The sequence below is a fragment of the Lissotriton vulgaris genome, chromosome 7 (genome assembly GCF_964263255.1).
Source record: "Lissotriton vulgaris chromosome 7, aLisVul1.2, whole genome shotgun sequence".
Lineage (NCBI taxonomy): Eukaryota > Metazoa > Chordata > Amphibia > Caudata > Salamandridae > Lissotriton > Lissotriton vulgaris.
The window spans coordinates 1,544,958,318-1,545,246,675 of record NC_141695.1 but is presented as its reverse complement, the minus strand read 5'-3'; the positions used below and the strand labels follow the sequence as shown (position 1 = coordinate 1,545,246,675).

At 43.3% G+C, this 288,358-nt stretch overlaps 1 pseudogene across 1 annotated transcript; it reads left to right on the top strand.

The window, feature by feature from the left end:
• Positions 1-104,464: 104,464 nt before the first annotated feature.
• On the top strand, positions 104,465-249,722 carry LOC147705975 (protein-glutamine gamma-glutamyltransferase 6-like; annotated as a pseudogene). The gene is made up of 13 exons (XR_015297377.1): positions 104,465-104,471; positions 118,537-118,713; positions 124,716-124,958; positions 130,359-130,477; positions 137,617-137,727; positions 140,072-140,243; positions 146,591-146,723; positions 163,629-163,732; positions 170,343-170,588; positions 177,294-177,623; positions 182,758-182,915; positions 189,436-189,569; positions 249,545-249,722. The product of XR_015297377.1 is annotated as a protein-glutamine gamma-glutamyltransferase 6-like (transcript).
• Positions 249,723-288,358: the final 38,636 nt, after the last annotated feature.

The following is a 288,358-nucleotide window of genomic DNA, read 5'->3' as shown; positions in this document are numbered from 1 at the left end:
TCTCATGAAGCATGCACCAGTCCATATTGGTCTTCCACAATTCCACAGAGGGAGGCGATGTGGCTCCCCATTTCTGAGCGATGTCACGCTTTGCCACCATGTTTCCCAAAGTGACCCATTGGGTTTGTGCATTATTGTAGTCCGTGGGGCCCCACACATTCAGTAGGCAGCACCGGGCTTCAGCCAGCAATTCAACACCAGTCATCTCACACATCACAGCGTGGACACGCCTCCAGTAGGAAGCGACCGCGTGGCACTCCCAGATAATGTGCATGAAGGTGGCCAGTTCACCACAACCACGCCTACAAAGACTGTCCACCGAGTGGCCCACGTGAATCAACCGGGGGCCGGTCACATACACTCTATGCAAAATTTTCAGTTGGACCAAACGTAGTCTGGCTGGGATTGCCACTTCCTTGGGGGATGACACCGCACACTGCCAATCCTCATCATCCAGTTCAACTCCATCACGCACCCATTGGTCTCTCACATCAGAAGGAGGTCCGCCCGGACATTAATCAGTTTTTTATATACCAACGAGATAGCACTGTCCGGCATATGACCATCCAGCACCCTATCTTCCAGCGGGGACGACTCAGGGACCTTCTCACCCACCGGCAGCACCGCCAGAAGGGCATGCCGCAATTGAGCGTATCTAAAAAATTCCGTTGCTCCCAGTTGAAATTCTGTCTGTAAAGCGGCGAAAGATTTGATCCCATCCTTGGCCATCATGTCGTCGACCTTGGAGATACCAATGAGGTCCCATCGGTCAAACCCCTTAGTAAGCCACAATTTACCCAGTAGGTCTGAGTCGTAAAGTGGGGTGGCCAACGTGAGTCTCCCCTTCCATCCCTGTGCCTTTGTGACAGCCCTCCATATGTGCACCGCTGTCCTGGTAGGGCCCGTCATTCTTCCATCCAGAGATCTCGAGTACAGCGCACTGTAGTATTACCCACCATCAAGGATCATCCGGTCCATGGCGTACCCCGGACTATCGGCTGGACCGTAAAAACCATGGTTGAGGGCGGCTAGTTGAGAGGCCCAATAGTACCTCCGGATATCAGGCAAAGCAATACCTCCGTCATACCACGGGAGCATGAGTTTTGTTATAGCAATACGCGGTCTGCCGTCCCAGAGAAGGGCCCGCTGTAGACCCTCGACCTCTCTGAAGTACCCGGAGGGGACTGAGTCCTGGGTATTCTGGAGCGCATACAAAAATCTGGGCAGGGACATCATTTTGAACAACACCGCACGTCCAAGCAGGGAAAGCGGTAGCTTCCGCCACCCCTCTACGTCACGTCGGAGGCGTGCAAGAGGGGGAAGCAAGTTGTTCGCATAACGTGTCTGGGCATCGGTTGAAATATAGATGCCCAGGTATTTAAACCCCTGCCTCGCGATCTGTATGGTGCATCCCCTGGGGAGCCGCGGAGTCTCACCACTCAAAACATATAGGTGTGACTTCGACCAGTTAATGACCAGGCCCGAATACCTGCCAAAGGTATACAACACGTCGCATACCACGATAAGGGACTTACAGGGAGAGGTAAGGTAAAGCAAGATGTCGTCAGCATATAAAGACACGCTGTCCTCGCAGCCAGAAGACCACTGTATCCCGTTGATATCAGGGTGAATCTGCAACCAGGCAGCCAGAGGTTCCAGCGACAACGCAAACAACAGAGGCGACAAGGGGCAGCCCTGCCTGGTGCCCCTGCGGAGAGCAAAGGACGCAGACACTCGACCATTGACCGTAACATTGGCAAGTGGAATAGCATACAGAAGTTTGACCCATCCTAAAAAGTCAGGGCCAAACCCGAACTTCGCCAGCACCGCCCACAGGTAGTCCCACTTAAGGGAGTCAAAGGCCATCGTGGCATCCGAGGACGCCAAGACGGCCGGCTCCCGGAGCGCGTGGATTCTCGCAATGACCGCATGGAGTCTCCTAAGGTTAAGGGCGGTGTTACGGTGAGGAATAAAGCCCGATTGATCCGGGTGGACCAAGTAGCTAATCACGCCCACCAGTCGATTGGCCAGTAATTTAGCGAGGATCTTAGGCTCGGCATTCAACAAAGAAATAGGGCGATACGAGCGGCATAGGTCTCTGGGCTTCCCTTCCTTATGAATGACCACAATGGTGGCCAACCTCTGGTCCGGGGGAGCGCGCCCATCTCCCGCGCCTCCAAGAACATATCCCGCAGGGGCGGGCGATGGTGTCGGCCTTTATTTTATAGAGCTCCACCGGGAGACCATTAGGGCCGGGTGCCTTGCCGGATCTCAGAGAGCGTATCGCCAATGCGACCTCATCTGCTGTTATACCTCTGTCCATGTCGTCGCGTTCAATGTCCGACAGACATGGGAGGACCACCTCTCTCAAAAGGGCGTCAGAGTCTGCCTCAGACATATCAGAAACCGAGGTGTAGACGGGCTCGAAGTAATCGGCGAAAACCGTGACTATAGCGCTGGGATCGGTAACAGACAGGCCGTCCTCCCCCCGCACCTCGGGGACAACCCGGGAAGCCATCTCCTTTTTGTCAAGCCACGCAATAAGCTTGCCTGCCTTGTCCCCAACATCGTATATCCTCCCTTGCTGTTCTCTGCCCATAACCTTGGCAGCGTCAGTAACAATGGCCCGGTACTCAGACTGCTTAAGGGAGAGAGTGTGGAGCAGGGCAGGCGTCGGGGCAGTCTCCAATTGGGAGTCAAGTTCCTCGATCTCTGATTCCACCCGCACCGCGTCCTCGTCTCTACGTCTGCGCGCCTCGGCTATTAAGGAGAAGGCTTCATCTCTCAAGACAGTCTTGAAGGCCTCCCATAGGGACACAGCTGACGTAACCGAGCCCGCATTTTCAGAAAAGTAGAGCTCAATGGCTTTAGCCAGGAGTCCACGGGTCTTAGGGTTACGGAAATACCACGGATTAACCAGCGCCACCCTCTTAGCCACCACGATGTCAAAATCAAAGGACACCCAGACCGGAGAATGGTCCGAGATACCCCTGGCCATCAGACGGACCTCAGAAACAGCCGACGCATGGGCCGCCAATGCCAGAACGTAGTCAATCCTGGAGAGGCTACCATGCGCTCCGGAGTGAAAGGAGTGCTGACACTGGGTGGGATGAAGAAGCCTCCAGCAGTCAATAAGCCCCATAGTGTCCAAGAAGTCTGGAAGCCAGGACTGCGCACTCCGAAGATCTCTGGATGGATGTCTATCTAAGGTCCCAGAACCAACCGCGTTAAAGTCACCACCAACTATAAGTAGACCTTCGGGTAAGACCCAAAATGGCGCCCCCAAGATCCTGAAACGTAGTCGTTTGCAAACCAGAGGGGACGTAAACAGAAACCAAGACTAGGGTACGCCCCTCCCACCTACCCGTGACGGCGACGTAGCGTCCTCTCTCATCAATCACGCTAGATTCCATCTCAAACGGGAGTGACATGCGCACCATAATCCCCGCCCCACGGTACCCCGAAGAGAATCCCGAGCGTGCCACCATCTTGAAGCCTTTTCTATTAAGCGCGTTGCACGTATTCCCTATCAAATGAGTTTCTTGCAGCAGAATGACATCAGGCATGCATCTCTTAAACATTTGTAGTACCACACCTCTCTTAATACGATCCCCCAGCCCGTTAACATTCCAACTCAGAACATTTAACTTCTTACCCCCCATCGTCAATGTAGAGGCCCATGCCCGCCCTGCAGGGCGGTGTCGCTACAACACAATTAGCAGCATAACAGTTACCTTGCCATGAAGGAGAAAAAGGAAAAAAGGAAACACGTAGAAAACAAACGACCCATCCACCCCCCCACCCTGCACCCCTGCATTAGACTAAAGAGCCCCCCCAACTAGCAGTGTGCCTGTCGCCCCCAAAAACTACTCTACGAAAAGCCCCCTAGAGGAGAAAGGAGTCTACCCTATCCCCCCCGGTACCCCCGTTCATAAGCTAGGACAGTAATGAAAAAGACAGTACTGTATAAACTACTGCCTGGGCAGTCTCATTGTCTGAACAAAGTCCAGAGGATCGTTCTATTCCTGAGGATCAGAGCCTCCAGCTGCCCCTTCCGACTGTTCCTTGGGCTCCTCCCGGCGCTGAGGCAAAGTGTCCAGCCAGTCCCCAACGACTTCAGGCATGTCGAAGAACAATGCACGGCCATCATGTTCGATGCGTAGTTTCGCGGGGAACAGCATGGAGTACTTCATCCCCAACTCGCGTAGTCTACGTTTCACACCCGTGAAACTTTGCCTCCGCTTCTGCACCGCTTGGGTGAAGTCTGGGAAAAAGTTAATGTCAGCATTTTGAAATTTCAGCGGTCCACTTCTCCTCGATGCCTGCAGGATAGCGTTGCGGTCCCTAAAGTTGAACACGCAGGCGATGATAGGACACGGAAGGGCCCCCAGCTTTGGACGGGCTCCAGGCAGTCTATGAGCTCTCTCAACTGAGAAAAACTTGCTGAGGCCCCCCGGGGCCAGGTGGTTCTGGACCAAGTTCTCGACAAAGAGGTCGGTGGCATTCTCCTCGGCTCCCTCCGGAACACCTACAATTCGGACGTTCTGGCGCCTGGCACGTCCTTCAAAGTCATCAAGCCTACGGGCAAACAGCGAGTTCAATTATGACATTTTGGATTGCTTTAAAGATATTTTTTTGCAACTGAGTAGCATTTAAGACAACTTTGTGGTGATGGGAAAGTTGCACAGCCTCAGAAGTACGTGTTCTTCCTTGTATGAGTTTGAGTACACAATGTTTATATGTGGTCGGGTGCTCCGACAGGTGACAGAGCCGTCCTACTCTGTTAACTCGTAAACTGAAAAGTTGTGCGCACTGTCACAGTAAGCGCATCCCTGTTTTTGGGCACACCATAGGTTCTAACAAGGATATAATGGATATGAAATGAATATCTATCAAATATAAATGAAATAAAGAAACATTAAACATCAACCATTAACGAAGTCTATATGTTAGAACCTATAGTGTGCCCAAAAACAGGGATGCGCTTACTGTGACCGTGCGCACAACTTTTTAGCATTTAAGAGAACACATGAATATATTATATATTTAGATTTGAGGACTTCAGCAAATAGAGTACAATACCCTGGAAGGACTGTACAGATTTGTAAATGATGAGCACCTTGTCACTGTTGACAGTTTGACTAAGATGAAGGAAATAATTGGTTATAGCAGGTAGAACTTGGCACAAGCACTTTAGTTGAAAACTTTGCACTTTGTAATTAGCAAGGGCAATAGGGCTCTAAGGAATATGTGAGGGTAAATAGAAATCAGCAATATCATGATTGCCAATAGTGAAGTATTTCCCAACAGTCATTGACATTCTCTATCAGGAGTGGGAATTGATCATTGCACATGTCACTTCAGATGACAGCACGTGACACTTTAATCATGAATTGATCATTATTAGGTTTGGCATATGTGACTTTGAATACTAGCACGTGACACTTTAATTAAGAATGACCTTTAGTGAAGAAAAGATCTTTGGAGCACGTCACTTCAAATAACTGCACGTGGCACTTTATTGAAAATTTACTATCAACAAAGAGGAGTAAAAAATTCCTTTTTTATTTGTGCTCTGGTCGACTTTGGTAATATTGGGAATATTTTATGCAAACAGCTGATTGGTGCTTTTCAGGATGAGAATTCTGGACTAGGGTAAAATATTATTGTTGAGATAGATAAAAAATAATGGATGAAACACAAATTTGCACTTCAAGATGGATTGACAAAATATGACAACAACTAAGAAAGTATATATTTACGTTTATCATTACATATTTTTATCTATCACATCATACGTATTTATTATGAATTAACTTTAAGGTACATTATATAGAAAGCATCTCTCTATGTTGTGTGGCCCAAGCAGGAATATTCAGCTCCATTCGACATAAGTCCTCTTGAGAATAAGAATTGCCTACCTGAGAAATAAAGGATTTGTAACTTGATTTGTCCTTACTTTGGTTTCATGATTATACAAAAACAAATATGACAATAGGTGCACACAATTGGATTTAATGAGATAAGAATATATGTTATTTTAAAATGTGCATGTATATAAATAGGAAAACTGAACAACAATGTGAAATGAAGTAAAAAAAAGAGAAAAAGAAAAGAAAAATAATTAATAAAAATAATAAATGAGTAAAGAGGTGGAAAAAAGAGAAAAGGGAAAATAAATATATTTCATGTGTGCTTAAATGTATTGGAACTTTTTGTACTTTGATGAAGTTCAATATTAATGGCGGAAATTATGTGCCCGAAGTTGCAAGAATTAAAAAGAAATATCGCTCTAGTGGTCACTCAGGGTCAAGGACACTGAAAAGGGACATGTAACATAAGCAACACAACGTCGAACCCACAGTGACCCAATAGAAGGCAGAACGCCGAAACGCATAGGCCTTGATTGTGATTTAGAAGGACTATGACATGTCAAACTATCTATGCCAAAAAATAGAACAGAGAAACTGACCTGAAGAGTGGACCGGTGTTTGTATGAACGCTATGCCAGATTGCATGTTCAAGCAAAAGATTATCAATATATATACACTCAACTCAACTCAACACGCTTTATTCGATTATTTTAGATAATAATCATAAAAGCAGAAATAAAAAAACCACAATACCTTCCTTGTACAGCTATTGGCAATTAAATATTCACATAAAAATCTAAGAAGTACATTTGATTATAATCACATCAATATGGATTTTCTACATGATACAACATTCTTCAAAAACACTAAGATGAATTCAAAAATATAATCTTCTCCTAATAATTGTAAAAATATGAATGCAGGGCGAAATTGTCTTAATCCACTTTTCCTTAAAAAGGGAATTATATACATACAGGGCATTGGAAACGCAATCAAAGGAAAACGCGGAAGCCAAAACAAAATCAGTAGTCAATCTCTCGAATATGGAACTTACTTCAGCTGAGACTGCTGTACTTAACTTGGGACTTTCATATTGCCCTCCATGCAATATGAATTATGCCGATACTCGCATGGATATATATAGGTTCACAAGAAAACTAAAACTTAAAAAATTCTTTGAACAACATCCAAAAAAGAATATTGAACCTGAAACATTATCCAGTCCCACTTTTTCCAGCAGCCAAAGCCAGGCCACTTTTGATTCAATTTGGGATCTACAAAATCAGTCCTCTTTGGGGAATATGAGGGATGTTCCTTTGGAACCAACTGAACAGCGAATTACACCTTTCAAGCCCAAATCCACTTTTCAACCGATCATGGTACATGACAATCTGGATACAATTCAGGAGAGTGTGGTCCGTGACATTAAACACCTATACAAAACCATCAATAAAAAGAAGTTTCACATTTCCAAACAAAACCAATGTTATAAACAACTAATTGTGAAACTCAAGAAGGACCATAATGTCATTGTCAAGCAGGCCGATAAGGGCGGAAATGTGGTCCTGTGGCCCAGAGACATATATCTACAACAGGCGGATTTACAATTGAACGATTCATCATGTTACCGTAGAAGTAACATCCAGATTGTCAAGAATACATGGATTGAACAACATCAAAAACTTCAGGTGTGGAGAAGTGCGGGGCTACTCTCACATGAGGAATTTAAATACCTCAAGAAAGACCATCCAGTCATCCCCTCATTTTATTTACTCCCCAAAATTCACAAAGACATTCATGTACCTCCTGGCCGTCCTATCATTTCGGCCATAAACAGCTCTCTGGAACATGTCTCAAAGTACATAGACTTCTTTCTGCAAAACCATGTTAAAAATCTCCATTCTTATGTTAAGGATTCCTTTGACTTTCTTGGAAAGATTGAACATTTTATCTGGGAGGATAACATGGTACTCATGACTTTGGATGTTTCATCCCTTTATACCTCGATTAGACATGAAGACGGACTCAGGGCCTTGGATTACTATCTAAACAAAGACTTACCTCATCCGACGGCACATAACAAAATGCTGGTAGACATGACCAGAATGTGCCTGGAACAAAATTTCTTTATCTTCAATGGCGCAATTTACCATCAGGTTAGAGGTGTGGCGATGGGGGCCTGCTTCTCACCTAGCTACGCGTGTCTTCACGTTGGGCTATGGTAGGAGCAGGTCCTAGTCGGTCAGCACCATGATTTCATTTCCAACAATATTGTTTTATATTTGCGTTACATTGATGATATTTTCTTGATTTGGAGGGGTAGGCAGGATGATGCCAAGAAGTTTGTTGATTTAATTAATTTGAACACTGTTAATCTTAATTTTACTGCAAACTTTAGCTCTGAGTCAATCTGTTTCTTAGATGTCGAGGTATTTGTGGAGGGCACTGTTCTCAATACTAGACTGTACAGGAAGCCTAGTGCGGGCAACACCATCCTGCACTGCAGTAGCCAACATCCAGCACACTTAATCCGGAGCATTCCCTTCGGGGAAATGCTCCGAATAAGAAGAATCTGCAGTACAGATGCCGAATGCGCGGCTGCGCAGGAGGCATGCAGGTTACGCTTCCTGGCCAGGGGCTACTCCACAGAAATTTTGACCAAGGCCATCAGACGTTCCAATTCAGTTAGCAGGCAGGAGGCATTGATATCCAAAACGAGAAAAACCCAATTGGACAATACTGTGACCAAGGATGCTCAAACCAGTTCCTCAAGAGCTATCCTGACATTTAACCGACAACATGGGGCTCTTCGAAAAATCATCAATAGGAATTGGAATTTGGTTCGCAGTGACCCTGTGATTGGTCACATAGTGGATACCAAACCAATTCTTACATTCAGAAGATCCCCCTCAATGTCAAAGGCTGCCGTTGGAACCAAAGATCTCTACCACCTGGTCAGCTCTAAATGAAGGGTTTCAGGACTTGCCCCAATGCAAAGCCTGCCGTTTTGGCAGCAACAGGACTCATTTTAAAAGTCCTTTCCATGAGCATCCCACTGCCATCTCGAAGTGGCTTACATGCAAAACAGATTATGCCATTTATGTGTTGGAGTGTCCTTGTGGGCTCCAGTATGTGGGCAGCACCAAGCTGCCCGCCCACAAACGGATACTCCAGCACATACGGGCAATATCTGGGCATGATCAGAACTATCCGGTTGCCAGGCACTTCCAGGACAAACATTCAGGTGTTCCTGATCAACTTCTATTCTTTTTGATCGATTGTGTCGAGGCTTCGAGGAGAGGAGGTGACCGCGAGGCCAAACTCCGTCTCCTGGAGACCCGATACATCCTGGAACTTAACACCAAATATCCTAATGGCCTCAACAACAGGGAAGATCTCTATACCTGTCTTTAGGATCAACTCACATGCCAACTTAGACCTGTCCGGATATGTTAACAATCACCTGTTCCCTATATAATGTTTCCATTTGTACATATGATGAATTTCTTTCAAATGTATTCTCAGTATATAACTGATTCTGATTTTAATCTTGGAATTATTGATTATCACTTTTTTGCACTTTGCTAAACTTTGCACTTTCACATTATGCACTTTATATGCCTTGGACAGATACTGTGACTGGCCCACTTGGGCTCTATTTCGATCACACATAACAATTGTTACATACTTATGCTGCTATTTGGATATTTAATATTCGAGCTATTGTTCTTAACTCTTTCATACAATAGAACAAATCGGATTTTAACACAAAATAATGTACATAGATGAATTTACTTATCATGTACATATTTATAAGTGTTTCCCCCATTTATCGATTTATGCAATTCAAACATACTTTATTTTTTCTTAAAATCCATGAATGTGATTTTATTGAAATGTGTAAATTGCTTGGACTAAAATCGTGGTGGCCCACTTGGGCACTATTGTTTTCCGATTTGTATATATGCAGCAAATACGATATGTAGTATTTCTTCCATTTCTATGATACAATTCATTGCACTGTCACTTTAAAAGTCCTGCTTGATTCTGGCTGTCTGTCATGTGATCAAGCCTCCCTGGAGGTGAAACGCGTCATGGCGGCAGCGCTGGCTTTTATGGAATAAATCACCGTTCACCAGCACTTTTGGGTCGGCTCTTTGTTACTAAGTATCCGGGCATCCTGTGTTCTGAGTGACAAGTTTCGCCATATATATATATATATATATATATATATATATATATATATATATATATATATATATATTCCAAACAAAATTACCATGTCGTGTCCAGTTTTTCAAATTTTACTCTCTGACCCTACCAAACACTTTTCGACTGCCGCGCAGTCTTGGTCACTGGTAAACAAAGTTGAAATCGCGGCCATTTTAAAGTGCATTACGTGAAATTTTTCTAAAACTACAACGTGAGTGATATGAACAACTGACTCATAGTTTCCACATGACATAGTACAATTTGTTTCAGATTTCAGCATAAAAAAACATATTAAAAGATTTGCTTTCAAACATTTTAACTTAGTCACATTTCGCAATGGTCTTTGTAAGAACTATCACGCCTGCTGCAAATGTTTAAACAGGTTTGCATTGCACTATCGTTTTTTCAAGCCCCAGTGAGCTTAATTAGTACCACTTCCACCTTCACAATAACATTCCTGGAATCAAGCTCAAGTGAGCTTATCTCCTATACTTGCGCTACCTCGATTGGACGGGTTGCGTTTGTTATCATCATTTTAATGAGCATAACTTATACTCCAACAGTCAGATAAATAAATATAGCTCTAGTGAGCATTGCTATTGGTGGAACACATACTTCTTACAAGTATAATTCATTGCATTAATAGCTTCGGTATCATGCCCAAGTGGGCTAAGCCTTTCATTTAAAACCGATTCTAAAATTTCGCAACTATTCTTTCATGACAAACCCCTCGAGTCTTGACATTCTACTATTGGTGAATTAAAAACAATATATTGATCTTCTATTCCTAGGTGACGTACTTCATCTCTATAAATTTGTGAGTAAATCCTCTTCCATATTCAGGCCTCCTGGTTGCTTGTAATTCAACTCTATAATGTAGCAGGATTCTAGTCTCCTCAGTTTTTTCTCCCTATTGCCTCCTCTCATGCTTGAAATTACAGAGTTGATTACATAGTATGTCAGGCCTCTAGTGTCTTTATTGTGGACTTTCTTAAAGTGCCGGTCTACTGGATATGATCTATCTCCATGCTGTATTGCCCTTAAATGTTGCAGGATACGCTTGTGGACCTCAAGGATCATGCTTCCTACGAACTGCAGGCCACACGGGCACTGCAGCACGTTGATTGCAAAGTCTGTTTTGCACGTGTATTTGCTCTTGATCTTCCTCATTTTGTTGGTGTGTCCTAATCTATATTGGTGTGTGTTAATACCATGTGTGCATGCCTTGCATTTTAGACACTTAACAAATCCTTGCTTACTGTTAAGCAATGTTGTTATCGCTTGTGGCTTCTTTAAGTTGTTGCTTACCAGTGGCTGTCTGAAGGATCTAACTTTTCGGAAAGTGATTTGTGGTCTTTTTGTGACTTGCTTTCCTAGTAGTGGGTCATTCCTAATAACATGCCAATGTTTATTAAGAATTATTCTCAGCTCATCATGCTGTTTGCTAAAAGTCGTAATGAATCTGCACTGCTTGACATTTTCTTTACTAGCTTTCTTGCTGGCATCAAAGAGAATTTCCTCTCTCTTTGTCTTAGATGCCTTGCTGATTCCATTTTCTATACACTCTTCTGGGTACCCTCTACTCCTGAATCTCTTCGTCAGAATACCTAGTTCTTTTGCAGTTTTCTTCTGGAACGCTACAGTTTCATCTAACTCTCAGAGTTTCTCCATGAGCACTGCTCCTTTTTAAATTAACTGGGTGAAAGCTCTGAGCGTGTAGCAGTGTGTTACCAGAAGTAGTCTTTCTGTATAATTTTGTTTCCACTTTCCCATCTTCAATATACACTGTTATGTCAAGATAATTGAAGCTCTTGTTGCTGATATCACTCGTAAAGTTGAGATTCAAATCATTCTTTTGTGTTGCTGGCAATAAAAGTTTTTACTTCTGCTTCAGTACACCTCCACACTAAGAAAAGATCTTCAATAAATCGACTCCAATGCATAATGTGGTTTTCCCATTCCCTGTGGCATTGGGCTCGGATCACCTGCTCGTTTAATGTGTATTTTATGCTGAAATCTGAAACAAATTGTACTAGTTTCCATATTGCAGATGTGATCAAAGCACATCGAAAAATACATATGAAAAACTATATATGAAACTGATAAACAAAGAGGAGTTTTTATTTTTGAAAAATGATAGACCAACAACACCGGTATTATATTTCATACCAAAACTCCATAAAAATCCCCAAAAGCCACCAGGGCGACCAATTATATCCGCAATAAAGAGTCTAACAGAACACATGTCCCAATATATCGATCATTTTTTACAAGACTTTGTCCAGAACTTACCCTCATACCTGAGAGATACAGGAGACATTTTGGCTAAAATCAGCAATCTACAATGGGAACCTGATTATTTACTGATTACAATGGACATTACCTCGTTATACATGAGTATTAGCCATAAGGACAGTATGAGAGCAACAGAACACTATTTAAGACAACGACAAGAGACCCATAAACATCATAGTAAAATGATTCTCGATATGATAGACTTTTGTCTGCACAATAACATCTTTCTTTTCCAATATGTTCTCTACCAACAGATTCGCGGCGTAGCTATGGGGGCCAGTTTCTCCCCAAGCTACGCCTTTCTCCATATGGGATGGTGGGAGGAACTGGTCCCCCATAGAAAATTCGGAGACATACTAAGGGAACATGTAAAATGTTGGTGGCGATATATTGATGATTTATTGATGATTTGTTTTTTGTTTGGAGGGGTGCAAGAAGTGAGGCAGAAAAGTTCATTCATGATTTGAATCAAAATGAAATCAACTTGCATTTTACTTCAGAAATAAGTACTACCAGCGTAACATTTCTGGATGTGGAGGGTGGGAAAATAGAGACTAAAATACACAGAAAAACCACAGCAGTGAATTCCATCTCACATGCTAATAGTCACCACCCCAGACACTTAATACAGAGCATTCCCTACGGGGAAATGCTCAGATTGAAACGCATATGCAGCACAACAACAGAGTTAAAAAGAGCCCAAGAAATAAGCAAAATTAGGTTCCTGCAACGGGGATACTCGATAGCATGTATTGACACCGCTATAAGAAAAAGTAATGAAGTAGAGAGAACATTACTCCTACAACCAGCCCTCGGTAAAAAGACAACAAATGCAGTAGACACATCCTCACAATCAGTAAAAGAATTTAGGATGATCGTGGGGTATAACAAGTACCACAAAAAAATCAGACGCATTATACAAAAGAATTGGCCCCTGGTGAAAAACGATCCAGTATTGGGACCCCATTTTCCCAAGAAACCTACTGTTACAAATAGAAGAGCCCCAAATATGAGAGACTGTCTGGTGGTCAATAACCCAATAGAAATCCCGAAAAAGAATTGGCTTAATCAAAGATAGGGTTTCTACAAATGTCAAACCTGCAAGGCATGTATCAATGGCGTAAACAGGAAAAGTTTTGAATTGGCATTTGGCAAAGGAGAACATCAGATAAAGCAACTGCTAACTTGCAAAACTGAGTACGTGATCTATGTTCTGGAATGCCCCTGCAAGCTGAAATATGTGGGAAGTACGAAGCTGCAGGGGCATAAGAGAATATTACAACATATACGTGCAATCAAAAACCGAGATCAAACATATCCTGTTGCCCGACATTTTAATGAAAAACATCAAGGGGATGTTAGACTTTTAAAGTATTTCCTGATAGACACTATACCCCAAAGTAAGAGAGGAGGGGATAGGGATGAAAAACTTAGGAAACTAGAAACCAGATATATTCTGGAATTAGATTCCAAACATCCACATGGTCTGAATATTACAGAAGACCTATATACCTGTATATAAGATTTACAACTTACAGATATATGAAGGGAATATGTAAGCCAGTCTCAACATAAAAAGCATGTGAGATTGGCCAGTCCAACAGATAAAGTATCAGCATCCCCTTTATTATAGTCCACAAAAACAACAAAGCTTCATGAAGTAGAAGAATAGGATTCGTTTAAATGAAATCATAAAAAAAGAAACAAAATTCTTTTTAAGGCACATGTAGAAAAATCTTTGAAGTCCATGTTTTAGTATTAATTTCTTGTCTTCACTAACTAGACTCAAAACACAAGTTTTTCACCCAACTTCACTTTTGTAACAATTTCTATCATGATCATAATCTCACCAGAGGCTTCTGAGTGGAGAGACACAAAAAGCTACACTGATAGGGGAACTTAAATATCTTAATCCCGGAAACCCTTTTAGATTATGGAAGAGAAATACCATATCCAAAACCAAACCCATACAAGTATAAACACTACCATTGAAAAAATATAAAATAAAATAACGCCAATTAGAAGTATATATTGTGTGCATGGGAAAATGGTTTTATATGTATATAGATAGAAACTATGTATTTTTTTATACAGGCTTTTACTTATGTATAAAGGTTTGAATGTATATTATATCTATTGATAATATTTATTTGCTAAGGTTGCACATAAAAGCGAAATCTGCACAAAAAGGTATTTAAACCGAGATAACAATTGCGAACTTTGCACGAAAAATAACAGAAACTTGCACAAAAAAGATGTACTGTACTGCATAATTTGCACACAAGGCGTTATTGCACAATTGAATGTGTTAAATCATGTATTTAAACTTGTAAAAAAAGAACAGCCATAATTGGGTACTATACCGATATGGAAATGGAAATGTAAAAAAATGTAGCTTTTTTTGCACTTAAATTAGAGCACTGTCACTTTAAATGCATCACGAAAAAAGAAAAAATGTGTGATCTGTTGGCATATATTGAGTCAGGTGACAACCTTCCGTGTCATGTGATCAAGGTACGTCAGGTACCGAAACACGTAATGGCCGACAAAGCAGTAACAGCTGAATACATAAGAACTCTTGGCACCAACCTGGGTCTGTGCTCCACGTTTTTTTCTGGAAAAGAAAGCGCAAGCTATCAGCTCATGGGAGTGGAGTGGTGTGGATATGAATATATATATATATATATATATATATATATATATATATACACCAAAATTCGTCGAGGAAGCTTGGATGGCCGCTGGTAGCGGCGGGCCGGGACGGGATCGCCACTCCCCCGTATTCCAAACAATCGTTCGCACAGTTTCCAAAGAACGACGCCCAGGCCAACAGCTCTGTCCAGCAACTTGTGTTTATTCACAACGCACTCTACGCGTTTCGGGAACTAAATTCCCTTGTTCACGAGTGATAGTGCTTGTTTACAATACAGTTTAAATGCATATCATGTGACCTTCATTTCCATAAACATAAGAAACAGACTACCAAAATTACGTGTCATCTGGAGCTACGAGAACAGACTCACATTACTTGATCAGCAAGCATGGGCGTAGTTAAAGCATCTCGTTGGCTTTATACCTTTTAACAAATTACAATTCATTTGTTAACTAGTTTTGAAAACAATAAATTTACCACTGGTGACAAAATAAAAATTAACGGGTGAGCACATCATAGGCATTCGAACTCGCGTCTTCGAAATTTACAGGCATCGTGTACCTGGTGCATTAGCTTCGTGTTCCACAGAAACTTTGTTTAATTTCTTAGCCCTAAGGTGAGTTCTGCAACACCTGAGGGCTATAAAAAACCTTGACAAACAATATCCAGTAACCCGGCACTTTGCTATACACCACCAGAGCAACAATAGTCTTCACTGCAGGTACCGATTTTATTAATTTTGGGAGAATGTGAGACACAGCACGAGAAAGACAGAGATGCTGGAGCGAGCTTTGCTTTTTGATCAAGTTATTAACTGGAAAGACCCACAGGGGTTGGATGAGCTGAACGGTGAAAACACATGGCACTACCTGCAGAAAGGTAAATGGACTAATAGAATGATATAAGCGGAACGGAGTAACCGCAAGGCACTGCGTGAATCAAGGCAGTAGAAGTACTTAAAAAAGTGTGCCGAATGGGGATACATCAAGGCTGATTGAATTTTATCCCACTGGGGCGAGAACTAAAGTCTTGTTGGCCTTTGTGCGTTATGAACTGGTAACCGGATCCAGACTGTAGTGCCTTACAGCCCACTTGGGCTAAGAAATTAAACAAAGTTTCTGTGGAACACGAAGCTAATGCACCAGGTACACAATGCCTGTAAATTTTGAAGACGCGAGTTCGAATGCCCATGATGTGCTCACCCGTTAATTATTATTTTGTCACCAGTGGTAAATTTATTGATTTCAAAACTAGTTAACAAATGAATTGTAATTTGTTAAAAGGTATAAAGCCAACGAGATGCTTTAGCTACGCCCATGCTTGCTGATCAAGTAATGTGAGTCTGTTCTCATAGCTCCAGATGACACGTAATTTTGGTAATCTGTTTCTTATGTTTATGGAAATGAAGGTCACATGATATGCATTTAAACTGTATTGTAAACAAGCACTATCACTCGTGAACCAGGGAATTTAGTTCCCAAAACGCGTTGAGTGCGTTGTGAATAAACACAAGTTGCTGAACAGAGCTGTTGGCCTGGGCGTCGTTCTTTTGAAACTGTGCGAACGATTGTTAGGAATATATATATATATTCAATGAAAAAACCATTAGTTTAAGGCCATATATAGTTAGGGATTTGCATTTACAAAACCTTATTTTACTCGCATAAAACCATTGAAATTCCATATATAGTTATAAGCGCTAACTATATATCGCGCACCCGCAATCCACTGCTGATGATGTCACATATTACATCATTCATGACATGGTTAGTGACATCACTGATGACATCACTGATGACATCTCAAATGACATCACTGATGACATCACTGATGACAACATGCAGTGACTGTATGTTTCTATAAAGTTAAAATATCTCTTACATATTGAAGAATGAGTGGATATATAAGTGTCTGGATGAAGGATTTAGTAGGTGCATGACTGACTGTATGAGTGAGTGATTAAATGTGTCTCACTGAGTGCATGGGTTAGTGACTAAACTGTCTTAATTTGTGCATCATTATGTCTGTTGTTCTGTGAACTGTTGCATGTGTTGATAAGTAGCTATATGAGTAACTATATGGGTTATTGATTGGTTGCCCAAGTATTTGTATGGGATACTGAGTGTGTGTGTAGGTGGCTGGGCGGTGTATGACTCTGTGCATAGATGTGTGAGCAGTTGATTCACTAGATGTATGGTTTCAAAAGTGCATGTGGAAACAGCTGTATGGGCGGTTGACTGTGTGCATGAGTGCATTGGAGAGTGAATGGATATCTCAGTGCTACATGTCAAAGTAAGTACATATGTAAAACACAGTACATGTGAGAGTTGACATATATAAATAACTGTGCATAAGAGCCAGTGAATGTGTGAGTGGCTGTATGGATCATTGTGAACTTGTATCAGGGATTGTATAATAGAGTAAATATGTGTTAGTATATGTTTGAATAAGTAAATTTTGTATAACTGTATAGTTGAGGAAATGGAGGTGTGATTGATTCTTTGCATGACTGACTAGGTGTGTGAGTAACTCCATGGATGAGTGACAGTCTGTGAGTGTCTGTTTACACTGATTGTATCTAAGGTTATATTAGACTCTGAAGAGGTTCATCGTATTATCACATGAATGATATCATCAGTGATGTTATCAGTCATGTCAAATGAGATGTTTTCAGTGATGTCATCAGTGATGTCATTTGAGATGTCATCAGTGATGTCATCAGTGATGTCACTAACCATGTCATGAATGATGTAATATGTGACATCATCAGCAGTGGATTGCGGGTGCGCGATATATAGTTAGCGCTTATAACTATATATGGAATTTCAATGGTTTTATGCGAGTAAAATAAGGTTTTGTAAATGCAAATCCCTAACTATATATGGCCTAAAACCAATGGTTTTTTCATTGAATTTTCATGGTTTTGTAAATGCAAATTCCTAACTATATATCCACTATAACCTATGGTTTTTTCTGTGAATTTCATTGGTTTTTTAATAGCAAATATGAAAAGCTTTAAAATGTCAAGTACGTGATAGATGAAAACATTTTCGTATTTATGCACGCTGATGTGCTTTGAACGCTGCACCCCCCCTCCCCTCTTTTGTCTTAGTAGTACTCTCTCTTTGCAGATAGTGAACGGTAGTTAACGCAAGCCTTTCCCCCCTTTTTAATCCGTCGTGCCTGCTTGTCTCTCCATTTGATTGATTGTTGTCCAAGCATTTACTGTTTTAGAATTGGTTCTCTTTGGATCATTCTCTATTTACAAACAAGCACAAAGTCGCAATACTCTGTTTAGTCTTTGCAGATAGTGAAAAATCGTGTAAAAAAAATAAAAGTAATCGAGCAAAATCAGTAGGCCACTAATTGGATCTCTTTTTGACCTCGCTAAAATAGAAATATTAGGAACAACCATACATGAGAAATACGAAAATGGTGAGATGAACTGAGCTCCACACCATGAGGGCTGCAAGACAGCTCGGCTCCATCACCCATCCCGCACAAAATAACGACAAACCCTATGCAAATATTAAAAATATAGACAACACACCAGCAAAGAAACAGGGTAAAACATTTTATTAAAAAACTATTTACATAACGTTGGTTTATAAGATGATATCAGTAGTGGACCGATGTGTGAATAGATCGAAAGCAGCACAAGGCTCCAAGATCCGGATGGCAAGCTCCTGGATGTTGGGTGCCATAGTTTAGAGTTCTGAATTTGAGCCTTTTTCAATGCCTGTGCTTTGTTGAATCAAAATGGCGGCTTGACACAAAGCTGACTCAAGCGTTGCTACTGATGCTATGCAGACCAAAACTGGTTTTCAGTTTGTACATTTTTCTAGATTTTTCAATCCAAGTTTGGTTGACTTTGTAGAACGATGGCTTCAAATTTTCAACATACGGTGTGGTGGCGCTGACTGGGAGGGGGCGCTTCGCTCCTGCCCCCTCCCCAAGTAAGATTTTCATACGTGAAAGTACGTTAATGGTTTTGGTCCCTGAGATGCTTCGATGTCACTGCCATTCTCAAATAGCATAATTCTGGATGTTGGGTGCCATAGTTCAGAGTTCTGAGCAGCGCTTGTAACACTGTCTGAAGCTTATTTCCACCTACTGCAGCTTCACTATTCTCAAAGTATGTGAGTGTCGTTTGTGGACCTGACTGCATTAGAAAACTTGGGCGGTGTGATGGCCATGGACTCGGAGAAGACGCTTGGCTCCGACACCCTCCCCAAGTCTTATAGCACTGGTGTAGCCTGAGATCGCCCCCGACATAGGCGGCCGGCTCCCGGGGTCCGGCGGAACTTTTTGCCTTTTGATGACTCTTCAATTCTGGACCTTGTCCCACAATCCGTTTCACCTGAAGACAAGCTGTAGTGGGGCGCCCCTTTACCGTTTTAGTTGCCATTCCGCCCGCTTTTGCTACACTGTGCCTCTTCCGCCATTCAGCTGTTTACCGCCCGCTCTTGCGACTACAGCGTCTCGCTCATCATGTAGTTGAGTTGCTCCCGCTCTTGCGGTGCAGCGATAGGCGGCTGCCACAGGACTCTCAAAATGGCGGCCGGCTCTTCGGTTTTGGGCCTGGTCCACTAAAATGGCCCTGGGATACCTTGGAACTCGGACGCTTCCCTGATAGGGCTTGGGTCCCATTCTCGAAAAGCGTCCCCTCAGCCGTGAAGATTCTACAAAAGTCTTGGGAGCCTCCGACTCCCGCAGGCTTCTGGTGGGGAGCGGCTGCCATGATTGCTCGTGGAATGGCCACGACGGAGCTACGAGATGGTAGTGGTCTCATGCTGACGCCAGCTTTAGTCTGAAACATCCAGAAACACTGTAGACTACCAATTCGATCAGTTCCGGTAGCGCCCCAACATGACCCGGAAGAGAAGAACTTGCCCTCCCCTCTTTGACTGATGGTTCTTGTTGCCTGTCACCTCTGTTGTCATTTAACAGAACTTTTTGGACTGCTGAAAGGGGTTGTGTTCTGAACGCTGGTTGGTGGAGACATTTTGACTATATTCTTGACCTACGTTGTCGCGTAATGCGTTATATGACACGCCGCGTTAGCGCACCCGGAAGTGATCCGAGGCGCGGCGCGCAGCGCGTAACGTAAGCATAACAGGTCATATGACTTGTTAATAAAACTTTTCATTGGTTCATTTTACTTTTGTTAATTTAATGATGAAAAGCTTGGTCATATGACCTAAAAATTACGCTTTTTATTGTTTTCGAACAATATTTTTTTTTCAAACATATGTTATAATATTCCAGGCTAATGTACTTTCCCGGAAAATTTACAACTGACTTGCAAGTAAAATATATTCCTTTTTCGAGAAAAAGGGCGTTTCTTCCTTCCATGACGGAACCGTTGAGTAAAAGAGATTCGGCCTGCTGTCTTAGTCGCCGATACGCCTGATTATCAGATTCTTATCGATCACTTTATGTTGCAGACATGAAAAACACAACTGCCCTTGACCATTTATCTTTACTGCGTTCCTACATATTATACCTTTTATCCGTCATGTAATTGGACTGCTTTATTTCACTTGCCTTTTACTGATTCGAAAACAGTGACTAAAAGTAAAAACTTTACCAATGTAAATACTACTACCGTGTTTTGTTTTAAAAACCTTTATTGTGAAAATGTCAGTATACAAATACGGGCCTATAACCACGTGGGCCGGCCACGGAGCAAACTGAAATCGTATATGATGAGGAGACATTTACACTGTAGAGGAACGTAACGAGCGGGCCATTAGGTTGCAAGAACTAAGGTGTCTAACAGTTGCGGAATCGGTGGACATACATTTTGTAATTAAAATAGGACAGGGCCACTTACAATAACATTTTCTAGATATACATTTGCGGGCAAGGAGTTACGAGTCCCATTTATACCGGCGCCATTTTGGGCGAGGCCGGGCAGGTCCAAGATATAGTCAAAATGTCTCCACCAACCATCGGCCAGACCAGAACCCCTTTCGGCCCTTTATGCTACAAGATGGTGTCTTCCATTCAGAAAATATTGTTGGCAGCATTTTGAAAGGAAACAGAAACAGCCGTTCTCCTAGTGAGTTTCACATTGTTACATTTAGGAAGAATGTTGAAGAGTAGTATGTGGAAAATCTGAAGCCATTTTTCTACAAACTCTCAATCAGACTTGGATGGAAAAAAAAAACATGAAGAATGTACAAACTGAAAACCAATTTTTGTCTGTATAGCATCAACAGTAACGCTTGAGTCAGCTTTGTGTCAAGCCGCCATTTTCATTCAATCAATAGCGTCCCCCTGCACACATTCAGGGACCTGGTCGTGTCTTCAGATGAAACGGATTGTAGGAAAAGAAGCAGAAAGGAAAAGGCAAAAAGTTCCGCCGGACCTCGGGAGCCGGCCGCCTATGTCATGTGCGACCTTTGGCCACACAAGGGCAATAGTGAAGCTGCAGCAGATGCAAATAAGCTTCAGACAATCTTACAAGCACTGCTCAGAAATCTCAACTGAGGCACTCAACATCCAGGACTTGCCATTCGAATCTTGGCGCCTTGTGCTGGTTCCGACCTATTCACACATCGGTCCTGGATCTCGGCGCGTTCGACTCACTGTACCGCAACAGTGACCGCAATTCAGCTGGACAAGCCGCCATTTTCATTCACTCAATAGCGTCCCCCTACACACATTCAGGGACCTGGTCGTGTCTTCAGATGAAACGGATTGTAGGAAAAGAAGCAGAAAGGAAAAGGAAAAAAGTTCCGCTGAACACCACCTTGGGCAATAGTGAAGCTGCAAAAGGTGCAAATGAGCTTTAGACAGTCTTCAACTTACTCTGATTCTTATAATAAACTTCAGATAGTCTTACAAGCACTGCTCAGAACTCTCAACTGAGGCACTCAACATCCAGGACTTGCCATTCGGATCTTGGCGCCTTGTGCTGGTTCCGACCTATTCACACATCGGTCCACTACTGACATCACCTCATAAGCCAACGGGGCACCCCACGCCGACTTTCGGCGCAGCATTGTAGGATGGCCACACCAGTGCGGCAACTTGCTGGACACAACATCGGGGCCATCCAGATCTCGGCGCGTTTGACTCACTATACCGCAACAGTGACCGCAACTCAGCTGGACACGCCGTCTTTCGGCGCAGCATTGTAGGATGGCCACACCAGTGCAGCAATTTGCTGGACACCACCTCGGTGCCATCCGGATCTCGGCGCGTTCGAGTCACTGTACCGCAACAGTGACCGCAATTCAGCTGGACACGCCGTCTTTCGGCGCAGCATTGTAGGATGGCCACACCAGTGCGGCAATTTGCTGGACACCACCTCGGTGCCATCCAGATCTCGGCGCGTTCGAGTCACTGTACCGCAACAGTGACCGCAACTCAGCTGGACACGCCGTCTTTCGGCGCAGCATTGTAGGATGGCCACACCAGTGCGGCAATTTGCTGGACACCACCTCGGTGCCATCCGGATCTCGGCGCGTTGTGCTGCCTTCGGCCTATTCGCACATCGGTCCGCTACTGACGCCGCCTCACGTGCCAACGGATTTTCTACGCTTTTTGTAGCCCTATGCCGCATAACAGGTCATGTGACTTGTTTATAAAACTTTTCATTGGTTCATTTTACTTTTGGTTTCCTAAAGATGGAAGGCTTGGTCATATGACCTAAAAATAACACTTTTCATTGGTTTAGAACATTTTTTTTTCCCAAACGATGAAAGCCCCACCTTGTTTCTGGATCATTCAGACTGAAGCTGGCGTCAGCATGAGAGCACCACCATCTCGTGGCTCCGTCGTGGTCATTCCGCGAGCAATCATGGCAGCCGCTCCCCACCGGAAGCCTGCGGGAGTCGGGGGCCCCCAAGACTTTTGTAGAATCTTCACGGCTGAGGGGACGCTTTTCGAGAATGGAGCCCAAGCCCTAGCAGGCAAGCGTCCGAGTTCCAAGGTGTCCCAGGGCCATTTCAGTGGACCAGGCCCAAAACCGAGGAGCCGTCCGCCATTTTAAGAGCCATGTGGCAGCCGCCTATCGCTGCACTGCAAGAGTGGAAGCAACTCAACAACATGGTGAGCGAGACGCTGTAGCCGCAAAAGCGAGCGCAACTCAGCTAGATGGCCACCACCTGGGGAGGCCCGTTCACGCCGCCTCCCCCACCCCCGGGCCGCCGCACGCCAATTTTCGGAGCAGCATTGTAGGATACGAAAACCAGTGCGGCAGTTTACTGGACATCACCTGGGTGCCTGTCGTACATGTTGTGTCAGCCATGTGACACTGGACACAGTCCCATCAACATCTCAACGCGTTCTGCTGCCTTGGGACTATTCGCACAACAGACCGCTACTGACGAGGCCTCCCCCCGCACCACCCGGGACGCCCCACGCTGTTTTTCTGTGCTGCATTGTAGGATCCCAAAACCAGTGCGGCACCCAGGCGACATCACCTGGGTGCCGTCCAGAACTCTGCACGTTGTGCTGCCTTGGGACTATTCGCACAAAAGACAGCTTCTAACCATTGTTGCTTTTTGTGTTGAAAAATGTTTAAATGTTTTTAGTTTTTGTTCCGTTCGTTATAGTTAATAGTTAATAAAGTTTTATAATCTTACTTTGTTGGAGTGTTATCTATTTTTTTAAAAACGGGTGAATGGGGCCTTGAATCGGGTTATTGTCATGTGTGGGCTTTGGAAGTGTGCTGCTGCAGGATCGGACATTTCAAACTCAAATGCACGTTCTTTTTCTTACCTTTCCGAAGCATGGAGCGCAATAGCAGGCAGAGAAAGGGTGATGCACGTGTTGAACACTACCTGACCTGGCAAGTTGCTGGCAGTGCCCCCCCCCCCGCCCGCTCCTGAAAGAGGACACACACCGCTGCCCCGAGTACTTCACAAATCTTTAAAAGACCATGCGCTTGTTCATGAGGCTTAAATGGTTTATCACCTCTTCTAGAACCCCTACATCGACCCTCTGACGTTTCCTGGAAAAATTACCATGTAACACAATACCAAGCCCTGTCAGCTGAAACCCCCAAGGAATCGTGGGGCATATTATCAAGGGGGTTTATCTCCGCTTTTTTGGCTTTAAAAGCCAAGAAAGCGGAGATAAAAATATCTCCCTATTATCAAGCTGTCGCTAACACCAGTTAGTGACAGCTAAAAGGAGATAGCGACCATCTTGGGCCCCGCTTTGCATGTCAGTGATACTTATCACTAATGACATGCAAAGCAGGCGTGCCAAGATGTTAGCGACTGGAAACAGTCCCTAACATCGCTATCTCCTATTACCAACTTTTGGAGATATTCGCGCTAAGCGCGAATATCTCCAAAATCTAACACCTGCCCTGAGCAGTTCTTAGCCATGTTATCCAATGGGAGGTGGATAACATGGCTAAGAGCATTTGCTCGATAATACATGAATATCGCTGACTTTTCTGCGATAATAGCAAGGTTTATCTGCGATAAAAATCGCCGATGTGCGGCGATAATTTTTGTCTCTAAACAAGTTAGAGACAAAAATTATCGCTAGCTGTTCGTAATATGCCCCCGAGTTTTTGCTTGCAGAAATCGGGAGGCGGGAGACTAGCACTGAAATCAGTAGTCACACGCCTGAATCGGGAGGGTTGGCATGTCTGAATTCTCTACAGCTGGGGCCATAAACTACATCCGCAGGGGTAAGTGATAGCCTAGGTCCGGCCTGGACAATCGGACACAGAGGAAGAGGAGTGTCAGAGGGTGCGGTAGTGAATAGGGTGAAAGAGAGGTGTCGGGAGGGCACAGGGTGTGATTCTCAGAGAAGAGCAGCGCAGATGGGGGGAAGTATATGGCCCATGCATGAGAGAGAGAGCGGGGATGACCAGTGCGTGGGGGAGATGCTTGCGAGGGTGGGAAGCCATGCTGAGGATCGGCGGCGTGCAGAGAGTGGGCCTGGTCAAGGCATCTAAAATGGCTGCCGTGCACGACAAAATTGTGGCATTGGACAAAAAGGCAAGATGGCGCAGACAATGTTTTTCAATAAGGATTCATTTATAACAAAATATTTACTCGCAGTGACAAAATGGTGGTCAACACTTCCTGATTTCCATCGAATCGAACGTTAACAAACGTCACGCAGCAAAAACAAAAAAAAAAAAAAAAAAAGCTCACGCACAGAGCAGTTTTTAACCATGTTATCCAATGGAAGGTGGATAACACGGCTAAGAGCATTTGCTGGATAATGCATGAATATCGCTGACTTTTCAACGATACTCATGCATTGTAGCCGATGTGCGGCAATAATTTTTATCTCTAAACAATTAAAACGAAGCACAAAATGGCGAATTCCCGTTTCGCTACCAGTTTGCGGCCCAGTTCGCGGCCCGTGAAGCGCTTCTACCGTGAAAAATCATTTTTTTTCTTTTCCCCACGGGACCCTTTAATAACCCCAACAACATTCCTAGGGGGTCAAGAGGGGGATACCTTGCCCCCTTTCATTAAATTCCCCTTTCGTTTTTCACCTCTTCTTCTCTCTCGATCCTACCGAGAGACAAAATGGCGGACGCTCCGGACTGTCACGCAGCAAAAAAAAAAAAAGCTCACGCACAGCCGCTGGAAGAGATGTATCAACATATATCAGCCTCCTCAGCCACCCTCAGGAAACATAGGGGATTAGGATACGTCTCCCGCACCCCCTTATACCTAATAATTTAATTAACGAAGCACAAAATGGCGAATTCCCGTTTCGCTACCAGTTTGCGGCCCAGTTCGCGGCCCGTGAAGCGCTTCTACCGTGAAAAATCTTTTTTTTTTCTTTTCCCCACGGGACCCTTTAATAACCCCAACAACATTCCTAGGGGGTCAAGAGGGGGATACCTTGCCCCCTTTCATTAAATTCCCCTTTCGTTTTTCACCTCTTCTTCTCTCTCGATCCTACCGAGAGACAAGATGGCGGCCGCTCCGGACTGTTTAGAATGTTGACAGACACCGGAGAGCCAATCAGCTTTCTGCGCGCAAAGTTCCGATAAGCGAAAAGTAAGCGGACCGGATCGCTGCCCGGAGCGCTGTTACAGATATATATCTTGATTTAAACGTTAATTTCTCAAAATCCACTGAAGCACATATATTGAGACCTAGCAAAGGCACATCGGGCTAACAGTCCCTACAATTTTGCCAAGTTTCGTGCAAATCCATTCAGCCGTTCGAGCTAAAAGTGAGTCCAACCGCCCTATGGAAAACTCAATGCAAAAAACGCGTTTTGGGACCCCCCTTTTTTCTCAGCCCCCCCTTGACGAAACCCCACCAAATTTTCAGGGGCTGCTCAGAAACAAAATGTGCCATTTTCCTGAAAATTTCAGCCGATTCCGTCCACAAACGCAAAAGTTATTAGACATAGAATTTTCAGAAATCCCATAGGGAATTAATCCTAACTATATATACCTACTGGCGATAGCCAGTAGGTAATAATATATATATATATATATATATATATATATATATATATATATATATATATATATATATACATACATACATATATATATATCTCTATATATAAATATATATATATATATACATATATATATATATATATTTTTTTTTTACCTATTGGTGATAGCCGGTAGGTTTTTACAGTTAGGACCAAAGTTTCCATAGGTTAAACGTTATTTGTTTTTCTAATAACTTTTGCTCCCCTTGACAAATCTCCCAAAAATTTTCAAAACACATCCCCTTTTTGGTTCAGCTGCTGTGTTGAAAATTTTGGGGGATCCTGCTTCATGGATCACCCAAACATTTTAATGTCAATTTTTTATGTCTATGGGGATTTTTCATTTTGTAAACACGACTACAGCCTGAACCGCTTTCCGTAATTACACCAAATTTGGCAGAAAGCTACACGTTGGTCCAGAAAGTGTGCTTTTTGTAAGTTGGTGTAAATCTGTTCAGTAGTTTCAGAAATATTTAAGTTTTGAAATACTGATATCTGGGAGCCCAAAATCCTACTGAAATTAAATTGACTGCCAACACTTCAACCCTGAAGTGCTGGCACACATCTTGGGTCTCGGTTTGAAGCTGAGTTCCACAAAAAGTTTAAAAAAATAAAAGTGGCATGGTAGAAACACTAAAAGAAAATTATTCTGTTTCCTAACTATAATGTCCCTGTAACCATTGTATTTTTCAGTGAATTTATAAGATTTTTTAAAATTCAATTTCCTTCCTATAACGTTCCTGTAAACTTTGTTTTTTCAGTGAATTTATAAGATGTTTAAATTCTTATTTCATAACTGTAATGTATATATACTAAAATACATAACATTCTTGAGAAATAAATATTTTTAACAACTATATTTTTGCAAATGATATTAAACATTTCAATATTTTAAACATTGATATTTTGTCTACCGATATTTCTGACCCACCATATTTTTACCTCGATATATGTGCAAGTCAAAATTTTTGCATCAATATTCTGTCCCTGCACCCATGACACTATGGGGTCCATTAGGATGGCGGGCGGACTTTGCCTGCCCGCCATCCCCGTGCAAAATGGTGCTGAAAGCGCCGCCCGCCACAATGGTAAAAATGCACGTTGTGCATTTCAAAGCGGTGCCTGCCATGTTGCACTTTGAAATGCGGGGGGTACCCCCATGTGCACCCCCAAAGTCCCTGGGGGGCCTGTTGTGGGCCCCCGCAGGGAGTCTCCGCATGCCTTTCCCCAAGCCCATCATAATATGGCTGGCGGTGCCTAATAGACACCGCCACCATATTAAACATTTTCCACTCCGGCCGCAAGGCGACCGGGGCGAAAAAGCGGCGGACGGTCTTTACGTTCACCGCGGTCCCCCCCGTCATGATAATATGGCGGGGGGAAATGGGTGGCGGGCGGCAAAGGATGTCGGGCGGAGCGCCACCGCCCGCATGGCAGTGGCGATCCGCCCGACATCCTAATGAGCCCCAATATCTTCCCTTTTGTTAAATAAACTGTACAAACAACGGCCTCATGACATTTCCCCAATAAGTCATTGAGGCACTTGCTGTAGTTTGCCAGAGTGAGTGGAATGAGATGGTTGATATGCACTCGATTTTGCCCAGATGGCACATTTTCTGGTGCTTGATCTGGACTATTAGGCGGAATCGCCTCATTCATAATTGCAGGAGCTGATGAAAATCGAGGTCAGTGCATGAAGTGTGACAAGCCCAATGTGATGTACTTTCTTAGACAATGTGCCATCACCATGTATCCATTGCACTTTACAAGTCTTGGAGGATCAACAGCGAATGGAGTGTCTGTAATCTGCTTTCATTTCTGCATGACCAGGACCCAGTCACCTTCATTGAAGACTGCTTCCTGAGCTCGGCGAAGCATATATTTTCATTCTGTACCATCGAGAACATGTCTGTGACACAAACCATATATGCACTCAAGGATCGGTCTACTGTTCATTGCGGCAGTTTGGTTCTGATGCTTCTCCCATATTAGCAAGGTATGAGGACTCTCACCAGTTTTAGAGTGAGGTTTTGAACAATAAGCACAGAGGGCTTGACAAAGTGCCTGAATCAACTTAATTTCCTCCATCGATGCCAATTGAATTAACCTTTTGAGGGTGCCCGTGAATCATTCCACAACACCATTGAATCTCCTTCTTCAGCTGAGAATAAGCATTCTCTGTGTCAGACAGGCTTCGACTTGTGTAGGCCACAATGTGTCTCTGAGCATTCAGCTGACCATTATGTTGAGCAAAGATTGCCCACCAGCCCCACCGAGCTCTCATCTACTGTGATCGCAGTATTTAACTCAGGGTAAAAATTGGCTGTCTTGGTTGCGTTCTCAATTGAATGCTTGATTCTTTTGAAACTTTGATTACATTCTGCAGACCGCTGAAAAGGGACGTTTCATTTTGTCAAGTCCTTCAATGGGACACTCACAGTAGCATATTTACAAATGTACCTTGAGCAATAACTGGCCATGGCTAAGTAGGATTGTAGCGTGATGACATTTTGAAGGGGGGCAAGTAGCTCACAGTGCTTGCACTTTATCTGGGCCAGGAGTCTTTCCCTCATGAGAAAATGTGTGCCCAAAGAATTTAAGTTTGTTCTTGTGAACTCACACTTTGCTGCAATCAGAGTGAGATCTGCATCAGCAAGTAACTGACACACTTGTGTAAGATCCTTATCATGCTACTTTTGCAATGCTCCAAATACCAGTATGTCATCAGTATATTTAAAAAATGAGTGACAGGTTGAATTATTCAACGTATAACATTCTGCAGCTGACGAGACTCCAAAACTCAAACTTTTACATCTGAACACACCAACATGAGCCGAAAAAGTGTTGATGTACCTACAGTTCTCTTCCAACTCAAGTTGATGGTATTGCTTGATCAGGACAGGACAGGAGACTTTGGCATATGGACAAGGATGTCCTTCTATCTTTTTTTCTTTGTTGACCTAGTTCACAGGTATATCAACACAGATGCGCACGCCACCGCCACTGTCCTTTTTTTGGCTCACCACTATGGTGAAACCCATGCGTATGATCGTGGAGTGCTCAACTATGTCATGCTTTAACAATATTTCTAGTTATTTCTCCTGTAAGTGGCAATTGACTCAGCAGTGCCATTGGGCAACAGGGCAACTGTCCTCATTGATATAAAGTTGCACTTTCATTGTCTTGAGCCTTCTTAGGCCATGAAACAACAATGGGAACTGACCCACAATTTCAAACTGAGTACGGATGTTGTAGTTGAGAGATATTAGTCCCATGTCAACAGCAGTAGCAATACTGAGTAGGCATGCACTTGACAAAGTACCTTGAAGAACGTGAATTGTCGATTGCACTGTTATTGCTTTATGTCACACTGTCGCTGTGAAAGACACTTAACTCTGCATCGGTTTGGAAGCAGCACACGTATAACCTATGCATTTGACAGGTTGAGGAGTAGCACATGGGGCGCACAATGGAACTTTTTGACTGTCACAACATTAATTGAAGCACAGCAGTCTATTACAAAGGTTATGGGGCAACAGTTGACCTTCATTGTAATCTTGGGACAGTGTCCAAATGAATTTCGTTGTTTTGTTTGGTTGTTTACCTTTGTCTTTTGTTCTTCCATGTAAGCATCCAAACCTGCATGTGCCTGTTGTTCCTTGGACAATACTATCATTGCACATCTATCTTCTTCACTGGCGCCTGTTAATGACGTTGAAGAGCCTTTGTATGAGGAACTTGAAGATGATCAACTTTGTCTGGTTTCTACTTGTAACTTATATTGCTTTTTGGCCTTGTGTGTGTGTGGCAAGAATAGTTCTAGAACCTTCTAGCATCCATTTAGCCTTCTCACTGTGACGCATTTGGTTTCTCTTTCACTTTCACTTTGCACACCATTATAAAGTGGTTTTCTTTCCTGCAGCCTTCGAATGTCTCTCCTATGGCTGGACGTTTGCCTTCATAGGGAAATGGAAATCGACATCCAAAACACAAATGTGTTTTCTTCTGAGACATTGACTTGTGTGCATCTACCTTGTATTTGTACTTGCCTTTCATTATCAATGCTGACTCACCCGGCATTGTTCCAACTTCCATACAAGCAGCCTGTCTATCTGCATGTTCTTCTGTGCTTGCGGCCATTAGCTCTTTCTCTAAACTGAGGGTGTGTCTCAACATGCATCTTCTGAACAAGTCTGAAAGACATCCGTCGATGACTCTACGGCGCATGGATTCTTTATTATTGAATTTACTGAACTTGCAGTGTTTGATAAGCATGTTAAGTCTTTCAACAAGCTCTTCCTTCATTTTACCTGCTTACTGTCTCAATTGTTTGAAAATTTACCTTTTATAGTCATAGTCACCATTCGGCATTGGATTGAACTTGGTACCCAATGCCTCTTTGATCTGATGATGCTATAGTGCATCAGTCTGTGAGATTTTCTTAGGCACCTCTTTTACTCCGGCGAGGTTCTTTAAATAGTTAATGATTTTCTTATCTTCTTCTTGTAGGGCATTTATGAAGCCAATGAATGTCTCAATCCATACAGTCCACCTGGAGCCAATATTCTGTTTCTTGGTGGTGTCAAATGCCGGTTTCAGAAACACAGCTGCATCGTCATTCGTGCTCCTTTCTGCAGCCATTGAAAATATTCACCATTCCAATTGCAATTGGTGCTCTGGATGCCACTATGCAGTGTGCATGTATTGACCTCTCAACTGGGCCTGGGTCGTCACACCTGGTTCGAGGTTGTATTTTTGCACTTTTGTATATGGACTTCACTGCCTTTAGCATCTGCTTTGCATTGATAATGGCTCTGTGTTGTGATTTGTGATTTGGTGCAATATGTCTTCTTTTGGCCTTACCAGTGGATTTCTGGCGAGCTTTTGAAGATGCTCCTTTTTAGGTCCTTCAACATCTTCAACGGCCTTGCCTGGGCAGAAGCGGGGCTTTGACTCCACATACACCAACTTCAGACTGCTTTGTATCGACTTGGGGTGCGTGTGGCATGCAAAAGTAGTTTGCTGTCCCATTGCAAACCCTCAGGGAGAGCGCTCACATATCTTTGGGACACATATCCCTATCACTATACTCGTTGCCAGATGTAGGGGCATATTATCAAGCCCCAGCGATAATTAAATTATCACCGGCTTTCGATGGAATATATCGCCATGCTAACATTGTATTATCAACGCTTAGCGCTATGGCGATAAATATTCCAGCGATGTTCTATGGAAAACGGCGATAACTTGATGATAAGGCCCTGTGGCCTTAGCCCCCGCAATCCCCCTCCCATGTTAGGGATGCCTTAGTAAGGAATTTAACAGACGTTAAATTCCTGCATTAAGGCATAGTTAACGCGATTTCAAATATCGCTACCCCTCGTTGATAATATCGCAAAGCTGGGTTAGCAACATTTTCCCATGGAGTTTTGTCAGGCACGCCTCCTTTGCATCTCATTAACGATGCGATGCGAGGCATGCTGACAACGGGCGCTAAAGCAAGGAAACACGCACCAGCGTGTCCTTTTTAATAAAGCGATAATGTTATCGCTGCTTTTCGCAGAAAACGGACGCTAAAGCGGCGATAATGTCATCGCCAGCCCTTGATAATATGCCTTGTAGTGTCCTCCCAAGCCCTGATGTATGCAAATGAATACCCCACACACGAGGATATGCAACTGATGAATATTATTCCTCAGCAGACTATCACACACTGCACTCTGATTGCGTCATAACTGTTAATAGCCACATCTTAACACCTCCCAGCTAGTTATGCAATTCCTCTGTCAAGGACCGTAGGGCACATAGTCTCATTGCACTATATTAGCCAGGTAGGTTCTCCCTTTCTTCCCAAAGAAAATGATGTCTGTAATACTACTAATAAGTTACAGCCAGTTCCACTACATCCAGTTCTATGTTTAATCAGGGCTTTAAAAACATTCTAAAGGACCTATATGTATGTGTTACTGTCAGTAGCATATGGTTATAGATGTTATATGGCATAATCGCAAATGAAGAGCTCGAAAACTAGTAAAATGATTAGTGGATAACGTAGATCTTTCAGGAGCCCTGCAAGTTACAACAGCTTTATCAGAAAGGAAATGACATGGGATACAACTTAAGAGAATTTTGATCTTGCAAAAATCCCCGCCACATGGTGCATGCTGTAAATCCACAATTGTATTAATAACATAATGACAGCGGTACACTTTTTTTTTTACATTATTTGCTTGAAATCGACAATTTTTATGATGTCAACCATTCCTAATTATTGGCCTTTGGGTGATTTTTTTCAGGTTAGTCTAAAAGGACTGCACGGCGAGCGGTATTACATGGACTATGGTGTCATACTATCTAGAGACGAAATCTGAGGTTTCTCCTGCCACTCTGACACAACACTACAGGGGCATAGCTGTCAATACTCCAATAGGTGCAGTGGCCCTCGGGCCAAGGGTATTAGGCCCAATTCACGCTAGTTGGTAGCTACTTTTTTACTTAGAAGCAGGTGGATTAGGGCATAATTTCCTTTTTGCATTGGGAGCCCTGGGATGTATGACGTTACAACGCATGCTTTTACCATGCATGCTGTTACAACGCCAGTTGTACAACGCAAACCTTTACAACGCATAGCGCTTTGGGGTGCTGGATAGTGAATAGTTTAATTTACTATTCCAACTCCAGTCCCCGTGGACCCTAGGGAAGGTGTTGGATAGTAAATTAAATCTATTCCCTATACTAGAGCGCCCCCAGCGCAATGCGTTGTAATGGTTTTCGTTGTAAAACCTGCGTTGTAATAGCACTGCGTTGTAAAAGATTAGTTGTAAAGGATGTTTCCCGGAGCCCTGCCACTCTAGCTACACGCCAGGGTGACATGCACAGTGCATGAGGCGATGGCTGAGTGCACCCCCTCAGAGGGCCTCAAGCCGTGCCTCAAATAATTATTGGAGGGTTCCCTTAAGCAGAACCACTCTGCTGCACCTGGCCAGAACACCTGGCCCTGAACCAGGGTATCACAAGCCCACCTACGCGATAGGGCAAAGACTCCCAGAGAGTCCTTCAGTTCCCGAAGCTCAGACCGGGTCAGAAAAAGCAGAAAACCTATTATTATGTATGTATTTCGCGTCTCCCTTCATTGGTGAGTCAACAAGTTGCGAGTTCCCCGATGGGGTCATATCCGGCCACGGAGAAGGTGGCAGACGATCTGGAATCCCGCATGCAACTCAGACTTCCTCAAAGAAGCCACGTCCTCGGAGAACCTGAGGTGACTGGAGAAGCTCCTGACATTTGCAACTCTACCGAGTACTATCAGACCTGAACCAGTGCCAGGAGAGATGCGGGCAATCGTCACAAAGTGTGTTTTGTATTTTTCTTTCAAAACAGAGTTCACAGGAGAGTACAGGAACACTGAAACGGGAACTTGCCTAAGGGCCGTCGCACGACTTCAGTGTCTTATTTCATAATGTAGGTACATCCGTTAATGGCGCACCCATAAGTCACGTCGAAAGCAGCCCTGTGGCAGTGCACTCTTTAGTTAATACTTTACCGTACAGTGTAGCTCAGCAAGGAAATAGAGCAACCATGATCCGACCCAGAGCTTGAGCACTGATACAGTTTCAGTCACCTGTCCTTAAAATGTCATTCTCTGCCAAAATCGTAAGCGAGAATGCCTTAATTTAAGGGTCGCAGTATAGGGGAATATCTCTTCGTTTCTATATAAAATATGCGGTCCTGGATAAAAACAAGAATTTTACTTGAACAGATTTTTAATGAGATTAGTAATAATTCTCTGACCCCCAATAATGATTAAATGCTGGGTTTCTTTGTTAGAATTCTGCATCTTGGCTTGTAGATCACGTAGAAAGAAGTAAGCAACAAGTAGATAACTCATGTGGCCTCCTAATAAAGTGAGCAACCCCTTTAGTTAGCATGTTGATAGAAGCAACCCACTGTCTGCAGCTGTTCCATCCCTGATTTTTATACATCTTGATTGATTATGCAGCTGTTCAAATCATAGGGGCAGATGTATCAAGATTCCATTTTGCACTTCTCAAATAGCGATTGTTAAGGAATCGCTATTTGAGAAGTGCAAAATGGTATGCATGTAGAATTTCGCTATTTATTAGCGATTCCTTAGAATTCCTTAATTGTGATTAGCAAATTGCTAATCGCAATTAAGGAATAATTTCCCATTCATTTCTATGGGCCAGGAGGCCCATAGGAATGAATGTAAAATTGCACTCAATTTGCGATTAGCAATTAGCTAATCGCAAATTGAGAATAATTTCAAGGGTGCAAGGGTGTCTTAAGGACACCCTGCTGCACCCCTGAATTTGACATGTACATGCATATGGCGCACATACATGCCCTAAGGGCATGTATGAGTGTCATATGGTACCTTTAGAATTAAAAAAAAGTGCTTTTTGAAAAGAATTCGCAAATTACCACCAACTACAAGTTGATGGTAATTTGCGAATTCTTAGTCAAAAATCGCAACACTGAAATGCTTGATACATTTCAAATCTAAAATCGCAATTTGCTATTTCTTAAAAGCCTCGCAATATTAAGGAATCGCTAAATTAGCGATTCCTTAATATTGCGAGGCTTTTTGCATGATACATTCCAAATCCCGTTTTTTTGTCGCAAACGCTGCTATTTTCCGAATCGCAGCGTTTGCGACAAAAAAACCGGATGATACATCTGCCCCATATTCATTTATTTTTCTTGTGGATTGATTATGTAGCTGTTTATTCCATGTTAGTATTTTTGCTTCTGGATTGATTATGCAGCTGTTCCATCCATGTTGTTTTTTTTTGTTTTTACTGCTGGATTGATTATGCAGCTGTTCCTTCCATGTTAGTTTTCTCCTCTGTCCTTGATGGATACTTTTTCTGTTTTGTCTGAGTTTGAGTGGCCCCCTTTCCCAAGGGACCTCAAAACATTTAAACATAATACACCCTAATGGAAAATAATTACCATAAATAGACCTTACAACACTGTAGTCTCAAGACAGCACCCTTCTTACCCCCACCACAAATGTACAGTGAACTGATATGTATATACTATTGAGGTACAATAATTCTACCCAGGTATATAAATAAGTATATATTACCCCATGTAAATGAAGACCAGTGACCTCCGATAAATGGAACCTCTATGTTATATTTTTTGTGATGGTTTTGAAACTATATATAGATGACATTTGCATCAACGATTTTGAACATCAGAATAAGTGTTGCGAAAATATTGCGGTTTAGCGTTATTTGTACATAGTCACATCTTTGTATGAATTATAATTGTAAATTGAAGATGGTTGCTGCCGACTGAAAAACAACATGGTCAAGCAAGACCCCGTTGTTGGACTTGGGCCTCCCTGCAGGGTTACCCCCAAACTTTTAGGCTTCACCCTTCTGTTTTCTGAACCCGTTTTTATTGCCTTGTAGGACTCTGTGCACTTTACCACTACTAGCCAGTGGGAAAGTGCTTGTGCTCCCCCCGTAAAACAAAGTACAATTGGCTTACACCTGATTGATACATTTTACTTGCAAGTCCCTCATATTTTGGTACCATGAGTACACAGGACCTGTACATTAAATGCTACAAGTGGGCAGCAGCACTCGTTGTAAATCCCACTGAAAGCTGCCTATTAAACCATGTCTCAGGACTTCCATTGCAACCTATATGCTGTTCTAAACTGCCAATTCGACCTGGAAAATAAAACCTTTTTCCATGCCTAAACTTTTTTTTTCAGTATATATAAGTCAGGCCCCAGAGAGCCCATGGGGCAAGGCGCATTGTATTTAAAACATAGGATATGTGTTTTTTAAAGTTTTACATGTCCTAGTAGTGAACAATCACCAATTCATTTTTCACTACTGTTAGGTCTACCTCTCCCATAGGATACCATTGGGCTACCTTATTACATTTAATAAGTGCTAACTTTTGAATGGGTTTGATTGGGAGCCGGTAGAAATATCATGTTTGGACTCAAATTGATTGTAATTTTAAATCTTCTTTAATGGTAAATTTGAATTTTAGATAACAATTTTGAAAATGCCTCTTTAAGAAAGCTGCCATTTTCCTGACCTAACCTTTCTGACACCTTCTAGGAGTTTCCAGGTACCTGATACTGTGAAATGCTTGCCCATCAAGAATGCGTATTGGGTCCAGACTATGAACAATAGGACTTGGGTGTAACTGGGAGAAGGCCATCTACCAGGATGGAAGGGGGAAGATATGTTATGTTATGTCATCTTTATTTGTAGCTCGCATGGATACTCACGAGTGTCCCGGCACGAAGCCTGCTGTAAGGGTAAGAGAGTCTATTTAAGCGAAACAGTGTGTTTTTAAATTTTTGCTTGAAGGCAGCTAGGTCATGCAAGTTACGGAGGGCAAGAGGCAGCGCATTCCATGCAACAGCGGCCAATCTTGCCAGCGTGCTGCCACCTTGCCTCTGATATTTGAATCAGGGGACCTGAACAGGGCGATGGGATGAAGAGCCCAGCTGTCTAGCTGGAACATAGAAAGAGAACCGTCTTTGTAGGTAGAGTAGACCAAGGCCATGCAAAGCTCAAGGGGCTAAGACCAGTGCTTTAAACTTTACCCAAGCCACCATAGGTAGCCAATGCAAAGATCGCAGGTGATGTCGCAAGCTGCTCCTGGTGGACACACCCAGAAGAAGTCTGGCTGCCACATTCTGGACCACCTGAAGCTTTTTTAGCAGATATCCCGGGATGCCTATGTAAAGAGCATTAGCATAATCAAGCTGGGATAAGATAAGTGCACATGTGACCGTTTCTCTCGCTGCTTAGGGAAGAAGAGGAAAAAACTTCCTAAGGGTCTCGAGAAGGCCAAAATAGTTGCCAGCCAACTTCTTAATATGACATGAAAAGGAGAGGCTCTCGTCGAACCACACCCCTAAATTCTTGGCCGGCTTCCCAGCAGAGGTGGGCAGGGGAAACTCTGGAGGCCAAAGAGATTCTTGAAAGTTCGGCTGGAATTTCCCGTAAAGGAGAATCTCTGACTTCTCCTCATTACATTTTAATTGCGCAACCACCAACCATTTAAAAATGGAAGAGAGACAGTGGTGGACCGAGGCAACTGACTCATCACTATCTTCCCACGTAAAAAGCAGCTGGGTGTTGTCAGCATTACCCATCACCTGAGCCCCCAAATTCTCGGCCAAATAGACTAAAGGAGTCATATAAATGTTAAAGAAAGGGGACTAAGTGAGGAACCCTAGGGAACTCCTGTGGTCACAGGCTGTAAAGAGGAGGAGAAACGAGGGATCCAGATCTGCTGAGCCCGCCCTTCCACCAGGATGGAAGGGGGAAGCTGGTCCCTTAAATTTTAAAGGACTGCCTCCAGCACACTTCCAAAGAACCTTGACACCAGCCGTTTGTCAGCCTAGACCTCTTGGAGCCTTGGCAGGGGAAGAAAGGGGAAGAAATGAACTTTCCAGAACCAAATGTTGATGTGAACTAGATGTTTTCACCACTTCAAAGGGTGACACTAGGTATAAATATTAGACATCCTGAGCCACTAATCTGAACACTCTTGGACATATGGATATTACTAACCCAGGGGAAAAGCACTACGCTATGCTCGCGTAGTTTGCGAAGTTTCCGCTACTTCGCACTACGCAAACTGTATGTAGCACAGTGCAAACATGCGTAGCGTAGTGCAGCGGTCATTTTGTGCTTGCTCGTGGTACTGAATGTCAAGTTGGCGACCCCGAGCAAGCAAAATTACATCCTGGCAAGACTTTTTCCTCGTTCGCGATCAGCAACATCAAGTTGCCGATCGCAAGCGTGAAAAATAAACCTCCCTGTGAGTTTCTCAATGCGGGGAGGTCAGATTTCTCAATGCGAGTGGTCGCGTATGCTCGCGACCGCTCACAATGAGAAACTACCAGTCCGCGTTGAGAAAGCTGCCGCTCGAGTAAAAATCTACTTGAGCGGCAGTAAAAGACAGCTTACAATGTGCAAGATGCCATTTTCAAGGATTGCACAGTGCGGACAAGCATCCGGCACTGTGCAATCATCGCAAACAGGGTACTACGCAGCTCGCGTAGTGCTACGCGTAGCTCGCATAGTGTGTAAAGTGCATTTCGCGTTGCTACGCATAGAGCTACTTTGCGAAGTACATCCAGGTTTAGATATTACATAAGAAGGACTGAGTGCCTTATTCCCTAGTGGCATGCCAAACTACTTAAGGCCTGCCTTGTTCTTCATTGGACCACCTTGCTCCTTGAGGCCTGCCCTGCTGTCTGAGAAGGAAGCCTGGACCTGCTCCCTTCATCCAAAACAAACATGAGTGACTCCAAGGGTTAGTTAGCTGACCTCCTGTTCTGAACTACAGGGACACAACAATTTCCATATGCCTCCGTGCAACTGCCCAGCTAACCTGCTTCAACTAGCTCTGCCTTGTCCTGCAACTGGGCCTGTTTGAGCCCTTCTTGCCTCTGTAAGAGTGAGTTCCTGATCCGCAAGAGGTACTTCCCCAGGTCCCGGACCATTGGCTGGCATCATTTGAGCTCCTCCTGTGAAATTCTGAAGTTTTGAACTCAGCTCGCCAGTCTAACTTTTTCAGCGGGACTAGCCTGGTACCTGTATCAGGCATGCCATCCATCGCGGTTGGCCTAAACTTGCGACTTCGCCTAGGTCTAGCAAGACTAGATACCCCCATAGCTTCTTGGTGCTATTTTTACTTAAACAATTAAAATTGTATATCTCTGGTTCCACTGATTGGATCTTTGTTGTTATAACATTTGACTCTAATTTCTTTGTTGATGTGATGGCAGCAAATCATAATATATCTGTTGATCTGAAAGATCTGCAGATCCACCGCACAATATATACATATATTTTGACTTCAATGTCTCTAAAACTACTGAATGGATTTACACCAAATCACAAAAGAATAAGTGTTTATATATGGTGTGCCGCTTCCTTACTTTTCTAATTTTGAGGCATGTCATTTTGGAAACTGTTTAAAAGAAATGTAATGGCTGCTGTTGCCGTAACCTGGCACCAACACTGTAAGAAGGAGAGCTGCTATGTACAGCGTTCCTTCGAAGTATGTCATATATATATATATATAAACTCTTAAAATAATTTTTGCTAGAATCCCAAATGTTATTGCATCAATACCTCTGTTATATAGTGTTTAAACCTTCATACCACCTGATTTATACTAATCCTGAACTAGCGTTCTGGAGAGTCAGGGAAGTGACTTTTACACCACAAATCGAATGCCTCTCATTTTAGGATGAAGGGGCCCACTCACGGTCTCGTCTCTGATATTGTCTAAGTGGTCTCACCAACTAAAGAAGTTTGACCATTGTACAGATGCAGGTTTGATCAATCTTTTATTGCCATTTCTGTGGTTAACCACACTTTATTATTTCGCCCTGGGATGTGTAGGGAACTAGTCCACTTGGGCAGCAGGACTATACTACTTCACTGCCTGCAAATTATCTGTCTCTTACCTGAGTGGGTTGTGGATTCTGATGTCAAATAGGAGTTTGGTAAACACCACACCTCCTTATTTGTCCGTGACAAATTTCGGCAAGAAATGTGTGAAATTGTGCAGGAAATATGTCCTTTATCTGGAAATGTGTGCAGTAATCACCTCTGTTTGTGTACATTTTCCACAGAAATGTATAGAGATGCATAGTAGCAAGCACGTCTTTGTGGCAAGGAGAATGTGATTGACACCTTACCACAGAGAGCCATATGAATACTTGGCCAATTAAATGGCACTTAATTTCTGCTTGATACCAACTGTATAACTGTGCCAATGGAAATGTGTGTCTCCGGTACCACTGATTAGAGGTTTGTCGTTTTTTGGTCTCATTTTATTTATTACATTGTACTCTATTTTTCTAAATTGTTGTGAAATATCTCTGTGTTGTGTTTTCACTTTATTACTGTTTGAGTGCTGCATACATACATAACACATTGTCTCAAAATTATGCTTCACTGCTTTTGTGCCAGGTATCCCTCCCATTCCCGCTATATGTTTTTAAAAGTATTTTTTACTGGACAAGGGACTCCCCTGTGCTAAATGGGCTGCATCAGTTGATGTGGTGGCAGTCAATCAACATATCTGTGAACAGTGGCAAGGTAACGTGTTTTGTTCATTCAAAATTGTAAAATATCATCATTGCATGCATGGATTCGGATATACCTAACTAGTGTACATCTGACCTCAATAGATGTGAATAGGCGGAGCTGTATGTGGATTACAGCTAGAGATTAACAGGGAGTACTGCGGGTCAGAACTGAGCTGCATGATCAGAGGTATGGCACATAATATTAATCAAATAGCCCGGAGCAGGTCAGGAAAGGGTGTATTGGTCATGCATATATCCCAGTGTTAAAAAGAGACATGCTTTCCATTGCTGGACCATTCTCTTAGGAACCATTGAATCCATGTGTGATAGTCCAATGGAATACATTGAATGAAGCCAAGACTTTATGTCCCAGAATCATTTACTGTGCTACATTAAATTCTAACATTGCAATCTGGGTTTCCTCGTGACATAGAGTGCCTTTTGTGAATTTCATTTTAACAGCTATGTTCTTTCAATGCTTAAAAGAACAGTGAACTTGCAGACAAGGACTGAAGAGCCCCATCAGCATTGTGTGGATCTCAGTAAGATGTCCCAGGGTTGCTTCAGGTTACCATTCAAGTACAATGTCAATTGTGTGTGTTAGCTTTCGTTTAATAATTTTCCCACAGTCATTGGTCACTGGGTAGTTCTCTGGTGTTTTCAACTGCTGATACATGACCTTGTGTGCTCTTGCACTGATCATGGAGGCCCAGATTTACTAAAAAGTCATGCAGCGCAACGCAGCAAGACAACTTGCTGCTCTGTGTGACAGGGAGAGAACAGGAATGCCCCATATCTACTAATAATTGACAGTTTCCTGCTCTCTTCATGCACTGGAGCAATGCTGCAGTCTAGTGTCAATGTAGGTACCTTTCGCCTTGGTGCATAGATGCGTGTCTTACAGACAGAAATATTTTTGCGCAGGGAGGAACTCTTTTCTGCACAAAAACAATTTTCAGAGGCATTTTCCTCTTTCTATGTGTGTTGCAGAATACAGCACATATAGAAAGCGGAAAAAGCAAGGATAAATAATGAAATATTTATCTTCTTTCTACCTATGTTAGGATGGCATACCGTCGTGACACAACCCCATGTTTACTGCTCTTTGTCAATCTGGAAATGCACCAAAAACCATGGGTGGATGCGGTGGAACAGCTACGCTCCCACCATAGAATGACTTCCCAATGCAGATCAACACAGAGCAGTGCCTTGCATTAATCCTGATTACTAAGCCATGCAGAGCCACCAAGGTGGCTTAGTAAATCTGCTTTAAGGGCTTGCAGTACCTTGTGTGACACAACAGTAATGCAAGTCCTTAGTAAATCTGGGCCTGAGTGTCTAGTATTACTTTTTTTATATAAATCTTTTCATTAACATTGCTCATATCATCAAACAATACAGGACATTTAGCACAGTGCATGTGGTGAAATCGCAGTTTACAGGACAATGACGGACCTTTGATGGCACAAGTGAGACAAATGACAGTTGGTATTACAGTCCCAAACCACCCCTCATCTCCCTGTATTTCTGCCATGGCCCCCAAATTGTCCGCCATTTCTTTGGCGCAACCTCTGCTTTTGTAGATGGTTTCTTCTGCCCTTTGGCACCAGTCTATGTCTCACACCCATTGGTCCCACTGAGCCAGAGTCCGCAAGCACAGGCCCTTGCAATATTCCTTTTTGCCACCCCTGCCGCCAGTGCCAGCCAGATCTCCTTGTGCCTAGTCCAGTCTGAGTCACTTCTAATCATTTAAAGTAGCCATCTGGGCTCTAGCGGGACCGGTGAACCCAGCAATGTCGTCATCATGTCGAGCACCTTAGTCCAGAAGGGAACTATCTCCGGGCATTCCCATAAGATATGATAGAAGATGCCCTCCTCCCAACATCCCCGTGCACAAAGGGCCGACTGACTCCTCCCCCAAACATATAGATGGGTGTGGGGATAGTATACTCTGTGTAGGATGTTAATCTGTACTAACCGGAAACTGCAGCGGATTGCTATCTTCCGTGGGCTCTGTAGGGCATCCTGTTAGTCTTCGTCTTCCAATTGTCCAATGTCCCCCACCCATCTCTCTCGCAGCGTCGCCAGTGGGTCCGCCATGTTGTTTATGAGTTTACTATATATTGTGGAGGTGGGCTTCTCCACTATCGGGTCCAGGAGTAGCCTATCTTCCACGGGGGAGTACTCTGGGATAAACGTGCCGCTCACTATATTAGCCCCTAGTGCATAGGTTAGGCGTAAGTAGTGATAGTGCTGGGAGTCATGCATGTCGTACTCCTTTTAAGTATTACTTTTTGATTATTCAAATGATGGCATGGTGAGCACTCAAGGCTTAGTCTAGCCCTGCTTTGCATTACTCTGCCTCAAGGAAGTGTTCCATGGATGGTGCATGGGCGTTCACATGCTTTTTGACACAAAACCATTTTTACTAACAATAGTATATAGTGTTTTGTGCCAAAAAATAACACCACTTTGAAACAGGTGTTAAAAGGTAAAATTCTTGTTTTTCTCCTAACTTTTCCCACTTTGCATGTGTGCTTCACTGTACAGCGCACATCTGAAGTAGATCACCTTTTAAAGTTAGTCTAAGCAAAGTAATTTGTACTGAAATGGCACCCTTCAGTACAAAACCTAAGCAGGACTCATGCAGTCTGACATCCTTCCTCTAGGGTGCTAATGTGTATGCGTGACGTACTCCTGCTTGATTGCGTGCCGCTCAAAGGAGAAAGCAGGATCTTGCCATCTCTCTCTTTCCTGTTCTCTTCCTGTCACACAAGGCAGCACAGCAACTATGTGCTGAGCTGCATTCTGTGACATCTTTGTAAATCTGGACATAAGTGTCCATTTCATTCACATTTCTCTATAGGATTGTCCATAGATTCATTTTCTTGAAATAATATTAACAGTGGTGACTTGCTGAGGAGCAAGATGTGAAGTGTCATGAGATCAATTTCACTGATCAATCTTCCAAGGAGGGATCATATTCTACAACATCCCTGCACAAATAAAAAAAATCACAGGTTTTCTATCCTAATCAACCCTATAATGGATGATCACTGCATAGACCCCTAATCTTAACATCGTAATTCATTTCTGAAGAAGTAGGCTGTCGATTTTACCTGCCTTGCACAATACAATGCTGGAAGAGCTACTTAGTGTTTCAGATTATTAACTGGAAACCCATGCATTAGATGCTAGATTAAAGAGTATGAACAACCACAATATATATGTTTACATTGGCTTAATTGCCAATATAAAGAGTTGATGTTGCGACAAGAGAAAAATAAGAGAGGATTTTCAATTTATTTGATCAAAATCTTTGTTTTTATTTTTCCTGTGATACTCACAAGAAAACTATTTAGTCAACCCTTGTTTCACCCCACCTTGCTAGTCCACCCAACAGAGCTTCCTCAAGGGTCCGCCAACTTGTTCAAAAGTTGCGGCATTTATTTATTGCAGCTATGGATAATGATCATTTTCCCTCTGTCTGTAGTTCCTTGTGCTACTGTCCAGCTTGTGTTTTGGAGACAGTGGTAGCTTCTGTGTCAGGAAGCACTGGTGTTTTTTTTGTGAGAAACAGCTTTTAAGAAGCCCTACTTATGGCTTCATATTACAGATTGACATCTAGCCACTACTTTGTTTGCTTCCTTGAAAGATCAGATCCCTGATGATGGAAACCACAGTTTCTAAAGCTCTACCATTCTTTCACCTCAGTTAATATGATACAGTGAAAACCTCACACCCTTTGTGAGAAATATGCCTCCTTGTCAATATCTCACAGTGGATTTCATAGAAATAATGTACATTGGATCGCCTATGGTACTGATGACTGATTGACAAGTTCATCCTAGGAAAAAATGGAAGAGCAGTATTGTACAACAGACAGAGGATCTGAATCATTAGATTGATGTTTAGTCAATATGTATTGCAATCAAACAGCAATAATTCACAATAGTAATTCACACAGTGCTCTATAAGTCATATGGGAAAAGTGCTTGTGCAGTGCATCAAGATCAACAAGTGAATACACAATCCATACCGAATCAGTTACAACCTGACCATATATACTTAAATATAGTCTCTCATAGCTGGGTTTTGGTCATTTCTCCTTTGTTGCCCACTATGGTGATAAGGTAAAGGTCAAAACAATAATCGTCAATGTTCTGCCTCTTTTAGAAGGTGTGTGATATGTCCACTTCAAAACAGGTCTTCATAAGGACAGTCACTAGAGGACCCTGTATGTGAAATTGCTATACCATCAGATTCCATGTTTCAAAATGTAATTAAAAAGTGTCTTATTGTTAGGTTCAGGCAGTGACTCACCTGGAGCTGAAATTCTAGTAAATAGGATGGTTTCACTTGCTCATCAGTACCTCAGGTATGGCTTCAAATGATAATCTCTACCATGCAAGGAACAAGTTTTAATTATTCATAAGATGTGTGCCTGTAGTATAATGAAAATCATTGCCTGTTTATTATTTTGTTTTTCACTGTGTTGTATCACAATTGGTTCATGAAGGATTTCTGTGTAAGTGAACACTATACAAAAATGTTTATTGAAACAAAGTGGTGCTGGGCATATGACATGAAAATAATGGCATAATCTTGTTTTCAAAAAAGCTAAAAGAAAAGTGAAATAAATCACCCGGACTTTGGAATTGTAGTCGAAGGTCACGTTCACTCATTTACGACTCATGAATGTTCTATCTGGACATTACTATAGTGATCCCGTCAAGGTAGAATAAGGACCCAAGCCTTTTTTGCTTGAACATCATTATTTTATAGCATCACATCCAGACTTCAAAAACTACAAAAGACCAGCACAATAGGACATCAGGAAATGCCCCACCTTTCCATATCTCTGTAATCACTGATCTCCAAGAAATGCAACCAGATTTTGTGAATCTGACTCTTTTGCTCCCCTGTTTCTTTCAGGATGTCTATCTTGGCAGAGGTGCATGGGCCCCCTACTTGTACAGATAAAGAAGAATCTGCACCTTGTGGTTGACATGCAGCTTTGTGGTGACATCTTCCCAAGATGGCTGGTGGTGGTTATGCATTTTACGCCTATCAGATGAGCATCTAATGCTCTTGCGTTGTTTCTTACAAGTAGAATTCTATCCACTATTGTTACTTAAGAGGCAATTCTTTCTAGTGTCATCCAAAAGAAATCCTTTTTGTTGCCTTATAAAACACAGATGGTCAGCACTGGCAGGTCATCGACGAAGAGATTTTCTAGGGTTGATTGGTCAGTTTAAAAGTGCTGGAGCACTGGTCATAATAGTCCAGCAATCCAAAATGAGGATTTTGCTTAAAGGCCAATTCTATCTCTGTGTTACCCTAGAAAAGGCGCAACAGGTTCTTCAGAAAGTCTTAAAATATAAAAATTGCTTAGTTCAGTGACTAATGTTATATGCCTAGCATGGAGCACTTTACAGTTTTGCATGCTGTGTTGTGAGTTGAATATTAGAGCCTCTATGAACATCCTGTTTAGATGACAAATAGATTTGTTTGTACTTTGCACTAGACACCTTCTACGTTTTAAACGACCCAGCGATTTGGGGCTTTGTAATAGTTATGTATGACCTTTGTGGGGTAGATCCTTTTTAAGCCAGATATTTCGCACATAGCACTTTATATTCCTTATGATGATGATATTGGAATTTTCTATGATGCTTATGCAATATCTGGGTCTTCATGCACTTGCACTTGATCTCTTGTACTTTGCACTTGGTTGTTAATAATAGTTGTTTTTTTTAGCCCAAAACATTGTGATCATTTCATTGCTCTAGACGGTTCTTGGTCAGGGAAGGCCCAATGAGAGCATGGACAGGTGCTAATCTGGTACTCACACAATTCACAATTCATTTTATTATGATTTGGAATTCCGAAGAATTCCACATAAAAATATATCTAAAGAACAACTTTACATTCCATTGAAATTACAAGTACTAAATTTATCATAACATATCATATAAAAGCACAAATAAACATATCACTAGCAGCCATTCTATACATTTTCGAGTGCCTAGAGGAGTGAACCATAAAAAATCAAATTACCATGGATGAATACTTACGGACTTGTACAAAATTTATAACCTAATACTATCATAAAACTTTCAGAGTTAAATCCTTATTATAAAATGCGAGAATTTGACAATTCGCTATACAGTACTAGATAACGAGCAGAGTGACCATGTGGTAAAAACAATAATTTGTCAATTCACTAAAAAGTACAAGATAATCAGCAGGATAATAGCAGTGCAAGAGTATTTAAATACTTGAAAGACTCATTTTCAACGTGAAACACACGCTAAGTAGCTGCAAAACAAGGGTTTACTAAAGTGCAAACGATCATACAGAACGCATACCATGCAGCAAAAAAGTTTGTAAAAGTGCACGTGCTCAGTTACGTATTTTATAAATCAGCCCCTACTGTTCCTTAACCTTAATGCAGATAGGTCAAAAAGTGCAATTGCTCAGAACATACATATTCCATTGATCAATACTGCTCTAATATATATTTAAAAGTTGTTTAAAAAAACTAAAAAATGTAAAACACATAAGTTCAGATGGGTTGAGAGCAGACAGTTCCGTGGACGTGGGAAAAGTTAGGAGAAAAACAATTCCTTAGGTATATTAAATGTAATGCGGGACAGATGAATAGGACATAATTTAAGTCTTGTATACAGGTATTACATAAATGACAATATCTTTCATGTCTATGAATACCCTCCCAAGCTCCTGTTATAATTCTTAGAGGAAGTAAATTCAGTCTAAGCATCAGAATCACCCTACGCACTCCATGTTTAAGATTCCATAAAACATATGGGGCCTTATTTATGAAGGTCTTGCGCCATCGGTGCGTCACTTTTAAAATGGGAAAAAGTGACGCACTAGTGGCGCAAGGCCATCAAAAATGAGGCCCATGGTTGTTTTTTTTTGCCAATACTACTCCCCACAATACAGTCATTATTACTATTCTCTGTGCACATTTTAGTATCTCTTTCATGAGAGACCCCATTGATTGTTTTCTTAATTCTGATGTTCAGAGCCCTTTTACAGAGGACCGCCGCCCCATCCTTATTTAACCCGAACACTGTTAAAGCTTTTAGATAATATCTAAAAAGAGCACTCTTTTCTTTCATATTTGCAAATATTTCTCTATACAGTGCTACCCGTAGCGGGTTCTCTGAGCTATTTAACAATGCATTGCTCCATCTCAAGCATGCAGCCATCGATAGCACAAAAGTGAAGAGTACACCAAATTCAAGCCTAAGCGCAGCAATAGGTGCAGCGCAGTTCAAATTACAAATTTGGCGCCAGATTTGCCTTTCCACTTTCTCAACTTTGTCCCACTCTTGTGCATCTATTGTTACGCTGGCGTCATTCAGTGTGGGTGGAATATTTATTTTATAAACTGATATGATATGTGAAAAGGGTCTTTTCCCGCAGTGTGTGTATAAACGGTTAATTGCAAAGGCTTGTGAAATTGCTTTGCCTTTGCAATGATCCATATGATTGCTAGCTGAGCACCTGTTTGTGAATATTTTTCCTAGATATGGATAGAATTTTACTACTTCCAGTTTCTCTTTTCCCAAAAACCAATTCAAGTTTTTTCTGACCTTACATCCTTGATAACTTAAAATCATGACTTTGCTCTTTAAAATATTTATTTTTAAACAGTGCTCTTCTGTATACCTGATCAACTCAGCAAGTCGTCTTTGTAGTCCAATTTGGGTTAAATGCATTATTATGGCATCATCTGCATATAGCAGACAGCTCAGCTCTAAATTTCCTAATTTAGGTGAATCCCCTTTACTGAGCCCCACTCTTCTTGGCAAATCATTAATATAAATAGAAAAAAGTAGAGGGGCCAAAAGGCAACCCCTGCTTGTGTTCCCCCTAATAAAACCTGAGTCCAAGTGGACGAGTATAGAGCAATAACTAGTCGTAAAAGATTCCCGGGTATTCCCATTGTGACCAATTTCCTCCACAGCTCTTCCTGATCTACCCTGTCGAATGCTGTGGAGAAATCTATAAAAGCTGCATATAACGGCATTGCCCTACTTACTGGATATTTTTCAGTCAAGGTTTGGAAGGCAGTGATATTATCCAAAGTGCGACTATTTTTACGAAATCCTGTTTGTTCTAAAAGAATGAAGTTATTTCTAAATGACCAATCTAGCAGATGAGTAAGAATGCCCTTTGCAAATAATTTCCCAGTTGCATCCAGGAGAGAAATCTGTCTAAAACTGGCAGGTTAATGTTTGGACCCTTTTTACACAGTGGAACAATTATACTCCCCTTCCAGGATTGTGGGATGTCACTATGGGTATAAAAATTGACAAACAGCGGATGCAGAAATCTCGCCCACTCTTCACCATCCTGTTTTATTATGGCAATTGGTACGTCATCTGGGCCCATTGCACTGGAATATCGTGCCCCTTTAATGTAACCCTCAATCTCTAAGCATGATGGTGCACCATAATTGCTCTCCACGATCGGGGCAATGCTAACCTCTAGATTCTGCTCAACTGAGGTATTTGAGGCATAAAACTGGGAAATATACGTTGACCATTCTGCTTCTGGGATTAAAATAGGTGTTGACTTCTCTCTCCCACCACAAAATTTTGCAATAAGTGCCCAATACTTCCTACTATCGTCAGACAGGGCAACCTCTCAAAGTATAACCCATTTTGAGTCTTCAATCCTTCTACGATCCAATATCATTTTCCTTTTCCGTACTTGTTTCAGTCTATTCATTTCTCTTTGCCTTTGTATCGTGGGCAGCCCAAATTGATCTATAATTAAGGTGTTAATTTCCTGATTCAAGTTTTTTTTAACATTCCTTGATATAGTTCTCCCAAAGGTTCTAATTGCAGCCAATGTTATCTGTAACCTGTGAACAGGGGTTTCTTGGGTGCAGGCAAAGGCAGTAGTTTCAAGGACCTTCTTAAAATTTGGGAGTGCATTATTTGACCAGCAAGTGCGCCCATTGTTACAATTGTATAAGACCTTTTCATCCTTCTGATTCCAGAGTTCAGGCTTCTCAATTTCTATATCTACATTAATAGCTAAAATACTGTGGTCGCTCATATTTGTGGACAATACCTTAAATTGTGTGCATACATTAAATAGTTGGTAAGTTACCGCCATGTAATCAATTAAGGAGTGCCCATATGAGCCCCAAAATGTATCAACAGCAGGGTAGTCCTCTGGAAAGATCTAAAATTCTGAAATTATGAAGTAACAAGCCTCGTTTATCCGATGTTACATGGTCTGGTAATACAGAATCTGGAATGGACCATACTTCCTCCAACTCAAGATTACAAAAGGACATAACTGCACTGTTGGATAATTTGGCATTAAAGTCACCCTCCATCATAAACCGTGAGCATTCTTCAGTATTACTTAACCTTTGCACAAAAGTACAGATTGAATTGACCAATGGGTTCGATGCTCTCACAGGAGGAATATACGTGTTTACCAGTAAAAGAAAAACTGCTTGCCCCAAGTTATCTTCACCAATTCTCAACTTCACTCCAATGCAACATTTTGAGGGATGCTTATAGATCACAGGATCCCATCCCATGGTACAGCTGAGTAGAATAGCTAAACCACTACTAGCATGCCCTTTTACAGATCTTTTTGCCGTACAACAATACACATAAAAGTTCCCAAACTGAAAATCCTCCTCCATCAATGTGTCTTGGAGGGAAATTATTTTGGGGTCATATTCTAATAATGATTTAAGCTTGCAGCACTTTTTTCCTACCCCTGCTACATTCCAGGATAGGATTCTTTCCAATTGGCTACCCCGCGCTTTGGGCTTTGTTGTGGTTATTTTTGACCCATTCAGGGTACCAGCTACCCAACTCCAATTAGCCACCTCATCCTTCGGACTTCCGGACCTAAAATGTTAATTTCTCTGTTTTGTAGATTTCTCCCTACCTTTATGTCAATGGCTTTAAGGTTTATAGGGATTTGTGCGCCCCTGTTATTAGAGAACCCACACCCTTGCATCTGGTGAACCATTCCTGAGCTATCAGACCGAGCAAGGCAAGGGGTTACACTAGAGAACACATCTATACCTTTTTTCCTAAAGCAATCTACATTAGCTATTACCAACATTGAAACTACCCCTGATGTAAATGTAACTCTAGTGCTTGGGGGAGTGCTCCTCCAATCGACCATCTCCAGGTCTTTGCTTGTTATCGGACACAAGTCCTTTATCTCTGTTAACAGCTGTAGAAGGGCACTTCTATTCAGTAACATTGATTCAGTTTCGAACAAACAAACAAAGAGCATGGTCCTGTCACCTGCCTGACTATTAGTCCTGTATTTCCTATAGGCCTTTTACCAGGCGGCCCTCGGACCCGACCCCTCTCTATCATAGCCCTGTTACTATTACAAGCTGTTATCAAGTCCACCTCCTCGACTTTCCCCTGGCCAGAATCAAACCGTACTGGGAAAGTATCCCGCCCACGGGCACATCCAGTAGCTAAGACTTGTTCTATTACAGGCTCATGTGAGTTTTCCATAACGTTTCCAGGTATGTGGTCACTACGTGTTTCATAAATAACTAAGTTAATATTCCGGGGAAGGTTCTGGTTCTGATTCTTGCTGTCGCCTATATTTACTTTAGAAATCCTACTTTCTTCATGTCCCTCTTGGCTCTGTGAGTTAATCAGTACCAAGTTTGAGCAGATCGACTGGTCATCATTGTCTTGCCCAGTTTTTTGACCCGTATTAGGTGTGGATTGCCCCCAAATCCCCGGAACCTTCCTACTTGAAGGAGATGTTGTACAATTTAACTCCTCACTTACGGGAGGAAACTGCAATTTTTTCTGTTTCCGTTTTGGAATGCGTCAGATCCTGTTCTTCTTCTTACCCCTCCGACCAAGTCGGATATTACTTTCTCTTAATACGGGGACCTCACCTAAGGGTGCAATATCTAAATTATTTGTTGATACTTCAATTATCTGTAAGCATGAGTTTTTTAATATACTTTTTTTAAATATAGGGTATACCCATAAATGGGGCTTAACCAGAGATACTTTTAAATTTAAGTTTCCCCCTCGGCTAGTATGCTGGGCGCTCTCTGGATGTTGCTTAACTGGGGATAAACTTACAATTGGGCTACTTCTGAGCGGGACAACATTAGAGCCATCATTCGTTTCCTTAATTTCCCCATCCTCTAACTTAATACCACTTTTTGGCATCCTGTTACACATCTGACATGAGCGACATGCTACCTCAGGAACATTTACCAATTTATTTATGGCTTGATTGATCTGGTTGAGTTCTTGGACCCCTAATAATATGGGAGAGAGGACTTCCAATATATGTTCAGAATTTACCATACTTTTTTTCTAAAAAAAGATAAAATTGAGTAGAGAATTCTCTCCAATGCATAAGAATTCTCCAAGGTTCCCCCCCTCCGTGTATTCTCAAATGAGTTCATGATGTTCTCTGTCCCCTTGTCCAGCAATACTGCTGATGTCCCATCATCGGGACATTCTAATCAATAAGCATGTGATAAACTAGTGGGGGTCCTACTATACAGGGCACGCATATGTGGTTGACCAGCTAATAAGACCGGAGACATTCCCAAGTCCGGATCCATCTCCATGACGCTTGTTTTTCTCATATGTGCCACCCGTTCTACGTCCTTTTCTATTTGTTTAGCAATATCCAGTAGAGTATAGTCCTCCATTTTCGCCAGTTCAGAGCTAAAACTAAGATCTGTGCAATTTGGTACCTTTAGTGATAGCTCACCTAATTTTAACGGAGGGAGACCTGACTTAGATCCGATCGTACTTCTTGGATTGGCTTGAGAATTGTCAAACAGAAATACCAAGCCTGCCAATGTGAAAATTGTGTAATTTCCTTTCTATTCAAGATCTCTTTCGGGGAGCCTTCAACTTTGCCTACCGCTAGATCCAATTCCTTCTTACTATCCTCCCCTCCTGATTGTAAAACAACAACAATTTCACAGGGTGGCAGTATAGGTGATGACAACTTAATATTTTCACCATTATTGTTCTGTTGAATAATTACAGCGGGATAAAAGGTTGCTTTAACCTCTGGGTTAGTAGACTAAAAGCCCTCCTCATTCTCTGATATTACATGGGTGTCCATCTCCACATCTTCCTGGGTCTCCTATTTCTCTTCATTTAACCCCTTATCACGTTTGGAGCATCTTACACCTTTTGTAAGCATCGACATCACTGATGGCTGAGTTTTCAACTGTGAAAGGTGATCCCTATTTCTCATACGCCGGATGGTTTTTTGGAGTTTAAGGGGACTACTATGTTTTGTAAAGCGACTTACTGAGCTGGCTGATGGCCCTGACTGGCCTGGTACTATTTCTACTGATGAGTTTTAGCGCAAGCACCTGGATGGTATTATTAATGTTATTTTATGTTCTATGATAGTCCATTGAAATCCCACTGGCTGGGGGTGTGAAGGATAAGAAGTCCAGTTCTCTGCTCTTCTACAATTACCCCGCCGACTCCACAAACTCTCTTAAAGAGGAGGGATTCACACCCCCGACTCCCACCACCTCGCCCACAGTCATTAACCGCACCCTTCGTAAGTTATTGCGACATACCAGGCCGCGTAAGGGTAATAAGAGTGGAGAAGTGGGGAAATTAGTGCTCTCGGCCCTCAACTGAGCTTAACTAAGGAGTACTGAAAAGTGCTGGAAAGTGCAAGGGGCACCGGACCACAAGGACGCAGGTCTGCAAGGTCGCAAGTCCGCAGAGAGCCTCAGTACCTCAAAGCCACCTGCTCATCTCCTGGCTCCCACTCTTTTTCTTTTCACCCCTCTCAGTAGCTGCAGCTCTAGAAAAAACTGTGGGCAGAGCTTCGCGACGCAGTCACTGGCCTCTTCCACTGGAGGATCTTCAGATAGGACTTGTGGTTCGCTTTACCTCGACCACTTAGCTCACGAGGCAGCTCAAGTGAATGCTAGTCACAAGACACAACAGTATTCAGTACTCAGTGCCTGCTCGGTGCCTGAGCCAGTATTCATCTGCTAGTGCTCGGTATCCACCTGCCTCAGGCTTCAAAGGAACTTCATTATGCACTCCGCCTCTGCCTCCGCCTGCCACTGGCCGCCTCCTTCTGTGTGCGGGGCCGAGCGGGGTCAGTAGGGGGCCGTAGAGATGCGAGGGTAGCACAGCTGCTCCGCCACCGCTTCTGCCTCCTGCAATGGGCGGGGCTGCATAGATGCGGACATTCGATCCGGCGGCCGCGGACACAGACACAGATAGGCCATAAGCAGCTCGCTCTGACGTGGACACCAATTCAATGTCCTGTTTGTCTTGGCTTGGCTCGGTCCAAAGCACAACGCCGAACGCTGACCCCCGGCTGCCGAACAGCCGCTCTGGTACTCCAATATCTTTTGGGATCCACAAAAATATTCATTATCGTGGCCATAAATTTTAACTCCGGCAGGCGGGTCTAACTGAAATCCCACTCCTCACTTAAGGTACCTTCATCCTCGAAAATGAAAATGTTTTCAAAAAACTACTAATGTATCCTCACTAACTGTCTAGTTAATATAAAATATCAAAAATAGAAAAGATTCAATAAACTAAAAGAACTCATAATTTCTTCTAGGAAATATAGAAATTCAAAAATCAACAATCAAGACAAACAAATTACATCGTGTGACTATGGAATATCTATCTGCAAACCTTAACTAAAATAGGTAAAACACTAGCTTGGTCCTTTCATTAAATATGGGCTGGTTAGAAAATCATAGACTACACTAAAACAACAATCAATGTTCATGAAATGTCTATGTTTTTTAGGGTCTAGAATATCTTCGTCACCTAACCAAAGAAAAGAAAGTCATTATACAGATAATCCAGATTGAGAACATCAAATAGCATTAATATACTCCGTGTTTTTTAAGTAAGTGACCTTATCTATGATATGAATGTATTGTATACCATTGTTTAAGTCCCGCGTTGATAGCACACTGCGAATTGCCACCATTTAGAATATTTCGTATTTTCCATCACTAATATCAATCATTTGATTCCTCGCATTTGCCATCCTATGTAAGAACCCTGCTTCCTCACCACCAAAACTTGGGAATAATCTATTTAGTATAAAGGTATCCACTCCTTCTCCCTTTTTTGGCCATTATCTCATATAAGAATATATGAGTTAAAAGGATTCACTCCATTTTTCTATTTTTCTTGATGATCATTAAGGCAAGGAAAAGAAATCCATCAAAGTATTATTGTAATATTAATAAGCTTGGTCACAATAGAATGGAAAGTCTGAGACTATTAGCCTAACATTGGTTTGTTTTAATTTTCTCTGTGTAACATAATATAAATTGATGCATTATTGTACATAATATTTTTTGTTTTATGGAATTTTCCCATTTCAGATACTATCGTGGCTGCTCCAGAAGAAGGCGCTGGTTCGCCGAAACGCGCGTAGAGATTATTTTAGCCACACCTTTCTCTCTTAAAAATTGTGTTTATTTTATATAACCTTCATTTGTTGGATTATTTGTCCTTCTCTCTTAAAGTGTTGCTGTGTATTGTTGATTTATTATGTCGCATACAATTTGTGAATATGTATTATTATTTTAATGTGTTTTTTAAAAAGAATTTATGAATAAAATTGAACTACCCCTTTTTTACAAACAACCTATGTTTTAGCTCAGTTCATTTCGACCACTTATTACGTTCTGTTGCCTAGATTGATACATATCAAATTATTTGCTTTTCCCTGGTCTAGGAACTTCATTTCCATGTACTCAGGGGGTCCTTGATAAATATTTACACAACTCCAACGCAACACAACACACCACACCAACAGTCCTGAGCCGGAAACGGAAATCAGACCAAACGTGAAGTCGATCTCTGGAGGAGTACCATGCCAAGAATGTTGGTACTTACATTATCTGATGCTATTGGTACTCACATAAAGCTTTTGGGTCGTGTCCGCACTACATAAAACTTGAAAAAACAGCTACGAAGAGCAACAGCACGCCAAGAAGTTCATCTACTCCTTCAAAGTGCTATGTCAGGGCACAACAGTAAACAGAGTGGGTTGAGAGGGAGGACCTTGGGCACTCCTCCCCTTCAGTCGGGATGGGTTTGCAGTTATTAGAGGGGGGTACAGGTGGGACTTTAGCAGAAAAAAATAGCAGTTAAATAACCAAGAGGTCCATAATCTGTATTATTTTTGATATCTTGGCAAGCTTTATCCGTGCAGGTGATAGGTATATGTGTCAAAACAAAACCGAGAGGTTAAGGTCCGGAGGGAAGTCCCAGAAAGCTTATTTATTTATCCCATGATGCAAAAGTTGAATATTAGTTAATGTAATTTCAGTGGGTTTATTAATAGGCGTAAAGCTAAAGCTGTGATGAACTGGCTGTTCACATTCAAGCCAGACGCAAATTTTCTTCAAGAGACTCGCCTAAAAGACAACCTTCCCAAATTTTTCATACGTCAGAGATATTCCAATTCATTTTATGCTTCGGCAGGCACTACCATAAGGAACGTAGCAATTATGTTAGCCAATACAATTAATTGACAAATGTGTGAGGTTCTCAGAGCTGTTAAAGGACGTTGGCTATGGGCCAAAGTGGCAGTGGAAAATAATTTGTTAAATCTGGTTAACTATTATGGCCCCATCACTGAGCCATTACTTCAACTTCATAATCTAGCAATGGCTGCAGTAGGTCCATTGATTGGGGAGGAAGGTAATTTATACAAGATTCTTCCATTTAGTACATCACACCTCCATGTTCTGTGAGGACATCTTTTGGTATAGCGCAACTTTAGCTTTCCATCTCCATTGTATTCTTGTATAACTACATCTTTTAGCTCTATATAGTGCAACTTCAACTTCCAAGCAATTATATTCTCCTTACAGTTCACCTGTTGGCTGTATAGTAAAACTGCAGCTTTTCTGGTCCTAAATTAGTTGCCAGTAGCAACCTCATGGCGCTTTGGGAAAAAGGAGGCCAGGCCATTTACGTCTTTGGGTTGTGGAGACACTTACTTCTCCTAGTCCATTAATGACAAAAGTAAATATATGAAGATATCCATGCAACAGTGCAATACAAAAAATTGCAGTGTCTATACAATCCATGAATGAGATAATGAATTAAATGTGTGATGACAGAGTGTGCCTTTCAAAAGTAAAATAGTTCTTGTTCATTCAACAAAGAAGCAAACGGACCAATCTAAGCTGATAGAAAGACTTGTGAACAAAATATTACCGTGGGATAGTCCACAATGTGTTTAACAATAGATTAAGCCAATAGTGGAAGAAGGCTGACCTGAAACTCATTTCTTTATGTATGGGGTATGAGTTGAAATCAGTATGTTTGCCAAAAATGTGTAAGCAACATTACACTCCAAAGCTAATAATGGTGCAAGCACTATAGCATTCGAAACCTAAAAATGGACATACATTCTCATCTTTTAGTACATTTCTAATACATTCAATATTGCCATGTATAAGACACAGTTAAGGCCAGACCTATTGGCTTTGCCAATGCTTTTGTATGTACGATGCAACACATCCCAAGAGGCTCCTTCAAAGCAGGTTGGAGGAGGCTGGGGGTCAAGAACCGAAAGAGGAGAACACAGATCCTAAGACAATTAATGCTCCTTATAAAATTCATTTAATTCAGCAATCAAAGGTGCCAAACATGCCAGAACTTACAGTTTCTCCTCTTTGACCTGACTCTGCTCTATTTTCTAATTCTCCCCATTGATCTGTGGGTGACCTACAGCCATCTCTTTGTCTGAGTGGCCAGAAAACCTTGGGAGATAAGTTGCAATGCAAATGTAAAACCAAACATGCGATGGTAAGCCCTGCATTAGTCTTTCAATTTGAAATACACTTACAGTGCATTCTTATCTGGGAAGGACATTGGCCTGTTTATATAACCCCTATGTAAAAGTGTCTGAGTCACTACAACAACATAACTAAGCCATTAATGGGAAGAGATAAGCATATTGCTTCGAGCAACCAAAAGAACAAGCAAATGGCTCAATGAAATATGACAATACAGCATACCGAGATGGGCGTGAACCTTTACGTGACTTTCAGATGAGGAAGTTCAAAAGGTAAATATGTATGCTTGTTATAACTGCATACCTGAGACTGAAATATATTACCCATTGTGACATTGTGGTGATTTCACAGTCAGCGCTGCAAAACACCCTGTCATTTTTAATTATTTCTCTCATACTTTTGCCATTACCTATAGCAACCTCATGTGCTTTTTTTTTTATCACAGACAAAAACAATTGTCCACAAGTACAGGAGCCTCCCCGTAATCTATAATAATATGCATGGCTCTAATTCGTTTAAAAACATAAACGTGATGAGTGAAATGCTGTGATAATTATCAGTAATTGATAATTACAGAGATATGGCCCGGTCTGGCAGTTCAGATTGGGACCCTCTTATTGGAACAGGACTAAGATTAATTTGGTGGTACGGTGGGTAAAAAAACAGAATGAAGTCGGATGTATTTCAGATTAATTCAAGCAATCCACCCATCATGTTTTTGTTTTCCTTTGAACATTACCTAAAGTGTGACAGCTATGCCCAGATGTGGCTCCGTTCCCTGGGTCCTAGGACACAAGCTGCGTCCTAAAGATGAGTTCTAAATAGGCCAAAACCAGTCTCGGGTTCCTTAAGTTTCTGTTCAGTGGAGATATGGTGTGGCATTAGTTTTTAGTAAAGCAGGCCGAAAGCTGATTTATCCATATCTGGTTGGCATGGTAGGCAGAAAAATATTCGGCAGGACTGTGGCTTAAAGTAATTACTAGTGGTTGTTTTCCTCAGGCCCATTCATTTGTTGACATTTGTTTGAATTAAAAAGTTTGGTTCAGTAGCACTGTCTGACCCACCAATGGAAAGCAAACTTTACACAGCAGTCAATAGCATGTGTGCCTTTACACCGTAGTCATTATCCCGACTGAGACGTTACCACGCGTTACTTTACCACACAAGCCGCTACAATGACTTGCTTTATAGGACACATTGTGACACTGGTGTTGGATTCCAGACTGCATGTTGTAGTTCCTTTAATACCACTACAGTAGTACAACTCACATACTGCAAAATGCTGTTCACTAACCTATAGCCGAAGGTCTGCATCTCTGCCTCTCCTTTTTTCTCTGTGATTAGATCTCCGCACAGACCGCAGCGATCTCTGCACATGTCCACCTATGCTTTAGTAGTAAACGTGGAATGTACAAAGTGAGTATTTGGAAAATGGGGACTACTCACATCAAAATGGGAGAGGTAAAGAGAGGAGAAAGGGGGGCTTTAAGGAGGGTTAGGGAACAGTTTATGGTTGGATATGCATCCACAAAAGAGTAACCCAATTGCTATTCAAAAACTACACTTCTATAGTTACAGTAGCCAAAAAAGGCCCCAAACAGTCATGAATGTACTCATGCTCAGACTTGGAAGAAATCGAACTCCACATATGGCCCACCACTTGTACTGCAGCACCCTCTCATCGAAAATATATATAAAACACTTAAAAAATATTAAAAATATCGTTTTTTTTAAGGTTTACTAAAGTTTTTATAATTAACAGATATTTTACAATGGGGAGATCTCTGCTAAGGAGCAGAGATCTGTTTTGACATGTGACATTATAGTACTAGTGACTTTAGTAAATTAGGCTCCTTTCCCTGAATTCCGGGTGCGGAGGCATGAAAGTATACACTTTGTTGTAACTTTATACTCTGAAATAGTGAATAGCACTAAATAGTAAAATTACTACAAAGGCTAAGAGTCAATGTACACATATAGCTTTGCTCATGTAAATTTACCTTTGTGAATAGGCCTCTTAATCCTTTGTTTTCAGGCCAATGTGATCTTTGTTCTCATGTAATGCCGCTGTTGCAGCTCCGGTCGGTGCGTTTGTTGGATTAGTGCAAGCGGAGTCTTTGGAATTGGGAGAGAATCATGGACATGGCCTCAGAGTACAACAGTCCTGGTAGATAGGTGCTTTGTCCTTGACAGCTGTGGCTTCTGGGCTATGTGAGCAGGCTCTCCACTATGGAAATGGCTTGGATACGGCTGAGTCTTCTACACAGTCTCTTCTCCAGCAAGACATGGCATTATCCTTTTCTCTCTGTACTGGCAAACGTTTATACCCTAGAAAGGCTATCAGCTTGTGAAGCAAATAGCACAGACTTCAGGTGATCTCCCTTCACTTCTGGAGACTGGCTCCCATGCAGACATCAGCTCCAGTTTCACAACAGTTCTTTAAAAACTATGTGGAGCTCTCCCTTCCTTCTTCAGTGAAGCAGCTTAAAACTGGAACAAAGTGCAGTGTTTGAGTCCCACGTTTATATTCATTTTCACACAGGAAATGCTAATCCATTGTATAAGGTCCTGGGACTGTTTTGGGATGGTTCCCTATCAAATGTCAACTTCTGACTGAAGGACAGGTGCAACCTTTGTGCAAGGTGATATTTCTCAAAGCAGAGAGTGCTAATGCTTGTTCTGAGCAGGGAATTGAAAACATGGTCACAAATACTCTGAATGTGTTCCTCATCAGCCTTCCTGAGGTAGAAATCAGGAAAAGACAAAAGGGGATTCCATGTCTACATGTTCCTTCACTTCTAAAGGTTCTAAAGGTATCCCTGTCTCCATCCTCTATCCCTTAAGTGTCTGGCTCACCGCCATATACCTTCAGGAATGCAGTCAATACACTGACATTGCCTGGGGAAGCTGTATCAATGTTCCATCTTTTGTCATGCTAAGCCACGTAGCATCCAAAATGAATCCATCTAGTTGTAGCACTCAAAATTTCAGCACACACAGTCTTGGTACCTTACATCTGCCACACACCTCTCATTCATACACACACACTCGACATGGACACAGAATGACCGTGCAATGGTCAGGTCTTACATCTAAGTGGAATTTTGCCTGAGTGAGACTAATAAGTAATTCTCCCACCTAGAACAGAAACAAAAATCTACTTGACATTATTTATCCACAGGGCGTGGCTTTGCTGGCAGCAAGATGGCAGCTGGATAGGGCAGCTCTGCCGACCGAGCGCGTGAATATTCTTTGCTATGCTGCAGCTCTTTGCTCACCGTCACCAGTTTCTGGCACCGGAGCACTTGGAACAGCCCTCTGGCCTGTTGCGGAATCCTGCGGACGTCGGAGGACCCGATTTCCAGTGCCCATAATTGGAATTTGCGGAAACCCAGCAAGATGGCGGCCGATGTCGGAGCTGAGGCATGCTTAATGTGTCAAGCACGATATCTGGTATGCATTCTGTGACCAGGCTGTACCGGGACTACCTTACCTACCACGGTGTGTCCCCGGGCTATCACCCCCAACGCAACGGCTTGTGATTCTGCATCAGTCACTAATGTATATACACAAGCGAATTGGTATTTCTATTTATTGGCAAGTTTCCTCCGGTTCCGTGACCCTGCCCCACTTTAAACTTGTTGCACCGGATCATGGCCTCTAAGCTGTGGTCCACTGTAACCCCTACTAAAAGCACTTGAGATATTGCAATAGATATCCAACATAGACAGCTCCCCCACATACTTGAACCACGTGATTTCCCTGCTAGCACCTCCGTGACGCGACGTCAGGCACTGCTACTGATGGGGAAATACTGGCACCCTCCCAGGAGCATATGAATGAAACTCACCAGACATAGCAGGTTTGCTCATAAACAGAGTGAAATTTATTTAATGGTACCAAAAGCATGCATCATTGCTAATTAGCAAGGAAGAAGTCAGATCTGCCACCTTAGGGGCTCTTAGACCGCTTCTTCCCAGAGTGACAGATTTCTAGGTGTTATATACAGTATGAAATGCCATATCAGCAGAACTAGAATAAGGCACCAAGCCAAATATGGCTGATATGGATGTGCAATGTCTGTGCCATGCAAAACAGCCAGATATGGTCAGACCAGAAAGGCAGGCTCTGTACTGTGTAACACTTGCATATCATGTAGTCAAAGACAAGCAAGGTGACCTATAACGGGGTACAGAATAGCTTATTGAAGCTTGTCCAGTCAAGGTCAGATAGGAAGCCCTTTTGAGCTCCAGGCCTCATGTTAATGTGATTTTATATAACCATGAGATCTTTGGAAGTACATGCAAATGAATTTATATGGATATTCATATATATTTTGTAACAATCCCCCCTTTTGGATAGAACTATCCAACATTAGTGTAAACCAAAAAGGAAACATTAGTTACATATCTTTGGATGGCATTACACAGTGTTTGCATACAATGCATGTTTTGTCACATTGATACATCTTGATGAGATCAGTATTATATCAGCAGGCTGTTGTGATACCAGCAGTAAGTGTCCAACAAATATGTTCTCTGTGCAATGCATAGTGCTACAGTGACACTTTAGTCACTCAGGGCTAGATGCAGGTAATTTGTCATTACCGATTCTTAAATACCGAATTTTACCGATTCAGTATTTATGAATCGGTAAATCCAATGTAGGTAAAAATTCTGTAAAAAATACCGAATCGGTAGGATTCGGTATTTTACGAATCGGTATTTACTGATTCGGTAAATTACTGATTCATTAAAATTACTGAATCTGCATTTTCTTATGCCCCTACATCTCAGTATCCAATTACCGGTCGGTAACTGCCGAAAATCGGTATTTTCGTCCGTTACCGACAGGTATTTGGATAACTACATCTGGCCCTCGATGTCTTATATCCTGCCTTCCCGAGTGAGGGAGTGCAGGCATGCCTTTTGACCTACATGTGCGTGGGGTGATGTATAAACAGGGGTATGCCATAATTGGGTGTTATGGCCAATTGTTGTGGCCGATGGCAGCGTGCTCCGGGGTTTATGTATACCCCTCTAGTCCCAGAATGCAGTGTATAATGGGACTCTCCCTAACAACCCCAGGTGTCTTGATTACACTCTTTATCCAGAGATTTATTTTTAGGCTAGTTTTGGGCTTCTGTTTGCTGGTATCTTGGGTGTATCCCTAGGTTCCATTGTGATTGGGCCATTTCCATTGTCCTGTACCGGAGTAGTTCGGAGACCTGTCCTGTGGTGTCCAAGAGTGGACTTATTTGCTCCCCTAGTCAGTGTGGGTAAGGCCTTGTGGTTTGTCAGCTTGATTGCTAGGCCACATATGGTGATGAGCCTATTTCTGACAATCTCGCACGGAGCAGTGGTGGATTTTTGTGGACTCTCTCCTTCGCGGCACCCCTTTTCTCCTTCCACTACATCCTATCTAGGAATTTTTGGGCTTGCTGGCCCCGGCTGTGGATGTTATGGGGCATTAATCAACCCAAGTGAGCTGGAAACTTGGCTCCCGAGACTGGAACGTTGCTTCATTTTGGAACTGAGAAGACGCCTCCATTGGCCCGGAGGCTGTTATGCTGTTGTTAGGACCACATGCCATGAAGGAATTTTGGTCCCAGGCCAGATGCCCAAGAGTGGGGTCCATTTGACCTGGTAATAGGAGCCTGTCCCAACTGGACTTGGGTGAAGCGACCTGTGTGCTTGCTTTTATGATTCCCAATCGACACACCATACAGCAGCCCTGAGTTTCCTGAACGCAAGTAAAGACTTGGAATCCCTAATGTAGTCTTACTAATCTTTATTTTAAAAAGTCTTTTGGGGTTTGCGTGAAGTGTACATTCTGCATTGGGGGTTTGAACTTACTGCATAGGTGTATTTCGTGATCGTGTAAAGGCATTGCTTCGCCCAACAGAGAGAAGGACGTGTTACTCTTAACTGTTGTTAGCCGTACCATAGCGCGGGGACACACTGGCCTTAGTGTAACCAGGCACTTTAAAATAAAAATCTTATTTTCTTATAACAGGTACACCTCCCTGCTGTTGTCCGTGTTGGGCTGGGGTCCCTGTCTGTTGCGGCTGTTGCCATGTATTTGACCAACCCTGCTGTGGTGTTGCAGTGGCTGTCTGCCTTCCCTGTGGCTGAGCACACAGTGCATTCGGGTTACCTTAGGCTTGCTTTTGAGGATGGGGATTTTTAGGGGACTGGCCCAGATTTATTGATCTCTGCTTATGAAATGCTTTCAAACAGCATCTGTTGGCCCTGTGGCCCATTCAGTGACAATAATAACATTCTCTGGGGTCCGGCTGCTGCCATCCTCCCTGACCTCTGCCGTTATAACTGGGTTAAAACCCTCTGGGGTTCCGTGGTGGAGCTCCCTTCAAGATAGGTGCCATTTCTACGTTAGGAGCCAACACGGCCCTGTCGATGGTGATCTTTTTCAATTTGCGTTGGATCAACATGGTGGTGTCTCTCTGGACTTGCTCCTTACCCTTCCCAGTGGGCTAATATGTATGGGAGGTCAGTGAGGCTCAGGGTATCTCCCTAAGTGGTTGGCGTGGAAATTTCCTCTGTGTGATTTTCTATTTGCTCTACCCGCCGAATTTTCAATGGTGGGTACGTACCTAGAGACCGCCGTTTGCAGCTGCAAGGGGGCTTCAGGCATGGGAAATGTACCACAGAGTACCAGGCAACCATGTCTTTACTAATTCTCTATGCATGGAGGTGCCATGGTGACTAGAGGGGCTAAATTATGTGATCTTGGGCGTTCGCTCACTATGGCTGTTGCCGCCATTGCCACTATTCACCTTGTCCCTGCTTGCAACCCAGTCTCAGCGGATCCAGCTGGCATGCACGTGTTGTGGTCCCAACTCCCTTCTTCCCTGCAAACCCTGTTGGTTTTCAGGGTTCTCGTCATTTTGGCTTCTTCAACTAGGATGTGGTGTGTGTGACATGCCAACTACTGGGCTAACCCGTATAGTTGAGAACATTCCCTGTATATTCCAGCACTGTCTCAGTGAAGGGGGTGTGAATGGCTGGGGCTGTCCTTGCCTGTGTACGTGCAGTGTGGGAATGCTTTGTGGGTCTGGGTTTTACAGGATGTGCAAAGGCAACAATTTACCCCACAATAACATCAAGAATTCATTAGTTAATAACCACAATGAAGAAAGAGAAAAAAACTGACAGAGAAAACATTATGACTTTGTTAAAAAAATACTTTAGCCTGCTCCTTAGCGCATGCTACCCAATTACAAGGGAAGGCTTTGCGTGGTACTTGGGAGTAAGTGAGTTCGATAGTCTGTCAATATCAGCTCCGGGACTAAGATAATAACAATTTAAGTGGAAAGGAGGATTAACTTGCAAACTCAAGCCCTCCTTGGCCAAGCACAAGCTACACCTAATCTCAAAAGCCCAATTTTACCTAATATCTTAATTACACTCTATATCACACCCTGGGTCATGCATACTATCTGTATCACACCCAGCAGTCCAAGCAAGTAACACCTCTCACTTCTTTTAGATACCAACAGTGTTGGTAGCACTGAGAAAACCCTTTTAGACTCAAAAATAAGATCAAGGTGCTGGCCCTATATCCCACCCAGGGCCTATGCATACCATCAGTATCACACTAGCGGGCCAAGCGGTGAGGCCTCTTCCCTGTATTACACTCAGGAGGCAATTATACAATCTGTGTCATACTTAGCGGTCCAAGCAACCAACAACCTTCACCTTTCTTAGAGTGTTGGCTATCGGAAAAAAATTACCTCTGCAGGATTGTCTCCAAGGCTGCCTTGCGACACTCAGTTCGGGCACATAAAATAGGAAATATATCAGATTTCTGTCAGTGGCAGGGAGCTCAGGTTGAATTTTAGTACTTTTTCCTACTTTGCCATACGCCAAATGTTCGGACTAAGGATCAGATATAGTCTCTTACCCAATTGACGGGGCTTCAGGGAGGATATCAGCCTCATGGATTCAGCAGAACTTTCAATCAATTGTGGCATCTGCTCAACTTCCTTTCTGCGCTGATGTGAATCGGTCAGAGTGGGGTCTTTTCCTTCGGCTACAAATGGGTTCAGAGCACCAATCTCTCATGGCTGGCTCGCCAAAAAGTTGCTTAATTATGAATTTGCCTTGAAAAAACAAAGACAAGAGGCTTTTGGCAAAACAAGAAAGTTGGTTGAATCAAACAATGCAGCCAGGAGCACAGTTACAGAGTCGGGGTCTGGGGACTGTGTAATGATGAGACGCAAACCAGAATGATATTTGGATGTTTATTGGTAGTCAAACATAGCTCAAATCCTGCAGACATGTATCGACATCCGTTGACAGGTGGTCAGACCACGCAGTCCCAACTGCCAGCTGGGAAAGCACTCACAACCCTCAGCATGATGCATCACACTGCCCGCACAGTAAGCATACACACGGGGCAGATACTACATATCTCTTTTCCTTATATAAATGACACAAAAGCATGCAAGAATAAGATCAAAATAGAATCTTTACAGGATGATAATCAATTAAATTAACTAGGAGTCCCTTTCACATTGTGCTACTCACCGCGGAGACGCCGCTCTCTTGCCGCCCACCGCCGGACGAGTCACTTGGGCAATTCTGTTGTGTCGGTCCCGGTTGGCAGTGGAGATCGCCAGCCGAGACCACATATCCTAGCAACCCTAGCTGCAGCACCAGGAACAGCCGCCCATGATACGTGACAGCACCAGTAGGCGCTTAAATTCAACGCAGGGCTCCCGCAGCGCGGGAGTCCCTTTCACATTGTGCTACTCACCGTGGAGACGCCGCTCTCTTGCCGCCCACCACCGGACGAGTCACTTGGGCAATTCTGTTGTGTCGGTCTCGGTTGGGAGTGGAGATCGCCAGCCAGGACCACATATCCCAGCAACCCTAGCGGCAGCACCAGGAACCTCCGTCCACGCTACGTGACTGCGCCAGGAAGCGCTTAAATTTAACGCAGGGCTCCCGCAGCGTCGGAGTCCTTTTTACATTGTGCTACTCAACGTGGAGACGCCGCTCTCTTGCCACCCACCACCAGACAAGTCACTTGGGCAAATCTGTTGTGTCGGTCCCAGTTGGGAGTGGAGATCGCCAGCCGGGACCACATACCCCAGCAACCCTAGCGGCAGCACCAGGAACCGGCGCCCACGCTATGTAATAGCGCCAGGAGGTGCTTAAATTCAACACAGGGCTCCCGCAGCGCGGGACGCGCATGGGCGTGCCCGCGTGCTGCCCGGGCGAAGCCTGGGCCAAGAGCGAGCTAGTCCTTGCCCGTCAGGGTCTGGAAGAGGCCAGGCTGGGCCACCCCTCTAACATCACCAGAACCCTGAATGACTGCCCTGTTGTACGGATACTTATTTGCCACTTACTGGAAGAGGAGGTGAGGACAAGGCAAAGGTGTCTAATTGCTGTATTTTGTTTTACTAACGAAAGTTTGGTGGTGGCCAAAAGGCCAGTTCGGACACTTTAGGCCCGGGAAAATACAGAGGTCCTCAGGACAGGTCTCACCCAGTTTCTTTTAAGGCTCTGGACTGTATGGACTCTCCCCTTTCTATTTGGTCAGCCAATCGGTTATTTGGCAGGATGAGTGAGCGGAAGGTGAAGGATTCCATGGTGGGAGGGAGTGTAAAGGGGACCCTTGATGCCTTTTTATTGAGGGCAGATTCTCTATTAGTGCATGAGATCCAGTTGGCCGTGGAGAGACTCTCATTGGACTCAATTGTGTCGCAAAAGAGGTCTTCAATGGGGGGTTTAGCCACAGTTAGGTCACCCAACATCGGTAACCTAGCAGTTCAGGATAAATCAAAAAGTGCTCACACTGAAAATAGCTTGATTCCTGCGCCTTTATCACCACAGTTGGCGGGATCGCCAATCAAAACACTTGACAGAGATTCTTTTAGAAGAGAGTGAGGAGGTCAGGTAGAGGGAGTCCCGCACCGGCCACGTCCCCGACCAGGTGCAAAATTGCGCTGAGGGAAGGCGGGAAGGTTGTTACCCGGTCCAAAAGGGCTTTATTAGATAAAAGTGCCACAAACAGTGTCGTCACTCCTTCAGCTGGTCCCACGGTGGTAGCAAAGCGAACCTGGGGGGGTGGGGCGTCATATTGTTAATGGTAAGCCAAGCAGAAAGGTGTTCTAAAATCGGCCAGGTCTAAAGACACAGAAGGTCCGGGATTAGACAACAGTGTCCAAATTGCGGAGAGGTAGAAAAGGCTCGGGCAGATTTGGGATTGTGGTCTAGGCTGGAAATAATGTTAACTACTCACCTAGGGCCCATGCATGAGAAAATTAAATTGATAGAAGGGAAAGTGTCCCTGTTGATTGCTCAGAATAGCACCCAGACAAATGTGGTCACGGGGCACACAGCTAACAGAGCGGGGGCATTAGATGGTCCCATTGCTCCAAGGGTTGTAATGCCCCTAGAGAGAAAAGAGGGTGGGACGCACGTATGTGAACAGTTGGAGGGAACAAAGGAGGGTGTAGACAAAGAGCAAATGGTGGAGCCCAGGGACGGAAATGCCTAGAGACTAAGAGTTACTGTGGGAGATATTAGGCACACGAGGGGGGGAACCGCAGCACAAAACTTGTGCCCTAAAGTAGGCCCCAAAATCATAGGGGGCTTAGCGGGTAGAGCACTCACACCACAGAAAATTGTGCCCGCCTCAGGTGACTTTGTTAGGTGTACTGCGGGCTTGCCAGTTTTAGATCTACCACCTGCATCCTGCCCATACACAATAGTCTTGACAGGGGTTCCGGCCCTCAGTGAAAATAGGGAAGAAACCCCGCGAATGTTGATAAATAAGGCGGCCCACTGGTTGAACAGAAATGCACACTTTAACATCTCAAACCACAGGCACATACTAATGGGGAGAAGGGTGTCCTGGATTGGATGTAGCAGGAAGAGTTTTCCGGGAGACTCCTTCTCTCTCTGGAGACCCTTGCGGGCCTGCCACTGAAGGGAATACCCAAGTAACTAATGTATCTCCCAGGCCCAATTTCTGCCCGATACTAGAAAGCCCAGACGTCCTTAAACAGGGTAACACTGAGATAATTTCATGGAATATAGCTGGACACTCATCCAAAATATCTAACATCGAATGGCTAGCTTACATAAAGAAATTTAGGTTATCTGCCTCCAGGAAACATGGGAGATGGATAGTAGCGCGTTCTCTCTTGAGGGTTACAAAATGTATTTTGTACCGACACGTAAGGTAGCTGCGGGAAGAGCAAGGGGAGGCCTGATAACATATGTGGACCTGAGACTTCAAGGGAGGTGGGGCGATTTGGGTTGGGACTCAGATTTTTTGCAGGGGATTAGACTGTGTAATAAGGGTTATAAGATAATTTTTATTAATTTCTATAACGCTGTCTTAACGGGACAGCCCATGATAAGATTGAATGAATTGGAGAGCAGGGTGGCAGGTATACAAGGTCACTGGGCACGGATGTCCCAGTTGGTGTTACTTGGCGACTTTAACTGCCACCTGTGTTCAAATGTGAAATTCAGAAGGGGGATTGGTCTTCCTGCCCATTGAAAGAGGGTCCGCATTTAGAGCACACAAGGAGGGAAAGGAGTTAAATTAGGTGTTAGGTACTCATGCCCTCACACAGACTATGGACCTGATTAAAGCAGGGGAGGATGGTTTGGTCCACCCAACCTTTAAAGGTAGAGGCTGCGATTCTTTTATTGATTTCATTTTTGTTTCCAATACGTTAAAACTGTGGATTTTAGGTTTTGAGATACATTTAAGTATTTTTTGTGATCCTAACCCCTTGGTCATGTCGCTCAGGGACCCAAATTTAATCAAGCACTCTGTGCGACTGGGGGAGAGTGGTACGATAAACGCCACTGATCAAGGTAGGAGGCTTAGATGGTCTCAGGTGGAAGGTAAAGCCTTTATAGAGCCTTAATGGCGGGCAAAGAACAGTTTGTGTAGAAGTGCCTAAACCCAACAGTGGACGGGGCAGAACTGGTCAAAGTCTTTGAGGAAAGGAAGACCATAGGTGGTTTGACCACCACTGCTCCTTTGCTTTGAAGGAGCTGAAGTTAGCACTAAAAGCTGTCCCTAAGGACAATACAAGGGTGTCCACGTGTAGGGATCTCTATAAACAGGCAGTAAAGCGACGCAAAACCTCCTTGCAACAGCAGGCATGGGAGAATTTGAGGGAAGCGGTCGAGTCTAAGAACACGACCGCCTTTTGGAAGGTTATTAATGACCCCTGCTTCCGAGATGCTAATAAACCAAGGATAGTAAATCATATCCTGCCAGAATCTTGGTATAGGCACTTTAACGGCCTATACAATCATGGTATATCAGAGGACCCACCAGTAGTTGAGGAAGGGGACGAGACTGCGGCCCATACAATATTTGCTTTGGGTGAGATAAAGGCGGGTATTGAGGGTCTGACAAGGAATAAGGCCCCAGGGCCTGATGGGATTCCTCCTGAACTTTTCCTGAGCCAGGTAGAACTTTGGGCACCCATACTGACCAGGGTCATTGTTGCTGCAGTAGAATCGGGTATGCCTGCATCCTTGTCCACAGCGACAATTGTCCCCATCTTTAAAAAGGGAAATAGGGACAGCCCTCTGTGTTACCGTCCCATTTCTCTCATTGATGTGACAGTGAGGGTTTTAGGCAGGGTTATCCTCAACCGATTATTGGACTGGGGGAGGAACACCATATAATCACTGACACGCAGTATGGGTTTAGGTCAGGACGATCAACTGGCGACCAATGCCTGGGACGACTCCTGGTGGCCCCCTGCCCTGGGCCTCACACCCAAACCAACGGACCACGCACGCAACCTGGGCTTCATCCTGGACTCCTCCCTCTTGATGATAAAGCAAGTGAACGCCGTCTCGTCATCCTGCTTCAACACCCTGCGCATGCTCTGAAAGATCTTCCGGTGGATCCCCACTGAAACCAGGAAGACCGTCACCCAGGCCCTCGTCACCAGCCGGCTGGACTACGGGAACACCCTCTACGCTGGAACCACAGGCAAACTCCAGAAAAGACTCCAGCGCATTCAGAACGCCTCAGCATGACTCATCCTGGACATACCTCGCCGCAGCCACATCTCTGCTCACCTGAAAGACCTGCACTGGCTCCCCATCAACAAGAGGATCACGTTCAGACTCCTCACCCACGCACACAAGGCTCTCCACGACACAGGGCCGAAGTACCTCAACAGACGCCTCACATTCTACACGCCTACCTGCCAGCTCCGATCCGCCAGCCTTGCCCTCGCCTCCGTCCCACGGGTCCGAAAATCCACCGTCGGAGGACGCTCCTTCTCCTTCCTGGCAGCCAAGACATGCAACTCCCTCCCCACACACCTACGGCTGACCCTGGACCACCTCTCCTTCAGGAAACAACTCAAGACCTGGCTGTTCGAGCAGTAGCGACCCCCCCCCCCCCTCCTCAGCGCCTTCAGACCCGTACGGGTGAGTAGCGCGCTTTACAAATTTTTGTGATTGATTGATTGAATGTCTTAATTTATACTTACTGGTAGCCAAGTACACTATTGCTAGTCAAGAGACCGTGTACTTGGCTTTCATGTATTTGACAGCAGCTTTTGATCGGGTGAACCGCAGGAAACTGTGGTATCTCATGGGGGCTCTTCGTGTGGACCCTGGTCTAGTAAACATTTTAAAATAAATTGTAAATTGTGTGTCTTGTAAAACGCACTGCTACCCGCACCGCAGGCCTCGTAGCGCTATAGACCACTGGGGAACCCGTCCTGGCTTTCCCTGTGAGATAGTCCCTCCTGGGAGTCTCCAAAGTGAAACCAGGCATCCCCGGCGTTTGTGAGGGGCCCTTGTGGAGATGAGGCAAGCTTAATGCCCAGAGTTGCCGAGTGTGATCCCTGATTAGAGTAGGCACCGAGGCGAGAATTGTCGAGTCCGCTGACCCTGGTCCACGACCCTGCCGCGTCGGGAATCGAACCCTGGTCCCAGGCCGTTCTCTGCTCTCGGGTCTGCCGCCTCTAACCAGTGAGCCACACCACTCCACTTAAGAGCGCTACATCCGAATACTTTCGCCCAAGTCAGATATAATGAGGAGGGGAGCACTACTGACCAATTTCCTTGCTCAAGGGGGGTAAGACAGGGCTGCATTTCGGCACCTTTCTTATTCACGGCTTGGAGCAGGCGCTAGACGCTCTCGAGGTGGACTCGTCAAGGATAGGAACAAGAGGGATCCCCGGTCTGCTTTGCACAAACGACTCAAGGCCTACAATGCCTGATAGACGGCTTTGTCCGTTTCATGGAAAGTTTAGACCTGTCTGCTAACCTCTCAAAATCGTATATCATGGAGGTGGGGAAAACTCCGAAAAGGAAATACAAATATATGATTGGCTCTCACTGCCTGGAAAAAGTACAGACTTTCTCATATCTGGGGATATTATTTGATACCCGTCTTAGTTTTAAAGCCCTGATAGATGAGAAATGTCGCACCCTAGTTAGTTGCTCCGATGCAATTATGAATTTTGCGCGCAGGCTGGGCCGTTGGCAGCCGGAACAAATTTTGAGACTGTACAACTCAATGTGCTGTGCCAAAACACTCTACGGTAGTGCGGTCTGGGGTTTTATTGACTCGCAATATCTCCAAATTGAAGAGAATAAATACCTGCGGCGGCTGTTGAAAGTCCTGCAAAGTACTTCGCCCCTTATTATTAACAAGGAAATGGGTGTCACTCACATTAAAGATAGGCTAGAATTAAAACCCATTACATGTTGGATCAAAATTTGGACAAACCCTGAGGCCTTACTAACCAAGCAGATTATCATGGATTGTATTGCTCGTGACCAGGGAAGGAACATCCCATGGCTGAAGTATGTGAGGGAAATCCTGACAGACATGGGCTGCGCAGACTATTTTAATTGCCCCACAAAACTGTTACCCCAGGATAAGGCTCACGCTAAAGGTGGAATTCCAGAAGTATGTGGCCTCCAGTATGGAAGACAGTGAGTTGATCAAACCCTCTGTGAGAGCACACCTTTTGACCAAATCTTGTATGGGTATTGAGACTTATTTGTCTTTTATCCACAATGCCCAAGACAGATTTTTAATGACACGCTTCAGGCTAAACCTATTACATCATAGTTTAGCGGTGCCGGCAGGTTACACAAAATCCACAGAGTTGAAGGGCCCGTGTGGCTGCAACCAGCGGTCTCCGCAGGATACCCTTCACTTCGTTTTACTGTGTCCCTACTATGTGCGCCCTAGGAAGCTATTTTTAAAAAGTATTTTTTAAAACGCTGGTTTTCAGGCAATGAAGTCCAGTAGACTTAGTGTAGTATCAAAAAATACTTTATATTTCTAATACTTTTTCACATGATCAAATAGCAAACAACGCTCAGCCAACGCGTTTCATTGCCTCTAGGTGAACTTCATCAGGGCTTATTAATTCATCAGTGTACGTCATGAAGTGTGGTTGCTCATTGGTAATATTCTCCAGTATATTGCGCTGGAGATCTTGGAAGTTTTCACAGGTATGATAACACCTGCATGTATGAAACCGTTAGTCTGTATGCCAGGAAAAACTCCACTTTGATGAATTTATAAGCTCTGATGAAGTTCCCCTAGAGGGAATGAACTGCGTTGGCTGAGCATTGTTTGCTATTTGATCTTGTGAAAAAGTATTTGAAATATAAAGTATTTTTTGATACTACACTAAGTCTACTGGACTTCATTGCCTGATGCACCCCCACTTATATTTATCTATCTGAATCTGGAACACAGAGGCATCACGCAACAACTGGCACTGGGGAATATTGCGCAGAACCAGGATTTGTTGGAACTAGCGTGAGGTGAAGAACTAGGAGTCTGCCGTTGGGATTGTGGATGTACAGACACTGAAATACACTGTTACCACCGTGATCAACATATACGTAAACGAGCTAGATACTTCAAATGTAAACAATGTCAAGCTCCCTAAGCTTAAACAGGCACTCCCCTCAGGGAATTCAAACATCTGACTTGTGTTGTGTAAAGTTGGAATGTACTTACAAGATCCCATGGTACAAAACATCCTGCATTCCACAACTTACTGCTCCGCAATGTGGAAATATACGCACATTCTGCTTCACTCTTTTTCCATGCTTAAACACAAGCTCATCAAAACTTGAGACCACCCCTGGGAGGAAGAGTTTCAAGGGGGCGTTCCAGGATATCAAAGCAATTTTCTGATCCACCACTGAAGGCGGAGACTTGACACGACCGAAGCCGATGCTGTATTAGAGTAGCGTGACATATGCTGCTGGCACCCCTTGATTTCTTTACAATGATATGTGATGGAGTCCACGATTTGACAGAGACCATCATAACATGAGTTCTTTGGGGGGTTAGATTCAAAATCGTCACCACAAAAAGCATATAATGACGAGGCATGAACTACGATGAGATTTAGTAGTTTATTGGTAGTCAAACACAATTCAAACCCCTCAGACATATATTAGCATCCATTAACGAGTGGTCACGACTCGCAGTCCCAACTGTCAGTTGTGAAAGAGCTCGTGACCCCCAGTATGACGCATCACACTGCCCACGCGGTAAGCATACACGCTGGCAGATACTACAGACTGTGATATAGTACAATCGTTTTGAGCGTCTTTATATACATTTATTGAAGCATCATGAAACTGTTCATAGATCCTGTTTTGGAAAAGGAATTTAGATTTAGTCATGGAGCCATAAATCATTCCCACCTGATGACAAAGGATAATGGGTCTCGACCTTGTGTGGACACAATGAGCCCGAGTGGGTAATGTGCCCAGATGTCCGGCATGGGGAGCATGTGATCACTGCATATGCTGTGTGTGCTGTGTTCTGATTGGCTGAGTATTCCTAACTTCATGCAGCAACTAACTTTATGGTTTTTTGGGAACAAGCGCCCCTCTGGCCACGTACATTTTATGGGGGCCAATCTTTCTGGACCTAGTTTCACAGCCTATCTGTGGGACTAATCTGGGTTTTTCCTTTTCAAGCATTTGTCTTGCTGGTTATGTGCCACCTGATCTGTGATCTGTAATTGATAGCCTCAGGCCTAGGTCGCAGGGCCTGCCTGACCTTGTATTTCGGACTCGGGGTGGATGGAAAGGTCATATCTGCAGATTTTGACAACAGCGATTCGAATTGTTTACGTACATCCACTGCGCACATCAACATCAATATTAACAGTATTTTTGTGAAAGAAATAATGGCCACTTGGTCATATATCATGTGTCCCGTAAGGTATCTGCTGTGTTCCTATTGTTTTCCTTAAAGAAAATACTTCATTGGAACATGGCACATCATACACCCGTAAAATTTGACTTGTCAACAACATGTACCTGCCATGGCAATATTGGTGGCACATGCATGTTCCTACATCTGTACAGAATCCTGACAATTGAAAATGACTGGTTGATTGCTAATACCTAACTCGCAGTCACATGCCATTGAACATGTATGGCCTTTATAGAATCATATATGTCAATAATACATTTATGACACACACACAAATGCGGAAGCTTATATGCGTCTAAGTCCAAACACAACTACAAACTCGCACAGGTAGGCACACATAAACCACATGCTGGACTCTGCAGTTGTACCTTAAAACAATCAACTTTGGGTGCTTCATTCACAAATAAACAACATAAACACTCCAGTTCCTGACTCCTAACACCTTAATTTGTGGGTTACTGCCTTTTATTTGTTATTTAGTTCACCTGCTATGACTCAAGTAGCTTGAATAGATGTTCTTAGAAGAATTCTGATGGACTGTTAAGCTACCTTACCTTTCTTATCTTGCATTGTGAACATCCATTTTAATTATCTTGGATTACATTGTTGTAGAATTAGGGAGATATATGATTCCACAAGCCCTTGTGTCTTTAAAATAAATACTGCTTTAAATAACTTTATTCGATAACATTTTTATCATAAAACCATACACATCCAGAATTCATTTTTTTAAAAGCTTGCAATACTGTACAACTTCACAGAACAGTCCAACTAGACATCATACAACCATATTAAAAATGCATAAAACAGGATCAATAAATAAAAATTGGATAACCATAAAATCAATACATCAGGGTGCAGACATAGCCAATACCGGGCTGCTAATTTTTGCTAGGAGCTTTGTTCTTATTAGCCACTCGCAGCCTAAGTATTTTGCTACACCACAGACCAAGGTAAGGGAGGAGGTATCGGTTTTTAAAATCCGGAGTGCCACCCGATAGTTCTTAGAACCCAGCTTTCTGCAGACGGACTTGAGCCATTTGGTTCTAGCCATTCTGTAGGCTGGGCATGCGAAGGGAAAATGGGCAATAGACTCATTGGGAGCTGCGCAGCCTGGGCAGGAGGTAGATGATGGATTGCGCCGGTTCCATGCTGCTGTCGTTTCATTCAACGGAAGGGTCCCAATTCACATCTTCAGATAGAGAACCCCGTCCCTGGGTATTTTAATGAAATCAAGAAAGGGTTCTAATTTGCGGACAGGTTTGTGCTCCAGAAACTGCTCTGTGAGTTTCCCCATGTTAGAGTTGCTCATCTCTTCTGCCTGTACCCATAACCAGAAGGCGCGTTTTAAATCCTGCTTGGATGGCGGAACCTGATTGGCCCAAGCCTCCCCAAACCCTATGTCGGATAAAAGCTGCCTAAGGTTAGAGATCCATTTGATCTTGTCTCCTATGTCTGCTGCTATTAATTTGCTTAAAGCAGCAGCATAGTTGGACAACTCGGGAGTCCTTCTTATACGTGCCCAAAATAGTAGGGGGCGGAGGCGTGCAATGTCCTTAATAGAGCGTCTACCCATGTCCTGATATAGGGACTTCAATGGTGTAGAGGTTGGAAGTGAAACCAAACCTTTCAGATCTTACAAGTTCGATGGTATTCTGGAAGCCCCATAATTCGTACCCGTATAGGGCTGAGGGTAGCGCTTTGCTCTCATAAACCGCCCGGGCCGGGGCTACTGGCCTACTCCTATGATAGCCCCAGACACCCGTTTATGACTGAAGAGCATCTTGGCCATATGGGAACTCCACTTCATACAGTTGGAGACCCGGATTCCCAAATAGTCAAAAGACTCGACGGTGTCAAGTGGAGTATCATTAAGGGTAATGTCATTTATAAAGCGTTTTGACGGGCTTATCGCCATAAGCTTGGTTTTGCTGATGTTATATGACAGCCCCCAAGATTCGCAGAAGAGGCTAAACCTGTTTAGGAGTTTTTGCAGGCCACCCGGTGTTTTGGAAATCAGGAGGGTGTTGTCGGTGAAAAGGAGGGTTGGGGTTTTCTCCCCTGCCAGGATAGGGGCGTCCGCTGATTCTTCTCTTAGATTAAAATAAATATATATTTTCCAGTCTTGAGTGCTTGGAAAATGTAGATTTTCCACAGCCTGGTGGGCAAAAAAATCTCAATATTATTAAACCCATGGAGCCTAAGATTATGCACTGCGTTCCCTATTGCGCCACTCATAGCAGCAACAACTGAAAGAATTTAGAGCTTTTAAACATTCTAATAGTCTATAAAACCTAGGAACACACCTCTCTCTTCTTATTTTAAATGCTGTGATCAATATAAGAGAAACACCATGTTCGACTGATCAGAGATTGGCTGAAGTGTGCCGGAGATATATATGTATATTACGCATGACTCCAGTTAGAGTTGAAACCTTTTATAAGCTGCATGTACAGGAAACAGGTCTGCTAGGCTCTCTGTCATCCAACGATCTACTTAAGACCTAAAATCCCGACATGTCATCCCTCCAACATTCCATGCACCTGCAAGTCATGCCCGAGGCGTTCCACGCACCTGCACAGAACAAACAACACAACACATCGCCCCTTTTTACTGCAACAATAATAAAATAAGAACAACACACCCATTCCCTCACCAAAATAAAAATAAAATGGTGTAATCAGATAAATAAAATAGGAAAGAGATAAAGGAAAAAATAAGAAGAATAGACAAAGAAGGAAACTAAAGAGACTAAAGAAAGAGAAAAAAAAACTTGACAACACAGTACTTCTGTACCACTAAAAAGGTTATAGAATGAAGAAATTATTTGTTCATCCACCCCCACAACATAGTCTTTTACCCAGCCTTCCGAAATTATTCTTCTCTTGCAGCCTTCCTCTGCGAAAGAATTTCCAGAAAGACCATCCGGCCTTACAATTCTCGTGCCCTGGTCCAATGGCCCCCAATGGTATTGTTATTCCTTTCTGTGGTGCTCGCATCTCTAAGGAAACCATCCATACTCGTACAATTCTCCTCATTACCATTCAAATCCATCATACCCATTGAGGCTTGAACCACCCCACCTATTTTCAAAAATATCCTCCAATCACTCAGTATTATTATTACCTACCTCCTTCTCACCCACTTTCTCCTCTGCAAAATTCCTGTTATTGGCCCTTAAAGCCACCCTCTTAAGATTCCAAACGTACCACTTTTCAACTGATCCGCATTCCTCAAAACCTTTCCCACTTCCTCTGGTTCAAAGGATTTGGTCTCTCCTTTAGCCTCTTTAGTACACGGTGAAATCTTTCGACAGTGCCATTCCCAATCCATACTAATATAATAAAGAGAGAGCCCAAACCTGTGAGGCGGGTAATCTCAGGAACCACAGCACCAATCACAACACCCAATACAGCGTTAGAAAGGGCAGTTGCAGCAGAAGGACATAGGCTATGCAGAGGCCCACCATTTACATTTAAAAGGTAAAAGACCCGTGCCAGCAAATTAGTCCCTTGTGGACGTGTCTGCGTTGTGCTGTGGGCGTGTGCTGGGGGCGTGACAAACGCTGGGGGCGTGTGGTACGTTCCGCCCTTCATGCCATGTCTCATATCGTGTGCTAATCCCACCCTGCTCCCTTTAAATACCTCTGCACCCCATAATCATAACCCACCCTTACTCCTTAAAATACCCCAACACCCTTAAACACTAACCCATCTTAACCCTATAAATATACCCTGTACCCCAAAACCCAAACCTATCCCTAAACCCTAAAAATAACCCTGTACCCCAAAACCCAAACCTATCCTTAAACCCTAAAAATACCCCTGTACCCCAAAACCCAAACCTAGCCCTGAACCCTATAAATACCCCTGTACCTCAAAACCCAAACCTACCCCTGAACCTTAAAAATACCCCGTACCCCAAAACCCAAACCTAGCCCTCAACCCTAAAAATACCACTGTACCCCAAAACCCAAACCTACCCCATACCCTAAAATACCCCTGTACCCCAAAACCCAAACCTAGCCCTGAACCCTTAAAATACCCCTGTACCCCAAAACCCAAACCTACCCCTGAACCCTAAAAATACCCCTGTACCCCAAAACCCAATCCTAGCCCTGAACCCTAAAACTAACCCTGTACCCCAAAACCCAAACCTACCCCTGAACCCTAAAATACCCCTGTACCCCAAAACCCAATCCTAGCCCTGAACCCTAAAACTAACCCTGTACCCCAAAACCCAAACCTACCCCTGAACCCTAAAATACCCCTGTACCCCAAAACCCAAACCTAGCCCTGAACCCTAAAAATATCCCTGTACCCCAAAACCCAAACGTAGCCCTGAACCCTTAAAATACCCCTGTACCCCAAAACCCAAACCTACCCCTGAACCCTAATAATACCCCTATACCCCAAAACCCAAACCTAGCCCTGAACCCTAAAAATACCCCTGTACCCCAAAACCCATACCTATCCCATAACCCTAAAACTCCCCCTGTACCCCATAAACCCAAACTATATCTGAAACCTAAAAATACCAAAACACCCCAAAACATATACCTCAGTACCCCAATACATATACCCCTTTACCCATACTTACCTTATGCAAACATTTAAAAAACAACATGCTTTTACCATTCATGCATTTACAAAGAATTTCGTGGTAAATGTGTGCGTGGTAAAAGCATATAAAATGTAATGCCGTGCGTTATAATCGCATTGTGGAGCCATGGTACTTTCGTAATGAAAGTATGTGGAGTGATGGTATGCGGAAAGAAAGTTGCTGAATAATGGGTGTTTAACCTCTCCCGGTAAGTACATTGGTGGCACGGCGGGCCACATCTCCAGGAACATATTCATATTTTTTCACCACCCATTTGAAAAATGCACAGGTCTCTTTCATTGATGGCCAGCACCGACATACACTTTTAGACACACCTCCCACCACAAGTTCTAGAATTTCGAACTTTAGAGCTGGGGAGCTACGTTCGAATCTCGCCATCAGCTCAACATCCTGTGATTCCAGGCAAATCGCTTTGTCTCCCCGTGCCTACCATAAATGAATGTGTTCTTCTGTAATGTAAATTGTGCTCATGCCATGTTGTCGAGTTCGCACTATATAATATTGCAAGGAAAAATAAAGTAGGGAAACTCGAGTTCACACACTACTGAACGCGCACTCTTTAGTGCATCAGCAGTGCACTGTGAATCGGAGCGTTTTACAGGCCTGTCACAGATAAGAAATGCTATCAAAACGAAATCCTACAAAACACTTATTGTTTGCCTGCCCCGCATATAAAACTGCTAGGAAGGTATGGTTGAAACCAGTATGCAAGGGGCTGGGTTTGAGGTGCCATAGAATGGCTTTACGAGTCCTCACCACTGACTCAACTTCAACTGTCATGGTTTGCGGGGTGGCCACATTTCTGGGCAGTGCATGGCTGACCCGTATTAGGAGGTTAAAGCAGCAAACCCCGCCCCTGTCAAACAGATAGTCGGCACCCACTGGCCACTGGCCCTATGTAAAGCTGAGTTAGTATAGCTTGTTGTTATTTCATCACTTAGACAACAATGTATTGTTGAGAAAGTTGGAACTGGGCCCGTAGTAAACATCCAATGTACAGTAAATATGTAAGGTTTCATTTTGAACCAGGAATTTTATTGTGCTAGGTTTTATCTAATGTTCTTATCTTTTATTGGAATGTAATGTATAATTGCTGGAAATGTATTCTTTTATGGTGAATTTTTTTACCGAATAAAGATTATACTACTACTACTACAAAACAATATACTACTAGCCGGCAGCAATTCATACCCGGACAAGGTCGGGATGGGCTGCTAGTTGAATTATAAAGTGACATTGTCCTGTGTTTCACGTCCATCCTCTCAAAGTAACTCTTAACTGCATTAGATGTAAACTGCACTCTATGTCACTCAACAGTACTGCTGGAATACCCTCAGACACAAACACATTATATAAATATTTCAAAACCGAGGTAGTATCCGCCTTTTCTACAATTTCCACCACAGGCCATTTTGTGAAAAGGTCCATCAACACTATAACAAATTCCTGTAGTTCCCCCACTGGACTCAACAGGTCAATAGCCACACATTCCCATGGTTGCCTTGCAATTAAACACTCATTCATGGACAATGAACGCAAAGACTTATCTGCCGAGGAACATAACTTGCATGATCTTACAAATCTTTCCACTACTTTGTCTACAGATGGCCACCAGAACATCTCCTTAACCACAGCTTTGGTCCAGACTATCCCAAAATGTCCTTCAAGGCAAAACTCCAAAATCATATATATCACATAAACCACTGGGAGGGATAATGTGTTTCTCTCTAACAACCAAATCCTTATCTACTGGCAATGTCATCATTTCTTCACAAAAGGCCTTAACCTCTCAGACACTAGTTCCTTTCGTGGCCAACCCTCCTGTAAACATTTCAAAACACGTTGCAAACACTGCCTTATACTGTGCAGCCTCCAACTGCCCCTTTTTTATGGCCGGAGATCCAGAGTCATGTACTAGTGCTACCCTATGATCACTCCACGAGTCATCCACACTTTCATCCAAAGGAGCAGGCATCCATGACAAACAGTTCGCAATTACATTCTCTCTGCCTGGCATCCACCATTTTAAACACAAAGGGGCAGATTTACAAGCCCCATGTGCCACTTTTGCGTCACTTTCAGCATGGGAAAAGTGGCGCAAAAGTGCTGGTAATAGCCTTGTAAATCTGCCCCAAAGTCCTTAATGCGCATAGACATCCAAGCAATTCTTGCCGACGCAGATACACTCCCTTCCATGGTGAAACGTTTTAACAATGGTTTATGATCACAATGGATTGTGACTGATTTGCCCCATATAAATGCTCGAAAATGTTCTAAAGCTCAAGCGCAAGCCAATGCTTCTCTTTCAACACCCATTGCTTTTTGTCTATGCTTCTCTTTCTATAATGGGATATTTTTCCTCTGCTGGTGACAGGGATCTAGAGGGATCTAGAGCCAAACCAAAAGATTCTTTTCTGCCCTTTTCCATCCCTTTGTGACAGCTCCGCTCCCAGGCCCTTACTACTCGTGTCTGTGGTAACCCAAGAATCTAAACGGGGTCAAAGTTGCCTAAAGCAGGTACCTTCTCCAGATTTTTTTTTTATCCTTCCGACCTCCTCATCACACAATGAACACCATTCAAACTTAAACATTTTCCTAAGCAGTAGCCGAATATTATACATATTCTCTGCAAAATTGAACTTGGGGCAATATTCCGCCATTTCTAGAAATTATCTTACCTCTTCCTTGCTGGTTGAGCAGAGAGCTCCAAAACAACATTTACTAACGATGGTTTGGGTCTGACACCTTCTTCACTGATTACATGACCCAAATAAGTTACACTCCTTTCTGCGAATGTACACTTATTAATCTTTACTGTCAAACCCACATCCTATAGTACAATCAAAACTCTTCGCAATCTCTCTTCATGAACCTTAACCACATCTGTGCTGCCCCGATTTACAACCGTTGCTGGGCCCCAATGTTAATGGGGGTGGTCATGACGGAACGGTTCCGTCATGAGCACAGCTCGAACGATGCTCATTACGGAACCGTTCCGTCATGAGCACTGAAGGGGTTAAGATCCACACCAAACACCAGGATATCATCCTGAAAGAACAGCATTCCACCCTCCTACCCTAATAGTTTATGCATTAGGAGCTGGAAGACTGTAGCGGTGGATGCTAAGCTGAAACACATGTGTTTAAACTGGTAGCATCTGAACCGGGTGATGAAAGCTGTCAGCTTCCTTGATTCTAGAGTATGTTGAATATGATGGTAAGCCGCCGACAAGTCTATGGCTGAAAAATACATAGCCCCCTTTAAAGATGCTACCATCTCCGTAATTTTAGAAAGGGGAAACTGGTCGATGAAAATACTATTGTTTAGGTGGCGCAAGCCGACACACAAACAAATATTCCATTGCTCTTGCATGCCACAACCGCTGGCTGAATCCAGTCTGAACTTTAGATCTGTTAAATGACATCCAAGTCAATCAATTTGTCCAGTTCTTTCGACACCTCCTCTCGTATCATAATCGATATCATCTTTCCTTTGTGTATTTAGGAGTCACATTGCTTTTGAGTATGATCTCATGTTCAAACCCCGTTAACAACCCTAGGTTTTTACTGGAAACTTTGGGAAATTGCTCTGCCATGACTTTGCTTCATCTGCTACCCTCGTCCACCACCAACACCTTTTCTGAACAGTTGGGATCAAAGAATAATGTGTAGGTTTCCTTTATCTACCCATCCCAGTACAAATAGTCCCTGTTTGGCCACATAATGTTACCTCTCGTGTGTCTGTCCTTAAAAGAAAAAAACAACTATCCAAATCCCAAAATGTCAATTTTGTCCCCCGTGAAACTCTCTGGAATAATGTCATATGGAAACAACTGTGGATCACTCATACCACGAAAATCACTCTCTCAAACTTTCTTATTCACAATTGTGAACAGGGACTCCGAGTCTGCATATATTTGAAGAGGAACAACTCCTATTAACATGTCACGCATAGGTTTGTTCTTATTCAGCCCAGCATCCACATTATGTACAAATGTGCCCTGTATGCTCTTCATTATCACCTCTGCAAGGTATTTGCTTTCTTTCTCACTGCTATTGGTATTGGATATCTCATTCACACATTTGATTGTTAGCTTTTTCTTTCTGCTTACTTTTGAAAAGTGGCCAATGATCCCAGTTGCTGCACTTTTGCTTCACCGCTGGACAGCTTTTGTTGTAAGCCAAATGGTCTCTACTGCCGCAACGGTAGCATCTTCTGTCATCCCCTATACATTTGTCCAGAGCTGGTGTCTTCTGTTCTTTAATGGGTGCCTTACTTCTGGCACCCTGAACTTTTTAGATACCATCAGCGACTTTCTCAGAATCTGACTGCTTTAACTCCATGGCACACCTTCCAGACATCTCAGCCGTCCGGACGATCTCCAACACTTCATCCAGCAGTGAATCCCCATTTATCCGTAGTCTTTCCTGGATGGCTGCATTGCTGGCATGCATGATCAACTGGTCTCCTATCGAGTCATAATGTAAATAGCCAAACTTGCAATCAATAGTCATTTTTTTTTTATTTAGCCACAAACATATCCACTAACTCATTTTTGTTCTGTTTACACTGAGAATGTGTAACTAATAATGCCTATGCACACTTTAGTTGTAAAGTAATTGTCCAAATCTTTCAAAGCTGCAGAAAATACATTGATGTCCCCACCAACTACAGCCTTTGGCACAGATTGTAGATTTTCAGACCAACTGATCCCAAAGAATGCAAAAGAATTTTCTTTTTTTGCTCCATAAACATCTCATTTTCCTCATCGATGGCACAAATGTAATTAGTGAAGTAATCTTTCGACTCTATCCACTTTATCGGTGGCCCCACTCCCGATCCTCAGAATGCGTGCAGAGGACTTATGGAGAAATTCTGTAGATACAAACACATTGACAAGAGAAAACACGATTGAAAACATGATTGAAAACACGTCAACGCTTTATAAATGACATAATTTCTAAGGGTATATGGTCTCGGTATCTGACAAAAAGAAATTAGACCAGACCATGCTTGCACTGATTTAGATGATATGTCCTCGCCAATGACTAATTTAGGAGTCTAAAATCGTGTTTTCTCTTGTCAATGTTTTTGTATCTTTATGTTTATGAAATGGTGAAATATGTGTTGAAATGATTTTATGGAATGTATTAATGTATTCTTTGGATTAATTCAATGATTTTTATGTGATTTTAATTAAAGAAACACTTTTGTACTGTTCTAATAGATTAGTTAGAATTTTTATTTATTTTTATGTCCATTGAATTGAGTGAAAACATTTTTTTAAATTTTTTTATTTGTGTGATAGTTGCTTTATTCGTGGTGATAGTGTACAATCCATTTTGATCTATTCCAAAGGGAAGTTATTTGTAACTTGTGAAGAGTACCTCATCCCTTTGGTCAGAAAGGGGTCTCTCTTTATAACATACACGAAATTCTGTAGAGCCATACTTTATGAACTTAATATCATGCCACCTTCAAGTATAGTTCGTGAATATGACTTTTTCCAAAAATATTACCCCACCGTGTAGCCAATAGTATGCCAATATAAAGAGAAGCCTCACAAAAACACACACACACACACACACACATATATATATATATATATATATATATATATATATATATATATATATATATATATATATATATATATATATATATATATATATATATATATATATATATATATATATATATATATATATATATATATATATATATATATATATATGCATTTACCTGTTTCTTGATCCTCTAGTACAGTCCTCGAAGAACTTCAAACTGCGACGTATCCTGAGCTCCGCTCAGTATCTGTTACTCGGTGCCACATTGTACTTAGAAATAAAAAAAACTTTAAAAATATGGCTGCAACGCAGGGTCACGCTCTGATGTAACAAACATAGAGGTTACCCGTGCGTGATGACAGCCTCAATAGGAAGCAGCAGCTGACGTGTGGGCATTCTCTTTTCAACAGTGGATGCAAGACCAGGAAATACCACTTACCACTCAAAAAATGTGGCCGATGTAAGAGGTTGGCTTTCTTTAAGTTTGCACGCCTCATATCCACTGCTTTCATAAATATTTAATTCCTTCCTGCTCAATACTCACAGGACAGCCCTTTCCTCACGCTTCTCTTTGGCAATTATGGGTTCTCTTTTCACCGGAAGGGTCGAATATTAGCCTTGCCTTGAATATTCTCCTTTGTAAATTTGTACATCCTTTGAATTACTTGTAAACATATGAATCTGACCTTCGCCAGCTCGTCGCCAACTGGAAGTGTGCCGAAGATATATTCATTACACATGATTTCAGTTAAAGTTGAACACTTTAATAAGCTGAATATACAGGAAACAGGTCTACAAGGCTCCATGCACCTCCATGTAATGCCCTGAGGCATTCCACGCAACTGCACGGAATGAGTAACACAACATTGGCCTGTTCCAAGTGAACAAAGCTACTCAGTAGTGAGCTGACTAATGTGTTGGGTGTTATTATGCAGAGACATACTGATGGAGCAAGGTTTGGTGAAAAGAAACTTGCTCAGATGCGATCCATTCGTTAAATTACTAACAAGTTATAAAATCGTGTTTCGTGAATAACTAATACGCACCACGTTGAACATGCAGGGTAGTGAAGCTTACTTATTTGTGTACTAATATGGATAACAATGAAGACGGACCAACAATGCTATAAAATGGGGAAACTTGTGCTCATGCGTCAACTGCATCTATGCAGTATGACGAGCTAATGCTTGGAGGGAAATTCTGACGCATGAGCAGAACATACTAAAATGGAGTCTTGAAGACTCGCGTGCATGGCATCTGCTTGTTTGAACTAAATCAAGTGGTTTTTACAAATGCTAATGCGGGAAAAGACATAAATAAACTGGATTAGAGTAGAGGTGGGTGGTATATAGTGCGACCATTTTATTTGTGGATTATTATTTGTGAAAGTAACATCTGTCTTCGGACTTTCATCACTAATGTGTATTTGAGCCTCTCCCGTATACCTGGATTGAATTATATGATGCGATGCCTGCGTATGCTCACTGAGGGGAGCCATAAAGGTCATGACTTAGCACTTGAGAGGAAGCCAAATTCGAGTGTAACAAGCATGAGAACGGATGGTGAAGAGTTCAATAAAGAAGACTCGTATTCATAATATTAATAAAAATGTTGCAAAGTAAAGTAAAGATGTGTGAGAAATAAAATTTGTGAATAAAAATTAAGGGGAAGGGTTTGCAAACAATAGTTGTACTGATTTTAACGACATGTAAGCATGGTGTGATGGTACTTCCCCCTTGCCTGGCCAATCAGATTTCGTATTTTTAGGATACTGAAATATTAGTGGATGGAACATGAAGAACGAAAGGTATAATTAAGATAGCCTTAGTTAGTTAGTTAGCGCGATTTGGGATGCTGTTGCTGCGGGAGATGCTATTGCTGGGAGAGATGCTGTGAGATGCTGATGAAGAACCAAATGCAGAACTTGACCAGAACTTTCTATCCTAAATAATTGGGTTAGATCAGAAGACTGCGGAAGAATCTGAAGGAGGAAGAGAGTTTCAAAGAGGGGTATGACGTAGTCGTCGGTATTCTAGAGAGGTCAACTATCCTGTCCTGATTCCTGTCCTGAAGTCTTTGTCTCCTGCCCTATCCCGGGGGTCCCTCACCAGCCCTTTGGCCAGGGGGTTGGTCTTTCACACAGTCCTTGGTAATTATATTTTTCGCAATAGTTGATGTAATTTTCTCTCTGTCCTCTCCCCTTCTGAGCATTTATTATTGTATGAGTTCAAAGTATATGCTTGGTGTTTATTAACTGAATTTTCTCTCCTATGAGTGACAGTGATTGCAATGTATTTTGGAATGGTTCACATGCATTCATTTTAGATAAAGATTTTAAACTTTCCTGAGTCTGTGGTTATTTACATTGAATTAAGAGAAGTTAGTTCTTATGTTAATTTTCACCATCAACTAGTTCAACTAAAGGTCCATCGACCAGAGAAAAGAACGTTTTGATCAGTGAAGGGTTAGTTAGGAGTATTAAATAACTAATCTTGAGCACTGTAGAAAAATCATAAAAACTGAATCCCGACCCCCCTCTAGCGGTTTTTACCACTTGTGAAGTTTATGGGCCCAGGTGAGTATATGGTAATTGAGTATCTGTTGTTGGTGAACCGCTGGATCAATAATGTGACACTTATTACTTTGTTTAATGGAAATGACAATAAAAAAACCTAGTAGGTTCAATCACTAGAGTCTAGTTGTGGTGGTAAACTAATTTTAATTCTCAAAGACACTGGGCGATGCACAGAACTAACTTAAGACAAAATCCTAAACTTACTACCATTTTCGTATTCACAGAAGGCACTTACTAATTTTGGTATTCACAGAAGACACTTACTCATTTTGGTATTCACAGAAGTTAGGAGTCCTAACTTTAGGACTCCTAAATGCCTTCTGTGAATACCGAAAGTCAGGATTTTTCTCAGTTTAGTAGTAGTACATTTATGACTCCTAATTTTAGGACTCCTAAATGCCTTCTGTGAATACCGAAAGTCTTAAAATGAGGATTTTTCTCAGTTTCGGAGTAGTAAAGTTAGGACTCCTAACTTTAGGACTCCTAAATGCCTTCTGTGAATACCGAAAGTCTTAAAATTAGGATTTTTCTCAATTTAGTATTAGTAAAGTTAGGACTCCTAACTTTAGGACTTCTAAATGCCTTCTGTGAATACCGACAGTCTTAAAATTAGGATTTTCCTCAGTTTAGTAGTAGTAAAATTGAGAAAAATCCTAATTTGAAGACTTTCGGTATTCACAGAAGGCATTTAGAAGTCCTAAAGTTAGGAGTCCTAACTTTCTACTACAAAATTGAGAAAAAATCCTAACTTTAAGACTTTCGGTATTCACAGAAGGCATTTAGGAGTACTAAAGTTAGGACTCCTAACTTCTGTGAATACCGAAATGAGTAAGTGCCTTCTGTGAATACCAAAATGAGAAAGTGCCTTCTGTAAATACCAAAATGGTAGTAAGTTTAGGATTTTGTCTTAAGTTAGTTCTGTGAATCGGGCCCACAACGTGCATGCAAAAGAAGAGAGGGAGAACAAGTGGGTGACCCGGATAACCTTATTTTTTTTCTGAGGGCACCCAACTTCTAAACTTAAAACATTTTCCGGTGAGTTAAGCATATCCTTAAATATTGGTGAATCTAAGGTGGTTCAACTAAGTCTCCTTCCTTCATTTGTTCCACTGGTCATGATTTTTGTTGAAAAACAATGCTTTCATATCAATTCAGGTCCCATCATATGTCTGCATTTTTTCTTTGGTTGTGTAAATACGAAAATTGACAGCTTTCGAATGCTTGTCCCATATAGTGCACAAGCCAGCTTTGCCCGACAATGAAGGCCACATTAACACTGCACACCTCACCCTTGTTGCCTCAAGCGAGGTTGTGCCCGGTGCGTGCTGGACACACCTGGTGAATGTCTGTGGATCACACTACTTACAGGTGTGGGCTCTCTGCAGGCTGATGATCCAATTTATATCTCTGCAACACAACTGCAAACATCATACACAATCAGTCATCATTATTGAGACACCGAAGAGCCCTGTCACAAGTCTAAACAATTGCTAGGATTGCAGAGGGAACTCAGTATTGGTACCTTCCACTGCCACACACATCACTAGAATTCTGACTGAACACTGCCCAGTAGGAATCCATGCCAATTAAAGGGACCACCTGCTGCCCTCACAACCAACTCCTTATGTATGCTTGCAATTAATGTCAGATGTAATAAGTCTGACTGACCTAAAAGCAGCCTTGAGTGAGCCTCAGGTTTGTGCACTACGAAGGAGAGAAACACATATTAGCTATATAACCGTTCACTGCTAAGCGGTTGTCACCATAAAAAAGGGTGAATATAGAAGAAAAAGGCAATAACTATTTTCGACATGAAACCTAAGGGCATATTTACAATGGCTTATCACCACCAGAACATCACTTTTTATTGCATTTCGGTGACAATAATCTCTTTGCTTTATTTACAAGGCAGCAACGCCGCGTTGTAAATAAGGCACCTTTTCACACAGCACTTAGTGTGAAAGTTGCGGGCAATGAGTGTTGCAGGGGACATTCCACTGCAACACCAATTGCTTTTGATGCTGCCCCCTATTTGCAAGCCTGGGGTAAATATGGAGCAGCGCCAAAAAAAACTGGTGAAACAAGAAATTATTAATTTCTCTTTGTTTTTTTGCTGTTTCTATGTATGCTGCAGTATGCAGCACATGTAGAAAGAGCAAATTGCCAGTAATGATGGTTCATGGTTCCCCTTCCTGCACATAAACAATCATTAAATAAGGATGAGTTGCAACTTCTATATGTGCTGCACTCTGCAGCACACTTAGAAGTTACAAATCGCCATTAGTGATTGTTTATGTGCAGGAAGGGACACCTTACTGCACAGGAACAATCATTCCTTGCAACACCATTTACCCTTGCACTATGGTGTAAGGGTGCCTGCTTTGGTGATATGTAGCTAGATTTAGCATCAGCACTAGCGGAAATGCAGGGGTGGGCAGCATTCTTGTGAATACAGCGCATCCCTAAACTGACGGAGCAGAGCATTCGCAATATTTGAGCTGCACTGCGCTCTGCCAGTTCGTTTTAAAAATGCCTCCTAGTGTGTAATGTATATATGCTCACATTTGTGCAAATTATGTTCATGGGCAAACCAAAAATCAGGTGATGGCATTTCTACCAAGAAAGTTCTTGAGTCACCAAGGTCGTAGCGTGCACTTCCAAAATGAATAAAGCTTTGCTGAATACTAAGCTAACAACTTCTTTGAAAAAGATGTACCATTGACTGGACCATAAAACTATTGCTCAAAGCCAGTATTTTGCACTTATGTAAACTTTTTATTCCATGCAGCTGCGGGGAATGAGATTTTCATACCTTTTCTGATTACCTAGATACCTATCTCATTCGTTCTTTTTGGATCGGTTGTTATCTGTCATTGAGTAAAAGACAAACCCCGCATAGGTTAGATAAACCCCATAAACTGACGCAACTCTGAAGAACCACTTACGACTGATAAAGTTTTAAAAGATTTAATATAAAATCAAGATTAATTGCATATACAATCCTCTCAGGATAAGATTCACCAAATATACAGGAACTAAAAGGAACATAAATTCCCTAAAGAACCTCAGTCTACAAAAGAATACAATTAAAATCAGTTCCAAAATCAACAAATTAAAAAGCATAGATATGATGTGGTTCCGTTGCGTCATCTAAAGAAAAGAAAATAAACAAGTTAAATCTGTCCCTACGCTATACTAAGTGGCATCCCTACTTCGCAAGTTCCTTACCTAAAAAAGGTGTCAGCAGTTTGACTTCCTAAGAAGATCAAACTCTCTTAACTCCTAATAAGGTAACCTATGTCGAGAAGCAGTACCCTCTCTGCCTACCCATCCGCTCTCTAAGGGTCCTCGGCCTACTGCTCTCTCGCGCTCCTAACTTGCTTGCGCTCTGAGCTCTTCGCTCTCGCTAGCTTCCTATGATGACATCTGCTCGGAGCTGTTCGCGCTCTCTCTTCTCCCCGGGGTGCTGTCCCTAAAATACACAATCACAGTGTGGGTGGAACGCCCCTTTGACGCCCACCATGTACATTCTCCATGATGTCATTTCTAGCTCTTTCCATGGCTTCATCTCTTCGCGTCGTCCGTTAAGTTGACCTTTCTCCTACGGCGCCATCTTCGTCTTCTTGCTGTTGACTTCATTGACACTTTCGTTGACACTTTCGGAGCAAAATCTATCACCTCAGCAGAACTCTACTCTTTACGACTATGTTTTTAACCTTCCTTGGTCCTGTGAACTGTCATTTCAAAACAAGACTCAAATTCCAAGCGTCTCTTATCACGTTTAAACCATAAACTTCGTCTAGCATTGTCACCTTAAATCTAACAAGAACCTAGACCCTCGGCTCGCACTTTCACATCAAGGCTATTCACGACTCCTGTGAGCCCACTAAATTATATGTAGCAGACTACACTCCTGCGAACCCTTGGTCAGTCAGGTTAAAATCACACATGACCTAAACTCTACTAACATTCCTACAAACTCTTCTACACAGTATAACCTTTAACAAACATTTATATATGTAGTCGTCTTTCGCTAATCATTGGTTATAAGTGAAATACATTTTACATAGAATATAAAGTACATAGAATACAACTTTATATTCTCATTTGCTACATCGCTATGTATGCTCTCTGCACATTTCCTCATTTACATTTTCTTCGCCGTTTCTCCATTTAAAGTTTCACACGTACATGAATTCCACTTTGCACGTTCTTCAGTTCTTAAGCATTTCTATACATTTCTACATTAGCCCACTATGTATACGGGCCTTTCTAATTCTAATGCATTTCTAAAGTATATACAAATACATTTCCCATTACATTGGTTACATTGGCTAACTTTATGCTATAAGTGTTATTTCACGTTACAGATTCTACGTTTATGCGATATGCTTGTAAATATGACTCGGATATACGTTTTATTCAAATTGCGCTCTCTCAGTTCCCCCCTTTGATGACCTTTAGGGGTCATCACTAAATGCAATTTGAATAATACCTTACACAGAACTAGTTACAACATTCCCTCTTTTTATCGTTTCGAGAGCTCTAAAACTTTTATACTGTTGATCTTGTAAAGCAGCTAATCTCTTTTCTTGCTCTCTCATGGATCTTTGTAACTGGTTCGACCTATACCATTTGTACAATTTCACCAATCCTAACAATGTGATTATGCAAATCAATATTATTAAAATAGGTTTTAGTATATACCATACAATACTTTTACCAAGGTTGGCAAACCAACTTCCAACCTTTCCTACTCCATGACCTACTTTTTCCCAAACATTTGTTTTTGTTAAATCTTCGATTTCTCGATGTATCTCTGTAATGTTTTGTATGACTTTCTCAAGTGGTTTTGAATTGTCAGGAATATAGGTACAACATTCCTGGACCTTCAAAGCCTTGCAAACTCCGCCCTCTTTTGCTAGCAGAACATCTAAAGCAAGTCGGTTCTGAAGAACCATTGCTCTAATCGACTGCATCTCTCCTTCTACTAGCATTAATGACCTTGCAGTACTTGCAGATAATCTATCTACAACTGTAGCTAGTCTCCTGATCTTAACATCGTTAAGTATTAAACCTAACATAGGAAACATCGCTCCAAATATGTCTCCAACTACTTCAGCATCTCCTACTTCTCTTTTCGTTCTTATCGAAGCCTTTCCTTCTATGATTGCTAAATCCTTCGCATGATATATTTTGGGGAAGACAATTGCCAAGTAACACGAACCATACCAATTGTCAGGCAGTTTTACATAGGCATTTCTTCCACATACAAAATATACATTAGGAATAGCTTGCATTCCTTTCATAAAATCTTTCGTGTAGTACTCTATCCTAAAAGCATGTTCGCAATTTACTTCACCTACAAATACACTCTCATAATATGTCTTGCTTCGAGTTAAACATAACTTTCCTTTCTGCGTTCTATCCAAAGCTATTGGACCATTGCTACCTTTCTTTTTGTGTGCCTTCTCTTCTTCGGTCCAATCAGTTTTCCACTGTCCTGACATTTTTAGAATCTTCTGCCTCCTGTATCTGTCATCTACCTGTCCTATGAACTTTTTCTCTATCTCTGACATTTTGCAAGTCAGATTATTTCTGCGTGCATATGAAGTATCTAATGTATCCCAAGGAAGAAAGAATTTTGCTAACCTATCCTCCTTTTTGTGATAGTCCCACTTATTCATTTGTTTATAATTCGGAACTTCAGGCAGTACCGAATCATAATTTGAAAAGTAGTACTCAAATCCTTCTCTACCATAAAATATACTGAGCAATAAACTACATGTTATCCCATAAGTCAGTGGGAGATGATGATATCTGATGCCTTCGTCTACAGAAGCCGGCAATTGCATACAAACATAGCAATCTTTGGCCTCCATGGCATCAATATACTCGTACAATAACTTAGCATATGCATTTGACCTAAAGTTTCCCTGTGACTCGTCTACGTGTAATCTACGAGCTTCATTTGCCAGTAACGCTTTATCACGGATAACATTGCTCTCCTCCTTCTTCCCAACAAGAGCAGGTTTCAAAGTCGTTACAGGCTTTACATCTGATGTTTCTTTTTCGCTTATATGCCCTACTATGTATGATATGGTCACTACTGTAATAATGAGAAAAATTACTACTGTTATTAGTGTACCTATTATGCATTTAGCTTTTCGGTTTGGGTTGCCGTTCTCCATGTTATCAAAACAATGTAACTCCTTCTTTTGCGAAGAAAGTCTTTCTTTTCAGTCTTACTTGCTTTGTTTCCTTTCTCAGTCTGTGAAACGCTCTTTATCAACAAAAGTCTCTTTCTCACAACAATGTCTTTTCTCTTCAGCAACAGACAACCCTAAACCTTCTCCGTCCTCTAAATGTAATCCCTAATTTTATTCTTCTTTCCACTCGGCGCTAGGTTATCTTCTTCTTTATAGCTTAAACAAAAGTCTTTATGCATCTACAATTATTCTCGTACCTGCAGCTTTAACAACAAGTTCCAATAATTCAAAACGAATGACTTTTTCTTCTTCTTCTGGAATTTGATGACCAAAAGTCGGAAACTCTAATCGATTTAGCACTAGATCTTTAATCCGACTCAAGTATGGGGGTATGGGAAGTGTGAAAGTCAGTAACCCCTCAGTCTCGAGTCCAGGCGTCAACATCCATATCTCCACTGCCACGAATGGATCGAGATCGATTACCTTCACTTTTCTCACTCTCCCAGATTTCTGTCCCCAAGACATCTGCTAGATAAGTCCACTCTGGGGTGGCGTATCTTCTGCAGGGCACACGTACCCTTCTTGATCTTCTCGGACTCTCAGTTCCTGAATCAGTAGTATCTTCTTCTTGATCCGAATCTTCAGCGATCGGGACAAGGGTCTTCTCTTGATCTGTTCTCAAGCTTGGCCTTCTCCTTCTTTCCGGCCAACTAGCTTCTCCATTCCTTGTCCTCCCGCTCCTTGTTCTTGGACTCGTCTCTTGATCGCTTACTGCTTGTTCAGTGTCGGACTCAAATTCCCAGCTACTTTCTTCTTCTGAGACGGCTTCGGTCTCACTGGTGTCTTGACCTTCATCAACCTGCTTCGACACAGGCTCAGCCTCTTCAGTCACCTCTACAGCTTGGCTTTCCCTCTCTGTGGCTTCTCCGCTTTCCGCTGGATTTTCATCCGAGAGAGGAGCTGTTTCTTCCAGAGGTGCTGGTACTCTTCGGGTGTGTGAGGCGTGTATCCAGTTGGGCAAGCCTCCACACTTTACTGTAGTGTTCGTAACAAGTATGACTTGAAACGGTCCTCGCCAGCGTACGTCTAGACAGTTCTTCCTGACATGCTTCTTCACCAGGACCCAGTCCCCCGGACACAGGTCATGGCACAAGTCTTGTGCTGATGGAACTTCTGCAGCCTGGACCTGGAGGGACACAGAATGAATGGCATCAGATAGTCCCTTGCAGTAGTCCAAGATCAAATCGTCTGTGATGTTCAATAACGCTGCAGTCGGAACCGATGGCAGTCTCATAGCTCTCCCCATTAGCACTTCATGTGGAGAGAGACCTGTTTTCCTATCTGGTGTGCTACGTATGCTCATAAGAACCACTGGAAGTGCGTCTGGCCAACTCAGGGATGTCGATGAACAAACTTTGGCGAGTCTGGACTTGATTGTGCTGTTTATTTGTTCTACGATCCCTGAAGCTTCTGGTCGATAGCTGCAGTGTAGCTTCTGATCGATGCTCAAAGCTGAACATAGCATCTTCACTACTTCGCTGTTAAAATGAGTTCCTCTGTCCGATTCCAAAGAGGATGGCACCCCAAACCTCGGTATCAGCTCTCTAAGCAACAATTTTGCTACTGTAAGTGTATCGCACCTACGTGTAGGGTAAGCTTCAACCCATCTAGAAAATATACAGACAATCACTAAAACGTATCTGAGTCGATTGCATTTAGGCATTTCAATAAAATCCAGCTGCATCCTATTGAAAGGCCCCCCAGACCTCCCTATGTGACTCAATGTGACTGGTGTTCTTTTCCCTACATTTAGTTGCTGACAGATCGCACAACGCTGACATACTGCTTCTGCCGCTACTCTAAACTTCGGGTTAAACCACGTTTGTCTGAATACTCTCACCATAGCATCTCTACCTATGTGTGCTGATCCATGCAATTTCCTTGCCATTGGACTAACAAGTTTGTTTGGTAAGACTGCTCTCCCATCTGCAGATATCCAGAAGTTCATTTCACTTTTTGTACACCCAGCTGTTTCCCAGCCCTTTTTCTCATCATCTGGTGCATTATCCTGAACGCATTTCAGTTCATCCCATGTATCTACAGTGTCTAACAACATTGTTAAATCAGTTCTTTCCTGTATTCCCCCCACTTCTACATCGGTGTGAGAATATCCCTGTTCTGCACAATAACGTGCTACTTCATCGGCATAGCGGTTTCCTTGCGACACAAAGTCTACATTCTTCGTGTGCGCAGCACATTTGACAACCGCTATGGCTGTCGGACCTTGCAATGCTTCTAACAAAAGTCTCACGAATTCTCCATTCCTAATGGGAGAACCCGAGGAGGTCATGTAACCTCTTTGAGACCATAACTGCCCATAATCGTGAACTACCCCGAACCATACTGGCTATCGGTGTATATGGTGACTCGAATTTTGTTACCTGCTAAACAGGCACGCGTCAAAGCAATAATTTCAGCTACCTGAGCGGAATGTACTCCTTCCAGGCAAGCGGCTTCCACAACTCTGGTAATAGTACAAACTGCATAAGCTGCTCTCAGCTGACCAATATCGTCTCTTACGCATGAACCATCAACAAAGAAAATTTCATCGGGGTCAGTCAATGGCTCATCTACGATATCTGGTCTTGGTTTGGTACATAGTTCAGTCACATCAAGGCAGTCATGATCTGTACAAATTTCATCATCACTCTCACTTGGAAGTGGCATCAAAGTAGCAGGATTCAAGACGGAGCATCTCTTTAGGGTCACATTCTCGGCAGCCAATATGACTTGCTCGTAGCGTGTGAGCCTGCTATTCGTCAGATGCTGAGTCTTAGTCCTGGTCATTAACAATTCCACAGAATGCGGTACGTACACCACTAACTGATGTCCCATTACCACACTTTCACAACGTTCAATGCTGACACCCGTTGCAGCTACGGATTTGAGACATCCGGGCAACGCTGCGGCTACTGGATCTAATGTAGCCGAAAAGTAAGCAACTGGCCTACGCGCGTCTCCGTGTATCTGGGCCAAAACTGCTAAAGCGCATCCCTCTCTTTCGCAGCAGTAAAGCGAAAATGGTTTTGTGTAATCAGGCATTCCTAACGCCGGGGCGCGACATAAGTCCTCCCTCAGCTGCAAAAACGCCATCAAACAATCTTTGTCCCATGGTACCGGATCACTCACTCCTTTGTGCGTCAGTTGTAGTAAAGGTTTTGCCTTCAGTGAAAAGTTGGCTATCCACTGTCGACAATAACCGACCATGCCTAGAAACATCCTGACTTCTCTTTGTGTTTTAGGCGCATTCATGATCGCCTCTATTCTGTCTGGAGACACCTTCCGTTTTCCCTTTTCAATCCTATGGCCCAAGTATTGCACTTCGGTCAGACAATACTGCAATTTACTTGGAGACACCTTGTGTCCGTTCTCGGCCAAGTGATTTAACAAGGTGATGGTGTCTACCTTGCAAGCTTCCTCAGTTTCTGACGCAACTAGGAGGTCGTCTATGTACTGGACCAGAACCGAGTTCATGGGCAGTACTAGACTTTCAAGATTTTTCTTCAACAGCTGGTTAAAAATCGATGGGCTTTCTGTATACCCCTGGGGAATACGACACCATGTTAAAACGCGATTTTCCAGCTTGAAAGCGAACAGATACTGGCTCTCCTCATCTAAAGGAATCGAAAAGAAAGCCTGGCACAAGTCTATCACTGTGAACCATTCAGCTTGGAACGGTATCTGAAACAATATCACTGATGGATTCGGTACCACTGGACAACATGAGACAACAATATTATTGATCTTTCGAAGATCCTGCACTATCCTGTATTTCCCACTAGGCTTCTGCAAACCCATAATCGGGGAGTTACATGGACTTCCCACGATCTCCTTCAGTATTCCCTGTTTAATCATGGATTCGATCACAGGCTTTATTCCTGCAATCGTCTCCGGTGTCAACTTATATTGTGGTGTTCTTGGGTACTCGGCATTGGGTTTTACCATGATCTTTACTGGTTCTACCCCTTTGATCAAACCTATTTCTTCTCCTGTAAAATCCCACACCTCAGCTGACACAGTCTCCTTCAAATCCTGTGGAAGCTCCTCTACTGTTAAGGTAGGATATAGTTCCACACATTCCTGCGAGTTTACAACTTTAAAATCGGCATCCTCATCGTTGGTCTGTACTTCTACTCCTTCAGGTGTGCAGTGTATTGTGCAATTCAGTTTACACAATAAATCTCTTCCTAGCAAACACACAGGGCTAGAATCACAGATCACAAACTGATGTTCATCACTGTAATTCCCTATCTTCACTGATACTGGTTCCGTTAGTGGGTTTGTCATTCTCCTATTTGCGACTCCTACCACCTGAATCATTTCTCCCGACATTGGCAGACCTGGGACTACCGCTGATCTCAAAGTGGATCGAGTGGCCCCTGTATCCACCAAAAAGGTCGTAGGACATCCAGCCACTTCAGCTTCTACGTATGGTCCTCTCTGATCTACCCCCAGGGCTGCTCCTAGAGTACAATCTTCATCCCTATTCACTCGTTGCCCTGTAAGAGGATCAACGTAGTAGCATTCTTCTCCTCCTACGAACAATGGCATTTGTCTATAGGTTTTCCCTCCATTCGAAATGCGAGGCGGTTGAGGAAACGGGGCTCGAGGAGTTTGAGTCCCCCCTTTGATAAACTTTCCCTTCGGGACTGTTGCTCCCTTAACCACGTTGTTCTGTACCTCTTCCTCCTCCTGTTCTAATTCCCCTATTTCAACATTATAAGGACACTTGCGTCTCCAATGTCCCACCTCGTTACACTGATGGCACCTCGTTGTCCTTTTCAGTGTTGCGATATCTATTCTCGGTCTCGGTCTTTCTTCCTCATCTCTACTCTGATTATTCTGTTTCTTTCCTGGCGTTCCTGTTCCCTGCTGCCGCTGTCCACCCTTTCCAGCTGACTGCATCTGCACCAACATCAGCTTTTCCTTGAGCTTCTTTGCCTTTGAATCTATTTCGTCGCTACAGTACCTTGCATACCTCAGAATTTCATCTAAAGGTTTGTTTTGCCAACAAATCAAATGCTGTTGAATCATCAGGCTTATGTCTGGCCTCAATCCTAAAACAAACTTCGACACAAACTGTCCTATGTCTTTGGGATCCATTACGTCTAAACCACTGTACTGTTTGAATGCTTTCAGCAATCTCTCATAGAACTCGTGAACGGTCTCTTTAGGCTCCTGAGTTGTTCGATCTATCTTAACCCAGTCTATGTCTTGCACCGGCACTTTCTCTTTTAACCATGCTATTACCCTTTCGTACTTTTCCATGACTCTATCTGATGGACCATTTGTCTGGGCATCTCTCGGTGGCTCACAAGTGGGCCATTCGATACTAAGTTTGCATGCCGTCCACAAATCTCCGGGTACTACGATATCGAACAAGGTGTTCAAATCGATCCACAACACCTTAGAGATCTTCACGAACCTCTCTACCTGCTTGTACCACTCTACGGGATTCTCTCTTAACTTGGGGAAAGAATTAGTAAATACCGCTAAATCCCCCCTACTCCAGGGCACATGGACGTAGTTTCCGTTCGCGATTTCTCGCAAAGGGAAAGCTTCCATTCGCATTAGGTCTGTATCCTGGGACTTCGCAAGTGTACTCCTTCTGACAGATCCCCTCTTGGACCATCTTTCCTCCCATCTATCCAGATCTCTCCATATTCTGATACACATGATTAGTTCCCTTATGTGTACTCTTAGCCCAATCGTCCTACGCTCATCTAGATCCTGATCCGTGCAATTCAGCCTATGATTTGCCTGTAAAGCTTTAGTTCGTGACATGTCTATCATGTACTTGTCTGCTAATTCAGATAATTTCTCATGAGCTGCCCTTGCTTTCCGAGTAACATCCTTAGATAAAAACAGTATTTCATCTCGTTCGTACAGCTCTAACCTTTCTATTGCCACTGTGCCGTCAATTATCTCATCCAAATCTGATTTTAAACTCATTACATCAAGCCGTCTTGCTTTTATTTCAGCTCTCAGTACGTCTGTCCTAGGTTGTTCTCTTACGCCCCTCTCATCTCCGCTATGCGCCCTACGTCTAAGCACAGGTGAGTTGTGAGGAATTCTCTTTGCATCTCTTTGTTCCCATCTCTCTAGATCCCAAGCCTTTCCATCTTCTCTGGGGGTGCGGTGGAACAATGCTCCCTCCCTCATCACTACATTCCGTTTCTTTGGCTCGGTTTCTCCAGATACGAGATAGGATCCCCCGTTCTGTTCTAAACCACTGTAACTCGCTTGCTGTCTAGTGTCGCTCAATAACCGATAAGGTCCTTCACGGCCCTCCATGTTCCCGCGATCTCGTTCGTGATCACCGGATGAATGGCGAGACGTTTCGCGACTCCCTATATCCTCATGACTTCGTCCATGATCACCTGATGCATGGCGAGACCCTTCGCGACTCTCCATGTTCGCGTGATTCCAATGTCGCACATTTTCGTCCGGGGCATGGTGAGTGCACCTGAAACTATTTTGGTACTCTTGCGTCCTTCGTTCCCCTTCACTAAAGGTGACGCGAGGCACTTCCCCACACCCTGTACTCCTATCGTCGCACATTTGCCTATTGCCACTGGTGGTATGGCAAGTATCTCCCCTGCTTCCTTGACTCCCTCTCTCCCACTCCGGGCTGCTTTCTCCAGCTCCACAATGAGAGAGAATCCTGTTATCCTGTTCTCTCCATTCTGCTCCTGTTTCTAATCTTTTATTCTGTGTCTCTTCGGCCGCATCCCATTCTTTCAGATATTCCCTTAATTCCTTATAGGATTTCGGTTTCGGTCCCCTCAAATCCATCTGTCCTCTTTGACCCCCTTGTTCTATCCAGGGACCCGTTGCTGAATCTAATGGGGTACTCCGATTCTTTGGTCCTAGCAACTGCCTTTGGGAATTGATCGTATTATTCCTATTCTCCATCTCTGCCATTTCCCTGTCCCACCGTGCCTGTTCCTCCTGCTGGACTCCCTCTGGGTTGTAGATTGACACTATAGGACCTATGGTAACAGGTACTTGTAGAGCATCCGGCAATTGATACGACCGTACATGCTGCATCTCTGGCGCCTTCTGAACCACGAACCTTCCTACTATTCTCTGTTCGGGACTAGATTGAGGTACTTCCTCACCTTTCCTGGTATCCCACTCTGTTACTGGGAGTGGTGTATATTCCCCCCATCTAGCTCCGTCCCCTTGCTGTAGTACGGGACTTTCGGCTTCTCTGTTGTATGGAGGTGGTCTATCTAATAATAGCCTCTCTATCAGATCCTCATCTGGCTCACTATCCTCATCTTCTTCTAGAGGTTTCTTTTCTCCCGTAGTCTCTAGCATTGTGAACAGTTTGTCTGCTTCTATCTTTTGCACCCTCCACTTTTTAGCTTCATCGTCCCATTTAGCATCCTGCAATGCTTTTACCGATCGTCTCACTCTTTCTTGGCGCCTCTTTACGCTATTTTCGTGTGCTGCTCTGAACCATGCACTAAGGGCTTCGAACTGTGTTGGCCTCGGTAGAGGTTTTGTTGCGAGCATTACCGCTTTCAGTTGGTTCAATACTTCTAATTTAAACGTCCCGTATCTCGGGAACGTCAGTTTCTTATTCCCTTCTGTTAGCTTATTCCACTCAGAGATCCATAGTATTGAGTGTAAGCCTACATTTACTGCCATATGATAAGCTGGTGTGCCTTCTGGTGGAGCTTCTTCTCCTACATATAAGTTTCTTTTATCCCTCTTAAAGATCGCCCTTAAACGCTTAAAACACTTCATCTTCAAATCTACGATTTCCCTTATTAATTCTCTTTCTTGTTTACGTCCCGTTGACAACCACCAATCCCTGTGCGGCTCTTGCTAATCAGCCTATCCCAGCACGGTTCTACACCAACCGGCCAATCTCAGCGCGGCTCTACGCTGAAGTCACTCTTCCCCTCTGCAGCAGTTCCCCTCCTTTCTCAGCTTGCCTCGCGGTCTTGCATACGTCTCATTCATACGCCGAAAAATGACTACTTCCGTCCAAGCGATCACTTTTCTCTGACTGTACGGCCACAGTCTAACTGTAATTGTCACCTCAACTGACGAAACGTCTTTCCTCTGACGGTCAGACGCTTGCCTTAACTGATAGGTTACTTACACACAGTAAACGTCCGACCAGCGTCCGTTTACTCATACACTCACTCAAACACTCCCCCTATCATCGGTCTGCGGGCGATCAATGGTACCTCATGACCCCCTTTCAATGGTAGACAATTACTCTGGGTGTTCGATACACCCGAACCACTTAAGCCCTTCACTGGATCTTAAGATTTTATCCGGTTGCGCGCGCTCACAACCTTCCCTCAATCACACTACAGGCATTCAACTCCGCTTGACATTACAACACAGGTACAACATAAAACACCGCAATCTGGCAACGCATGACCCTTATACTCACTCTCGACCGACTCTGCTGCTTGTCTCTCGACGCACCGTCAGCACCTTCTTCGGCAGGGATTCTTCTTCTGGTCGTCGATGACTAGGGACCTTGGGGTAATCTAGACCTGACCTAGGTTGTCTTCCTCAAGAAGAAAACCATCCTCTGCTACCAACTGCGGGGAATGAGATTTTGATACCTTTTCTGATTACCTAGATACCTATCTCATTCGTTCTTTTTGGATCGGTTGTTATCTGTCATTGAGTAAAAGACAAACCCCGCATAGGTTAGATAAACCCCATAAACTGACGCAACTCTGAAGAACCACTTACGACTGATAAAGTTTTAAAAGATTTAATATAAAATCAAGATTAATTGCATATACAATCCTCTCAGGATAAGATTCACCAAATATACAGGAACTAAAAGGAACATAAATTCCCTAAAGAACCTCAGTCTACAAAAGAATACAATTAAAATCAGTTCCAAAATCAACAAATTAAAAAGCATAGATATGATGTGGTTCCGTTGCGTCATCTAAAGAAAAGAAAATAAACAAGTTAAATCTGTCCCTACGCTATACTAAGTGGCATCCCTACTTCGCAAGTTCCTTACCTAAAAAAGGTGTCAGCAGTTTGACTTCCTAAGAAGATCAAACTCTCTTAACTCCTAATAAGGTAACCTATGTCGAGAAGCAGTACCCTCTCTGCCTACCCATCCGCTCTCTAAGGGTCCTCGGCCTACTGCTCTCTCGCGCTCCTAACTTGCTTGCGCTCTGAGCTCTTCGCTCTCGCTAGCTTCCTATGATGACATCTGCTCGGAGCTGTTCGCGCTCTCTCTTCTCCCCGGGGTGCTGTCCCTAAAATACACAATCACAGTGTGGGTGGAACGCCCCTTTGACGCCCACCATGTACATTCTCCATGATGTCATTTCTAGCTCTTTCCATGGCTTCATCTCTTCGCGTCGTCCGTTAAGTTGACCTTTCTCCTACGGCGCCATCTTCGTCTTCTTGCTGTTGACTTCATTGACACTTTCGTTGACACTTTCGGAGCAAAATCTATCACCTCAGCAGAACTCTACTCTTTACGACTATGTTTTTAACCTTCCTTGGTCCTGTGAACTGTCATTTCAAAACAAGACTCAAATTCCAAGCGTCTCTTATCACGTTTAAACCATAAACTTCGTCTAGCATTGTCACCTTAAATCTAACAAGAACCTAGACCCTCGGCTCGCACTTTCACATCAAGGCTATTCACGACTCCTGTGAGCCCACTAAATTATATGTAGCAGACTACACTCCTGCGAACCCTTGGTCAGTCAGGTTAAAATCACACATGACCTAAACTCTACTAACATTCCTACAAACTCTTCTACACAGTATAACCTTTAACAAACATTTATATATGTAGTCGTCTTTCGCTAATCATTGGTTATAAGTGAAATACATTTTACATAGAATATAAAGTACATAGAATACAACTTTATATTCTCATTTGTTACATCGCTATGTATGCTCTCTGCACATTTCCTCATTTACATTTTCTTCGCCGTTTCTCCATTTAAAGTTTCACACGTACATGAATTCCACTTTGCACGTTCTTCAGTTCTTAAGCATTTCTATACATTTCTACATTAGCCCACTATGTATACGGGCCTTTCTAATTCTAATGCATTTCTAAAGTATATACAAATACATTTCCCATTACATTGGTTACATTGGCTAACTTTATGCTATAAGTGTTATTTCACGTTACAGATTCTACGTTTATGCGATATGCTTGTAAATATGACTCGGATATACGTTTTATTCCAATTGCGCTCTCTCACAGCCCTACAAGGGTTAGAATGTACTGTTCATCCTCGGGACCCATTGAAAGTCAAATGCTAAAAAGCAAGTTCTTGTCACTGAACTAGCCGGAGGACTTGATTACAGGGGGTTCATGGGTCAACCCATTTACTGATCACAGGGATGTCCAGTGGCTGCTTAGTTTCACAGGGAACTGGTTTGACAGCATGATAAAACCAAAGATCATGCTTTAAAAGATGCCTGAGGTAGCAAGCAGCAGAATGTACCTCTTGGCACTGATCCTTCCCTGCCCTCTGTGGTCTGGAGAAGATTAACCAACTGCTGTTATGCAAGGTTTTGTTTTGCAAAGGATGACTACATTTATTAAGATGATCAGGAACAAAGCCCACTGCCTCACCCACTGCATTCCACATGGCTAGCCTGGCAGATAGCATTACAGGTCGGTTATAAATACAGACACTGTTCCTTGCCGGTGGCACGCTCATCACCCTTTTACTGAGCTCCAAAGCAAAAGACCCACTTGCAGACAGTAGCGAAGAGAGCACAGAAGACAGCATGGAAGGTGAGTTCGATGGGGCACATGTTTCACAGTTTTCTTGACTGTAGCTCTATATTTCTCCCGACGAGTTTGCCTCTTTAAAGACTTCCTTTCTTTTCTCCCGCCAATCAGTTCCCATGACATCAAGTTGAAATCAACCACTGACAATATTATTATGTTAACTAAGTTTGTCATATGACCTTGTTAATCATTATAATGTATATTATGAAATCACTGAAACTTTCAATCATGCAGCGCCTTGAGATACTCGCGGGTGAGTAGTGCGCTTCACAAATCCCTGATTTATTAATTGATTGTCGGCCATTTTGTTTTTTAAACAAACAAGGAGCCTCATTTATGAAAAGTGACGCATCGCTGCGTGAAAACAGCGATGCGTCACTTTTCACTGCGCACTCCTTACGACATTCCTGATGCGTCATATTTAATGTATGACGCATCATGTCGCAAGGAGTTACAGATACGTCAGTATTTCTGACGTATCTGTAAGCGCAAAAGTGACACATTGCTGAAGTGTGTCATAAAAGTGACGCAACTCCAGCAATGCGTCCTTTCACATGGGGAAAGCCCCATGTGAAAGGGCTTGCGTCAGTCTTACGCCTGCTGTGAGGCAGGCGCAAGATTTTGACGCAACAGCGTCCTAAAAGTGACGCAGTGAAATCTCATAGATTTCACTGCGTCACTATTACGAGGCTTTTTGCGGGGGAACGCCCCCTCTGCATACATTATACCTGACCCAGGTATAATGTGGCGCAGGGGTTTAAAAAGGGACGCATCTACCTAGATGCGTCACTTTTTAAATATGGCGCAACGAGGCGCATTTTTTACACCGCTGGTGCGTCACAAAAAGTGACGCACCGGCGGCGCAAAACTGACGCAAGGCCTTCATAAATAAGGCCCAAGGTCTTTTAATCCCAGGAATTCTTACTTGGATACATGGCGGTTGGGTGAATGCGCGGTGCATTAACTCCAAGTACAGGTGCTTAGTAGGAATATAGCTGTGAGTTGCAGGGCTTGCAATTACTTCACACTTTTTAAACCAATTTGAAAAAGCAACTCCTGCTACTTGACGACAGTGACGTTTAGTGGATTGGGTGGTACAAGAGAATTTAGTTCAAATCTACTACTGATGATGTGGTAAACATATGCTGCAAGTAGCGGGGTAACACAAAATCTTGGATGTGACTACAGAAATTCATAGCACACATTCCATACTGTAACTGTTCAGTCATTTATGAGTCACTCCCAAAAAACCTTGGAGCAGATTTACAAGCCCTGTGCTCCACTTTTGCGCCACCATTGCATCACTTCTGTGACGCAGCGGCGGCGTAAAGCTAGCGCCATGCTGTGGGGGATTTACATTGTGACGCATCTAGGGATATGCGTCAGGTTGTAAAGCCCTGCGCCACATGAAACCTGCATCAGGTTTCATGTGGGTGCTCCGGCACAGGGGGGTGTGTTCCGGTGCAGGAACGCCTCGGAAAAGTGCCTGAGTGGAATCTACAAGATTTCACTCAGTCACTTTTCTGACCCCGCTGTGTCAAATCCTTGTGCCTGCTTGAAGCAGGCGTAAGGTGTGATGCACCATGTGCAAGATAGGCCGGGTTGGCACAGTGCTGGATTTGCGTGGCGCCCGCGACACAACTCCAGCACTGAGCCAACGTTACGAAGGCAGATGCGACACACATCTGCATTTCCTTGCACCATGATGCGCCGCATTGTAAATGCGGCAAATCCGTGGTGGCGCAAAGATCGTGATGCGTGTCGCAAGTTTCATGGCGCATCCCTGCTGATTTGCAGAGATGCGCCAGGAAATCTGCCCCCTTGTGTTCTACTGACGTTAGGGTTTGAACAGTTGCCATTTTCAATGCTCCATGGACGAACTACCTGTCATGAGCGACTGGCAATGTTGGACCCATTGTGCTGCAGAAGGTTTATGCATGTGTGTGATACCCTGGGTTCCATGAACTGATTCTTGCTCCAAACGCCATTCAGATGATAAAGACAGGCAGCTGAGCTCCATTTCATGAAAAAAACACACCTACTACCTGATTTCTTACCTCTCTGCATGTGGGAAGCTTTCAGGCGAAGAATTAGGGGCCCTTGCCAATGGTTTCATGTCACCGTTGTTATTTATTTAGTGAGTTACTTAATTGTGTATTCAAATATTTCATTATTTAGAGGTTTTTGCTTTAGAGCGGCTAAACCGTATGTCTGTGACAAAGCGCTGTACAGGAAAGTTCAATTAAAGCAATTTAAAAAGACAATAGATAGCAAAACAGCATAGCATAGCATCACAACACAGCACAGAATAACATAGCCTAGCAAACAAACCTAAGCAAAAATAACAACACATAACACTATATCATAGTATAATAACATAGCAACAAAGCATGTGATAGCATAATAAAGTATAGCGTAACGTAAAAAACAACATAGAATTTCATTGCATAACATAAAACTGCATAGCACAGTATTCAATTAAAAAACATAACATAGCAAAACTTAGCACAGTATTGCTGGGCATAACATAATATAACAATAGTGGCAGGTTAGATTTGCAAGAAGGTTGGCGGGCAGGAACCCCCACAACAACATAAATGCATTGTACGTGTGTTATCATGTCACTGCACTGTGCTCCTAAAGGAGGAATTTTCAGTTAAAAAATGCAAACTTGAGGCCATGAAAAAAACAACTGCCAACAGCTACAGTTCATTGTGGTTTTCCTCATCTTTCAACTTCCAAAATATAAAATGTGGAGCAGTATTGAAGAACGATTAACTAAGGAAGCTTACACCACATGCACTTTATTAGCAAAACCACACGTATAAGGCAAAATCCACTATGAACGTACATGGTACCTGATCCACACGGGCTTTACACCAGAAATTGTTAATTGATATGTAAAATGGCTAGATCCAGTTGAATTTTTGGATTGTATTAAATTCATAGGATCACAGAAATGTTGACTTTTTTCAATATGCGAGCTATCACAAGGACTAATAATTTCCTCCCCTTTCTTTTTTCCACCATCCTTGCCTCCCACCTTCCAGCCTTTCCGTGAATTTGTCACATTTCTCATTCTGGGCAGAGGAGGAATCCCCCACACGCATGAGGAAAGATATAAAGAATTATGGATGAGTAACAGTGAATTACAGAGATGTTTTTCAAGGAGGAGTTTTTGAATAACATCAAATAGATAGGGAGAGCAGAACTTGAGTTGTCTATGATGTCACTAAGAACTCTGAGGTGAAACACATTCCCTTAATTCACTTTTTACCCATCTCTAATTTTATGCTATGTATGGTCCCCAAAATCATCTGCCCCAGCTTTCAACCACGGCCCAGGAGCAGAGGATAATGGGAAGCTATACATAACATGCTCACTCTTTCCTGACGCAAATGTGAAAAATAAATATCTTACCTGCCATCCTTAACCCCTTCTCTACTGATGACGGAACCGCTCCGTCATCAGCTGCGGTGGCGCTGTGCTGATGACGGAGCGGTTCCGTCATGGCCCGCCCGACGCTCCTGCGCGGCGCGAATTCCGCACCTGCGCTGAGCGTTCTATTGAGCGGGCAGGGCCATGACGGAACCGCTCCGTCATAAGCACAGCGCAACCGACGCTGGTGACGGAGCGGTTCCTTCACCAGCATGCGGCCGCCGCCCCGCCCCCTTAGCACTGCGGCGGAATAGCCGCCGCAGTGAAGGGGTTAACTAAAACCCACTACCTTTCCTGCCTTCCTCCCCCCTCCTGCCACTGTGCTTACAGATTTCAAACAAAGCAGACAAGCAGCGCTGTGCAGACAGGCTTTCAGAGAGACCTGCCACCTAGCCTGGAAGACCTTACCATATCACAAAAGTTGATAACCAGTTTCATTATCAAATGTTGTGATGTCATAGCAAGGAGTTATGACTTTCAGAAATTGAAATAAAACATAGAGGCTCTCTATGAAAGCCATTCATAACATAATCCTATGCAAACACCAGGGGCCTGATTACCAGTCGTAAATTTTGGATGCAATAATTATTGCATTGACGCCATCATGTTTGGAATTTATTGGGTGTTATAATTATATCACTTATTCAGAGTTTTTGTGGAATGACATGTGGATTTTGGTGCTGTAAGTACCAAAATGCACATGTTATAGTAAATATTGTACACCTTTCCTCCATTTATGTCCCAGCAGGCTTAATGTGACAAAATGTAATTAATGGTGTGGTCTTTATAGCACCGTGTAAATGCCATACAACTCGGAATTGTGACCTCTACCCAAACAACAGTATGCAAAGGGGTATGAAATATCAGCCCTGCTCATAACCAGGGCTTGAGACACCAGTCTCCTTCTATCCAAAGGACAAATAACATGCACACTAAATGAAAACAACATCAGTCACCAATAAGAACTGAATCATTTTGGTTTACCACATCCACCATCCACCACCAACTTCGAATACATACCTCATTTCCAGTTTGGAGGCCTTCCATTATCATGATCTAAAATGAGCTTACTAAGACTTTCAAGTCTGAAACGTTGTGTATAAACCACCCTTGGCTCTTTCAATTACCCCAAGACAAAGAGCCCTTCCAAGGCTTCCACTTGAACTCTGACCATCAGGTCTTCTTCCTGCTCATATGCTTCTACCAATTTTCTCTTGTATCAAGTGACATCAACTGCATTCTCACAACCCTCACTTCCTGAATCAAACCCACCTTGCCAAAAATAGAAAGACTACCAAACTCAGAAATAAGTAAACTGAGGGTGGGACATTAGGCACTGCCAGTCTGAAGTAATGTTTCATGTGAAAGATCCTAGTTATATTGTAGAGCTTGGGCTTTAGTGTGCTGAAACAAACTGAAAAAATATAAGTTGGTAAAAACATTTGCTTAAAATATAGACTGAGAAAATCTTGAACTGAACATTAATTTTGTTCTACACAAATTTTGAGGATTACCTAACCTAGCTACCAAATTCTTTCACTAAATATGCTAGTACCAGAGACTGACTACTACATTTCAAGCCGATGATAGATAGTTGGTAAGTGATTTCAGCTGATTTTAAACATTTAAAGTTACTCAATATTTTAGTAGGAAGAGAATTATGTTAGATTGAGGTGAAAGACTCAATCGCAGTGACTTTCTGGCTACTGTCAACTACCTGTGAAGCTTTTCCAAGTTCCCTAACATCCTGGTCCTTTTCCTCACCTAACAAGTTAGAAGAGGGATCTCTAAATGGCCACCAGGTTAGTGCCAACATTGCCTACAACAATTTTGTTGGATGTACAAATCTCCTTTGAACAAGCTTATACTGCCTCAGTGTGTTTCCAATGATGTTCAAACTATTACATGGTCCTCTGACACTCATCCGTGTATGGTACTAGCGGTCTGAACATGATTGGCCTGATAGAGCTACATACCACTGCACCACTTGCCCCTCTTAGAAAAAAACAAGATCTCCATCCCACCAGAAGACTTCAGATCATCTGTTCAAGCTCTGGTATTCTCCTTTACAGCCAGCAGCAAGACCTCACCCCTGAAGCCACGCAGAACGACGCAGCATAGTTGGTAGCGAGCACAAATAATTCAGGTCAATTAACTCCATCACTAAGGCAATTCTATTGGCAACTGCTAGAGGTGTGTATCAATTTCAAGATTACCTGCATAACACACAAGGTGTTACACACAGTGTTTTCATTCTACTTGCAAGAAAAACTCCACCCCACAAAGAACAGACACTAAGAAGGAGATAATCAAGACGAACACCAGAGGTCACAAAAAGAAAATAAATAATGACTGCCAGGAACCATTTTAAAACTCCTTACCCTGGGAAAAGTCTTAAAACACACTTTAAGAAGTTATTTCTTCCTTGTATTCTCTTGCCATGTTGGTAGGTTCCAGTTATGTTGATTCCCCCATAATTCAGTTTGAAGTTGAAATAATGAATATGATCTATTGAAATTGAATTGTCATATGTAAAGTGTACCACTGCCACTATGGGTAGTGTTGTGCATTATAAATGCAATAAAGTAAAAAACGAAAATAATACTAATAATTCTCTATACTTTTTACTTGCAAATTACAGCTCTTGCAAATGTCCACAGCTTTACGCGCTTCGCTAGATTTACTTCGCATCTCTGCAGTTTAGACTGTTAAACTCCAATGTTTTACCAGGCCCCGAGGGTTCTTCATGTTGGATGACACTAGTCTATAAGATGTTATCGGTACAAAAGGGGGTGGTGATGGACGGAGCATCTGAATCAATCAAACACTCAAACCCAGTCAAAAGATCTGGGTTTAATCCATCATCGCGGTACAAAAGGGGGTGGTGATGGACGGAGCATCTGAATCAATCAAACACTCACACCCAGTCAAAAGATCTGGGTTTAATCCACCATAAGATGTTATCCCCATCACTGTTAGTACCTTCATTCACTGTGAAATGCACGGATGAATGTCGCTAAATGATCAATCTTCCATTTCATTCTCCAAGATCCTGGTGAAAATGCATCCTCTCTTATCTAGCTACTCTCCCACAGAAATATGCTTGTCTTAAGAAACACAAGAATAGATGAACCTTCAATTCCACCATTTGTGAAGCAAGGGCATCATCAATCCTTTGACAGGTGCAGAGAAAATTCCTTTTCTTGAGGCTAGGGGGGTAAAGGCCACTGCACCATTCTACAATTCACTACTATACCACATGGAATACATGTTTACATCATGCTGTACTAACATCCTACTTCCTACTAGTGTGGCAGTTATTTGAATTGGATGTTCACTGTGATAAGAAGTCAGTTTATGTTTTCTGGCAAGCAGGGAGTTGACTCATTCACTTATGTGTAACATTCTGTGCCAAATGGATCATGCCTGCATCCACCACCGGCAAAATATCCAAAGCATCTGCTGCACGAACCACCAATCTTGTCACATCTTGTCAATTCAATATTTCACTTTAATCTGACAACGGGTGTTGAGGTTTCGCCACTGCCGATACATTTTGTTAACAGCCTTGAAAAGTGTGGAAATCTTGCCGGTTAATAGCTAAGGACATTTGCAATGCATAAAATGTGAGAAGAATATACTATGCGTTTCTATACTTTACTATATATTATGCTATACTTCTTCCCAGCACTTATTGGTGCTTGCTTCTGTGGGTGGTGAAAGTCCAAAACCTGCAAACTCTTTGCTCGCAGGGATAAAGTGCAGACCACAAAAACTTTCACATATTTGGGAGTAGTTCTGGAGGGTGGAGGACACTGGGGCCCAGCAATTAGGAGTAGAATCCTGTCGTTTAAAAAGGCCACAGCAGCACTTATGGCCTTTTCGCGTAAAATGGGAAAAAGACCTCCAGCTATTTTACTTAAGATTTATTCTGCCAAATGTGTAAGCACAGCCATCTATGGGGCAGGTGTCTGGGGCATTCTTGATTCCAGAGAACTACAATCTGTAGAAAATGCTTTTTTAAGGTTTATTTTAGCTGTTCCGCCTAGTTCTTCGGTATATAATTGCCACGCTGAGCTGGGGGTCCGTCACATCAGTGACCAGATTGCGATGCAACCATTACTTCTCTGGCACAGGGTCTGGACCGCAGACGAGTTCGTTTTAAACAGAGAAATCTTGCTTGACGTTATGGCCCTCGATAACTCTCACAAAATATCATGGCTAACTTACATACGAAAGTTTTGCCTTGATTTGGGCAAACCCGAGTATTACACCGATCCGAAGGGGCTATGTAGGATCACGAGGGTAGCTCTAAAGAGAGAATGCTGGTCTCATTTGGAATCCCTGAGGCTAGCGGTAGAGCTGAACACAGTTACGGTATTGCGGCACCATTCTTCGCTCACCTCAGACAATATGCAGTCTTATCTGATCTGGTGTCCTAGGGGCTTTGATAGGTACCTACTCACCAGATTTAGATTTTATATTTTTTACCGCTTAGTGTCCTTCCCTCTAACTAATAATTGGTCAAAAAATACTTATTAATTGTCCGTGTGATGGGAGATCTGATCAATCAACACTGCATGTGATCTGTTTCTGTGGTTTTTATCATAATGAAAGAGTCTGATGGATTAAACCTCTTTTGAATAAATATGGCCCATTGCGACATTGTCGTCTCGCTTTGTTGTATCTCCAGCTATTAAATGATGAACTCTGTGTGGCAACTATGACCAGTTTTTTAAAGAGTGTCTTTTTAAAAAGGAAAATCCTATCATGTTCTTAAAGTTATTGTAAACATTGCTACTTATTTCCTTCATTGTATTGTTCTATACATGTATTTTTGTGTATTGATTTTTGATGTTGATGCTTTTATGACTTTTTTATTTTACAAAAATCGAATAAAGCTTTTCTACTACTACTACTGTGGGTGGTGTGCAGAGGCCCTCACATTTGAGGATCTGGGCTTATTTTTCATCATCAAACTTTAATCAGGAGCAAGAGAGAGAAAGACAGAAAAGTGAAAAATAAGTTGGGCAAGAAAGATATGAAAGAGAGATAGCAGGGATTAAAAAGAACCAGTAAGAATGATATACAGAGACGGAAGTATAGAGTGATGTAAGAAAGAAGCATCAGATGTAATCAAGACTCTGCAGGGCTAGTAATCAGCAACCACGTCATTGGGCAGAACTTGCCTTCTGCTACGAGAATAACTTTAGGCTCCTACACTTTTATTCTTTAAATATTAAATGCTGCGGTTGCCTCTGTCCACATATGCACCCCACTGACAAAACGACAAATTAAAGAAAATTGATGTTCTTGATACCTCCCATCACCCATGAGCTTGCCTTTGACATACATGTCTGCCTAGTGTGGAACTAAATCAACACTCTCTGGTGCATTAGCTAAGTGTGGAGAAAACCTAGCCTGCCTCTGACTAGTTCAATATTTCTAGGAAAAGCATATACCTGTTGAAACATAGGAATTTTTCTTCGCAGGATGGTGCTTCATTAAGACTGGTAGGTTTGAAGCAGTGTTGGTTCTGCCTGAAATAAGAATAACTGTGTCTCAGCCATACTAGACAACCGGATCACAGTCACGTATTTCATATTGCAATTGAAATTGTGAATTGCGACAGCCATGATTATTTGATTTTCAATTAATACAGTATTAAATTCTAATTTTGGTGTGTGTTATTTTTCCTTTGCAAATCATTGATATGTGTTATAAGTAAGCTGTTGCTACTTGCCCTAAGTAATTGAAAAAACCCCGTCAGAACCAACTTTTACTTTAAATACGTATACCCAGGTTCTGAGGGACACTGAGTTGCCCCATTATGTTTACCACTAAGTCAATTTTATAGCAGGCGTTACATTCCTGCGATAACCCTGGTTAGCATGGTTATTTATATCACTTGGCGGGTCTGCTGCATGGCTTGCTAATATTGCGAGGTTGTGTTAGCGAGCATTCCTATGTTGTTTTACAAAGGAACGCCTACTTTGCATGCTATTAGCGATATTGATCACTGACATGCAAATTTGCCAGGAAACACAGGCTAACGCTTGTTAGCGTGTCCTTGATGATATTGAGATAATAAAATTGCCGCTTTTTTGGCGCTATGTGCCGAAAAAGCAGCGATATCTCTCTTGATAATATGCCGCTTTGTTTTAGACGCATTTCAATTTTGTTGTCGTTTTTCTTCTAATTGTTATTATTATACTAAAAAAACTATTAGATGAGAAGTAAGTACTAAAAGCCCTGACTATCTTCACACAACATTTGAAGAGCCTTTCTAGTCTCTTTTTTATTCTTAAAATCTTTATTGAGCAAAATATAATGAGTGATACTAAAATAAAGACTCAAAGCTTACAGATCTTTGTATAAACAGTCCAACAAAGGTCACTGGTCACTAAGTTTGGATGCTGCTCAATTTGATTGGAAGGAATCATGAGCTATATATCACTATTGAGTTTTAGAAGTAAGACGAGTACATGCACAAATAGAACAAAACAGAAAGTGTAGGAGTAAAAGGAAACAAAAATTGCATGGACAGCAATAAGGTAGTAGCAGTCAAGATGTAACAGTAATCACTTTCAAATATCATTCAAGTGAAGGAATCTATTCTTATAGTTCAAGAAACAGACTTAAAATATTGTTATAAAACTCCAATTTCTCAATTATTTCAGAGAAAGTTCTTTCTTAAAGAGACAAGGAAGACAGCTACATCAACCAATTACCAATCAAAGCACTGTTAGAGGATTTCCAGTTTTTCAGCATAAAGACTCAGATGCCATTGAGACTTTGATGGGAAACTCTTTTTGAAATAAATACATTTAGCAATATTAATAAGGACAAGTTAAAAATGATCATTAATGGATGAAATTAAATGAAATGAAATTAAATGAAGGGGCTTTGTAGAGCGCGACTGCTGCCCGAGGGCGTCCAAGCGCCAATCCAGGCTAAGGCCATTTCCTATGACCAAAGAGGGCTCCGTTGTCTCTAAATTTGGATTAAGTGCTGTTTTGACAAGAAAGCTCAGTTGGGAGTAGTTTGTATTGCCATGCTATCTGGAGATTTTTAAACGATACATTGTAGCAATCATGACTTTAAAAAGCTCTTTCATAGACAAAGAATGTAATACATCAAACTACTTCAGGGTATTATACAAATAGTTCTAGTAATTGTTTTAAATAGAGGAAGCCTCTAAACAAGGATGTAGAATTATTTATCAAAACAAAAGGACAAGACAAAAAGGTGTGATAAAAGATCACATGCATCTATTTGAAGTGATTACAAAATATGGCCTTCAAGAAAACACAGACACCCACCCAGATACACTGATACAAACACTGAGACAGGTGCATAGACATACAGTCACTCACACCCATAGAGATATCCAAGAATGTGAAACAAAAAAGTCAGACCTGAAATCCTTGATGTGTTATTCCCTCAGACTTTTTCCCTTCACCCCTCCTGCTTTGATTAATTATTTCTATTGGCTTTAGGTTTCTGTGCACTTTACAAATGCTGACCACTGCTAAAGTGCTTGTGCTCTCTCCTTCAAACATACCAAAATTGGTCTACACCTAATTTCCACATATAATTTAGTTGTAATTCCCTGGTAAATGGCACTACATGTACCTAGGGCCTGTAAAATAAATGCTACTAGTGGGCCTAAAGCAATAAAAACAAATTATGCACGGAATGCTGAACTCTGTAAACATTCACCCCCTGTCACAAAGATTTGTGTTTAATCCATCGTTTTTTGTGCTCACCACGCCACCCCAGTTTGGAACCATCCTAATGTAAATCAGTCTTGACCCTGCTCCTCATTGGAACAGTCTCACCCGAACTGCCAAGTCAGGTCCTCCCTGGACACAAAACAACCATTCTGGGACCAGTTTCGGTTATCACCCCTCACCAGTCAAGCTAGCCTGAATCCAGTGGCACAGGGAGCAAGGGACCCACGTCTGGGCATACCTTCTAAATTAGGGCGACAAAAGCAAAAAGAACAAATGATGGACCGAATGCTGAACAATGCAAACATTCAGCCCTAATCACAAAGATTTTGGTTTAATCGATCTTTTTCTACTCACCACGTGGTACCAGCCAAATGCAAATCAGTTTTGACCCTGCTCCTAGTGGTCTACAGCATTCATTGTGCCATCGACCATAGTAGCATTGTAAAACATGCCTCAGGTCTGCTATAGTAGCCTGTAGTACAATTTTAAACCACAATCTTGACTTGGCAAAGTAAACATTTTGCAAGTCCTAAAACTTATTTTTTAATACCTGTAAGTCACCACTGAGGTAGATCCTAAAGTCTCGTCGGGCAGGGTGCATTGTATGTAAAAAATTAAGTTGTGTGCTTGAGTTTTACGTGTCTTGGTAGTTAAAAACTCCTAATGTTGTTTTTCACTACTGTAATAATTATATCTCCTATTGACTAACACTGGGTTACTTCATTATATTTAATAAGTGCTAACTGTGGATTGGAAGTTGATAGAGATATGCTATGTATACTCAAATGAATTGTAATTTGTAGTTCTCTTTAATAGTAAAGTAAGATTTTAGGCCACAATTCTGAAAATTCCACTTTTATAAATTTGCCATTTTCTTGCCTCAACCATTTGTGACTTCTGCCAGTGTCTTGGGTCACATGACTGTGAATGGCTCTGCTGTTGGTGTTTCTATGTTCCCCCCAGACAATGAGACAAAGGGGGATTAGGTAAGGAAAGGATGAGCCATCCTGGCAGGATGACTAACGAGGAGCTATACCCAGCCTCAAATAAAATTCAAATAGCTTTGCCTCCTGCCCATACAAAGGAAACTTACACCGGACCTGCCCTGCCATATGTCACACCCCAACAGTGTGGAGCCTTGAGATGGTAAGTGGGAGAACATTCCAGATGTGGGAGTAAGATAGGGAGTCCCCCACAGAAAGGCTGGCATCAGGTATAAATATCGGAAATCCAGAGCCATTCATCAGCATACTCCTGGACCTGTGGATGTTACAGAAGAAAGACTATCCTGCCACCAGAGAACTGTCTTGCTTCTTGAAGGACTGCCTAACTGTCTGAGAAGGAAGATTGGCCCTGCCTGTCCTTATTTCAGACTATCAGAGTGACTTCAAGGATCAGTTGGCTGAGCTTCTACCTACAGGGACAGAAGAAGCTCTAGAGGCCTCACTGCAACTGCCCAGATCACCTACTGTCTCTGTATCTGCTTTGACCTGCAACTGGGCCTGCTTGAGCCCTGCTGACCTCTGCTGCAGTGAGTCCTGATCCCTAAGATGTGCCTCTCGAGGTCCTGGACCCTTGGATGGAATCAGTGTGTACCCCTCCTAAATAAAAGTTGAAAATACTGAGGTTTAGGCTCCTCATGTCCGTGAATGAGCTTGCACGTGATGAAACTCTGCCACTTGCCAATGCAAAGCTCCAGTAAAACCTGATCTTCATGCCGACAACTGTCTGCAGCAACTGGCAACGCAAGAACTGCACTTTGTGCTATTGCAACAACAGCCTCCGATGACCTCCAATGTGAAACCACAGCAACAACTGTCCACTACACTTGACCAGCTCTTTGCTCTACAGCAGTGACCATCCACGATGCCCAACCTGCTCTTCTCACCACAGCGATGACCATCTGAGGCAGTCAGTCTTCTACTTGGGGTCTCTTACAACATGAACGAAATAATTTGTGCCACATTTGAGAAGGTAACTTTTCAGCAGGATTAACCTGGTCTCTTTATCTGATTTGTAGTCTATTGTGGTCAGCCTGAACTTGAGACTTCCCCCATGTCTAGCGTGACCAGATGACCACAGGTAGTGCTTTGTGCTTTTAGGCCCCATTTTCACTTAAAACTGTAGTTCTACTGATTGGATTTTTGTCGCCCTGGTAATATTTTATTTATTAAAATGTACTCTATTTTGCTAAATTGTTTTGGGTTTTTTCTTGTGTTGTGTTTTGACTATATTACTGTTTGTGTCATGCATAAATATTTCACACATTGCTGCTATGTTAAGCCAGACTGCTTTGTGCCCAGCTACCAGAAAGTTAAGCACAGGTTAATTAACAACTTTTGTGTTTCACCCTGACAAGGATTGTGGTTGTTGCTTGAGTGAGGCTTCCCCCACCCTCAACCAATAACCCCATTTCTTACACACACACACACATACGCTGATACACACAGATAGCAGACTCATACACCCAGATGCACACACAGACACACAAGCAAAAACTGAGACAGTTGCACACACAAACACATGTGGACATGGGGAACTACAGTTTGATCCCCTGGACTCCAACTTTTTACTACTTGCGTCCGTATTTTGAACATCATCCGTGACTATGTCACTCAGATCCAGCCTCCCCAGGTCAGCAAATCCCCTCTGTGGGGCAGTAGTTTGGAAATACATCTTGGTTGCCTGATGAGCATCAGGTTTCTGTTCTGTACTGTATATAGTAAGATCTTTTACTCTTTTCTTTTACAGAAACTTGTATTCATATGTATGTGTTTTAAAACTACCTGCTGTGAAGTGATTGGCTGTATACTCTCATCTTTTTTTATGCAACTCATACTTTGTTACATAAAACAATCTTGCTGCTTCAAACGAGAATCTTTTTTTGTTTGTAGCACTCAGGCTTTTATCCGTGAACTTCCAGCTTACATCCAATAAGATTGCTCACCACTGTGATGACTACAAAAGCAACCCGGAGCTGATTATAAGGAGGGGACAGCCCTTCGACGTGCTTATGAAGTTCAACAGAGCACCCGTGGCTGATGACAGACTATATTTTACTATGTCAATAGGTAAGCATCAGTACTATCTTAACTTTCAGATAAAAAAGCAACATCTGTCACAAGGATCACACCTCTGTCACACCCTCTACTCATAGCCAAGCAATATTCTTGGGGCTCTCACCTCACAGACAGGTTATATTATGAGTAAGTGATTGAGTGTTATGTTGAGCGCATAGTTCCCCGATACGTCTCATCAAGTCATTCCACTATTAGACTGGTTGTCTTCATCACACTTACATTTCAAAACATTTATTTTGGATTTTTTTGTTTAGCGCTGCAAAGCAATGGTGGAATCCTCTGAACACTAATGTCAGGGACACACTAGCCTCAGATAAAAAAAAAATCATAGCATTCAATCCACAACTCATGGATTGCACTATTGAACATGTACTTACTTCATATTTGACATATTGGTTAGGGTTGTCACAGTGATTTTTCTCCCAAGCCTCACATTGGCCTAATAAAATCCTTGTAAGAAATGGCAACTATGTATGGCATATACTTGGCTTTCCTGTCCTTGGCAGGACGACTCCCACTGTAACCAACAAGTATTTTTGCAGACAACATTGCTTTGGTGATGTCGGAACCATAAAGAGCAGATTTGTAAACTTGTCACAAAATGCAGCAGTCCAATTAAAGTTGCTATGCTGAGTTCCATGAGAGAGAGAAAGCAAGACAGCACCATATCTGCCAAGTTATTCCTTCCCCTACAAAATACTATGTTTAGACAAGCCTTAAACTGTTTCCTACAGTGCAGCACACATACAAATTAGGAGAAATTAAAAACATTCTTCTTTTTCATGCCAGCTGCAGAGAGGCATTATTTTTGGCACAATGCCCTGGCAACAAACGTTAGTAGATAGGGCTTTGCATCAAAATCAATGGGTGGTTGTATGGGAACAGCGATGTTGTTAGTGTAAGGCTACATTTGAGTGCAAGTTAACTTTTGTGCTTGAAAGTATATCCCAAATAAACATTTTACACTGGCTTTGTCACTTTTGTCACTCAAACTCGATGTAAAATGTTAGTACATTTGGTCCACAGTTAATGTGTATTTTGTCCACCTTTTGGCTGCTAATGGTGCTGTTAGTCCCATAGTCACTTAGCAGAAAAGTGATATTTGTCACACATTTATTTTAAAGACAAATAATTTGCAGCACACCATTACCAAGCATCAGGAAATTTCTGTCACAAACTTATAGCACAACAGCTAATACCCAACACAGTGACAGCATGTCTCTCAAATGCACACCTCCCAGGCAGAAAGCATCCTTCACACACTCACTTTCACTCACCTTGCATACCACTATAAGCTTCTCAAAGGCAGCTTCCAAAAATGCTGCTATCATGACACACTAATGTTGCACTCAACCTCCATCGAAAACTGACCTCTTTGTCATATAGGGGCATATTTACAAGCCCCTAACGCCACAGGAGTGTCCATTTTTTTGACACTCTAGGGGGCTTTGCTCCATACCTTATATTTACAAGGTGGCATTCAGCCACTTAACATGGCTTAACACACCCTGTAAATATGTCCCTTTCCGCCGCAGTCTGCATTTCACCGCAGCACCACATTGCATTTTGACGCTGCCCCATATTTACAAGGATATGGTAGCACCAAAAACTAAGGCCAGGTACAACCTGTTCTTAGGATGGCAATATCTGCAGCACACATAGAAACAGCATATCACCTTTATAGATTGTTTTATATGCATGAGGTGTCACCTCCTTCACATAATCAATCAACCCTGCAGTGCAGGCAACCTTTGCAGCATGGCGCAAGGGTGACTGTACTGGTGCTACGCATCTTTGTAGCACATAGCGGTAGGGGGAATGAAGGGGTGTGCCGAATTTTAGTAAATACAATGCACACATTCGTTTTGAAAATGTTGGAGCGTGAAGTTGCCAAACTTGGCATTACACCGTGCTCCGACATTTTCTTGTACATATCCCTCATAGTTTCCATTACATATTAACATTTGCAGTCAGTAAAATCCATCATGCATTTTTTACTCAGACAGGAAATATCAGTCAAGTACTTACATTCCATAGATGCATCCTCAATGGCACACTTATGTAAGAGGCTGGTGAAATCCATCACACACCTCACAAATAGGTAATAAATATCACATGCATCTCAGAGACATGACACATTCCTCTTGCAAACATGTAAAAAGCATAACTAGATCCAAACCATTGACCAGTAAAATGTAACACATGATCACATCCCAGAAAGGTCATCTTCATGACTCAATTGCTTTGCAGAAAAGTAACATTCATCAAACACTGAAACAACAACACTACCCATTCATTATTCAACTCAGAGACAGATTATGTAATTCACATGTCTCAGCGAAAATAAGGGAATATCATACTCTTAAAGGTATGCTCTCCATCACACATTCACCTTCCAGATACCGCGGTGAAACAAAAACATGATTACAAATGCACAGTGAAAAGCTGTGTCTATGCACAGCCACAACCTAAGAATTATGCTATCACCTAGCACAAGGAACAAATGTTGGACGAAATGCTGAACAAAGCAAACATTCACCCCCAGTCCCAAAGATCTGGGTTTAATCTAACCTTCTTTTGCTCACCACGCCACCCCAGTTTGGACCCAGCCATATGCAAATCATTCTTGACCCTGTTCCTCATGGGAACAGTCCAGCCCGAACCGCCAAGCTAGGGTTCTCTAGACCGGAAACAAGCAGCCTGGGACCAGTTTCAGTGTATCACCCCTCACCAGCCAAGGTAGCTTGAATCTAGTGGTACAGTGAGGATGGGACCCAAGTTTGGGCATTCCCTTCCCACTTAGATCGACAAAACCAAAAAGAACAAATGATGGATGGAATACTGAACAATGAAAACATTCACCTCCAGTCATAAAGGTCTGGGTTTAATCCATTGTTCTATCGCTCACCACCCCACCCCAGTTGGCTAAACCCAGATATTTGTGACTGGGGGTGAATTTTTGATTTGTTCAGCATTCCGTCCATCATTTACATTTACGTTTTGTAGAAGTAATATTTTTTATCTAAGTTCTGGTCATGCGCCCTCTACGAATCACACTCTAAGTTGATACAAAGGTGCGAACTGACCCAGCTATTCATTAGACAAACACATTCATGTGAAGTAGTATGTGAGCACAAACATACAAAATGCAACCCAACTTTAATTCATCCATGTTAAGTGTATTGACCTTCCCCTTGCATACCTATGCAAAATTCATGTGCCGATGCACGTTCTTCATTTCATTTCTTAACAAACCTCAGATTTCGCCATGGTTTTCAGCTGAAATGCCTCATCTTTTGTATTTAAATGTACACAGCTGATTATTCTAAATTTAAAATCACATTTTAAACCTCTCTAACAGACTCACAAAGACTTGCACATCTAAATAGTCAAAGTGCATGTTAGCAACGCACAAGTAACAAAAGAGCTTCAGCTACTTCGTGCAAGCGTTTGTTTTAAATCTGGCATGAGTTAAGTGAGAGATTGCCAAAGCTCCGTCATGCAACGTTTTTTTAGGTCTGGCATGAGTAAAGTGAGAGTTTTCCAAAGCTTTTTCATGCAACGTTTTTTTAGGTCTGGCATGAGTAAAGTGAGAGATTGCCAAAGCTCCTTCATGCAACGTTTTTTTAGGTCTGGCATGAGTAAAGTGAGAGATTGCCAAAGCTCCTTCATGCAACGTTCGTTTTTTTAGGTCTGGCATGAGTGAAGTGAGAGATTGCCAAAGCTCCTTCATGCAACGTTGTTTTAGGTCTGGCATGAGTTAAGTGAGAGATTGCCAAAGCTCCGTCATGCAACGTTTTTTTAGGTCTGGCATGAGTAAAGTGAGAGTTTTCCAAAGCTTTTTCATGCAACGTTTTTTTAGGTCTGGCATGAGTAAAGTGAGAGATTGCCAAAGCTCCTTCATGCAACGTTTTTTTAGGTCTGGCATGAGTAAAGTGAGAGATTGCCAAAGCTCCTTCATGCAACGTTGTTTGAGGTCTGGCATGAGTTAAGTGAGAGATTGCCAAAGCTCCGTCATGCAATGTTTTTTTAGGTCTGGCATGAGTAAAGTGAGAGTTTTCCAAAGCTTTTTCATGCAACGTTTTTTTAGGTCTGGCATGAGTAAAGTGAGAGATTGCCAAAGCTCCTTCATGCAACGTTTTTTTAGGTCTGGCATGAGTAAAGTGAGAGATTGCCAAAGCTCCTTCATGCAACGTTGTTTTAGGTCTGGCATGAGTAAAGTGAGAGTTTTCCAAAGCTTTTTCATGCAACGTTTTTTTAGGTCTGGCATGAGTTAAGTGAGAGATTGCCAAAGCTCCTTCATGCAACGTTGTTTTAGGTCTGGCATGAGTTAAGTGAGAGATTGCCAAAGCTCCGTCATGCAACGTTTTTTTAGGTCTGGCATGAGTAAAGTGAGAGTTTTCCAAAGCTTTTTCATGCAACGTTTTTTTAGGTCTGGCATGAGTAAAGTGAGAGATTGCCAAAGCTCCTTCATGCAACGTTCGTTTTTTTAGGTCTGGCATGAGTAAAGTGAGAGATTGCCAAAGCTCCTTCATGCAACGTTGTTTTAGGTCTGGCATGAGTTAAGTGAGAGATTGCCAAAGCTCCGTCATGCAACGTTTTTTTAGGTCTGGCATGAGTAAAGTGAGAGTTTTCCAAAGCTTTTTCATGCAACGTTTTTTTAGGTCTGGCATGAGTAAAGTGAGAGATTGCCAAAGCTCCTTCATGCAACGTTTTTTTAGGTCTGGCATGAGTAAAGTGAGAGATTGCCAAAGCTCCTTCATGCAACGTTGTTTGAGGTCTGGCATGAGTTAAGTGAGAGATTGCCAAAGCTCCGTCATGCAATGTTTTTTTAGGTCTGGCATGAGTAAAGTGAGAGTTTTCCAAAGCTTTTTCATGCAACGTTTTTTTAGGTCTGGCATGAGTAAAGTGAGAGATTGCCAAAGCTCCTTCATGCAACGTTTTTTTAGGTCTGGCATGAGTAAAGTGAGAGATTGCCAAAGCTCCTTCATGCAACGTTTTTTTAGGTCTGGCATGAGTAAAGTGAGAGATTGCCAAAGCTCCTTCATGCAACGTTGTTTTAGGTCTGGCATGAGTAAAGTGAGAGTTTTCCAAAGCTTTTTCATGCAACGTTTTTTTAGGTCTGGCATGAGTAAAGTGAGAGATTGCCAAAGCTCCTTCATGCAACGTTTTTTTAGGTCTGGCATGAGTTTTTAGGTCTGGCATGAGTAAAGTGAGAGATTGCCAAAGCTCCTTCATGCAACGTTTTTTTAGGTCTGGCATGAGTAAAGTGAGAGATTGCCAAAGCTCCTTCATGCAACGTTGTTTTAGGTCTGGCATGAGTAAAGTGAGAGTTTTCCAAAGCTTTTTCATGCAACGTTTTTTTAGGTCTGGCATGAGTAAAGTGAGAGATTGCCAAAGCTCCTTCATGCAACGTTTTTTTAGGTCTGGCATGAGTAAAGTGAGAGTTTTCCAAAGCTTTTTCATGCAACGTTTTTTTAGGTCTGGCATGAGTAAAGTGAGAGATTGCCAAAGCTCCTTCATGCAACGTTTTTTTAGGTCTGGCATGAGTAAAGTGAGAGATTGCCAAAGCTACTTCATGCAACGTTTTTTTAGGTCTGGCATGAGTAAAGTGAGAGTTTTCCAAAGCTTTTTCATGCAACGTTTTTTTAGGTCTGGCATGAGTAAAGTGAGAGATTGCCAAAGCTCCTTCATGCAACTTTTTTTAGGTCTGGCATGAGTAAAGTGAGAGTTTTCCAAAGCTTTTTCATGCAACGTTTTTTTAGGTCTGGCATGAGTAAAGTGAGAGATTGCCAAAGCTCCTTCATGCAACGTTTTTTTAGGTCTGGCATGAGTAAAGTGAGAGATTGCCAAAGCTACTTCATGCAACGTTTTTTTAGGTCTCGCATGAGTAAAGTGAGAGTTTGCCAAAGTTACTTCAGGCAACTGTTTATTTTTAGGTCTGGCTTGCGAAAAATTAGAATTTGGTCTCAATGTTCACTTTTGTATCACAGGGCCCAATCCTTCTGAAGCAAATGGAACGAAGCTTACCACACCTATGACCCGCTCTGCTGCCAGCGGCTCCTTGAGCGCTGTGCATGGAAATGTATTTACCAACCCCCTCAAGGTCACCATCACTAACCCAGCCGATGCCATCGTTGGGCGCTATAAGATGGGCGTAATCATCTCCTCTCGGGGCACCGTCACCTCCAGCAAGCTCTTGGACTGTATTGTCCTTTTCAATCCTTGGGCTTCAGGTAAAGGATGTGCATGTGTACAATGCTTAAATTGTAAAAAAAAAAAAAAAGGATTCCTTAAGCGCGCAACACAAGAGGGTTGCCTCATTCCAAGACTATTCAGACTTAAATCCAACTCATGCCTCTTTCGTCGAACACCAGACACTTTCTGTCCATTATCGCAGGAACACCAAGGCTTCAGGGTATTGTTTCCGCATCTTATTTCTTTCCTCTGCCACCCTCCACTTCCTGTTTGTTTACCACTCTTGTAAGGTATTTTTCATCCCTGATTTCTCTTTCTGTTTTCCTATCTTTCTCTTCCTCTTTATTTCTCCCATGCACTCTCTTCCTCACAGCCAAATTCCGATGATGTGAAATAAGTCCTGGTACCCAAAAAAATGAGATTCTGCGCCCATCCCCTTCAACCATCTGGACAAAGTAAGCACTGGTGTTAATTGCAGTATCTCTCTTAATATCTGTAGCTTCTCTATTGGTTATCTCCCGGCAAGGCCTCAATTTGAGATAGTTTATTGAAAATGAGTTATAAATGAGAAGTATTACAAAGGAATGAATGCTTCTGGACGCAGGCCAAGGTGCAGTAAAATAGAACTAATTTCACTTGTAACCAGAAGTATCCAGTAGTGGCTGGTGTTGTCGAAAAGTGGTGGGCGGGGGGGGGGGGAGAAGGGGTCAGGAGGCGATGGACGACAAATGACAAAATAAAAAAGAACAAATAAAAAAACCTTACCTGCAGTCGGTCGCGTCGTGCTCTACTGCCCCTTTCCTCTGCAGGCACAGGCTCCCAGACTTCCCTGCGGCCCATCCTGATGCTGTCCTCATGCTGCTTGAAGCAGCCACAAGGTTGTCCTGAGTGCTCTGAATTTGTGTTCCCAGTGAGTCTGGGAGCTGTGCCTGCTGTCTCCAACCCGCAACGCAGCTCGGGTTGGAGACAGCTTCAGTGCGCATGGCCAAACTGTCATGCGCACAGATCAGTGCATGGTACCGTTGCCTATGTCTATTATGAAATAGGAAATTTTTATGTCTTTTACTGTAATTTGTCATTGCTTCTAGGTGACATCTTGTTGCTTTACTTTGCTTTATGAAACACCAGCCCTGCATGGTAGCACCCCCACAAACTATACTTAGCATGTTTTAGTATCTCAAAAAATGAACACATGGGGGCAGATTTATGTCGGACTTGCGCCGCTGTTGCGTCACGCAACGGCGGCGTAAATGTGGCGCATCCCTGCGACCCATTTACAACGTGACGCATCTAGGCAGATGCGTCACGTTGTAAAGCCCTGCGCCACATGTGGGCGTTCCGGCGCAGGGTGGGCGTTCCAGGGCAGGTGCGCCTCGCAAAAGTAGCTGAGTGAAATTTACAAGATTTCACTCAGGCCAATGCTGCGTCAAAACCCTGCGCCTGCTTGAAGCAGGCGTAAGGCTTGAAGCAGCATTGGACAGCTAGGGAACCCCCGAGCCTTGCTGGGGCTGCATCGCGCTTGCGACGCAACTCCAGCAATGCGCCACCTTTACGGCACAGATGCGTCACGCATCTGTGCTGTATTTGCTCCATGGTGCACCACATTGTAAATGCGGCGCAACATGGGTGGCGGAGCTGCGGCGCACAATAACTGGCGCATCCCTGGGGATGCGCCAGTTATTGTAAATCTGCCCCATGATGTATTTGTGTGTGTGAAGCCAAGTACAGTTGAGACTTTTCTATAAAGTTCTACTCTCTGAATATTTGCAGATCTCATTTAATGCAAAGAAAGAACAATCAATTGAATGCAATGGGGGAGGGCAGGTGTTGCTTTCTGAATTGTTGCTTTCTAATTGCTCGTTCAGAGTTAGCTACATATTTTGGCTTGTCATAGAATCTGATTTAGCTTACCCTATACCTCTCTCCTCCTCCTTCACAATACACAATCTGTCAAAACTCCCCTTGGAACACTCCAGAGGTATCAAAAAGGATATTGTTGCCTCTCTCCTACTAATAGACAACCAATAAAATTATTGCACATATGGTTCTACCACAGCCTTCCTATGGCATAACCGAGCAATCAAGCTAGAGGGCAAAACAATCTATTGGGAAACGTGGGCTCGAAAAGGTATTAACTTGATAAATGACCTGATCTCAGGAACCAACCCCACCCCATTCTCACCTCTGCAACCCCATCCCATTCTCACCTCTGCAACCCCACCCCATTCTCACCTCTGCAACCCCTTCCCTTTCTCACCTCTGCAACCCCACCCCATTCTCACCTCTGCAACCCCATCCCTTTCTCACCTCTGCAACCCCACCCCATTCTCACCTCTGCAACCCCATCCCATTCCCACCTCTGCAACCCCATCCCTTTCTCACCTCTGCAGCGGAATTTCTATCTCCCAAACATAGACTTCTATAGATTCCTGAGCTGGAAACACGCTTAGAGCGTGTTGAAGCTTCCACACCACCCAGACCTACCGGACCTCCTGGGAAAACTTGGAAGAGAGGGCCACACCGCTTCACATGTAAACAAACTCCTGGGCACACCCAACACCCTCACACTGCGACTCTTTACCCAGAAATGGAGACCGCACACACAACCAACACATCATCAAGTGGATTTCACTGACAAATGGTGGGGTCATATTGGGTAGTCCCCCTATTCATCAAGAATCACATCAGCTCTTGTACAGTCAAGGTTCTGGTATATTCACAACACTTATCAGACCCACGCCTAAACTGGGGCTAGGAGACTCGGACATATGCAGGAGATGCGAGAAGACAAAGGTGACCTACAACACATGTTCCTTACCTGCAAAATGTCTTACCAGCTGTGGTGGAGAATACAATCATTAATACAGAAAATCTCAGGGTCAGCAATAGAAATTGACTTCTTAAAGCCAGCACTGGGCATCCGAGCTATGGCCCACATGCATCAAGCACTTTTTCATTCACAAACGGTGCGATTCCTTAAAATCGGCCGTTTGCGAATGCAAAAGTGCTTTTTGGGATGCATGAAGCAATTTTAGAATTTGCAACATTGTTGCGAGTTCTAAAATTGCGGGTGCTTTTAAGAAGTCGCAGATGTGCGACTTCTTAAAAGCAATGCATCATCACTTTGACAAGTGAAAATTCGCACTTAGGGTTCCAAATTTACCGAGTGGTTGAACCACTCGGTAAATTTGGAAAAAGTGTTTAAAATGCTTAAAATGTTTTTTTTTCAACATTCATGTTACGGACACACATGTCCTTAGGACATGTGTGTGTGCAACATGATGCGAAAAATAAATTTCAGGGGTGCATGGGGGGTCCTTTGGACCCCCCCCTGCACCCATGAAATTTTCTAAGTGCCACTCGCAATTTGCATTGACTCCTATGGGCCTTTTGGCCCATAGGAATCAATGGAAATTGCGAAAATTAACTTAAGAATTCGGTATTTCTTTGGGATTCGGTAAAAAATGCGATTTTTACCGAATCACAAAGAAATACCGAAAAAAATGATGCATAGCATTTTGCATTTCCTAAATAGCGATTCCTTAATTTTCGCTATTTAAGAAATGCAAAATCCTACATTGATGCATGTGGGCCTATATCCCTTTCCTCCAAAAATACTGGAAATACTGCATTATTAGTGGATCTCCTCATCTCAATAGGGAATAAGACTATAGTCGCAGATTGGAAAGTGACATCCCCAAACTCTCTTGGCAAATGGTGGAACCTACTATACACGATCCGAGGGGCTGACAACATACTGCACTCTAAAATATATACCTTCCCAGGACCAGACATCTTTGGGACGCCTTAGACAAATACCTACAAGAAAACAAACCTCCCTGAACTCGCCTCAAGTTCTAACTCCACTCAAGGATTTGTAAAGGTCTCTTTCCCATCTTTTTGGATACGCGCATCTGAACTATGGTCCCCCCCTGTGGAAGTGCGAGCCCAACCCAGTGTAGCCTCCCTTCCCAGACCTCCTCCCCTTGCCTGTCTCTCTTTCTTCATCTTTTAACCTCTAATTCCTACATGCCTATCTCTCTTTCTTTATTAACCACTCAGTTTGCCATGTTATACTCCTGCCGAACCAGGCTCCATAGTATACCAATGCAGCACCTTTTACTTCACCATCAACAAAGATCTAGTTGCATCTCATTAGGTCTCCCACCATGCTTGTTTACAACTTCTAATCAACGCTGTTTCTTCCTCCAGATGCACTGTAAAAGGATTGTATGGTAAACTATTTATTTATTGTTATTTACTTTGTCTTTTTGATATGAAAATAAAAACTAATTGAACAAAAAAAAATCATGTGTGATTCTAGGGAATGCGCGTGTTACACCTTTTTGACGTAAAGTAGTGCATAATGCTACTTTGCATTACTTAAAGGCGAGTCTACAGTGCAAAACAAGTTTGGTGCTGCAAGGTAAATCTCAATATAGTACTTCACTCTGGTTTGCATCATTTCTGTCATGCAGTCCCAGTGCAATGTGTTAGTAAATCTGAGCCTCAGTATTGATCTTGAGCCCAATGTGCTCCTGGGACGCTGCAGGATTTGGAGGTTCAACATGTAAGCAGACTAAATGTGCACAATTATGCCTTGATTGTAGTGCACCACACCGTCAACACGTGTTGCAAAAGATAGCATGAGAACATGTGTGGAAGACGCGTGATAATGACCTTGCATGTTAGGGAAGTAAAAATTCTCTACTGTGTGTGAGAAGGATGTTGCATGTTGGCCTTTGCCTCTCTTCCCATGCATGTTTACAGAGCATAATAATACCCTGCAATGTCCTTGAGTGTATAAAGTCTTTTAGAATGATGAGAACTTCCCAAGCATAAGAGATCATCATACAGCTACATTTTGTTCATTCATCAAACACAATGGGAAACCCTGACTATAACACTTCTGTTAGGATGTACGTTGTTACAACGCATGCTTTTACCACGCATACCTTTACAACACAGGTTTTTCAACGCAAGTCGTTACAACGACTTGCGTTGGGGAGTGCTGGATAGTAAATAGTTTAATTTACTATTCCAACTCCAGTCCCCTTGGATAGTAGGGAAGGTGTTGGATAGTAAATTCAACTATTAACTATCCTACAGCGCCCCCCAGCGCAATTCGTTGTAACAACTTGCGTTGAAAAACCTGCATTGTAAAGGTACTGCGTGGTAAAAGTTGTGTCGTAAAGGATGTTTCCCCTTCTGTTATATTGCATAACAATAATATCACATGCACCACATCAAACCAACCACAAAATTGCATGGTACATTTAGCTAAGTATAAGTGGAGGTAAGACTAGGGATTATATTCTTCCCATACGGTCTAGCAGTAGGTTGATATTATTGTTACAGATGTAGCCTCATACAACACATTTAATCTGTGGGAACTTAGTAAAGAAGGAACTGACAAGCTCCACCTTTGCTGTTTCTAGCTGACACTGTGCACCTACCCGATGAGGCTAAGCGGCAGGAGTATGTTCTGAGTGAGCATGGAATCATGTACCAAGGCAACCTGGACCACATTGCCCACCGTGGATGGAACTATGGTCAGGTAAAGAGATCTGTGGAAGAACAGCGCAGGCTGAAAAGGAGCACTTGTGGATACGTAAATATATTAGTGTTATAATGAAGCAAAGCGCACATGATTCCACGCTACGGGGTATTTTGAATTTGTATTTTACAGAGATGGGCAGTAAGGCATGCATAATGTGAATCTTTTTCTAATCTCTCCCAATCTTAAACAGAAATGGGACCTATGTCACAATGAGGTGAATGAATGTGCATGACATTACACAATGTAATCAAGGAGAATGATAGTCATTAGGGATTTTGTTTTATTACCACCGAGCTCGAAACCAGGCTCTTGTATCCAGTGTATGGAATGCTGCCAACAAGCCACATCTCCTCACAATAAGTAATGGGGTTATATGGGACGGTGGTTCTCCATAAGTTAAAAGAAATTCCAGAAGGGACGATATATTTTTTAAGCGCAAATGTACTTTTCTGTCATCTTTCCACTGTACGCTTTTTAATTTCTGCATGTGCAATACACAATTTAGATGCATATATCGAAGATTACCATGGTGCACTGGCATTCAGTAGTGCCAGACGCACGCTTTTGAGCAAAATACTGAGCTTGGCACTTAATATTTTGGAAAAAAATCAAGCACTGGTTGATTAATACCCACCAAACATGTATGTTTGTGCAGAGCCATCAACAATTTGCACATGGAGGCCCCCCGGGAAATATTTGAAAGCTGTCTCCTGTCAGAGGCAAGAGTAAAGCTGTTTTCTTGCTGAGTTGGCATGGTGAACAATGGAGCAAGGAGTTGGCATGCTACCTTTAGCAATCCCCAGTGGTTAGACAAATTGCAAGCATTCTTCCTATCACCTTTTGTGTGTTTGATGTAACATCCTAGGTGGCAAGAGTGTGCCCAGACCTAGGTCCCATGCTCCCTGCGCCAATGGACCCAAGCTACATCTTACTGCCGAACCCCAATCAGGGCAAAACCAGTCTTGAGTTGCTTGTTTTCCATTTAAGGGAGGACCTGGCCAGATGGTTAATTCTGGACTGTTCCTACTGGAGCAATGTCAAGATTTATTCACATATGACTAGGTCCAAAGTGAGGTGGAATACTGGGCAAAAGAACAATGGTTTGGAATACTACCCGAGCGGTTGCCAGTGGTTAGACTTGTTCCAAGCATCCTCCCATCGCCTTTTGTGTATGGGAATGGAGGGAAGCCACATCCAAAAGTGATGGGGTTGTATGGGGCAGTTTTTCTACATAGCTTAAAAACATGTTCCGGAGGAGTCCAATAATATATACGTTTAAGCTCAAACATACTTCTCTGTCATCTTTCCATTGTGCACTTGTTTAATTCCGCATGTGGAAATACACATTATTGTTTCCTGCATCACAATTTTATGTTATGCTTGCTTCCTTAATGTGAGTTCAACATGTTTCTGTGGTCCTGTGAAATCACCTTTTGTATTACTGACATAATAACAACTTGCTACACAATGTTTCCTGCAGTGTAGCACTATATTAATGTTTTGAGAAAAGCAATAAAGTATGTTAAAAAAACGGTGGAAATACACATTTGAGATGCATATAGCCAAGATTACAACTGCAATGTCAGGACTATCCTGGTGTAATTTACATATGTGTAATGTCAGTTTGCAAGTAGAATCCTACCATTTCCAATATGTGAAGGCGGAATGGACTTTGCTCTTACCGCCTAGGTGACCAACAACTTTTAAGAATTCAAATGAAGAACCCCTATGAAATGAGCGACAGTGACGAATTGTTGACTAGGATTTGCTGTCACGAGTGCCTTAGCCCAAGTTCTTGTTAGCAGAGACTATTTAAGGCATTATCCAAGTGGGTGGTTACCCAGCACCCCCCCCCCCCCTCCCCCCTCCCCCGCGCCTTCCAAGGGGCCCCGGGAGAGTGAACTTTCTCTCTTTTACCTCTGTCTATTCCATTTCCCTATTTAAACCTCTCCCCGTTCCGCCTACTTCTACGCTTGTCTTTCCAACCCTTGCTCGCTTAAGGATTTTTAGACATTTTTCAACTGTTTTTGTGCGACCCAGTTAAACTTTAATATATAATTAAGTATTGTCTGACAAGATGCGGGCTTGAGGCAGCAGGGAACGTGTCATGAAATTCAAAATTCGTTGCATACAGGAGCCCCCAAAATATGCGTTTTCCAGGCCCCCCATATCCTGAAGATGACACTGCTTGTTAGAGATGTTACCGCCTGTGTTGGTTTCTTTCATTCCCTGTCTGAATGCCTCACCTGCAATTTTTGTTAAAATCCATTAAGGCTTTTAATTTCCTCTCCATCCCTTGCAGGAGTCGGTCATCTCTCAATTGACTAGTTAATGGCAGGGTGTAGTCCTTGTTTTACTCTTTTAGCCTCTTGCAATTAGCTGTCAGCTCAGCACAACTCTTTGGTTACTCGTAAAAAATGCAGTCTGGAAACGTTGCCGCCTGCACGTACACGGCATAGGTTGACGACGTACTTAACGACTTAATTACTATTAATTCGCTTCCGGAGTCACTCCTGTGTTCATCAACATGTTGCTGCACACCAGCCCTGGGTGTTTTTCAAATTCTCGACCTCAGTAGAAGGCATGCAGCGTGACACCAAGGCGTTGTTGGCAGTTTCCAATGGACCGACAAATAGTCCTTTGTGCCCGTCTGTTTTGCAAAGATATTTGAAACCCAGCCAAAAGGATTGCTCGTCATTCGTGTTTTCCTTCGAATCTAGCTGCAGGGACATTTTGTGTCCCTTTGTTCCTTGGTGTGGCATCTTGCACTGACTAGAGTAAGACAGCTGACTACAATACCCATAATGCTGCACTTTACTTGTCTCTTTTCATTCCTTTCCATGGCTTTTGGCCTTTTACAATTGAATACCTATGCTTCTATTTCATGTATTTCCGAACCTTTTGAACATTGTCATAATAAAAGAATATCAATATGGTGCTTTATGACACCACAAGGATGCTTCAGAGCGCGCAAGGCGAAAAGGAGTGACAAAAAAGAGGGGTCGGAGAGAGGACAAGATGGGACAAGTTAGTGGGGAAGAAGAAACGCCTTGTGGTTAAAGTGGTCTTTCTGGAAACACTATTATTTCACTAGATGGAACAATTAGTGTGTGGGACAGCCATAGTCATCTCAGTGGGGCAGAGATGGGGAGTTAACGGAGAGGGGACGCGGGGCCATAAGTGGACAGAAGAAGGAAGGAAGGAGAGCTGGGGTGAAGGGTTAAGGCCGACCTTGAGAGGAAGCTGCTGGCTATGTGGGCTGATCCTTTGGTGAAGCTTAGTATACCGGATTTCAATCATCTCTGGGGATGTCTGTTGTGGGTTGAGGCCACAAGCAACGTTTTCTGCATGGGTCTTTGTTTGTTCTGGGTTTTTCTCCAATGATAAATTCTCTTTGATAGCCTCTCTTCGAGGACGTTCAGTCCATGTATGAGATCATTCAAAGTGGCACCACCTACTCCTATTGGCCTCAAGGAGTCATAGGCGAAGCTACATTTAAACATAGGTTTTGATCATTTCCTGGTGCTGACGTTGAGGCCATCAGTTTCTTCAACGTGGCTTCTCCGGACAAGGAACTTGGACATGGAGTCTGTTGAGAAGAATCTGCATCTTAACCCCAGTAATTAAAAAGATCACTAATTCCAACAACCGTGTACTTATGTCTTAGCAAATCAATCCTGTCCGGGCTCGATTTCCTCCACTTTGTTTTGTTTTCCTGGCACTCACAGGAGGATAAGCCTTAATCAACTGTGAATGGTCTTCAGACACATCTTGAACATTTCCTAAGTCAACTTCTGGTACCTTCTTTGACAACATAAGGTCTCTCCACTCTTTGGTAATTGATAGATATACATATTATACATTAAGCACAGTTTTGATGCCTTGCTTTTAGAATACCTATTTGCTGTTCTACATATTATGATTCTCAACAATCCAATGACGTTCCACTGCTTTGTATATCATATATAGGTAACGACTCGCAAAGTGGACAACTGAGCTAAACGTTCACTGATGTCGTTACCCGTGGGCTGCAGGTTTGAGTTCTAATCCTTGCAGAACCAACTCAGCGGTTATCATGAAGCACTATAACAACACGACCTGTCATTACCTGAAAAGGAGAAAACATAAGGAAGTAATTCTCTGATCACTAACTGTTTGCTGTTTTGCTGTAGGGCTCTTTGTCTTGTTTGTTCCGTTTTAAACTGTCTCCCTTCATCAGCATTCTTGAGGGTGAGTCTTAGGGAAGGTGCAACTGCCCACTGTTTCGCAGTCAAAATATTGACCCATAAAAAAATTGCATCCACATTGTTGACTACCACAAAGTAAGTAGATGTAGAGTTCTTAATTGCAAATGTATACTTTCCTATATATGTTAAGGTCCTCATTTACAATGACACATCTGCATAGATGCTTCACTTTCTTTGCACCAGCACCAAACGTCCTTGCGCCACCATGGATGCGCTGTATTTACTATACAGTGCTCCATGGCACAAGGATTAACAGATGCATCAGACATTCTGATGCACCTGTTGGCACAAAAGTGATGTATTGATGGAGTTGCTCATTAATGTGATGCAACACAAGCACTGTGCTACAACAGATAGGTCAGTCCCATTCAAAAAGCCCTGCGACATTCCTTACGCCTGGTCTTAGCAGGCTTAGGGAGTTTGATGCAATGAAGGCGTAGAGTGACACAGTGAAGTGTTTTAAATTTCACTGCGTCAGTTCTACATGGCTTTTTGCATGGGAACGCCCACACTGCATAACAGAGCAATATTCCCTCATGACCTAAATAATTCTGCAAATTACTAACTCTATACTTTCAACAAAGGCCTACAACACCAGGTCACAACATATACTTTTTCACATTTCACACTGCATACATTATACCTGATGCAGTTATAATGTGGTTCAGAGCTTTACAACGTGGCACATCTCCCTAGATGCGTCACATTGTAAATGGGCCGCAACTTGACGCATTGTTTACGCCGACCGCTGTGTCACAAAAGTGACACAACAGCAGGGCAAAAGTGCTGCAAGGGGCTTATAAATCTACCTCTCAGTTTGAAGACATAGTGGTAGTTGATTAAATTAATCCAATATTTTGGAGGTTAATCATTCAAACATGGTATTGCAGCACACAACCTAGGGAAGTCAGATGCAAAGCCCAAAAATGGAAATGTTTAGTAAGATAACCAGTTATATATCACAGGGTGTGGACACACCTGATTAAGTAAATACTGGAAGTATGAACTACTGGAATCAGTGTATTGAAAATTTCTATATAGTAGTCGGGGAAATTTTTGTGCAGAGGGCATTAGTGTCAGACTTTCTCAGCTATGTTAGTGTTGCTCAAGTGGTAGAAAGTTATTGACTTGTGGGCTATGATTATATTTTACCTATGGCTGCCTTAACATCTGCCTGTGGGTATAGGTAAATGTAATTGTCTTCAGATGCTTTTGTCCCATGCTGGGTTTCTTCACTCTCTTTTTAGGTCTCACCTAGACAACGCATGCACTGTAGGCATTTTGTTTTCTTTAAGTAGGCTTAGAGGCCGCCCATTGCTTAAAGTTAGTTGGCTTCATTCTCACTCTCATTTGTTTGATTCTTACTGGGCATCTGCTGTAGGCTTACTTTCTCTTTAGGTGTTTGTCCCTCCATGGAGCATGGATGCATCACTTGGGTTCTTCCACTGCTCATTTTTTACATGCTACTTTCTTTCTTTGTATTCAAGCAATCTTCCAGAGTGCATCTTTTTCAGCTGTTCCTTTGAGTACTTTATTCCCCTTCATGTTCTTTTTTTAACTCTCTCCCTCCTTGTCTGTTGCTTGCCCCCAATTCCTGCTGGCTGGCCAGTGGTGCTGGCTCCACCCGCACTCCCTCCCTCTATTGTTGTCAGTATTGTTGCTTGCCCTACCCACCAGTTTCTCCCATTGTTGTCTGTGATCTTGCTTGCCCTCATCCGCCCTCCATCCTTCTGCTGTTTTCTGTGTGATTACTTGTCCCCATCTGCCCTCCCTCATTCCACTGTCTGTGCTACTGCTTACCCCAGCCACTCTCATCATCAGTTGTCTGTCAGCTTGTACCCCACTCCAACCCTTTGTTGTCCGTGTGCTTGCTCCCAACCCCTCCCTCCCACCCCATTGTCTGTGTTGCTTCCTGAGTCGTCCTGGCTGCCTCATATAGCTTTTTCCCGCACCCTCAAATGTCCATGTTACCTCCCATCCCACCAGAAATAAAAAACAAAGCAATATCACCTGGCCAACAGTGGTCGTATCATAACACATTTCTCTATTTCAGCCATGCTGCACCACAGCTGTGCTGGTATAGGACATGGCTAAACGACATTTGCAAAGCCAACAGCTCTTTCGTAGGCACAACTGATTGGTTTTGACAATGCTTGTTTGTGTTACTTGTTACTGGCTCCTCACTTTCATGTGATTAACATTGTTTGTCGTTTTGCAAACAAATGGTATCTTAGTGAGCAGTAAAATTGTTCTACATTGGAGTGGTGTGGCTCACTGGTTAGAGGTGGCAGACCCGAGAGCAGAGGACGGCCCGGGACCAGGGTTCAATTCCCGACGCGGCAGGGTTGTGGACCAGGGTCAGCGGACTCGATAATTCTCATCTCGGTGCCTACTCTAACCAGGGATCACACTCGGCAACTCTGGGCATTAGCTTGCCTCATCTCCACAACAGCCCCCCACAAATGCCGGGGATGCCTGGTTTCACCTTGGAGATACCCAGTAGGGACCATCTCACAGGGAAAGCCAGGACGGGTTCCCCAGCGGTCTACTGCACAGAGATACTCCTTCGGGAGTCGATTCTAGCGCATTACAAAACCCACAATTACAAAACCCACAATGTGTTATTGTCTTTGACTCATGTGGTGGCTTACCTCATAATTACAACATACATACTATTCCCAGTACATGACACTATTGAGTCGCATCCTGTATAAATTTGAATTTCAGAACAATTTCTGATAACATTTTGGAACATTAATGACCACTATTGTCCAGGTTAAGACATTAATATGCATAAATGATCTCTCCTCATTCCTTTAAGTCAGTCAATCAATTTGTAAAGGGGTCTGGGAAATATTTACATACATTTTGTTTTGTTTCCATTAACAGTTTGAACCGGACATTTTAAACATCACTCTTTCTTTGATGGATAAGAATTCTACGACAGACCACGTCCTTCGGAGGGATCCAGGATACATTGGGCGTGTATTTAGTGCCCTGGTAAGCATGCACACTCATAAATCAACTTGTGGACACCTAGTGGTCGGTGCACTGAATTGCAGTTTGGTCGGTTTCAGTTGAATTCTTCTGACCTTATAGTGAGAAGCAGGGGTGAATGTAACGCGTGTGATTTGTTGTAAGGTAATTACGTACAATTACATCAAAATTATGCAAGATAACATGGAATTATGCCAGGATCGTAATCCTGCATTTACAGCTAAATTTGAGCGTAAAATGCATCCTTCTGTCAAAGATGGACCTAAGGATGCATCTTGAAAAAAGAAAGTAGGGCTAAATGCAACAGAAAATAAACAGCAATATCTAACAGCCGGTCACGCATTGTTCGTGTTCTTTTGGGTAGGCATTTTTGACGGCAATTACGCAAAACTACACGAATGGACATCATCATGTAATTTGAAATAAATTAGCATCATCCTGAGTAATATTACATTATTGAAATTACTATGATTAGTCTGGCCGAATTCAAATTTTGCCCAGGCCTTATGAGGAGACCTTCGGTGTATGGTTGTAGCAAAACAGATATTTGTTTAATTTTTCACACTTTAAAAACTAAGAAAAGTTGGGGCATATTACCAACAACTAGCGATAATTATCACTATGTTGGTTTAGCGGCGATATTTTTATCGCCGAGTTGCGGCGATTTTTATCACTTAGGAACCTTGCTATTATCAAGGTTTATCTCCTAAGCGATAAAAATCGTCCGAAATGCATGAATATTGCTGAAAAGTCAGCGATATTCATGCATTACCGAGCTAATGCTCTTAGCCATGTTATCCACCTACCATTGGATAACATGGCTAAGAACTGCTCAGGGGAGGTGTTAGATTTTGGAGATATTTGCACTTAGCACGAATATCTCCAAAAGTTGGTAATAGGAGATAGCGATGTTAGCGACTGTTTCCAGTCTCTAACATCTTGGCACGCCCACTTTGCATGTCATTAGTGATAAATATCACTGACATGCAAAGCGGGGCCCAAGATGGTCCCTATCTCCTACTAGCTGTCGCTAACTGGTGTTAGCGACAGCTAGGTAATAGGGAGATCATTTTATCTCCGCTTTCTTGGCTTTTAAAGCCAAAAAAGCGGAGATAAACCCCCTTGATAATATGCCCCATAGTTCATTCACACACCTGCTTTCTATGCACAGCAAAAAGAGAGCTAAAGAACATTGCTATTTAAAAAAAAAGAAATCCAAGTGATTTAAATGAATTCATGCTTTAGTAACAGTACCAAAAAGCCACAATTAATTTCTTGTTAAGGTTTGGCATTCACTCATAGATCTAAGCAAAACAGTACCTTACTAAATAGACATGAGGCGCTTCCTCATTAACCATACATTTATGTCACACAATGGTAGTCTTTGTACGACATCAGAAGAATAAAGGCTAAATGGATCCACCAGGATATGAACAGGTGACCACGACGTCAAATACAGGCACCTCGAGTGGATACATGAGTGCACCGAGTCAAAGGAACCGGCTTAACAATGTTTTTCCTCTTAAACACCAGTATCAGGTATATAAGCGAAATCCAACCAGCCAATGTTTGTTGAGTTGTCTGCTCATAGCCCAGAAAAGAGAAAATGCTTCCCATTCAATATAGATTCAGAGAATAAAACATGTTTTTTTTTAACCCCTTGAATGCTCATGACGAGCTGAGCTCGTCATGAGCCACGGCGCTCCGGTGCTCATGACGAGCTCAGCTCGTCATGGCCCGTGGAACGCTCAGGTGCGGGGATAATTCCCCTGCTGTGCTGAGCGTTCCACGGGAACGGGTGTGGCCGTGACGAGCTGAGCTCGTCATGAGCACAGGAGCGCCGTGCCTCATGACGAGCTCAGCTCGTCATGACCATGTGAGCGCTGTGCGCGCCCCCTCTCCCCCCGCACAGCGGGGGAATATCCCCCGCAGCGAAGGGGTAAATAAGCTACCCAAGGCCATCAGAAGTAGCCAGTGGCAGCAGTTTTTAACCCTGACTTGCCGTTTCGTACCCCCTGAGCCGGCCTTGCTACCCCTGACCTCAGGGGTCATGCAGGCAGCAGGCAGAACTGAAAGTAAATTGGTTTGCATAGCCATTGTTGGTGTCTGTAGTTTTTGCTCCTTGCTTTGCTCCTACCTCCTTAGCAGCAAATAAATGGCTGTTGACAGGCTAGGGTTGACATTACCAATGATATCAGAGAAGAGTTAACTGGTTTCCCTCCACTCTTGCCAATTAAGTAAAAAAGTTTCAGTAACTCTTCCTGAAAGTGAAGCCTTCCATTTACAATCTTGAGCTTGTTAAATTCTACTATGCTCTTATGATATTTGATAAATGTACTTTCTCCAGGTCAACAGCAATGATGATACTGGAGTGTTGATAGGAAACTGGAGCGGTAACTACGCAATGGAGGAAAGTCCATCCAGGTGGAACGGAAGCGTGGAGATACTCAGAAAGTTTGCTTCAACCGGACCAGTTCGATATGGGCAGTGCTGGGTCTTCGCTGGGGTGATGTGCACAGGTACTATGCGGTGGACTAAAAGCTGACCAGCTGATGGAAGAGGTGTCCTTATGAGCTTCCTCTCAGTGGACCTCATTTGTGAAAAGTGATGCATCGCTGCGTGAAAACAGCGATGCGTCACTTTTCACTGCGCCCTCCTTTCGACACCAATGATGCGTCATACTTACAGTATGACGCATCATGGCGCAAGGAGTTACAGATACGTCAGTATTTCTGACGTATCTGTATGGCGCAAAAGTGACGCATTGCTGGAGTGTGTCACAAAAGTGACGCAACTCCAGCAATGTGTCCTTTCACATGTGGCAAGCCCCATGTGAAAGGGCCTGTGTCAGTCTTACGCCTGCTGTGAGGCAGACATAAGAAATTGACGCATTTGTGTCCTAGAAGTGGCGCAGTGAAATCTTATAAATTTCATTGCGTCACTTCCATGACCCGTTCTTGCGTCAAACGCCCCCCTTGCATACATTATACCTGGTGCAGGTATAATGTGGCGCAGGGGTTTACAAAGTGACGCATCTACCTAGATGCGTCACTTTGTAAATATGGCGCAACAAGGTGCATTTTTATGCCACTGGTGCGTCAAAAAAAGTGACGCACCAGAGGCGTAAAAGTGACGCACAGCCTCATAAATGAGGCCCAGTATGTTTATGCTGTGTATTGAACAAATGTCTTAGGGATGGTATGTCAGTTACCCAATGAAACAATGAGTATTGATTGAAAGCATTGTGATTAGAACAGGCCCAATGACCCAATTACCTAACAGAAATCTTCATTACTCGGAGCCCAAGGCTAGCCTATTTCATGAGACGATGAGGAGTGTGGCGAGGAAGGCAGATGAATCCATAAATGTATGCAAAATGGTGATGGAATCCCAATTGGGCAACTGTTAGCAACAAACAATACACCCTACTGTAACATCCTTGATACACATCATAAGATGGACCTATGAGGATAACAATGCTACATTTTAGGTTGTTATTTATTGTTGCCAATATTGCCTATGATTATAGTCGGTTTTCCACCAAAGGTTTCTTTTCCCCCTTTTTCTGTTTCACTTAAGCATGCATTTGACTGTATGATCTGTGTGTCCTCTTTCAGCTCCCCGGTCCATCGGTCTTTGTTAGATTACTTTGTTTTGTGGTCTTATTGGTGAAGGGAGAATTTAAGATGCATATTCATGAAGTATCAACATATTTCCAAACTACTAAATATTAGCTATTAAAAGAGGGTCATTTAGAATTTCATCTTTTGCTGAGGAGAGTCTGGTAGTCTTCTTATCAGACATACTTCTTCTTCAAGCCATTTTACTACCTCTGTCATTTGCAAGAGCTGCAACTGTACTATGGAGTGTTGCCTGTGAACCAACATTCCATCACTTCTCCAGCATCCTATTTCTGACGAAGGACAAATCTGGTAATGGCCCATGAAAAGTAAGTCTCTAACGGTAGGCCACCAAATCTGCTGACTTGTTCTGGATATTACGGTAATGACAGCCAATGATTTAGTATGGATAGCAGCTGAGAAGTTTCCTGAATATTTCAATATTTGTCCTAAATCAGGAACAACTACTTTATTGTATAATAAATTCGTCTACGTACTTGCTTGTCTGTACCCGTATTTATTTAATCTGGCATACACACAAAGTAAATGCAACATCTTTATGGTTTTTTTTACACCTGTTTTTCATATTTGTATTTTTTTTATCAAATGTATTTTGTTTTGTCTTTGATTTAATGCTGCTCAACATTTGATTGCAATGAATTCTTTTGGTTTGACTCAAAGCGTCGCATACGACTCTGACATATCTGAATTAAGCATAATCAGTTGTGTGAATGATCCCCTTGTTGCCCATTTACTTCCGTTAATTCTGTTACCCAAGCTCACAAGGTATTACTGGGTTGCCCTTCCTTTGTAACATAGGATCATACATGAAGGTAGCCCAAACAAAGGTGGCCATACCACTTGTGCTGTTTCAGCGCTCCTGGCGGAGACCTATTAAATCCCTAATTGTTTATAAGCCTTTTGCCAAAAATTTAGGGGCAGATTTATGTTGGTAATGCGCCACGTTTGCATCACGCAACTGTGGCGTAAACGTGGCACATCCCTACGACCCATTTACAACGTGACGCATCTAGGCAGATGCGTCACGTTGTAAAGCCCTGCACCACTTGTGGGCGTTCCGGCGCAGGGTGGGCGTTCCGGGGCAGGTGCGCCTCGCAAAAGTGGCTGAGTGAAATCTATAAGATTTCACTCAGTCACTTTCAGGCCAATGCTGCGTCAAAATCCTGCGCCTGCTTGAAGCAGGCGTATGGCTTGCCGCAGCATTGGACAGATAGGGCACCCCGAGCCTTGCTGGAGCTGCGTCGCGCTTGCGACGCAACTCCAGCAATGCGCCACCTTTACGGCACAGATGCGTCACGCATCTGTGCCGTTTTTGCCCCATGGTGCTCCGCATTGTAAATGCGGCGCACCATGGGTGGCGGAGCAGCGGCGCAAAATAACTGGCGCATCCCCAGGGTTATCATAAATCTGCCCATTAGATTTGCAGAAGAAATCAGAGGTTCTAACAAAGCCAGCTCAGGTATTAAAAATGGAGTTCAAGAGAAGATAGCCACTTGAGAGGCTGTTGGTTTGTAGAGAGTATCTGAGCCCTTTTCTAATACATAGGCAATTGGTGTTTTTTTCTCTTTCTTTTATTACTTTCTTCAAGTAGATTAATGATGGAGACCATTATAGGTTCATACACAAGAGATTATTTTGCTCTTTTGCTTGCCAAGCACAGAGAGTAAATGGTGTCACAGTGTAGACTTTGCAAGGCAGTACCATGTGGGGTATGAGAACTAGTCCACCTCTTTTTGAGGTCCTATCACATTTAGTCCTCCTAAAGCAGAGATACTTCCTGTTCCCAAGATTCCTATTTTAGATTGATGACCCCAGCAAGTTAACGGATCACTGACATAATGTAGAATGACAAAATATAGACTTACCAAAATATAGTCACCAAAATATAGAATGCCAAAATATCGAATTCCTATCTACAAACAGGTAAGTACAAAAATATCGAATCCAAAATATAGTCTGTAAAAAATATAGTCAGTCAAAATATCGAATTTTTTTAAATGTCTTAAAAGTAATTTAAAATGAATGAAATAATAAATATAATTAACTAAAACATACTTAAAAATACTCAAATAACCTTAAAATTAAGATATAATTAATTTAAGTTTTAATAAAAAATGTACAATATTTTACCGTAGGATAGCAGGAGGGTAACATTTAATATTACCACTCCAGTGAGTGCAACAGTAGGGAAAGCGTTGGATAGCGGGAGGGTAAAAAATACTATTCCCACTCCAGTGAGTGCAACAGTAGGGAAAGCGTTGGATAGCGTATGGGTTTAAAATACTATTCCCACTCCAGAAAGTGCAACAGTAGGGAATGCGTTGGATAGCGTAGGGGTAAAAATTAATATTCCCACTCCAGAGAGTGCAACAGTAGGGAAAGCGTTGGATAGCGTAGGGGTAAAAAATACTATTCCCACTCCAGTGAGTGCAACAGTAGGGAAAGCGTTGGATAGCATAAGGGTAAAAATTACTATTCCCACTCCAGAGAGTGCAACAGTAGGGAAAGCGTTGGATAGCGGGAGGGTAAAAATTACTATTCCAATGCCAGAGCATGCAACAGTAGGGAAAGCGTTGGATAGTGTAGGGGTAAAAATTACTATTCCCACTCCAGAGAGTGCAACAGTAGGGAAAGCGTTGGATATTCGAAGGGTAAATATTACTATTTCCACTCCAGAGAGTACAACAGTAGGGAAAGCATTGGACAGCGTAGGGGTAAAAATTACTATTCCCACTCCAGAGAGTGCAACAGTAGGGAAAGCGTTGGATAGCGTAGGGGTAAAAAATACTATTCCCACTCCAGAGAGTGCAGCAGTAGGGAAAGCGTTGGATAGCGGGAATGTGAAAATTACTATTCCCACTACAGTGAGTTTAACAGTAGGGAAAGTAATGATTCAATATATTATTAAAAATACATTAAATATCAATCCCAATAAAACATTAATTGAAATTAATAACCTTTTTAATATTATGTAATAATTAATTAGAAATACAACTACATATTAGTTATTAAAAATTAATAACCTATTCATAATAATTTAACAATTAATTAATTTTCAATAACAAAATCGAATTATTAATACAAATTAATACCAATTAAAAATTACCAGTAAATTAATTATCAATACACAAAAAGTATTTTTAACATGTAATTAATTACAATTACATTTCTTCCCACCCTATTCCCCTATAAACCCACATCCCACTACAGAAAATACATTAATACAATTATCATAATTATCAAATATTTAATTAATACAAAATAATTACCAATTATTAAAAATTAATTGCCAATTAATAGAAATTAATTGCCAATTAATAGAAATTAATTACCAATTAAAAATGAATTAACAATACATTTAAAATCAATACCAATGAATGAATAAAATTATTTACTTAATCACAATGAAATTACTTCCCACCCTATTCCCCTATAAACCCACAACCCGCTACAGAAAATACATTTAGAAAATTAACATAACAATTAATCAATTAATACAAAATATTTGGCAATTAATAAAAATTAATTACCAATTAAAAAATAACAATAAATTTAAAATAAATGCTAATAAATAAATAAAAATATTTAATTAATTACAATTAAATTACTTCCCACCCTATTCCCCTATAAACCCACAACCCGCTACAGAACTAAAAAGCTAAATTTAATTAAAAATTAATAATAATTGCTAAAAATTAATGTTTATTTTAATATAATTAAATTACTTCCCACCCTATTCCCCTATAAACCCACAACCCGCTACAGAATTAAATTACGCAAAAATTAAATAACATAAAATTCATTACTTAAAATACATTAAACATACATTACAAAAATTAATATACACTTTTCACACATATACTAACATACAAAACACTTTAAAAAAATTGATATTATTAAAAAATCGATATATTTAATGCCTATATTGTATACTCCGATATTTTGACCTCTATATTTTGAAAATCGATATTACTTACCTTAAATTCGATATTTTTAACCACTATATTGTGTCCATTCGATATTTTGTCCATTCTATATTTTTACTTTGATATTATGTCCATTCTATATTTTGGAATCGATATTATGACTGTTTACCCAGGTTAACACCCTAGCATGATGTTCTGACAGGAGGTTTGCTTCTTGAGTAGATGACCCTGGGGAAAAGAGGGGGCTCTTGACATCCACTCTGACCCAAGTGCCCAAAGCTGGTAAGCACCTATTCATAAGAGGCTCAGGAAAGGCTGCCAAACCATTGCTCAGCAAGTATAGGGTCTCTTAATGGCCTGCCCATACCACAAAAGAGCTGCCCTTTAACACTGTAGAGATGTCAGAGTACACTGTGGTGCATTGAGGTGCACTGTAGTGACCGAAAGAGTAAGGAAATTATCCATTTACTGATTACAAACTCAGGGTGCATAGTTAGTTTGACACCATACACTGCAGAGGCCAGGATACGAATGCACTGACAAACTCTTAGGCAGTTTACCACCAGGAATAATAATCCTGCCATGTTGAGAGCTATTGCAAGCACACTAGTCATCAAGTTGAGCATCACAAACGTGAAGAACATGCTCTATTCTCCAGTGTGGCACCATCCTTCTCAAAATCATAATGTACTAAGCAACTTGCAAATTGATTGACATCAGGGCGACTGTAATTGTACGGTTTTACAGTTGTGCCATTTTCAACATAATTATTGGTTTGACACATCTGTTGCTCAATCTGCAGGTTTCAACAGAAAATGTTGTTTCTAGCTCAAACGGATCAAAAGTTACTAAAATGTGGCGTCACTTGTTGCCCCGCAGTGAAGACCTTCGGCGAGGTTGATTTGCCACCTTACTGTTGCTTTTTGCTGTATTTGGGTGTTAAACTGGTACTAATAAGGTGAAACCTATGTCCAGAAAGTGTTAAGAAGTGTTAAAATTACAAAATAATAAAGTAGTAGTATCACAAATTGTGCCACATAATTTGCCTTTTTTGCCACATATTTTGTTCAATCCTGCCTCATAATTCCTGCTGCATAATTCCAGAGTCTCTGACTGACAATAGAAATCAACACATTTTGCCTTGCATCAAGTTGTGCTCCGTAACCTTTTCCCTTCAACAAGATGTATTTAAGGGTACCTTGCTAGTATGGGATATACAAAAAAAACAGGAATTGATACAGATTTCTAAGCACCTCTATTTTTACATTTTTTTCTTCTTTGTTCTATTTTTCTCCTTAGCTCTCAGGTGCCTCGGAATCCCAACTCGTGTCACTACAAATTTCAACTCTGCGCACGACACAAACCAAAACCTGAGTGTTGATGAATTTTATGACATCGCTGGGAAATACATGGGCAGCCCTGACAGCGTATGGTAATGTCAGCAACTATTTGCGTCTCTATGAGTTTTAGATTAAAAATGTAATCTATCTATCAAGTAGCAGCTTTTCTGTGACAAGCTAAATAAGGGATAGAAATTTGTGTCTGAAACTATCAATATTTCACAAGTGTTATGTTAGTGAAATACTGAACTGGGCTAAAATGTCTTTGTTGCTTAACCACTGATGTATGGCACAGCCATCTGCTATATAATGTAGTAGTAGAACATGTTATTGTGTGGTTAAATAAAACATTGACAATATAGAACCTTTTGGAAGAAAATTAAAACCATGTTATACAATGGTCAGGAAAAGATTGATTAGTACATTATAGTGCCATAAAGCATGAACAAGTATAAAATGGGACAAGCAGTTTAAAATGTACTATAGTTGTCTTAATGACAATATGATTGTTTAAAATCGATTGCAAGTGAGCCAATGTGCACAGTTCGTTGGGATGGATAGATCTTTGTGGAACCATAGAACCTTCACAAGCTTCCCAGGCCAAACAAGATTACTTTAGAAGCCATCCCTGAGTTATTGGATGATCATCCAAATACTCTAAAAGTCATTTTCACATCATCAGGCATCATCAAGCTCTTGAAGTCATCAGCAGACTTTAGAAACTTGAGCTTGATGACTTGCGGATGACTTGAAAATGAGCATCTGATGACTTCACAAGGTGTGACTAATCCTGATGACTTCAGGAGGATTTAAGAATGAGTATGTGATTACTTCATAAGATCCAATTGTGCATAATGATTTGAAAATAAACATCCAAATCTCCACAAGTATCATTTCTTTTTAACATTATGAAAATGCTCCTGATGTTTTGAGAATGATTATACTTCTAGTGCAGATGGGTAATTGGAGAAAATGTAACACAAAAGCCAAAAGTGACTGCAGTGATCAAATATGAGGTGCTTTCCTTAGCATCTTATCTAACAAGCATTAAAAATGCAATAGGTCTTGCCTTTCATTAAGTTAAAACCATTCGCTTTGCTATACAATACCATTAGCAAAGCAAATGGCTTTAACTTAATCAAAGTTGGGACCTATTGCATTTTCAATACTTGTTAGTCTACCATTCAATTGCAGATTCTTGAGTGGTATTTAGTTTATTTATTTCAACTATTTTATACTAACTTTAGCTTGGGCCTGGTCATCCCTTCATGTATTACATTTTAATTGAGGATGCTACCTTCCCACTGCAGCATTAGCACATCATTTTAAGACTTGAGCTTGGCTTCTACTTTAATAAGTCACAAGTGCTACAAATAGCTATTAATCGTTCTCTTTTTCTGCATTTGTGAGTGTGCGTGTGCTGCGGGAGCTCAGCTAAAGCAGGTTAAACTTCTCGTCACCCTATCACTTTTACACTGTCTTTAAGTCTCTTACTCTGAGAAAATTGTAATTAGATTTTTCAGACATTATTGTGATGGTTGAACATGTGCACTTATGGGGCTCATAGTGTGGACTCCTTTGTGTGGGATCATGTGAATTTCTAATCCATTGCCTTATTTTCGCTGGATAATAATTTAATTTGTATTTTATTGATATAAGTGTGGCCTACCTAACAATGTTACCTGGATTGCACTGCGTGCTGCAGTTTGACATAGCACACATTTTTATTTTTCGGTTTTGGTTATTGCTGTTAGTTGTGAATGGTTACGTGATACCAGCCTCAGTGTTTACATTTTACAAGTCACCTACATCTAGGCATGATTGGCGGATGGCACCTGAGTGTTCTTTTTTCTGTGCAAGACTACATTCTCTGAAACTGAATGCCACGCTACTCTGCACGACTGCAGTCTAAGTCACTGCAATCTGCATTGCTCTACGCCACTCTAATCTATTCTTTACCATTGCACTCTACACTACTCTGTCACTGCACTACACCTCTGCAATCTACCTTGCACCACTCCACTCTATGCCACTCTTCTCTGAAACAATCTACTTTACACCACTGAAAACTACTCTGCACTCTACATCGCTCTACTCTGCGCCACTGCACTCTACACCACTCAACTCAACCAGTGCACTCTACGCTGTCTACTCTGCACCACTGTTTTTTACACTGCTTCAATCTAGGCTACTGCACTTTAACACACTATAAGCTTTGATACTCCACTCGGTGATGCTCTACTCCATAAACCTCTACTCGACTCTTTGCCACTCCACTCTACAACACTACTACATGCTATGTCACTCTTCAACACTACTCAACAACGCTCTACCTAACCCCCTCCATGCCACTTTAGTCCACTCTATTCTACAACATACTACTCCTCTCTACTCCATGCCACTCCACTCAGACACTCGATTCTACAACACTTTACTCCACTCTCCTAAACGACTCCACTTTATGCCACTCCACAGCAATCTAGTCTACGTAACACTTAACGCCACTCTGTTCCACACCTCTTCATGACACTCTGTGGCTAGAATCTATGCTACTTCATCACATTGCACTTTCAACATGCAACTCTTCTTTACCCCACTAACTTTTAGCCATGCTGAACAGCCACGCTCATGTACAATATGGCTAAAACATATTGGCAAAGACAATAGCTCTTGCAAAGGCCAGACCATTTGGCTTTGCCAATGCTTTTTCATTTTAACCGATACTACAAACCATCGACAAAAGACATTGGCAAGTCACATGGACGAAAAGGCAAAACCTATTGGCTTTGCCAATGCTTGTTTTTGTAACCATTATTTGCTCTGCTAACAAAGCAATAAAACTGTATTTCTTAACATCTTGTGAATGGCAAACACGTATTACTACTGGAGGTCATCCTAGAATAATACTTCTGCATATTGCCACCGCCATGCAGTAATACAGCCAGAACCCATCCTACGGTAATACATTCCCATTATTAATTAATCAACTAGTACGGTTCCAGTCACATTCTAAAGTTATCCTTGGATCATCCATGAGTAATGCAGCCTCATTCTGAAGTCATCACAAAATGATTCTGTAATAATACAGCCCCATCCTGAAATACTCAAAGGATCATCCTGGAGTAATCCAGCCTAATCTGAAATCATCATGGGATCATTCTGGAGTAGTACAAGGTCCTCACATGTTTTCCGCTGAAGTAATCAGGGACCCATCCTGGAGTAATCCACCCTAATCCTGTAATCAGCATGGGATCATCCGGCAGTAGTTCAAGCTCATTACATCTTTTCTACTGAAGTAATCAGGTCCTAATCCTGGAGTAGTTTCTCTGATGACTCTAGATAAAGTTATCCCATTTAAATATTTTGCCCTGTGGGCAGACTTCAGGATGGCTTTGGATGACATCCCCAGTTAATTGCAGGATTTGCCTGGCTGAAGTCATCGAATGACTTCAGAATCACTCCAGGATGATCTTCCTTTTTGACTTGGGTAATGGTATCAGAGGATAAAATACATAATTTGAAATCAGCAATCGTTACATAAAAGGCTATATAGTTGTTTGGAGTCTGTGGCAGATAAGCCAAGGTGTAAGGTGCGTTTTGTTATTCAGCGGTCATCACTGAGCTTAGGAGGTCCTGCACTATTCTTGCCAGTTTCGGAGGGACCATGGTACTAAAAATCCTTGTCATAGCATTACTGCAAGTCCTTAAGCCATAGGTTAGAAAAAGTGGCTTTAGCAGTGTCCACCTAAAGTGAAGCAGCGACAGGCAGGAGCAGAGTAGATACGAGAAGGTTTCACGTTTATAACAGCACAGCCTGCACTTTGTAGTATCATCATCCTCGCAGCCAAGATTTGGGTGGGGCAGGTTTTCCTGATTGAACAACTAAGAAAAGGCTGTGGCTTCAGGCCAACCTGGTAGTCATTGGCATATGAAGTTGACAGGGCTTGTGAGGGTGGAACGGTCTTGATATTTTCCACCGCAGCAAATTTAGAGACAAGTTTTGTGTGTTTCTTCAGTATTCTTTCAACTGCTGAGTACTAGAGCATTTAGTGTGGTAAGTCTTTTTGAAGGGCATCTGCTGATGCCATTAAATATGTGACTGTTTTTGGTTTTAAATATGTTTTGAAGGACAAACTTCAACATACTGGTGTGACTGTGATGCATCTGTGGTAATATTTTAGGATAGAACCCTTGTTGGTCCATTTTAGACCCCCTCAGCAAAATTCTAATCTCACCAAAGATCCCCTGGTGTAATGTGGCAGCCTAAACACTGTTTTGTAGGTTTCTAGCTACAATTATTCTTGTTTGTGATGAGTAGTCCCAGTAAGGCCTCCCTGCCATAAGTGATGGCTGAGATAATGTGGCTTTTAGAACTTTTTGTATTGGGGCTAAAGTGGGGGTTTCGAGGGAAGCATTCAGTTGGCAAAGTCTGGTGGTTTTTAGTGCGGCCTTATCTTTAAGGTGAATCAAATGTGTTTTGAGTCCTCTGTTTGACGAAATCCTAATGCCCAGATAGTTATAAGATTTCGATCCAGTCATTTTTTAGGGAACAGTGATGATTTATTTGCTCATGCATCCTTCCAAATTATATCACCCTGATTTTTGAAGCATTTACTATCATCTTGTTTGTCTTATTATATGTATGAAGGGCATTAAGGGCTCCCTGGATCCTTATTTTCGAATTATCAAGAAGAACTATATCATCCACATACTGCAGTATTGTAACCTTTGTTGTTCCTATTTTTGGGGGAATTTGATTGGCGCAGTTTAGTGACAACGACATGTCTGCCGTGTATGAATGAAAAATCATTGGGGCTAGCACGCATACTTGTTTAGACCTAGGTTGGTGTTGATCTTTTTTGTAAGAGCAGTGTCCGAGAGCTTGACCCTCATCCAAGTTGATTAGAGTGAGATAATAGCATTAGGCAGGTGGTTTGGAATGCCCCATGCTTGGAGTTTGCTCCATGGGATGCCCCTATCCACCAGGTCAAATGCCGATGAATAGTCAACAAAGCATGCATAGATAGCTTGTGATTTCTGGTTGTTTGCCTGGTGGATGAGATAAGAATGGGTAATTATGCTGTCCAGTGTGGAGGAATTTGATCTAAATCCTGTTTGACAAAATGTGATTATTGCGTTTGTTGTTGCCCATAACTTCAGATCTTTTAATACAGCTGAGGTGTATATCTTGCCCTCTATGTCCAAAAGGGCGATCAAGCGATAATTGGAGGGATTCTGTTTGTCAGTGTCACCCTTTTCGAAAATTGGAGGCAATATTGAGCCTCCCCAGCTATCGGGGACTTGGCAGAGTTTGAAACATGATGTTGTTAATCGTAAACATTAAGTCATCTTCCTTTGGGTCATCCATGGGGTTTAAGGTTTCTGGCGATGGAGCACTCGGGTGTTTGTACAGTTTTTTACTTGCAGCGTCCATGTAGGTTCATTGATGGCATTGGTTATGGTGGCATCCCAGTGTTTTGTTTTTGATATGCTTCCATAAATCGGCCTGATTGCGCTGCTCATAAGTGAGTATACATATTGCCACTCCTTTTCCCTCTGCTGTTTTTTTTACAGACCATACCAAGTGCTTGTCTTGTTTTCTTGCACCCCTCAGTTCTTGTTGCAGAGTGGCTTTGGTATGGTGATTATGGGTGCTGTGGCATGCTTTCATAAGTTTACGGATTTGTGGTGAACCAATCAGAATAGATTGGTTATTGTTGGAAATGTTTGCAAAAGGCGCCCACGACCTGGAGGATTGGCTAGCGATTTGTAGATGCCCTTAATAATTTTTCCAATAGGTAAGTGAATGTTTGCCACTTTGGACCTGGAGGGACTGCCCTATAGTAGCTTTTCATGCTTTTCTTTTCTGCAGACAGACCAGGCCCCACTTAATTCTCCGGATTAGACATGCAGCTTCATCGTGGAGAGAGGTGCTTAACGTCTTGTGGCTTTCATGTTTGGCTAAACAAAGGTTAAAGGTTATGAGAAGTGGAAGGTGGTTGCCCTCGTACAAGGAAAGTACATCAAAGCACTCGAGGTGTTCCCCAAGTTTTCCTGAAACGAAAACGTAGTCAATAGTGCTTATGCCCACGTAGGTTTTCAGAAACTGAATTGATGGCTCTGAGTTTTCAGTTGTGGTCTGAATGGACCTCAGTCTGTATTTTTTTTAAAGTTTTGTCCTGTTGTTTAATTAAACAGTTTGTTGATGGACAGCCAGTGGGAACAAATCCCAATTTCGCAAATGAAAATCCCAGCAGAGTATTGTTTCCTAGTTCACATGATAGGAGAGTATTTGATCCAGTTTTTTGCTTAGCTGGCACAGCCTTTTTGCTCGCGCTGAGCCAAAACTGTTGGAATAGGTGTTAATCAGAAGAATCCTAATTCGGGAAGATGTTGTATTAGGTCTTTCCAGTGCAATTACTTTAAGAATCCCATCTTGATTTGGCATTTCTGTTACTAGTAGTTTCAGATTGAGGTTGGCATAAGTTGACGGACCCAACGATGGCCTCCGAAAGTTATTCTTTTTTCTTGCTTCTTGATGCCCTCCTTGGAAGCCAGTGATTATTAGTGGGGTAAGTGGCCAGGTTTATTGTAAGCAAAGAACATCAGTTGCCATTAGCAAAGTTTTTGCAGAGTCTGATTTTAATAATCTTGACAGTCCAGCGACATTCCATGTCAGGAGCTTTATGTGTTGGTGTGTCTTGAATGGGTGAGTCTTGATGCTAGGAGAAGTTTTTTGCTTCTCTGGGTGAGTGGAACCCAGCTCCAGTCTGGTGTTTGTTCTCCCCTAGTTTTTCCTGTGGCAACTTTCCTAATGGTGCCCCTTGTTGAAGAATAGGAGAGAACTGTATATATGGTTTCTTCTGACTGAGTGTGGTCATAGGAATGCCCAGACCCACTTAACATGCTATAGGGGCAAGCTTTTAGGTTGGGTGGGTCTTTTGGCTTTTTTAGTGGTGCACGGTATTGAGGGCTGAGATTTCTGAGATTCCAAAGCCCCATTTCTCAAGGACAGGCTTTTGTTCTAGTATTGCTTCAGCAAGTTGGTATGTTTTTAGGGTTAAGACTGTAGCTTCCCTCCTATTTCGCACTCCGGAATGGTTTTGAACTCAATGCTCAGAATGTCTTTGAGGTTCTTTTTTGACTGGCTGGGGATGACATGAAACAGCCTTAGTAGGTTGGAGCAGTTCAGAACGATGTGGCTCCACTCTGAGGGGTAATGTGGTATGAGTACCAGCTTTGTTGGTTTGTCCCCTCTTAAGTTCTTTCCAGGTTGGCCTTTATTACAAACTTCGGCAAGAATGGGATTGTCAGAGGAGGTTGATCTAATCCTGTCAAGCAGGGTCAATGCTCTTTGTAGGGCATCATTATTATGTGCAGAGCGGGTAACTTCCTGCAGAGCAGCTGTTGGAGCCCGGCCAGATGGATGCTGCACCGTCTGTATAAAGCAGTTGGTTACTGTAATTGAAGTTAGTGAGCTTTGACTTATTGAAGAACCTATGTTTTGTGTGCATGCTGAGAAGGCTAATATCTCGGTACCATGGGATGGGCAGGCTGACAATTGGGCCAATTTTGGATCTTTCTTCTCGGTTCCTTTGTTTGTAGACGAGGCTTCCATCTGTTCCGAATGTGTTGATGGTGTGTCCTCTGTTGGTGGGTTACTATATTTTGTGCCTTGCCTGGGTCCGTATTGAACTTAAGTTAGGTAGATGCTGAGGTAAGAGTTGCATGGGTTCGAGGTGCAATCGTTTGCTCTGACTTGGGTCACTCTTCAGGGGATATTCTCAAGAATGTGTGATAAGTACTGCAAAAGTAGCTTAAGGCAGCTCTTCATATCACAGTCTATCTCTGGCAAATATCGATGTGTTAACGTTGAATTCACAGCACAGAGGTACCATGCGATAGTCCCACGATAAAGCATCAAATGTCTGCGATAAAGTCAATGCTATGCCGCAAAACGCGAACGTAAAAAAAGCTGCAATGAGGCCAATCGCGATACAAAAATCAGCGAAAATCAGCGACAGGCCTGCAATTCACACACGTCAGGGAAAAATCACCATAAAAGTAGAAAAAAACATACAAACTAAAGCCAAACAACAGCAGAGCACAATGGATGTTGCCGGCGCAAGTACAGAGGACAACCAGAACCCCACAAGCCGCCAGGAGGACCATCCTGGGACCTCGGGGTCAGGGAAGGGCAAGGGCAAGAAGAGTAGGAAGAAGCAGTTCAGTCCGCAGGAAAAAAAGGATCCTGATAACGGAGGTGGTAGAACACCATCAACTACTGTTTGTCACCTCCACTGTGTCATTGACAACAAAAAATGGAATATGGCAGTCCATCGTGGACAAGGTGAATGCAGTCCGAGTGCTGAAGAGGACAATGGACGAGGTCAAGAGGCGCTGGAATGATGTCAAGCGCAAAACCAAGCAGAATCTCGCCAACAACCAGTAGGCAGCAATGAAGACTGGAGGTAGGAGTCCAGCGCCACAGAAGGACCTGGATGAGATGGAGGAAATGGTGTCCACAGTCATCAGTGGGGAGACTGTGGAAGGAGTTGGGGGACCGTACACTGCTCAACATGACCGGGCACAACAGCACCAGGGTGAGTAACAACCAGGGACTGGGGGGACGGGGGGAGCTGGGCACAATGGCAAACATGCACAGTTAAGTCAAGCATATCTGCAGACAAACCATGCCCCAGACCCCCAACTCCTTCCCAGAGATCAATGTACCCAAGTATGCAAAATCACATCACTGAACAAGCACAGAAGTCAAAGGCACACCGCATGTAAGGGAGAAGGGGCAGCAAAATCAAAGCTGCAGGGGCGACTCACACAAAATGTAGCACACACACATAACATGCAGAGCACATCAACATTGACAACAATGTGGTACAAACCGCAACATGTCCACCCCCCTTTTGTAAATCTTCATCACCACCCCCCTTTTGTAAATCTTCATCACCACCCCCCTTTTGTAAATCTTCATCACCACCCCCCTTTTGTAAATCTTCATCACCACCCCCCTTTTGTAAATCTTCATCACCACCCCCCTTTTGTAAATCCACAACAGAACACATGACACAACTGGTGCCACATTTGTGTAGAAACTGCCCAATCACATGTGACATTGCAGGGAATTGTGAGTTAATAATGTACAAGTACCAACACACATCTGTGATGTTGTCGAAATGTCCACTGTCCTGCATCAAATAGGCAGCTCCTCACAAACAGCCACAATGTACACAGTCATGCAGTCTGTATGTAAACATGTACAATCCAATAACATACATGTCTACACAATGTTAAACTGCAGCTCCCCTTCACATTGCAGAGGGAAGTCCAACACCTCCTGCAGAGCAGCCCGAACCTCTCTTCTCTGATGACAAAGAGGACCACCACACCTTCGGCTCCGACGCCCTCCAACAGCTTGTGGAGAGCCTCCGCAGCCCAGCTCCAGGAGCAGGGCAGTTCAGCTGCTACGAGGAGACCCCAGCCCAGCCCCTGCACAGACCACACATCAGGCAGCACCCACCACCACGGATGTCTCCAGGGACCTCCACGAAGAACACATGGCCTTCCAACGCTGTGTGTTGGGGTGCCAGGAGACTCTGGCTGCACAGGTGCGGGTGGGGTTTGACTGTATGGCAGTCACACGTTGATGTCTAAGTCTCATCAGGGACCACTCAAAGTCTCTAACGGACACCCACAGTCTGCTCCATGCTCTCCAATGGATCATGTCTGACATCGCTGGAGCTCTGATTCAGAGACTAGAACCGCTGTCCAGTCAGAGTGGCTCTAGCAATGTCACACAGGAGTTGGGACATATGCGGAGGTTGATGGAGACCATGGAGCATACGCAGGTGGAAATGGCTGCACACCAGTGAGAGGTACCTGGGTTCCTCAATGATCTCAAGACCATACTCATGGTATTGCTGGTACAAGGCCTGGTGCTGATGCATGCTGCTGCTACCACTACATCCACATCTACGCCCCCCTGAAGTGTCAGTGCCACACAGTGGAGCAGACATTCTACCTCCGGCCTCTGAGGTATCACTGCCACACAGTGCTGGATACAGAACACCACCACCCACACGGGAGGCACATGACACAGCAGAGGACGAAGATGCAGATGAATCTGTCTGCGTGGTAAGAAGGACGAAGTAGCATTAATCTGCCCCATTTGGACGGTTTCTGCTTGGTTCTGCCCTCAGCATCATCGCCTTCCACTGTCCCCTGATGCACTCTGCTACACTCACCTTGGACCTCGAAACGGACTGCCATATTCCGTTTGATTGCCAATGACACAGCACTCAGACTGTGGACTAAACTCTTCTTCTTCCTTTGGACTTGTCATTTCGTGAAGGACTCTTGCTGGCCCTCCAGGGACCTTAATTGGTATGTGGGGTTTGCATGGCCCTGTACTGTTCCAGCAACACCACACTGAATGTGCATTAAACAGTCATTATCACACAGATGTGTCATGTTTATGATCTTTCAAGTGTGGAAGTATGGATGAATGTCGGATCAGTGATTCCCGCTTACATCCATATTGCTCTTGTCGTTGGACTTGGCTCAGAGGGAGACACATTGCTGAATGTGGTCCGGGTGGCACAGGCACTACAACAGGGACACACGCATTAGTTACTTCCTTGTCCAGCTCAGTACGAAACCACGCCCAGAGCCCCGGGGTCATTGTTCACACGCTTACGCTGGATTGGCACATGCCAGGCCAGCCCACTCCGCTTACACTCACAGGGGACGACGACAACACTAAATGTCCCGGGTCTTACCTGTAGTGATCTGCTGATCACAGGTCTAGTTGTCAGCATGCCACAGCCACTCCCTCGGGGCTGGTATACACCCACACCACCACACCCATCCAGCACACGCGTCACAGGACATGTGACCCTGCCAATAAAAAGGCGGGGTCGCATGTGCTGGATGCCATTTCCACTCTATCTGGGTGTGTCTGTGTGCTTCTTATTTATGCATGAGGGCATAGGGCCCGACCACAACACATTCCCCAGGGCCGGAGGTTACTTGAATGCGAGTGCACCTCGATACTCAATCATAGAGGGTCCAGACTTGGTGGCACTGGGCACACTGCAGCCGGCACAGGCACACCACCAGAGGACGGTGACTTTTGGTGCCCTGGGGTAGGGGCACCTTAGGTGCTGAGACAGTGTGCCACCTGCGATTATGCCCCATCCTGGCGGTCCGGACTGCTAAAGATTTGTGTGCCCTGCTGGACTGCAGTATAGGTTTGAGCCAGCGGGCAGCGCGGGCCTTCCGCCACGTGATGTTGCCTCGTGGATCACAGAGTTAGAAGAACTTAAAGGGCTGAGCGGGTGTGCAGCCTGCGATTATGCCCTGTGCACTGATATGTTCTCGGCCATTGCGATATCAAGACCAATATTCAAGCATGCGATCTGGTGGGCCACTGTGCAGGGCTGCATGATATGGAGGCTGCCAAGGTCGCGGGGCCTGGGCTTGGAGCCTCCACCAGCATGTGGTGGGCCCTCTTGGAGACAAACCGGTGGCGGAAAGTGAGCACTGAGGCCTGGGTGAGCAGGGGTGGGCAGTCACCGCTGGGCGGTGGGAGGGGCTGGGGTGCAGCAGCGTGTGTGTGCAGGAGCGATCATGCGGTGATGGCGTGTGCAATTGTATGTACTCTGCCATTCCTATATCTGGACCCTGATTCAGATAAGGAACTTGGTGGACTGCAGTGTTTACCAGCATGTGGTTGGAGACACGCCGGTGGCAGCACGTGAGCAGTGAGGCCTGGGTCTGCAGTGTCGGCACTCTCTCACCCTCTCCCTCTCTTCTTTTCTCTGTCTCTCTGTTTCTCTCTCTCACCCACTCTCTCTCTCTTTCTTTCTCTTCCTCTCTCTCCCTCTCTTCCTTTCAATCTCTCTCTCCCTCTCTTTCTCTTTCTTCCTTTCACTCTCTCTCTTTCTCTCGCTTTCTATCTCTCCCTCTCCTTCTCTCTTTCTCTCTCTTTCGCTCTCTCCCTCTATTTCTCTCTCATTCTGTCTCTCTCTCGTTCTCTCTCTCTTTCTCTCCCTCTCTCTCTCATTCTCACTCTCTCTGTCCTTTGAACTGAGCGTGATTCTCCTTTCTTCTAACTCACATGCATGTTGAGTGTTGCAACATCAGGCAAATTGTTTTGGTCATGATTTCGTAAAGTTGATGTCACATATCTTTGTCGGAGGGGAGTCCGGGGGGGGGGCTTGTGGGCCTGGGGTGGTGGGGGCTGGTGTTGTGGCCCGCTTGGATGTCAGAGCTCCATGTTTGTTGGGCTCCATGGCATCTGCTGTTCTTTTGGTGTGGCTCTGGGCTGTGCTGGGCTCCCTTTTATGGTGCAGTTTGTTGTCCGACTTTACACCAGGTCAGAGCTGGTGTTAATTCCTGCTGCTAACGTGCCTTATTGCCTGTTTTGGGATCTCATCGCCAATCTTGCTGTTCGCTGAGAATGTTGCGGAGTGGTGTGTTCGCTGCTTTTTGCACGGAAACGCCTACTCTGCATCTCATTAGCGTTAGTTGCTGATGTCATCGGTGGCGATATTATTTGCGCCTGCTTTCGCAGGTAAACTGGTGATGTGGGCTGTTAGCACCAGCTTGTGAACAGGGTGATACATTTATCACCACTTTGGCTGTGATGAAGTGCCGATAACTCAGTGATACGTCCTTGAGAATATTCCCCTTCTTCTTCCACTGCCTTTAAACATTGGGTAAACGCTAGGCGAATTTTTGTCTGATGTTATTTGGTTGAGTGGGGGTGGAATTGAGAGTCGTTCTTTCTAAGCTTTGCTTCTGACCTTCTCTTGTCTCTTTTTGCTCTTTTTGATAAGGGGATGTCTTGCTCCGCTTTTTAGATAATACAGAGTTCTACAAATAATCCCACAACACGGTGGCCCAAACACGGCGGAGCAGGACTCATAAAACTCAACAACACCAAGAAAAGCGTTTCACTTTATTAAAATGCAAAGACTCTCTTTTTAAAATAAGGCTTGGGGTTTTATTTATGCAAAGCTTTCCCAGATGTCAATAAGCAGCATTCAAATAAACATAGAGATATATATTTATATGTAAGCAATAATAATACACTTAGTAAATGCAATAGTTAAATACATAAATATTACTAATGAATAAACAATCAGCAAATAGTACTGGACGTCTTGCAACAAATAATCAGAAAGAAATATACACTAAATATGACTTTGGATGTGCACTCTGACACACATCACAAAGAAAACACCTCAAATGCTCAAAGCCACAGGCCACACATCACAATAGCAATATTCAAAACTCAACATTTCACCTGGTGCAAACTCTGCATCTGCACCTTAGCCCACTCCAGACAAGGGGATTTACAGCCAGGGATAAGAGCCTCAGCAACCAGAGTTCGGCTGTACCGAAGTAGATGAGTCCTTCCCCATTCGGATTCCAAAATCACAGTTTCTAAGTCAACAACCCTCAGCTTTATAATCTCAAAACACACACTAGAAGGATTGAGAGTCTTCCACTCTGCGCCAAGGAAACTTACAGGAACTGGCCAGCTTCCAGGCAAGCATTTCACGGCAGGAAGGATTCCCAAATTCCCTCTATATTCTCACATGTTCCAGCCTTTATCTTGACGAAGCTTACAAAACCCTTCCAGGGTACATTAAACAATCTCTCACAAAACAATCCCTTGAACGTGAATAACCCAAACAACTTGTAATACTGTCTGTGTGTGCAGAAAAGCTCAAGCAAGGCAGAAACAGAATTCAGGATGACATGAGGCCACGTCAAAGGCAATAGTAAGAACGGAATAATACTTGCCAATGTACAACACAATACACATTTGTGCACCACTGCATATAGCATCACATACTTCATTTCTCAATGTACAGCACAGTGCACATTTGTGCACCACTGCTCACAATACTGCACTTCGAGACCAACAACTACTTTCCACACCTCTCTCTCTCTCTCTCTCTCTCTCTCATGCTTTCAAATGCACATCCCACATGTTCTGTTCTTGGCAAGGCTGTTCTACTATGACAGCTCCCATTTCAAAACTACGAGAAGAGAAACGAGGAATATGCAGCACGTCGTACATTCAGGCTGGGATAAAATAACACGCCAAAGTCAATTAAATTGATGGTAGTCAAAGGTCATCACGTAGTTTCAGACCACAAGAGTGCCTGTAACACTACAGGGGAGGGACCATTGGTTTTCTCTAAAAGTTGCTCTGTCCTAAAGATGACCATGGTGGGTGTTGTCCTTCTCTTCTGAGTCTGGTTCATGTTCTAGGGAAATGTTGGACGGCCCCTTATTATTGTTTCCTGGTAAGATGGGCAGAGAGATGTATAGGGTGTATTTTGGTGGTGGTGTCATGCCCAGCATTGAGGCTGGAAATGTGATTATCTTGCCTACAGACTCCGGTATATAGGCTGCATTTTGCTTAGTTTGGTCAGATCACTTGTCGATTGGTTTTATGTCGGGCCTCCTAGGGCTGCTTCTTACTTGTGATTGTAGGGCCGATGTTATACCCATTATTATTGAATTTAATGCCTCTGGAACAGTACACAGTCTTCTCACAATCTGGTGGCAGGTGCACAAGGAGCAAGAAGTTTGTTTGCCTCTGGCGTACTTTGTCCTCCCTGTCACGGAGTTGACTGTTTCCTCTATTTTTACAATTGAGATGGCCAAGGCTTGGATTAAGTCAAGCTGCAGTTATAATTTGTCTGACTGTCATGTCAGGGCACTTACTGTAGTACAGTGATATTGTGGTACTTATGTAAGCCATTAAGTTGTCCTGTTAACTGCTGGTATTAGTGTTTTTAACGTCGGAAGAAGTTAGGTTTTCCAGAATACTCATACTCTAAATAGGGGTGTGGACAAAGGAGTGCTAAAAATGTTGCTTCTGGGTTCTTTCCACTATCTCTTCTATATTTGTTGTGTTTTTTTTCTTTTTTCCCTGCTGCAGGGCAGGGCCACATCTAGGCACTGGCCTAGTCTGGGCTCCATTGATCCCATCTATCGCATGCTGGGTTAACTTGTTCTGCTGTCCTTTAGTTGCCACCTATGGGCCGGTGACTCATACCCCCGATCTAGGTATCTGGGCAACCGTGGTAGTGCTGCTTAATTTGATGCATATTTTGAGGGGAGTTTGAGTCTGTAGTAGGCTATCCATGGAAATTGGAAGGTCGGTTGTAAAGTGAGTGGGAATATCGCCTCTTTGATCGTTTTCCATGACATTGGAAAACTTCAATGTTTGCCAGCATACTGTCCGGAGGACTTCCTGATTACATTTCTGTTATGGTGCAGTTTCCTGGCTGCTGAGGCACCTGGTTACATCTTCTTTTGGTTCCTGGAGATGGTGTTATGAGGGATATTATGTCTGCCATCAGAATTAGTGTTGCCACTGAACTTCAGTAGGCACCCCATTTCATGGTTGAGAAGGGAATATATGGCTGGGTCGACTGGAAAGTTTGTCTGTGGAAGTAGTCAGCTATTGTTGTTTTCTTTGTTGTTCCTATGATGCCACCATTGTTACTGAAGCTGCCCCTGGTTATGTCCTTACTATCCTTTGCTTTCGGTGCTATGGGTGCTGATGTTGAACCTACCATTGGAGGACTAGGACCAGGTGCACAAACTGCTTCTTTAGTAGGTTGGGTTGGCTCAGGAGCCGCTGAGGTTGACATCATTATCTTGTTGGAATTGGTCATGACGCTTTGAGATTGAGGAGTTTGTGAATCCCCCTGGATAGGGGTGGAGGTGTCAATTGATTCTGGCAAATTGTTTCCAGATCCTGTGTCTTTGGTTTTTGGCTCCCTCTTTTTGGGACCATGGTTACCCTGTAGCTGGAGCAGCTCTCCAGGGTGAGCCGAGCTTCGGGAATAGGCATCTAAGGTGTAAAGTTTGTATATTATAAGGTGCGTGGGCAGACAACTGATGTTTTGTGCCATGCTATTACCTTGCCAGGGATCGTCTGACAACTGCTGAGACACCTACTTAGGGAAAAAAACTACCACACTTCCACTTTCTTCTGCCTTTTCTCTTTTTTTCAGAGGGGGGATGTGCCAAGGATGCACCAGGGGGCCTTAAGGAGGGGTGTCTTCCTGGGTGTCCCTGACCTGGGCTTGTAAGTCTGTGGCCCATGTTTGATAGGCAGTTGCTAATTTTTCTGCCTGGTCTGGCTGAGCTGGAAGGGCTAGGCATCTGTTACCACGCATGCCAAAACAGATGTGGCTTAACAACACAGTCAATACCATGTTGTTACCTTGAGTTCGATTACAACGCAAGTCATTGCACCAACTTGCTTTTGGGAAGCGCTGGACTTTGGAATAGTTTAAATTACTATTCCAACTCCAGTTTGTGTATCAGTAGGGAAGGTGTTAAGCTTAAAATCCTACACCAGTCTGTCACCACTTTACCTAAAGCAAGTTGTTGTAATGACTTGAACGTGCTATAGGATTTTTATTGCTGTTAGTAACCGCTGGGTAAAACCAATCAGTGGGAAGCAGTTTAAAATGTTGTAATGACCCCTACACCATAGGAGACATTTCAATGGTGTGGTGGTCATTACTTTTTGCTTTTTTAATAAATAAAATCCCCCTTTAGGGTTTTGTATTTAAAAAAAAACTTGATAAAAGTTTAACGGGTGTCCGACTTATTTGACCAAGCTGTGACAGTGGTTTCTGCCACTGTTAATAGATGACCGCAGTGCCAACGGACTTCTCTGAATGCGAAGAATGGGCTCACTGTCAGAGCGACTGACTATTTTAATGCATTGCCCTGAATGAGTAAATACCATATTTTGCGCTTGAAATCAGGCCCATCAAATTTCTTACACTTCTAGGATTTGGTCAATATAATATATGACAGCTTTAGTAATTCACATGGAAGATTGGGAATCCTCAGTTACTACAGAGTTTTTTAAAAATATTCTTGTGATGTGCTTGAAATGACAGAAGCTGACCAGTACTTTGTCATTTTATACATAGGAACTTCCATGTTTGGAATGAATGTTGGTTCAAACGAAAGGACCTGGGACCACAGTTCGATGGATGGCAGGTTCTGGATGCCACACCTCAGGAGCTAAGTGGAGGTATACTATGCCTGTTACATAGATAACACACACTTACATTAATAGGAGAATTGTTTACAGGAACCTTGTAAGCTATGTTGTTCCTTGAGGGAGGAGGGTCTGATGGCAACTATTTTGAATTCCGAATCGAAGGGGCAGTGGCGACTGCCACAATAAAGATGTAGTGGGACGGTTGGAGGGAGTGCGGGAGAGGGAGCGCCTGGGTGGGGGGTAATAATAAAAAAAGAAAAAGAAAAACCCTTACCTGGAGATGCTGCTTGCATCCGGCGTCGCACCTCGTCCTTCTAGGTTTCAGCAAGCAATGGGGCTGCATCACAGACTTCCTGCAATCCCCGCGCTACTCTTATGTCAAAGCAGCACAGGGATTGGTCTGGGCAGGCTGGTAAGACGATCCGCTCAGACCAGAGACACTGTGGGTGTTTCTCTAGCCTGGCTGTTCAATACAGCTGGGCTGGAGAAACCTAAGTGCACCTGTGGGTTTTGGACGGCCTGAGACAGCACGCCAAACACATATGCGCAATTAGGGTGTGCACATAGCACTCCTCCTCCCGATGCCCTGCTCCCCGTGCAAGCTGGCTCAGATCCGGCAAATGAAAAATAAAACAATGACATTGTTTTATATTTCACTTGCTGGTTTTGAGCCAGGCAGTGAGGCGACGTTGCTCCGCCATTGCGGATGAGCCATGGCGGCGAAGAGGGTTAGGCCTGCATTTTCACGGATCATGCGCTTAAGGAAGAGGTGTGGCGCCGCGGCCAGGGTGACTGACTCCGGAATCTGGGGATCATGGTTCGATCCCCGGGACCGGCGACAGATTAGCCCAGCACCATGTGACTCTGGGCAATAGCTTGCTTAATCTTCCTGACGGCCCCAAGCGCCTGGAGATCCTAGCGGGTGATGGTTCGCGCTTTAGAAATGTGGATTATATTATAATTATTTGAGGACATTTAGAAAACATCCTATTTTGATACGGACAAAATACCTAAAGAATTTGCACCCGTGTTGCCTTTGGAATTCAGAATAACTAAAGGAATAAGCTATTAGTAGGTATATGGAAATGTAGTGACTACTACTGAATAGTGACAATGGCCTTTGGAGCCAGGGAATGTGTAATCTTTGAGCCAGTTACTCTCCTGTGTAGAGAACGCCTAGGGAATGCAATTACACTGCAGACAATTAGCCTATGTATTTTGTTTTTTCACAGCTGCCTATAAACTCACGGGAAAATATAGGAAGATCTTCACATTCACTAGATAATAACATGCAGCCAGTGCAGTATATTCAAGGAAACTGGGAACGCACTGAATATCTGCAGATTAGACCCATTGGAAGTGGGGAAATTTAAAAAAAAACGGATTGATTGAGCACTGACAAATCTAGGGGCATATTATCAAGACAGGAGATACAATTATCGCCGCTTTATTGGCAGAAAACTGCAGATAACGCGGCGTTAATGGGCTTGATAATATGCTCTATGGAATTCCAATCGAAGCCAATGTTAGATGTCTTCTCATCTGACACGGGCTTTGATTGGAATTCCATAGAGCATATTATCAAGCCCATTATCGCTGCTTTATCAGCAGTTTTCTGCCGATAACGCAGCGATAATTTTATCTCCTGTCTTGATAATATGCCCCGCGGTTTTCAGATGATAAGGTGAACATGACTACAGTTACCAGGCCTGGTGCAAATACTGAAGTGCATCTGAGATCAAGTCGCTCTTCCACAAGTCAGAGGTATATAGGATTAGACAATCTCAACTAGCTAATGCAAGACTGTTTGCAAGAAACTTGTAGCAGAAGGTGATATCTCTTAGCACAAGCTGGCGTCAGTTATGATGACGTCACTTACCTTTCTTAAGAGTGTGAGGTGAGTCATAATAGATGGACAGTTAAGGGGTATTACAGCTATTCAGTTTGCCAATAAATACAATGGGGCAGATTTACAAACCCCCTACGCCACTAGTACATCTCTTTTTGTTACGTACTGGTGGCACATTTCACTGCTCCATATTTACATAGACAGGAAGAGCCACCCTGCGTGGCTTTTCCTGTTCTTGTAAATATTGCCCCTTTACACTCAGCACTTTGCGTTAAAGAGGCGTTCCATGAGTGTTGCTGTGGGTGTTCCCAATCAACACCCATGGAACAAGACACATTTTCAGATTTACAAGGAATGGTGCAAGGATGCCTGCGCCGGCGCATGTTAGCTGTTTGTGCGCCAGGCAGGGGAGAGCAAAGGAATGCAACATATTATTATAAATACGTTGCATTCCTGTGCTTTGGAAGTGCCACAGCGTGGCGCAGCCAAAGGGCTTGCGTTGCCGCGCTGCAGCACTTCCTTGTAAATCTGCTGCAATTTGTGTACATTTAACATATATCTCTGCATTATGTGATGTTCTCTGGTCCTCTAGATTTACCATTTTGAGTGAATGATTTCTGCAGTTTGCAGTTAATAATGTTAATGTTTTTACTGTCTCTATATGTCAGTTCTGATAAGCATCACATTGCAGTCACGCTAAATTCAAATGTAGGGGACCTTTTGAGGAGAACACTCTCTCAGCCTCCAAGTAGGCCTTCATTTGTATCCCTGGGCAGGAAAAAGACACCTCGAGGCTTGCATCTCAAAGAGTGGAGGAAGATGCTGGAGGCCAATTTATTAGTCAAAAATATTGGAAGGAGAAAAGAAATGCCATTGTTTAGAGGTTAACCCATCTGCCTCAACTATTTTGACTAATTTGGTTTTAGAAGTTAGGAGGGAGGGGGGAGGCCACCTGAAGTGTTAAAAGCAGCTGCCCAAGCTGTACATGATGGTTTGGGAAAGCAGACGTAAAACTGGGGAAGATAAAAGCTAATCTATATGCCTGATAGTTCAGGGCGCAATTATGAATTTTATATCTCAGGACATTTTTGACATTTTACAAGAAACACTGCTCGTCATGAAACCAGATAGAAACCGAACTTGTACTTTATGTAGATCACAAAACAGCAGCCAGTGCACTACTGTTACAGGCCTGACAGTCTATAAATTGTTCTATTTAAAATGATAAACACTTTCCAATTCTAATCAGTTTGATTCTATTATGTTTTTCATTTCTTATCATCTTGCTGTGGCTTTTCTATTCCGTTTTGTTTTGAAGATTATAGCAAGTGTTTCCCAAATTTTTTTAGCTTCTTAGGTCCATTAGTTTGGAGATCTGAAAATATCAAGCATGTCCATAACTCCATGTATCTCAAGGTACTCCATGGTGCCTTATTGTGGAGTATGCAAGCAAATCTCTGCTTGCAAACTAAAAATAATCTGTAAAGCTCAACGAATACAACTAGGTTAATGCACATGCTTCCTGAAAATACACAACAGTCTATAGCGGCCATCTAAACCTGTTCCAGTAATTGAGGATTATGCTTTGTAGTTCTCACAAACTACAGGTATTGTTTCCGATGGACAGTGCTCTTTTGTATATTAGTCAGATAAAGAGTTTGATCAGAAACATTGATTGGAAGACTGCAAGTTCACTAGAGCAGGCAAAGAGATCATTGCTAGTATGGGATCTAACACAACTGCAGACCTGCCAACTCACATAATGCCACTGTGTGTCACATGAAATGGGCTCCCCTCCCATGGTCACCGGGTGAGGAACCAATTTCACCAGGTGGCAGGGAAGATGAGCTGGAACCCAGTGCAGTCCATCTTGTCCCGGAAGGCTCTGACCAGCAGATGTCCATTAAGGGGTGTAAAAACACCATAGGACATCGGCAGCCACCTCCAAAAGATATTACTTACCTTGCTGAGAGTTGATGGTGAGTCAAAGTATGGAGGGTGCAGAAGTGTCTTTTAGTGCACTCTCAGAGTCAGAAGCAACCTGGATGCACTCAGTTTGAACAAATAAAGGGTAAAAATAGAACAAGGAATCAAATTTGGACAGTATATTCAATTGCGTGCAAAAGGAAAAGGCCCTGCAAGCCTATAATCATAAATAAAAAGGATCACCAGACTTGGGTCTGGACGGCCTAATGCACTGCTCTAATCACTCAAAGGAGTGTAAATCAAAAAGACTTCTATAATTGTCAATAAAGTTTTATCTATTCAATCGAATGTTAATCACAATATTCAAACGTCGATACAATAGACGACATCAAATTCTTGCTTGTAGTGCAGAAATTTCTTTATATGAAATCCATGGAAAATGTTCAAAATCACATAATCCCAATGTGGAGGAAACAATTCTTCAAAATCAATTCTGTTTAAAAGTCCCAATGCATTTCGGGCTTTAAGGACAGCCCTTCATCAGGGGAATCTAGAAAAACTGTATTTATGTTTTAATATAAAGCAACATGTCTGCAGACGTTTATGCAACTCAAGAGGATGCGAAGAAGGCAAAATAAGGGTGATAATGGAATGAAATATGAGTAAGGGAAAGATGGAAAGGTTATCAGAATAAATTGGCAAGTATGCCAGGGATAGTCAGTGAACAGGCTGTTGAAAACGGTGAAAAAACTGGGAAAAAACTGAAACAACCGTTATATTGTGGCTCAAGCAGTGAAGTGGTACATGATTATGCATCAGCATTCGAGCAGGTGACGAAAATAATAATAAATGAAAAGGGATGTGAACATGGCGTTCAGAGTTAAATGAATGGGCTTTTCAAATGATCATCATTGGCGTGAGGTGGTAAACGCGAGTCAATAGTGCCAGGTGTTGTTTAAACATGCGTGATCAAAAAACGTGAACAATACCGTTTAGAATAATACATGCACATAACTGGTTAAAGACGTATGTTAAAACTTACAAAGCAGAGCGGAATGCTCCAAGTATCATTGCCAACGGGTCCACACCACGAGAAACGTGAATGGTCTAACGAAGAAAAGACCAAAAGTGAAAAACACTTATCGACCGATTAGTGAAGGTGGCGAAAGTGTGAATTAAGGAATGTCACCAGAACACATTACATAGTAACGTGAAGAAGAAGTAGTCTTCAGAGGGGCAGTTCTTTACTCTGAAAGAAACGTGCGGAGTATAAGGAACAAGTGTAACTTAGTTAACGTGATTGATAGAGTAGCGAATTGGATAAAACAACTCACTAAGAGTCGTATGTAGAACGGCTTGCCGGGAACCCGGTGGTAGCTGGCTCAGCAGAGCGTGATCTGAGGTGAGCCGGGCTAGCGTGATGTGGACCCATTGGCAATGATACTTGGAGCATTCCTCTCCGCTTTGTAAGTTTTAACATACGTCTTTACCAGTTATGTGCATGTAATATTCTAAACGGTATTGTTGACGTTTTTTTATCACGCATGTTTAAACAACACCTGGCACTATTGACTCGCATTTACCACCTCACGCCAATGACGTTCATTTGAAAAGCCCGTTCATTTAACTCTGAACGCCATGTTCACATCCCTTTTCATTTATTATTATTTTCATCATCTGCTCGAATGCTGATGCATAATCATGAACAACTTCACTGATTGAGCCACAATATAACAGTTGTTTCAGTTTTTTCACAGTTTTTTCACCGTTTTCAACAGCCTGTTCACTGACTATCCCTGGCATACTTGCCAATTTATTCTGATAACCTTTCTATCTTTCCCTTACTCATATTTCATTCCATTATCACCCTTATTTTGCCTTCTTCGCATCCTCTTGAGTTGCATAAACGTCTGCAGACATGTTGCTTTATATTAAAACATAGATATCGTTTTTCTAGATTCCCCTGATGAAGGGCTGTCCTTAAAGCCCGAAATGCATTGGGACTTTTAAACAGAATTGATTTTGAAGAATTGTTTCCTCCACATTGGGATTATGTGATTTTGAACATTTTCCATGGATTTCATATAAAGAAATTTCTGCACTACAAGCAAGAATTTGATGTCGTCTATTGTATCGACGTTTGAATATTGTGATTAACATTTGATTGAATAGATAAAATTTTATTGACAATTATAGAAGTCTTTTTGATTTACACTCCTTTGAGTGACTAGAGCAGTGCATTAGGCCGTCCAGAACCAAGTCTGGTGATCCTTTTCATTTTAGTGCACTCTCGGCATGAAGCTCCAACCCCTTCATGCCCCCCCACCCAATTCAGTGTGGTGAGATTTCTTTTCAACTCGTCAGGTCTGCAACTCACACCGATTTGGACAAAGGTGAGATGTGCTCATAATAAATCCTAGAAGCCACATATCGTGAAAATTAAGAATCAGTTACAAACCTACTGATACATGAGGCTTGGGGGCATATTATCAAGGACCAGTGTTAAAATTATCGCCGTTTTATCGGCAGGAAACTGGCGATAAAACGGCGATAATGGGCTTGATAATACGCCCTTGTTAATTCCCATAGAAGCCCATGTTCTTGTGTTAACATGGGCTTCTATTGGAATTAACAAGGGCCTATTATCAAGCCCATTATCGCCATTTTATCGCAGTTTCCTGCCGATAAAACGGCGATAATTTTAACACCGGTCCTTGATAATGTGCCCCTGAGTTATCAGTAACTAATTTCATACTGCCCGAAGGAAATTGCTGTTACAGGATGCAAGTTATTGTATTTCTCATAATAAGCCTTGATGGAGTGCAACCATTCAATGACAACGTTACCACTCTCTGTCCTCCATAGGATTATTCCAACTGGGACCAACATCTGTCAAAGCGATCAAGAATGGTGATATCAACTTGCCATATGATGGGCATTTCGTTTTTTCTGAAATGAATGCAGACCGCAAACTATGGGTATACGATCAAGAAAATGAAGATTTGGAGCTGGTTCAATCAGACACCACCACGATTGGTCAGTTTACCAGGACCAAGGCAGTGGGCAGCGACGATTTTGAAGATGTCACTGGAAATTACAAATATAAAGAAGGTAATGCAGCATTCATAGCATATAGAATAATGCACTCTTACAATTTTTTGTTTGTGTACAATGTGCACCTACACACACTAGGCTACACTCATGTCTATTTAACTGTACACTAAATGACCCGATGAGAAAGACTATAAAAGCAACAAGCTTCTTATAAGGACACCTACAATATCTCAAAGGATTGGGGAGCAACAGTCTGGGGTTGGACGTCCTAAGGAGATTTGAGACCTTGGACCCAATTTTAATTTATATTTTTTTGTTTTTGTTTTATATAGCCCAAACTACACGCGAGACATCGGGTTTCAGAGCGCTTTACATGAGCACCAGTTTTGTTACAGAAGGACACATTCATTTTTGTTAGGCACAGGGAGATTAAGTAATTTGCCCAGAAAGACAGGATGTGGAGCATTGTTGCTGGGACTCGAACCTGGTTCCCTTGCTTCGAGGTCGGCTGCTCTAGCAGTAAGGCTACATCCTCTACTCCTTCTATGCAAGGACAAAAATAATACCCTTTACTCAACTTAAAACTGAATATAAAATGGCAGAGACATAGACTAATAAAAGACATACAAATGAGACATGCCTTCTATTCAATGACACAGGATAATGGACTAAAATGGTAGAGTCGCTATTAGAATACTAGACACATATGATGAAAAAAAGCTATATTTTATACATACATCATACTTACAACTAACTAACAGAAAGCCCTTCAAGCAGTAAAAAGGCAATAAAAGAAAGATACACCATAATTTGATGATAGAACATGAGAGGAAGCCTTCATGTATGATTGAGAAGTTTTGATGAGGTTCATCCTTCAGATTAAAGTAGTACAATTTTACACAGCATATTATGGAAAATGAAGAAGTTCAGTAGAGCCGAAAATGATAACTGGCTGTGAAAATGTGGGCAACACGGTACCTCCATACATATACTATGGGAATGGCCAGTCATTCAGTAGGAAGTGGTCAAAAACACTAGACTGAGGAATATGGTCAGTACTGATATACATGAGGTGGGCCTCTTTCTAGAGTGGCAGAGTGGGGGCAAAATGATGGGCTGGAATGCCACTGGTTCAACTATTTACAAGCATTCATCCAATACCCTTTTTTCTGTTTGTCAGAAGCAGTGGTGGTTCCTCCTAAAGGGCGGAGGAGAGTCGCCCGCCTGCTGTGAGCGCAGCAGATACTTGTAAATAAAGAATAGTCATTATTATCATTTGATTACAGGCAGTGAGTGTCGTAGTATGAGGGCATGGATGATAGCAGCAGCATGATTAGGATGACCTGTGGGGCTGGCTGCCACTGTGGAGTGTGCTTGTTGGATTGGCTGACTGTCTTGTGACGGACAGCCCAACATGGGCATTTCAGAATTCACCAATCCCAGTGGTGTTAAATTGCTGGGGATTGCCGGCACAGGCATCTAGGCTCAAAAGGACTGCTGTACTAGCTTGCTCAAACCAATCCTGGCGCTTCTCTCATGCTGAAAACAGCATCGGAGGAGCTCCAGGATTGGTTAGGTTTGCGCTGGCTGTAAGAAGTCAACCACCTTCAGATCAATCCCTTTACTGTGGCCCTGCAGCAAATCCCAATCAGCCCTGTGTGCATGCAGCACACACCAGCCTCAAGAGGTAAACAGAAATAAAGAAACACCTGTCCACGTTTTTATGCTGCCTTCTCATTTGGGGAAGGTGGGTTGCAGGCTGGGGAGTCTTTTGGGGTAAGGGGTTACATCTGCAGGTTGTGCCACCCGTTCAACATGTCAGGTTGTACTTCACGCTGCCGAATACAAACCCAGAGGACTAAAAAAAGAGACAGAATACGTCAGAAACAAAACCTGTGAGAAGTGTTCGGTCAGGATCTCTGGAATAGTGATAAAAGCTGCTTTTGTCTTTCACGGTACCCACTTCTCAGCAAGCATGACGCATAACAAGCGCCTTGAGACCCTCCGGGTGAGTAGTGCGCTATATAAATGCTATGATTGATTGATTAACTCCTGAGGAGTTCCAAGAAAGGAATCACGTTTTACTCCTTTTAAGCTCCATTGATAGAGCGCTGTGCTTTAGTACATTTGGATTGTCACTCCCCAATAAATCGTAAGGATTGAAAGGGCCTACTGTTTCAGAGCATTGCATACAAAGGGCCTAGTCATTCAGTACTGTGTGATACAGACAGCATTTTGACACCGTATACAGGACTTAGCCTGTTGTCTGAATGCAGATATACTCAGTAGCGGCCCGTCCCATGCCAAAGGGCGGGAGTGGTGGAGACGGTTTGGGTAAAATAAATAATGATAATAATAAAAAATAAACTTACGCTGCTGCCTCCAGCGCATTTGATCTTGCTGCTTCTGGAACTGGGGCTGGGCACACACGCCCAGCCTGCCCTCTGGCCAATCCTGAAGCAGCTCTCACTTGAGAGCAGCTTCAGGATTGGCCTGAGCATCGGCAACTTGCACTCACATGCAGACTGGATGCCTGTGCCTGCTCTCTCCAACCCCATCAACCCAGCTGAGGCTGGACGCGAGCTTCACTGCGCATGAGGGGTTTGGCTGGCCTGAGACGGCCGTCCAATACCTGGGGGCAGATTTACAAGCCCCTTGCGCCACTTTTGCGTCACTTTTAACATGGGAAAAGTGACGCAAAAGTGGTGCAAAGGGCTTGTAACTCTGCCCCCTAATGCGCAGTGAAGGGAGAGCGCACCACTGTCCCACCAGCAGTGTCATCCCCTGGACCCACCCGCAAGACTCATTAGAGTCCTGAGTGCGGGTTCAGGGGATTCGAACAAAATGATAATAAAACAGGTTTAAAACACGTTTTATTTTCATTTTATGTACTGGTGGTGGCCACCGCTGGATATACTGCTATTAAATACTGTCTGTAGGACATGGTCAGCTGACTACCTAGACAACATTAGCTGTGCCCGTCTTGAACATGACGACCGATGGCCTTAAACAAACCCTTGACCACTGATGAGGTTTATGACTGCACACCATTATGAGTACGGCTAATGGGAATGCCCTTGGGTCAAACTATCTGATGGCAGAGTCTTATAAAGCATTTAAGGACCTCTTTGGCCCACACTTCCTGGAGGTCTGCACCAAGCGAGTTGCATAAATGAGTCCCATGTGTCTCTGCCCTCCAGGTGCCCCAGTCACAGTGGCTCTGCCCGAGATGGCACCCCGCCGGAGGCGGTCTCAGTACAGGGTTTAATGCAGTGTGTCTACAGTGCAGCATTCATTTCAGAAATAACTGTGCAATGCGATTGGGATGGAAAATAACAAACTATTTTATGTTGTTTCGGTAAGGTTATGACTAAATATTTAGCCCTTTTGGAAAAGGAAAAATGGAACAACTGACTTCTGAGAATGAGATTGAACTAAGTGGAAGGACATCTAAAGTCGTAAAATGGAAATGAAATCATGTGATATGAAACCCTTCCATTAAATGTTCCACGGTTCTCCAAGTCTGCTTTTAGATGTGCTGCACCGCACGCTAAAATAGCCCCACTAACATGTTTTGTACATTTTAAATAATATTCACTGCTCGTTTTGCAAGCCTATATTCCAGATTAAAAATTGTGAACATTGTAATTTAAAATGGACACCAATTAGACAAAACAGGGTTAGGTTCGGATAAACTGGTCTCTATATATATATTTATGATCCCGATCATAAAACTGAACTCGGTAAAACCTCTTAATTAATTGAGAATGGTATAAAAAATCAACACAGACATAGAAGACCCAGCTCTTGGGCCCCAGGACTACCAAATCAAGAATGCAGTTCTCCCTGGGATCTCATGACTGCGTTCAAATACAAACTAATGGTCAGGAGTGGATCACATATTTTAAATGTATCCTCACTCTGCGTCCTTTTTTTCATCTCTGATACATGAGTTGTCAAATCATGCAAGTGGGTAGGGTCCGTGCTTCTAGTCCTCCCTCTTACACATGATTTTATTAATTGACTGACTGCCCCATGCACTAAGCCAGAGTCACAAATGTAATAGGACGCTGCAAAATGCAGCACCCATGTCAAGGAGAATTAGCAAGGAGAATTAAAGATATTTCTCCTCATTACGCCACTATTATGCACTATTTTGGTGCAATTCTGTGTTTACAAGTCATTGTAAATATTGGATTGCCTCAAAAATCATGGGTGGATGCATGGGAACAGCCATGTTCCATCTATGTAATGTCTACCTGATACAAGGTAATACAGGGCAAGGCTAAGCGCTGCATTGCTTTGTCTTATGTTTTTTACAATACTATGCACAACCACACAAATAGAGTTTTGCCAGGCTTTGTAAATCCAAAATATATTTTGCATCAGGGCTGCGCCAAAAAAAGCATTTTGCGATGCAGGGCACGCAACGAAATTCGTTTTATTAATAAAATTGTTTACTTACCTCCAGTTTTCCATATGCCGGTTTTTAGCACCCCCACCCTGCCCCTTCCCCGCCCCGCCTCTCTGCCCCACCGCAACTCCCTCCATGGGCCGCGGCTGCTAGCTACTTCACTGAGGAGAGGAACTCGGCCTCTGGACTGTTAAAGCATTGCAACGCAGAGTTCACCTCTTTCCTATACTAGAGCAGCATTGCAGTAGTCCTTATGGATATGGGGATGTTGTTCCAGGTCCTGGGTGCATAGCTAGAAAGGCCTGCCTTCTTGTTCATTCTGTTTTTTACACTTATTAGTCTGCATTCTGTGGATGTCCTAACTGCAAGTGAGCTAAGAACCACCAGAAATTATAAGCTTGTCTGCAAGATAAGCAGGATGCTGGTTGTGATGGCTTTGTAAATGATAAAGCTGGTTTTGATAATGGTGTGGGCTGGCAAGGGGAGCCAAATGAGTTCTATCCATATGGGGTAATATGATAATACTTCTTCAGGTCTTGGATGAGAGATACTGCAGGGTGGAGGATGCCCCTATGGGGTGCCAGTGTGATGGGTGGGCCATGAAATTTAAAGGATTACCTCCATCCAGATGCGAGGGTATGAGGGCTTGAACAGTAGTTCTGAATATGCCTTCTGGAAGTAACAGTTTGACTCTCTTTAGAACACAGCGCTGGTACAAGGCCGTCTTTGTATTTTTGGCGATGTGTTCCTTTATAGTGAGGTTGGTGTTGAGGGTGAATCCAAGTGACTTGGCATTTGGTAAAATTTGGGGTTTGAACATTGAAGGTTCATATTATTGAACCAGGTACTTATTGTGCCACTTTCATCTAGTAATCCTTGTTCCAGTAAAACTCATCTATTTGAATTCCTTTCAGATTCCAAAGTGTTTTCATATTTACGGGGTTGACCATATGTTGTGTACAATAAATAAGGTATGTGTACCTAATGTGTTAATGCAGCAGATGGTGTTTTATTTTTAGGCTTCAATACATTAATCTAGGCCTATTCATATTAGTTAGCCAAATGAGGTACCATTACAACCTACTTTTGTGCCTATATTCCACCATATTTTACGGATGTCACATTTATTCCATTATTAAAAAATTGCTGTGAGGAAATGCTTGTATGAATCAAGGCACACACTTTTTGCATTGTTGGTGAGATTACAAGTGTCATTTGTACATTAAAGTCATCAACCAGTGGGAAGAATTAAAAAAGGTTGACATTTTAGTGGTCAAATTGAGGACTGCAATACATCATTAATGGACCAAGCTGGGAAAATGAGAGACACATCCCACAAATATCTGGTGGCTGGTTATCAACTTCAAGTCTGGGGCACAATTATCATGGAGGTTCTCTTTAAATTTATGTCTACTGGAGTGGGTTCTCCAAAAACTTGAAAGTAAGGAGGTTCTCTTTAAATGTATGTCTACTGGAGTGGGTTCTCCAAAAACTTGAAAGTAGTACCCGTGGTTTGCTGACTTACATACGTACTGAAAGAATATTCTTAGACATTTGTACGCTAACTTATTCTTATAAGGAGATGCATGCCCTTGATAGAAAAGGATGCTTTATTAGACACATTGGAGTATCCATTGGGAGCCTTTGATATACCCGATTGCAGAAGGTGTTGTCTTATCTCTATAAGAAGTGTGCATGTTAGTAGTCAATGCTGTGTGTATCACTGCAGAGGATATAAAGGTCAAAGGTCATATCCTTGCTGTCATTTTCATTTATGTAACTCAGTTTGAAGCTGAGAATGCGGAAGTGTTGAGCACAATTCATGCATTTCATGAGCAGGCAAGTATGAGCTGGCAGTGCAGACAAGGGGATATTCCTCTGTAACAGCTCTGTGTCTGTCCAGTATGGTACCAGAAAGTTGTGGCCTAAATATCGTCTGACAAAAATACACTGCCCTAAATAGTGTTTAAAAAATAGAAACTCATCGGAATTAATAAAAGGACATCTACATCTCCTGATGCGTATCAGATTGTAACATCTGCATGGGGAAAATGGGTGTGGGCAAGTCAGTTTGCTCACAGGCGGCCCATGTTGCCCATGCGGTAATTCACTTTTGACTCTGATTTTCTCTACCAACAAAAACGACCTTTACATACAAAACCTACCCAGCATCATCGGTGAGTTCCTAACTGGGGCAAATGGTCAGCCATTCACTGGAGTGCAGCGAGCTACTGCACTGCAGGAAGCTGCACATCCTAAGCAATTATTCGTTGAAATTAAATGGGGGTATTGTTAATGGCTGTCTGATAGACAATGATAAAAGTAATGCTATGTTGTCTTCCAACCAGGTTCCAAAGAAGAGAGAGCTGTGTATGAAAAGGCTACTGCAAAACTTTATGGTAAGGAGTTTACGTCATTCAGTGCCGAAGTGGACTCTAGCAGCGTAGCTGCAAGGAGACCGGAAGTAGCACCCGTGGCAGAAGTTACCTGCAAGTTCATGAAGTTCAATCCCCCGGTGGTCGGTCAGGATGTCAACTTGATATTGAAATTGACAAACAGCACTTCTTCTGCCAAGGCTGTGAAAGTTAACATTGATGCAGCATGCACCACTTACACCCGAAGAGAGATGACGTCATTCATGTCCAGCACTCACGCTGTCACGCTGGGTCCCAAGGAAGGTATGAGTTCACAAGACAATAAACATGACCTTGCTTTTATTTACATAAACGGTTCACGTTACTGAACATGGATGGTGCAAGGGATAGAGCATTAGGGCCTGATTCACAGAACTAACTTAAGACAAAATCCTAAACTTACTACCAATTTCGTATTTACAGAAGGCACTAGGATTTTTCACAGTTTAGTAGTAGTAAAGTTGAGAAAAATCCTAATTTGAAGACTTTCGGTATTCACAGAAGGCATCTAGGAGTCCTAAAGTTAGGACTCCTAACTTTTGTGAATACCGAAATGAGTAAGTGGCTTCTGTGAATACCAAAATGAGTAAGTGTCTTCTGTGAATACCAAAATGGTAGTAAGTTTAGGATTTTGTCTTCAGTTAGTTCTGTGAATCGGGCCCTTAGTGTCCTCACCAGTCAGGATATAAAACTATTAATGTGGGCTAAATATATGTAAACATAAGGCAAGGAATGCAGAAGGTTAACTCTGAGCAATGTGATAGCTGGCGATAAAAGGAGCCCCAAGTCTCCTACTAGGACTCGTGTAGGGGGTTCTATAAAAAATTAAAGGCCCTGATTTAGAGTTTGTCAATCAGGTGTCCTCTGACGCAAATGTAGCAGGGTACCCTACCCTCCAAACCCTTGGTCTGCCCACCGCATATAAAAAAGGGTGGATCTTAGGTTTTCGTTCGTGAAGCCCCAGTTGGCTCTACTGTTTGAACACTCCTTCCTACAGGCCAATGAAGCAGGTGCGGTCAGAGGATGGACGTTACACCGACCTCTCTATTTAGGGGGGATGGTGTAATGCAGTTTTTCCTATCCATCAACACCATCAACATCAAAAACCTGGCACCGAAGGGCAGGGAAAAAAACAATAAATCCCCCCATGACCAGGGAGAAAACTCCCAGAGTTTGAAGATCATTATTTTTTTCCAAACTTTGGGAGCGGTTTTTGGCAAACAAAAATTAAAAAATGTTTAGTGGGTGGCAATCAAACCGGCGGTGGCTGTCCAGCAAACATTTTGTGCATCTAAAGGAACTGCTACGAAGGTGATTAAATCAATGTTCATAGATGGCTTAGCAGAGGTAATGTCCTTCACCATCCTGACCGACACTACTCCGACCGCAAAACTCAAAGTCAGACCCATAGTGCCAGATTTACAAAAGTGTCACCCAACACAGCGCAGCACCCAATAATGCTGCACTGTGTTGTGTGACAGGGAGTGACCAGGATAGGTCCATATCTATGACATGGGGTACTCCCCCCCCCCCTCCCTATCGCTGATACAGAATGTTGCTCCCGATCACTTCGCACACACCTTCATGCCATAGTGTAAGGGTATGTGAGTGAGTCTAGAATAGGTTTTGTACTGGAAGGGTTCCCTTTCAGTACAAAATACTATAGACAACTTTTAAAACTTTTCCTACTTTGCAGGTGTGTTGTACAGTGCAGCACAAATGCAAAGTAAATAGAGAAGAATTGGAAACCTTTCTCTTTTTAATGGCTGCATTCATGCAGTGTTTATTTTTGACACAAAACCCTGTCTTCTATGGTTTGTAGACAGGCTTTGTGTCAAAAAGCAGGATTTGATGGAAGTGAATTGGGGTAGTATTGTTTATGGGATCAAAAAACAGATAGATTGTTTAGAATGCTTGCATCTCTGGATGGTGGGAAGATACAATGTGCTTCAGATGATTATCCTTCCTAGAGTTATGTATTACTTTAGGGCGGTACCGCTGGAATTAACCAAAATACAACTTCAGGGAGTCCAATCTATTTGTGATAGGTTTCTATGGGGACAAAGGAAAGCGAGACAGGTGTTTAAATATATAATGTTAATAAGTGTTGAGGGTAGAATCATCTATCCTCCAGGCTGAGCGCAAAGTTGACAATGAAACACCAAGTTTCTTATCCTAGTTCATGTATTTTATTGTCTTCATGAGAGCATTTCAAATGTTCGATTTAACACAACTCTGTACAAAGGATTTTCCTTGCATACATAATTCCATTCTTATGTAGCCAAGTTGTTGCAAGTTATCTCAAACTTCATTACACCCAATGCATTTCGGGTCCTATTAATTTGACCCTTCGTCAGGGGTCTGTAAACAAGGGACAGACAGGACCAAATTAATCACTCCATATAGATAATTTACATCAATCAAGGTCAATGCACTGCAGCGCAATGAAGTTTGAGATAACTTGCAACAACTTGGCTATATAAGAAAGGAATTATGTATGCAAGGAAAATCCTTTGTACAGAGTTGTGTTAAATCGAACATTTGAAATGCTCTCATGAAGACAATAAAATACATGAACTAGGATAAGAAACTTGGTGTTTCATTGTCAACTTTGCGTTCAGCCTGGAGGATAGATGATTCTACCCTCAACACTTATTATAAGTTGAAAAGGCACGCCCTGACTACGTGCGACGACTAGAGCGCTACCCTAAAAACTTGTATATTTAAGTTAAAACACAGTTTAAATTTGGAGTGCACCGGATAATACTTTGTTTCATAAATATATAATGTTACCATACAATCGGGGGGGTGGTCGGTTCCTAATTTTACCTTTTAATATTACGTATGTATACTTCCATACGGATATTGTTGACAGGGGAAGATGTGTCAATAGCGGTATCACTGTCAATACATCAGATGTTGTTAGGATTAGAAGCTAGAAACCTTTTAGTCAAGTTCTATGAACCATGGGGTATATTATCAAGGAACAGAGTTACAATTATCGCTGCTTTTGCAGCAGAAAACTGCAGCTAAGGAGGCAATAATGGGCTTGATAATATGCCCTTGAGAATTCCAATAGAAGGCCATGTTCTGCTGTGAACATGGACTTCTATTGGAATTCTCAAGGACGTATTATCAAGCCCATTATCACCGCTTTAGCAGCAGTTTTCTGCCGCTAAACCGGCGATAATTCTAACTTTTTTCATTGATAATATGCCCCCAAGTTACTTGAAAAAAACTTGTTTTAAGGTGGTGCTCGCACTGTATAAGTTCTGGAAATCGGTACGGAAAATGTTAGACATCGCACGGTTTAGTTATTATACACCGTTATCTATTTTCCCCCGCTATATTTTGGGATTTTAGGATGCAAAGTTGGAGGGCTAAAGGTATTAGACAATTAGGAGATCTCTACGAGGGGGGTATTGGATTCATTTTCAGGGGTAGTGGATAGATATGAACACCAACAAAAGGAATTTTTTTAATGTCTGCAAGTTCGGGATTTCCTATTTAAATATCACATGGGCAAGGGCATAACCACGTCCTCGATGGTTGAGGCAATTAGAAGGAGGGTACGGCTAGGGGTATTGTATGCTATATTAATTGAGACACAACCAGATGATATGACTGCACAAACTGTTAAATGGAGTGAATGGCTGGGCCAGGAAGGCGATTATGTGCCGCAATCAATTGATATGGTAGTAAAGATTTTGTTATCGGCGAATCTGAAAGCCCAACAGTACAAGACAATTTTTGATTTGTATCATACACCTGAGAGGATGATGAAGTGGGGGACTCTAATGATGGGAACTGCTTTAGATGCAGTATGGAAAGAGCTGGCATTGTGCATGGGTTTTTCGATTGCAATGTGCTTCAGCAATAAAGGGTTCAAATAGACCTAGTTGTTGTCGGAAATCTTAGGGCTTCAAATTTATATGACAATGGATATAATGCTGATGTGGGTTTGGGATAATCTACAAATTGATCAGCCGGCATATAAATTCAGATATATTATATTAATCGCAGCCGCAGTGGCACGGTTATGTATTGCATCAGTTTGGTTGCAGCGGGACGCCCCTACGTTTGAGATATGGCGGGTTAAATTTTATAACATGTTTAATTTGGAATTTGGGGCCATATGTATCAAGCTAATTAGCATGCGCAAAGGCCGAAATTCTGCGAATTTCGGCCTTTGCGAATGCTAATTACCTAAATGGTATGTATCAAACATTTTTGCATCAAAATAAGGAATCGCTAAATTTGCTATTCCTTATTTTGCAATTGCACTTAAGGAATCGCAAATTTTGCGATTCCTTAAATGCAATGTATCAAAGAAAAAATATGCAAAAAATGCCATTAAGGAATCGCAAATTACCACCAGCTTCTAGTTGGTGGTAAGTTGCGAATTCTTTTAATAATGCTTTTTTTCAAAAAACCAAAGGTGCCATATGACGCCCATACATGCCCTTAGGGCATGTATGTGCGCCATATGCCCCCAAATGTCTTTTTCAGGGGTGCAGCAAGGTGTTCTTGAGACACCCCTGCATCCTTGAAAAAATTCCTAATTTGCGATTAGCAAATTGCTAATCGCAAATTGCCCCTTCATTCCTATGGGCCTCCTCCTTCAACTGCAGTGCACTAAAATTAGGTGCTGTAGTGCAGGCAGCGAAATGTCTGTCAACAAATACAAAAGTAGCAGAAAGTCTGCATACCCCGCTGACTTTAAATGTAAGTGTTTGATTCTTTTTGTAGGTGATTCTGGTGGCTGGTCTCCATTACCCTATCCTGTTGATAAATTGTGCATGAGCAAAAACTGGGGAATGGGGACTTGAGTAGTGAAGGGCTATGAAATCATGAACAAATGTTTAAGGTGACTGTCAGGAATGGGACAAGTGTGCACAAACAATGGGTTGAGCATATCTTTCTTTGACTTAAGGAAACTATTGAAACAATGTCTGCCGTGAGAGACTTGGGGGCATATTATCATATTAGAAAACTGCAGCTAAAGCAGCGATAATGAGCTTGATATTATGCCTTGGAGAATTCCAATAGAAGCCCATGTTCACACCAGAACATGGACTTCTATTGGAATTCTCAAAGGCATATTATGAATCACATTTTCACCACTTTTCCAGCAGTTTTCTGCCGCTAAACCAGCGATAATTTTTAATGCTGTTCTTAATAATATGCCCCTTGGTCTTTGTTCGTGTCAGTGTTGTGCACCAACATCAGTGGGATACTTGAAAGGATTAATATAAATGTGCATGTCTACAGTTAAGTTCCACCCAGTAGCTAGCTGATTTTCAGATACTATTATATAGCACGTCCCCTCATGTTAGAGATGATAAAATAATACTATATACTCTAACTGATGGTCTGATGATCTATTTCACTTTTTCAGAAAAGGAGCTTCCAGTGAATGTCCCATATGCGCAGTACAAGCTATCTTTAACGGATGATCATGTCATTGAAGTGTCTGCGCTGTGCAATGTTGGTCAAGGGGGCAAAGTGATGGCTAGTCAGACCATCACCCTGAAGAGTCCCTCCATTAACATTAAGGTAAATAACTTTGCATCCTGAAGTTCCCGTAGCAAATACTATGGGCCTGATCTAGAGTTTGCAGACGGGTACCTCATCACAATTATAAACATTTCACGTACACTTCATTATAAGGGTCATAGGATATAATGCACTTGTAACAAGGAGAATGGGATATTTGTCTAATTTGTGACCAAGTATCCTACTTACCAATCTATAACACAGGCCCTATGGTGGGATATGGTGATGAGGTGTTTATCTAACCTTACAGAAGTTAAATTAAAGAATCCACAGATAAAATAAACGTTATCAAAATCAATAGATCTGACGTTCTTGAAGAAGGTTAAAGGGATAGAAAGAAGAGTATGTTTTATAAGCACATCAATATATCTTATAAAAACAAAAAAGTAATGACTATATACGTTTTGAGGGTATGCCTTTTCAACCATGGTTTACTATACTTCACATCGATGTATCATGACAATACACATATCTTAAAATGACATTACTTTTGGATTAAGAATAGTTAATCTACACTTACCTAAATGTACTTACCTTCACAATATTTTTGGGTGATATTCCTGCTACATCATGTACATTGCAATATATTTTTGTGGTCGATATTCAGACATTCTAGCTTGTTCTTAAGGACATGTGCATAGGTTGGTGAAAATGTTTAAACAAAGCTAAAAAAGTTTGCTATGTGTCATTTTTTTTTGTAAGGAAGAGTAGAAAATACGTTCCAATAGATTTACGTAGATGAACTGAAATTCTTCCTTCGTTGACTATGTGTTGGAGCCCAGGCTCTCTGAGACACAGCAACAACAGCAGGGAGAGCAGGCGGGTTTCGTCCCCAATAGGGCGACCTCACATAACCTGCGCACCCTTCAGGCGGTCCTACAAGATATTAATCCCAAATCCGAGGCAGCAGCAGTGTTCCTAGACGCTACCAAAGCGTTCGATTCCCTTGAATGGGATTACCTGCTGGCCCTCCTTGAGTGCATGGGGATCCCCTTCAGCTTTTTAGATTGGATAAAGTTGTTATATAACAACCCAAGTGCCTCAGTCTTACTCAATGGGGCCAAATCGGCTCCGTTTAACATACATAGAGGCACCAGACAGGGCTGCCCCCTCTCCCCTGTCCTCTTTGCGATCGCCATCGAGCCGCTGGCAGCCAAACTTCGTCAGCATCATAACCATCGCTCCCTTATTTATCCGGAGCGCCAGCTCCTAATAGCTCTGTATGCTGACGACATGACCCTCTACGTGAATAAACCGCAAGAAAACCTTAACCCCATACTTCGAGAAATCACTAAATTCGGCGCTATCTCAGGAATACAAATTAACTGGTCGAAGTCGGCACTATTCCCCTTAACAGACAAGACCATGCAGTTCCCCCTGGACTATCCCTTGATCTGGGCAACAGAGGATCTGAAATATCTCGGAATTGTGGTGTCCCGGAACCGCGACACCCTCATTCGGGCCAACTACGGTACTGTGCTTGACAAACTGACCGATACCATCACCAAGTGGATCCATCTCCCACTTTCGATGGCGGGACGCGTCTCTCTTATAAAGATGGTGGTCCTCCCCAAATTGCTATACCTCTTTACTAACATTCCATACAATCCTGGTCCCCATTTCTTCCGCGCACTCAATTCCCAATTGTCGAGACTTATTTGGGGTGGTAAACAGGCCAGGATAAGTCTACAGACGCTCATGTTACCTTACCACCAGGGTGGGTTTGACGTTCCTAACTTCCAGCGTTACTACGACTGTGCCCAGGGTCACTTCGTCGCGTTCTGGCTCCATCCCCCTCCCTTCATGGCCCATTTAGCGGTGGAAGATGGATATATGCGCCCTGTGCAACCGTCGGGATACCTCTACACTACTCCGAGCGCCTCCGATCGGGACCCCACCACAGTCGACTGCACGGTGCAAGCATGGAGGCGAATAGCGGATCATATGGAGGTTGAGTTTTTGTACTCTCCACGCATGCCGCTAGCACATGACCCTAGGTTACGAGTCGCCTGTGAGGAGATTGGTCGTAAACTGCTCTTGAAACTGGCGATTCACACGTGGGGTGACCTGTATATCCAGGGGCAGTTCCGAACATCGGCGCAATTCTTCGGAGAGTACGCCGCCTCGGTCATGGACACGTTCCTCTATGTCCAGTTGCGACAGAATGTTAAGGCAGTCACTCCGAACTTTCCTGACGAGCCGGACACACTGGCCCCCCTACACTTGCTCTTACAAGCAGACAACCCCAAACATGTGGTGTCCATGCTGTACAGGCATGCCCAGCCAGCCCCAACTCCGCCTCCGCTCAAAGTCCGCAGTGCATGGGACGATGATCTTGGCTCCCCACTGTCTGACGATCAATGGGAGGAGAGCTGTTCGCACACTAATGCAGTAACCGGTAACACTCGGCTCCGGTTGATACATTTCAAATTCTTACATCGCATTTACTTTACTCCTTCCAAACTATTCCGGCTTGGCCTACGTGACACTGACCATTGCCTTAGATGCGGGGTGGAGGGCGCCGATTTCTTCCACCTGGCGTGGACATGTCCCTCGGTTGCAGCGTATTGGCAGTACATTTTCCGTGCCCTTTCGGATATGGTTGGGGTCGCTATTGATCCCTGTCCCAAGATGGCCCTGTTGGGTCAATCAGTCCCTGAGCTGAAATCACATAGAAAGTTTTTTGCACTGGGCCTCTTATTAGCCAAACGCCATGTGGCCTGTAGATGGGGGAGAGGCCGTGCTCCTAAATTCAAAACTTGGCTCGACACTATGTCAACTTGGCAAGATCACCTCCACAATTACGCCGATCTCTTACCACATAAGTCACGTCCCAAAGACATCTGGGGTCCCTTGACGGCCTATCTCCTCCGACAACAGAGTGAGGAGCATTCTGACGCCTGAATCTCTGCCCTTACACTCTATCCTCCCCCCTCTGCTCTCTTACTGCTCCCTATACCTGTAGTTTGCTTCCTCAGTTTCCTGGCAGTTTCCGATGCCCTGCTCTAGGCTGGACCGCGACGCATACTTTGCACCTGACTGCACGCTCACGTTAGTATATGTTACATGTAGCACCACATACACGACCCTTGCACATTATTGACCTCACTGGTTTGGTTATGAATCTCCCCCTCCCCCCCCTCCCCCCCTCCTCCCTCTCCCCCCCTTCCCTCCCCTCCCCCTTCTTTGCCCTTCCCATGCCAGCCAAAAATATTTAGTTGGTGTGGTACCTACTGCCCAAGATGGAGGTTGCTCCTCCCACTTCTTTATACTGCATTAAGGTTCCTCACCCTCCCATCCTCTGATCCACATACACTGTATGGTGGTATATCATGGGAAGGACTGCTCCCTGTTGCGTTCGATTTCTGGTTGTTCTTTCATTCAAAAATTGAAAAGGAAGCCTCAATAATTTTTGCATGTATACAGCTTGCTCCTACCCTGCAGATGTGCCATTTGAACTACCTGACTGGGCCACCTTTCTATCGCAGCCGGCCCAGTGGGTTGTAGGCGGCAAGCTGTTTTTAAGTACTTGTGAGCATGCCCAGCGCTCTATTCTATATTGCTGCCGGCCTGCAAATGCAGGTTGTAGGCGTGAAGCTGTGTACTGCCTATCACCTTTGTCCCCAATAAAGGTTTAAAAAAAAAAAAAAACAGCAGGGAGAGCACCATAAGCAATCAATAAGGGTTCTTGTAGAGCATGACTAATCACCCATAAGGGTCTCAAGGCTCTGGGAGAAGGGGTTCTGAAGTTCATTCAAAGAGCCAAGTCTTGAGGTCCTTCCTGAATTGAGGCACTCCACCAACCAACATTGGTCGCCTGAGATGTTGTTGTTGGTGGTTAATATTAGCATGTTAATTAAACTACATGGGAAAGCTATAAAAAACAGCACATTCCACAATTGTAAAAAAAATGCAATCCACAATGTGCCTCAAATGATGCACAGCAGGCCAGTTAACTGTTCACAAAGTAGAAGGACAGTTACTACTGCACCAACAAAATGCCAAAAAGACCTAACTTATGGTGCACCATTAAATATATCTTAACAATAAGACACACTAGTAATAAATTGGAACCCACATCAAAAACCTTGGCCGACACCCTTTCAGCCTTTAGCATTGTGTTAGCATAGAGTCCACTAATGAACATGCATTATGCTGATGCAAACGCGAAATCTCCCTTCAGCCAGATCTATGAACGTCTGCATCAGTATGAAAAGACTGTCAAGCTCATGCAGAAGTAGGGGGTTTGTAGAACAACAGCAGGGTAGCAATAAGCAAGCAGGGAATAACAGTGAGTTTCATGGGCACCAGCTTTCACTTGTTTACTTTTCCTCTTCTACCCTTTCTTGTTCATCTAATGAAGTGTACAATATGTTATAGCTATAGCTGCAATACCACTTTATCATATACAGCAGTGTGCTAAGTTAGCCATCTCCAAACATCCCAAAAATACAAAGGCGCTTATCTAAAAGCCTCTTGCGCCGCTGGTACATCACTTTTTGGGATGCACTAGCGGTGCATTTTGCTGCCCCGTATTTACAAGGACATGTAAAGCCACCCTGCGTGACTTTTTGTGTCCTTGTAAATGCGGCCCCTGTTCACGCAGCACTTTGCGTGAAAGGGGCATGCCATGGGTGTTGCAGTGGGTGATCCCACTCAACACCTATGGATTCTTCCACATTCCCATATTTACAACAAAAGGGATTACAGCACTGTGCTGAGACGCTTTCTTGTAAATAAGGCCCAAAGTTTTATTTTTAACTTGGTTAACTTTGTCAACGCTATCATATTTTTCAAAAGGTGGATGATAGTGCCCTAAATTTGCACCTGTTTGTATGGGAAACCCTAGAAAAACTTCCTTTTACATCAAAAATTAACCCATATAAATGTTTTCATGGAAATTTCTCCAGATAAATATATTAATCAACAGGGCACAGAGACCGCTCTTCTCGCTGTGATAGAAGAGCATAGAAACATTTTGGACAGTGGAGGCTGCGCTGCTCTTATCTTGTTAGATCTCAGTGCAGCCTTCGACACGGTCAATCATCAACTTATGGTCCAAAGACTCAGGGAGGTGGGGGTGGTCGGAATCGCCTTGAAATGGCTGCAGTCCTTTCTTGAAAACAGATTTTTCGCTGTTTACGAGGAGGATACTTCCTCTGAGCTGATCCCTCTGCAGTATGGAGTCCCTCAGGGATCATCCTTAAGTCCTACCATGTTTAACATCTGCATGAGGTGCCTTGCAGATGTGGTGCTTCCCTGGGGGATTCAGATCGTCACCTATGCTGACGACACTCAGTTGGTGGTTTCCCTTAGTCAGCAGGACAAATCTGAGCCTGGCCTTACATCGTGTCTTATGAAGGTCTCAGAGTGGATGGACAAGTCATTCCTAAAACTCAATAAAGCAAAGACAGAACTTATGCTCCTGGGTTATTCTGCGCCCGCAAATATAGACTTTTTGTGGCCCAGCTGTCTAGGCCCCCCCACCGGCACCAAAAAAACTGATTAAAAGTCTTGGAGTCTGGTTGGATTGCAACTTGGATTTCAAAATACAAGCCCGTAAAACCGCCCCCAATTGCTATGGACTTCTTAGGACAATTAGGAAGATTCTCCCTCTCCATCCTTTTGCTGCCAGATGAATTTTGGTCCAAGCACTCATACTGTCTCGCCTGGACTACTCTAATGCATTTTATTTGGGAGCGCCACAGGGGACAATTAGGAGACTACAGATTGTTCAGAACTGGGCAGCCCTCCTTCTAATGGGCACTCCCAAATGTAGCTCAGCCAAACGAGCCCTTACTATGCTGCATTGGCTCCCCATCCAGGAAAGAATCAGTTTCAAAGCAATGTGCATTGTCCATAAATCTATTTCTGGGAAGGGTTCCCCATTGTCCCACTCAATGGTGCAACTATACCGTCCTAATAGAACTCTGAGATCTGACAGTAAACGACTACTCGCAGTTCCTATGATCAAGCGGTCACGAATCGGAGGCCGGCGTTTCTCGAATAGTGCAGCCAAGTCTTGGAACCAGCTCCCAGATCATTTACGGCTAGAATCTGACCATCTTACATTCAGAAAACAGCTTAAAACGTTCCTCTTTCCGTGATCTGCTCTGTGTTGAAGGTAAGCGCTGGGATGCCCTTGGGTAGCCATGCGCTATAAGAATGTGTATTCGTTCATTCATTCATTCATTTTGTTAAGCATCATCTAGTTCAAGTTAAGTTGTATGGAGTCCAAAGTAGTGAAGTAATTACATTAATGTATATCAACCATGCAAGTGAAATGTACATTTAGCACACTCCTAGTTGTTACTCGTTTGTCTGTTGTGATTGTAAACATATGTTTGTAAAGTCTGACTGATTAGTGCACTGTTGACAGATGGAATTTCTGATGTCTTCCGACCAACTTTAGACACTTACAATACCTCAGTGGGCAGAGGCGATCCAATGAATACAATGGTCTGTGATAGTAGGGGTGGTTACCACACACATTGTGACTCTTTCTTTGGTCTCTGCTCAGGTTGTTGGCCAGGTTGTGGTGAATGAGAAAGCTCGGGTGGACCTGACATTTTCCAACCCTCTCTCTGAAGAGCTCAAGGACTGTGAGATGCATGCAGAAGGCAGTGGCCTGTTTGCAAACGAAGTCATAAAATTGTAAGTTTTCGAATGTGGCGTTTCACCACACTTTTTTCATTAGTTGAGTCTACTGCTCATGAAGTTCTACACCTCCTTCAGTATTTCGTATTTTCTCTCATTTATTGGCCTCCAAATAATTCTTTATGTGCTTTGATGTTTCGCACTATTTCTCTAAATCTTTATTTTTATCTGTCATCCTCCTCTAGGATTTTCACACAGCTTGCACTTTATATTTTATTCCCAAGAGCTTCTTTATTTTTCACCATTTCCTACACGCCCTGAACCCTTTGTTTATGTCTCGTTCTTCTTTAGGCCTTGCTACTTTCTCCTTGTTTTGTTCTGGTCAGAGTTTTTTACTTCCCTAGATCCTGTTATGTCGGTTATATGAGTCTACCATTCGTTTTGTATTCTAAACTTACATTATACCATGTTTCTTTGCTTGTTAGTATTTGCATGGGTGAACAATTAGTTATGAATTATTACTTCACGTTTCAATGAAAAGAGGCAATGTGCAAAAGTATATTTAGAGAAAAATTGATTTTTCGGGTGTGGTATTCCCAACTGTTCTGCAACCCTTGAAAAACACAAGTAGTATATGTAATGCAATAGTGCACCCTGCATGTGCATTATTTCTTGCGCTGAAGGCGCGCCAAAGGCAAGCCCGTCTGCGCCCGTCCGCGGCCGTTCGGGGACCGGGGCCAGAACCCCTGGTCGTCCTGGGCTGGTCTTGCAGTTCAGCTCTCATGAATTGCGTGCGCTCTGTTCCCCTTTGGCTGAGCTATGCAGGCACAGTATCCTAGCTAACAACCAGGGTTGGAACTGTGAGCACTGCTAATTTAAGTCCTCTCCTGGGAGGTTGATTGAGGAGGCGAGTGCACGCCAGAACTGTTGCCTTGTAAACTGTAGATCTCTCAGGAAGCACAGATTAGAGATCTACGACTTATTCTCCGACGGTGAGCTTGACGCTTGACGTGCTGTTCCTTACCGAGACCTGTCTGGACTCGGACTCTGCGCCGGAGATTGTAGAGGCATTACCCAACCGCTACTCAATCATAAGAATTGATAGTACTACCGGTACAGGAGGTGGGGTAGCACTTATTTTTAAACTCACCCTTCAATGCTCGCTTGAACTTAGCACCATTGCAGATAGTGAGGTGGGCTCTTTTTCGATTAGGTGAACCCTAATTACATCGTGAAGGGGCTCCTGATCTATAGACCTCTGGAACCTCTGACTCAGTTCTCACCTAGCCTGATTGAGGGTCTCACACAACGGGCATTATGCTATGACAAGCCTAGTGCTTGGTGATCTAAACTTACACTTTGAGGAGCTCTGTAGTGGAGGGGTGGGTGCTGTACGCCAGGAAATGCTGACGCTGCAACTAAGGCTCATATCTGAACTACCCACCCATCAGGGAGGACATCTACTGACCCCATTTTTTCTAACTGGGAGGGCATAGTAACTGATACCCCTCTCCCGGTCCTGTGGTCAGACCACTTCCTAATCCCTTTCGCACTATGGGTGCCAGTATCGAGAGTTCGGGATAAACCTATGCTGGATGTTAGGTGCTGGAAGTGGGTTGGCTTTTCCCGAGAAAAATGTAATAATGCTCTGACCCAGGGAGGGCCACCGGAGGGGAACTGATATTGAAAGTACATGCGCCAACTTAGATAGGCGAATTATTGAGGCACTCAAAAGTACCACTGCTTGGGCACCGAGAAAGAATCCGGGAAGGGTGCAAAAATCTGCACCTTTGTACAATCACGAACTGCGCACGTCTAAAAAAGAGTGCAAACGCCTGGAGAGGCGATGGAGGAAGGGATTCTTGGACCAGGGGAGGAGGGAGTATAATGCCATGTGGCGAGAATATCATGGGCTCATTAGGAAAGCTAAGGCTACTTATTATCAGGAAAGAATTGGGGCAGCAGAGAACTCAACTAAGGAACTGTTTAAGATCTATAAGGAGATCTCCTCTTTGGCCACCAGAGCTCCTCCAGTGTTGGGATCTGTAGAGTCCTGCAACCGTGTAGCGGACTTCTTCGCACACAAATTTACTCCACTTTTCCTGAGTCTGCTAGGGAAGCTAAAAATACTGGAATAAGGGCTAGAGAGGCCTGGGAGGGAGTAGAGATGAGTAACCTCTCAATCCCCCCCCCCAGAGCAGCTATTCCAAACCTGTCTGAGTGTTAAGTCGGGTTCTCCTAGAGACCCAGCTGCCCCTAAGGCACTGAGGGGGAGCATTACTCCTATTGAGCCCTCCATTAGACATCTCTTGGAAATGTCTTTTGTGACCTGCACTGTTCCTGGCAGTTGGAAAGAGGCAGTGTTCTCCCGCTACCCAAGAAACCTCATATCAGCTCGAACAACTTGACAATCTGTGTCCGATTTCTCTCCTGCCTTACTTTGCTAAGGTTACAGAGAAAGTAGTGAATAAACAACTCATGGCGCATGTTGAGAAATACCATCTTTTACATCTCTCCCAGTCGGGCTTTCGTGCCGGGCAGACAGCGGCCTTAATCCTGTTGGACTTAAGTGCCGCCTTTGACACTGTGGCCCATCAAACCTTGCTTCGGTGTCTGAATGAAGGCGGTGTCTCAGGCCCTGCACTGGAGTGGATGAAATCCTTCCTGTTGGAGCGCAGCTTCCAGGTGAGGCAAGGCCCCCATTACTCTAAAATCATCAAGCTAAAACAGGGGGTGCCGCAAGGTTCGGCCTGAGCCTGACCCTGTTCAATCTTTATGTGGCTCCGCTAGCTAAGATAGCGGATGGCTTCGGGATTAGGGTCGTGTCCTACGCCAATGACACGCAACTGGTGGTCTCCCTGACTCTGGAACAGGACTCGGCAGACGTCAACTTCGTGTCATGCTTGCAAGAACTAGCAGCTTGGATGGCCAATAACTGCCTGAAGTTGAATGGCAATAAGACCGAGGTGCTTGTTGTGGGGAGAGCCCCGTCAGTGCGGTCATCGGCTTGGTGGCCTCAGAATCTGGGACCTACTTCTACGCCTAGCGATCAGGTGAAGAACCTGGGTGTGTGGCAGGATCCCAATCTCTCCTTTGAATACCAAACTAGGCGGGTGGTGGGGACCTGCTTTGGGGTTCTTAAGGGCCTTCGTAAAACTCTGGATTTGCTGCCCGTTCCTGCTAGGAAGACTATGGTACATGCCCTTGTGATGTCTCGCCTTGATTATGGAAATATACTGTACCTGGGTGCTACGGCTGAATGTTTGAATAGACTTCAATGTCTACAGAACGCAGCCGCGTGGCTGGTCCTCATGTAACCGAGGCGGCCCCCTCAAGGAAGGCTCGGGCGACCTTTCATTGTCTTCCCATTAGGGAACGGGTGCTGTTTAAGGCACTTTGCATGTGTCATCGCATTTCCCAGGGTATGGGTCCTGCATACTTGGCTGACCTGATTACCCGCTATTTTCCTACTAGATTACTTAGATCTTGTGGGACGGGCCTGCTACTTGTTCCCAAGGTTCAGAAGGCTAGGATGGCGGGGGCGGTCGTTTCATCGCCTGGCTCCTCAGAACTGGAACAAACTTCCTCTGAGCCTTAGGTTAGAGGTTTCCAAGGTTAAGTTTAGGAAAGACCTGAAAACTCATCTCTTTCAGCGCTTGTAGGGTCTCTTGAGTTGTCCAGATTCTTCTGTGGTTCAGGTTCTTCTGTGTTCAGCCTCTCATCACAGCGCTGGGACACACCAGATGTGTAACCAGGCGCCTAACAAATAAAAAAATAAAAAAATAAAAAAATAAAAAAACTACATTACAGTCGTACATTAGCTTCTGAGGTCTATCATTACTATCAAGACTGGACGAGCCGTACCAGGCACTGGCCCGGGAGGCTGGAGGGGTTGCGGGGGGTTTGCAGCGGTAGGGGCCATTTTTTGTTACTCGTAGCCGGTTTTGCCCCCAGTAACAAAAGCAACAAGCAAGCAGTTCCAGCCTCCCAGGGCCAAGCAGTGCTTTACCAGGGGCTGGTCTGAGAAAATTGCCAGGGCTGCTAGGAGTTCCCAGTCTGGTACTGATCATGATCCTCTGTGACAGCCCGGAGGTGTGCTGATTATTTAAACAGATGTGCGCTTATGGCTCAGCAAGGAGTTTGCAAAGTGCTATTTTAATACCAATATAAAACAGTAGAAAACTGAGCTTATAGCCAGTTGTTATACCTTGAATACTTTTGTCCTTCTTCTGTTTCTGCAGGTCTTGTTTTGGCTACCGTTTACAGGTAGTGCAAGACTTTTTAGACTACGGTCTGTGGAGAAAACATCTTGTTGGAGGGTTTCTTAGTCTGCCTAGACTAGAACCTCACAGTAACTGACTACAGTTGGTCACCATTTATGTATGGTTTGCACTAAATGGAGTATAACCCACAAAGGGATTAGTGCATTTTCATATGTGAGATCCAAAGAATGAACATAGACTGTCAGCACTCTACTGGCCATCATACAGAGTTGTGCAGATGGTGTCTCCGCTGGAGACACAACTACTTGTGATCATGAGCTTTACTTGGTGTGGAATCGCTATTCATAATGAAATATGTGCAAATAGAGAGATAGAGTCAAATACAGAAGCATAACAACTGGTTAAAGATTATATATAAACTCAGCCCTGCTGAAGAGGACTACACATCCAGCCTCCTTGGGTGTGGGATGGCTACGGAAAAACATTACACCAATGTGGCGTCTCCCCCTTCATTAGATGGTAGGTTCTTAACTGTGTTACATAGGGAGAATGATGTGACCTAAAGGCTAGAAATACAGACACTAGACCTGGGGAACCAAGTTCTAATCCTGGCCTTCACACAACGCCCTTTGATGAATAATTTAATCCCCCTGTGTCACGTAAAGATAAACGAAGATTAGAAATAGCGATTTCCTAATTCCGATTTCCTGCAAATTGCAATTGTAGGAAAATTGAATATAAGTTCGTATGGGTGGGTACCCTTACCAGGCAATATTATAACAATGCTTCAAATATGATCCTTTGATTCATAGCAATAGTCCTTAGCACAGTCCTGGTATAGCAAAGAGCAGTTTAGCATTACTGGATGAACATGTGTTAAGTGGTTTATAGAACCGTAAGGTTTCATAAGCAATCCACAAGACTCGAGAAAAATTCAACACCAATATGTAGAAATAGAGTATATTTTTTTGTAAATTTAGACACCTAGACAAACTAAATAGAATACAAATATTCAGAGTTATATAACCAGTCCACCACAGCCCAGTCCCCTGCACAACATGGTCCATCCCTTGACTTCCCTAACACCAGTTTACCCTCTAAACAACATTTGCCTTCCTCCTCTCCTGCCACTCATGCCCACCGAAATGGCAAACCCTCTATCCAACCATCTACATCACTTTCTCTAACACACATGCACACAGCTGCACAATCGAACACACGCATCCCGGTACTAGCACATTCACCTAACAAACTGACACCCCTTGCACACATATTAAGCGTATGTCCCCACCCCACCACAACCCCAGCAGAAGCTAGTCTGGATGAGATCATGTCCACACTTCATCTAATCAAAGAAGACCTTCACGCTTATAAAATCATCCATGGCTCCCAAGATCCAACACTCCTAACAAGTCCCGCACACACCCCCACTGCACAAAACACATTTCTCCCAGGTGAATATCAGTACCCTCCTGTAACCTGCCCTCCCGCCCTTCGCATACCAACAACCATCTCTCCGAGACCGATCTTCTCTCTCTCCTGCTCTCCTACGAACCAGCCTCTACTACCACTGTTCCTCCTACACACCTGCCCATACCTTCTATCCTAGCAAACCTTCACAGGCCCTCGTCTCACAACAACAGAGTAATCATCATCAATAATCTCTGTAAAGTCCCATTCACCTCTTCCCCCGTCTCCCCACGTCTTAAATGCTCACTCCTGAATTGTAGATCGGCATTGAAACACACCACTGACATAGCCGACCTCATTATCTCGACTAACCTTGACCTCATCATACTCACTGAAACATGGCTTACAGACTCTTCCTCGCCCCTCATCGACATTTTGGTTCCCCCTAACTATGACATCATCAGACTAGACAGGTTGGGAGGCAAGATTGGAGGTGGCATTGCATGCATACACCGCAGCAACATCACCATAAACAGAGCCATACCCTTGTTACTCCCTTCTTGTGAATACATCAGTCTCGACATCAACAGAAATGGTAAACCTGTCTGCTCGCTCCACATCATCTATAACCCACCTGGCGACAGCCTCCTATTCACAGAACACCTCATGGACCTGATCACATCACTCACCGGTAGACGAAACACACAAATTTTCCTGGGTGACTTTAACCTCCACTGAAACAACCTTAACGCCACAGTAGTCAACAGCCTCAAAAACATCCTCAACACCTTAGACCTCATCCAATTGTGCAACAGTCTGACACACAATAAGGGCGCAATCTTGGACTTAATAATTGCGAAGACTGATGCCTCCCTTGTGACTGGTCTGACCATCACATCATCACCTTCTTCATCAATGAAACAATCAAGCTGACCTCTGCCCAAGTTACAAAACCTAAGGTATGGAAAAGGGACTGGAAAAAGATCAACACAAACTCTTTACCCACCTCTAGCAAGAATCTACTTCTACCCCCCCGCTGGAACTTCCAATGTAACTGACCTCACCAACCACTACCTAAACTCCATGACCTCGATAATTAACGAATTTGCTCCCCTGCAACTAAAGAGAGTCTCCATGAAAGACTCGAAGCCCTGGTTCAACACGCTCCTTAACGAGGACAGACGTTCTCTCAGAACTGCTGAACGCAACTGGAGATCAGTACCATCCACCAATCTCCTCCTGACGCTAAAAAGAAAGAGAAACGCTTATTTTCGTAAGGTCAAATGCACTGAAGCAGACTTCTTTAGCCAACAACTTGACCAGGCAAAAATCGCCCCAAAAAACTTTTTGAATTATCAAAACGCAATCTAAGGACCAACCGCAAAGGCCACTTGAACTAACTCACCCACAACCATCTTGCGATAACTTTTCTAATCACTTTAACCTAAAGACGGAAAACATCAAGAAAGATCTCCTCAAGGACTTAATCTCTCACTCTGGCCCCCTCACCAAACCCCCCCCCCTTCCCAACAAATCCTATCAAAGTTTACCTTGAAAAACAACGCAACATGGTCATACTTTTAATCCTACTCTGAAGAAGCTATAGGATAATTTCTCAGTGCCCTGAAGCCTTCCAATCACCTCACGGACCCTCTCCCTGCAAATGCGGTCAAAAAGCTTACACCTTTGCTACTACCCCTATGGACCAAGATCATCAACAGTTCACTTCAACAAGGCTGCATCCCGGACTCATTAAATTTAGGACAAGTGTCTCCCATCCTTAAGAAACCCACAGCTGACCCCATGGACCTCAACAACTACCGCCCAATCTCCAATATTCACGGAATCAGCCATGACACACATCATTGATGATGCACTACAACTTCTCGATCATAATGAAGCATGTCTCCTCTTCCTATTAGACCTTTCCTCAGCGTTCGACACGGTCAAACACGATCACTTGACAGATCTGTTGAAACAAAGAATGGGTCTTTCAGGACCAGTGCTAGACTGGTTTACCTCTTTTCTGCATAACGGACTCAAAAATTCAAGGTCAACAACACACTGTCCAAACCAGTTCCTGGTACGCTAGGTGTCCCACAAGGTTCCTCGTTATCCCCCACACTCTTCAACCTCTTTATGGAACCACTCACCGATCTGTTACAAACATCCAACGTGCAATTCCACATGTATGCAGACGACACTCAACTCTACCTCAAAATCAACACCTTGGACGACATTAGTTTACTCAACAATACTCTTAAGACCACCAAAGCATGGCTGGCAATGAATCCCCTCTAACTGAATGCTTTAAAACTGAATTCCTCCTTATTGCCCAACCTGCCAAAGTCCCCACTATGCACAATTTGATAAAACACATCACAGCACTTGATGTTCAACCTACCATCGTGGATTCGGCGAAATCACTTGGTATAACTTTGGACAGTAACCTCAATATGCAGAAGCATATATTAGTAATGCAACAAGGGGAGCAAACTTTCAGATCAATACGCTAAGGAAGCTGAAGCCCTTCCTACCCCCCCAATGACTTCAAGTTAGCAATACAGGCTCTAGTTTTACCTCGGCTGGACTATGGAAGTGTCTCGTATGCGGTCTCCCCCAAGCTGCTACAGCTCCTCTAAGAGAATCCACCAACGCGGCAGCAAGACTCATCACTGGCTCGAAAAATAGGGCCCACTTCTCCCCGGATCTAAAATCTTTAAACTGGCTGCCATTTGAAGCCAGAATCCACCTGAAAATAGTTTGCATGACGCACAGGGCCCTACATCACAATACGCCCAGCTATCTCACACAAAAACTCATAATATCTGGAGGGTCAAGATCAACAAGAAGTGCGGACAACCTCCTTCTGAAACCACAAAAATTTGAAAAGAAAAAAACTTATAATTGCTCCTTCTCAGGAATGGCACCTAGGATTTGGAATACCCTACCACCAGAAATAAGACTGAACCCCTCCTCCTCTTCCTTTAAACTGGAAGTAAAAGGCATCCTTATGGCTAAATTTACATAAACATTGCCTCACATGATGGTGGAGAACCCCTATTTCATTCTTCTTGCCTACCTATTTAATGCTTGGCTCTTATATGTACAGCTTTGTTCACTTATTGTTGTCGTTTTCACAATCAATGTATTACCATCATCCTTCAAAACCAATCGGTGATGTTTTGCACCTTATCTGACTTACCCTTCTATCCATTGATTGTCTTTGCTGCCATCCTTTTTGGTCCTCCTTATTCTTAAATGTTTGATATGTCCTTTTGCTTTTCATTAAGCCTTTTGATGTTATACTTACGGTCCGGCTTATTTTTACTGTTTGTTATGCCTATACACTTTTTTACTGTAAAGCGCTCTGATACCCGCAAGGGTCTTGTTCGCGCTCTATAAAACTTTCAAATAAATAAATGCCAAAAAGGGGATGCATATACAGAAGAGCGGGGTCGTGGCTGACATCAGTTGCCAGTCTTATGAAGTGCCCTCTTGACATAGCGTTGAGTTTAGGGGGTCATTTACCTCACTCATAACTAACAAGCCTTTGTAGCAGTAAAGGTAAGGAAAAAGAACTTCAATGTTTTGCAGTCTTCGGGAGTGGGGCAGCGGCTTGTAAAACTATACTATAACTCCCTGAATGCACTTCACCATTTACATTGGGTAATCCCTCAGAGGGCCGGATGGCCAGTGAGTCTTCTGATGCAGAGCGTCATTTTACCTGCACTTTGCAGGGGACGGGTGTCACCAATCTAGGGGTATTACACTTGCCTTGGCATCCTTGGCATGGGTTCCCCTGACTTTTTGCCTCTACCTCCTGTATTTTTGACAGTATGCTGGATTGAATTTTTGCTGGCTTAGATGCTTTGGGCACTTTGCCACTGCTCATCAGTGTCATAGTGCAAGTGCTCCTTGTGTAAATTGTTATCCAGATTGACTATTCATGATTGCCATATTTGTCCTATAGGTTAACATGGGAGGTGCTTTGTAACATCCTACAAGTATAACTATAACTTTCCATTTGGACAAGATAGAGAAATTGAGTTTAGGTTCTCTAAACTTAGAATTTAATAATACATCTTTTTAGAAAGGTGGTTTTTAAATTGTGCATTTGAAAATGATACTTTTAGAAAGTCATCATCATAAAATCTTTATTTTGGTAAAAAAATACCATAAAAGCACAGGTTAAAATATGAACAGATGTATGGGTGTTACAGTTTATACATGACAATTAATTATTGCAAATCACATCCAAATTAGAACAATAAAATTGAATTCTATTAAAAACATGTCAGTATTTTTTAATGTTAAAAAAGAGACGGAGCAAGTTTATCAATTAGCCCATATACCATGCATTAACCCTGGTCAATTAAAACAGTACGAATACTCCACATAGCTGCCAGAAACTTCGAAACAGCAAAAACAATTGGTCCAGTGGTGTCAGTTTTTAATATTTTGAGTGCATGCGCACATTGCCGGAAACCAAGGTTTTTGCACAATGGGATAAGCCAATGCCTCCTCGATTTTAAATAGGCAGGGCAAAAAAAGAAGCCATGTGTCTCCGATTCGCTTTCACATTCGCACTGAGGGCAGTTTTTCGGAGCAGACATGGCCCATTTGCATGTGAAGGTTCGTAGGGGTAGAACGCCATATCTCCATTGCACATACAGTTTTCTGGCTAACACAGGGTAAATTTTATCTTGGAAACATTGAAAACGATATGTATCTTTCATCAAAAGAAAAGTAGCGGTTCTGGAGCCGATATTGGGATTCCACAGAGCAACGTTCAAGTTCTCAGCGCGACATACCTTCGCCATTGTAATGACCGAAATCGCTTTGCAACCCTGCTCAGGATCAGACCATAGGACGTAAAGTCCCAACCTGGTCAATTCCTTCTTGATATACATAAGCCAGGGGATTTTGAGTGTGCTTGGGGAAGTGAGTATTTCCCTGAGCTCCTGCCTATAGTTAATCAGCTCTGGCGTGGCCCAAAGCAGACGCCAGAACCTTAGTGGTTTTAGGGCTAACTCCTCATCGATTGGCAAAATCCCCATATCGAGTCTTAGTGGGAAGAGCGGGGTACTGGGCGGAAGGGCTAGCAAGTGCCTTAGAAAGTTGTTCTCTACCCTAGTGAATTGGGTGTTGTTACAATGACCCCATAGTTCACCGCTGTACATACTTGCACCCCTAGCTTGAGATTTGTAGACCTCCAAAGGGGGGGCAAGAGGTTTAATCGTTGAGACATTAGATAGTTTGAGGATCCCACCAGATAATTGGGCAATTTTTAGTTGGGATTTAGTTTCCTGTGGACCCCACGGCAGACTCTCATTAATTGTGACCCCAAGGTAAACAAAGGTGCTTACCCTTTCCAAGCTTGTTTTACCTGTGATGGGATTGGGTCTTGTGGTTCTAGGCGGGTTGAAGATCATGTATTTTGTTTTAAGTGAGTTGATCTTCAGTCCCCGAGCAACACAAAATTCTACAAAACCATCCAACGTCCGTTGAATGCCCATTGGGGATCTAGAGAGCAAGAGGGTATCATCGGCGAACATTATCGCCGGTACCCCATTCCCTGCTAGCTTGGGTGCGTCATTATGCTGGACCCCGTTAAGGGGCGCGATTATCCCGTTGCCGTAGAGGCAAAACAGGGTCGGTGCAAGCACACAGCCCTGCCTTACCCCCGGTCAACGGGGAATCTAGATGTTAATTCGCCACTCTTCCCGCATCTAACTTGCGCAAAGTTAGCCTCATGTAGCCTTATCAGGACTGAAAGGAGGTGGATGGGAGCACCCAGCTCGCAAAGAACACTCCAGAGTTTGCTCCTGGGTACAAGATCAAAGGCGGAGCGTAGGTCAATGAACACCATATAGACGCTGCAACCCTCTATATGTGCCGTTTTCCATTGCAATAGCACTAGTCGAAAGATTTGATCCATGGTCGAGGTGTTCTTCCTGAACCCCGCCTGATAAGGGCTGAGTATTGCATGCTCCTCCATCCAGTCCTGTAGCCGTTCCAAAATAAGTCTTGCAAAGATCTTTAGGGGAACATCAATGAGACGTATAGGTCTGTAGTTGGATGGGAGAAGAGGTGAGCCCTTTTTAAAGATAGGGACAATCTCTGCTCCCAGCCAAGTACTGGGGAGAGCCATACCTCTTAGGACTGCATTAAATACAGTCCGGAGATAGGGACTCCAAACTTTCCGCTGGTGCTTGAAGATGTCACCAGGGAGTTTGTCCAGACCGGGTGCTTTATTTGAAGCAATTTTGTTAATAGCGATGCACACCTCATCCACCGTTACCTCACACTCCTCTAACAGAGTATTATGCGGCGAGAAATGTTGGGAGATTAAGGTGTTTATCCGGGGGAGCCTTGCTCGAGTAGAGAGCCCGGAAATGTCCTTCCCATACTACTGGCGCTAGGTTGGGTTCTACAGCAGTTTTCGGTTGACCTGTGCCGTTATTAATTATGGACCAAAATGTTTTATAGTCTTTGGTGTCCAGGGCGGCAGATAAACTGGTCCACTTTTCCTGCTCCCACTCTTCCCTCGCGCACTTGGGGAGACTTTTATATCGAGCCCTCCTGTCTTTGACCGCTATTCTATTGTTATCTTTGAGGGCCATCACTAGCTCTGACTTGGCTTTCCTGCACGCCTTATTATACCAGGAAGAGCAGGGGACCTCTTTACCCTTCTTAGACTCCCTGGGATTCAATACCTCAGCTAGGTTAGTTGCTAGGTCCCCATAGTGCACCTCAAGTTGTGATAGAGAATCCACAGACAATAGGGGTTCAGGTAGGGCTGCAACCTCTGTCAAAAAGGGAATCGCCAATTTATACAATTTCGCTATCTGTTCTGGGTTTTTCTCAAGACGAGACCATCTAATAATGCGCCTATTGTTAGTCAGGGTGAGGTCATTGTTGTTATTTTGACCATCTCCCATCACTGTAGCTCCGTTTCTACCAACTTTTGGCAGGCCCATTTCTAAAATTAAGGCATTATGGTCACTATCCACTCTAGACACCACAGTGAGATCAATTGCCCTCGGCCAGAGCCTAGTTTCCAGTAAGATGTAATCAAGATGAGAAGTTTGCCCTGGTTTATTATAGTTACATTTGGCTGGAATGTCCGAGGGATTACGGCCATTACATGCACATAGAGAGTGGGTGGTGGTTAGTGCCATAACCTGAACTGCTAGCGGGGACAATGCCCTAACAGGCGGGGCCTGGGTCGTAGGGATTGACCAGTGGTCATCCTCTGCCATTAGAGTTCCTTCATTGAGTCCCTCTTGGGGCTCAAAGTGGCAGTTTAGATCTCCCCCTTCCACTATATTGAATTCATTCGGAATAGATGAGATGAAGATGGAAAGGTCATTAATAGTGCTGGACTCTTTGCCTGTGCTAACAGGACGTGAATAAACATTAATCAGTGCTAGCTTATAGGCATTTGGCCAGCCAAGAAGCACGCATTGAATGTCTCTAGAGTGAGTAGTGAGTGTTGTAGCTTTACAGCCCAGGTGTGATCCCACCCAGATAGTAAGGCCTCCCGAAGGACGACCTCGCCCTCCCCAAACTGCCGGGATATGGAAAGATGGGAAGCCCACCCTGAAATGCTCCTTGCGCGCCCAAGTCTCCTGGAACATGCACACATCATTTGCATCCACAAAGGATCCCCATGCTGGACAGGCGAGTTTGTTGGCTAATCCTGCCAGATTCCAGGACAGTAATTTTATTACATGTTCATTTTGGCCCCTGGCTCTTCTCTTACATTGGTCTACGTTGGCCTCCTCAAGCGGGCCTGTTTCACCTATAGAGCTATGGGTAGGCTCCCTCTCCCCCATGAGATTAAACACAGGCTCCTTATGCAACGGACAGCTCTTGCAGCCACTATAGTCAATGCAACCACCACTCGGCTTGTACTCTTCCCAACCCCTATTGCTTCCTGCTTCTGTCTACCTGGATCAGTCCCCTCTTCCGGGTCTTCCTCCGAATCCACCTGATTTATACCCCCAGTACTGCTAACCAATTTGCTTGGATTCAGTCAATCCACCGCATCTAAAGAACTAGGGGCCTGATTTAGGGGCCAGATGTAGCTCACCAAATACCGGTCGGTAACGGCCGATTTCGGCCGTTACTGACCGGTATTTGGTTTGTGACATGTAGGGGGCCTGAAATGTACATATTCGGTAAATTTACCGATTCCGTAAAATACTGAATTGGTAAATTTACCAAATCGGTAAATCTACATGTAGGTGGCACTGAAAACAGTGCCACAGGCCCTTTAGAATTCGTTATTTACCATCAAATACTGTTTGATGGTAATGGATACCATCAAATACTGTTTGATGGTAATGGATAGTTTCTCCATCTCCATAGTTTCTCCATCCCTAACACATGCCATAGTCTATGAAGCCAACCCGTAACAGAAGGGAGTGTAGTAGTGCGCCAGTGTAATAAAATGTTCTGTACCGCTGACCCCAATGCAATAGCTATTTGTCTGCCCCTACGAGATTTGAGGGGATACATCAACCCGTTCGGGAGGCCTAGCAGTATATATGCTGGGGAGCGCGGCAGTTCTGTGTCAAAATGGGAATCAATTTCGTCTAGTACTTCCTTCCAATAGGATTCTAGGAGTGGACAGTCCCATAGGATATGTGTCAGCGTGCCCATCTGCCCGCTCCACCTCCAGCAAGCGCTATCCTTACTACGGTCCATCTCGTGAATTCTAACTGGGGTGTAATACCAATAAGTGGAGACTTTAGTCAAGGTGTCGGTGAGGCCCATGTGGTACACCGAGTGCCGTGCTCTGTACGAAATCTGTTCCCATTCTTTATGTGTCAGTGTCCTACCCAATTCTCTCTCCCATCGTTCCCTCCCTGGATTATATAGGTGTGAGGCAGGCGGGTAGTAGTTTGTACAGGTCCGTGATCAATTTCACGTCCGATGAGCGGGTCATGAGCCACTTCTCGAAGGGGAGGAATTGCCTATCTGCTGCGTCTCGCACCTGCGGGTGCAAAGCCCAGTGGCGGACCTGCATATAACAAAGCCTCTCGGTCTCTTGGAAGGAGTACTTCTGTCGGAGGCGCAGGAAGGGAATGACACCCTCTGCGTCGTAAATATGGCACAGGGCTTGGCATCCGGCCATTCTCCAGTGGGTGAAGGCCCCTCTCTCAGTGCCCGGGGTGAAGTCCGGGTTATCTACTATGGGCGTAAGGGGCGAGGGGAACGAAGTAAGATTGTAATTGATGTTTGTCGCATCCCATACCCGCAGGGCAATCTAGTAATGAAGGAGGCGTAGAGGTTCACGGGTCGATGGACCCGGCGTAAGAACAGCACTTCCTGTAGAGGCCAGCCTGCCACTGCCTGGTCCTGAAAGAGCCAGTGCTTATCTGATTCCCACCTGCGCCATTCTACCAGATAGCGTAGTGGTGTGGCTTGGAAATACTTTCGGAGATCCGGAATCCCGAGTCCTCCAGCCTCAGGTGTTAACAGCGAGAGTGATCTCCTCATTCTGGGCCTCTTGCCCTGCCAGATAAAACGCGCAAGGTCAGCTTGCATCTGTTGGATCCACCCAACGGGCGGCTGGAGTGGTAGAGCTCGGAAGAGGTAAAGAATCTGGGGCAGCACCGTCATTTTAACCACAGCTATTCTGCCCAACCAGGAGATGGTGCTGCGGTTCCAACGTCCCAGCTCCTTCCGAATCTTCTTTCCCAAAGCGGCATAGTTAGCCGTGACCATAGCCGGCAAGGTGGGGCCAGCTGGATTCCCAGGTAAGGCACAAGATCTGATGACCAGAGCATGGGGAACATGCCCTGTAAGTGTGCCCTAGTGGCTGGGTCAAGGGACACGTCTAATGCCACTGACTTCCCCATGTTCATCTTAAAGCCTGCGTCGGCTGCAAAGGAGTCTAATTCCCCAATGCATACTGGGAGGGCCGTCCGGGGTTCGTCCAACGATAATATTATATCGTCAGCGTAGAGGCCTATGGTGTGAGTAAAGCCCCGGAACCGTATCCCTGTCGCTGCCGGATTCATGCGAATCCGTGGGGCAAGGGGCTCCATATACAGGGCAAAGAGCAGGGGTGAGAGTGGGCACCCCTGTCTAGTGCCTCTCTCGATGTCAAAGCTCTGTGAGCTGTATCCGTTCACCCGCACTACCGCCGTCGGAAATTTATAGCAATTGAGTACTAAGGATCGAAATTTCTCTCCAATGCCTGCCTTCTGCAGGACCTTTTCTAAATAAGGCCAATGCACCCGGTCAAACGCCTTTTCGGCGTCTACCGCCAACATCATCCTTTCCCCTGGGATCCGGGAGGCCTTCTCAATGAGGTGGACGATCCTTTTGGTGTTGTCCACCGTTTGCCTCCCGGGAACAAATCCCGCCTGATCCGGTTCAATAAGGCCTGGCAGGTGAGGGGCCAGTCGGGCGGCAAGGATCCCCGTATATAGCTTAAGATCAACGTTTAGGAGAGATATCGGCCTGTAAGAGCCGCAGAGTGTCCAATCATTCCCCGGCTTAGGGATGACTGTAAGAGAGGCTCACAGGAGGTCAGGTGGGATGGCCCCAGGGGTCGCGAACGAGTTGAATAGACGGGTGAGGAGCGGAGCCAGCAATGCACAGAATGTTTTATAGAATAGGGACGTATATCCGTCTGGACCTGGGGCTTTGCCGTGTTTAAATTTGGCAATAGCAGAAATCACCTCCTCGATTCGAATGTCACTATCTAGGTGTTCGGCCTGTGAGGGTGCCATGGATGGGAGGGTAACAGAGTCTAGAAACGCCATTGTTGCAGGTTCGTCCGGGGGATCCCCTGCATAGAGATTAGCGTAAAACCTGCGGAAGGTTTCAGCTATTTGGGCATCTTCCGTGACCATCGTCCCAGTGGGGTCATAGATCTCTTTCACCATTTGTTACTGGCGTTGTACCCGAAGTCTATTTGCCAGTAGGCGACCACAACGGTCCCCCCCAGTATAATAGGCATGACGCAGTCGCAACACTGCGTATTCCGCACGGTCCATATCTAGTGCCATTAGGAGTTTCCTGGCTCCCTTGAGTTGCTTCCACACCCGGGGTGCCCCTGTGCGGCGGTGTATCTGTTCGAGCTCACGGACCCATTGAGTGAGTTCCTCCCTTTTACTCTGCCTCTCCCTATTTTCAGCCGACGCGATGGCTATAAACTCTCACCTAATTACCGCTTACAGGGCAGCCCATCTTGTTGCCAGTGTGGTGTCGGGGTTATCATGGTGGGACAGATACTCCTGAGTAACCTCTGTTATGCGTTTAGCCACCTCTTTCCTATGAAGTAGAGTGTCCCTAAGACGCCAGACCCAAGGGTGCAAGTCACCGGTGCCAGGCTTAATGTAGCAAATACCGGAGCATGGTCCGATATGGAGATCACCCCCATTTCAATTGTCGAGGCCAACGCCTTTACCTGGGTCGTCACCAAAAGGTGGTCCAGTCTCCCATACGTCTTATGCGCATGGGAGTAGTATGAGTACGCCCTGTCAGTAGGGTGCATACAGCGCCAGAGGTCGTGGAGGTCCACTTTCGACAGCTGTGTTTTACAACCGGCGGAAATGTCCTCAGTCTGTGGGTTACGCTGCGCCAATCTATCAAGGGCCGAATCGAAAACCATATTAAAGTCGCCCCCAATGATAATGTGTCTGTCCTGCGAGGCAGTAATATCCACTAACGCCGATCGTAAAAACTGCTCCTGTTGGTCATTGGGGCTATAAAGGGATCCGACCAAAAACGGGAGTTCCCTAATTTTAAATCTGTAGGCCAGCAATCTGCCTTTGTGCTCTGCATGTTTATGAAGGACCTCCCCCTTGAAATGTCGTGCCACTAGGATCGCCACCCCTGCAGTCTTAGTGTTGCTGGAGGAAAAGAATTGTGTTGGAAATTTATGGGAACGCAGCCTATGGGAATCGCTAGGTAGCAACTGGGTCTCTTGAAGGAGACAAATATCCGCTTGTGTGTTCTCCAGTAAAGAAAACACCGCCCTCCTCTTGACCGGGTTATTGAGGTCTCTGACATTTAGAGTCACTATCTTAAGAGACGTGGGAGGCATGTGAAGTGGTGAAAGTTAAGCAAGAAATACCTGCCTGAGCAGGGCAAAATGTATATATGCCGTTAGCACGGCCGAGACCTGCATAATGCACTGGACGAACCCTCCCGACCCCCCATTCCCCAACTCCCCAGCCCTCAACCGAACTCCCAGACCCCCTCTCCCCTGAAAACAACCCGCACACCCCTCCGCTCTCACCCCTCCCGCTCCCAACAAGTTCCAGAACAGTATTGTCCCAGGCAAGTCCTCAAGGGACAAGTCTGTGGTAAGTCACAAATGTGGACGTCCAGCCACTACACCCCCACCCACCACCCCTTCCCCCCAGTATCCCCAAACCTGCAATGCAAAATAGGCTATGTTGATCTCCCCCCGGAGTCGGCTTAGGCCGTCATAGCGACATCACTCGCTGTAGTGTGACCGGCCGTCTCTCGGAGTGCCCCGTCCATTCTGGCTCGAATGGTAGGCGAGTCCAGTCGAGCAGAAGAAGCAGAGGACCAGTGTTCAGAGACCCTCTGCCAGCCGTCCCTGGTGGTGCGCCTTCTGTGTGGGGTGTGCAGTTCTTCTTCCGTCGCAGTGATACCCAGCACCTCGCAAGTGTCCTGGAGTGATCGGAGCTGGTGTAGGACGCCATTCCACCGGAAGATCAGACGGAAGGGGTGTCCCCAGGAATACTGTGTCTCGTGGGCTCTCAGAAAGTCCGTTGCTATTTTGAATGTTCTGCATTTTTGCAGCGTAATCGCTGATAAATCTTGGAAGAGTGCAACTGGATGCCCACGGAATTGGAGTGGTTGTTGTGTCCTCGCTTCACGCAGGATTCGCTCCTTAAGTGGGATATCGGGTAGGAAGATAGACTGAATAAAGAGTAACTGGTATTATGTACGATAAGTGACTCCATACGTTTCTTTTCATATATCTACAGATACGGTGTAATTAACCACTTCTTGAAACCCCAGCAAGAAAAGTCCTGAGGAAGGTGCCACATAATCAACTGTACTGCACCGAAACGCGTCGACGCACTGTTTTTTGATAAAAAGAATCCAGTCAGGGCCTGGTAAACTTTAGATGGATATCCAACTTTATCACTAATGTTTACATGAGTTTAAGTGGTTGAGGCTGTTGGATCTAAGAAAAATTTAGTGGCAGAGATATCTGTGAGCCACAGTGATACGAGGGGTTTTGTCATGATATGTATTTTTGTCCTTTGCTCATAAATTGTTTATATGTTCTAGATATGTCTGAATCAATTGTGCATTTTATCATTGTGTCTGTGTAATTCTGTTTTTATTTGTGTATGATCTCTTCAAGGTATATTCCTTGAATTTTAAACTGCATTGTATTGATCTGTATGAATTTGCTTTGTTTATTTATTGCCTAGACATTGGTTTTTAATAAAATTAGATTGTTAACGATTCTATTTCTTTGTGGAAGCCTTTTTATATTATCTGATATACAGTGCACCATAGGTCCTTCTTCCCTGACAAGACAGGGCTTAGGGCATAGGTGAACAAGTAGACTCCAGGGATTCCCCTTTTGACTCACTATCGGGTATGAAGGCCAGGATATCCGGAGGGGGCGCCGAGGACCGGCGCGTTCTGCCCACCCTATGCGCCCGGTCGATTCTGATAGGGAAATCCTCCGGCTCACCTAGTATCTCCCTAAACATGCTCTGCAAATACCCAGCAATGTCCTCTCCTTCTTCCGTGGAAGGTACCCCCCGGACTCGGATGTTATTCCGGCGGGACCGGTTTTCAAGGTCCTCCGTATGGGCCTGGAGGTTCAGCTGCTGTTCTCTCAGTCGCAGCACCTCCTGCTGTAGATGCACGACCTCTTCGTCCCTTGAATGTCCGGTTTCCTCCATGCTGGCTACCCTCTCGCCCAGACTATCCACCTCTCGCCGCACTTCTCTGACCTCTCCGGCCACTTCCTGCTTTAGAGTCTGAAAATCATCCCGTTGAGAGCTGAAAAGAGATTCCAGGAAGGACCTGGTGACCGGTGGCTCTCCTCCTCCTGCTTCTGATGGGCTCCTCGAGGGGCCCGGTGAGTGTTGTCTTTATCCTGTTTCGAGGAACCCTTGCTGAGCATCTCGGGCACTGTCCGTTCTCCTCTGTTCCCCCCCCTGTTGCTGGCCATTATCGAAGCAAAGGCTTTTAGGTGAGGCCTATCGGGTCTTCGGCGAGACCTTCCTGTCCTCCACCGACGTTCAGTCTGACCTCCTTGGTGGGCGCTGTGAGCTGACCGGTCCCGTCTCAGGTCAGAGGAGGGTACGAGCACTCACTGCGCGTGGACTCCGATTCTGCCTCCTGGCTCACCACGTGGCGGTCCGCCCTGTCCTGTGCGGTGATCTACGAGTGATCTGCACCACCGCTTATCAAGACTGTGCGGGCTGGACACCCTCTTCAGCCCCTCCGCTGCACTTGGGCCACTCCTTGGTAGCTTCTCCCAGCCAGGCTCCGTGCAAGTTTAAGGGCCGCTCCAGCCAGCCGCCATTGCTCCCGTCAACGTGGGCCTCTCTGGAAGGTGTCACTCTTGGGCTCTCATGGAAAACAGTCCCGTGGCCCCGCCGCCGAACCAGCGTGCGCTCCACGCCCCAGCTCGTTCACCTCGGGGCCCTCGTCCTTCGCCTCAAGTCCGAGGTTATCCCCGGTAACACACCTGTTCCGTGCGTTGGCGTAGACCGGGAGGCCCTGGTGCTATGCTTTGTCGACGAGGCTCGCTGCCCTTCGGGCGCCATGGCAGGGAAGCTTCACCTCTATCTCGGACCCTAGGCCAGTTCAATGAGTGTTGAGATTTTTCCTGCGTCATAGCCGTTACTTCAGTCGGCCATGTTCCGGCTAGGCCGCGCTTGTCGGGGTTAGTTCGGGGCCTAGTCCTTCTCGATAACCATTGGGTCTCATCTCTTCAGTGGACCTGCGTTTCATCGACTTCCTCGTTCCCACCGGCTCTGCACCACTCCTCCGTCGGTGGCAGATGCCGCAATCTTTCATCCCGGTGCAGGAATCCAGGCAGCTCCACCCACAGGCCGTTTCTTCGGCCTCGCGTAGAAGCTCCCGGCCGGTGGGAGGGCCTCAGCAATACTTTCGGTCCCCTCCGGTTCCTCCGCAGCCTCCGATCCGTCGTCTGTCATTCTGCGGAAGCCTCCGCTGCTCAGTCGGCCGATCTGCCACTTCAGATCCGTCATGGGTCCGGTTACTGCGTCATCCACTGCTCCGGCAGGCCTAGGGTCGCAGCTCCCCACGTCTCTGGCGTCGGCACCGGCCCGCACCGCGGAGCCTCGCCTGCGCAATCCCCGGGACGGACGCCAGCTCACAATGCACTACCGCAGCACCACCGCCTCCGCTGCAAGTTTCAGGCTGATCGGGGGAGATCGTGATAAATACAGGGCTTAGGGGTCTAGAGTCCGGAGAGCTCGCAGAGAGTGCGACCGCTCACCCTGCCATCTTGGCCACGCCCCCTGCCACCCCAGTTTAGACCCAGCCATATAATAGGCAGTCTTGACCCTGTTCCTCATTGGAACAGTCCAGACCGAACTCCCAAGCCAGGTCCTCCTTGTTTCTGGGTATTACCATTCATCAGCCAGGCTAGCTTGAATCTAGTGGCACAGTGAGTAAGGGACCCACGTCTGGGCATACCCATCCCACTTAGGCTGAACAGTGCTATACAAACAAACGATGGATGGAATGCTGAATAAATCATACATTCACCCCAGTCAAGAGATCTGGGTTAAATCTATTGTTCTTTTGCTCACCATGCCACCCCAGTTTAGACCCAGCCATATGTGGCTGCCTACAGGGAATGCACATCCCCAGCACCTGTCACTCCAAAACCAGTCAATACACAAGACAGAATGGTCAAACAAGAAAATGCCTACTTCTTAAAAGTGTTACAGCAAACTAATTATAGCCGGAATGCTGACAATGCAAACATTCTCCCCCAGTCAAAAGATCTGGGCTAAATCCGTTGTGCTTTTGCCCACTACACCACCACAATTTGGACCCAGCCATATGCAAATCAGTCTTGATCCTGTGCCTCATTGGAACAGTCCAAACCGAACTGCCAAGCCAGGTCCTCCCTGGACCGGAAACAAGCATCCTGGGAGCGGTTTCTGGGTATTACCCTTCATCATTTGGGTGGCGTAGTGGGCTTATTTTGACTTGTACTTACGTGGTAGTCTATTTACCTACATTTTATGCTATCCTACAACTTCCTCTGATGTGTTTGTAAAAGTTACCTTTTGTCCTGAAGATTGACCTTCTGTCCTGTATATTTGTCCTGAATATTGACCCTTTGTCCTGAATATTTACACTAACCGTCCTGAATTTGCAGCCTGTGCCAGTTGGTTACCCTACATAAAACTGTCTTGGTGGCAGCTAGGGTGGAAAATCCTGGGCTTGCCACAGCACGTCACCTGGGGTAACCAGGTAAGCAACCACTAGGTAGCCTCCTGGGTGCATGTCAGCTTTCCCTTGGCATCAAATTCATTTCAGGAGACAGAAAGCATGACACCAAACTTGACATGGTTATGTGGTGCTATGATGGGGTTAGCAACCTGGGTATTTCTGGGTGCAAGCCCCATGTTATCCTATGGACCACCTCTCACTTATAGTGTACTGGTAAAGACACTATAAAGACATGTATACTTGCACTTACATGTCTATACTCTGAATATACTGCAACCTGCCTCTTGGGAACAAGATACCTTTTCAAGAGGTGACTGACACATACTTAAGAGCAGTGCTGTGACCCTGTTATACATGGTGAGGACAAAGTCAAAATCGAGCAGTGAACACTGTCCCTGCAGTCTACATTGTCAGGCCTACTATCATCTGTTTACCTTGCTCATAGAAGGTGGCACAATCAGTGCTGCAGACCCTGAGTACCCCTTTACCACCCATGCCCTAGGTACCACAGTAACACTTACCAGAGACAATGTATAAGGGGCGCATGGTTTCTGTCAATTGGGATTCCAATTACAGATGTCACTTTTAGGGGGCGAGCACTGGCATTGGAGCCTCCTTAGCAGACTTCAGGGCACGGTCAGAGTCAAAAAACAAATGGGAGCAATAAGGGAGTGGACATCTGTAATAATCCCTGTTTTCTAACACCTATCAATAATTTGTTATTTCAAATGTACAAAACTTACATCATTCATGGCATGGTCAGTGACATCACTGATGACATCACTGATGACATCTCAAATGACATCACTGATGATATCATCCAGTGACTGCGTCTTTCTGTAAAGTTTAAATATGATATATATGCCAAAGACAGACTTTGGCATGGTCCCACGGGAATTTCGAAAAGTGGATTTCTTGGGGCACAGCGAACTTTACATCCCGCAGCAACAAAAATGACTTGCAATACAATACCCATTGGAGGGTTTTACAAAAAATGCCTAATTAATGAACCACATATACCAGCAAACACCACGAGCCATGAGGGGCGGTCCACCGAGGACAAAACTACTAATAAAGGAAAGAAACATGTGGTTCCCATTGACACCAATGAATGCAGTCACGGCACACCTCTGAAGAAGTTCGAGTTGGAGAACGAAACATGTTAGGATTGCCGTTTTGCTGAATAAATGAGGGATGTAAGCTTCGCGTGTGATGTGCGGCTGATTCTTTCCTTCTTGGAGGGGTTTTCTGCAATCTGTACCGGTGTGGTCCAACCGCAGCGACGCACTGCCAGCAAGCACGCCGGAGCCTGCTCGAAGATGGACCATGGTGGGTGAACACGAAAGTGACTAAGGGCAGGCTGGCGACGCCAAAGACAGACTTTGGCATGGTCCCACGGGAATTTCGAAAAGTGGATTTCTTGGGGCACAGCAAACTTTACATCCCGCAGCAACAAAAATGACTTGCAATACAATACCCATTGGAGGGTTTTACAAAAAATGCCTAATTAATGAACCACATATACCAGCAAACACCACGAGCCATGAGGGGCGGTCCACCAAGGACAAAACTACTAATGAAGGAAAGAAACATGTGGTTCCCATTGACACTAATGAATGCAGTCACGGCGCACCTCTGAGGAAGTTCGAGTTGGAGAACGAAACATGTTAGGATTGCCGTTTTGCTGAATAAATGAGGGATGTAAGCTTCGCGTGTGATGTGCGGCTGATTCTTTCCTTCTTGGAGGGGTTTTCTGCAATCTGTACCGGTGTGGTCCAACCGCAGCGACGCACTGCCAGCAAGCACGCCGGAGCCTGCTCGAAGATGGACCATGGTGGGTGAACACGAAAGTGACTAAGGGCAGGCTGGCGACGCCAAAGACAGACTTTGGCATGGTCCCACGGGAATTTCGAAAAGTGGATTTCATGGGGCACAGCGAACTTTACATCCCGCAGCAACAAAAATGACTTGCATTACAATACCCATTGGAGGGTTTTACAAAAAATGCCTAATTAATGAACCACATATACCAGCAAACACCACGAGCCATGAGGGGCGGTCCACCGAGGACAAAACTACTAATGAAGGAAAGAAACATGTGGTTCCCATTGACACTAATGAATGCAGTCACGGCGCACCTCTGAGGAAGTTCGAGTTGGAGAACGAAACATGTTAGGATTGCCGTTTTGCTGAATAAATGAGGGATGTAAGCTTCGCGTGTGATGTGCGGCTGATTCTTTCCTTCTTGGAGGGGTTTTCTGCAATATATATATATATATACATAATAGCAGCCCGTCCCGACGTTGTCCGGGTATGAATTGCTGCCGGCCAGTAGTATATTGTTTTGTAGGATTTCGTTTTGATAGCATTTCTTATCTGTGACATACCTGTGAAACGCTCCGATTCACAGTGCACTGCTGATGCACTTAAGAGTGCGCGTTCAGTAGTGTGTGAACTCGAGTTTCCCTACTTTATTTTCACTTGCAATATTATATAGCGCGAACTCGACAACATGGCATGAGCACAATTTACATTACAGAAGAACACATTCATTTGTGGTAGGCACGGGGAGACAAAGCGATTTGCCTGGAATGACAGGATGTTGAGCTGACGCCGAGATTCGAACGTAGCTCCCCAGCTCTAAAGTTTGCAACTTGTGGTGGGAGGTGTGTCTAAAAGTGTATGTCAGTGCTGGCCATCAATGAGAGAGACCTGTGCATTTTTCAAATCGGTGGTGAAAAAATATGAGTATGTTGCTGGAGATGTGGGCCGCCGTGCCATCAATGTACTTACCGGGGAAGGGTAAACACCCATTATTCCGCAACTTTCTTTCCGCATACCTTTCCGCATATCCGCATACCTTTCCGCCTATCTTTCGGCGACTGATCAGGGTGGTGGCAGCACCTTGCTATATCGTTTGGAAAAGGCGAGCAGACTGCGAGAGATTCTCTTCTGCTCACTCGCTCTCCGCAGCATTAATGCATCAGCTATTTTAAAAACAGTATTTTACACTCAATTGACTTAATAATTGTGCTGTGTGCTGTATAAATAATTGTACCGTTTTTAATACTCTGTACGCTGCTTCCCGGTCTCCCTGTGCCCCGTTCCACCGCGGCTTGCTGGTGCCGATTGTTGTGGAGGGCCAGGTCGGGCGCCATCTTTGGTGAGTCCCGGACCCCTGCTGGACTCCAGTTAGTGGTCCAGCTCGGGGAGGGGCTTGGGCCTTAAATAGAATTCGAATCTGCGGGCCTGTGCGACTGATCAGGGTGGTGGCAGCACCTTGCTATATCGTTTGGGAAAGGCGAGCAGACTGCGAGAGATTCTCTTCTGCTCACTCGCTCTCCACAGCATTATTGCATCAGCTTATTTTAAAAACAGTATTTTACACTCAATTGACTTAATAATTGTGCTGTGTGCTGTATAAATAATTGTACCGTTTTTAATACTCTGTACGCTGCTTCCCGGTCTCCCTGTGCCCCGTTCCACCGCGGCTTGCTGGTGCCGATTGCTGTGGAGGGCCAGGTCGGGTGCCATCTTTGGTGAGTACCGGACCCCTGCTGGACTCGAGTTAGTGGTCCAGCTCGGGGAGGGGCTTGGGCCTTAAATAGAATTCGAATCTGCGGGCCTGTGCGACTGATCAGGGTGGTGGCAGCACCTTGCTATATCGTTTGGGAAAGGCGAGCAGACTGCGAGAGATTCTCTTCTGCTCACTCGCTCTCCGCAGAATTATTGCATCAGCTTATTTTAAAAACAGTATTTTACACTCAATTGACTTAATAATTGTGCTGTGTGCTGTATAAATAATTGTAACGTTTTTAATACTCTGTACGCTGCTTCCCGGTCTCCCTGTGCCCCATTCCACCGCGGCTTGCTGGTGCCGATTGCTGTGGAGGGCCAGGTCGGGCGCCATCTTTGGTGAGTCCAGGACCCCTGCTAGACTCGAGTTACCGGTCCAGCTCAGGGAGGGGCTTGGGCCTTAAATAGCGATGCACCATAGAACGCGCAGCGGTCTCGCTCAGCGGGCGCGCCGTCTGCGCGCCGAAGGAGCGCCAAAGGAGGGCCCGTCTGTGCCCGTCCGTGCCACGGACGGGCCCAGGGCCTGTAATTCTGCCCGTTATCCCCCCGGTCGGAGTGTGCCTGGTAGGATCAGGTACTCTTGCAATGACCTTCTGAAGGTTAATCTCCCAGCTGGCGGGGGTATTTGTATGCGGGCGGGGCAGGACTGCGCTACTGTGAAGTGCTCTAATTGCGGTTTTCTGCCCCAGCCTTTCTTACCCTCACGATTAGGTAGTGAAACAGGTCCTACGACGATTAGGGCTCAGTTAATTAATGCTAGATCCATGGTAAAACATGCAGCTGACATTTTTGAAACGCTTGCTGATGGCCTGCTCGAGCTCCTCTTCATCACGGAGACGTGGCTTACCAACACATGCGCTCCGATTATGGAACTCGCTGTCCCGAGAGGATTTAAGATTGCTAGAGTTGATAGGATCACAGGCAGAGGGGGCGGACTAGCAGTAATTTTTAAGGAGGGGTGGCACTTCTCCACTGAGAAGTCCGATTTAGTGGCTGATGGAGAAATACTCCACTTCTCTCTCATTATCAACCCCCATTTCACCTTGGGAGGATCACTGATCTATAGGCCTCCAGGCTATGCTAGCCACTTCATTGATATTCTGGAGGAGTGTATAGTGCCACGGGCCCTGAGCTTTCGGAAATTTCTCCTGGTTGGCGACCTCAATATCCATGTTGATGTCTCTGACTCTACTGAGGGCCGCCGCTTGGGGGAAGTTTTCGACCTGGCCCAGCTTAAACAGTGGGAGGTTTCTCCGACCCATGTTGGAGGTCACCTCCTGGACCTAGTTTGCTCCAATTTCCCCATCAAGGCACTAAGTTCAGAAAAAGTGACATGGTCTGATCACGATCTTATTAGGTTTTCATGGGAGGTGGAGGATGTTGGCAGATCAGCTTCTGCACTGCCCATTAGCCATCCCCAGAAGGTCAACTTGGTTGCATTCGGCCAGGCTCTATCTAGAGCTCGCCCGACGCTTATCCCTGAGATAGGCGAGGTGGTCAGTGGCTTTAATGGGTGGGTGCTGCAGGCGGCTGATGCTTCTACGAAACATACTACCATGTCAAGGCTCAGTCGCACCCCTTCTCAACCCTGGTTTTCCCCTGAGTTGAGGGAGTTGAAACTGGGGTGTAAAAAGCTGGAGCGAGCATGGAGACTCGAGTATAGTTCGGAGACAAAGTCCGCCCTACACACAGCCCAAAAGAACTACTATACCGCTATTAAGAAAGCTAAAGGCAACTACTACGCAGGGAGAATCGCCAAAGCGGAAAATAACAGTAGAGAGATTTTCTCCATTGTTAAAAGCTTTCTATCCCCTGTTGCCGACACAACCATACTCCCTTCCTCCATTCAATGGTGTGAGGAATTGTCTGATTTTTTCATTAACAAAATAGCCCAAATTCAGAAGGACCTGCTTTCTGCTCTGCCAACGGCCAGCTCAGCGGCTGGCTCCTCCTTTATGCCATGTCACTGCGATATTCAGCAGTTCACGGATTTTTCGCTAGCTGCTGAATGCGACATACTGCCACTTCTCCAGTCCCTTAAATCGGGCTCACCCTCAGACCCTTGCCCTGCCCGGGTACTTTCAGAAGTGGCCAGTATTGTCTGTAGTGAGGTCACCCAGATAGTGAATCTTTCTCTATCCTCAGCAACGGTTCCCATAGGTTGGAAGCAGGCAAAGCTTTTGCCGCTTTAAAAAAAACCAGGGCTGGATGCTGCTGTTCCTGGGAACTATCGTCCCATATCCCTTTTGCCAGCATTGGCCAAAATCTGTGAGAAAGTGTTTTTCCGCCAACTCGGGAGCTTTGTTGAGACCTCTAACGCCCTGCATCCAGCTCAATCAGGTTTCAGGGCGGCCTACAGCACGGAGACAGCTCTGGTTGAAATGGCGGAGGCAATCCGGAAGTGTTTGGACGGTGGCGGCAGAGTGGTCCTGATTTTGTTGGACCTCTCTGCCGCGTTTGACACCGTTCCTTAGAGCTCCTCCTCGCCAGGCTGTCTGCGGTTGGCATCAATGGCTGCGCCCTGGCCTGGTTGTCATCATTTCTATCAGATAGGACACAACAGGTCTGGATGCCGCCCCATGCCTCAGAGCCTAAACCACTCCTCACTGGGGTCCCTCAGGGATCCACTCTTAGTCCCCTACTGTTCAATATTTACATCACTCCCCTGGTATACCTGGCGGAACAGTACGGGGCTAAGATTATTGGGTATGCTGACGACACACAGTTGTTGTTTACCTGGCCAGATGACCATCTGGATACCACAACAGTCCAGCTCTGCTTGTCCTCAGTCTTTCGCTGGCTGACTATGGCCCAGCTGAAATGCAATGAGGACAAATCTGAGGTCCTCTTCTACGGTTCCTTCCCTTCCAGCTTTAAAAACTCGCTGTGGCCCCCGAACATTCCCAGCCCCAAGGTGATGGGAGGCCCCGCAAAAAATCTTGGTATATGGTTTGGGGAGGACTTAAGATTCGAGGACCACATAAAGAAACTATCTGGGACATGTTTTGCTACTCTGAGAATGCTGCGAAGATTTTCCCATTGCTTCCCAGAGAAGCAAAAGAGACTGTTGCCCGAGCTCTCATCCTAGCAAGACTGGACTATGCGAACGCTCTGTTTAGCGGTATCCCTGCTTATTTGGTTAAACGCCTGCAGGTTATCCAGAACGCCGCTGTCCGCCTCCTGTTCAACGTTTCGAGATGGAAGAGCGTCCGCTCTCACATGCGCAGCCTTCATTGGCTGCCAGTGCCACAGCGCATCTTGTTCAAATCCCTAGTGCTCTTGTTTAGAGCAACCCACGATCAAGGGCCTGCCTATTTGAAGAAACGGTTCATCTTCTATGCCCCCACACGAGCTCTTAGATCGTCCTCCCTGTTTAAGATGACTCTTCCACGCTTTAAGCGAACTAGACTAGGGGGTCAGTCCATAGCCGTGGTTGCTGCCCGGGCTTGGAATGCCCTTCCCCTCCACCTGCGCTCCATTCAGTGCGTAGCCCAGTTTAAGAAAATTTTAAAACTTATCTATTTACTAGTGTGGCATAGGTTGGTCTCTGCTCTGTCTTTCTCTGCCTCTCGCCATCGCGCCAGGATACTCCAAAGTAATAGAGCGCGCTATAAAATGGTTTATACATACATACATACATACATACATACTCCGCATACTTTCATTACGAAAGTACCATGACTCCGCAATGGCATTATAATGCATGGCATTACATTTTATATGCTTTACCACGTATACATTTACAATGAAATTAGTTGTAAATGCATGAATGGTAAAAGCATGTTTTTTTAAATGTTTGGATAAGGTAAGTATGCGTATAGGGGTATATGTTTTGGGGTACTGAGGTATATGTTTTGGGGTGTTTGGGTATTTTAAGGGTTCAGATATAGTTATGGGTTATGGGGTACAGGGGTAGTTTTAGGGTTTAGGGATAGGTATGGGTTTTGGGGTACAGGGGTATTTTTAGGGTTCAGGGCTAGGTTTGGGTTTTGGGGTATAGGGGTATTTTTAGGGTTCAGGGTAGGTTTGGATTTTGGGGTACAGGGGTATTTTAAGGATTCAGGGCTAGGTTTGGGTTTTGGGGTACAGGGTTACAAGGGTATTTTTAGGGTTCAGGGCTAGGTTTGGGTTTTGAGGTACAGGGGTATTTTAGGGTTCAGGGATAGGTTTGGGTTTTGGGGTACAGGGTTATTTTTATGGTTCAGGGCTAGGTTTGGGTTTTGGGGTACAGGGGTATTTTTAGGGTTCAGGGATAGGTTTGGGTTTTGGGGTACAGGGGTATTTTAAGGGTTCAGGGCTAGGTTTGGGTTTTGGGGTACAGGGGTATTTTAGGGTTCATGGGTAGGTTTGGGTCTTGGGGTACTGGGGTATTTTTAGGGTTTAGGGCTAGGTTTGGGTTTTGGGATACAGGGGTATTTTTAGGGTTCAGGGGTAGGTTTGGGTTTTGAGGTACAGGGGTATTTATAGGGTTCAGGGCTAGGTTTGGGTTTTGGGGTACAGGGGTATTTTTAGGGTTTAGGGATATGTTTGGGTTTTGGAGTACATGGTATATTTATAGGGTTAAAATGCGTTAGTGTTTAAGAGTGTTGGGGTATTTTAAGGAGTAAGGGTGGGTTATGATTATGGGGTGCAGGGGTATTTAAAGGGAGCAGGGTGGACACCCGGAGCTGGAATGTACAGAAGCTGGGAAGAAAAAACAATGAAATATTGGGCACAACATTCACTTTTTTCCCATAATCCCGTGCCCCGCACACGCCCACATCCCAAGCACATGCCCACAGCACACGATTTGAGACATGGCATGAAGGGCGGAACGTACCACACGCCCCCAGCGTTTGTCACGCCCCCAGCACACGCCCACAGCACAACGCAGACACGCCCACAAGGGACTACTTTGCTGACACGGTTCTTTTACCTTTTAAATGTATATGGCGGGCGTCTGCATAACCTATGTCCTACTGCTGCAACTGCCCTTTCCAACGCTGTATTGGGTGTTGGGATTGGTGCTGTGGTTCCTGAGATTACCCGCCTCAAAGGTTTGGGCTCTCTCTTTATTATATTAATATATATATATATATATATATATATATATTCACTGAAAAAACCATAGGTTATAGACCATATATAGTTAGGAATTAGTATTTACAAAACCTTGAAAATTCACTTAAAAAACCATAGGTTATAGACCATATATAGTTAGGAATTCGCATTTACAAAAACTTATTTTACTCACACAAAACCATTGAAATTCCATATATAGTTAGTTGCACTAACTATATATCTCGCACCCGCAATCCACTGCTGATGATGTCACATATTACATCATTCATGACATGGTCAGTGACATCACTGATGACATCACTGATGACATCTCAAATGACATCACTGATGACATCACTGATGACAACATCCAGTGACTGTATGTTTCTGTAAAGTTAAAATATGTCTTACATATTGAAGAATGAGTGGATGTATAAGTGTCTGGATGAAGGATTTAGTAGGTGCATGACTGACTGTATGAGTGAGTGATTAAATGTGTCTCACTGAGTGCATGGGTTAGTGACTAAACTGTCTTAATTTGTGCATCATTATGTCTGTTGTTCTGTAAACTGTTGCATGTGTTGATAAGTAGCTATATGAGTAACTATATGGGTTATTGATTGGTTGCCCAAGTATTTGTATGGGAGACTGAGTGTGTGTGTGGGTGGCTGGGAGGTGTATGACTCTGTGCATAGATGTGTGAGCAGTTGATTCACTAGATGTATGGTTTCAAAAGTGCATGTGGAAACAGCTGTATGGGCGGTTGACTGTGTGCATGAGTGTATTGGTGAGTGAATGGATATCTCAGTGCTACATGTCAAAGTAAGTACATATGTAAAACACAGTACATGTGAGAGTTGACATATATAAATAACTGTGCATAAGAGCCAGTGAATGTGTGAGTGGCTGTATGGATCATTGTGAACTTGTATCAGGGATTGTATAAGAGAGTAAATATGTGTTAGTATATGTTTGAATAAGTAAAGTTTGTATAACTGTATAGTTGAGGAAATGGAGGTGTGATTGATTCTTTGCATGACTGACTAGGTGTGTGAGTAACTCCATGGATGAGTGACAGTCTGTGAGTGTCTGTTTACACTGATTGTATCTAAGGTTATATTAGAGTCTGAAGAGGTTCATCGTATTATCACATGAATGATATCATCAGTGATGTGATCAGTAATGTCAAATGAGATGTCATCAGTGATGTCATCAGTGATGTCATTTGAGATGTCATCAATGATGTCATTTGAGATGTCATCAGTGATGTCATCAGTGATGTCACTGACCATGTCATGAATGATGTAATATGTGACATCATCAGCAGTGGATTGCGGGTGCGCGATATATAGTTAGTGCAACTAACTATATATGGAATTTCAATGGTTTTGTGTGAGTAAAATAAGTTTTTGTAAATGCGAATTCCTAACTATATATGGTCTATAACCTATGGTTTTTTAAGTGAATTTTCAAGGTTTTGTAAATACTAATTCCTAACTATATATGGTCTATAACCTATGGTTTTTTCAGTGAATTTTCAAGCTTTTGTAAATGCTAATTCCTAACTATATATGGTCTATAGCCTATGGTTTTTTCAGTGAATATATATATATACATACATATATAAACATATATCATCTGTATATCTATATAAATACAAACATAAATGCATGCATACATATACTTATATGCATACAGATGCATGTTATTTACATGAAAGTTGAAAAAACACTAATAAAAGCAAAGCTAAAAAGCCACCTAATTACAAACAGAATGGCTTTAACTTAAACGAGGGCGAGATCTATTGCATTTTCAATGCTTGTTTACTTTGGTTCCATCAAGAAGGCATTCAGATGTGTCACACATTTGCCATAAATTCTGAATGTTAGCACTCTAGTTGCACATTAGATCACTGTAGTAAAGCTACTGCTCACCAGGGACGTCTGCTGCTGGTATTCAAAGTGCATGTTTCAGTCTGCATGTCAGAATTTTTTTAATGAAATAGAAGAGGATTTGAGAAGTCACTCAAAATGATCCCTAATTTTTCTTTCTGAAGCACTAATCATACTTTCTATGGCAAAATTAACCCCCTCATGTTGTTCCTTTTTAAATTGAGTGTTTTCAGACTTACCACTTCATTCCAATCAAGATGGCTTCTGGTGTGCCATACTTTTGTCATAAGTAAGACTGTTAGCGCTCTAGTTGTTCTTTAGAACACTCTGGGACATTCTGTCATTGGGCTATACTTGGGGTACATCTGGGTGATATTTGGGCTACATTTAGGCTCTTTTGTCTCTGGTGGCCATCTTGGGAGACTGTATGTCAGAATTTTTTAATGAAATTGAAGAGGGTTTGAGAAGTCACTCAAAATGTGCCCTAATTTTTCTTTCTGCAGCACTAATCATAATTCATATGGCAAAATATACCCCCTCATTTTGTTCCTTTTTAAATAAATGTTTTAAGAGTTACCACTTTATTCTAATCAAGATGGCTTCAGGTGTGCCATACCTTTGTAATAAGTAGGACTGTTAGCGCTCTAGTTGTTCTTTAGAACACTCTGGGACATTCTGTCATTGGGCTATACTTGGGCTACATCTGGGTGATATTTGGGCTACATTTGGGCTCTTTTGTCTCTGGTGGCCATTTTGGGAGACTGCATGTCAGAATGTTTTAATGAAATAGAAAAGGATTTGAGAAGTCACTCAAAATGTGCCCTAATTTTTCATTCTGCAGCACTAATCATACTTTCTATGGCAAAATATACCCCCTCATGTTGTTTCTTTTTAAATTAAATGTTTTAAGAGTTACCACTTTATTCCAATCAAGATGGCTTCAGGTGTGCCATACCTTTGTAATAAGTAGGACTGTTAGCGCTCTAGTTGTTCTTTAGAACACTCTGGGACATTCTGTCATTGGGCTATACTTGGGCTACATCTGGGTGATATTTGGGCTACATTTGGGCTCTTTTGTCTCTGGTGGCCATTTTGGGAGACTGCATGTCAGAATGTTTTAATGAAATAGAAAAGGATTTGAGAAGTCACTCAAATTGTGCCCTAATTTTTCATTCTGCAGCAATAATCATACTTTCTATGGCAAAATATACCCCCTCATGTTGTTTCTTTTTAAATTAAATGTTTTAAGAGTTACCACTTTATTCCAATCAAGATGGCTTCAGGTGTGCCATACCTTTGTAATAAGTAGGACTGTTAGCGCTCTAGTTGTTCTTTAGAACACTCTAGGAGGCTGCAGTAGAACACAAAGGAATCAACTGACAGTCTCTGTCCTTGTTGGATGTACATGTTTTACTGAGAATGTCAGACTTCATTTTCACATGACTGAGAAAGATAATGTGAATTTACAGAAAATATGCTTTCAGTTTAGCTTATAGATCCCCTTCCAAACCACTGTGGGAAAATCATGAGATATTAGTTTTCTTTCAAACAATATTCATGATATCACAGCAGAAGGTTTTTTCACATGGTAAAATCACCTTAGAACCCACCACAATTCCTAAAACGAGTATGGTACCATCAACAAATGATTTATAATGTAACTAAAGTCCTAAAACCCTCTATTAACTACAATGCTTTTTTAATGAGGTGCTATCATGTATATTGGTCCCAAGATGGCTGCCAACACTTCTTGGATGAAGTGCTGACAGCCAATCAGATCAGATGTGTGGTTAGGCTCCGCCCAGATATATATCTTTTTTTGAACCTAAATTACTCAAAATCCACTGGAGCACATATATTGAGACCTAGCAAAGGCACATCGGGCTAACAGTCCCTACAATTTTGCCAAGTTTCGTGCAAATCCATTCAGCCGTTCGAGCTAAAAGTGAGGCCAACCGCCCTATGGAAATTAACATGGGAAAAACGCGTTTTGGGACCCCCCTTTTTTCTCGGCCCCCCCTTGATGAAACCCCCCCAAATTGTCAGGTGCTGCTCAGAAACAAAATGTTCCATTTTCCTGAAAATTTCAGCCAATTCCGTCCACAAACGCCAAAGTTATTAGACATAGAATTTTCTAAAATCCCATAGAGAAAAAATCCTAACTATATATACCTACTGGCGACCGCCAGTAGGTAATATATATATATATATATATATATATATATATTCCATATATAGTTAGTTGCACTAACTATATATCGCGCACCCGCAATCCACTGCTGATGATGTCACATATTACATCATTCATGACATGGTCAGTGACATCACTGATGACATCACTGATGACATCTCAAATGACATCACTGATGGCATCTCAAATGACATCACTGATGACATCACTGATGACATCTCATTTGACATTACTGATCACATCACTGATGATATCATTCATGTGATAATACGATGAACCTCTTCAGACTCTAATATAACCTTAGATACAATCAGTGTAAACAGACACTCACAGACTGTCACTCATCCATGGAGTTACTCACACACCTAGTCAGTCATGCAAAGAATCAATCACACCTCCATTTCCTCAACTATACAGTTATACAAACTTTACTTATTCAAACATATACTAACACATATTTACTCTCTTATACAATCCCTGATACAAGTTCACAATGATCCATACAGCCACTCACACATTCACTGGCTCTTATGCACAGTTATTTATATATGTCAACTCTCACATGTACTGTGTTTTACATATGTACTTACTTTGGCATGTAGCACTGAGATATCCATTCACTCACCAATACACTCATGCACACAGTCAACCGCCCATACAGCTGTTTCCACATGCACTTTTGAAACCATACATCTAGTGAATCAACTGCTCACACATCTATGCACAGAGTCATACACCTCCCAGCCACCCACACACACACTCAGTCTCCCATACAAATACTTGGGCAACCAATCAATAACCCATATAGTTACTCATATAGCTACTTATCAACACATGCAACAGTTTACAGAACAACAGACATAATGATGCACAAATTAAGACAGTTTAGTCACTAACCCATGCACTCAGTGAGACACATTTAATCACTCACTCATACAGTCAGTCATGCACCTACTAAATCCTTCATCCAGACACTTATACATCCACTCATTCTTCAATATGTAAGACATATTTTAACTTTACAGAAACATACAGTCACTGGATGTTGTCATCAGTGATGTCATCAGTGATGTCATTTGAGATGTCATCAGTGATGTCATCAGTGATGTCACTGACCATGTCATGAATGATGTAATATGTGACATCATCAGCAGTGGATTGCGGGTGCGCGATATATAGTTAGTGCAACTAACTATATATGGAATTTCAATGGTTTTGTGTGAGTAAAATAAGGTTTTGTAAATGCGAATTCCTAACTATATATGGTCTATAACCTATGGTTTTTTCAGTGAATTTTCAAGGTTTTGTAAATGCTAATTCCTAACTATATATGGTCTATAACCTATGGTTTTTTCAGTGAATTTTCAAGGTTTTGTAAATGCTAATTCCTAACTATATATGGTCTATAGCCTATGGTTTTTTCAGTGAATATATATATATATACATACATATATAAACATATATCATCTGTATATCTATATAAATACAAACATAAATGCATGCATACATATACTTATATGCATACAGATGCATGTTATTTACATGAAAGTTGAAAAAACACTAATAAAAGCAAAGCTAAAAAGCCACCTCATTACAAACAGAATGGCTTTAACTTAAACGAGGGCGAGATCTATTGCATTTTCAATGCTTGTTTACTTTGGTTCCATCAAGAAGGCATTCAGATGTGTCACACATTTGCCATAAATTCTGAATGTTAGCACTCTAGTTGCACATTAGATCACTGTAGTAAAGCTACTGCTCACCAGGGACGTCTGCTGCTGGTATTCAAAGTGCATGTTTCAGTCTGCATGTCAGAATTTTTTTAATGAAATTGAAGAGGGTTTGAGAAGTCACTCAAAATGTGCCCTAATTTTTCTTTCTGCAGCACTAATCATAATTCATATGTCGAAATATACCCCCTCATTTTGTTCCTTTTTAAATTAAATGTTTTAAGAGTTACCACTTTATTCCAATCAAGATGGCTTCAGGTGTGCCATACCTTTGTAATAAGTAGGACTGTTAGCGCTCTAGTTGTTCTTTAGAACACTCTGGGACATTCTGTCATTGGGCTATACTTGGGGTACATCTGGGTGATATTTGGGCTACATTTAGGCTATTTTGTCTCTGGTGGCCATCTTGGGAGACTGTATGTCAGAATTTTTGAATGAAATTGAAGAGGGTTTGAGAAGTCACTCAAAATGTGCCCTAATTTTTCTTTCTGCAGCACTAATCATAATTCATATGGCAAAATATACCCCCTCATTATGTTCCTTTTTAAATTAAATGTTTTAAGAGTTACCACTTTATTCCAATCAAGATGGCTTCAGGTGTGCCATACCTTTGTAATAAGTAGGACTGTTAGCGCTCTAGTTGTTCTTTAGAACACTCTGGGACATTCTGTCATTGGGCTATACTTGGGCTACATCTGGGTGATATTTGGGCTACATTTGGGCTCTTTTGTCTCTGGTGGCCATTTTGGGAGACTGCATGTCAGAATTTTTTAATGAAATAGAAGAGGATTTGAAAAGTCACTCAAAATGTGCCCTAATTTTTCTTTCTGCAGCACTAATAATACCTTCTATTGCATAATATACCCCCTCATTTTGTTCCTTTTTAAATTAAATGTTTTAAGAGTTACCACTTTATTCCCATCATGATGGCTCCAGGTGTGCTATACCTTTGTAATAAGTAGGACTGTTAGCGCTCTAGTTGTTCTTTAGAACACTCTGGGACATTCTGTCATTGGGCTATACTTGGGCTACATCTGGTGATATTTGGGCTACATTTGGGCTCTTTTGTCTCTGGTGGCCATTTTGGGAGACTGCATGTCAGAATGTTTTAATGAAATAGAAAAGGATTTGAGAAGTCACTCAAAATGTGCCCTAATTTTTCATTCTGCAGCACTAATCATACTTTTTATGGCAAAATATACCCCCTCATGTTGTTTCTTTTTAAATTAAATGTTTTAAGAGTTACCACTTTATTCCAATCAAGATGGCTTCAGGTGTGCCATACCTTTGTAATAAGTAGGACTGTTAGCGCTCTAGTTGTTCTTTAGAACACTCTGGGACATTCTGTCATTGGGCTATACTTGGGCTACATCTGGGTGATATTTGGGCTACATTTGGGCTCTTTTGTCTCTGGTGGCCATTTTGGGAGACTGCATGTCAGAATGTTTTAATGAAATAGAAAAGGATTTGAGAAGTCACTCAAAATGTGCCCTAATTTTTCATTCTGCAGCACTAATCATACTTTCTATGGCAAAATATACCCCCTCATGTTGTTTCTTTTTAAATTAAATGTTTTAAGAGTTACCACTTTATTCCAATCAAGATGGCTTCAGGTGTGCCATACCTTTGTAATAAGTAGGACTGTTAGCGCTCTAGTTGTTCTTTAGAACACTCTAGGAGGCTGCAGTAGAACACAAAGGAATCAACTGACAGTCTCTGTCCTTGTTGGATGTACATGTTTTACTGAGAATGTCAGACTTCATTTTCACATGACTGAGAAAGATAATGTGAATTTACAGAAAATATGCTTTCAGTTTAGCTTATAGATCCCCTTCCAAACCACTGTGGGAAAATCATGAGATATTAGTTTTCTTTCAAACAATATTCATGATATCACAGCAGAAGGTTTTTTCACATGGTAAAATCACCTTAGAACCCACCACAATTCCTAAAACGAGTATGGTACCATCAACAAATGATTTATAATGTAACTAAAGTCCTAAAACCCTCTATTAACTACAATGCTTTTTAATGAGGTGCTATCATGTATATTGGTCCCAAGATGGCTGCCAACACTTCTTGGATGAAGTGCTGACAGCCAATCAGATCAGATGTGTGGTTAGGCTCCGCCCAGATATATATCTTTTTTTGAACCTAAATTACTCAAAATCCACTGGAGCACATATATTGAGACCTAGCAAAGGCACATCGGGCTAACAGTCCCTACAATTTTGCCAAGTTTCGTGCAAATCCATTCAGCCGTTCGAGCTAAAAGTGAGGCCAACCGCCCTATGGAAATTAACATGGGAAAAACGCGTTTTGGGACCCCCCTTTTTTCTCGGCCCCCCCTTGATGAAACCCCCCCAAATTGTCAGGGGCTGCTCAGAAACAAAATGTTCCATTTTCCTGAAAATTTCAGCCAATTCCGTCCACAAACGCCAAAGTTATTAGACATAGAATTTTCAAAAATCCCATAGAGAAAAAATCCTAACTATATATACCTACTGGCGACCGCCAGTAGGTAATATATATATATATATATATATATATATATATATATATATATACCAAGCTCTTTGACAAATGAGTGGGTGTATAGGTGCCTGAATGGATGATTTAGTAGGTGCATGACTGACTGTATAAGTGAGTGATTAAACATGTCTTACTAAATGCATGGGTTAGTGACTGTGTGAATATCTGTATCAGTCTGTCAGTTGGTGTGTAAGCGACTGCATGGGTTGGTGAGTAGCTACATGAGTGTCTATATGGTTTATTGATTATTTGTCTGAGTATCTGTATGGGTGCCTGAGTGTCTGTGTGGGTGGGTGGGGTGTGTGACTCTGTGCATAGGAGTGTGAGTGGTGATTCACTGGGTGTATGGATTTGAGAGTTCATCTGTGAAGGGCTGTATGGGTAAGTGAGTGTGTGTATGGGTGTGTTGGTAAGTTAATGGATGTCTCAGTGGTACATGTGTGAGTAACTACATATGTGAAAGGCAGTATATGTGAGTGTTGGCATATATAAATGATTATATGTGAGAGTGAGTGACTGTGAGAGTAGCTGTATGGATAAGTGTGTGCTTGTTTCAGTGATTGTATAAGAGAGTAAGTATATGTTAGTATCTGTATGAATAAGTGAGGTGGGTATATAACTGTAGAGGTGAATAAACTGAAGTGTGATTGATTCTTTGCATGACTGACTAGGTGCATGAGTAACTCTATGGATAAGTGGTGGTGTGTGAGTGTCTGTATAGGTGTATGAGTGCATATGATAGTGTTGTATTGATAAGTGACTGCATGTATGAGTGACTGTATGGTGAAGAGTGGATGTGTGTGTAGACCTAGGAATCAGTAAGTGGGTATGTGATAATTGGTATTGGTGTGTCAATGGTTTCAAAAATGAAAGTCTGTATTTTAGAGTGGGTGTATTAAAGGTTATATTAGGGTATGAGGAGTTGCATCAGATTATCAAGTAGATGATGTCATCAGTGATGTCATTTGAGATGTCATCAGTGATATCATCAGTGATGTCACTGACCATGTAATGACTGATGTAATATGTGACGTTATCAGCAGTGCATTGCGGGCGCAAGTTATTGTTAGCTCAACTAACTACAACTGCCAAATTTCTCTGGTTTTGTAGGAGTCAAATGTCCAACTAACTATAATGTCCTGAAAACTGTGTTTTTTTTCAGTGAATTTCTAAGGTTTTTTAAATGCTAATTTCTAACTATAACGTCCCAGAAACTTATGTTTTTTTCAGTGAATTGAAAAGGTTTTTTTAAATGCTAATTTCTAACTATGCCTACAGAGGTAGGACATGTGCAGAGAAAGGAAGAAAAGCGTAGAAAGAAGCAAGAGAAATGCAAAAAGAGGCAACAGAAGTACAGAAAGACTGAGAAAGGGGCAAAAGAAGCAAGAGATATGCAGACAGAACTAACAGAGGTGCAGAAAGAGGCCTTGTTGCAAAGTCATCGTGTGCCCCCAACTTTTTGCTAACTGGTACTAGTGGTAACTGACTCTGAATAACCAGGCCAGTGCTATGCTGAAAGACACTTGGAATACAGTCAAAATACCTACATACACTAGGGTACACTATGGGTTGGGATACCCCTGTGATTGGCATGGCCATAGGGCAGGGGGATTAAAACTAACTCTAAGTCAGAGGTACAGAAAGAGGCAAGAGAAGTACAGAAAGAAGCATCAGAAGTGCCAACACAGGCAAGAGCGGTGCAGAAAGAAGCAAGTGAAGTGCAGAAAGAGGCAAGAGAGGTACACAAAGAGGCATTAGAGGTACAGAAGGAGGCAAGAGAGATGCAGAAAGAAGGGAGAGAAGTGCAGAAAGAGGCAAGGGAATTGCTGAAAGAAGAAACCTAGGAGTAAAAAAAGCAAGAGAAGTGCAGATATAGGCAAGTGAGGTGCAGAAAGAAGCAAAAGCAGTACAGAAAGAACCAACAGAAGGGCGCAGAAAAAGGTAGGAGAGGTAAACAAAGAGGCAAGAGAGGTACAGAAAGAGGCAGGAGTGGTGCACAAAGATGGAATTGAAGATCAGAAAGAAGCAACAGAGGTGCTGAAAGAGGCACAAAGGGTGCAGAAATAACCAAAGGAGACACAGAAAGAGGCAAGAGGGGTGCAGAAAGAAGAAAGAGCAGTAAAGAATGAACCAACAGAGATGCAAAAAGAGGCAAGAGGAGTGCAGTAAGAGGTAAGAGAGGTGCACAAAGAGGCAAGAGAGGTCCAGAAAGAGTCAGGCGGGATGCAGAAAGAAGGAAGAGAAGTCCAGAAAGAGACAAAAGAATTGCCATTTTACCATTTTCAAGCTTTATTTCGATCTGGTAGACCATAAAAGCAAAAACGTAAAATACATACAAGGCGAGGTTGAACAAATAAAAACAACAATGGCCTTTAAAAGGTAATCCATGTACAGTGAGTTAAACACAATTCATAACAGTTAAAAAGATGTAAAAAATTGTAAAAAGAGAATTAAACATTGATTTTATTTGTAGATAAAGTCAAGACAATAGGAAACGGCAGAAGAACAATTATCATGTGCAAGGGGGAGTTAAAAACTTACGGCACCTGTGCCACATGTAGTTTAAAAAACAGGACACAGCAAAAACATTCGGCGGTGAGTGTCGGTTCTCAAGACTCTAAAGGCTTCCTCTGACTTTTGGTACCCCAAGTTCCTGCATATTGGTAAAAGCCAGTACCTCCTGGGTGCATCATATTCTGGGCAAAAGAAGAGAACATGAATGGGAGTTTCTTCTTGGCTATTGCAGGCAAAACAGCTAACAGGGGCAGCTTTAGACCAATTCTTTGTAAATGCATGGCCCAGCAAGCAACCAAGTCTAAATTGTATATAGAGTTTCCTTGCTATAATTGGATGTACATCATCAAGGAAGGGTTCAAGTGTGTACTGGTCTTTCAAATTGAGGAAGACAGAGGTTAGGCGGCCGGGTTTAAGCCGTGATATTTTCGGTGACACTTCCTCAGGGTGGGTCCATTAGTTCGGCCAGCCTAGTCTATGGCACAAGTCTTTTATGTGTATGAACCAGGGTAGTTTACCCACCCCAGGGAGCCGCATAATCGCTTTGAGTTCCGACTGGTAGGCTATTAGCTCGGGTGCCGCCCATAGCCTATGCCAAAAAGACAGAGATCGTAGTCCGATCTCCTCATCTATGGGTCTTATCCCAAGGTCCATATGTAGGGGGATGAGAGGGGTGCTTTGTGGCAGGCTCAAGAGCTGCCTCATAAACTTGTTCTCAGTTTTGACCAATTCACTTACAGGGAAGTGTCCCAAAAGTGCTGCCCCTTACATTACAGCACTCCTTATTTGGACTTTGTAGATCTCAATCACTGGGCCCCTTGTCTAGATGTGGAGATTCTATAAAGTTTTGCTAGTCCCCCTGCCATCTGTGCTAATCTTAGTCCTGCCTTTTCTTGCTGTGGGTCCCAGCCAAAGGTTTCCGTCAGTGTGACACCTAGGTAATCGAAGACAGCTACCCTCTCTAGCTGGATACCATTTAGGGTGGGATTAGGGCGAGATGTTTTGCTAGGAATAAATACATGTACTTGGTTTTTAGTGTATTAATCTCTACGCCCCTATTTTTACCGAATAGAGAGAAGCTGTTGAGGGTCCTTTGTAAGCCCATAGGTCATTTAGATAGTAGCAAGGTGTCGTCCGCAAACATCATTGTTGGCACCTTGCAACGGGCGAGGCTTGGGGCATCAGTGTTAGCAACCTTGTTTAGTTGGTCCACCAGGGCATTAATAAAAAGGCAGAACAGAGTGGGGGCCAAAACACACCCCTGCTTTACACCCCTGTTCACTTGGAAACGTGGGGTCAGTTATCCATGTTTCCCAAATCTCCCCTGGGGAAAGTTTCCAGTATGCAATCGCTTGATCAAAAGGAGCAAGTAGGGCGGAATGCCCAGTTGCTCGAAGATTGCCTAAAGTTTATCACGGGGCACCCGATCAAAGGCTGATTTAAGATCAACGAAGATCAAATAGAGGCTCTCACCCTCTATGGCCACTGTCTTCCAATACAATTGGAGCCTGAAAATTTGTTCGATGGTGGAAATGTTTTTGCGGAAGCCTGCATGGTACGGACTCAGAATCTCACACTCATCCACCCAGGACTGGAGACGCTCCAGGACAATCCTGGCAAACATCTTCTGGGATATATCAATCAGGCTGATTGGCCTGTAGTTAGTGGGCAGGAGGGGAGATCCCTTCTTGTACACTGGGAAAATTTCTGCCCCAAACCAGGTACCCGGGATTTTCATACCATTTATAATGGCGTTGAATATTACAAATAAATATGGGCCCCAGATATTGGGCTGCTCCTGAAATAAGTCACTGGCAATCTTGTCTAGTCCAGGGGCCTTTCCCAAAGGAAGCTTCCCAATTGCAATAAGGACTTCGGTCAGGGTGAACCCTAGATCGTCTTCAATGGGGTTCCCCACAACAGTTGACGAGATTTCCCCTGTGGGCTCTATAGTGTCCTGGGTGGAACACAACGATTGGAAATGGAGTTTCCAAGCATCTGCTGCAATATTCGGCTCAATGGGTGAGCTCTCTGAGGAGCTGGCTGTTCTAACCAGGGTCCCGAACACTCTCATATCTCTGTTGGTGAGAGCCTGTTTTATTGCATCTCATCTGTAATGACCTGATAATTCTGCCAATCACCAGGGCATACTTACCTTATCCCCTCTCGGGACCCAAAAGGATATAACACTTCACAATACTTACCCAAGATAGGAATAATACTAATGAAAAAAAATATATATATATATATATTACACACACACACACACACATATATATATATATATATATATATATATATATATATATATATATATATATATATATATATATATATATATATATATATATATATATATATATATATATATATATATATATATATATATATATATATATATATATATTTATATATATATTAATTAAACACCACTCCAATTACAGAAGGTGAGAGGCCACAACAGGGGTCAGCAGGGAAGGCTTTTTAATGAATTACAGCAATGGCACGATGCATTTCGGCGTGGTAGCCTTCGTCAGATGCCGCTGTGTGTCTGATGGTGTCTTCGCCCACGCCTTGAAGTATCTTGTGCTGTAAACGATTGGAGGTTCAAAGTTCAGCCCCCAGTCACATGTTCGCACTGTCACTGCTCCCAAGTAGGACTCCAGTTCCCAAAATGCAGTGTATTTCGGGCTGTGGGTGCAGTTGACAAAGTTTGTAGTGCAAGGCGCGTTTGTGTAGGAAACAAACCGGCAGACATATATATATATATATATATATATATATATATAATCCCAATCCTGGTTTAGATTACGAGAAGAACAGGTACCGACTCCGTGGGTCCAAATCAAGGGTTTTTTATTCAACAATACATGCGATCAGACGCGTTTCGGCGGACAAGTTTCATCTGGGCTATTATCGGGGAGCTTGCAAACAGCAACAACAATGCAAGAATCAAGACCAGTGATGACAACAACAGCAACCCGGGAAAACAATGCCACTCGGTAAAACAATGCAAGAAACCAAGGGCCACAAGGTAACAACGTATCCCAGGGTATGAAAACATAACAATATACCAAGGCCCACAGGGTAACAACAATGCGAAACAATGCGAAAAAAAGCCCACCCTGGTGGAACTGAGTAAACACTGCAGGCTCCTCCTAACAATGCCTCGGGTGGATTACTTATCAGTTTAGGCTTCCCTGGATGGGAGAGGGTCGTCCCTCTCTCTACAATTACTTGCAGGAAGGGAAACTTACCATCCTTCCAATGCAACAGCATTTGGGTCAGAAGGGCCCTGACCTTCCATCCCAAGAAACACAGACAAATAGTGATATACTCTGGGGTTTCTTTATTACATAATGATGGAGGGACAAAATAAATGAATTACTATTATGTCACGATAGGCCTTCCTCACATCAATCCCTAAGCAATTGCTAAATTCAATTAGGATGTACATATACAGAACTTATATGTAAATCAGTATATGACCTGAAAATAGGAGACAATAGTTAGATAAGAACAGGTAGGAAATAAGAGTTAGTGGAACACCTCACCAAGTTTCTACACATCGAGCTTCCACTTCACCAGAGGGGAGCCCGTTTCTCCAGCCGAATCAGGATTCTCTGCTCCACTGTCACAGCTGCACGTCTGTACCGTGATGGACTACCAGTGGTCGAGACCCGAACACCCCCTTTAGTACAAGTGGAAACGTTGGTCGAAGCTTCTAGCAAGACTCGCCCCCTGTTCCCATCAGATTCCCTACCACTCCGCGCCAAGGCCACAGCATCGGCTAGCTAGGTGTATGTTATAACTCCGGGGCACAGCGGGCACATTCCTCCGACAAGAACCGGTTCCTAACACCATACAAAGTGCGGAAAACAAGTGAGAAGTAAAACATGACTCCTCACCCAGAAAAGCTTAGAAGATGGCGACAGCTTAAGAAAATGGAGTCGCTTAAGCATAGGCCACTATTCCTGCAAAGAGCTCAAATTAGTATGCGAGATGGCATTAGAGTATGCCAAAGCCAATGGGTAAGCCCTGCCTTTGAGCAAGATACAGTCAGACACAGAAAGACCATTATCAAGTCTTACTTTACAGCTAGTTCGTAGTATGCAGGCCTACACAGCATTATATTAGAGCAAAATATACTGAGATGGTAGTGGGCAACGGTCATAATCGAGCCGTTTCCATACAAAATGGCTCAATCACTACACCATTTTTCAGACTCCCACTCCATTTTGACTAACTTTAGTGTATCTCTTTAAGGCCTGCCTGATTGTTATTAGAGTTCTGTCATTTAGTTTTATGGCATCCATGAGGGCACCCTTTGCCATTCGACAGGATTTGTTAAACCAAGTGGGTTTTTGGGGCCTCTTGCCGTTTGAGTTTGTCAAGGGATTAAAGATGTTGGTCTGACTGGAGGTGAAATCAGTGTGGATGGCCGTAGGTTGAACAATGGTACTATTAGGGTTAGGGGTCTGTGTGGCCTGCTCCATTACCAATAAGGGTGGAATGATTAGGGAGTACAGGGCAGCAATCTTGCCTGGCGACTGCTTCAGAGTTTCCCACCTAATTCACCTCCTGTTATTATCTAAAGATAGAATAAAACCAGTGAGGTTGCTACTGGTAGGAGGACTATAAAGTTCCGTGAGCTTAAGATCGAGTACCAGAGCGTTATGGTCGCTGTCCTGTCTGGACCAGACAGCGAAGTCAACGACCCATTGCCATATACTTGCTTCCACTAAAATCTAGTTCAATAACAATGCTTGCCCCAGGCTATTAAAAGTGGGTTTTCCGGGTTGGTCTGACTTGGTACGACCATTGCTTGCCCTCAATGCTGAGTTGGTGTGACTGCGTTAATCTGTAATAACAGGGGGGTCCAGGCTCTCACCGGAGGGATCAGCCAAAGGGAATCCTCTGCAGTAAGTGTAGGGTCAATTGAGAGGGCTAGGGGCTCAAATTGGCAATTAAAATCACCACCTTTCACCAACCTAGTATTCAGGGGAACTAGCTTGATGAATGTGAAGAGCATGTCTATGGTCTGGGATTCCTGGGCAAAAGACACTGGACGGGAATAGATGTTAATGAAAGCAATTTTAGTCCCAGCATTAAAGGTAAGGAGGGTACAATGGATATCATCCGAGGAGGTGTTCAGCTGTTCAACAGTACAGTCCAAGTGTGTGGCAACCCATGTGCCTAACCCTCCTAATGGTCTGCCTCTGCCCCCGTGGTTGCTAGCACATTAAAGATTGCAAAACCGCTCATGACAGAGTCCTCTCTAGCCCGGGTCTCCTGAAACATACAAACATCATGATGTTGTACAAACTGTGACCATTCAGGATTTTGAAGTTTGTTTTTGATACCGGCAATAATCCATGATAACACCTTCAGCTGAAGACCCAGGTTCGAGGTGGCATCACACACGGTGGTGCCAGCGGGGTTCGTGATTTGGGTCATGTTTGTCTCGAGCTCGGGGTCTGGTACTCCCAGTTCCACTAGGGATCTGTTCCTGTCCTTAGTTGCCATTGTCAATTAAGAAATGGAGGAGGCTTGGTTGTTTAATACCTCTGGGGTAATGCCTACTGTGCCCTGAGGCCCCGGGTGAGATGTTTGATGAAGTTCACCTAAAGCGACTTGTGTCTCACCAGCAAGGTTAGGGAAGTGTAGCCCTGATATTTTTAAATTAGCCTCTCTATTTGCCCCCCCAGCCACTGGGTAGAAGAGGGATCAGATGGGGTCAAAAAAGTCAATCTACCTCTTCAAGGGCCCCAAACCTGTTTGCTACTGCAACATTATACTGTATTCTGGAGGATTGACCAGAAGTGGGGTGGGGTTGTGCCCAGAGTGTTGGGGCTCTATTGTAAGGGGTCCATGGTGCTGGGTGATTGCATAAATAAAAAAAGGCCAAGGTGTGTAGTTGGATCCCTGTGGGCGGTGCTCGAGGGCTCGAGGGCTGGGGGACTGGTCAGCCAAAATTCAGACTGTCAGAGGATTACTAAAGTTGATAACTATGCAGTTTCCTTTGATTGAATTAGGGTTCTTGCCAGCCCATCCCACTCTCCGAACTAGTAATATCTCACCCACCCTCTCATAGGGAAACTGGCCATGCCTGGTGAGCCAATAAAGGCACTTGTTTCTCAGTTCCAGCTGTGTTTCTTTCTGTGCAGTTTTTCTTTCAGGCACACTGGTTAAAACTGTAACATAAGGGAGAGAATCTGGTGATAGATCGATTGTTGGAAGGGCTGTGGGGGCTAGGCCTGCGTGCACATTGTCTACTGGGTTGTGCACTTCCCTATCCATCATCTGATCAGGATGGAAACTCACTCTCTGCATACTAGAATCCCTGGTGCTAGGAACGTCCCTCCTAATTTGTGCCCGGTATATACTGGGTTCTTCGCCAGGAGAGGAATCCTTGCCTACATGGGTCCCTAACTTGGAAGCACAGGGAGTGTTAGGGTATGATGGAATGGTGAAAGTACCACTTCTAGGTGGTGGATGTTGCCATACAAGGTCCGTCTGTGTACTACAATCTTTCTTCTCCACTGGGGTCGGCAAGATATTGACCAAAGGATTGCCAGGTACACACGGGGCGGGCGTCTGACTGCTAGTTCTATTCCCAAGATGGAGCGGCAACTCTTCTTTAACAATTGCTCTTATCTGTGCCTCTAATTCCTCTATCAGGTTCCTCACCCAAGAAGGACATTCAGGGTTTTTGTGAGAGTTCAAAGGGGGTTCTACTACTCTTCCCAGTCTGGCTGGTTTGCCCTCCTTGGGACAGGTTTCTGGACTGGGCTTTTTATGTGTTCCTATCCCATTTCCTGTCTTTTGCCTCATGGCTGTGGGTAATGTAGTGTTTTTTCTATCACTGTGGGTTTTCGGTTTTACTGGGTAGGGATGTATGGGTGAGGTCCTTCTCCCACCCCACCGCCAAGACCTGGAACACCCTCCCACTGAGCCTACGACAGACCCAAGACCTGCTGACTTTCAGGAGGCTTCTCAAGACCTGGCTGTTTGATCAGTAGCGGCCTCCTCCCCCAAGTGCCTTGAGACCCTCACGGGTATGTATTGTGCTCTACTAATGCTTGGTTGATTGATTGATTGATTGAGAATAGACGTCTCTCAATTAGCTCAATTTCAGTCGAGACTACCCCGATAGCTCTCTGAACCATCCTATCGATTTGAGGTTTGGGGGAGTGGGGCCGGTAATTACACTAAAGGTTTTTTTTTGGGTACACAACCATGCTTCCCCATATCCAAAGTAGAAGGAAAAACAATTGTATAATTGATGCTAAGATGAAACTAGATGAACACAGGCCCAAGGGTCAGGTTGGCGATAACCAGTCGACTGAGTTTCAGAGTTGGTCAAGAACCAGACGGAACCTTGGCCTTGTGCAACGTGCTAATAGGTTTGGGGAAAAAAATAGCATGTAAACACAGACCAAAAGGTTCAGAGTGCTGAGGCTAGCGAGATCTGGCCCCAAAGGACAAAGTGCAACGTGATAGTAAATTTAGCAGCTAAAGGGCATGTAAACACGGAACATAAAGTGCAAATATTGAGGCTAGAAAAAGCTGACCCCAAAGGACAAAAGTGTGACGTGCTAAATGTGTTTGACAGTTGTATTAGGCATGTGAGCAGGTTACTGTCAATAAAGTGCCTCGTATATTGTCCCAGTATTGGGTGTAAAGCAAGTCAAATATGGTCCAATCAGCCCACGCCGAGATAGAAGGTGATTATTAACTTTAAACTCAGTCAAGGAGCAAGAGAAGTGGAGAAGGAACCAACAGAGATACATAAAGAGGCAAGAGAGGTACAGAAACAGGCAGAAAGGTGCAGAAAGAAGGTACAGGGGTGAAGAACGAGGCAATAGAGGTGCAGAAATAGAAAAGAGGGGTGCAGAAAAAGCAAGAGGGGTACGGAAAGAAGCAAGAGCAGTACAGAATGTATCCACAGAGGTGCAAAAAGAAGCATGAGGAGTGCAGAAAGAGGTAAGAGAGGTGCACAAAGAGTCAAGAGAGGTACAGAAAGAGGCAGGAGGGGTACGAAGAGAAGGAAGAGAAGTGCAGAAAGAGTCAAGTGTGGTGCAGAAAAAAGCAAGTGCAGTGCAGAAATGACCAAAGAGGTGCAAAAAGAAGCAAGAGCGGTACAGAAAAAGGTAGAAGATGTGCACAAAGATGCAAGAGAGGTACAGAAAGAGGCAGGAGGGTGCAGAAAGAAGGAAGAGAAGTGCAGAAAGCAGCAACAGAGGTGTTGAAAAAGTCAAGAAGACTGTAGAAAGAGGTAGGAGAGGCTCACAAAGAGGCAAGAGAGGTACAGAAAGAGGGAGGAGGAGTTATGTTATGGTAAAATGGTTTTGTAAAGTGCTCGTACATCAGTTGGTTTCTTGGCTCTAATACTAGAAGGTGCTGGACCGGAGCAGTTATACATAGGTGTTTGTGAACAGCCAGGTTTTAAGGGATTTCCTGAACCTCAGTAGATCCGTACTTCACCTAATTTCCAGGGGAAGGAGTTCCACAGTCTCTGTGCCAGAATTGCGAACCTAGAGCCCCCTTGGCGCTTCAACTTGAAGGTAGGGATAGTCAGAAGTTGTAGAAGAGCCGAGCGGAGGTTGCGTGAGGGGGTGTAATGAGAGATGAGGCTGTCTATAAATTTTGGGCCACAGCCGATTTTGAAAGCGATACCAAAGGAGATGATGGACGGAGCGTTGGAGCAAATCAAACACTCACCCCAAGTCAACTGATCTGGGTTTAATCCATCATCATTCTTTAGCACACTCCATCACCCAAGTTCAGACATGGCCATATGCAAATCAGTCTTGCCCCGTGCCTCATGGGAACAGTCTAGCCCAAATTGCTAATCCATGTCTTACCTGGACCGGAAACAAGCATCCGGCGACCGGTTTCAGGCTAATCAGCCGTTATCAGCCAGGCTAGCTTGAATCCAGTGGCAAAGTGAGCAAGGGACCCACGTCTGGGCATACCCTGTCAACTTAGGGCGAACAAAGCTATACCAAAGGGGATGATGGACGGAGCATTGGAGCAAATCAAACACTCACCCCCAGTCAACTGATCTGGGTTTAATCCATCATCATTCTTTAGCTCACTCCACCACCCAAGTTCAGACATGGCCATATGCAAATCAGTCTGGCCCGTGCCTCATGGGAACAGTCCAGCCGAACTGCCAAGCCATGTCTTCCCTGGACCGGAAAAAAGCATCCTGGGACCGGTTTCTGGCTAATCAGCTGTCATCAGCCAGGCTAGCTTGAATCTAGTGGCAAAGTGAGCAAGGGTTACACGTCTGGGCATACCCTGCCAACTTAGGGCGAACAAAGCGATACCAAAGGGGATGATGGACGGAGCGTTGGAGCAAATCAAAAACTCACCCCCAGTCCAAGGGGACTGTAGAAAGAGGTAGGAGAGGTTCACAAAGATGCAAGAGAGGAACAGAAATAGGGAGGAGAGGTTATGTTATGTTATTTTAAAATTGGTTTTGTAAAGTGCTCATACATCAGTTGGTTTCTTGGCGCTAATACTAGGAGTTGCTAGACCGCAGCAGTTATACATAGGCTTGGGTGAACTGCCAGGTTTTAAGGGATTTCCTGAACCTCAGTAGATCGTTGCTTAACCTAATTTCCAGGGGGATGGAGTTCCACAGTCTCGGTGCCAGAATTATGAACCTAGAGCCCCCTTTGCATTTCAACTTGAAGGACAGGATAGTCAGAAGTTGGAGATAAGCCGAGCGGAGGTTGCATGAGGGGGTTTAGCGAGAGATGAGGCTGTCCATAAATTTGGGGCCACAGCCGTTCAGGGATTTGAACACCAGGCAACCGATTTTGAAAGCACAGCGTCGGGAAATAGGAAGGCAATCCAGTTTCCTTACAACAGGGAGGCATGTTGCCATCTGGGTTGGTTGTGAATCTGTTTTGCTGCTTCATTCTGCACCAGTTGTAGCCATTTTGTAAGGTCGAGTGGCATACCGAGGTAGATTGCATTGGCGTAACCTAGTCGTGATAAGACCATAGCTATCACATGACCCCTAAGCTTTTTACTGAGGAGAAAGGAATTGGGGAGGTCCTAAATCATTTGGTCAGTAGTGTGGGTCCAATGGATTGCAGGTGCACCTTTCAGGACTAGTTCTGTCTTACCTGGGTTTCACTTTAGGCGGTTGTGGTTCATCCAGTGCTGAATGAATTGCATGGTAGAATGAAACTCAGATATAGACTGGGGAGAGTTGTCAATTGTGAACAACAGTTGAAGGTCATCGGCACAGCTAAAGGTGACCACTTTCCTTTCCTTTAGAGATTTGATCAGTGGGAGAAGGTAAAGGTTAAACAGGTGCAGGGAGAGCGACTAGCGCAGTGGGACCCGCACATAGTTTTTAATTTAGGTGTCATGAACTGGCCACATCGGACTGCCTGGGAGCGGTCGTTCAGGAAGGAGTTGATTCAGCTAAGGGCTGGGCCCTGAATCCTTGCCTCTCTGACATGGTCGACCAATATACCATGGTCGACTGTGTTGAAGGCGGCCGAGAGGTCTAACAGCACAAGGGACTGGGGCATACCTCTGTCAGCCTTTTCCTTTAGGGAGTCCAGTACTGCTAAGATCACTGTTTCTGTGGAGTGGGTTGGGCAAAACCCAGCTTGGTGTGGATCAAGAAATTTGGATTGTTCCAGGAAGCAAGACAGACATTTCCCCACAAGGGCCTCCAGCATCTTAGCTAAGTATGGGAGCAGGGAGATGGGGTGGTAGTTTAACAGCATTTGGGGATCAGCCCCAGGTTCCTTCAATAGGGGGACCACTATTGCCTACCTGAACGATTTAGGAAAACATTACCCTGAGATGAGTTGTTCAAGAGGGCAAGCACATGTTCTGGTGAGATAATGAAAGCAGCTTTTAAAATGTGTGGAGGACAATGGTCCATGGGAGATCCAGATCTGACTTTGGATAGCAGATCATGAAAGGGTGCAGAAAGAGGCAAGTGAGGTGCAGAAAGAAGCAGGAGCAGTGCAGAAAGAACCAATAGAGGTGCAAAAAGAATCAAGAGCGGAATGGAAAAAGGTTGATGAGGTGCACAAAGAGGCAAGAGAGGTACAAACAGACGCAGGAGGGGTGCAGAAAGAAGGAAGAGAAGTGCAGACAGAAGCAATAGAGATGCTGAGAGAGGCGTGAAGGGTGCCGAATGAGTAAGAGAATTGCATAAAGAACCAACAGAAGTACAGAAAGAGGCAGGAGGGGTGCACAAACTGGCAGGAAAGGTGCAGAAAGAAGGAGCATGGGTACAGAAATAGGCAAGAGAGGTGTAAAAAATGAGAAAAGAGGGGTGCAGAAAGAAACACGTGAGGTATAGAAAGAGTCAACAGGAGTAAATAAAGATGCAAGAGGTGCAAAAAACAAGCAAAAGAAGTGCAGAAAGAGGCAAGAGAAGTGCTGAAAGAAGCAACAGAGGTGTGGAAAGAATCAAGAGACGTGTAGAAAGAGTCAAGTGAGGTGCAGAAAGAGGCAAGAGGGATGCAAAAAAGGGAAGAAGGGTGCAGAAAGAAGCAAAACGGGTACACAAAGAAGCAAGAGAAGTGCAGCAAGAGGCAAGAGAGGTGCAGAAAGAGGCAAGAGAGATTCAGAAAGAGGGAAGGGCAAAAACAGGCAAGCGAAATGCAGAAAGAAGCAAGAGAGGAGCAAAAAGAGGCAGGAGAGGTTTAGAAAGAAGCAAGATAAGTACAGAAAGAGGCAGGAGGGGTGCAAATAGAAGCAAGTGAGATGCAGAAACAAGCAAGAGAAGTGCAGAAGGAGGCTAAAGAATTGCTGAAAGAAGCCACAGAGGTGTACAAAGAACCAATCGAAGTACAGAAAAGGGCAAGTAAGGTGTAGAAAGAAGCAAGAGCAGTGTAGAAAATGGCATGATAAGAACAGAAAGAGGCAAGAGGGTTGCAAAAAAGGGAAGAAGGGTGCAGAACGAAGCAAGAGAGGTGCTGAAAGAGGCAAGAGAGGTTCAGAAAGAGGCAAGGGTGGTGCAGAAACAGGCCAGAGAAATGCACAAATAGGCAAGAGAGGTGCATAAAGAGGCAAGAGTGGTGTAGAAAGAAGCAAGTGAGGTGCAGAAAGAGGCAACAGAAGTGTAGAAAGACACGAGAGGTGCAGAAACAAGCAAGAGAAGTGTAAAAAGAGGCAAGAGAATTTGCTAAAAGAAGCAACAAAGGTGTAGAAAGAACCAAGAGAAGTGCAGAAAGAGGCAAGTGAGTTGCAGAAAGAAGTAAGAGCAGTGCAGAAAGAACCAACAGAGGTGCAAAAAGAGACAAGAGGGGTGCAGAAAGAAGTAGGAGAGGTTCACAAAGAGGCAAGAGAAAGACAGAGAGAGGTAGGAGGGTGCAGAAACAAGCAAGAGAAGTGCAGAAAGAGGCAAGAGAATTTGCTGAAAGAAACAACAAAGGTGCAGAAAGAATCAAGAGAAGTGCAGAAAGAGGCGAGTGAGGTGCAGAAAGAAGCAAGAGCAGTGGAGCGAGAACCAACAGAGGTGCAAAAAGAAGCAAGAGTGGTACATAAAAAGGTAGGAGAGGTGCACAAACAGGCAAGAGAGGTACAAAAAGAGGCAGGAGGGGTGCAGAAAGAAGCCAGAGAAGTGCAGAAAGAGGCAGGAAGGGTGCAAATAGAAGCAAGTGAGATGCTTAAACAAGCAAGAGAAGTGCAGAAGGAGGCTAGAGAATTGCTGAAAGAAGCCACAGAGGTGTACAAAGAAGCAATTGAAGTACAGAAAAAGGCAAGTGAGCTGCAGAAAGAAGCAAGAGAGGCACAGAAAGAGGCAAGAGAGGTTCAGAAAGAGGCAAGGGAAGTGCAGAAACAGGCCAGAGAAATGCACAAAGAGGCAAGAGAGGCGCATAACGAGGCAAGAAGAGTGGAGAAAGTAGCAAGTGAGGTACAGAAAGAGGCAACAGAAGTGTAGAACGACATGAGAGGTGCGGAAACAAGCAAGAGAAGTGCAGAAAGAGGCAAGAGAATTTGCTGAAAGAAGCAACAAAGTTGTAGAAAGAACCAAGAGAAGTGCAGAAAGAGGCAAGTGAGGTGCAGAAAGAAGTAAGAGCAGTGCAGAAAGAACCAACAGGGGAAAAATGAGACAAGAGGGATAGAGGTAGGAGAGGTTCACAAAGAGGCAAGAGAAGGACTGAGAGGCAGAAGGGGTGCAGAAAGAAGGAAGAGAAGTGCCCAAAGAGGGAAGAGAATTGGGGACAGAAGCAACAGAGGTGCAGAAAGACACAGTAGAGGTGCAGAAACAAGCAAGAGAAGTGCAGAAAAGGCAAGAGAATTGCTGTAAGAAGCAACAGAGCTGTAGAAAGAACCAAGAGAAGTACAGAAAGAGACAAGTGAGGTGCAGAAAGAAGCAAGAGCAGTGGAGAGAGAACCAACAGAGGTGCATAAAGAAGCAAGAGTGGTACAGAAAAAGGTAGGAGAGGTGTACAAACAGGCAAGAGAGGTACAGAAAGAGGCAGGAGGGGTGCAGAAAGAAGCAAGTGAGGTACAGAAAGAGGCAACAGAAGTGTGGAAAGACACAAGAGGTGCAGAAACAAGCAAGAGAAGAGCAGAAAGAGGCAAGAGAATTTGCTGAAAGAAGCAACAAAGGTGCAGAAAGAACCAAGAGAAGTGCAGAAAGAGGCAAGTGAGGTGCAGAAAGAAGCAAGAGTAGTGGAGAGAGAACCAACAGAGGTGCAAAAGAAGCAGGAGGGGTGTAAATAGAAGCAAGTGAGATGCAGAAACAAGCAAGAGAAGTGCAGAAGGAGGCTGGAGAAGATGCACAAACAGGCAAGAGAGATACAGAAAGAGGCAGGAGGGGTGCAGAAAGAAGGAAGAGAAGTGCAGAAAGAAACAACAGGGGTGATGAAAGAGGCACAAAGGGTACAGAAAGAGCAAGAGAAGTACATAAAAATGCAACAGAGATACAGAAAGAGGCAAGATAGGTACAGATTCAGGCAAGAAATGTGCAGAAAAGGGTATAGGGGTGCAAAACGAAGCAAGAGAGGTGCAGAAAGAGGGGATGCAGGTGCAGAAAGAGGCAAGAGGGGTGCAGAAAGAAGCAAGTGAGATACAGAAAGACATAAGAGAGGTGCACAAACAAGCAAGAGAACTGCAGAAAGAGGCACAAGAATTGCTGATAGAAGCAACAGAGTTGTTGACAGAAGCAAGAGAAGTCAGAAAGAGGCAAGTGAGGTGCAGAAATAAGCAAGAGCAGTGCAGGAAGAACCAACAGAGGTGCAAAAAGAAGCAAGGGCAGTACAGAAAAAATTAGAAGTTATGCACAAAGAGGCAAGAGAGGTACAGAAAGAGGCAGGAGGGGAGCAGAAAGAAGGAAGACAAGTGCAGAAAGAAGCAACAGAGGTGCTGAAAGAGGCGCAAAGGGTGCAGAAAGAGCAAGAGAAGTGCATAAAGAACCAACAGAGGCACAGAAAGACACAACCGAGGTACAGAAAGATGCAAGAGAGGTGCAGAAACAAGTAAGAGAAGTGCATAAGGAAGAAAAAGGGATGTCGTAAGGGGGAAGTGGGGTGGAGAAGGAGGCGAGAGGGATACAGAAAGAAACAAGAGAGGTGCAGAAAGAGAGAATTGGGTGCAAAAATTGGGAAGAGTGGTGTGAAAGAGGCATGAGAGTTGCAGAAAGAAGCAACAGAAATACAGAAGGACGCAAGAGAACTGCAGAAAGAAGCATGAGTGGTTTACATAGCATTAGTACCAATTTAATACCCACATTTAGCAATAAGTAACAGGTGACCATTCTAGGTTTGCACAGGGCCTTCCACCACGCTGGTACACTTGTCACTGCATTTTTGGTAACGTTTGAGCCATTTGAGCTAGAAACAATGTTTTTTTTGTTCAAATCTGCAGATTTGGCAGCAGATGATGGATTATGTGGCAAATGCGGTAAATATATAATTGTGCAAAAGTCGGTGAAGCCAAACAGTCACATATTTCCAGTGGCCCTGCTCATACCTCTGACTAGGTCCAGAGGTGCTTCTCAGTGGGTCCTTCTTTTTTTGCCTCATTGAGTTCATGGATTCGCTTCTATGGAAACAGGGAAGTCTAAAACTGAGGTTACAACTCCACAATACGGACTATCATACCACACAATTTCTCTCCATAACACATAATTCCACTCCACATTATTCCTACACACAAAATACCAGATACTTTCTATCCACATAATTTTACTGCTCAGCATACCACATAATTCCACTACACACAACCTACATCCACTCCATTCCACTCCAACCAACATTATTAAAACACTTTTACATCACAACACCAATAGCTCTAACTCTCGCAATGCAAAACCTATCACATTGCAAATGCTTCTTTAACTAGTAGTCACGTTTGCAGAGTGGCAAAGAAAGGGTGCTGGGATCCGACCAGCACTCAGGAATTCCACTGCATGGGACTTACAGGAGGTACCAGGAGGGCTTCTTACCCACCAAAGTCCCTCAGGAGTAAAGTGGACTTCATCCCCCATCCCGTAGTCTTCCAGGAAGTGCATTTGCAGAGTGGTAAAGAAAGGAGGCGTGGCCTCCAAAGTCGTTTTAGCAATCCCACTGTGTGGGACTTACTGGAGGTAACAAGAGGGGTAGTTGGCCCCCAAGGAAATCCTTGGGGGCCAACTACCTCTTCTATTACCTCCAGTAAGTCCCACACACCAGGATTGCTAAGTTCTCAAAGCAGGCCCCACCCCCTTTGCCCACCACTCTGCAAACGCGCTCCCTGGTGTACTCTTGAATAGGGATTGATGTCTCCTTCGCTGCTGGGGGTCGTTAAGGACTAACTAGCCTACCTCTTAACTCCAGTAAGCGCCACACAGTGGGATTGCTGAGAGGTGGAAACAGAACACGCCCCCTATCTCCACCACCCTGCAAATGCAACTCCCGGTGTGCTCTTGGTTTTGGGATCAGGTCCCGTTTCCTCCTGGGGTTCCTGTGGGCTAACTAGCCCTCCTGTTACCGCCAGTAAGCCCCATACAGCTGGTTTGCTGAGAGTTCTCAAAGGCCACACCCACTTTTTGTACCACTCTGCAAACGCGGATCCTGGCACACTGCTGCTCGGGGATGAGGTCCACTTAAGTCCTGGGCACCTCAGGATACAAGAGGACTTCATCGCCCCACTAGCAATGCACCAAGAGGCGCATTTGCAGAGTGGTTTAAAAAGGGGCATAGCCTCAAGCCACATCTCCGCAATCCCTCTGTGTAGGGCTTACTGGACATACTTGGTTGGCTAGCTGGACCCTAAGGACCGATAAGACTCTAGGAGACTGCATCTCCCAACCCAAAACGTGCCAGGAGGCGCATGGAGGGGGCGGGGCCTCCGGTGAGATGCCAGATTCTGTTTTATTTTTATTTTTAGAAGTGGGGCTGTGTAGCCCCACTTCTGTTGATATTTTTTGGGCCCTGGTGATCCTATCCCCAGGGCTTGAGCCAATTTTTTTTTTTTAAATAAAAAACAAGAAGGGGCCCACCGAGCCTGTTTATGGGCCCCGGGGACCCCATCCCCCGAGGCTGGCCTCTTTGATGGGCACCATGGGGGGAGCCTCTAAGCAGCCACGGTCCCTGCTGGCTCCCAGCCTCCTGAAGGAGACGTCATTGCTTTTGGGCAAGGGGAGCCTTCATGATGCGAGAGCAGGTTTTCTGCTCTCTCTTACAAGAAGCGAAGTAGTGGCTGCTGCGGCAGGGTGAGAGGCGTGTTCCCGCCCAGCAATAGCAAACAGCAATGTTCCGGGGGTAGGCATCCCTGGACATTGCAGGAGCCGGCCCTAGGAGGTGGCAGTCCCCAGGGCCATCCAGGGCTCCAAGGAGGTGGCAGTCCCCAGGGCAGCATAGGGGTGCAGGAGCCCCCCATGCATTTTTTGTAAAAAGACCAGAGGAGATGGTGGTCCCCGGGGGCTGCAGGGGGACGTATGCCCCTGCAAATTATGAGCAACACCTGGGTAGGTGGCGGTCCCCGGGGCTGTGGGCGGGGTCCCCACACCATAATTATAAATTGCCCATGGGACCTGGCCCACCCAGGTGCTTATAGAAAACAAAGCGTGGGAATCCACACATAGTTTTTTTCTTTGGCAAGATTTGCACACCCAGCGTGAATTCGGCTGATTTTGTTTAAACAAAATGCTTTTATGGGCCTGGGGGTCCTTGTGGGAAGCTCTGAGCAGGCCTAGGGGGTCAGGGTGTTTCTACCCTGCCACCTTTTCTTGTTTTTCATCTTTTTTCTACTGTTTTCTTGTGACTCGGTTACAAAGTCACAAGATGGCTGCCAACACTTCCTGGTTTGTAGTGTTGGCAGCCAATCAAAATGAAGCTCGTGCTCCGGAGGATTTGCGAATCCTCCTCGGTGCTCAGATATTGATATTTTTATTTTTTAATTTCTCAGGATCTACTGAACGGATTTACACCATTTAAAAATAATAGTGCTTTCTGAACAAAGAGCTACCTTTTTACCAAACTTGGTGTAATTCCGTTCAGCAGTTTGGGCTGTAGCCTGTTCCAAAATTCCTATGGACATTAACATGGGGAAAACGCGTTTTGGGACCCGTTATTTCCTCGGCTCCCGCTTGACGAATCACCCCCAAACTTTCAAGACAGGAGCTGACCTGAGCTGGTCGCGAAGATTCGTCAAACGGCGCAAAAGATATTGGCAAAAGAAAAAATGCTTTTTGAATAGAAACAAGGTCCTAACTATAACTACCTACTGGCGACCGTATATTTGAATGAAGCCTATTTAGCTTTAAAGAAATTGGAATGCATTTAAAAAGGAACGTTTGAGTTACATTTTTTAAGAGCATGGAGTGGTCCATGGGACCAGCCCCTGCTAATAAAAAATATATTTGAATCATTCTCAAATGGGAAGGGGTCCCAAGGGGGCCCCTTCATATTTGTGCATGGATTACCACGACTTTTAAAATGGTGGTAAAGTATTACTGTTTGTGACCGTAATTTGGTTACAAAACTTTAATACATACCATACCAATTCAGTATTTGGAAGGGACATGCCCCTTTCAAATACCGAATCGCATATGCAAATTGCCATTTGGTATCAAGCTACCGAATCGCATTTTGTACATCTGAAAAAGCATTTTTCCAATCACAAACGGCCCAATTCAGCTAATTGCACCATTTGCAACAGGAAAAACGTGTATATCTTGCCTGTGGTTCTTTTATAACCTCAGGCTAAATATTGTAATAAAAACACTGGTTCTGGACTGTGTGAATATGTGTATATGTATCATTTAAACATCATTGCATGGAAGCCTAGTGAAAGAATAACAAATAAATATACCTGGGCTCCTCTTCCCTTCTAACTTACTTAGCAGAACATTGTGGTTGGTACTTATCCTCAATACCCCACATGTTTGTCCCAACAGCACTTAGTCAAGACCTCGTCTCATGGGTTCCAAGCTGGGGCGCACCTGTTCTAAACTTGAGGTTTGTTTCTTCTTTTTTTCCAGGCTGTCCTTGAAGCCCAAACAGACAATGGGTATCCACCTTGACTTCATCCCATACAAGAAGGGCGACAGACAGCTTCAGATCTACATCAAGTGTAACAAGTTTTTGAACATGAAAGGGTTCCAGACCATCAGTGTGGCAGGGGCTTCATAACTGCATCAAGCTGAAGCTCAAGCGTGAATTCCAAGCCACATTTATAGTGTAATAATCAGTGTGATGAAGCCCACTGTTCAGGAAACTCACTCAAGGAGAAATTAAGCATTGATTTAGAATAATGATAAATGCTCTATCTATTGATTAAATATATTCTTATCATATCTAAATCAGATCTGCAGTCAATAATAAATTGTGGCTGTGAACTGCTGATGAAGTATAAACATCCTTATTCGTTAATATAATCTTATGTTTTGATTCATAACTGTCAAATAAACTAAGAAATAGAATGTTATTCTGTCTATGTACAGTAATATGGATAGGTGCAGACTATTTAGTCTGGAGAAAAAAGATGTAGAAACAGTGAAGTGCACAGTGGTTTCACTGCTGCAAACAGTTATGTAAATGTCATGGTACAGGAGTTGAGTAAGACGATTGGAATACTTCTGGCTGTTGTGTACTTACATTATTTGTTGTTGTGCTGTGCTGTGACAAGATTGCATTGATGATTTATTGATTGCCTATATCACTTTATAATTTGTTGATTTCATCATAGGATTTATGACTGCCAAATAGGTGCACAGATTATTTACATTCATTACACATTTGTTGTAATATGTACCAGCACTATGGTTTAATTCTATATTTTGTGCTACTAACACAAAGGGATAAGAGCATTAGGAATTTTGGCAGAAACAACATATGCTGCATTCTGCGATGTAAAGGCCATATTCTACTCTTGCCAGGCTCCTCTTCTGTCCCTGTCTTAACCTCACTGCTGTAATGAGTGCTTTCAATGTATATGAACAACAGGCACATGTCAATGTCTGTTAGGTAGTGCAAGGGCCGAGCCGTAGCTGGGGTGTAATCGGGAGGAGTGCTGGGATTTGCAGACCTGGAGATTTCTTGTCCAGGAGCACCTGACCATCGAGTATCACCTAGAGTGGAGCCCGTCCAGTGGGATAACATGTGAGGTGACACATAATAAAGACCATATTCTTAACCTGAATGAGGATATGTCAACAGTGGGACTCTTTTACAGTATCAAATTCACATATCTCCATGACAGCCATCAAATGCTGAAACGCGAGTTTAGTGAGCGCTGAAAATACAAAGCTCCTTGGCCAGCTAGATTTAAAAGCCTTGCCCCAAGGAACCCTATACTATAATGCAAAACAAACATATAAGGAATTGTCCATGTGGCTGCATTGAATATGTCCTTCTATGGAAAGAATTTGGACCCAAATGCATGAAGCTAAAAACCCATCGCAAAGGGGCAGATTCTCAGAATATGCCCCTTAGCGACCGGTATTTTTGCATTTGTGATGCATCATCCCAAATGCAAAAATCACAATTTAAGAAATCGCATAATTGCGGTTACTTTATTTGCAATTGCATTTAAGGAATGTCAAATTGAGATTCCTTAAATACAATGCATTAAAGTAAAAAAAAAAATAGCGATTTCCATGAAGTTGAACTTCATGGTAATTTGCAAAAACTTTGAAAAATGCACTGAAGTGCATTTTTCAAAGTTCCATTTTACACACAGACATGCCCTTAGGGCATGTGTGTGTGCAAAATGTACCCATATGCAGATTTCAGGGGTGCAACAGGGTGTCCTTTTGACACCCTGGCACCCTTGAAATTGCAATCTCAATTTGCGATTCTCTAATTGAGAATCGCAAATTGAGATTGTCTTCCCATTCATTCCTATCGGCCTCTAGGCCCATAGGAATGAATGGGGAGGTATTCCTTAATTGTGACTCGCAATTTGCGAGTCACAATTAAGGAATTTTAGGAAATTGCTAATTTTTTCGTGATTTCTTCATGCATAGCATTTTGCTATTCCTTATTAGTGAATCCCTATTTTTCACTAATAAGGAATAGCAAAATGGGTGCTTGATGCATCTGGGGGTTATTATGTACTGTTCTAGGAACCTCTATCCCAGCTACCTTGATGATGATCAAACAAACCCACTGGCTAGGATTAGAAACAAAAGACTTTAAAAATGAACCAGTTGGAACAAAATGAATTAATGGAACGTTTTTGAAGCAAAATGCATCTGCCATCAGTAAGGAGTTTTAGAAAGGATTCTCTACACATCTAGTCAACAAAATATTTGCTCCTGATAATCGATGATTAGGAATCAATATTGGCTGAACAATGTCCTTGATTCTAGAGCAGGTAGGATGAAATCTTGGCAGTAAAGTATAAAAAAAAATATAGTAGCTAGACCACACCTCCCTAGAAATCTCTAATCGACAGTGCTAATGCAGAATTTGAGAAGACCCCAACATTAGCTCAAATGGGTCATGGGAGATGCTGCTGTTCAAAATTAATTAAAAGTTTTGTTTGTCACAAAGTGAACGTGATGTTCTGTTGTCTTTAGTTGTGGAAGACAGCATTCCTACGTAGTATAATTTTAAAACATTTTGAAATCTTTCAACAAGAATTGAGTATCCCACCCTCATAGAGATATTTGCTGCATAAAATGAGTATGCCAAACCTTTTCTTAGAGTTCTGGGCAAATTAGTTACTATTGGCCTATATCCACAATGCTTATTGTGGTTTATTACTAGGTGTCTATAAATGTAAGTAGTATTGCACTGAAAACTTTAGTCAAGCCTCCCTTTGTATGTTTTACACTCCTTCAGTAGCTTGGTTAAACACTCAAGCCTTACCTTAGGTAGAATTGGGTTTGTTTAAATGTAGAATAAACAACTAAGAATTTTGTTTTGCAAGGAATGCATCCTTGTTTATAAACAGGAAAATGGGGCAGATAATAAGAAGACCAAAACAAACCTGAAAGTCCTAGCACCTCAGGAAGCCGAGATAGAAGACTAGAGATGGTTGTCTACCTACCCACAAATAACCCTTCCATTTGGTCATGTGTTCACACAATAAATATCTATAGCACATGCATCACCAAGACTAAGCAGCCTTCAAATCACCTTAGATCCTTCCGGTGTTACCTGTGCTTCAGAAAGTGTAATGTCAATCAATGAGTCAAAATTACAAACTGGGAATGCTGCAACGATGCATTAGGACATTCTGGGCCTTCCCCCTCACCAGAGTTTCCAGGAAAGGAAGTACTAGGGTAGTTAAGTGGATATTGCCAAAGGATTGGCACCCATCCAATATACGAATCCAAATGGACTACAGCTGGGTAGATAGTAGTGCGCGCTAACCAAGATGCTGCTGCACTGTAATCTATGTTCCTTACCTGCTGGATGACAAGTAAGGAGACGACGTAGGGCAGGATTTTTGTTTTCTTTTGTGACCGACTGGTGGCTGATAACACAGAGGAAGTGCAGGGAGGTTTTCCTGCACTTCCTTAATGAGCGCAGTAGAATTTTCCTTCTGCCGCGCTCCATCGGCTTTCCTCCCCTCACACAACTGTTTTCTCTGTGAAGGGGGCTGTCTGCTGAATAGTGTTTTATTGGCCCAACACCCCTACTTTCGATTTTGGCTCTATCGTAAGGGGTTTAATCTCAGTTTCTTAAAGTGATCCTTCTGCTGTATAATGAACTTGGTTGCAGGCTGCTTAACATTGGATAAACTATACAAGCTTACAAGTTTTACCCTCAGAGACATGCTTCATAACACTTTACATCTTAACTCTTTTGAGGCCTTCTGTTAAATAACTGTTCATAATGCATATGGTAAAAAAAACTATTTAGAACCAATACTGCAAATACAGCATTTAATGTGTTCTGTCTTTCTTGAATACTGCAGCTCATATTCTGTATCGGGATGCCTCTGCCTGACACTACCTCTGGGCCTTGCCTTTTCTCATCATCAATTATTAAGTTCAATTTTACTCACATTAACTCTACAAGTGTCACTATGGAAATTAAGCTAATGCCAACTCATTAAAACAAATGGAAACAAACTACTTCCTCTACACCTAACACATCTAAAGTGGTGTAATTTCAAGAAATATCACTTACTAAAATTTGGGAAGAAATTCAAGTTATATATCTAAATGTTAACTCTATCTGTTCAGTCATAGAGCATATTCAAAGGGACATTGCTTCTCTTTCAATTAATGTATGAGACAATGAGATCAAAATACGGGTTAACTCCAAAGTAATCTCAGCTATGACTCCTCCAGTTCACCAGATATCTCATACACAAACCACCCTCCTAGATCTGGAGAACAGAAACCCAAGATATAATCTACAACTTTTTAATGTTGCAGGAAGTATTGGAGGACAGAACTGTCGACCCTACTTGGATTCCACATTACCTAAACTACTTAATATTACATTTCCAGAAAATTAAAAATCGATAAAGCTCATAGTATCCCCTCTCTCCGCAAGCTACATCAATCTAAGCCCAGGCAAATTATATTAAAAAACTTTAGGAAATCACCATCTTTTCCTTATCAGAAAGGCAGCATGAGATATTCCAACACTACTCATAGAAGGGAACAGAATATTTATCTTCCAGGATTTTGCAAAGGAGACAATGAAGCTTTGCCATCAATTTTTGAATCTAAGAACCAGACTAAATGATGCAGTATATAAATATGGCCTTTTGTATCTGTTAGCAATGTGTATTTGAAAATACAATATAGCTAAGTCTTTTTACCTCTCCAACGGAACTGATAACGTATCTAGACCAACACAATCCTGTAATGCTAGACTCATAACCCTCAGGTTCTGATGGTTAATATAGCTTCCCCACAGTATATTATATATGGGATATACAATAGCAGGTACATGTAGTGTGATCTATCTTGCTTTGCACCTTCATCTTTACTTCTCCATTTAATATGTGGTCGTAGTGGATGACCTCTTGTTGTTTTGTTTGTCTTGTTTGTCAGGTTTTTTATGGGCTACTTTTTTTTCTTGCCCTAGGTTTCACTTCTTTTCCATACCATTCTATATATTTTTATGGCTCAACAACAGAACCTAAATATTGTCTTTCTTAATGTGAAAGGTCTACCACATCCAGCCAAGAGGTATAAAATGACGGAATACTTAAAACAAATCAGTGCTGATATTTGTTTTCTAAAGGATGGACACGTTACATTGTTTTGTCACTGGCTATGGGTCGCACAAATGGGGTTGCTATCTTTTTCTCACACAAACCTCATGCACAATTGTAGAATCACCATCATGATTCAGATGGTAGATTTGTATATGGCCAAGTCAAACTTGATCATCATATTCTCAATTTATTTAACATCATTGCTCCAACACTCAATGACTCTTTCTTGTGGAAACATATTGCCACAGAAATTATCAAAACTGCTAATGATCCTCTAATTATGGGGGGAGACTTTAACTTAATTCGAGACCCACTCTTAGGCTGTTCATCTACTGTCAATTCGACCAATAAATCTTTTCACATATTGATTGTTTTTTCTACCACTAAATTGATTGATTTTTTTAGATTAGTCCATCCTCCTGCTTGGAAATGTAGCTTTCCTTCAAACACACATTCAATTTTTTCTCGGATTTACTATCTTCTTACTTCTAGACACTTAAGATGTATGATTACTAATTCTGCCATTAAACCTATTTCAATTCATGACCATGCCCTAATCTCTTTTCCTCTAAACTTGCATGAGTCATTTTTACCTAAAACGATGGAGAATTAACTCTGCCATAGCTCTGAATCTCATTAAATCTGCAAAAAGTTTAACTTCCATTAATTAATATTTTGTATACAATAAACCCAACAACACCTCTCAATTATTTATTGGAATGCTATTGACCCATACATACGAGGTGTCACAATATCAATTATGGCTCATGAAAATAAAACCTTATATGCACTCCTATCTATTAGCTGAGGTAAAAATACTTTTTATCCCTTCACAAGAAAATTATGAGATAGGTTAGAAATAGAATGACTAATAACTAGAACAGAAAGAATATTAATTTAACTTATGCTGTAGCTTAGTATATATCTTTAAGTCTGAGAAACGTTTATGAAGCACAATTACGGATGATGTCATCACTGATTTCATTTGAGATATCATCAGGGATGTCATCAATAATGTCACTGACTGGTCAAGAGTGATGTAATATGCAAGGTCATAAGCAGTGCATTGTGGTGATGTAAGTTATAATTAACTTAGGTAACTATAACTGCTGAATTTGTATGGTTTTGTATGAGTGAATTCTGAACATAACTATTAAGCAGTCGTAACCTTTGTTTTTTTCAGAAATTTATATATATATATATATATATATATATATATATATATATATATATATATATATATATATATATATATATATTACCTACTGGCTATCGCCAGTAGGTATATATAGTTAGAATTTTTTCTCTATGGGACTTTTGAAAATTCTATGTCTAATAACTTTGGCGTTTGTGGACGGAATCGGCTGAAATTTTCAGGAAAATGGCACATTTTGATTCTGAGCAGCCCCTGAAAATTTAGGGGGGTTTCGTCAAGGGGGGGCTGAGAAAAAAGGGGGGTCCCAAAACGCGTTTTTTCCATTCATTTTTCCATAGGGCGGTTGGACTCACTTTTAGCTCGAACGGCTGAATGGATTTGAACGAAACTTGGCAAAATTGTAGGGACTGTTAGCCCGATGTGCCTTTGCTAGGTCTCAATATATGTGCTCCAGTAGTTTTTGAGAAATTAACGTTCAAACCAAGATATATATCTGTAACAGCGCTCTGGGCAGCGATCCGGTCCGCTTACTTTTCGCTTATCGGAACTTTGCGCGCAGAAAGCTGATTGGCTCTCCGGTGTCTGTCAACATTCTAAACAGTCCGGAGCGGACGCCATCTTGTCTCTCGGTAGGATCGAGAGAGAAGAAGAGGTGGAAAACAAAAGGGGAATTTAATGAAAGGGGGCAAGGTATCCCCCTCTTGACCCCCTAGGAATGTTGTTGGGGTTATTAAAGGGTCCCGTGGGGAAAATAAAAAAAAAATGATTTTTCACGGTAGAAGCGCGGCCGCGAACTGGTAGCGAAACGGGAATTCGCCATTTTGTGCTTCGTTAATTAAATTACTAGTTATAAGTGGGTGCGGGAGACGTATCCTAATCCCCTATGTTTCCTGAGGGTGGCTGAGGAGGCTGATATATGTTGATACATCTCTTCCAGCGGCTGTGCGTGAGCTTTTTTTTTTTTTTGCCGCGTGACAGTCCGGAGCGGCCGCCATCTTGTCTCTCGGTAGGATCGAGAGAGAAGAAAAGGTGAAAAACTAAGGGGGAATTTAATGAAAGGGGGCAAGGTATCCCCCTCTTGACCCCCTAGGAATGTTGTTGGGGTTATTAAAGGGTCCCGTGGGGAAAATAAAAAAAAAATGATTTTTCACGGTAGAAGCGCTTCACGGGCCGCGAACTGGGCCGCAAACTGGTAGCGAAACGGGAATGCGCCATTTTGTGCTTCGTTAATTAAAGTACTAGGTATAAGGGGGTGCGGGAGACGTATCCTAATCCCCTATGTTTCCTGAGGGTGGCTGAGGAGGCTGATATATGTTGATACATCTCTTCCAGCGGCTGCGCCATCTTGCCTTTTTTCGAATGCCACAATTTTGTCGTGCACGGCAGCCATTTTAGATGCCAGGCTGGTCCCAGGCTATCACCTAACCCTGCGGATGTAGTTTATGGCCCCAGCTGTAGAGAATTCAGACATGCCAATCCTCCTGATTCAGGCGTGTGAGTACTGATTTCAGTGCTAGTCTCCCGCCTCCCGATTTCTGCAAGCAAAAACCCGGGGGCATATTACGAACAACTAGCGATAATTTTTGTCTCTAACTTGTTTAGAGACAAAAATTATTGCCGCACATCGGCGATTTTTATCGCAGATAAACCTTGCTATTATCGCAGAAAAGTCAGCGATATTCATGTATTATCGATCTAATGCTCTTAGCCATGTTATCCACCTCCCATTGGATAACATGGCTAAGAACTGCTCAGGGCAGGTGAAAAGTCAGCGATATTCATGTATTATCGATCTAATGCTCTTAGCCATGTTATCCACCTCCCATTGGATAACATGGCTAAGAACTGCTCAGGGCAGGTGTTAGATTTTGGAGATATTCGCGCTTAGCGCGAATATCTCCAAAAGTTGGTAATAGAAGGTAGCGATGTTAGGGACTGTTTCCAGTCGCTAACATCTTGGCACGCCACTTTGCATGTCATTAGTGATAAGTATCACTGACATGCAAAGCGGGGCCCAAGATGGTCGCTATCTCCTTTTAGCTGTCACTAACTGGTGTTAGCGACAGCTTGGTAATAGGGAAATAATTTTATCTCCGCTTTCATGGCTTTTAAAGCCAAAAAAGCGGAGATAAACCCCCTTGATAATATGCCCCACGATTCCTTGGGGGTTTCAGCTGACAGGGCTTGGTATTGTGTTACATGGTAATTTTTCCATGAAACGTCAGAGGGTCGATGCAGGGGTTCTAGAAGAGGTGATAAACCATTTAAGCCTCATGAACAAGCGCATGGTCTTTTAAAGATTTGTGAAGTACTCGGGGCGGCGGTGTGTGTGTGCCCTCTTTCAGGAGCGGGCGGGGGGGCACTGCCAGCAACTTGCCAGGTCAGGTAGTGTTCAACACGTGCATCACCCTTTCTCTGCCTGCTATTGCGCTCCATGCTTCGGAAAGGTAAGAAAAAGAACGTGCATTTGAGTTTGAAATGTCCGATCCTGCAGCAGCACACTTCCAAAGCCCACACATGACAATAACCCGATTCAAGGCCCCATTCACCCGTTTTTAAAAAAATAGATAACACTCCAACAAAGTAAGGTTATAAAACTTTATTAACTACTAACTTTAACGAACGGAACAAAAACTAAAAACATTTAAACATTTCTCAACACAAAAAGCAACAATGGTTAGAAGCTGTCTTTTGTGCGAATAGTCCCAAGGCAGCACAACGTGCAGAGTTCTGGACGGCACCCAGGTGATGTCGCCTGGGTGCCGCACTGGTTTAGGGATCCTACAATGCTGCTCCGAAAATTGGCGTGGGGCGTCCCGGGTGGGGCGGGGGGAGGCCTCGTCAGTAGCGGTCTGTTGTGCGAATAGTCCCAAGGCAGCACAACGTGCAGAGTTCTGGACGGCACCCAGGTGATGTCGCCTGGGTGCCGCACTGGTTTAGGGATCCTACAATGCAGCACAGAAAAACAGGGTGGGGCGTCCCGGGTGGTGCGGGGGGAGGCCTCGTCAGTAGCGGTCTGTGTCCAGTGTCACATGGCTGACACAACATGTACGACAGGCACCCAGGTGATGTCCAGTAAACTGCCGCACTGGTTTTGGTATCCTACAATGCTGCTCCGAAAATTGGCGTGCGGCGGCCCGGGGGGGGGGCGTGGGGGAGCCGGCGTGAACGGGCCTCCCCAGGTGGCGGCCATCTAGCTGAGTTGCGCTCGCTCTTGCGGCCACAGCGTCTCGCTCACCATGTTGTTGAGTTGCTCCCACTCTTGCAGTGCAGCGATAGGCGGCTGCCACATGGCTCTTAAAATGGCGGACAGCTCCTCGGTTTTAGGCCTGGTCCACTGAAATGGTCCTGGGACACTTTGGAACTCGGACGCTTGCCTGCTAGGGCTTGGGCTCCATTCTCGAAAAGCGTCCCCTCAGCCGTGAAGATTGTATAAAAGTCTTGGGGGCCCCCGACTCCCGCAGGCTTCCGGTGGGGAGCGGCTGCCATGATTGCTCGCGGAATGACCACGACGGAGCCACGAGATGGTGGTGCTCTCATGCTGACGCCAGCTTCAGTCTGAATGATCCAGAAACAAGGTGGGGCTTTCATCGTTTGGGAAAAAAAAATGTTCTAAACCAATGAAAAGTGTTATTTTTAGGTCATATGACCAAGCCTTCCATCTTTAGGAAACCAAAAGTAAAATGAACCAATGAAAAGTTTTATAAACAAGTCACATGACCTGTTATGCGGCATAGGGCTACAAAAAGCGTAGAAAATCCGTTGGCACGTGAGGCGGCGTCAGTAGCGGACCGATGTGCGAATAGGCCGAAGGCAGCACAACGGGCCGAGATCCGGATGGTACCGAGGTGGTGTCCAGCAAATTGCCGCACTGGTGTGGCCATCCTACAATGCTGCGCCGAAAGACGGCGTGTCCAGCTGAGTTGCGGTCACTGTTGCGGTACAGTGACTCAAACGCGCCGAGATCCGGATGGCACCGAGGTGGTGTCCAGCAAATTGCCGCACTGGTGTGGCCATCCTACAATGCTGCGCCGAAAGACGGCGTGTCCAGCTGAATTGCGGTCACTGTTGCGGTACAGTGACTCGAACGCGCCGAGATCCGGATGGCACCGAGGTGGTGTCCAGCAAATTGCCGCACTGGTGTGGCCATCCTACAATGCTGCGCCGAAAGACGGCGTGTCCAGCTGAATTGCGGTCACTGTTGCGGTACAGTGACTCGAACGCACCGAGATCCGGATGGCACCGAGGTGGTGTCCAGCAAATTGCCGCACTGGTGTGGCCATCCTACAATGCTGCGCCGAAAGACGGCGTGTCCAGCTGAGTTGCGGTCACTGTTGCGGTACAGTGAGTCGAACGCGCCGAGATCTGGATGGCCCCGATGTTGTGTCCAGCAAGTTGCCGCACTGGTGTGGCCATCCTACAATGCTGCGCCGAAAGTCGGCGTGGGGTGCCCCGTTGGCTTATGAGGTGATGTCAGTAGTGGACCGATGTGTGAATAGGTCGGAACCAGCACAAGGCGCCAAGATCCGAATGGCAAGTCCTGGATGTTGAGTGCCTCAGTTGAGAGTTCTGAGCAGTGCTTGTAAGACTATCTGAAGTTTATTATAAGAATCAGAGTAAGTTGAAGACTGTCTAAAGCTCATTTGCACCTTTTGCAGCTTCACTATTGCCCAAGGTGGTGTTCAGCGGAACTTTTTTCCTTTTCCTTTCTGCTTCTTTTCCTACAATCCGTTTCATCTGAAGACACGACCAGGTCCCTGAATGTGTGTAGGGGGACGCTATTGAGTGAATGAAAATGGCGGCTTGTCCAGCTGAATTGCGGTCACTGTTGCGGTACAGTGAGTCGAACGCGCCGAGATCCAGGACCGATGTGTGAATAGGTCGGAACCAGCACAAGGCGCCAAGATTCGAATGGCAAGTCCTGGATGTTGAGTGCCTCAGTTGAGATTTCTGAGCAGTGCTTGTAAGATTGTCTGAAGCTTATTTGCACCTGCTGCAGCTTCACTATTGCCCTGGTGTGGCCAAAGGTCGCACATGACATAGGCGGCCGGCTCCCGAGGTCCGGCGGAACTTTTTGCCTTTTCCTTTCTGCTTCTTTTCCTACAATCCGTTTCATCTGAAGACACAACCAGGTCCCTGAATGTGTGCAGGGGGACGCTATTGATTGAATGAAAATGGCGGCTTGACACAAAGCTGACTCAAGCGTTACTGTTGGTGCTATACAGACAAAAATTGGTTTTCAGTTTGTACATTCTTCAGGTTTTTTTTTTCCATCCAAGTCTGATTGAGAGTTTGTAGAAAAATGGCTTCAGATTTTCCACATACTACTCTTCAACATTCTTCCTAAATGTAACAATGTGAAACTCACTAGGAGAACGGCTGTTTCTGTTTCCTTTCAAAATGCTGCCACCAATATTTTCTGAATGGAAGACACCATCTTGTAGCATAAAGGGCCGAAAGGGGTTCTGGTCTGGCCGATGGTTGGTGGAGACATTTTGACTATATCTTGGACCTGCCCGGCCTCGCCCAAAATGGCGCCGGTATAAATGGGACTCGTAACTCCTTGCCCGCAAATGTATATCTAGAAAATGTTATTGTAAGTGGCCCTGTCGTATTTTAATTACAAAATGTACGTCCACCGATTCCGCAACTGTTAGACACCTTTGTTCTTGTCACCTAATGGCCCGCTCGTTACGTTCTTCTACAATGTAAATGTCTCCTCATCATATACGATTTCAGTTTGCTCCGTGGCCGGCCCACGTGGTTATAGGCCCGTATTTGTATACTGACATTTTCACAATAAAGGTTTTTAAAACAAAACACGGTAGTAGTATTTACATTTGTAAAGTTTTTACTTTTAGTGACTGTTTTCGAATCAGTAAAAGGCAAGTGAAATAAAGCAGTCCAATTACATGACGGATAAAAGGTATAATATGTAGGAACGCAGTAAAGATAAATGGTCAAGGGCAGTTGTGTTTTTCATGTCTGCAACATAAAGTGATCGATAAGAATCTGATAATCAGGCGTATCGGCGACTAAGACAGCAGGCCGAATCTCTTTTACTCAACGGCTCCGTCATGGAAGGAAGAAACGCCCTTTTTCTCGAAAAAGGAATATATTTTACTTGCAAGACAGTTGTAAATTTTCCGGGAAAGTACATTAGCCTGGAATATTATAACATATGTTTGAAAAAAAAATATTGTTCGAAAATAATAAAAAGCGTAATTTTTAGGTCATATGACCAAGCTTTTCATCATTAAATTAACAAAAGTAAAATGAACCAATGAAAAGTTTTATTAACAAGTCACATGACCTGTTATGCTTACGTTACGCGCTGCGCGCCGCGCCTCGGATCACTTCCGGGTGCGCTAACGCGGCGTGTCATAAAACGCATTACGCGACAACGTAGGTCAAGAATATAGTCTAAATGTCTCCACCAACCAGCGTTCAGAACACAACCCCTTTCAGCAGTCCAAAAAGTTCTGTTAAATGACAACAGAGGGGACAGGCAACAAGAACCATCAGTCAAAGAGGGGAGGGCAAGTTCTTCTCTTCCGGGTCATGTTGGGGCGCTACCGGAACTGATCGAATTGGTAGTCTATAGTGTTTCTGGATGTTTCAGACTAAAGCTGGCGTCAGCATGAGACCACTACCATCTCGTAGCTCCGTCGTGGCCATTCCACGAGCAATCATGGCAGCCGCTCCCCACCAGAAGCCTGCGGGAGTCGGAGGCCCCCAAGACTTTTGTAGAATCTTCACGGCTGAGGGGACGCTTTTCGAGAATGGGACCCAAGCCCTAGCAGACAAGCGTCCGAGTTCCAAGGTGTCCCAGGGCCATTTTAGTGGACCAGGCCCAAAACCGAAGAGCCGGCCGCCATTTTGAGAGTCCTGTGGCAGCCGCCTATCGCTGCAGCGCAAGAGCGGGCGCATCTCAACTACATGGTGAGCGAGACGCTGTAGTCGCAAGAGCGGGCGGTAAACAGCTGAATGGCGGAAGAGGCACAGTGTAGCAAAAGCGGGCGGAATGGCAACTAAAACGATAAAGGGGCGCCCCACTACAGCTTGTCTTCAGGTCAAACGGATTGTGGGACAAGGTCCAGAATTGAAGAGTCATCAAAAGGCAAAAAGTTCCGCCGGACCCCGGGAGCCGGCCGCCTATGTCGGGGGCGATCTCAGGCTACACCAGTGCTATAAGACTTGGGGAGGGTGTCGGAGCCAAGCGTCTTCTCCGAGTCCATGGCCATCACACCGCCCCTCAGGGGCCTCCGTCAAGCTGTTTAGGAAGGTAACATATCACATTGTTTTCTAATGCAGTCAGGTCCACAAACGACACTCACTTACTTTGAGAATAATGAAGCTGCAGTAGGTGGAAATAAACTTCAGACAGTGTTACAAGCACTGCTCAGAACTCTTAACTATGGCACCCAACATCCAGAACTTATGCTATTTGAGAATGGTAGTGACATCGAAGCATCTCAGGGACCAAAACCATTAACGTACTTTCACGTATGAAAATCTTACTTGGGGAGGGGGCAGGAGCGAAGCGCCCCCTCCCAGTCAGCGCCACCACACCGTATGTTGAAAATCTGAAGCCATCGTTCTACAAAGTCAACCAAACTTGGATTGAAAAATCTAGAAAAATGTACAAACTGAAAACCAGTTTTGGTCTGCATAGCATCAGTAGCAACGCTTGAGTCAGCTTTGTGTCAAGCCGCCATTTTGATTCAACAAAGCACAGGCATTGAAAAAGGCTGAAATTCAGAACTCTAAACTATGGCACCCAACATCCAGGAGCTTGCCATCCGGATCTTGGAGCCTTGTGCTGTTTTCGATCTATTCACACATCGGTCCACTACTGACATCATCTTATAAACCAACGTTATGTAAATAGTTTTTTAATAAAATGTTTTACCCTGTTTCTTTGCTGGTGTGTTGTCTATATTTTTAATATTTGCATAGGGTTTGTCGTTATTTTGTGCGGGATGGGTGATGGAGCCGAGCTGTCTTGCAGCCCTCATGGTGTGGAGCTCAGTTCATCTCACTATTTTCGTATTTCTCATGAAGGGTTGTTCCTAATATTTCTATTTTAGCGAGGTCAAAAAGAGATCCAATTAGTGGCCTACTGATTTTGCTCGATTACTTTTATTTTTTTACACGATTTTTCACTATCTGCAAAGACTAAACAGAGTATTGCGACTTTGTGCTTGTTTGTAAATAGAGAATGATCCAAAGAGAACCAATTCTAAAACAGTAAATGCTTGGACAACAATCAATCAAATGGAGAGACAAGGAGGCACGACGGATTACAACGGTGGTAAAGGCCTGCGTTAACTACCCTTCAGTATCTGCAAAGAGAGAGTACTACTAAGACAAAAGAGGGGAGGGGGGGGGGTGCAGCGTTCAAAGCACATCAGCGTGCATAAATACGAAAATGTTTTTATCTATCACGTACTTGACATTTTAAAGCTTTTCATATTTGCTATTAAAAAACCAATGAAATTCACAGAAAAAACCATAGGTTATAGTGGATATATAGTTAGGAATTTGCATTTAGAAAACCTTGAAAATTCAATGAAAAAACCATTGGTTTTAGGCCATATATAGTTAGGAATTAGCATTTACAAAACCTTATTTTACTCGCATAAAACCATTGAAATTCCATATATAGTTAGAAGCGCTAACTATATATCGCGCACCCGCAATCCACTGCTGATGATGTCACATATTACATCATTCATGACATGGTCAGTGACATCACTGATGACATCACTGATGACATCTCAAATGACATCACTGATGACAACTCAAATGACATCACTGATGACATCTCAAATGACATCACTGATGACATCACTGATGACAACTCAAATGACATCACTGATGACATCTCATTTGTCATCACTGATCACATCACTTATGTGATAATACAATGAACCTCTTCAGACTCTAATATAACCTTACATACACTCAGTATAAACAGACACTCACAGACTGTCACTCATCCATGGAGTTACTCACACACCTAGTCAGTCATGCAAAGAATCAATCACACCTCCATTTCCTCAACTATAAAGTTATACACATCTTACTTATTCAAACATATAATAACACATATTTATTCTCTTATATAATCCCTGATACAAGCTCACAGTGATCGATACAGCCACTCACACATTCACTGGCTCTTATGTTCAGTTATTTATATATCTCAACTCTCACATGTATTGTGTTTTACATACGTACTTACTTGCACATGTAGCAATGAGAAATCCATTCACTCACCAACACACCCATGCATAGTCAACCGCCCATATAGCTGTTTCCACATGCACTCTTGAACTCATACTCCTAGTGAATCAACTGCTTACACATCTATGCACAGAGTCACGCACCTCCCAGCCACCCACACACACACTCAGCCTCCCATTCAAATACTTGGGCAACCAATCAATAACCCATATGGCCACTCTTATAGCTACTGATCAACACATGCAGCAGCTTACACAACAACAAACATACTGATGCACAAATTAAGACAGTTTAGTCACTAACCCATGCACTCAGTGAGACACATTTAATCACTCACTCATACAGTCAGTCATGCACCTACTAAATTCTTCATCCAGACACTTATACATCCACTCATTCTTCAATATGTGAAACATATTTAAACTTTACAGACACATACAATCACTGGATGTTGTGATCAGTGATGTCATCAGTGATGTCATTTGAGATGTCATCAGTGATGTCATCAGTGATGTCACTGACCATGTCATGAATGATGTAATATGTGACATCATCAGCAGTGGATTGCGGGTGCGCGATATATAGTTAGCGCTTCTAACTATATATGGAATTTCAATGGTTTTATGCGAGTAAAATAAGGTTTTGTAAATGCTAATTCCTAACTATACATGGCCTAAAACCAATGGTTTTTTCATTGAATTTTCAAGGTTTTCTAAATGCAAATTCCTAACTATATATCCACTATAACCTATGGTTTTTTCTGTGAATATATATATGTATATATATATATATATACACAACACGTATACACATATACACACACATACACATACACATATATATATATATATACTAGCAGCTCGTCCCGACGATGTCCAGGTATGAATTGTTGCCGGCCAGTAGTATATTGTTTTGTAGGATATCTTTTTGATAGCATTTCTTATCTGTGACAGGCCTGTGAAACGCTCTGCTTCACAGTGCACTGCTGATGCACTTAAGAGTGCACGTTCAGTAGTGTGTGAACTCGAGGTTCCCTACTTTATTTTTCCTTGCAATATTATATAGCGCAAATTCGACAACATGGCATGAGCACATTTTACATTACAGAGGAACACATTCATTTGTGGTAGGCACGGGGAGACAAAGCGATTTGCCTGGAATCACAGGATGTTGAACTGATGCCGAGATTCAAACGTAGCCCCCCAGCTCTAAAGTTCGCAATTCTAGAACTTGTGGCGGGAGGTGTGTCTAAAGGTGTATGTCGGTGCTGGCCATCAATGAGAGAGACCTGTGCATTTTTCAAATGGGTGGTGAAAAAATATGAGTATGTTGCAGGAGATGGTGGCTGCCGTGCCACCAATGTACTTACCGGGGGAGGGTAAACAACCATTATTCCGCAACTTTCTTTCCACATACCATCACTCCGCAAACTTTCATTACGAAAGTACCAGGACTCCGCAATGCCATTATAACGCATGGAATTACATTTTATATGCTTTTACCGTGCATACATTTACAACGAAATTCGTTTTAAATGCATGAATGGTAAAAGCATGTTTTTTTAATGTTTGGATAAGGTAAGTATGGGGTATATGTTTTGGGGTACTGAGGTATACATTTTGGGGTGTTTGGGTATTTTAAAAGTTCAGATATAGTTTTGGCTTATGGGGTACAGGGGTAGTTTTAGGGTTTAGTGATAGGGATGGCTTTTGGGGTACAGGGGTATTTTTAGGGTTCAGGGCTAGGTTTGGGTTTTGGGGTATAGGGGTATTTTTAGGGTTCAGGGGTAGGTTTGGGTTTTGGGGTACAAGGGTACTTTAAGGGTTCAGGGCTAGGGTAGGGTTTGGGAGTATAGGGGTATTTTTAGGGCTAGGTTTGGGTTTTGGGGTACCGGGGTATTTTAGGGTTCAGGGCTAGGTTTGGGTTTTGAGGTATAGGGGTATTTTTAGGGTTCAGCGGTAGGTTTGGGTTTTGGGGTACAGGGGTATTTTAGGGTTCAGGGGTAGGTTTGGGTTTTGGGGTACAGGGTTATTTTTAGGGTTCAGGGCTAGGTTTAGGTTTTGGGGTATAGGGGTATTTTTATGGTTCAGGGGTAGGTTTGAGTTTTGAGGTACAGGGTATTTATAGGGTTCAGGGCTAGGTTTGGGTTTTGGGGTACAGGGGTATTTTTAGGGTTTAGGGATAGGTTTGGATTTTGGGGTACAGGGTATATTTATAGTGTTAAAATGGGTTAGTGTTTAAGGGTGTTGGGGTATTTTAAGGGTGTAAGGGTGGGTTATGATTATGGGGTACAGGGGTACTTAAAGGGAGCCGGATGGAATTAGTTTTTAGGGTGTAAAGGGTAATAAAAGAAAATAATAAATAAAAATAATATAAATAATGCAATTTAAAAGAATAAATGTTTTAATTAAATAAAAAATTGTATGTACATATATATATATATATATATATATATATATATATATATATATATATATATATATATATATATATATATATACATATATACAAAACAAAACAAAGGTTACGACTGCTTAATAGTTATGTTCAGAATTCACTCATACAAAACCATACAAATTCAGCAGTTATAGTTACCTAAGTTAATTATAACTTACATCACCACAATGCACTGCTTATGACCTTGCATATTACATCACTCTTGACCGGTCAGTGACATTATTGATGACATCCCTGATGATATCTCAAATGAAATCAGTGATGACATCATCCGTAATTGTGCTTCATAAACGTTTCTCAGACTTAAAGATATATACTAAGCTACAGCATAAGTTAAATTAATATTCTTTCTGTTCTAGTTATTAGTCATTCTATTTCTAACCTATCTCATAATTATATATATATATCCAACGAAGAACGAAGAAGGTTACCCCACTAAAAAGAAGCCCTCAGGCAGGTAAGTGTTTCTTGCTTTATTCGGTAACAACTTGCAAGCAGGCAGCAGCGAGAAACTTACAACCAGATTCAGGCCAGACGCGTTTCAGGAAGCTCCGTTCCCTTTCTCAATGGCTCAGTTGCTGAAATGGAAGACAGGGTTCTCAGATAGACAGCGTTATGTAAAATTGCGTTAACCTACGTTGGTGATGATTATCGCCCATTCTTGAAAATAGCCCCCTGTGTGTGTAGAGTCTTTGAAGTTCAACAGGGATCTAAAGGTCTGTTCACTTGTGTCACATGGCAGAAGATTTTGTTAAAATTCCAGAAAGATGTGCCACAGATTGAAAAACAAGGAAATTGACTCTGTATACGGTGATGTATTCGTTTGTAGAACACATGTCAACATGTTCTATTAAATGTACCAGGTAATTCGTTTAGACTAACAAAATAAGTACTTACTCGTTTATACTTTAATGTTTAAATGCCCCCAGTGCCATTTAAAGGCACTAGGGGCCTTAGATTTTTGAAGTATAAATTAATCATTTGGGGGGATAATTTGTTGCATTATATTTACACAGTCTCTTGCAGGGTTATTGGTGTGCCACCTTGTGATATCCATTGCTAATGAGTTTTTCCAACTAAATTTGGTTACACGTTTTTCAAAGCAGTCTTCGTGAAATATTTCAATATTTAAAATTTACTTCAACTAATATATGAATCTGCCTGAAAAACAACACCCATTAATCAACTTCTGCGAAGGGAAACATTTGATCGATTCCTACCCTGAAATCTGTGAATATCAACGGGCACTAAGGGTGGTTTAGACCTAACAAAGGAGATCAGAGAGATTACAATTCTAAACCTGATCACACCCATGATTAAGATCAAAGACAGACATGAACAATTAACTCTCATGTTCATTTACCTTAACAAATATTTATGCCATGTAATTTGCAGCTTGGCTCGGGCCATTGTGGAAAAGTAGGTCAAAACCTGCACGGAAAATGTGACGAATCACTCATTGCATTCGGCAATTTCATGTAATTAGCAATAGAAGCAGAAAGAAGGAGACAGTGATAACGTATGTGAGAAAGATAGAGGGATAATAATTCATACACTTGCAAACATAAATGCTTATTTTCAAATATTATATGTAGCAATTACATTTGTACCTACAATAAAGATCTGGTCAAAAACTATAATCAACAGACACTACAATAAAGATCTGGTCAAAAACTATAATCAACAGACAAAGCGAAAAAGAATCACCAAGACAAAAAAGGATTAAAAAAAAACCTCTAATCACACACAAGAAAATGATCAGAGAGCAATCATACTAGACGGTGTTAAATATAGGCTTATCATCTCAAATGAAAAGCAAATGCCAGCAAAGGCATGTACATTGAAATACTAAATCCACAAACGACTAGAACAGTGAAATCAAATAAGAAAACAAAAAACAAAGAATCAATGAAAAAAAATTCACACCAAAAAAAGAAATAAGAGATGCACAAATTAGGGGCATATTTACAAGACCCTATCACTGCCACAATGTCACTTTCCTTGATGTCGTTGTGGCGATAGAGGCTTCACCTTTTTCAGAAAGCAGCATTAAGCCACTTAATGTAGTTTAACGCCGCCTTGTGAATAAGGCACCCTTTCACTCTATAATAAGCGTATGGGGTAGCGCCAACATTAAGACCAGGGAAAATCTGGTCTTACCCCGGCTCAGGCCAGGAGAAATGTTTAATTCCTCCTTGTTTTTGCTGTTTCCAAGTGTACTCCGTTGTGCTGCACACATAGAAACAGCAAAACGCCATTGAATGTTTATGTGCAGTAAGGTGCCCCTTCCTCTACATAAACAATCATTAAAAAAAGAGCGTTTTCAACTTTTATATGTGCTGCATTAAGGAGCACGCATAGAAGTTTCAAAACGCCATTTCAGATTGTTTATGTGCAGGAAGAGACACCTTCCTGTACATAACCAAACATTTCCCTCAACGCAGGCACCCTTGCACTGGCATGCAAGGGTGCCTGCGTTGGCACTAGTCAGCAAAATTAGCGCCATTGCAGGGGGAAACACAAGGCTGCACCATATTCTTGTAAATACGGTGCAGCCCTGTGCTTTAGAAGTGGCGGAGAGTAGCGTTTAGCCAAGGAGACTAATACTGCCCTCCGCCACTTCCTTGTAAATACGCCCCTTATTGGGTAAACATGTTTATTCAGAGTGAAGGCAGGTAAAACTTTTAATTGCTCAAATAAATCATTTACCTCGTGCTATGCCTGGTCATACTCTATTTCTTCACACCAGTATGGTGTTTTGCCTTTTAAGACTGCTGTAGTTAGAACTTCTCTCAAGACACTAGAAGTTTCTTTCAATTAGAACAGCAGAAAGTGAAAAGGAATTGGAAACAATCAATCAATAAGTGGAAGTGTTTCAAAGAAATAAGGCTATCTCAGATGCTAAATCATTACTTGCATTAATAGATAAGGAGATAGCAGAACTTAACCCCAATACACAACTGCAAAAAATGTGGAAATTGCAGGAGGATTTAGAAAATTACAAATTCGAGAACACCTAGCTTTACAAACAATCTGACTTCAACTTTCATCCAGATAACGCAAAGAATATCAGGGCAGAAGTGATTCGTGAAGTTTTCAGACATTTCTTTCTTACAGTGCCAGTGATTTTGATCAAGCAACAAGAGGAACTTTTTTAGGCAGAGGCTCCAAAAGAAGAACACAGAACACAGGTGACCAGGGAGATCAAGACCAGGAGTCAAACTTATTGATGAAAAGAATAGATAACATACCGCTTAACACATTTTCCGTGGGATTTTACATAATACTTGAAATGAGCCTACTGTCTCCAGAATTGTCCTATATCCCAACAAGATTCACAGACTTTGCACAGATTAGGACTGAATGTATTCACTTATTCTGCAGAAGTAGACAAAGAAATGTTTTTGGGAACAGTGAATTCCAACAACCCATAGTTTGCACCAATTTCAAACAATTTCAAACAATTTTCTCGCTTTTTTTCTCCAGCACAAAAAGTACCTATGAAGGTAATAACATTTGAAATAACAGTGAGAGAAATAGATAAAACAGAATCTGAAAAGAGATACAGAAAATGTAATCTAAGAAAGGAAGAGCTACATAAAAAGAATGAGGATATACACTGCATATATGACTAGAAAATGGAAGTATTTGCTATCTGAGCAATCAAGAACATTATAGGAAGAAACTGTCTAATCCCACAAAATAAATACTACGTGAAATCAGGAATACCCTACTGGAAGTTTTAAGAGGTGGGTGGTTAAGCAAGAAAGAATTTGGGGGCATATTATCAAGGACCGGTGTTAAAATTATCCCCGTTTTATCGGCAGGAAACTGCCGATAAAACGGCGATAATGGGCTTGATAATACGCCCTTGTTAATTCCCATAGAAGCCCATGTTCTGATGTTAACGTGGGCTTCTATGGGAATTAACAAGGGCGTATTATTAAGCCCATTATCGCCGCTTTATCAGCAGTTTTCTGCCGATAAAACAGCTATAATTTTAACACCGGTCCTTGATGATATGCCCTTGATTTCTTAAAGAATTAAAACTCTAGTACTCTGATTTTCTATACCCTTTCAAAAATTCATAAGAATAAACAGACACCACTCGGAAGATCAATCATTTCTGGGGTCAGTTCTGTGAAGAGCCTGTGCCACCGACCAAGTCTCTCCCTCCGAGCCACCAAAAACGTACAGACCCACCAAGCGAGCCAGCTGGGACACTCCGTAACTATTCGAAGTGCAGATGCAAACAACTGGAAATAAGGTGGTGCACCAGCATGAACAACACTGACAGAGCCACCTTTAAAGCCACCCTTAACAACTACCACCGCCATTTCAAAGCTGAAAAAAATAAAGACTTAGCCCACCGGATTGAGACCAGCACCCAGAGAACATAGGACCTCTTCACCATCGTCATAAAGTTCACCCACACATCAGCCATTAAAAACTCCATCCATCCCTCACAAGTAACTCTGCGATGCCCTTGCCGACCTCTTCCACAACAAGATAGCAACCATCTATAGAAACTTCGATCCCCAACCCGCTGACCTCCTCAGCTTCTCATTGACCACCACTTTGTACTACCCGCTCACAGCATGGGAACAACTCAGCATACCAACCATAACCAGTATCATAAACTTCATCCACTCAGAAGCACTTACCGACCCGTGCCCCCACCGACACGTCAACCTCGGAAACAACTAGACCAACCATCGGCTCACAACCATCCGCAACACCTCCATAACAACAGCCACCTTTTACTATGACTGGAAACACGCAAATCTCTCCTCAAAAAGCCCTCAGCACTCCCCAGTGAGCTCCAGAACTACCGTCCCATCTCTCTGCTCCCGTTCCCCGCCAAACTCCTGGAGAAGGTCATCAACCGTCGTCTGCGGACTACACCTGAACTAACCCTGTTTGCTGAGGCTATCACTGAGGTGAGGGGGCTTGAAGGGTCCCATCGGGTTCCCTGGTTATCGCATCTCAGGATGCTTTTAAAAAACTTGAGCCTGGAGGCATTGTGGGTTGATCCTGCACGCGCGACCTTTCCATCAAAAAAGGCACTTAAAGATATTTATTGGCACTGGCTCGCTGAGAGGAGATCCGCTATGGTTGTTAGTCCTACCATGACACTCGAATTCTTGGCTGTAAAGGATGTCCCTAAATATGAAGCCTACAGGGACTTAATTACAAAGCCAAACGATCGCAAACTGTATCACCAATTACAAGTAGGCTCGTTACCTGTGAGGGAGCTTACGCACTCTTGGTCAACTGGTGGTAGCGACAAGTGTCCCTTCTGTGTAACAGCAGTAGAAAATATTGAACATCTTTTTTGTTGCTGCCCTAAGTACTTGTTACCCAGAAAAGTTTGGCTTTTGCCAGTCTGTCGCCTACTAGGTACTAGATCTGCAGTGGCAGCGACTAGGATTCTTAAAACAGATACTTCTACCCCTATTGCCATTGGTGTAGCAAAATTTGTGAGCTGGGCATGGTCAATTCGTTCTCGCAACCTTGGCAAATGAAGTTCCCACAGTAAATGTTTTTATATCTTTTAGCTCGAATGTACCATTGTTTTATGTAGTAAGGGGTCTTTTTTGTACATCATTGTCTAAAAATGTAATACTTTTCTTAACTTGTTTTTAAAATGTAATGTATTTATCATCTTATATGTAAGAGTATGAACTGCTTTTTAATATGTACTTGTCTTTTATGATGCAAATCGAATAAAGACCTCTTGAACTGAACTGAGGTCATCAACCCCCAACTCACCGAACACCTGAAAGAAAAAAACAACCTACTGGACCCGACCCAATCAGGTTGCAGAACCAACCGTAGCACAGAGACAGCCCTGATCACTGCAACTGACGACATCCCCACACCACTTGACAGAGGAGAACTTGATACTTCCGGACCTCTCTGCAGCCTTCGACACTGTCTCCCACCTGACACTCATCGGAACTAAGACTATGTCAGATTGGAATCACAAATGATGCATTAAGATGGATAGCATCTTTCCTCAGGGGATGCACCTAGAGAGTCTGTCGCCCTCCCTTCACCTAGTGACTCAAGCACACCCTCTGAGGCGTACCCCAAGGATCATCCCTCAGTCCAACCCTCTTCAACTTCTATATGACACCACTCACAGACATCGTCAGCTCACACAACATCATCTGCTATGTCAATGACACCCTGCTCATCCTCTCACTCTCAGAAGATCCCACCTCGACAAAGACAAACTTCCACACCTGTATGAAGAACGTCTGAGCCTGGTTAAAGGACAACTGCCTGGAGCTCAACATGGACAAGACTGAAGTTCTGATCTTCTGTAGACATACCCCCTCTGGAATGACTCCAGGTGGCAGGCAGAGATCGGAGCCACTCCCACGCCCACACAGAAAGACCACACCTCCAACCCAGGCATCATCCTGGAAAGCGAACTCTCCATGAAATGTCAGGTCAGTGCTGTCTCCTCAGCCGGTTTTCATACACTTTACTTGCTCTGCAGAATCTTCAAGTGGCCTCCTATTAGCACCAGGAAAATGGTGACGCATGGTCTCACAACCAGCCAACTAGACTTCAGCAACTCACTCTATGCAGGCGCCACCACCAAACTCATGCAAAGACACCAGACCTGCAAAAATAAACCATTTGCCAGGCCTAATCCTTCTTTTTAATGCATATAAGTCACCCCTGAGATAGGCGGTACACAGCCCATAGGGCAAAGTGCATTGCATTTAAAAAGTAGGACATGCATTTTTAAGTTTTACAAGTCCTAGTAGGAAAAACTCCTAAACCTGTAAGACCTTCCTCTTACATAGGATAACATTAGGTTACCTTATTACATTTAATGAGTGCAAGTGTTTGATTGGGACCATGTAGAAATGTCATGTTTGGATGCAAATAAATTGTAATGGAAAGTTTTCTTTAATGGTAAAGTCAGAATTTAAGTAAGGGTTCTGAAAATGCAACTTTTAAAAAGTTGGCATTTCCTTGTCCTAACCATTTGTTCCTTTGCCAGTGTCCTGGAACAGGTGTATGTGAATGGTTCTACTGTTGGGCTTTGTGTATTTCTCCAAGGCAGTGAGACAATAAGGGACTCCTACCAGGATTGCTGGAACAGAGCAGCTCCCTGCCCAACTAACACTTCAAAGGGCTCCTCAGCACACACACAAAGGAACTTGACACTAGTCTTTTGTCACCCCAGATCTCTTTGGGCCTTGGCAGGGCAATAGGAAACCTTCCCAGGATCAGATGGGGGGGAAGAGGGGTAGCATAGGAAATTCCCCTACTGATACCAGGTATAAACATTGGACCTTCGGAAAACCTCTTCATAGACACTCGTGAACATGTGGAAGCCTTCATAAAGACTGCCTGGACATCCAGAGGACTGCCATACTATTTGAGACTCACCCTGCTTTCCAGAGCACTGCCATTGTGCTACCACAGGACTGCACTACAGCTTGAGGCCTTGCTTTGCTGCTTAAACCCAGGAGAGCCAGAGTGATTCCAAGGGCTAGTATGCTGGCACATGTGTGAACTAAAAGGACATAATATGCTCCAGAGACCTTGAACCCTGCAACTGACCTCTGCTGGAGTGAGTACTGGTACCTCCAAGGCCCTGGACCCTTGCAAATGGTGTTAGAGGCGTTCCTTTCTAACCCTAAAAGTTGGGACTCTAAATAATTTTTACCAATAAATGCCAGACAAACTGACAGAAGACTAAGACCTACCTTCCAGGGGATCCGCCAAAATACATCACCGGTTGACCGGACTTTGCAGTAACTGCTGTTACGTTCTTCTCCGCAGCAGAAAACCATTTACAGTGAGGCCTCTGAGCGAGAATATCCGGCCTTGTTGAGCCATCTGCGGCTACAGCTTGCAGCTTCGCCCTGCTTAAGATTTTTTACTTCAAAAGAAGTGACTTTGTGAGAATGTAAAATTCTTCACCGTGACTTCGTACAGCGGCTCCCCGAGGACAATGCCTCCTCCTAGGACACCTCCTTGCCGTGCTGAAGTATAGCTTTTCAGGAACTTTACTTCTAAATTTCTTCTAACTCTGAAGGTGAGCCAACACAGGCCTGATCCACCTTGTGTATCCAACCCGTGCTCCATCGCTGTCAGCCTTAACTTTTGATTTTGACCTGGTCTTGCATGACTATGTTTCAGCGGCAGGCATTTGTTTCCATTAGGTGCTATTTTACACACACAAAAATTTGCAAATTCATAAGTCCCACCCTACTAATTGGATTTAATTCATTTTGTATGATTGTATTTTGTTTTATGTCTCTTTTTTTATAAATTGGTTTGGGATTTTTCGTTTGTTGTGTTGTCACTTTATTACTGTTTGAATGCTGCATAAATACTTTACACATTTCATCTAAGTTAAGCCTGACTGCTTTTGTGCTGAGCTTTCAGAGAGTTAAGCACAGGTTAATTTAGAGATTTCTGAGGTTCACCCTGACAAGAGTTGTTGTTGTTGCTAAAATAGGGTTTTCATGACCCTCAAACAATAACCCAATTTCTTACAAGTACCAAATTTACACATCTTGAATTTACAAACCATAACTCTCAATATGTAGTTTACATTATCATTTGTCAAAGTGGTAAAAGCTATATTGGGAAAACAAACCCAGGTGGTCTGTAACAGAATTGCCCAGCACAGGGCATGAATTAGATGCAAAGTAATGACAGTTCCTACGGTCCAACTTGTTATCAGAGCATAACATGCAGCTACAGATTTTAAGTGGAGTATCTTGAAATTGATTGCAGGGAATATAAAATCTTGTGGTGTAGAAAGAATATTAATAAGGCATGATCCAATATTTATTTTGAGAATATGCACCATGGAGAATGGGTTCCATGAGTTAGCTGAACTTAGCAATGTAGTATGAAACATCTTCTAAATTACACAACATATCTGCTAGACCTTTGGCAGAGTACTTTGTTGCCACATAGATTACCATGGTAAACCCTAACAATGCAATGAAAAAAAGAAACATACACATTAACAGATGGCAATGCAAGGTAAGATTTTTTCTCAAGTTTTGAACACATGGCTACATAAGAGAAGTTGTTGATACTGCACTAAATTATCCTTATAATACATGCTTTTTAGAAATAACCACAACCATTTTTCATAGAGTTCTGGACTAAAGCATAGCACAGGTCTATTTGAGACATTAAGCCTGATTATGACGGCAGACAGACAGACACCAACAGGCCATCAGTGGCGGTCTGACTGCCAACAACCCCACGGTCCGACCGTCGGATTACAATACCGGTGGCCGAACCCACAGCAGTTGGCAGGAAGACCGCCGCCTCTGCCAAGATCATTGATCCCGATGGAGCAGTGGTCAGATTCGTAGTCCTGCAGTGCGGCGGTGCCGAGGTAGGTTTTTCAGGGTGGGAAGACTGCCATGAGGAGGTTGCAGGAAACAAAATGTGTTGTCCCAAACAGGGCCGTTGTCCATCGTGGGCTAATGTAAGGTAGACCTGGAGGTACATGTAGTGCCCCCACATACCTACATGCACCATGGTGCATGGCACTTGTCCATGGACATGAAGGAAGTGCCCCTTTTCACTGCGGCTTGTGTTTCAACCCTTTTCTTGGGCTGCAGCACAAGTTGCTCTAGCACTCTGCAAACGTTTACCAGACAGTTGCATCACAACGAGGCAGTCGAACTACCGCCTGTTTGTCAGGTGGTCTCTTGACCACCGCAATTGCGAGCTACAGTCTGAGCACCCGCTATCATAATCAAACCCATAGTGCCTCAGAGTTTCACTTCTGAAAAAGGATCTATACAGCGACACAGTAATACGCTGCCATGCATGTCTGGTTTGGGAAATCATGCTGTGTAAATACAGGCCCAACAAGGAAACACTATATATACAATCTCGGTGATAGTTGTACCTGTCTGAAAAAGAACCATGTAACGCACATTTAAAGTAAACGAGTGGCTGCTGAGAAATTTGACAGCGAGGACCACCCTGAATGAGAAACTACAATTTCCATTGATACGGACTGGGAAGACTTGTTATGTGAGCATGAAAGCCAGGCTCATTGATAAGACAAATTATGCAGAACCCGCCTGAAACAAAACAAGGAATGCCTTTCCAAATGCCTTTAATAAGTAAGCATGAAGGAGCAAATCCCCCGGAAACAATTTGTGTCACACCTTTGTAAATCGGAAGAGGTAGGTGTAGAAATTCAGTCAGGGAACCTTCTACCCTAAAACAGTAAATTTGAGGCTGCAGTAAGGCTAAATCATTCAGAAATGCTTTTCATTACTGTTGAGCTGCCTCAAGAACACCCAGGAACAAGCATTTGCAGTGCAATAGGTCTCACATTTGTGAAAGTTTAAGCTATTGGCATTGTTCATGACAATGCTTTTTTTATATGTTTTGAAAACCAACACATAAATAAATGGCATTATCATTTACAATGCCAATAGCTCAAACTCTCGCAAATGTGAGCCCTATTGCATTGCAAATGCTTGTTAATAAGTATTTTTGTTTCCTGGAGGTCTGTGCCTTTTGCTGCCTTACTCCAAGCACACTGTCAGTCAGGGTGATGGGAGACATTGGTTTCCAAAGGACTGGGAATAAAGGTACCAGTGGGTGAAGGGCAAGCACTGATCTGGGACTCACTGCATTTGTAACCCTCTGCTACAAGCCTGATATTGGAACTGGATACAAAGATGGACGAATTAAAAATGTAATTAAAATAAAATGTATGTACAATTTATGGCTGCTTCCCACTGTTTGTGATATGGCCCTGGTAGTTGGGAGGGGGTTGCAGAATGATGATAAAAATAATTGCAACTCTGTTGCTGTTGGACACCTTATACCTTCCCTAGTTTCTTTGTAACATACAGACTAATACCAGAAAACAGTTCAAAACAAAACACATTCAAGATTGTCTAGATTCTTTAACGTGTTGCCACCTTTTCCTGCTGAAGGTTTAAAGAAAAGTGTTTTTTGCTTTTTTTAACTTTATTAGAAAGTGCTAACGAAATCTTCAGAGTCCGGCATACGAGGGTTTGCTTAGGTACCGAGCGGCTGCCTAGCATACAGGGCGGTGTGCCATCTTGCTACCACCCCCCTCCCGAGACCCATGGTGCTCTAATCGTTAGCACTTTCTAATAAACTCGGTTCCACTCTAATAATTCGGAATCTTTAGACCGTGTTTTTGGAAAATTTTCTTTTAACAGTTATACCCCAGGCTAGGGTGGGCCTTAGCGCCCCCATACCACTGGGCTTTTTCATAATATTCTACTTCACTTACTATCACTGGTCCTGACGAACGCCTGATATACCATTATCACTGAGGCAGAAACATGTAGACCACACATAGGATAAATCTGGACTTCTAATTGTGGTCCTTTTTCCCACACCATTGCTTTTATCCATGTCCAATTGGCAAAATTATTAAAATTCCTTTTTTGACACAATTGATACATTTTTAAATCACTTAAAATTACACTTCATTCACAAAAAACTAGCTCCGCAGTAATCTGGCGTTGCAGCACACTAGGGTGGCATTCGGCCACTCCTGGTGGGGCCCGATGATGAAGCATGTCACCAACCAGGTTGGTGAGTGAGGACTTTCTGAACAACCCAAAGAGGTCTCCCGCACAGTTTATTGAGACTGTGAGAATTGCTACATGTTAGCTCATTTTCAAAGTTTATTGTTATGACGCTCCTTTGTTGTTTCTTTGATTTCTCCTAAGGGGAGTAGGAGCGCCAATTCATTGCCTTCCTCTCTTGTTGTTACGAGTGTACACTGATTTCCAAGACACGCCTGGCAAATAAAAGCTTTAAAGCAGGATTTGAAACATTTTGTTTTCCAATCCACCCATCACCCAGTTATTGCAATACATCCAGGAATAGTGCACTTCCCCACCTGGGGACAACAATGCTGTTCAAAGACAGATGCGAAAACAAATGTAGCGCTTCACTACGAAGTCGGTAAAGTGAGGCTGATGCGTCTGGCCACTTTGCAACCACTCTGTCTTGCTTTATTTAGTTATGTATTTATTTTTCATATTGAAAACCTTTTATTTCTCTCCATCCCGAGGCTGCATTTTGGAATAGAAAAATGTCAAAAAAAGGTAATTTCCCGCAAGAGTGTTTTTCTTTTTTGGATCAATTTCACGGGGAAGCAACTAAATGACAGAAGGAAAGAGAGGTTGTGAACCATTACTTCAAGTCACGGTTTTCCTACAAGCGGGATAACTATGATGACAGACGCCAGGGCTTCCATCACATGCACGCGCTGGCATCACAGCATCTTGGCATAGTGCTGGGCACCGTGGAAGCCTCCACGTCGACAAGCACGGCACCCGCAAGTGGTGCACTAGCACTGGAGACAACAGTCTGCTCTTTTTTCAAGCACATACTCATGCTAGTCACTCGCTGTTGCGCACTCCCGCAAGGCGTATGCTGCCACAAGCACGAGTATGTGCTTGGAAAAAGAGCTGCATGACGGCTAAAGGTCTCCTATGCAGTGCATGCACACTGTGAAGGCGAGACCTAAAAAGTGTGAGCTGCTGAAAAACATGACATATGAAAGCTTTTGGGAGTAGTTAAGTGTCAATGTCCTTTACAAGCTGAATCTCAGCAACACATTGGAATCAGTATGTGAAAACATGACAGGGTCACCAAGGGTGATTTACTGCACGATCACTACTTAAAATATCCTAAACCGGGCTGATATAATTCACTGTATTCACTTTTTAAATGACAACATTGAATAAAAAATATGCATCCATATGTTGAAAGAAAATACCGCACAGGAGTCCAAGTAGTAGTTCCAGGTTGTAGTTTATTAGATAGGTTAGTTACAGAGGTGAAGAAGTAGGTAGCCAGGGTAGTAGGTAGGCCAAGAAGTAGGTTGGTAAGAAGGCCCCACCAGGAGCTGATTTTCTTCCGCTCAGCCAGGAGTCAACTGACCTACGTGAGTCACACCAGATTCTGTGACATTATTCAACATTCTAAATGTCCCCAGACTGAACAAAGAGGGAAGATAGGGAGGTAAGGAGGAAGACAAGAAAAGACCTTACAACACTATAGCAATAGACCCAATTCAGGTGGACAACTCCATATTTTTAGAACCAAAAATAGTTGAATTTTGGCTATTTCCCATCTGAAATTGCCTCCCCTTCAATACAAATCAAGGGGCAAAATATATTCTCCCGATTATTTTTCTGAAATCTCCAGCTATCCCCTTCTAAAATGTTTGCATATGTGCTGAGGAAGATCTTCACATATGTGTAATACAAATTTGTAGATTGAAACATGCTGACATATTATCCAAGAAGCATACTTTTATTTTAGATTTGACTTTTACCACAAATTTGAGACTATAAATATTTTGATTGACTGGTGTAATCTTGGTGCACTTGGAGGGCACAGATTTAGTATTTCATATTCCATTTAACCTCTTCGCTGCTGATGACGAGCTCAGCTCGTCATCAGCCACGGTAGCCATGTGCGGATGACGAGCTGAGCTCGTCATGTAACGCGGCTTTTCGTAAATTGCCGCACACAGCGGGAAAAGCCGCCGCAGCGATGCGGATATACATTGTGCAAAATTGGATGCAATATTTCAGTGAAATTTGTGAATTGGGTTCCCTCTTTCTCATCTTTAAAAAAAAAGTAATCTTTTTTCTTTCAACATTGCACATATGATGTCACAAAGTTGGGGATAAATTATCTGCGTGGTTTTGAGTTGCGGGTACATAAAGACAAAAATATGCAACTTGAATACAGAGTCATATGAATGTATGGGAAAAAAACATGCAGACATATCTTATAAAATAAAACAACTAGAGGAATAATCTCAATTGAATTTAAATAATTACAGAAATACCAGGTGGAAAATCCACATCTGTAAAATCTGGTACCATGCAGTAACACCCAGACAATTTCATGCAATTACGAGGCAATCCCAATAGAATAGAGGACTAGTGGGTGGATTTCAGCAAGAAAATCCCTTTTTCCATGGAATTGTTGCCCTCATTTGCACCAAATCTGAGCTGGTGGGAAATGTGAAGGAGGGGTTGCTGCAAAGGGGCAAGGGAGGATATTAGGGAGGGTGCGTTGCGGAATGGTGACTGTAGCAATGCTTCCTCTATGCTACAGTTGAGGATCAGGTGGAGACAGGTAATTGGGTCTAGCAGAAATAATTCTACCAGCTGGATTATACAGCTGGTAAAATTTGATCCATTGTTTCCAGATCCAGTAAATTCAGGTTCAAGAACAACCTCCTAGACATGAGTGAGTGGAGCATAAACTCACAAATGGAATTCTGCTAAGCTCAACTTGCAATTGGGGTCTACATTGCTTTTAAAAGATTCCTAGTTATTTACTTCCTGCTCCTTGAGCTTCCTTTAAATGTTTAAATTAGTAAATGTGAATATCATAAATTGGTGTGGGATTTTTCTTGTGTTGTGTTTCACTTTATTACAGTTTGAATTTGCTGCATAAATACTTTACTCAATGCCACTAACTTAAGCCTGGCTGCTCTGTGCCAAGCAACCAGAGGGTCGGATACTGGTTAGTTTGGAGTGTGCTTCTGACTTCACCCTGACAAAGATTGTGGTTGCTGCTTGAATAGGGTTTCACCCCCGCCCCAACCAGTAGTCCAATTTCTTACAGTGCTTATGAATCTTTTACATACACAGGTTTAAAAAGATAGAGGTCTTGAAATGCAGCCTGGCCAAGAGACTCCTGTGTACCACCATGCAGCGACAGTCCTTATTATGCCCCACCAGCACAAATTCTGCAGTTAGCAATGAAAGGAAAATGAGTTCCTTGAAGTTTCCCTGCGCCCGATGTAATACACTGGCACAGCATAGAAGAAAGAAGGTAAGCAAGAAAGAAAACAAGCAGAGGTAAACTCTGTGTTTCTGATTTAAGTGATAACAGTATTTATCTGTTATCATGGATAGCAGTGAGGCCAGATAAGGGTTGATTGGATTAGATTTGTGGTAGAAGAGAATCACGAGAGAAAATTCAAATATTCACACCACAGAATAAAATCAAAGTAAATGTGGAGTGACAAAGAAAAACACACTATGAAACGACAACAAATGGACAATTGGAATGCCCCAAGTCACAATCTTAAAAATGAGGGATAACATACAAACACTGGCACCAAAGTAAAGGTGACAGCTAGAGCTGGTACGCCTTGTCTCCTCCTCCTCCTATAAATAAATAAGTGCTGTGAATAAAAAGACAATCAACTGAATGAGGAAAAATACAATGAAATGAGACAGTGAAATCACGACAGAACAGAAAGTTTTCAGCAGAGAATTGCAAGGACGTTTTATGATCAGGAGGAATAGTAGCCTAAGTGTAGACAGAGAGTAAGTAGAATGTGTTTAGGATCTCATCTACAGTCACATATGGTGCCAAATGGTTGGGACATCACAGGCTCCATCATCTCTGCACCAGCTGCAGCCATCATGTAGAGTTTGCTGCATATGCTGTGGGATTTTTGACCAAAAATGTTTCTGTCAACATGAGTGGTTATTTTGTTTAATTATGAATTTGAGGATACCAGTAGTATGTGATTTAGAGGACCTTTTGCAAAACAAGTTCTTTCTTACATACTGGTTTGCACTTGGAAGTCAAAAGTGGAGAAATATCTAATGGGTAATAATGCATAGTGTACTATTCTGTGTTCCTACACAAATGTGGCCAGCTGTGATACTTGGGCTCTAAGTCGGCCAGCCCCCATAGAAACCTACCATCACCATGCATTTCTCAAATTTAGACAAACAAGAGAGTTCAGGGTGGTATGACGTGCATGGCTCCACTAAATTTTCTCTGCTTTACAAACCTCAATTCATGGTAAAATCATGTATTTCCCCCTCATGTCTGTGAGGCAAAAGTCAGTAATTCGAGGGCGTTCACAAAATTCTAATCTCTCAGCACCCCCACTTTGCCTCTGATAATAATGGTACCACATTCGGATGGCAAATTTCACACTTATACATTTGTATGGATCTTGTTATGTTTTCTTACCCAGAATTCCCTGCAGACATCAAGCATTATCTAAAATCATAGATTTCCTCATATTTTTGTGAGGGCATATTCCATAATCTGGACATATCAAGACTTTTATTTAACAGTCACCCATTCTGGTGGTGCTGTTAGTGCTGATATTTGGACCTAGGCTAGCCAGCACATGTGGTATACTTCCAAAACTACACATTTCTGAAAACTAGACACCGAATGGAATCAAAGATGGTATGAATTGTGTTTCTCTACTACATTTTCCTGCCTAGAATACTCATCAAACATCACACTTTGGCAAAGATCGCTAATTGTTCTCATTTTTCTAGGAGAACATGTTCCAAAATCTGTGGAGATACACAAAATTCCTATCACTCAACCTGCCAACATATATATAAAATAAACAGCACCCACCTTATGCAGGTGGGTAACGCCTGAGTCAAGAAAAGCCTCAAAATGCAATGAAGAAACAACAGGATTTTCCCTTTCAAATTAATTCTCTCTGATGATGTGGGTGGCTGTGGTATTTGGGACTTAGATTACCTGCCCTCTGGGGAAACCTACCAACTACAAACATATCTGAAAACTAGACTCTAAGGACCTTATTATGATGTTGGGCAGAAATGCATCCGCAGGACACCGTATCGGCATGAGAACTGCCCGACTACTGGTCGGTGGTTCAGCATACCTAATTACAATGTGACTGCATATGGTGCGGTCTTAAACTCCAATTTCCCTATGGGAGTTTGTGCTGTGGCTGTAAACCGGCTGTAGCACAAGCTCCCATACAGAAACAGGAATTTGTGTGAATCCCTCGGCACCATAGGTGCCCCCTAAGCCCCCAACTGGAGGCTGCAGGTTGAAGGGGGCCCTTCTAGGAGACCCCAATGTCGCTCTCCAACAGGCTTTCTATGTCGGCAAGCCCAACATGGAAAGCCTGCCAGAAACCAACATCGTAATCCCAATGGCGGAAACGCCGTCCATTGGGATTATGTGCCAGTCTCCAACTGGCCGACAGGCTCCTTGAGCCTTTCGGAGTTCAGACGGAATGACTGGGTGATTTCAGTTTCGACCACCTACTTTGTAATGTTGCGCCGAAACTGAAACCGCGATGAGCCCTGGAATACATCTGACCTATGGCCGGAGGCATTACGAGCCTCTTCGTAATTGGGCCCTAAGAGGAGTCCATGATGGTGAGACTTGCACTAATCCATTATATGTTCCTACAAAGAGTGTCCTGAAAATCTCAAGCTTTGACTAAAATCAGATTTTCCTCATATTTCTCTGAGGTCATATTACAGAATCTGCTGGGATCCACCAAATTCCTACCCCATCACATTCCCACTCTTCTACCAACAAATAAATAAACCACTTGTGAGGGTGTTGCCTATCACCTTCAAAAGCAAAGTCCTAAACAACATGTGAACATCAAGAATTGTCTTTGAAATTCACTAATGCTGCTGTTGTGGTTAGCAGCGCTATTTGGGTTTGGGCTTAGCTGTCACCCATGGAGTCCTATCAAATTCACACATTACTGAAAACTAGGCATCAAGGGCAGTCGAGGGTGGTATGATGTGTGTGTATCCCACTATGCTTCGGTACCCAGAATACTCTTCAAACTTGAAATTTTAGCTAAAATAGCTGATTTTCCTCATCTTTTTTTGAGGGTATATTTCGGAATATGAGGGGATCAACAAAATAATTACCACCCTGCAATACAACATTAGGTATTTTAAGGTAACATTCAGTTTTCTCCTACATATGCCGAAAGACGAGACAAGCCTATATGTGGGCTCATTTCTTAAAGTGGCTGCTCAGGCCGGCTTGCTAAGCTTTCGGATTGACACCCCTGTTAAAATTGTAGTGATTATAGATGCTGCCATAGATTGATTTCTATTTTGTATGTGATGAACTGTTTTTTAATCTGTACCATGTTTCCTGGTTTACATTGCCCCAATGACACAGCAGTATTTTTGTATGTTGTCTTTTGTGTGTGATGAATTGTGTTTCATATTTGAAATGTTTTTACGTGTTCTTAATGCGATTTTTCTTTTATGGATATTATGGATATTTGATTATCGAAATAAAGATGTCTTTGACTGACTGTCTTACTAACTACCACCCAGCATCCCAACACCTCTTCCACGAAAACAGCATCCAAACTTGTGTGAGTGGGCCAATCGCTCAAGTCATTAAAAGACTTAAAATGCAACAAATGAACATCAGGATTTTACCTTTCATATCCACTCATTCCGGTGATGTGTGTAGCTGTGGTATTTAGAGCAGTATTTAGCTAACACCTAGGGAACTCTAACGATTGCAAACATATCAGTAAATTATACACCAGATAAGTCCATTTTGGTGTAACTTGCATGGATCCCACAATGTTTTGTTACCAGAATGCCCTGCAAATCTTAAACTTTGGCTAGAGTATCCTCATTTCTGTGACAGCATATTCCAGAATCTGCTGCTATCCACAAAATGCCTACCTCATCACATTCCCACACTTTTACAAATAAAAAACTACCCCACTTTTGAGGGTGTGCGTATCACATTCCAGAGCAGAGACCCCAAAATGGGACATGGAAACATTAAGACTTTTCTTTGAAATTCACTAATACTGGTTATGTGTGTAGCTATAGTATCTTAGCTCAAACTTGATCTGTATTCCCTACCAACTCAAGACATTTCTAAGAACTTGACATGCAGAGAAGTCCAGGGTGGTGTGACTTGCATGAATTTGTACCACATGTTCTCACCTTGAATGTCCTACAAATGTCAAACTTTGTCTAACTTAAGGTGTTTTCATTAGATTTATATGAGGAGATCTAAGGAGATTCATAAAATTCCTATCACTCACCATCTTCACTCTGCTCCAAATAAAATGGTACCACACTTGTATGGGTAGCCCTGTAGCCCATGACAGGAAAGCCCCCAAAATCGACCCCCAAGGTAATCAGGATTATTCCTTTCAAACTCACTCATTCGGGTGATGGGGTAGCTGTAGTATTTGAGCCCGACGCAGCTTGCACTCAGAGAATCCTACCAACCTCAGACATTTCTGAAAAAGAGACACCCAGGGGATTCCAGTGTTATGTGACCTGTGTAGAGACTACTATGTTTTCTTATACCACATTTCCATGTCCTGTACACATCAACGGATGGCTACAATCATGCATTTTGCTCACATTTTTGTGACAGCAAGCTCTGTAATAGGCAGGGATTTACAACATTTCTTCCATTCAGCATTTCCACACTTCTTCAGATAAAAACAGTAGCGAATTTCTGTGGGTGGGCCTATTGCCCACAAGAGAAACACATCAAAACGTGGATCATATCAAGTCAATGTGATGTCAATGTGGTCTTTATTTGGTCTTTGGTCAGCTTCCTATGACATGAGTTAGGTCCACCCACATTGGGAGGCAGCGATTCAAATGGAAGAAGAAAGGGTGCACTTGGTGGTAAGACTTTGGCCATTGGTTGAAAGTCTATGACTGTTATCTCACATGAATATGAGACAAATAGGCTTTTATGACCCATACATTGATGTTTTTTGGGCATTCTTGGTAGGAAAACATGCTGGGATCCACATACTAATGACATAATATGTACCAGATGGGAACCTCATATGCCTAGGAACCAAGAGTAATATCAGAAACTTCAGATTCACTTGGAAGCCCTGTTAATTCAGGAGAACCTAAAATGTAAGGGCCCGATTCACAGAATGAACTTAAGATTCAATCCTAAACTTACTACTATTTTGGTATTCACAGAATGCACTTACTACTTTTGGCATTCACAGAATGAATTTACTACTTTTGGTATTCACAGAAGTTAGGATTTTGTCTTAAGTTTGTCTTAAGACAAACTTAAGACAGACTTAAGACAGACTTAAGACAAACTTAAGACAGACTTAAGACAGACTTAAGACAGACTTAAGACAAAATCCTAACTTAAGTCTGTCTTAAGTTTGTCTTAAGACAAACTTAAGACAAAATTCTAACTTCTGTAAATACCAAAAGTAGTAAGTACATTCTATGAATACCAAAAGTAGTAAGTGCATTCTGTGAATGCCAAAAGTAGTAAGTGCATTCTGTGAATACCAAAATAGTAGTAAGTTTAGGATTGAGTCTTAAGTTCATTCTGTGAATCGGGCCCTAAGAGTATATTTCACAATAAGAATAAAATAAAGGCCAAATTCAAATATATATATATGGACATATACTTAAGGCAAAACAGAATTACAAAATGATTTTAGCCAAAAATGTGTTCTTGTTGGAAATCATGACCTGTTTGCAGTGTGCCCCCACATTTTTCCCCAATTTAGACCCTTGGATTCTGTTTTGTCTGACTCTGAGAGTGCCCTGGACTCTGCTGGGCAGGCCCAGGGCTGGGCTATGTTGAAAATAAACAGTGAAAACACCCACATACATTAGAGTACACTAACTGTTCGGGTACATCTATGATTGGCATGACCTACCCAGTACATCATAGGGCAGAGGGATTAAAACTACCTTTAAGTCCCTAGTATATAATAGGGCATGGCAGTTTAGAGGCTGGCAGCCCTTTTTGTGCACTACTGAGAGCCTGAGGTCATTTTAAAACCAACCCTGTGTAGCAGCTCTCCTTTTAAATGTAAACTATGCCTAGATTCAACTGTGGTGTACAGTGCACTTGCAAATTGAGAAACTGTAATATCTTGGAATGTTAGGTACCCCCAGAGTCTTCCATAAGTGTCCCAGTGGTGGGGTGTGGGGGATGTAAGGTACTTATAAGGAGGAC